At 36.4% G+C, this 276,191-nt stretch overlaps 2 protein-coding genes across 5 annotated transcripts; one reads left to right on the top strand and one right to left on the bottom strand.

Annotated features, from left to right (window-relative positions):
• Positions 1-42,053: 42,053 nt before the first annotated feature.
• Positions 42,054-200,578, bottom strand: PHF14 (PHD finger protein 14). 4 transcript variants are annotated; one of them, XM_038130150.1, is made up of 20 exons: positions 200,403-200,578; positions 199,793-199,903; positions 188,438-189,084; positions 184,066-184,210; positions 174,648-174,807; positions 169,048-169,159; positions 166,712-166,849; positions 164,720-164,866; positions 161,853-162,123; positions 161,172-161,278; positions 159,726-159,821; positions 158,079-158,182; positions 156,523-156,654; positions 148,108-148,276; positions 135,678-135,728; positions 135,399-135,520; positions 96,160-96,277; positions 75,285-75,398; positions 73,109-73,191; positions 42,054-42,235 (listed from the first exon to the last, which is right to left on the bottom strand). In XM_038130150.1, coding segments are annotated over exons 1-19 (2,817 nt in total). In that variant the 5' UTR covers positions 200,404-200,578; the 3' UTR covers positions 42,054-42,235; positions 73,109-73,119. The 4 variants fall into 4 exon arrangements, with proteins under 4 accessions (XP_037986078.1, XP_037986077.1, XP_037986079.1 ...); XM_038130149.1 differs by lacking the exon at positions 73,109-73,191; XM_038130151.1 differs by lacking the exons at positions 73,109-73,191; positions 75,285-75,398.
• A 20,418-nt stretch (positions 200,579-220,996) lies between these two features.
• On the top strand, positions 220,997-225,183 carry NDUFA4 (NDUFA4 mitochondrial complex associated). Its single transcript, XM_038129414.1, has 4 exons — positions 220,997-221,414; positions 222,035-222,123; positions 222,449-222,509; positions 224,964-225,183. The coding sequence occupies exons 1-4, from the start codon at positions 221,370-221,372 to the stop codon at positions 225,018-225,020; spliced, it is 252 nt and encodes an 83-aa protein (XP_037985342.1). The 5' UTR covers positions 220,997-221,369; the 3' UTR covers positions 225,021-225,183.
• The last annotated feature ends 51,008 nt before the right edge of the window (positions 225,184-276,191 follow it).

The following is a 276,191-nucleotide window of genomic DNA, read 5'->3' as shown; positions in this document are numbered from 1 at the left end:
AGAAATGACATAGAACTGCTCTTTTCTCATCCATTCCCTTCTCCCATTATTGTTATTCCACCGCAAAAAGATAATGAATGCAAACACACCCAGGCTGTTGGTACAACAGCAGTCCCTGAATGTCAGGGAAATGCCATCTCACTCCAAGCTGACAAAGTAGAAGGTGGCCACATGGAGCATAATAACTACTAAGAAATAATATATTAAAAATTATAAAATATGGGTCACCGTGAAGCTTCTAAAGACCATATTCATTTTTATGTAATATATATGAGGGATATATTTTTGTTTATGGATCCCATATATATCATGGAACACTTAAATCCATCTTTAGGCATATGTATCTGAAAATATTTTGAGGTGGTAAAACTCATTATTGTGTCAAGAGCATTGGACGACTAAGCATGAGTAGAAGAAATGGTTTTTTTCATCTTCAGTTCATGGAAAAAATGTTTTTTCCATTTTACTACGCTGGGAGTTTTACACTAGTAGCAGACAGAAGCAGGAGTATTTCTACAGGGTTTTATTCCTATAGAAGGAAGAATTTATAACCTCTTGGACATTGGAGTTTTTTTCCCCTGAAAATTCCAGAAAAAATTTCCATACTTTTATAGATGTCTTTTGCTGCATGCTTTCCACACTTCCTCTGCAAAAAAGAGGGACCAGAATTTTTCATGTTAAAGCAGAAATACTCGCAGTAGCATGGAGGAAGAAAATAAATATTTTGGAGGACAAGTCACTGTTTAGATTAAAAAACTTGATTAAAAGTCCTTATTTAAGGAGGAGATTGTGTGGGACACAGACACTTCAGCTGGTCCTATTAAAGGGGCCATGACCAGCAGTAGGCTAAAATTCTTTCTATTTATGATAAAGAAGCCAAAATATCTGACTGCTCCCATTAGCATCTCCTGCCAGTGAACTGTTCTGCTGAATGTGGTTTCTACCAGTATCATACCCTGTGAGAGGCAGGCTTCATTCAAGAGAGATTTAGAAAATGCCAGAAGGCCAAAGGGACAGAAGAAACACCAGGCACACACTTAAACTCAAGCAGTGCTTGGGGGAGAAGGATATTTGTATAATTTTGAAAATGATGTAGAAAACAGCTATCAGAGATGCCAATTAACATTAAATCAGATGCAAAACATCTACAGATATCACACAGGCTCTTCCTTCACTTCAGTGCGTTTGGAAATCACAGTATTTATCATTATTTGGGCAAGATGCTGGCTCTCCCCTCCCTCCTGGCCCTGTGTCTGGGGAGAAAAGCCTTCTGCTATATATGTCTTTCAGATTCTTCTTTGATATTAACTTACAGAATAATGAAAAGAACTACTAAGGGACAATCATGCAGGAAACAAAACAAGGATTTCTGATCTTTTTCTCCCCAAAAGCATCAAATAAATTGTGCTACAAGAGGTGGGTCATCAATAAAGAAGAAGCCATCTGGATGGCTCTAGCTGTTTGACTAGCTTTTTGTCTTTCTGAGGCTAAGTCTCAGAGCCTCAGAGACAGCCCCATCAAAGAAATTTCTGGCAAGATTGATACTTGAGCAGAAAGCCTGTCACATATAATCTTTCTAAAGAAACCAACCATGCAAACAACTGCAATTTGCATCTTCCAGCCTAAAGATCACATTTAACCGTGCCAGAGCAGCCTCATAAATGAACAAATAAATACTCTTAGGTATGATTTTGTTTTCTTGGTATATCCTAAAGATTTTGGACTTCAGACTTCAATAAATGCTCACTCTCCATCAGTACAAGTTCACTAATGTGACCCAGAGGACTCATCTCAGTCCTCAGCTCTGTGGGTGATTAGGCTCTGTCAGTCTACCAAAGATAAAGAGCAGGGAAAAAAAACAACTCAACTTTTACAAACAAGGCCTTTGGATACAACTCCATCAGAAACTGAGGGTTTTTTCCCCTTATAATTGTAGGTTATTTAAAACAACAATGACAGCAATGATTCATGCAATCTGTCTTCCTTTTCCTTGAATCAGTTCAAAAATGCAAAATTCAGTGTTCTTCACGTGCAAAACAATACAGTCCCAGAGATTTTTTTCCATTAATCTTTATAAATGTAGTTTTATTAATATCTGATAAAGAAGCACCATTTTTATTAGCATCATTTAGATGTCCCTTTGGGCTAGAATGGTTTACCTGCAAATGTAATCTACTGCTCTTAGAGATCTTGTGGTTGGTGATGGTCTCTGCTCCTCATAATCATTCTTTTTGCTGAGAAAAGCTCCATCCTAAATTCTAAGGAACTTTATATGAAGGGTTATAATGGTTTTTCAGCCATTAGTAGTTTATCTCACTATGCTGTTGTGTATAACAGACTGCAGGCATTTGCAAAAGATGTGAGTGCAAGAGAACTTTGTTATTTGGGAAATATATGAGTCTGGTAGGTTGAGATTCATTTCAGGACAATCTGTGAAGTAGACAGAATATTGTAGGACAGCACTGCGTGTCTGACACTTATGAAATTGCATTTTAGGTAATGATACACTTCCCACCAGCCTAATATCTATTTTCCAATCAATTCCAATCTGCTTCCCAGGACAGTAAAAAGGTTTGTTTCTTCCTAACATATACCTTTCTCTTACTCTTACCTTTCTTGCATATAATAGGCTGAAGAAACATTAGTAGCCATAATTCAACCATACTAGTGATCAAGTTTATTTTTTCTTTAAAAAAATTCTCCACTCACAGATTGGCAGCACACTGTATTAGTAAAAGAAAAAAAATTAGGGTATATAAAGAAAAAAATTTAAAAATTGACACCAAAGATAATTTTATTAATTGTCTTAAAGGGAAGCTTGTATGAGGACTGGCTGAGGTCATGATCTGTTTAGCCTGGAGAAGAGGAGACTGAAGGGAGACCTCATTGCAGTTACAGCTTCCTCTGAGAGGAAGAGGAGGGGCAGGCACTGATCTCTTCTCTGTGGTGACCAGTGGCAGGACCCATGGGAATGGCCTCAGGGGAAGTTTAGGTTGGAAATCAGGAGAAGGTTCTTCACCCAGAGGGGGGTCACTGGCAGAGGCTCCTCTGGGAGGTGATCACAGCACCAAGCCTGACAGAGTTCAAGAAGTGTTTGGACAACACCCTCAGGCACATGGTATCATTCCCAGGGCATCCTGTGCAGGGCCAGGGGATGGACTTTGATGTTTTTCTTCCCTCCCAACTCAGAATATTCTGAGATGATTCTATGATTCACCAATATAGAAAGTTTTATGACTGCATAATATATCGTTTCAACTTAGCATAGGATTCAAAACCTGGAAATATATAACACAAAAATACTCCATCCAACCTTTTTCAAGGGAGTCTCATCTGAGTAATTTATTCTTGTGACACTTTGGAAAGATAAGGACTTGAGGACACTAATTCTGCTCCTATATTTTACACATTTTGACCACTTTTTTCAGGGGAGATGTAAAAAATGTGCCACATTATATAAAATAGCATGGCACATTCCCAGGTTTGAACACAAATGACAAGGCCTATTTTACATATTGCTCATGCATAATTTATATTATTTTGAGAAACTTGGTTCTTTTCCATGATACAGCATGAACCATAAAAAGAAACGTCAGTTATCATTCAAATACACTTGATGTCCTGCTAGATGGGGACGTTATCTCTCTATCAGATATTTTGGCCTCTCAAGGTTAAGGTCCTGGGGATTCTGCCAGAAGGCAGGTGCTGGGCTGGCAGACGGTGTGGTGTGTCCTTTCAGTCGTAGGAGTGTTGTCCTTCACTTCTTCTGAAAGAAAAATCTTCTGAATAGCTGCACAACAAACTCTTTTACCTTGCCTTTTTTGACTGAACAAAGCAGTAATCCTGTAAGAGGCCAACAGTTCCTTTGGGATCCATTCCCATCCACCCTCCCCAAGGTGGTTCATGGTCTCATGACCATCATGACTTTAACTTTTGTTCTTTTTTATGAGGAATAGCAACAGAATTATGCTACCTTCTTACTTCATCCCTTTGAAAGAGCAAAGTATTCTCCCATTTGATCAAATACACTATAAATTTTTGTGTTTCCTTACCTCCCACGCCACATTCCTGATCCATGTATCTAACTACTAATCCTAGCCAACGGCAAACAATGGTAACTGTCAGAAACTGGATTAGCAGCAAAGCTCTGAGCTTGGTTTGTAAGGAGATGCTGCCTAAATGATCTGCAGTTTCCCTGCCCTATTTAGTTTTTCAGGTGTGGGACATGAGAACAAGAACAGATGTATAATCTGCACTGGAAGAATTGGAAGGGGTGACATCATACAAAACCCATGGTATTGTGAAAAAAGAACAATTATGTGAAGTGATGGAATATAAAATATTTTAAATTATTAGAGAATCTCTTTTTTCCTCTGCTGGTCAAAATTTTCTATCTTTTATTCAATCTTACATGTCTGTTAGGGGACAGGGACTGCAAGGCACCATGGGATTACTGCAAGACAGGAAAACAGCACTGCCTTTGAAGTTTAACTAGTTCATTTGTAAGGGACTTTCTTTACCATCATAGTGTTATTTTTGAGTGAAGGAAAGGAATTTCATGCCAAATTATTTATAGATGGAATTATTTCTACTTGCACAAATGTGCATTTTTAAAGTGGATCTCTCTGATTTTCCCATTACATCTGCCATTTCAGTACAACTCCTGTCCTCTGTAACTAGACCTCTTGTTAGTATGGCAAGTAGCCTGAGAGCAATTTCTGTCTTTTCCCCGCTATCTGCTCTCACCTCACTGATTTCTGCTTAAGGCAACAGAACTACCTCAGCTGTTAAAGACAGATGCTCAAATAATCAAATACCTAACCAGTTATACAAACTAATTTCATAAGCAATCATAATTTCCACCTCTTTTTCAGAAACAAGAGGAAAACCTTATTTTCGAAATAGAAATTAAATTGCCTGGCCATGTGCATTTTCACTTTTCCAAAGTAATTATTAAACTGCTTAACTCTGGCAATTTCAAACCTCCTGCTGTGAGAAGCAGGTATAGAAAAAGGAAGAAAAGTCTATTATGAGTTTCTAAAAGGACAGGCTTGCAGCAAGATTTGACTACACAAGCCTGCATTCCCAGCTGATTCTCAAGCCATGATGGCTGTGAGGCTGCACCTCCCTGATGCTGATCTGCCTACCACTGATACAGCATGTACATCCAGAAGTGCCAATGGTATATAAAAGAGTGATTTCTGCAATGTTGGAACAAAATAAGTCTGGATACCAGAACTTCCTTTTTTTTTTTTAATTTTCTTTTTAACAAGCACATTGTAAGAAAAATTCTCATAAATAAAACAAAACTTAGTAAACAGGCCAGTGGTGTCTCTTACATGGTATAATTATCATCTGTCAACAGCAAAATAGAACATTGTTCAATTACAACATGGTCTAAGAATTTGTAGGTGCTTATTTCTCAAGCCCCCAGCATATTATCTCTTCCGATGGGAAGAAGATTGGTGTAAGGAAGACTAAATGTCTTGCCTTTGGAGAGAGAAGATTGTTCATAAAGACTTAAAAAAGAGTCAATATTTCCTACTGGCTGAGATTTTTTTAAATAAAGCTGTTTTCCTCTCTTCATTTTGCATTCTTTTTTAGCAACTCTAATTATCATCCTTTGGCTAACATTATATTGAACCAAATTAAAATGAAATTAGATTGGACCTAAATATTTTTCTTACTTCTTTTTCAAAGCTAAAAATTAAATTAGGAAGATACAAGTACTGAAAATACAGGACAGAATGAGCATCCTGAATTTCTACCTCACAAGATAAAGAACATAAAATATTAAGGAAATGCTTAATTTTCTTTTACGATATATGTTTTGGTAAGTACATCTTGTCAGATTTACTTTCAAACAGGAAGTTCAACATATTTGTAATTTTCTCTACTGATTTACGCATGGCAGTGAAAACTACAGCCAAAGGACCTCTTTAAAGTCAGGATTTTGGCTCATACATAGACCAGTTTCTGTTCAAATGTTCTTTGTGAATAATAAATCATGTGAATAGTGTAATAAAAATGAGCCTTTCTCTGGAAGCACTTGCATACTATAATTTCTTTCAGAGAAAAATTAGTTTTCCCTTTGTGAATCTGGTAAAATAAAGAAAAATAGTTAATATTTCTCCCTATTCTGACATATTTTAAGGCTAATCATTTTAATTTTCATAATTGTTGACTGTAACTATTTAATGAAAAACAGCTTCTTATTTTACAAGAACCATTTGGAAGATAAGCAAATCAGAGCACTCTGCTGTAATCAGAATGGCAATGACTATACAGAACTGGCTCTGAAATTGTTTTTAAAATGGAAGTCAATGAATAGCAGTGATCTTCCAGATATTCTCTTGAGAAAACACCACTGTATATTGTCAACACTCTATAAATCTACCCAATATACATGGGGTAGCAGGAAGAAAGTAAAAAGTAATACCAATGTGACAAGCAAGGTTGGAAGCAGAAACTGAAATTACTAGAGATATGGAAAAGCTCACCAAAATGCAACTAAAAACCTTGATTGCTTGGAACAGAAAATCGAAAGAATGGGCACTATCACACTGGACATCAGGAACACCAAGGGCATTAGCTCCTTTTATGTTGCCATGGAAAAACTGTTTCTTACTAAAATTTCTATCTCTATTAATGAAGAGACATACCATTTCCATAGAAAGCTCTTAAAAAAACCCCCAAAAAGCAAAAAACAAAACCAAAAAAATCAGCTCTACAAAAAGAGTGAATGGCAAACTGTGGCAAAGCCAGTTAGCTGCCAGCACGACTGCTGCATGCCAGAGCTGGGAAGGCACCCATAAATACCCAGTGGGTCTGGCTGAGCCACCAAGCACATTCATTTCTTGGAAAGACTGTGAAGATGTGAAATGTAATTCAGCATTGCTACCTGTTTCTTGGGAGAAGAAAAAGAAATCCAGGCTGGTAGGAAGGAGGGAGAGTGGGCACAGGGACAAGCCCTGGAGACCTCCATGGGAAGTTAAACAACTGGACAGCTGGAATTGTGTTTTCTGTTTCCCTTTTCGTAACCTTCTCTTTCCTAACTTGTACTTTTCAAACTTAGACCTGAAAAAACTAATTTTTGATTTACAGTTAAGTCTGCCTGGTGTTGGAGGCAGTGGACATAAGTCTGAAACCTACAAACTTTCAGCGTTTCTTACAGATGAAGCCAGAAGGAAGCAATGTGCTCTCTGCAGCCTTTGCTTTCTAATTGCAGAGAAAGACTTCAGGGACCTGGCATGATGATTAGGAACGAGTGCACTCCAGCAAGCACAAACCAACCCCTCCCTCTGCCATGATCAGAGAGCTGAGACAAATCCCATCGCTCTCAGGAAATCCTGAGGCATCACAGCAGCAGAGGCAGGCAAGATGATAATGAGTGGTGTAGAGGAGAGAAGGTGGCAGTTCCTTGTTAACAGAAAAGGGGAGAGATGGTAAACAAAAGGAAAACATGGCAAAATTCAAATCTGAAAACGATTTTTGTTTCTTCATGCTGTGTTTTTAGGCAGACCTGTAGTTCAGGCAAACTTGAGTAATTGATTTTTGACATTAAAGGTGGAGAGATTTGAGGAAATATGTTAGATCATTTTGCAGCCACAACAAGAAGTTAATGATAGGAAAATAAAAATAGAAAAGTTATTTTATTAGGATTATGTATTTATGAATCCTTCTGTTATTGAATTGGTTTTTTTGGGGTTTTTTGGTGTTGAGCTACAAAGTTCAACATATATGAGCATGTAGTCACATGTAAAATTTTGCTGACTGTTATTAAAAAGGCTGCTTTTAGTCATCCATGTATAGTCAAACTACACAGTCTTACAAAGACAAATGCCTGAAAAATATGTTCTCTAGTTTGTCACTTATCAACAAAACTACTCTACTAAAAGACAAAAAAAGGGTAGACATTAACTTTTCAGCTATACTATCCACAAATAACAAACCTAGGAATAGAATCAGAAAATAATATAGATTAATATTCATAGCATTAAAAAATTCAATAAAACACTATTATGATTTTTCAATGGTAATAGCATAAAAAGATGAGAATTCTGATTTGGAAGATGAGTTTCTTAATAATGCAGTGTAGAAGTTAATACAAAGGCAAAACTGCCAGATTTCTGCATCAATATTTAAATTTCTCTTAAGAAGCATAACTGACTTTAGTAGTCAGTGATAGTAACATTTTAATAATTTGACCAAATTATCTTTGGTTATGTAAATAATCTCAGAATTTTATATTATTCCTATTTTTTTATGTAAATAGGTGAATTTAAATTAATCAACAGCTGTCATTACTCGAGTGTAAGAGGCTGAAAAGGGCTATAAAGGACTGTGCCTCACAATTTTCACCAATGTTCCCAACATGACTTGCATTTACAGGGAACAATGCTCTTGAAGAACAAGAGATTTGGCTTTACAAGCTGAAATTACCCGTAAGGCAATGTCTGACAACTTCTGAAGGACTCTTACAAACAACGCAATCACTTTTTAAAGGCAGAACTGTGGCTACTTTGTAAGGAAGATATTTAAGATATGGATAGGTTTCTCAATCATTGGACCAGTCCTCAGTCATTAGGAGATGAAAATAGGAATGGATGCTGCAAGCGTGTAATGAGCCCAGAGACCATTGCCACAAGTGGTTTGAAACATACATAGGAAAAGACCTTAAAAATAGCAATAAAACTGGGAAGCATATTTTGTTTACATTCATTTATGCTCCTAGGTTCTTGAAAACAGGTGGTGGGATAGACACCAAGTTGCATTTTATATGAAAGCTGACAAATTTTTTGGTCTTTACACCTGTTGTTCCAAAAGCAAAGAAATGAATTAAACACCATGTACGTGTAATAAGAACCTGCATTAATTATGGTATTTCATTTAACTCCTACTGATTAGTTGAACTAAGGAAACAGAATTCTGTAAAGAAGAAAGTATTAATTTAATTTGTGTGAAGATCTGCATTTGTGGTTCTTCAGAGGAAAAATACATATAAAGGATGAAAGCAGTGATTCTATGAAAATGCTAGGATACAGAAGGATTTGCTGAATAATGTTCCATTACCTAGGAAAGAAAAAGAATATTCCCTTCATAACACATACCCAGTGAATTAAATTACTTCCAGTAAAGGAGTCATACACAATGCACAGTCCTGGACAGTGCTGAACGCAAAATCTCATGGCATAAATCAAGAAAAGCTACTTGGTGGACAAGAGCATCCCAAAGACTAAAAGAAAGACAGAAAGACACCTCTAGACAGACACTTCTAAAGAAGTGCTAGGAAAGATGGTGAAAGTGTGGAATTCAAATAAAATTATATGAAAACTTGTTTCAAAGGGAGAAAAGGTTTTTTGCTTAGGAGTTAGCAGGGCTCACTGAAAGAGCTTTAAACTAGATTTGAAAGAACAAAGGGATAAAACAAGGCTCACCAGAGATAAGCCTGGGGGCTGCACATCGATATTTGAGGGACAATATGCTAGTGAGTTCTTTTCTCCTTGTTCTTAAAACAGGACCTCATTGTCCTGTGATATGTGCTGAAAAAAGGCTATTACTGGTTAAAAAGGATTCATTTTCCTATGAAGTAAAAACATACAGATAGGCTCAGCTGGGCCAAGTTTTTGGAAAAATTAGTACCCTCTTCATTACTTTTTGTGATGCTGCAAAACTTCAGCTGTCACATAAAAGTGTGAAAACTAAAATAAGTTTATTTACTGACACTAAGGATTTATATGTAAGGATAGGAGATTAAAATTGCAATTCCATCCCAAGCTTGTACATGAAATATCTTGTATTACTTTCCTTAAGTCAAAAGAGCCATTATTAGGAATGCAGCTCTTTGTGGGTAAGAGTGGCAGATGGTGCATAGGAGTAAGTGGTGAGCAATTTACAGTAAACAAATCCTTTATCTCTGACGGGTCATGGGGAGAACTAACATGGTCCCCAATTCAATCAGGGAATTGTCTGGAAAACAGTGGCATTCAAATGGACTAATCATTGAAAAGAAAAACAAAGCCAACACAAAAGCTTTAGATCACCAAACTGAATCTTATTTTTTCTACAGAAATTTGTCATTCTTCTGGGACTGACAGCATGATGCAATTTGTAAAGGTGCTCCAGTGTGCTCAGCATCTACTATTGAGAGCACTGTTACAGGCTTAGCATGGCTGAAACAGTCAAATTTAATCCAGGTGTTTACTGGCACACCTCAGCTATTGTTAGTAGCTTTATAGATGGGCTATTATGTGCAAATTAGAATTGATAACCGCTTTAAGCAGGAGTCTTGCAGGGTGGCACTCAGCACAGATCTGGGTTTTCCTTATCTTTTGAAGATGAGGAAACTCGTGTCAAAAAACAAATCCATCTCTTTGAGTAAAGCAACCCTAACTAAGGGTGTGCGAGTGAAGCACTTCTGGGGTTTTTCATTCACTGCTCAGGCACAATGTGTTCATGAGCCCATATTACCTGTGCCCATCTGCAGTGGAACTCTGAATGAATTGTGGCAGAACTATAGTCACCAAACTCGTCTTCCCTGTGTTTTAAATTTGGACTTAAACAGCAGTCTGTGCCTAGGTAACTAGTGCCACTAGCTGTGAGTGGAATATGTACGTGCTTTCTCAAGCAGATTATGGGCCTGCCAGGCTGCAAATGTTACAAAATGATGTCTGGCTCTTTAAAATAGAATTAGATAACTTTGCATGGAAAAAAAATCTATTTATTTTTAAAATTAGATATAATTATTCTGAAGATGTTTTTAGCTTGAAAGAGAAGTTGGTAATTCCATCAGTTATCTTCTCTGTAATTCCATTTATTTTTATAAAAGAACAATTCTAACGTCCATTGAATAGACACTAACAAACTAGAACACATTACTTCTCAGTTTATCTCATGCACTTTAAAAAGTCTCAACTCTTCCTGGTAATAAAACAACCATCAAAGCTTTTGCAGAATGTAGTTAGTCATTTCCCCAGAGAAATTACAGTGCCTATCACTGGCATCAAGACCAACAAAATCACTTCTCTTCCCTTCCCACCACCTTGAGCAATGATGGGTTTTAAGTAAATAAATATTCAATCCAGTACTTGAATTCCAAGCATCAAAAAAATTGTCATCATCACTGATTTTCTCCATGTACAATAGTAACAGAAAAGAAAACTCAGCAGCAGGGTTGAAGAAATATCTTGGGTTTTAATCCTTTGGGCTTTTTCAAATCATATGCAGTAAAAATCATCAATAAAATAACTCTCATTTATACTGGTCGATTTTGAATCTGAGCTTTCCTGTACTGTTTCAGCCTGAACTGCCATTTATCTGTGTTGTTTTGTTCTTTGACATTGAAAAATGTAGGTTTTTACATTTTTAACACTCCTTAACCACTTTGGATAATCCTACTTTAGGCATTTTTAGCAAATTAAATTTAACTTATCCATCTGCATCTGTGCTTAAAAGGAAGGCAGTCATCAGTGAGATTTCATGTTTTAGACTAGGCTGACATACAGAGCTAATGCTCTGGACTTCAATATCTCCAGTGGTTGTGGAATAATACAGTGAGAAGTACCACTGTGAAACAGAATCCAAAAGCTGTGACTGGTACTCATTTAACTCCGCAGATCTTGAGTGCTCTTTGTTCTTATATGTGGAGTGCAATGAAAATATTGTCTTCAGAGAGGTCTGGAAGTCCTATCCCCACAGAAGTTTCATGTTTGCTTTCCAATGTCTGAACAAAACAGCAATGCCTAAGAAAAAAATTGTGCAAGATTTATTTTCCTTTTAATTAATATCTTCTCAAGAGAGGTTTGGAATGTTTGAGACATTGCAAAATATCATCTTTGTTTTAAATTAACAGAAATAAATCCAGGGCATCAGGCAGAATTTAGACAAATTATTGCACTTTGGAATCACCTGCATATAACACAATTCTAAATGCCTTTTGGGAAGTTATTCAATAGTTCTTTATGAAAATTGACTTACACTGTTTCAAGTTTTCTTGGTCTTTTGTCAGGTACTGATTTGATATTTCCTGGTATTACAAATTACAAAATAAATTATGTAAAACACGAAGTGAAAAATAAAGCTAATTTTTACTGGAATAATAAATTAACTGCTAATTGGAAATAATTATCCAGTTGCATCCCATTCTTGGCTAGAAAGTACTAAATAACTTTGGGCAATTAACTAGAAAATATATGAAATCATTGTTTATTGAGGTCAAAGATAAGAAAAAACATAGGAAAAACCAGTGAAGGTTATTTAGATGAACAACCATTACTGATACATCAGATTCACTCACACAGCTATTGTTTAGAAAATTTTAGCAAAGAGATGAAATGTCTTCATATGACCTTTGCATCCCATAAAATAAAATAACATTTTTCTGACAGAACATTGCTCCTAACAATCTACACAGCAATATTTCTATATATTCCTATATATTTCCATAAGGAAATGCTTATGTATACACAGCTTCAAGAGGACATGTGGGCAAACATTTGATTATCAGTGGTTGTTTCACCACGATATACATCAACCCCTACTAGTGGTAGCACTGTTTGTGAAGAAAAAATTCCATTTATTCTACATAAATGTATTTATTCTGTGAGCTGAAATTATTGAACATTATTCCAAATGAAATTCCTGTGTGTTTTAAGTTCTGTAATTCCAAAAAAAAAAACTGAGTCACATTGCAAGAATGAAAGCAGGTTAGTTTACTTCAGATTATAGCTCTTTAATCCATAGATGTTTCATAGAGAAATATTATGTACAAGTTCTGTCATATCCATCTACAACTTCTCTTTATTCCTAACAAAAAACATGATACATTTTCAGGTTCAAGAACATGAATTTCAAGATTTCTTTGCCTAGATCCTTCTTCTTTTTTTTTTTTTTTTTCTTTTTTATTTCATTTTTGGGCACAGCAGCCAGGAATCTTTGACTGTCCCTTAATGAATGATCAAGGCTGTGTAAAATACTCCAGACTAGCTGCCATAGAAATGGAAGCATTCAAATTACTTCTTAAAACCCTTGATTATGACACACTTCCATTTTATACCCTAGTAGGTCAATTAAATTTTTCATGTGGGTTGTTTACTGAGCAACAAACAATTTTCATTAGGTTTAGGTTTTTGCTTTTGTTCTGTTTCGGAGAGCATGTTCATAACTCTGAGAGCATGTTCTAAGTAAATCTCTAAAAATGAATTCCTGTTGCTCTTTTTCCAGTTATATACTGTAGCTCAGTATGCAAAGCAGTTCTGCTTCTCTGTGTCTCTCTCACATGCATACTCACATGAATATTTCTGCCTCTTTCTCAACAGCCAGAGCCCTATGCTATAAAAAGAAAAGAGGGATTCTGAAATGGCTTGTTATCAGAAGCAATCAGATGAACTTATTAATATTATTTATAATTGCTGCATTGTTGCCTGAGGAGCTGGTTGCCAAGGGAATTATTAAACCCACTGATTTCCACTTTTGTAGAGGATTTGAGAAAATTGCTTTTAAAGGAAACATCTTTCATTTTATCCACAAAGTAGGAAAAAAGCTAAAGTAGGCAGAACAAATAGAACTTCTTTAAGATGTCTGATAGAAAATTCCCCTGAGTGGAAGCTTCAAATGGATACAATAAACCTTAATTTTTAGAGAGTTTTTTGGAATCCACATGCTTCAAGGGAAGAAGGATGAGGGGTTTGAGTCCCCATCTTGATAATATGTCTACAACAGAGTGCTAACAATAACCAGAAATATTGTAACCGGCTGTTCAGGAGGAATAACTAAAAAATATCAGTGTAAATGTGCTAATTCATTCCTGACATACAAATGGTTAGAGATATAAAAGATGAAGCACACCATACCACCCTCTTAATATCCTCATTAAACTCCTGCCTGTGCATCCTCCGCGCTGTCCTCTATAGACTCTGCGTGTGCTACACATTTAATTCCCTATTTTTCAGAAGCTGCTCCTAAGGCACACAAACTGGCCCACACCAAGATTAAATTTCTCTCAGTGTACCAAGAGTCAAGTTAGCAGAGAGCAGCTTCCAAAAGCACCCTTCAGCTAGAACAGCAGTCCCATCACACACTGCTTGAGTCACCATTTTGTCTTCATCCTCCTTTGTGCTAAACATTAAGGAGTCCTTTCCTCAAGTCTAATCTCAGTCCCACCACTGACCCTGAGAAGGAACTACTGAATTGGGATCAGGAACCAAACTCTCTGGAACTGAACAAATGCCAGTTCTATTAATTCAGTGAAGGCACTCAATTTTGAAATACTCCATTAGCCCTAGACCACACATCTTTACAAGAAGTAAACAAACAGTTTCAATGCAGTGCAACATTCATCCTTGTGTGCACCTAAATCCTGTCAGCTACTGACTCCAGAGGACCAGCTATTTTAGAAAGAGCAAATGATGAAGCAGAATATAAAAACACTGCAGACATGATCAGCAGCTTGAGCATTGCTGAGGAGGTTGAATCCAAGAATCAATGCATTCAATAACAGGAACAAGCACAGAAAGGTAATTTTTCCCCCCTTTATAGCCTTTCTTCTATTTTCAGCATTCTTGCTTATCTTTCCACACTCTTTTCCAGTCTGTGGTTGTCTTCCACTTCAGATCATCTTTTCTGCTTCAAAATTGGAGGTTCTAACATAAAGAGCTTTTGTTTGGTTTGGGAGGGGATTTGTTTATAAGCAGCTTCAAATTTTACTCCCATTTTAAAATTCTAACTCTTCAAATTCTGACCATGTTTTGACCAGCAGTTGCCCTTCCTGAGAAGATATTTCACCTTGCTCCACCCAGATTTCCACATTCTAAAATGTAAGCAAGCTCTGCATCTCTAGATTGAAACATTTGATTTTTGCCAAAAACTGATACCTTTTTCCTTTGTCTCATGGCTAGATATAATGACTTGAGGCATGATCCAACATCAGGTCTAGGGGTGAATCATTTCCATACAAGAAAGTGGTATAATTTCTGTCTGGAAACACCCAGTCTTAGCAGAAAACCAGCAAAATAAGCCAAAAGTAACTTTTCTTCAAATTGTGTACACTACTGAGTGATAACTATTATTAGCAACTGTATGGAATAATTTAAAAATATTAGAAGAGTGGATTTACCAATATGTAAATACATATTTTCATCACACCATAAAGCTGTCATCATATATTATCATTGAAACAGACAAAACCAGTTCAGGCATGTTTGAAAATGTAACTTCTCTTCATCTCGTTGTTAATTTTTAAAATGTAAAAAACTGAAATAGCAATAATTTCCTTTTGTTAAAACTGTTGCAATAAGCAGCAGGAGTATGTTAAAACATATCACTCAAGCCATTTTTGATGAATGCCATGTTAACCCACAAATATTTCATGTCTTATTCTATAATCGCAGAATGGTTTCAGGACAACAAGGATTAAAGTTTAGAAAATTACTGCAAAAGCATTTGAAATTATGGTAGATTATAAAATATTTTGAAATATGATAAAATAATGAATCTTTATCTAAAGAATTATTACAACACAGAATATGCAGTATCAACATAGGAGAAAACATGATGATAGTACGCTCAACAGAAAACTTTACATATTTTCACAAAGACTTGACAGTTTGTGAAACTCAGTGAAACAAACACTGAGATCCTTTGTCCTTTTGTAAATTAACATAGTATTAAAGCTGTATTTATTTGCCTTCCTAGCCTCTTCCTTATATCAGCATCACTGAAATGTAATGCAAAATCTTTGTTCCATATTATGAAGCATTAAGCAATAAAAGGATATAAAACTTTTCTGCTCTTCATTCCATAAATTACATTAATAAAGAACATTTGCACCAAAAGGAAGGTTTGTATTAGTCCTAAGATGTATCATAACAGAGGAACTGTGCTGAAGCATGCATAAAAAATGTCTACAAAGACCACAGGCAAAGTGTCAGTAGAAAATTATTTCTGAAACCTTGAAGTGTGTACAGACTTCCAGAGATCAATTTCGCTATGTCCTAGCTTGGATCTGCATGATGCAAAATCTTCATTATTGCTCTGAGATGGCCTCAACAGTTTACAACATTTAGAGGCTTTTTAGTTTTAGCTGTAAAAAGTTTCTTTTTGCTCATGGCTTAATGGCAAAATGGTCCTCGGTAGCTGAAGACTTCAAAGAATATCCTTCTATGTGTGTGCTGAACTTTCTTTCCTCTTATATATTTGAACTTTCTCTTTTTTTCAAATTTTTGAAGCTGAAACATCATTAAGAAAAGACAATTTAAGTACTTCAAAAAGACAAATGTTAAATAATTCTCACTGCTCTCAGAATCTTCTATTAACACAGTTATGATCTCTGATAGCTCAAAGCCAGATGTTTTCCAGTTGGATGAGGGTGAGCACAAAGCAGAATTTGATGTGACTAACTAATCTTCAGGAGAATATTTCTAAATGTTCCAAGATGCTGAGAGAACTATTTCAACAATTTAAATAATTTCAACAATTCAATCTATTAAACAGCTTCTCCTTTGCATCTGCTTCCCCTGTAAAATTTGACCTTTATTATAGAACTACTTCTCCACTTCCAGTAACGTCCCTCTAGAGGGCAAAACACATATCTCATCAGAGCAGCACATGAGTTATTTAAGTAGGATTTGTGCCGCCACACATTTAATTTTTTGCCCCTATGTTGTACTAGTGGTATTTTTTGGAGATAAACATAATTTTGTTGCAAGTTTTTGATTTGGAATTTCTTCATCTGATAGGAAATGGTCAAATAACCTAGACAAAAGTTTCAGTAGAAATATTCTGGTTTTGCCCAAGACTATGTAACAAATGCTCTCAAAGTAAGAAAAGATAGTAAGCAGGTCTGGGTTATTTAAAGATTTCTTTTTTTTTTTTTTCCCCACTGGATTATCAGAGAGTGGATGTAAATTTTTCACGATTCAGAGTTTTATTGAGGTTATTTAGATTATTCACTTTTGTCATTAATTGTCCTGGACAGTGAGTGACTTTTTTCTACCACCACCTGAAAGGACAAGCAAAGTTTCACATTACTGAGGGACAGAATCAAACAATGAAGCCCACAGCAGGAACCACTGAACTCCTGTTTTCTGGTTGTTCTAAGCAATATTTGCTAATACCAACTATTGGCAATTTCCTATTGGTAACTGGAGCATTGAGCTTAATGCTTGGGTTTTCTGTCCTTTTCTCCAGCAACATGGACCCCAACTTTGTCATATTTCTAGCAAACAGCCCAGTGACTCTCATTCTGACATATATTTTGTGCAGCTAAGGCAAGTTTTTGTTTCCTACTTCCATCTGTCAAGAAAGTTTCATGAAATATTCATGCAATAGGAATTTGTTTCAAAGGCAGGCTACGTGCTTTATTTCTGAGCCACTAATTTTAGCAGAAGCTGGAGTGCCATAAATGAAGCCCTTGTGTATAAAAGCTCTGCCTTAAGATTATGCTATTTAAGAGTGCCATCTTTGTTGCTACTGAAGGAAAAGCAGTGACACTCCTTCCAGTTATTTCTTACAAAATGAAATTTCCTTCATTGTGTCTAATATCCTTTTGTTCTTAGCCCACAAAGCAGAAAACCAGCATTATAGGTCATCTGAAACAGCTCTTTGTTAGGAAAATGCATAACCCTGAATAAACAAGAACACCCTCTCTCTTTTTTCTGTTGAGCCTTTCACTTTATGCCAGCATGAAACCCAGAGGACAAACGATGACTTCCCTGTACTTACTGTGTACACACACTTACAGAGTTTCCTCTGTTACAGACCTTTTATAAAAGTTTAATTCCACCAAATTTCCTATGTTTATTTCCCATAGAGTGTAATCCAGGTTTGGAAAGAGTACAGATGTTACCTCTTCTATCACTTAATCTCAGTGGGTAAAATGCCAAAGACCAAAAAAGAAAACAGATGGGCGGAAAGCCTTTCAAATCTCAGGCTGAACAGGCCTGTTTGTTGGAACCAGCTAAGAGAAAACTGTCTTGACCATTTTTAATTACATTTCAGATATTTTAGAGAATGAGCAAGGAGGAAATTAAAAGGCTGCTAAAATTTTTAAATTATTGATTTAGGAAAACTCAAGCAAATAATTACTGTAACTATAGTAAAGGCAATCTACAGGCACATATCTTCCAACATTTTGCAGGAATACACTATGTTTTTTATTCTGTCAACAATTACGGGATTTTTTCATATTCTGAAGAACAAGATTGATCCTGATAAGAAGCTAGAGAAACATCCATTCCACTAAGTGAACTTTTTAGAGCATCTTGTATGCGAGACCCCTTGACCGCAATTAAAACAAACATGAAAATACTTGTTTCATAAAATATTTAAAACAATCTGTCTCTTAAAATGCATTGCTTACTATTTTCATCAAAGTAGCCCTAGAACACGCTGTGAACGTAGAGGTTATAGCTCATTAGTTATGGCCACAAACACAGAAAAAATACTTTCAAAAAACCTCTGATGCTCTCTGATGGTACATGACACATTGCAGTATTTGATTTCAATAAAACACTGACCAAATTAAAAATATGTGTTCAGGCTCAGCAGTGTGTGTTTTGCACTGGCCATGTTGAAGAGGAGGAGATTTTAACAGACCAAGAAAATCCTGTGGAAGCAGCTCCATCTGAAATGTGTCTTACAGAGTGAGCTCACCAGGACACAGGCGGTGACCTTGTGTGCACATCTTGCCTTGCATAGCAGGCTCTGAAGCTGCTTAGACTCTTTTAATGCCTTCTGACAGCATGATGATCTCCCTGGCAAACACGTTCCTGTGATGCTTATCTTTCCAGCGAGGCTAAAGGGGAGAAAGGTTTTCTTTTTCTTCCACCAGCTCCTAGTTATTCTGCTGAAAAGTGAGGACTGCATCGGCTGACTGGTACAAACACGGCTCGGCAGCTGCAGGCTGTGGCACGGAGAGCTGCTGGCATGGCTGTGGCTGGTGGGATCACGTTTTGTGGGCTTGAAGGGAAGTCACTGGTGACTTGCTGAGTAGGAGGATGAGCCTATAAATCAGTAAAATCCTTTTAAAATCTCCTTAAAAACTGAAAAAGTTTAATTCTCTAACAGAAAAATTAGGGCCACAGATGTTAGAAGACTGCCTCTGGGGATAACAGGGTCTTTTTCTCCTGGGCGTCATGTAAACTTGCAACATCTCTTCAGCCTGGGCACTGCAGGTCTTTCTAATATGATTGCTCTTATCTCCCCCATGTATCAGCAGCAAGCTTTTTAAAATGTGTATACACAAAACCGATTTTCTACAGGGATTTCTTTGAAATCTGACACTTTTCCTGGAGGGTCATTGCACTGAAACAAATGACACATACAAAAATTCCTGTTGCTCCAGTTTGACAACTTTGTGCCCCTTCTGCAACTGCTAATTCTTTGTGATGTCTCCGAAACAGCACACATGGCATAGTTCATCAAACTATAGCAGGCACTATAAAAACAAACATGCAGGAAAATAAAACCCAGACCTACTCTAGAGCTCGATTATGCTGACCTAAAAAGCTTCCTACTATGTAGTTCTTGCATTAAGATGTAACTTTGCAAAAATCATTCCTGCTGGGTTATAATGTGCTTATTTTTATTATTATTTTTTTAAATCTCCCACTTGTCAGGGAAAAAGCCATGATGTGGATGTTGGAACATTATGAAAATGGATTCATAAGCCAAATCTGTCTGCCAGACTATTCTTGCTAAATTCTGCAATGAGTGAGAGACTCAGCATGTAGCCAACCAAAACTGCTTCAAAAAAGAAAATAAGAAAAAAAAAATCAAGAGAATAGGGGAGAGAAAACATTTTTGATATCTATTTAATAATCATGGGATTACATAAATGTAAAATCCCCAGGGCCAAGAAAAGGTCTTGATTCAAATGAATATCCAGTCTGGTCAAGTCAAGACAAAGGGATTAATATCAGTCTCATGGTCTCCCCACCACAAACACCAGATGAGAGCAGGCCTGTGAAGCATGAGCCCAGAAAGATGTTTCATCTTGTGTGCTCACTGCCAGCATCCATGACTGCTAGAGCCTGGGCAAAGGTAGGAAAGGTAAGATACAGCCGTAACTGTGATCACAGTGTCAGCAAGGATCCATGCGACCTTCAACTGACTATAAAACCAGGGGTAGAAAGCCTTCTCTCCTAAAATTCGCTGCACTCCTTTTATGTTTCATCCATAGCTTTTCCAGTGGGGTCAGTGAGCTTCAACTCTGAACGCTCCTCTCTTGCACAAGGTACCTGCTGCCTGGTGGCAGAGCAATCTGCAGCTCTCTGTCTCTCACTGCTGGTTTTGTACTTCTCTTGTATCACACTTTGGCAAACTATTCACTCTCCAAAACTGTGTATCAAAGCAATTGGTCCCTTCTTTTACCCTTTCTTACATCAAAGGCTTTGGCATTACTGCATTGTCTCATCTAAGGCAAAATCCTCGTCTTACAGTGACCACAAAGAGCTTTCCTAATTCTGAAAGTTGCTCTTGAAGTGTTACTAATTTGTCATCCAAGCAGCTAAATTTCTCTATCAAACACAACAGTACAAAGATAAGTAGACTTTTAGATCAATCTTAAACAGGGCAGAATAAATACAGGAGTAGAACTGAGAATAGATTAAAAAACACTCTGGAAATTGAAACTGGACCAATGAGTTGGCAAAAGATCAACAGAAATGCCCATTGGATCAATTTACAGGACACTGGCATGTGTACAGGAAGATTTATAATGCCTGCTGTGGCATAATTAATAAAGTATGCCTGGGGTAAAAAGCAAAATATAAGTAAAAAATAAAGAAGGGCCACTCCCTCCCAATTAGGTGGAAATAAGCTGTGTAATATGCTGGAAACTGCAGAGTACATCTCCAAGCACAAATATGACAAAGTGAGGAGAACCTCTGCACTGTATTTGATCTCTAAACCTCAGTGAAGTTCTTATTAGACAAACGCTGTTATAAATGCTTTCATTCTGTCTCTTATGTGCTGATTTGCATTTTAGCACGGCTTTTTGGGTTCTCTTTCTCCCCTGTTCATAACCCTCCTTCTTCCATAAAAAGGATACTGATTACTGATGATTTGCCAGCAATGTCACAGCAATGCCCATTAGCCATTTTCCTCAAAGGTAAAACACTTCCACAACCGTGGCAACGCTGTACCTTACTGAATGCCACCCAGGGGCCAGTCAGTCCTGTCACTAGCAATAGCCCCACTTCCATTTCCTGAAGACTCTTAAGAGCAGAAGCTGGGAGAGGAACACAACAGTGTCTCTAGCTGATTTCTTTTTTCCACCAAAGTAGGGAAGCTAAACACAGTTGCATGAGTGAGTGTGCCATTCCAAGAGTGTTCTAGATAAAGTAAGAAAACTGAGGTCACTACTCCTAGAGAGTAGTAGTGGTATCAGTGCTTTAAACCTACCACCAAGCTTTCCTTATGGCCAATAAGTTCTGTATTCCTTGTGTCCATTATCAGTGATTCATTCTTCTCCCTCAGCTTTGTTAACCTCCCTCTAGGTCTGAGATGACACCCAGACAACAGCACTACCTTTATCTTATCTCAAGGTCCCACTGTGGGGGTTTATCCTACAGTTCCAGGTATCCAGGGAGGCATATTCAAAGGGGGCTGTGGTGGTTTTTGGTGATGACTGATGACATCTGTCCCATAACTTGGGGTGATCTTTGTTGACTTATGATATGTGTGTGAGCAGTTACTTCTTTACACTGTTTGTCACTGTGGGAATTTTTGGGTGGATGCATGACCCAGGAGGTGCTAACCAGAATTCACCTTCACCGGGTCTGGAGTTAGTGCCATCCTGTGGCTCTATTCTATATTTATCTCATGGCAAAGTCCTCCTAGGACCTTAACAGTGTTTGAGACAGGTCACTGTGGTCTTTATGTCCTCACACTGTGTGCAAGCTGTAAGCACTACTGTCATCTGCCATCCATCAACTGTGGACAGACAGGAAGACTGGGCATCAAGTGGGAAAGATCTCTGCTACAGATCTTAGACACATCATGTTAAAAGACACTTAAATACAGACTTGCTTTATACTTCTTCCCATCATATTATTTTACCAGACTTCTCCACATCAGCCCTCCATGCAGACCTTCAGAATATGTGACACTGTACCTCCACAAAGTTTTAAAACTCCTTTGTTTGTGTATACTCTGATACAAAATGCTAAAATGTCTCATCAATGTGTCATTGAGCACTTGACCCACTCCTCTGCCAGCAATTTTCAGAGCAAGATACAGACTGATGATCTGCCTGAGAAGAGGCACGTTTGAGGAGCACCTACATCTCTTCATTGCCCAGGGTCAGACTCCTCTCCCAGGACCACCACCAAGAGGTGAGCAGTTACCCTAGTTTGTGCAATTCACAGTCACACTCCACCACAGCACTGTAATTATTCCTCACACTCATCAGTTCAGGGGCATGTCAGAGAGTATAAGCATCTCCATATTCCAAATAAGCACCACCAGCCTCTACCGCTTCTTTGTTATAACTCCACCAAAATTATCCAGGATCATGCCTGAACTGCTTGTCTTGTGTCTCATGAATTTAGTTCTGTGCAACTTGATAAATGCCCTAGAATTACCTCAAACCATATTAATTCTACATTAATAAAGTTAGTGGTCATCTAGGACTAAGTTTTCAGGATTCTTTTCATATTTGTCTCTTCAATATAATATTCATTTTATTGACATTTGAGAATTTTTGTCATAATAATCATAATGATTTTTTATATCAAATAATCACTTTCTAAGAAGTAAGTTGCCCTCTTTTAATTTTTTTAATGTCCACTGACATCAGCTTTTAGTATCTATTACTTATGATCAAGTCTTCAGAGTTCTTTCATGTAGTCTCAAGTTCAAAGCCCTGAGCAGAGCTACTTACTCAGAGCATTTTGCACTGAGGGCAGAGAAAAAGTTGTTCAAGTAGCATAAACTAATCCAGGAATTCAAAGTGAGATGAAAATGCTTGTGATGACCTTTCACTTTGTACAATAATTTATCTAAAACAAATGTTCCTTTAATTTGCATTATAATGGCAATCACAGGAAATGACTGGCCAGCTCTCAGAAGTTTATCTGTAATTAAACATTTTCTATCCCAGAATTTCTCATTTCATTGATGAAGCTAAAAGTGCAATTCACTTCATCTGGAAATGCACTTTCAGAAGGTCAAAAAAGAAACTTGTGCCATTTCCTTCACCTTCTATTAAAGATGTATCAAACTACCCATGAGCATTCATAGCGTATATCATTGAACATGAATGGGCTCAATGACCTGTGCAAAACAAGGGTATTGAGCAACCTATTAGACATGCTGACAAAACCACAATATTTGGGTCATATTATACAACATAAAAACAATTACTTCAAAGTTATGCTCAAAGATACAGCTTACTTAAAACTGCAGACAACTTTTGTTCTTCAGGAGTCATTTTTCTAATACAGAGGGATAAATGAATTTTCATTGGGTTACCATTACATTTAAATGTAGTCATGAAGTCTGCCTTACAGCATTGAATAGCCACAAGCTACAAGCTATATTTAGAATTTAGAAATAAACGTGCCCACAACAATTATTTTTGTGTCTTCTTTTTTTTTTCATTTTGCTTTTTTTTTTTTTTTTAACTCAAGAATATTCTGAGTATTTAAACCTTCCAATAAAGGTTTTTATTTTTTTCTGTATTCAATTTTCAGGTTAAGCAGCAATCTAATATTAGGAAAAAACCTAGTTTTCTCATAATTTATGACAGAAACTTCATCATAGAAAAAAAAATTTTAAAAAACCCCAAAGAAATGCTCTCCATTCTAATCAGGCTCAGATGAGGTTTGGGACATGAACAGACACCACTGTACAAGAATTCTGCATTTAAGAAACTCTTTCATGCCAAAATATATCAATTTTTACCAGTCTAACTGCTTAAGGACATATTTGAATGAATGAAAGAAAAAAAAATAAATCTCATTAAATGTTCCCAGCAGCTCCAAATCATTATGAACTTTCCTATACAGCATCCAATAATTATATTAGTTTTCCAATAATGTAGTCAAATGTCTCTCATTACAACTAATTGAGAAAGTACAACAGATTATCCAATGTTACTGTTCTATGAAAAGAAAATCTTGTTTGGTCACCTCTGCAAACTGTTGAATGTATTGACATACACAATATATAAACTTCCAAAATTTACCTACAAAAAGTTCACAAGGCTCTATATCCCAAATAATTATTTCATTACAATTACAAATATTTCTAGTCAGCAAGTCTAAATACATTGTTAATTTTCTGTAAGCAGCCAACTCAGAAACTTTACTGGTACTCTGAGACTTAAACTGTCTCTGACCCTCAGGGCCACAGTTCTCATGACAGCCCCATTAGCTGCATACAAACATCTCTCTGACAAAACCTGCACGCAACAGGATGAGGCACAATCAGAGCTGCACCGTCTTTGCCACTGGCATTGAGGAGCATGCTGGAGGAAATCCAGATGAAACTTGCAGGGTTGGCAGCCAGTCTGGTTTCTCCCCAACAGAACAATAAAATTCACATTACTATTGTTATCATTATTCCTGTGGTTATCCAGCTAAGTAGAGCTAGACACTCCAGTGCTGTGTGGAGCACTGGGGTGGTAGGACAGAGCTCACAGGACCTACTGTGCTGGTTGGGGCAAAGTTGCCCTTTCAGCCTGGGCATTGGGCATTTCTGCTCAGCAGAGTATCAGCATTGTGAAATCCCTTTAGAATTGTGAAGCCTATTTGGAGGCACAGACATTTAATTCTGAACTCCTGTGTAGTCCTCAGCAGTTTATTTTTACAAGATTGAAAAACAAATTGACACAGAGAAAGCTGAGACGATAAATGAACATGGGGGTTTAAAATGTCTATAATATGTCTTCCCCCAGAGGCTCCAAACTCATAATTGTTTAAAACCAGACACAGAGGGGAGTTGCAACCCCAGGTGGGATTCAATTATTCACAGTAGCATTTGGAGTCACAAGCATGACACCAAAGGCCTGCAACCACAGAGAGTGTACAATTACTGCTCCAGCTCTGTTTTGACACCATCTCCTGGACATTGCCCATGTGTTTCAGAGACTTCAGGCTGGAGGCCACGACGAGCATATGCTTCCTATTGCTTCACACACTTCTGCCTGTGAGCTAGAGAGCAGTGGGATCACTGTGCTAAGCTATTTGGTGCTGAAGTCCTACCCTTCATATGTAGGGCAGCAGGAACATCTCTGAGCAGCTAAGTCCAAATACATCTCACTATTTCAAATACCTGGCAAAAAAAGCTGTAGAAACTTTGCCGTTGCCTGTGAAACAAGCTCCCATCTAATAAGCACAAGGCTACAATAATAGGATGCCTGTAGTAATATCAATAACAATAATAATTATGTTGATAAAGGAGACAGTTCTGCAATAAATATTATGAAGATTAATTTTCCAGAACTTTCAAATGGCCATTTCAGACCACTGTCTTTATATATTATGGATGCTGCATATATGTTATCATTGATTTTTTTTTTTTAACTTTGGGCTTTTGAAATATTTATGGCTTAAATCAGCAACAGACAGAAAATATGCATGGAATAATATAGCACCAGGGACACTGGTGATCACTTGAGAAGGGCTTCATGGAAAGAGGTACAATTATTAGAAGAGTGGCAAGAGATGAAGACACCACAAACAATCACACTCTGTGAGGAAAAAAAATATTTTGCAAAAGATCCAAAAGAATTAATTCTAAATCTAAATTAAGCCTTCCTTTCTTCTACACATCATTCATTTCTGCCCTGATAGCAACTCTCCCACTCTCCTGATTAGTAAATAGGGTATGCAAAACAACAAACTTATTTAGAAAGATGGGCAATGGGGAAGGATAACAGCCCTGCAATGAAACAAAAAATTATAATTGTGCCATGTCTCCCTATTAAGGAACCACTGTTTGCCATCCTGGCTGCTTTCGTATATGCTTTACTTGTTTAAAATCAAGTGCAAATATATCACTCAGCAATAATCTATACCCTCAGAAACTTAAACCTGGCTTTTCACTGACAGGCTGGACAGATCACTCAAAGTTCTTCTTTTGTGTCTGCATCCAATGTAAAAGTTTTTCAAATTCTTGAGAGAAAATGGTAGTTATTTAAAGGTCAGGTAAGTAGAAAATTAATGAATACAGTTAAGAGACCTGAAAACCATCTAAACCAAACCTGAACAGAAAAGATGGCCTACTAGAGCCATAGTAAGAACACAGTTAAGCTCCACTGCTAAATATAAAAAAGTTACTAGGCCACTCCCTTCTACGTTTTAAATAATTCAAGCCATTTACAATGACCAAAACCAGCGTTCAAAATGATGGAGGGTGTGTCTGTGCGCATGCATGTTTGTGTTTCTGGGGGAGGAATAAATCTTGAAATTAAAAAAAAAAAAAATTACTTTGCTGTCTAATTTGGCATTTTCTCTAAGTGGTGCAGAGAGAGTCTCAGGAGTAGATCAGAACCTGAAACAAATAAAATTTCAACTAATACAAAAAGAAAATTTAAATTCTCCTTATCATGAAAACAAGTGATTTAAATGTTGGCAAATTGAATTATTTATCAACCGTTGCATGGCTTCACAGAATGAAACCTAATTCAATGCTATTCTCAAAGAAACCTTATCCCTTTCTTTAATGCAAAGATGGGAATGAAAATGAGTACTGTACTGACTGATAAAGGGGAGCTATTGCTTTCCAATAAGGTAAATGGCACAAGCCTGATCCCAGAGTAATTTGGCATAAAACTGGTTTTGCGGGTAACATGAAAAGGACATTGTGTAAGGAGTCTCTTCCCATTGATTCATTCCCCCTTTTCAGGCTCCGGTGCTGCAGAAACAGATTGTCTGCTCTAGCACAAGCCCAAGTGACATCTGATTCACACACTGGCAGCCATTCAAGCCTATCTGGTCGAGCAGGCTTCCGTGAACTGGGGACTTCAGGTTTTCTCCACAGTGTTTATCAGCAGTTTTCATGCTGTTGAAATGATCTTGGCAGTGCTGCTCACAGTAATCCCTCACCCCTTAGTGCCACCGCTCTTTGCAAATGCAGCTCTCCTATTTCTAGGTGTGTTATCTCAAAAGACTTTAGCCTAGGAAGGCTGGGCAAATGATCAGTTAAGTTGGGAGTCCTCAGACAATTTGGATGATGTGCAAAATCAATGCCGTGTAAAAACTAATATAATTTTTTAAAAAATGCAATTAAGTTAACTACCTGCCTATTTAACCCTAGCATTTAAATCCATCAAGGCTTTGGAGACTGAAAATGGTCAAGCACTTCAAGCATCACCTGAATATATTTCCTCTGGGTGTTAGCCATCTCCTAAGGTGCCAGGAGCCTCTTTTGAGGGTTCAGCTGTCAAAAAAACCCCAATATGTTCGATGCATGTAAGTAAGATGAGCCACATGCTTAAGCACCTGTTTGGGGTGACAGTCTGTAGAATAATGGAGCAATTTGTTGTATATATGAGGGGAGAGATATAATTTATTTGCACCTACAGTCGTGTCCAAAAGCTGAATAAAAAAAAGCGATGCAAGATGAAACAAATTGTGTTAACAGCATGCCTCAAAATATCAGTGGGTTAATGTCTTGCAACTTATTCCCTGAGGGAATAAAAGAAAAGAAGAAAAGGGAAGAAAAGAAACCAATCCACATCTATATATAACCATCAGCACTTGGTACAGTGTTTTGCATCATTAATTAGATGCTGTCCAATAAGATTCATAAGAATAAAGTAAATTAAGAGCAAAACCAGAAACTCTGGGGAGTCCTGGAAATAACTGAGGATGAAAGCATAGCCCATTCTAGGCATTTATTAAAGCATTTATCTGTTTGATACATAAGCATCAGTTCTACAAAGCCAGTCTGAATCACTCCTACAACCAAGATGTAAGCAACCTTAAACAGGACCAGACAAACCCATTCAAAATTACAAAGGCTGGATGAAAAAAAATCCCCATGGGTCAGTGCAATGTCAGAAGAAGAGGAAGGATTTGATATGACTGTGCTGAAAGATACCCACGCTCAACACACATCAAAGAACTTCACAATTCAGCATTTTGTATCAAAATGGCCAGAGCTCAAGAATGAAACCTGCTTGAAAAAAATTTCTACAACTGTTCCTTGAAATTGCACATTGACAATTTTATGATCTCTTTAATAGCAAAAGAGCTGAAAGAGGTAGAGTAACTCCAGCCTTCAAAGTAGATAATGCTTCCTTGTTAAACAAAAGATAGGCAGTACATACAAAAAGTCTCTTTGAAAATAACCCTTAAACTCATTAATATTGTGAGTGTCATTTAAAGATCAGTGCAACATGAAAAAGGTGATGGCAATGTTCTACCAATAAGAGGAATTAGGTAGTAAAATTCTATTTATTTTTTAATAAAGAATAATTTATTGCTAAGACTGAAAAATGAACAGAAAAAATATTTTTTTACTTACCAGTACAATTCTTATACTCTTTCAAACATGATATACTGTTATTTAATGTGGTGTTATTCCAGATATAAGGCTTGTCAGAGTTCTCCTATTGTCAGTAATTAAGTGCAGATCAATTGGTCTTTCCAACCTTTGAGAAAATACAGGAAAAAAACCCCAAATATTTATCTTTATGCATAAAATATTCATGATAATGTAGAGAACATTTTGGGAATGAGTTTGAGATCTTATTTAGTAACACTTTCTATTATCTAGTAAATGTAACAAAATCAGTCCCTCTGGGTTACATAAATAGCCAGTGTGACTGTGTGGTAAGGTGTCTTGCTATGCCAAGAGAACTCTTCAGCAGTTGCAACTACTTGGATTTAGCATTTCTGTATTGAAAAGAGAGTCTTCAGATGATGGAGAAATTATGAAAGCAAGTTCAATAAGGCCTTTCATTTCATCTATTGATTTACCAGACTTTTTGGCACAGAATCCAACATTTCTTTGCTGTAATCGAAACCTGCACCTCTTGTCTTTGTAAAAAATCTTTTAAAAAATCTTCTTAATCAAAGTCTTCTTTTAATTACTCTACTAGTCATTTAAATTCAGAATTAAACCAATCACATCTTGTATTATCTCCAGATATGCTGACTTAAAGACTGCCTCCCGTCTGAAACCAGGACACACTGCTAGCCTTCATTTGCATATACAATATTTTTTAACTTTTCTGGTTTCTTCTTGCCTCACACAATCTCCTGGTATATTTACCACAGGAAACAAAAAAAAAATCAACATTATGTGATTTTGATGCTATTCAGTATAAAAGGACTTGGGCTATAAGGCACAATCACAGTCTGAACATGATCTAATTTAATACATCGACTCCATTATGCAAATAATTTTTTATTTTGTACTAAATGCATGATCCTATGTAAAAACCCTCAGAAATTAATCATAAATCAATGCGGGAAAATTGCTGGGATTTTTTATGTTATTCATTTAAAAACATTGCCCTGGAATGGTTCCAAATACAAGCATACATTTTCACCATTTCATAATCAAAACCTGACTACAGACTTTTTATATGACTAATGTGGCTCTTCATTCTATGCTCCTAAACAAACACCCAAGTGGGAAGCCAGAAGGCACCACTGGACTGGCATTCCTATTGCAGTTCCAGGTGTAATTACATTCTGTGTACTTGTGTACATATTTACAGGATTACAGGCATTATGAGAATGTGGACTATCATTTACTAGTTTTTAATGAAAAATATCCTTTATTTGAGAGTTTGTTTCCAGACAAATTCTCTGTGAGAAACTTAGACCTCAGTGATGATAAGCTTCAGGGAAGTGGTACAGCAATTAGCAAGTACAAGAGCTAGTTCCATGGGGAATTCAGAAATAAGAGCTTTCCTGCTGGGATAAATAGAGGCAGTATTAAAATCAAAATGTTTTGTTATAATACTTGATGCTATTAAAATTAGTCTCTGCTGAATTCTCTCACATGGGAATGAAAATTCTTTTGTGTGTAGTGACTCAAAAAATTAAGAAGCATCTAATGTCAAAATAGAAGCCTGAAGTAATTTTATAGAATAAAACTTAAAAAAAGTCAGAATCACATCAAGACACAGAGATTGCAAATGTTTCACCAACATTGCAAGCAAGCAAAATTCTCACATCTTTGTGAAATATATGTGGAATGTAAATGGACATTTGCTATATGCCACAAAAACTTGATGTTCATTTCTCATTACAGCAGTCCTATTATTGTATAGAGTCCCTATGGACAGGCATAGTAAAAATATGTAAATTTACTACTTACATACCAAAGAGAGTATGTTCTGCCTTTAGCCATTATGTACCTCTTTGCTTACTGTGTTCAATTGGCATAAAAAATTGTTGTCAGGTTTATTTACTTGCTTTGCTATAAATATAAGTTGAATCAACAGGTTAAATTAGGTTTTAGACAAGAAAAGAAATGGAAGCAGCAGTTTTTGAATATAGAAGAATTATTCTGTAGCCATTGTATAGCTACTACTATGCAGCAATCTTGAAAAGGCTGATTCAGCAATACATATGTGCTTTGTATATCCTCTAAAGGACATACAAACAATTTCCTTCAATTAGCAAAGTTAAGTTGATAAACAGCAGGAATTTGTAGTGTCTTTTTAGGCCAAATGAAACTAATTTTAATCTGATTAGAGTTCTATCGTAGTACAAATTCATTTTATGACATAAATGTCTAAATTATTTTTAATGGGAATTTTAATAGGTTGGAGAGGTTGTCATGAAATATCTACTTTTTCTTACTATTAGAAGTCTACATTACCATCTCTGCAGGAGCAGAACCTTAAAACTTTTCCCAAGTTCTATGTCCCCAAAAAGACAATTGTATAAATAAACTAAGAACTTTCCTAGGTAAAGCCTATGAGAAGACATATGACCCACACCTTTCTACCATGGTGATGTACTTACAAAGACATAGGAAATCAGCTCTTTGCAAAGGGCATGGGAATAGAACAATTTAGAAAGACAAAATGGGACATCTGGTATAATAATTTGTCATATGAATGGCTTTGTTGCTTGCCATACCAATATAGGTTAACTCACTGGAGGTTTGGGTTTGTTCATTTCCCTCCTTTTTTTTATCACAGCACCTTTCTTGACATCAGCATGTCCCTTGTACTTTACTTCACCATAGATTCCTTTTCCCCAAATTCACTGCTTCTATTACCTGTGCCCACATAACTTACCTCACTCTGGCAGAAGGGAAAGAATATACAGCCTCTTCCTCATGAGGTAATCAATAGTACTTCAAAGATAAGCCAGCCAGCAAAGGCTTGTAAGTGCATGTCACTTCTGTCTTCAACAGCCCTCAGTATGTGACATTTGCAATGCTTTTAGTTTCAATTGACCTGGCCCAAGGGAAAGATGTCAAAAAGCTTCTGATGAATTGGAGCTCCTGGAGTTACTGCTTCACTGGAGGATTACCACACTTTCCTTGCATAAATACTACACCCTTAGTCTTTATTAACATGTTATATACATCTTGGATGAACTCTTAAATGACCTTCTAAAGGTGAAATATTATTTTTTTGCTATAAATGTACCTGGGTTTGTTTGTTTGTTTTATTTGGTATTAATCCGTTGTTTCATCTATGGTGAGAGATAAAATGAAGAGATGCAAAAATAATTACCTTGATGGAAGTAAAACAAGAAAAGAACAATAGAAGAAAAATAAACCTTTAAATAAGTTCTCTTGCAAACTAGTCATAAACTCAGAAATATTAAACCCTTCCAAGGTTTATCTTGGAGACTGCCATGTATGTGTATCATCTTGCAAGTTTAAGCTGGTATGGTTTGTGATAAAGTCCAGAGGTCAGTGACTTTTCAAAAATATAGAACTGGTGGTCAGTAGAGCAGGACTCAAGCACAAAAGCATTGGGAAAAGTTCTTGAAGTCCTTATCACTGCCAGAGCTTAGTGACATTTAACTGTGTCAGCTTGAGCTCCACAAGTTCCACCTAAGTCTGTGTATGTTTGAGTTGAAAATTTAGGGAGAGGGGAAAAAAGTTAAAAAACATCTGAATCTAAACCCTCAAATCTATCTCCATTGTCATGTATTTCTGAAGGCATAAAAATGAATCAATAAACTCAAATACTCAAATTACTGGCATACTCCAAAAGAAAGTAATAAAATCTGCTATTAATTTTTAGAAGCAGGAAAGTTGCACTCTAAGTCATACTTTAGAAGGCAGTATCTGTCTGAGCCCCAAGAGCTCACCTGGACACACAGAGCCCAGGGCAGTGCCTGGATTCTGCTCAAAGCTGGGCAGCTCAATGCACTGTTAAGCTCAGGGTCTTACACTGGAAAGTGACATCTTCTTTCACATTCCCAGAGGGAAAACAGATACACTTGGACTTTAAAATGGAAGTGTTTTATTACCTTCTCTATTTGCACATTCAAGCTGCTAAGTGTATAAACATGAAGTACTTATCACAGGATAATTCAGATGGGAAAGCAGCTCAGGAGCTCTCTAGTTGAGCCTCCTGCTCAAAGATGGGTCAGCTTGAGATCAGTCCAGTTTGTTCAGGGAATTTTCTACTAAGGATGGAGACTACACAAACTATACCACTGAAGGAAACAAATACAGATTTTTATATATGTGTATATATAAATGATACTATATTCAACTGATACTCAGAGTTAGAAAAGCAGCTGATCATTTTCAGAAAAGGCTTGAATATCAGGTGTTAGGGGATACAAATGCTAAACAGGTCTGTTATGCAAAATTAGAATTCACTGTAAAAGAGGCAAACAAAAGTGATGTTTGTCTCCTTGTGCTATAGATGAAACAGTGCTCCTAAAAACAAAGGAAAAACAGTTTCTAAGTGAAATATAATTCACAAATGTTATAATAACTTGACTTCTAATGGAACTTTGCTCCCACTAAAAAAATACCTTTATTTAAAAAATCAAGATCTTTAAAATGTAGCGGTACAAGTTCAAAGGCACTGATACCAAAACTCTTACTTAATTGCTGCAACTCTCTAGCTCTTCACTGACACCTTAGACAAACAGCAAATTGACTGTTCCATTTTTAGGGGCCATGATCATGAGGTGCAGTGGTATTTCTAATGGTATGTTTGAAGTTTGTTCCTTCTCATTTGCTCCTGTGAGATTTCAAAATAGCAAAGCTGCAGTTGCTTTCCTTGTTAAAAGGGTTATATCTTCAGCCTTCTCTCATGCCTGAAAGAAGGAGAGTTTTGCCCTACTGCAAAACTCTGCTAATCTCTGATAGCTAACAAGCACTGGACAGCAAGAAGGTAAGAAATTATTTCAGCCTCAGTGTCCTCTCAGAAAACACATGGAACTGTCATCTTTTGCAGTAAGGGAACCTAAATCAAGTGAGCCTGAATGACTTTAGCAATGGCAGGCTGCCCAGACGAGGAAATCTTTGCAAAAAGGACAGTCCCAGGCTACAGGGCAGAAGCAGTGTGGCTGTTCAAAAAACTGTATTTAAATTGATACCAGACACAAACAAGAATGAGAGCTTTGAGTGTTTTTCCTTCTTTAGTGAGATTCTACCTTCACTTGAGCTTCAACCAGTTTTGTGGCCTAATGTTACACAGAATTCTATCCCTGAAGAAAAGTGGAAAGATAACAGGTCTGATGTCCACATCAACAAAACATAACTTCCTAATCAGGTGTGGGCAGCAAAGCTTGACCAGATTGAGAATGGAATGATGAGATGACCAAATGTGGGTCTAAAGACAGAGTTGACAGTTATAAATGGAAAAACTGATAGTTCAGTTTAAAGGACTACTATTACTTCTGCCAAATCGCCTGCTGATAATGCCAGACTTTCACCATGAAATCAGTCCTGCCCTGGTATGGGTAATTCACAGTTAATGATGTCGCAACCACCGTTGGACTCTGGCTGAGGCACTGAGTTTCCATCCAGGTCAGCAGGCTGCCTTACAGCCCATACACTCCCTGGTTCAGGATAACAAAGCAGCAGTCACGACACGGCCACGACACAGCAGGCTGCTCCGGCTGATCCAAGAGGAGTTACTGCCCACAACCACCCAGGGAGATGCTCCTGGGGCTGCGAAGAGCAAAACTGCTGAAGACCAGCCTAGTCCAGTCCTCAGAAAACACCTGCAAGGCAGCAGTACCTGCATACAGGTGGTACAGAAGTTACTTAATAGATTTGGTCTGTCTCAAAGTTCATTCATTATGAATAACTGTATGAGGATGACCTAGGAAAAAACCCGAAAAAATTATTCTAAGGATCTTTCTTCACGGCTGCAATAAAAGTGAGTGTCAATTATGGTGTGTAGCAATAAGTAAAGCAGTGTTTGCAAGCTCCCTCCTGGGGAATGAGATGGCCAGAAGAAATTTTGTAACTGCTTGGACGGAAGGCCAGTATTGACTGAAAGGAGGTCTGTCGTTTGTGCTCCAGCGTGCCTGCAGCAGGTTGTCTCTGGCTGGATGCAGGCACCCACCAAAGCCTCTCTATGACTGCCCTCTCCACAGCTGGACAGGGGAGAGAAAATGTAACAGAGGGCTCATGAGCTGAGATAAGGACTGGGAGAGATCATTCACCAAATAGCATCATTGGTAAAACAGGCTAGAATTAGAGATAATCTATTACTAACAAAATCAGAACTGGATAATGAGAAGTAAAATAAAACATTATAAACAACTTTTCCCCACCCCTCCCTCCTTCCCAGCTCAACTTCCTACCCCAGTGGCACAAGGAGACAGGGAATGGGAGTTATGGTCAGTTCATCACCCGTGGCTTTGTCCTGATGCTCAGGGAGAGGAGTCATTCCCCTGCTCTACTGTGGGGTCCCTCCCATGGAAGACAGTTCTCCATTAACCTCTCCAACGTGAATTCATCTCGCAAGCAACAGCTCCCTGTGACCTGCTGTAGCATGGGCCACTCTTACATGGCATGCAGTCCTTCAAGGTCAGGCTCCTCCAGCATGGGCTCCTCTCTCCACAGGTCTCCCACAAAGTCACAGCCTCCTGTCAAGCATCCACCTGCTCTGGTAGGGGTCTCCTCCATGGGCTGTGGGTGGATCTCTGTGTCCCTGTGGACTTCCATGGGCTGCAGGGGCACAGCTGACTCATCATGGTCCATGGGCTGCAGAGAAATCCCAGCTCTGGTGCCTGGAGCATCTCCTGCTCCTCCTTCTCCACTGATCTTTATGACAGTATAGTTGTTCTTCTCACATATTCTCACCCTGATTTTCTCTGGTTGCAATTATAACTGTGCTATATTTTTCCCTCCTTCTTAAATCTCTTATTACAGAGGCTTTACCACCATTTCTAATTGGCCCAGCTTTGACCAGCAGCACTCCATCTTTGGAGTTGCCAAGGATTGGCTCTGTCTTACATGGAAGAAGCTTCTGGCAGTTTCTCACAGAAGCCACCCCTGTAGCCCCACCTCCACCAAAGCTTGGCCATACAAACCCAATACAGTGGCCTACTAAATAACTCAAGCATTCAGCAATGCAGTCCTGTACTCCTTTCTCTCTTAACAAAGGCCAAAAAATACAGTTGAAGATGTAGGGATGTGCTAAAAGAACACGATCCAAGCTATATCACTTCTTCAGCCTGGCTTTTCAGGCTGTTGTCTTCTGTAGTGAAAACAAAGCTTTGGGGAACAGGAGTCTTTTCTCTGTGCTGCTGTCCCATACTGCTGGCAGCTGCCTCACCCTGCTTCTCTCAAAGGTGACAATTCCCCTGGCTGGTCTAAAAAAGGTTTTATCTACAAGGAAGAAAAGGTACAAACAAACAGTTTTGTTTTGACTCCATATCCTAAAAGTGGGAATCAATGGTGTGATTTCACACAGATTTACATAGGCAAGCTACTTAGCAAATAAAGAGAATTCCATAACATGAGCAATGCACCTTAAAGGGTGGGTTCAGCAATGCCATGTTTATCTACACTATGCTTGGATTCAAAAAAGAGAGTACTTTTATGGAACTAAAGTGGGACAAAAAAGGCATTTTTCACCTAACCACTTGACATTAAGTTAGTAACTAGAAATGAATATTGTATTCCTTTTCAGGGACAAAACATTTCATAATACTGCAGTTGATTCAATATTTGAAAGAGTTTGATGTATGAAGATATAAAGACATTAAAAATTCAACCAATCCCTAAAATATTTAAGAAAAAAAGGTTATTTCATAATACATCTTTCACAGCAAGATGTTAAAACAGAAGTTTGGAGTTTGAGTCAAAAATATTCAGATATTGGTGACTGAAAGTTATCCTTAAAATAAATACAAAAAAATTGTATTTTAACAACTAAAATGAAAACATCCTGAAGTCTTTCTTCTGGGTAATATTATTGCTATACTCTATCTTTTATAAATCCCATCTCCTTAATTAGTGCTTCTAATTATTCCACAAGGGTTTTAAGCTCTTGCAGAATATTGTCTCATGTAGCCTTCCCAGCTTCTGATGATTCAAGTTGTCTTTGTATTTTACTCTTTCCAAGCCACTGTTTGGAATTGGCTGCCTTTAACTCAATGTCACAGCCCCAATCTGCAGACTCTCTCTTGCCAGAACTCCCGCAGGTATCCCTCCCATGCACAGAAATGAAAGCTCTGACACTGATCTGGGGAGAACTTTTCAGATCAAAGTAGTAAGTAATTTGCCACAAGTTATTAGACTTGCTACATTGGTGCTTCTCCAGACTCCTTTTCTCCATTATGAGAATAAAGATGTTTCTCCCAAACTCCTTCCAATTGTTCAGTCACAGGGCAGAACAAAAGATTCTTTCTCTTGGTATCTATCTCTGCAAATTTCATTTGATACAAATGGTATGATATTCACTGTAAAACCTGCATAACTGTACGCTGTAAAGAGATATACTATATTTTTCCAACAGAAACTCACAGAATATGTAGCAGAGCAGTGAAAACCCAATTTTTTTTCGACTGCATTTCCTTTTTTGTGTGACTTCCAACTGCTGGTGCCTTGCTAGAACATGACAGTCTACCCTGCTTTACCTGAAAGAATACAAGAAATGAGGTGCTATCAGCTTGTTCTGACACGCTTCTCTTCTACCATAAGATGGCAGACATAGTATATAAATTTTCAGTAATATACTGAAAATTACAATTATCAGGCCAATATGTATATGATGTTCCCTACTGTCCTTACTGGCATGAACCAGAAAAAAGTGGTCTCACTGTACCATTATCTGCTACTGCATTCATGGCATGCTATTAGTTCATCACTGCAGCACTTTCAAAACAACGTGACTTGGCAGAAAAATAAAAGAATAAAAATTTGATCAGGCATAAAATTACTGTATTTTTGGTTAAAGTGCATAACAGTAGCACAATATAGGTAAGATACAGCTTCTGCTTTTATTCAGCTGCTTTGCATGCTGTAGGTATAAATGAGACTTAAACCAAGCATCAAAACTGAACCTTTCAGACGTTAATGTGATGATAGCTGTGTTATTATGAGCCTAATGATATCTACTGCACACAAGAATACATAGGTGTCATGCTGGGAAACCAATGATCTAGCTCTCATTCTGACTGCAGGCAAAGAATATCTCATCAAAGCTATAAATTTCATGACTCTGTTCCCAAATTTAAAACCCTTAAGGAAATGGCTTTCATGGTTCAACAGTTTTAAAGGGTTGCTCTTACTTGGCTTTGTAACAAGGAAATTAATAGTTCTTCCAAACAAATCAGAATTATGCCATAGCTGCGTGCATTTTCATGCTGTTGCCTTCAGCATTTCACTTCCTTCCCCAGATAACATCACTGCAGAATCCACACTGAATTCACCATGGGGAAACATTTATTACCTGCTATGATTTCACTCTATAGCCTTAGATAGGTGATAGAAGTCGTTTGCTCATTGTAAAAATTGTTTTCATTAGGTCATGTGAAACAGAGTCAGTTTCTAATCAATCTTCACTTTTCAGAGTAAAACCAGGGTAAAACCTATCCAGCCTAATGTCAGGGAGAGTTAGTTTTTGTAGTGTGATGCAGAGCAACCAACCAAGAGGTAGCCTGCTTATAGGACTGCAATAAGAAGCACTGAAGTGAGATACTTCTTTGTCAGCATGGTTTTCTCCCTTCAGAAATTTCTACTGTGCAAATATTGAAGCTTCTGAGAGCTTCTGAGCTTCTATATGTTAAACAGTTTTCATAATTTACAGGTGTAGAAATGTTTTCTAATGAGCAGAAAATGAATGTTGTATTAGGGTTAGCCACTGTATGTGACACTTTGTGCACGTAAAGCACTACAATTTGTGCTGTCCAGGAGAAAGATCCTATTTGAGCACCAAATGTTCAGTGTAGCAATACATTTCAATGTATCATTAAGACAAAACCAAAATACTGTGGATTCTCATTAAGTCGTAAGAAATTACACATACACTGGGATTAAAATACCAAGACATATTTGCTATTGTCCAGAATCCTTATGACTGCACAACATTTTAGATCCAAGTATTTCAATGCCAGTGAAGCAACAAACAGGAAAGTAAAAGCATCTGCTTCAAAAGTAGCTTTGATTTTTTATCTCGTGCCAATCATTTGGAGCCCTATGTTTAATGCAGGAATACAGCATTCAGAGTAAGAATCCTTGCATGACAACAACAATTAGGTAAGGTACTAAAGAGATTCATTTAATAACAAACTATTGCACATATATCTACACTACAACATAAGCCACACTCTCATAGATCAGAAATATTACCCTAAGTGAAGAACTTCCACACCTCAAATTTTTGATTCTCCCATGAGAGAGTGGAAATGTTAGACATTATTTTTTAAGAACAAAAATTATAGTAATAGAGAATTTTGCTCTTCTTTGGGGATGAAGTGATTGTCTGTAATAGAAAACAGTGTTGGAGTCCAAAAGATTCTCCATAGCCCACTGTTCCGCAGGAGAGAAAAGAGCAAACATGGAGGACTGAACAAAAACCAACAGCAATCCATCATTAACTGAACAAAAGCAGTGAATTTTCTTTAATATGAGGAAAATGACAGTTTTTCCTCAAGCACAGAAAACATAATTATCCCCTAAGCCACCCTAAAATAGCTATCACTAATGCAATCCAGAAAACTGCAATTCCCAACTGGGGAGCATCATTACTGTCATGCATGAGAGGGATGCAGTGGGAAATAAGTAGTTCTCCATCTAGACTTTCAGAACAGCATGTAACTCTTAGTATTAAATAACAGAATAGAGGGAAAGAGAAATAAAAAGGACATTATAACTGACTGCTTGGGCACATGTACAGAGGGGTGTCTGTGTGTATTTGCATACAAAGAATACATTGCTCCACAAAAGTGACTGCAGTCAGCTGAATTAAAGCTGTTTCAAGTTTTTCTCTTCCCATCTCTAAGTTGAGAACTTTTTCATCTGAGCTTTTTCAGATAAGTTTTGAACTTCATTCTGCAGGAGCTAGGATGTTTTCAGTATCCAAGCTGGCTTCTGTTTGACTGCAGCACGGACACAGCTTTAATAAAAGTTACAATACTCTGCATCAGGTTCACACTTTAGTTCTGATGAAGAACAACACTCAGAAACATCATGTCAGAGCCATGTAGCAGTGCTGCAGCCATCTGCTTTACCCAGTTCATGGTATCAAAAAATCCTCTGGACACTGAGGAGAAAAAATATATAAGGAAAATGTAATTCATACTGGTAGTTTGAAAACTCAAGAATACATCAAAAACGTCAATTCAGCTGCAAATTTTAACTAGAACAGAATCAAAATAAACAAAGCTACCTATTTGATATAGCCTTTATCTGATCTATTTGATCTTTATCAGTTAAACACCTCTCCCCCTTTGTTAAATAAAAGTCTGCAAACAAGTTATTAAAATCAGCTTCCAACATTTTTCTGGCAGGGATGAAGGTAGGACTGCACTTCAATTCAGCCAATTTGTCTCAATTTCCACCTCAGCTTTTACTTATGGTAAAAGTACTGGTTATTATTTTTCAGTGAAAAAGTCTAAATTCCCATGTTTCCATTTTGAAGTAAATAACCAAGAGACAGAATATCAACACAGACTGTAGACTTCTGGTGATGTACTTTGGAGCTAGCTAAAAGTACGGCTTATGTAATTATACTTTCACAATAAATTTTTGAAGAACTTAGTAATATGGAAATAGTCCTCTAAAGCTCATCAGAGTTATGCATCAAATGGAAGCAAATGCTATCTTTCAATGTCTGAACTGTTTTTCTCACTCAGGTGTCTGAGAGCCAAGTAATGCATTTTCATGCAAAACCTGAACAGCAAATAACCACCCTTTGTCTTCTCCCACACCTGTACAGTCCTGGGCTGTCATACAGCTTAGACTCACAGCAAATGGACAAATGTGCTACCATGGACCGAAAGAAAATAAGAGTATATAAAGATTCAAGTATTCTGTGCAACTGAGGCCCTATCTGGTAATTTCAGGCAGGATAAACCCAAACATCAAGTGCAGGCTGAAAGGCCAAGGCATGTCCAGGCCAATTCATCTCAGTCAGTGACTCCCCCTGTCATTACCTTCCTTTGTTTAACCCCTATGTAAAACTTCATTCTCTTACCTTTTTCTGTAAGTTACTAGTTCTGTCCTTCAAAGTTCAGAGGCCTTTCAGCCTGTTCCACTGGACATCCTGCCTCTTCTGCAGATTCTGATGAGAACTATGGTTTTCTGGGTTAGCCTGAAGAAATGAGAAGCATTCCCTTTGTTTTCACCTACCCTGTGATCCTTCACGTTACTGTACAGAGAACAGTCCCCAAGGTCCTGCATGGTAAAACTCTGCTTCTGTCTTTCCTAAATCTGAAGGAACTGTCTCTTCCACTGCAATGAAGAGAAAATCATATGCCCCCCTCCACTCTGAGATGGCTACAGTGCTTGATCTGCACCAAACAGACCAATGCTGAATTTATTTCATATGTTTATTTACATGATAGCTGCATTCGTTAAAATGAGATCTAGTGTTATTAAACTCTTGTAGAGTAATTGTGATTGAAATCTGTCCATGAGCTATACACATTTGAACCTCATAAACCAGAACAGAATTCATAGAGGATACTGCTTAAGCACAGGCATGTTGTTTTTAAAATATCTGAAAATATAATTTACACAGAGAGGATAAAATTTGGGATGGATACTATTTACAATCTGATTTAACACTCAATGCAAAAAGTAAAAGTATAGCAGAGTGGGAAAAGAAATTAATTTTTTCATATGAAGATAATTTATTTCTCGAGAGTATGATAAACTTCACTGAAGGGACTTCAGTGAGTGCTGTTTTAAACACAAAAGGGATTTTTTTTCCATTGCAATCTGTGAAACTATCAGGCTAAAAATCTACCTCTGAGTTTCTTGTACTTTCCCATTTAGTGACCTGCACAGGCTAAAAAGCAAAGGTAAACTGGAAAACAAAATTAGGACTATAGGAAGAAAAGTTATTTTAGATGTTTATTACTCACTTGAAGGTCTAATGACACAGAAAAAAGTTATTTTATTTTGTTAGAATGAAAAGAATGGCATGAGGGAATTAGACCTGTGTAAGATGGCCTAATCAAGACAAAAGCTTGACATTCATTAAAAGACAATGATCACATGAAGACGGAAAAGGTTTACATAAGGAAAAGTATAATGCAACAAGAAACCGATTAAAAATCACAATACAAATGTAAAAGTAATTACTTCTGAAAATGTACCATACATATCAAAAAATTCTTGCCTCTACCTACTCCTCAGAAACATTTACTTTAATTACTGATCAGAAGAAAGTTCAGAACTCCTTTAGTAGAACATATTTATCTAACTTTTAAGAATCAAAGCTCTTGCTCAGAAATACCAAAATATGTCTGAGTTATAACTATCCTTTAAGGATAACACTGTTTTGCAGAGTAAAACATAAAATTGCCCTATTTGCTTAGTAAATGCTACATGTGATGAATAACCCATCAGCTTTCCATAACGTGTTCAAAAAGCTTTCAGAATTTTATTGGTAATGTACTCAGTTCTGATAATTCAGCTTTTAATGTAATCAAGAATATCACCAGGAGCTACTTAATTAATTCCCAGTGCACCATGAATTTAATTTTCAATGACTTTATTGAGAACTTTTTTTCTTAATTTTACAATGAGAAACTATAACCACTGTTACACAACTTGCAAATATTTCAAACAAGACAGCAATCTCCTATTTTTTTGATTTTTTCTGTTCCAAATTCAGCTCCTGAGATGGATTTTCTGCTTCAGCTTCATTTTCTTCTTCCTGTAAAAAAAAATGAAAACCTGAACATTAATCAATTTATTGAAAAAGTAAACTTTTTCTGCTTATGCAGATGTATGGAATTCGGTACAGTCTTTTGCAATCTTTTACCTGACTAATGAGCATAAAAATAAGCAAAAAGTCCTTTATTCAAGTGATTGATTTTGCTCAAGTGTTGAAATAAAAATGATACAAAATTTAAACAAATCCAATTGCCTACATCTATAGCAGAAGAAAAATTTAATGAGTAAATATTTTACTGACCATTTTACTGGATAGTTACATAAAGAAATTATTAAATCACACACAGATACCAATATATCCAAACGCCTACAGCAGAAAGTATTACACACCTTTCCTTTGTTCTTGATCAGAGGTTCCCACTAAATAAGTTTTGAATGTAAGAACTTTCATCATTGTACTAAAAATTACTTTTGAAAAGCACCTGCCATTGAAAAATGTTTCATTTTTTTGCGACCAGATATGTTTACTTCACCATTTGATAAAAGACAATAAATTTAACTTCAGAGACACTTTATGTGCTGCAGCATCGTATTTTTGTCCCATCTAGCATATTTTCTTGACAGGTCTGCCAATTTTCCAATTACTTGTACCACCATATGTTATCTGAAGATCAGTCAGGTCTAAAATAGGAAACATGAGCATGTCAGGCGGCAACAAGCTTACAATATTCTACAGCTTCAGCTCCAAGAGTAAGGCTCATAATTCACTATGAGTTCCTCTGGATCTCACTGAAAAAATGAAGTGACATCATAATGCTTGTTTCCATAGGAATGGATACTATTTTGTGTCCAGTACAAAACTGCAACCTCCAAAGTATAAATTATGGAAGAGTAAGAAAACCGTTTTATAAGGCAACTTGCAACTCATCACATCATGAACAGTACTTATCACAATTTCAGAGTATAACCAATTTTCTAGTCTGCATTATAATTCAATTTACAGAGAATCTTCCACATTCCAATAACACAAAAAAAAGAAATGAACAGACATTTTGGAATGAAGAAGCATCCTGGCTGCTGTAACAGTAGTCATCACAAGCCAACAGTTGAGAAAAAGGAAACACCAGGGACATTTAGGTGGGACCCAGTAACCCGAGGTGTATTTTCCTGATTTAAAAGAACATTTTCATTCTTGTAGGAAAATAACTTTATCCTCTTGCATCCTAACCCTTCTTTCACCATCAAAGCATGTTTTGTAATGATAACTGTAATATTTAGAGGTAGAAAATATATAGGAAGATTACATGGGAAGCACAAAATAGAATAGCAGTAGAAAATCTCATTTAAAAATGTGATCTCGTAATATGTTATGCCTAACTGTAATAAAATGGGAAAGCTAGTTTTTCTATAAATGTAGCAGATACTCCAAGCCATCACGCCTCTGAATCCTCCCCTTTCTGGGGACAGCCTAGGCACTGAGAAATATTTACATAACTGACCACTAAAAGCTTTTTTTCTTCTCTTTCTGGACTGTCATCTCTTCAGTTACCTTTGAAACAGGAAGTGCTCCCTGTGGCTCTTTTCATTTAGAGAAATGAGAAAACAAGCCTGTGCATGTGTGTGAAACCAAACACTGAAGGTCCACTGAAATTGGAAGTGTTGAATATATTAAAGAGAGAGTAATGTATAGTATACATACAGAGGTCAAACTTCAAATGAAAACACACAGGGCAGAATCATAAACAACAAAGGAGTGAGGTGTTACCAAGCTTACTGCTTACAGGTGTCGAAAGACTACTGTGGAATGAAAAAACACTCACAGAAACTTTTGCCCGCTATGGAAAACCAGCCAGGTTATTTAATGAAGAACATGTTACTGAAAGAACAGCAAATCTGCATGTTTCTGAAGGTCCCTACCTACAGCAGTTGTATCCCAGCTGACCTCAGTGCCAACTAATTCACCTTCCTAGCACTCAACTTGACATTATTTTGATGTTCTGACTTGTGCTCCCTCATACAGGAATATAAACCCTACACTATCATTCTTTCCCAGAACTCTCCACATATTGCTTAGGGCTTCTTCTCCCAATAGATGGAGCACACAGAAATTTCATAGACAACAGGGCCTTCACTGAGTACTACAAGAGGGTTAAGGCACATTAGGCTCAATACTGAATATTGGCTTCCTGACTTTTTTGATGGCAAAAAAGTTTTTATCCAATGAATGAGGTTTTTTTAGAGAATCTTCTAGCTTTGTGTGAATTTGAAATGTTTAATTCTTGCTCAAAAGGCCATGCTTGCACTCTGGCAGAATTCCCAGGTTACAGCAGCAGCTGCAGTGATCAGTGTATTCCGAGATGAAGAAATGATGGCTGTTGGTGATGGCAGCTCCAGGATTTGCTTGGGTTGAATATTCCAGATGGAAGCATCAGCTTTGGGATATTTTACTTCAACCAAGTAAAACATATTCAAATAGGTAAAATCTACCATCAGAACATAAATTTGACTTATGTGGGCACACTCCAATGCACAAGTTATCCAGATGACTGGCTGATTTTTTAAAATTTTATTAGATTTTTTTCATTTTTATGCCCAAAAACTGTCTGGCTAGCATTGCACTGAAACAGGCTCCACATAAAACATCATAATTTTGTACAAGGGTCTTCACTCCATCTTGTTTTCCAAGAACAGAAACACACCTCATTTGGAAACAGAATTCTGGTATCTCTGAACACAGGTGATTGCTGTGCAAAGCTCAGAGTAATGATATTTGATCTTTCTCACAGCACGAACTAGGGGAGAAAACTTTTTATTTGTTAGACATGCCCTGAGCCAGATCAGTTCCCAGGCTGTGCACTGCGACATGAACAACAGTGCCAGCACAAACAAGATGGAAGAAAGGATTTTTGGGGAACACTGGAAAGTATGAACCACCAGTTTTGGTATTCATGCAGCTTTCTGCCAGAAAAGAAGTGACAGCTGAGGCCTCAGAAAGGCAATGTCAGAATAATTTGGAACGTGAACCTCTACAAATTATAAGAAGTGTTCTATTACTACCAGTATGCTTGGGGAAGATCTGAACCGACAATTTAGAGCACACGTTAACCATACTACAAGATGTGAAAACTCACTATTATTTCAGTTTGCTGACAATGCAAGATTTCTATGAAATGCTTTATCTTTTTTTAGTAGCCCAAGAGGCAGCCCAATGAGTGCACACAGAATAATGAAATGGCTGGAGTTTCTAATGTCATTAATATTGCTTGAATTTTCATCTACATAGCCTATATAGCCTACTATCAAGAAATTATGCAAAGCAGACTGCAGATTAAATATATTTAATATATTTGTTTTAGTAATTACCACCTATCATTATCATTATAATGTTTTAAATTCTGATGAATAGCAAAGGAAAACCTTTTATTTCCATGTTATCTGTTAAAAACCAGTCCATGATGGCAGTGTGCAAGGTTTCTATTACCAGCAGCTACACAGCAGACAAAATACTGAATTCCCATTTCTGCCCACAGAAATTCAGTTCACATTATTTTTATTACTACCTCACATCTCTTTTTATATTATTATTTATTTTTCTTCCTATGACTCTATGGCTCTTCCTATGACACCTATGAGTCTAACATCTAGTGCTTTCTGCTCTAAAAATCCTAAAATCAAAATAGCTTTTCCTAGCAGATGTCCCAAGTCAAACTTTTGTAGTTCTTGCCATAAGATGCCAAAAATCAAACTAGTCTCAGTATCTTTTGTGACTACAGACAACCCTAGACTCAAATATCATAATAGTGAATGCACTCACCAAAAAGATGCCTCTGCACAGATCTGGTGACTTGGAATAGCCAAGGAATGTGAACCCCTCAAGACTGTACTACTACTCCTACTGAAAAAGTGCACTCAACAGCCCAAAGATTATTTTAATATTAAAATGAATGAAGGTTACCAATCTGGAATTGATGTTATTACAGACTTATAAAACCAAGAGGGATAAGGAAAAGTACAAAGAGCATTTCAAAGTGCTGCTAAACCAAAAACCAAACACTCTGAACTGAAATGCCAGCTCAGGAGCTCCTCAAGCCACTGGACACCTCATCTGCATCCTGATGACACTGATGGAGACATGGACCATCCACATTCGTTCTCTTACATCCTTTGCCCTGGCATCCCACCTTTTCTCTGATGAAAACCAGGTACTTGATTAAAGGGTCCTTTGGGTGCTCTACAGGTGTTTTCAAATGAACATCTCTTCTTTTTAGTCTATACTTAGTAGCTGAGCATTTAAGAGTCACAGCAACAGAATGGGGCCAGGAATTTAGAAAAGAGACCCTAAAATATGCCACATAATTAAATGTTTGATTTACTGAAGTATTAAGCACTCAATAGCTTTGGTGAAGTTAATGAGAATACTTCGATATGTAGATATCTTTAGGTGACAAAACCTAAAGGTAAGAGTCTGACTTTTAAATTCTATTTCAAAAGCTTTGAGCTGACAGTTGAAAAAGACTGTGATACAATTTCATCATCTCCTTTGAAAGCATGTTTAAGGTCAACCACATTATTCTCTGACCAAAGAATAATGGGTCTAACACAGAAAGTTAATTTTGTACTAATTATTCCAGAATATTCCCCTGTAGACAAATTCTGGAATGAAAAAACAAAGAAAAAAAAAAGCCTAGAAATAGGACTTTGAGTATCCCTTTTGCTTTTTACCCCCTCTAACCAATTTCCTTAAAAATATCTGAGAATTTATTTTTCCTCCATTAGTAAACAAAATGAAATCTGGAAAATGACAGTGAATTAGACAATTCTTAACTCTACAGGAAATCTGACACTCTTCTGCAAATAGAACAGATCACACATTAATTAACTGTGCTAGGACATGCATCAATTCCCAGTTCTGTTCATTGCACCACACCTGTAATATGTGGAGTTGCATTACAATGTTGACTATTTTGCCAACTATAATCAATATTCTAAACTTAATAAACAGCTATACATTACAGGATTATGTAAAGAATCATCGGAATAATAAAGTATGCAAAACACAAAAATGCCTTGCTATAAGGAGGAATGACTAAAGAGTTGTCTCTGCTAGTACATAATCTAGAAATATCATCTCAAAAGCACTCAGGATCAAATCCTGATACCAATACTTTCTAGAGTATCTTAACCCAAAAGACCTGTAATATGCCTAACAGACTAAATTATTAAGGATGCCCAGCTGGCATTTTATCTCTTGCCTCACAGAATCTTGCTAGGAAAACACCACTTGGAAGAAGGTAAAAATACTTTTAATACTCTTAAAAAATAGATCAGGAAAAAAAGAAAGTTACTAAATATTAGAGCTTTTGTTTGTGTATGTGAAAGTCTAGATTACAAAGTTACAGACCAAATTTGGAAGAAAATAAGTATTGGGGAAAAACTGGGAGCTAAGATAGTCTCTCTGTTAAATCGCCAAAAGGAAAGCATCCAGCAGTAAAATTCAAAAGTTATTCTAATTCCAAAGCCTCTGTAATCTTCTTCAACAGTATTACTGACAACCCTTATAATGAACAGTGGTGCAAAAATAGAGTACAAACGGAACAGTTCTTTACCAATGGATATTAGAAGCAAATACAAATTTCTTGTGATAGACGACAATTTTCTGTAACCACAGCTCTGAAGTGATAAGGCAGCTGTTTGCTTCCCAAGAAAAGTAGACCCTTGCTACATGGATCATTTTCATAGTGACAGCCTTGACAAGTTTGACATTTGCTTCATGAACAATTCTAAAGCAGCCATCAAGAAAATGCCCCCTTTGGGACCACTGGATATCTGACAGTTGTACCTTTTAATGTGCATTGCCATTAATTCTTACTGTCAAAGCCCACCAAAGTCCTACAGCACAATCTCTGCTGATCTGGTACACTATAAAATGAAGGCTATGAAGGGACTAGTCATTACAATGTAAGCAAACATGACATCAATTAACTGGAAGCAGCTCTCCACCCCACTTTGTTCAGTGAAAAGAGCAATGCTGCAGTTTCCTTACCAAGCAGTACCAACTGCTCAGCTCTAGGTGGCAATGCAAGACCAGCAGAACTACTTTTACACTAAAGCTCCTCTTTAAGAAGCTAAAAGCAGCTGCATGTTTATCACAAACTCTTTCCTTTAACTCACACTGCTACAAGAACTTTAAAGTCTTTTTGAAATGTTTGTCAGTATTCTGTATTTTCTACTTCCTTGTTGCTAATTCTGATTATACAGATAAATGTACCATTGCAAGAGCCCTTACAGTCAAATTTCATTTAACGCTTAGTACAGAAGTGGAATTTCATGCCAGATTTCAAATCTTCCATCTGTTCCTCTCCTTTTTAGGAGGCAACCATTCCACTGAGTGGTCCCTTTGGCTGATTGCCACTACAGTTGGGATCCTCTTCAGGGCAGGTGGTGCTTGAAACCCAACCATTGTTTTACAAGTTCAGCTGGTTCTCCTTGAAGAAAGTAGAGGAAAATGTTTCCTCTTTAAGAATTTGAGTCTCTGAAGGTTCAGGTTTATGAACATTCGACTGCACCTATAAATGCTTGGATATCACAAACCTGCAACATAACTAAGAAAGAGATGAAAAGCAGCTTTAACAGGACTGTACTGTGTCCATATGGGACAAGTCTTCTTAATTTCTACTCCAGAGTGAGAGGGCACTCTAGTTTTCAAATCTGACACCAACATGAATAAGATAATTTCTCAGGCAAATTTGTCCTTCAATTATAATAATGATATCTATGCATATAAATACATACATGGACACCAGAATAGCATGACTTTTGTAGCAACATAATAATTATTTTATGAAATGTAATTTTAAAAAAGAAAGTTCTACTTTATATATACTATATGTGTATATAGTAGTAGAATAATATATATATTATATATAATTTATATAGTGTATATATAACATATATACTACATATACTATATTCTGCAATACTACTAGAGAATAATATTTCATAGCCTAGAAATGCATATTATAATGAAGATAATTTTAAATATTTATAGTTATACTCTCACCATCTTTACACTACACATTTACTAAATTATAAGAAACAAACCTTATTCATGTTTGTATTCTTTATGCTAGGAAATAAAATGGCTTCTTCTTACAATAGTTACATGAGAACAAAAGGTGCTCGGGCCAACAGTAAGAAATTAATGGCTCTATTTCTTGATAGTATTTAATGGAAAACAAAGAAACAAACAAAAAAAAAAACAAACCTGAGAAACACAAATTTAATTTTAAGAGCTCAATTGTTATGCTATGCATGTATCTTGGTAGGTACTAAATGACAGCTGAAGATTTTTTCATGCTTTAACTGCTTTCTCAAATAAGTTTGTGAAACATAATCTGCATATAATCTATACATATATAACTATAGCCCTTTATCAAGAGGTCTGAACACTGCTTCAGAAATGATTAACAACATTAAATGGAAAAGTATTAACATACTTTAATATAAAACTGAGTTATACAAAATGCTTCTGGAAGCTACTGTCAAGACAGGCTGCCCAAAGTTGAAGGCAGCTGAAAGACATCACTGTACACATCACTGAAGGACAGTTTTATTACAGAAAAAGACAGCACTACCATATGAAAGAATAAATTTATCTCAATAACAGAGAAAATACAGACCCTAATGAAAATGTTTTTGGAAAAATGAATGCATTGCATGCTTCTGACCAAAATTAATTAGAGTTTTAATGTTTTACATTGCCACCATAATTCTTTAAATGGTGCATTTATTTCATAGTCATAAACATTCGGTTCATTAAGTAAAGTTCAAAATCTGTGTTACTCGCTACATTTAACAACCTTTGGCCCTCTTCTGCATTTCTTGATTCAGGTTTCCAAAGCATTGAATAAGCAATTGAGGAACACAATTAAATTTCATGACTCTGCATATTTAGGATTCTTATTTCATCGAAGACAAAGGGCAATTAATCTACCATTCTATACTGAATTTCAACTTTAGTGAGCCACGATAGATATTGAAATGAACTTACAGGAAATACTTAATTAAATTACTGTAAAAAGCATAACTAAATTTTTTTTCCTTCTATATGACAAAAGAAAACACACATTTAATTGGAAAAACCTACTGCAGTATTATAAATTTCATAACTTGGGAATTCATGAAAATATTGCTATAATGTGATAGATAAGAATTCAGAAAGCTTTTTCCTTCTTATTTCATCGGAACATTTCACCTGAGTACAGCCATGAAATTCTGTTCAGGTTCAAGGCATAAAAGATGGAACTTTCAATGGAGTTAATAGGATGACATTGCCTTCATTTTGTCATTTATTTTCCAAAATGTGATATAAGTAAATGTTGTAGAAATGACTTTGTATTTGCTGTAATACTGAACTCCTATATTTAGTCATAATTCATGACGTTGTCAACAAAACCGATAGAAATGAAGCTGTAGAAGTAGATGAAGGCTAGACTGTGAGAGCAAACAGAATCTGTGCTACTGCAGAAGCAATTAAAGACTAAAAAGACTTTTGCTTAAAAAAAAAACCCAAAAACCCTAAAAATTCCTTTCAGCAGGTCCCCCTAACACATACTAATATTTAAATTTGGAATCCAACAACTATAACTAAACAAATGTTTCAAGTATTTTAACAAATTCAATTAAATAAAATCCTCAAAAGAGCATTTTAGGACCAGATCTGTAGCATCGTATTAGCAGTCCCTTCCATCTCTCATGTAAGATCTACACTTTTCTTACTGTCCTCATTTAATCTGAATTAACACAAGCATTGCAGACCTACCCAGATGGCAAAATCATTGCTTTCCAAGATGTACAAACACACTTTTAATTTGACTATATAGAATCACAGACTGATTCCCTTCATCCATTTGGCTATGGACTTGACATCTAACAAGACAATAAATCTGTGGTTTTAAAGGTTGGACTTCAGCTGGTTTGATGACAAAGGAAGTGTTGTAGGTTTGTTTTTACATTTTGATTTTATTGCTCTATTTGAAGGATCGTGCTCAGAGCCTAAACTGTCCTGTTTCATACAATAGTTTAGATCAGTTGCCTTAGCAGCATCAAGGGTGTATTGGTAATAAACACATAGTCAATTTGGAAATAAGGTTGTATTTTTTTCATATACCAAGGTTTTCACAGTTTCAGACTGATCAGCTTCTAAATAATATTTAAAAAAAATAAAATAAAATGTATCAGATTTAACAGTAGAACTCCTCAAACTCCATTCCTCTTTGCATTTCCAAATGAGGATTGAAAGCCAAATGTTATTTAATTCAGTGGGTATACTGAGGAATGTTTTGGATATTTTTCATTATAGTGATGTTGCTTCACTGTAATTTTTTGAAGTCAGAATCAAATGAAATTCTTTCAACTACAAATAATGTGATGTCCAACCATTTAATGTTTCAAATATCATCAAAAGGAACTTTACAAGTAAAAGCAGCATTTGCCTTCAAACATACTCTGAAATCCTTCCAAAACCTTACCACATAAGGTTATAACTTAATATCTAGCAATATTTATACACTTCATGAAAAAAAAAAAATTAGTTGCCTTTCAGAAAATTAGAATCAAATTAATTGACAAACCTCATCGTGGTGCTGGTAGTCACTACAAACAGGGCTTCTTATATGTTCATTGTGCATTGCTTTCTGATAAATTTGTAAGTCACTGTTTCACTAAACCGCATCAAAGTCATCTTTTGGTTTGTCAACAGCTTGCTTCCCATCTCTGCCTACCCTCCAACAAATCACACATAACACTCTTAGAAGAGTGGGAGAAAAAATACTTTGATGTGATTCAATTACTGAAAAGCTATATTCCAAAAGATTCCCAAAGCTAGGGAAATTTGGCTATAACTAATTAGTGTTTTGCATATTTATGAGAGAAGAGCTCATTACAGAGCTTACATTATAAATTGTTGTTTATGTACTTTTTCCTTGACAGTCTGAAGTCACTTAATATCATTCATTGAAACTCCTTTTGAAGCTCACTAAACTCTATGCCTCAGAAGGCTTTTTGCGTCCCATTACATCACAGTGTTTCCAAGACATATTCTTCACCATATATTTTTTACCATTAAGGGGCACAACTTGCAATCATACATGCATTGTTACATTTAACCCATCTGATTACTGAGCTGAACACTACCACTGACTGAGGCTACGTATGAGCTACACTGTAGAATAATGCTTCTCTGGAGTGGATACCAAGTTTAAACAGCCCCTGGATTAAGCAGGGCATTTTAATTATGGCCATTTAAGAGGAAGTTTAGCTATTTTCAGATGTCTTATGTTTTCCTGAAATCCTAGTGCTGCCACTCAACTGTCTCTACAGAGTTTCTGTCTGTCAGCTAATGGAGGGTCAGCTACGGCCCCATGGTGATGTTTGGTACTTGCTGCTCTCTGCTTTTGCTCAACAGCTGCTCCTGTGCCTGTCAGTTACTTAACAACATCAAGCAAAATCTTCCACCTGCATTCATTTTACTTAGTTGCAATCTATGTGGTTTCCTTCAGTGGTTTTTCTCTTTCTGCATATACAGGAGCTTCAGGGAATTGGATATCATTATTCTAAGAATTAACAGCCAGTAGCTATTTCCTTATTTTCTGTTTACCGATGATCTGATCTAAGATAAACTTATAAACTCCCTGATGATTTAAGATGAACTTACCATGTCTCCTTTACTCACAAAACTGAACACATAGTGTATTATAAAAAGGTTATGTAGAAAAAACAGGCTCATGTTCTTTGGCAAATACCACTTAGTATTCAAGACATCCCATTTTGCTGCTTCCTCTCCTCCACATGTAACTTAGATGACCAACAAATCAAGAACCACAGAAATGTGTAGCACTGCCATTTAAATCAGCACTTAAATTTAGAAAAAAAAGATCACTTTACTACTTATTTTGCCAATGTGACTTTTAAATATGATTATTAACTATATATAAGACTGCGAAGAAAATACAGCAAATGGCCGACAACAAATCTATTTTGGCAGACAACAAATCAAGGATCTTATTTTTCTTACATTAACTGATGCTTCTCTTTGTCAGTACTCTCCATAAAGTCAGTGAAAGTTAGTAGCATTAATTACTTGTTACTTGAATTGGACTTAGGTATTTTCAATTAATTTGCACTCAAGGAAACCTTTCAGGACATAAGTTCTCAAAAGAGCAAATAATGAAAATTTTTGTTAGCTGCTGCTTCCCTTGTCCACTGAAAATTCCACCAAATGATGCTTTTTAAGACCTAAATATACAAACGTCTCTAGGTCTCCTTTGAAGATTTTGCTGTTCAAAATGATAAATGATAATACATAGATATAATATTTATTTAGACGTATTAAATTATTCAAATCTGGCAAAGTCATATCATACCACATGCTATATGAACACATCTGGGGAGTTTGACCATGTAGAGTCTAAAATCAGTTATGAAAACAAAACGAAAGAAGAACAAGAAGTAAAATATCAGGGAAGCTAAGTAGGTCAGGATAATGGCCATGTACATTACTCACATTTTGGTTCCAAGTATGGCTAATAAATGAAGAATGATTAAAAAGTGGCTAGCATCAAAATCTATATAAAACTATTTCAAATAGAAATATTCTATATTTTCTATAAAACAAATTGATTGCATAGGACAGACAAAAAAAAATCAAACAGTTATTGCAGATATTTTATCAAAACAATACTGAGGCTTAAGTCAGTCTGTAGAGGTGTCCTTCTGAGTTGAGGACATGGGAAAAACTTCTTGTGTAGGAAAAGCTGAGGAAACCCTTGGATTTCTGGAAAATGTCAGTGAAGAAGAAGAAGAAATGGAGAAGTGGTACTTAACAGGGTCACTAACAGAAACCAGCATAAAGCTAAAGCATGTGTCAATAGTAAAGCATGGTCTGAGACTCAGATGAGGAATTTCTCAGCTGAAATCTCCGACATTTGTACCCCTACTATAATACTTGCTTGGCCTGGAGGGTGTGGAAATTGAACTCACTACTAGAATGTTAAAGAACTTATCCGTAAAATGTGAATAATAATACTTTCAATGTCAGGATGGAGCTCTATGCATGAAAAGATTTTTCTAAGTGCTAAGTGCTGTCATTGTTATTACATTCAGTGAGTACAGCAGACTTTAAAAGCATTAACTTTTCTAGCACAGAACATCACCCATTCTTTCTGAAGCCAGAAAAGAAGACATAAAATGAGTGTAGTTATTGCAAGAAATTGTCTGGTTTTAAGTTCTGATGCTTATTTTTTGTGTCTAGAAAAAGTAAACAACCATCAACAGCAGAAATTTTATGATATATGCCATTTTATAATATGCAGCAACCTATAAAGTATACGAAAAACAGTTTTACTTTCATTGAAACTTGTTTTTTGTCAGGAAATTATTTAATTGGAAAGATGCTTTGAGAGCAAGCAAAAAGCAATCCATAAAAAAGGTGTCTGGTTTGGAACGATGAATGGAGTCAATTTTTAATACATAACGTAATAGAGAAGTAACTACCAAGTCTGTGGTAGTACATCAGCCAGTAGGATCAAATGAAATTGATGTGTCTCTTTGTCCTTCTCAGAAGGAGAACCACCTGCTCTGCAAGGAAGACCACATTCTAATGGAATTTCAGTGGTGGTCTGTCGTCTCTCTGTGAAAACTGGTCATCTGGAGTTAGGTGAGTTTTTTTACAGGAATGTACTTCCATTTTTAGGCCAGCTTGCATCATTTGAAGATAATTGTTAAGACTGTGATCAAGAATTACATCCTTGGGAGTAGAAGCTTTTGGATATGCATCTTCTGATTTTTGATTTTTAAAAAGTATCATTTATGTTCTGTCTTGCACCTAGAATTCAAACTTCACTCAGTGGACAGTGGAAGTTTCACACACAAGATTCCTTTCATCCAAGAACAGCTATCATTCATTTGACCTAACAACATCATGTTTTCAGACATCATGAGCATTGTCTCCATATATAACCCATTTTCTTCTCTTGAAAATCTTTATTTCATTGAGAAAAATAAAAGGCGGAATTTTCTTTCATATATTTAAAATTTAATTACAGAAGGATTGCTACTGATACTGCCCAACACATTAAAGCACCTTCTCTGAATAGAACTGTCACTACTACAGTATTTAAATTTACAAAGTGATTTCCACATGAATGGGATTGTTCCAGGCCGAAAACATTTTTAATACCATAAGCAAACAAGAGATGAATGCACAAAATGAACTGTTTAACAGAGGTTTATGTACCCCCTTGTGCATTGTATTTGGAAATGAAGTCCTTAAACTCAGAGGCAGAGGATTCTCTGTGGATTAGAAGAGAGACACGCAGTCCTTTCAGCAGCATCCTTTTATACAAAATTTGGCACTAACACCCTGTTTGCTTCAGCAAATGACTTCATGCTTTGTCCTTTTAATCCAATTTCCACCATAATATAGACTGAAGTGTTGTGAAAATACTAGAAGAGGATGCCTGGAAATTTATTGCATTAGAAACCTAATCCAGGTGGTAATCCAATCCCACACAGCACATTTCTCATTAACTGAGAGTTTGACCCACAGATGGCTTTATACAAACCAGCATTCTGCACTAGCTGTGACTGGAAATAATTCTCAGACATCAAGACATGACTCAACAAAGCAGGTAAGAGGCTAAGTCTGTCAAGAAAAGGAACAGTCACTCTTCTGAAAGCTACAGTAATTGATTGTAACACTCATCCCAAGTTGAATAGCTCAGATTTGCAGGTTATTACAGCATTAGGTACTCTGCTGGTGCAGCCCATGAGTGTACAAGCACCCCTATTCAGCAAGAGCTTTGTCATTAGGTACTGTCTCCTCTCAAGTGAAAGCACCATATGTACCTTAAATAGCCACCCCACAGCAGGCAGGAGACCATTCAGAAAAACCTTATTAATAGTTTCCCATCACAGGAAACAGTAATTTCCTAGGCAATGAACAATTGCTACTTTTGTCTTTTATTTATTGCACTGATTATTTCTTGAAAATGACAGATGCTTGCAGATGCCAGCAGCTTGCCATGTGTGTTTCCTGGCCAAAAAAACAGCATTACCATGTTCTTCTTGTAGAAAGCCTGGTCCATTCATGTCTCAAAGGCAGCACAAGGCTGCTGTTCATTGCTTGTGAATATGATGTCAGACTGTGATTAACCAGGGATTTAAATAAAAAAATAGAAAACCAACAGTCTTTAAGAAACCTGAACATGATGGAAGCATGCCACTAAGATATTCCCATCACAACAGTGCCACATACCTTTTTATCACAGCCAAACAAGTATCTATTCATAGAGGTGTTTGTCTTTAACATGTTGGACAGAGGAAGGAAAAAAGAAAATGGTGTATACCCATATTAAAAATTTCTATCATTTGTGAAGTGAACTTTTTTTTAATGTAGTTTCTTTCAAATTTGTCATTGTCACACTCTTCTTCACAGAAAGGTAAATTTGTTCCTTAATAATTTCTGTAATTTTTCACAAAGTATAAGGTTTTGTCTATAAAGAACATTTCAAAGTTAGGTTGACAGAAGGAAAAAAATGTGCAGGAAGGAGGAAGAATACCCCAAAAAACAAAAACAAAAAACATTCCCTGGCAATATTCTTTCCAACATGATTTGAACTGCATTTGTCCTGCACTGTGTCTTAGTAATAAGTCAGCCTTATTGCTTAGTGAAAAGGATTTGTATCCCTGGCCTATGTAAAAATACAGGCTGTATCTGTGATTCTCTTTTTCCTGTTGTTTCTCTGAGTAACTGAGGTGACAGCTAAGATTTTTATTTTGTCTGAATAGTTCATTAAATGCAACACAGCCCTTCCCTACTCCTTGGGTCGAGTCCCAGTGATTTTTTTTTTTTATTTTCAAGGTCTTATCCACTGATATAGAGAATAAAAGGGAATTTTCTCTATGCCCAATTGGTTGCTTTGAACAGATAACTAGACAAAAGCTGATGAAAACAACGTCTCAATGTTGCTCCACTTTCCGTCCACAAACTGCTTTCTTAATATGTGTAGAAATTCATACTTAGCTTACTTTCACCACCTTTCTACTGCCTTGAAAGAACATCTTCTCTGGGTACAAGAATAAGGTAGACATAACAGCTTTCCACTTATAGGTACGTTCAAGGTAGGGGACTGAGTAGATTTTACTAGAAAGCAAATTTCCGGCAAGCACTTTGCTTTTTTAAGATTCTGAGTCATAATTTTTCCTCTAATCTTACATTAAAGAGTATTAAAGTGAAAAAATTGAAACAGGTATCAGTCTCCCTCTCTCTCTCTAAAGAACTAAAATGTATTCTGGGACTATGTTCCAATCAGACAGCCACCACCCATGTGGACACAGTGACATATTTTTGTTACCACTTTCAGAAGCCAGATATTAAAATATTTTAGAACTTCCATCATATTAATGTTTCATGACTCAGAAAAATGTCTTAGATTCCATGGGAATGAGGCCTAAGCCATGGCACATGTCATGAGATATGTAGCAAAGGGATTTCCATGAGATGTGCCACACCCAGCCCCAGTGATTGCTGAGGACTAGCTGGAAAGCAAGACTGTTTATTTTCTGCCAAATTTCTATACTCTTAATGCAACAGATTCTAACAGTGATAACAGCAGCTTTTGTCTCAAGTGTTAGCGATTTTCTCAGGAGTGCAGCAGGTTGTGATCATATTTATATTAACTGAGATAATTTTTTCTAACTAACTTCTATACATAAAATCATCTTGCTTTCACCATGCCAGATGCATGCGCCCCACTAATCCAAAAAATATTAAATGCATAATTGAATTTCATTTCCTTAGGGCATATGATTTCATAACCCATGGCAGGAAAGGATGAGAAGAGTCAATTAACAACAAAATGCCTGTCCAAACAAATGAAAGGCCAGACCTCCTCAAAAGCTTGCCTTGTGCTTTCTACATTAATGTTTATGAACCAGTGATCTATCAAGCCCTTCAAAATCAAGCAGTAGATACTCTGCAGTTAACAATTTTTTTCGTACTCTCTGAGAGGCACTGTCAAGGACATGTTGCTTAAGAAATTTTCACTTCAGAAAGATGTAGGTGTATTTCTCCTCAAAGTGTCGCTAAAATACCATTTTCAAATGCAAGACTGGCTGACTCACTGAAATTTCTAAGCCACACACTTACAGCTAACTGGAATGCTGGCCACGAAAAGACCAATATGACCTCACTTCTGACACATGACAGCCTTCCTTAATGAAGTTAGTTGGTGCCAGAAGATGTGAAGTGAGCTCCTCTGAAAATATTCTGAAGATGCTGGAACACAGAAGCCACCACCAGTCAATCAAAGTTTAACAGATTTTATGATTCTGGAGTTTGCTTGCCTCAGAAGGATTGATGTATGTTTGAAAAGAGTGAGGCACCAGGAGTCAGCCTGCCTTCTCCATCTGCCATGAAGACATCACATTTGTTCTGCAAAGTAGACAGGATCCCATGGCTCTGGAAGGGATGAAGACAAGCAAGGACTTCCAGGACTTTCATTTCAAAGCACAAAAAGCTGAATAGTAATGAAATCAATTCATCTGATGTCTGAAGATACTGAGTTTACCACAATGAGAGAAGCCTCTGCTATATGCAACTATACATATCAGTAGCCTAATGCAGCTTTTTGTCTGATGAACTTTTCCTACACTGTCTAGAAGGCAGTATTTTGAAAGATGCACTGCTAATGCAAATTTGCCAGCATGGTTCTTCAGAGCCAAAAGCCAAATGGATGTGCTGGCCTAAATAAGTGCCTGATTTCCAAGGGTAGGATCCCACACTTCCATACAGCCACACCCTCATATTGCATCTCCTTTATTCTGAACCAGAAAGCAGTGGAACCTACCACTTAAAGCAGGTTCTTATCCTGTATGCAGGCACCTGTTTGGATTGAAGTATTGTGTTATTTTGAGCCCTCTGACATGGCTGACCAGAGTTCAGTGTACATAAACAGTATAATGTTAAAAAAGCTTCCTAAGACCTGAACAAAGCACAACCAAAGGTAATCAATTAATTTCAATGCAATTGGATATAGAACCACTGTTAATTTCAATGATTGTGACTCAAATTCTTCTTTGCTTTGAGCTCTCTGAAAATTTGGAAATTTGCTTTCACATGATGCATTTGATGGACAGTAGAAGGAATGCCTAGAACATAACTCATCATCCTTATGTTCCACATTGATTTTAGGATGCAACAATGCAAAAATTCCCTAATACGTATGCTACAAACATTCTGGCAAGAACAGTTGGCAAGCTGATCTACAGAGTACCCATCCAAGAGTAAATTGCACTCCGTCTGCAAATAATCACAAAAGGTAAAGATTCAGAGTCTGTAGGAACTGGAAATGTTTACAGAAAGAATTAAAATTGAAATTGCAAGTTACTTTCAAGCTACTGATCATGCAGTATTAAACAAGCTTTACTGCCTTATCATAGCAATTAATTTTTGTTTCACATTAATGACATTCTTATCATGCCTGAGATATTAATGCAATTTGACAACAGCAAATACCGTAAGATCACTCAGCTTATCCATGTGACTTGTGGGGAAAAATTCACAGCTTTACATTAATGACCTTCCAAACATACTAACTGCTTCTAAAATGGACTGCTTCTGTGATCTTGTCATAGAAAGATTCATTCTCACATTGTCTTTTAATATCTGATTTCTAAAGAAAACAATTATCACATTTCTAGGCAGCAGTTCTAAACCAAAAGACTGGGTATATCCCACAAAATTTTATTTTGATGTTTCTTATTAAATACATGACCTTACTTAATTTCCCAGCTTATTTCATCATCAATGTGATGTGATACTAATTAGTGATTAAATTTATTGCTGGAAGAAAACACCTGGAGTTCAAAATTTCTCACATACATCAGAAAAAATAAGACTTCATTTCAGCTTTCTGCTTCTTTGCAAAAAAAGCTGTGATGGATGCCTTGAGTCTTTTGTGATGGGACTGGCTCTAAAAAAAAGAAATGTCACTCCTGACAAGGTACCTTGGAGAGCGCCTCTCTCAGTAGACTGCAAAGCTGCAGCTGGAATTAGGGAGATAGTAGCCATAGATGTGGGAGCTGCTGCTGCAGGACTTGGGAAAAGACCATTCACAACAAAAGCACAAAACTTAACCACTCACCCTTCAACAGATTAGAGAAACATGGGATATGACATTTTAAAGCACTACAAATCAAATGGGTTTAAAACAATAACAAAGGGGCAGCTGCAAATTCCACAAAACATATGCAGGGTTTCATCACATACAACTTTTCTCTTCAGTTGTCCCTTCCTTACAAATAGTACCAATACTTCCCTGCATTTTCTTGCTAAAGAAGCTGGAAGCAGAGCTGAAAATGTGGAGAGATATGATAGTATTTATAAGAACTGTAGTATTTGTATATCAAATGCTTCATTACAAGTGTATTTTGGATTCTAATTATTATATTATATTCTTATTAACCCAATTACTTTGCTATGTATATATTTAAACATAATTATATATAGTGATACGTACTTCTCCACTACTACATTTACTGCTAAGGCTAATTACAACTAAATTAAGAGTTCATTCAAATACATTCAGTATACACATATTTAGTATTTTTTTCCCAGACTACATTAATATTGTACAAAACAGTTAAGTGCTGGAAATACCTTAAGTTTTCCATAAGAATAAAATAGGCACCTTTTAATTGACACTAAACGTGTCATAGTTTCCTAATGTCTAATAAACAAAGTATTTGCAGGATTAGTAGGAAGTTTACTGCAAGCTTGTTCTAACATTGACTTGACCTTAATTTTTTTTTTAAAAAAGCTTTTCATATTCATACATATATGCCCATTGAAGACAGGGTTAAACTTGTCTGAAGCATTTTAATAAAATACTGAAGACCTCCTTTAATTTATGGCATATATATTTTCAAGAAGGAAAATGCTGATATTATCTTGGTTATAAGCTTGCTGCTGAAATGATTTAGATATTCTTTTCCTTTCACACAGTATCAGTATAAAGCTTTTCTTTGCATGCAATGAATTATAGTTGACACTTCAAACCTATTCTATCAGTATCTTCTAGTTCAGAAAAATGAGAAAACATAAATATTTATTCTATGTATACAGAAAAGACACAAGACTCTGATAAAAATGATCCATTATGGAGTGATGAATAATTGTTACATGTGTCACACTTAGAACAGCAAAGGGCAAAAAAATTTGCCACTTTTTAATATGAGGATTTGAGGTTATTGTGCAAATAAAAATGCAGTCATTTCATCATAGTGAACTGATAAGTGTTTAGGCCCAGTGATTTTTGATGACATTCACTTCATGACTCTATGGATGATGAAGCTGCTTGACACAGATCCGTGGTCTGATTTGATAAAGCCTATTAATGACGTGCTTTAACAGTGGAAAAATATTTATACAAACAACCTTCCTTCTTCCTGGCTGATATGTGCAATACCTCTCTAGCTTAAGCTAAAGTTTACCAATTAATAAGACTAGGAATTAATTTGTTCCATTCTGTGATCACTGTCTTTAATCTTACTTCTATTACTAACTTAAGTTTCTACATTATGTAGAGAAGTAGAGGCTATTCTAACCCGCTCAATAATAATAAACACTGTAGGAAAAGAATCTGAAATTTCCAAATGTTTAAAAAATATATTATCAACCTAATGATCAGTCTTTCCTTTAAAAAAAAAATAGATTTCTCCTATTAAGTATAAACTCTAGCCAAAATGCAGTAAAAATAACTAAAACAACGTTATTTAGTTTTTTTTTTTTGATCCATAATGTCTGGTTTGATACTAGAAATGAAAGCTGCTTGAGGTAATTATTTTCTTTTTATTTTTCCTTTTTGATTCAGTGATTTTAACCATATAGCCCTGACTGGAACACTGAAATGCATTCATGATACAAATTATGGAGCTAAAAACAAATACCCAGAGTTACAAGTTATTGGGGTAAGATTGCCACAAGGAAAATATAATATTTAATTGCACAGAATTATTTGCTAATCTGTGTTATGGGAGCTTCACAGACCATAATGCTGAAACTCTGTGCTTATTAAATTCAATACATATTGATCTAAATGAAAATAAAGCAACATTAATTCAATAAATAAAAAAGAAGGAAGTTCTAAAGTTATAATACTCTGGAAAATTGGCTAAGACATTTTCTCTAAGTGCTATGTTTGTATTAAACAGTGACCTAGAAATCACAATTCATAGATGCTAACGTAGCTGAAAAAAAATCCAGCCTGGAATCAGCACAGCACATCTGCAATACTGCATCTCAAAAGTTTTAATTTTTGGCACTATTTCTTGGCTTCATCACTATACATGAGCATTGGCAGGTAAACTTGTGACATAAAGAAAAAATATTTCTCTAGTCCAGTTTCTTGCCACATACAATGGCCCCACAGAAGACTGCATGATGAAGGCATGAACAAGTCAAATTTACCCATATTTGTTTCCAAAATTAAATATTATTATATACAAGTACTTTAGAGAGAAAGAAATTCCACCTGAAACACTTGGTATCATATGAAGAATTCAGAAAACATAGGCTTTAGGCATAGTATTTTAAAGAACACACCAAGCTCTTCCACCTTTTGATTTTGGATTAAATAATTTAAATAAATGTTGATTTCAAATTTTCTCTGAGTTCTTAGTGATTTTGCATGAGATCTTGAGGCAGGGATGGGGGATCAAATGTATTTCACTCCATGGCATAAGAGAGATCTTGCAGTCATGCTTGTGGTTGAGAAAGAAGTTTCCTCTACTTTATCTTTCCTACAGTAACAGGGTAATTTGATTTATTTTTTGGTAAGGTTTTAATGTGCTTCCCCTTTTTGAATATCTTGTCTCTGCAGACACTAAAAGCTTTCTCAAGTAACACCATGACTTCAAAACTGGGTTATTTTTACTCTGCTGCTTATCAGGCTACAATATGAAAAATGGTGACTTTAGGATTATCTACACACTAAACAAAACTATCATCTTTGCCTCAATTCCCAATTTGAATATCACCCTTGAAACCACAAAGAGACTGTTAAAACAAGCAACATTTTGCAGAAAAAAACATCTAAAAGTTTACACAGCATGCACACATGCACATAAATTATATTCTGTGGGTGATTCTGTTTTTAAATGCTGACTTACTGAGAATTTTTTCCCCAGAGCTAAATATATGAATACTGTCAGAAAATGAGAATAAAATAAAATAAGCATCTAAAATGCCTTAAAATTCTCTTCTACTTCCCTTATGTTGTCTTTCTTCATGCACTTAGTATATTGTCTTCCATTTTGAGCATTGTATCTCCCAGATTCAGAGATACATTAGAAAAACTACACCTTTATTTTGAATGATTTTTTACACTTCTGTAATGAGTATTTTCTAAAGGCCTGTCTTTATGCTCCGAAACTCTGGACATTTATTTTTTTAATACCCATGTGACCCTATGTGACCACTACTGGATTAACAGAGTTTAGCTATAGCTAGTGCCTATAGGCAGAGGACAAAAATTCCACTAAAAATTTGGGGGAAACCATTGTCAAGTACAATCGAAAGACTGGAAAATACACAGGGAATGGTTCTATTGTCAGTTGTACAGATTTAAGGCAACTTTCTCCACTGGCAGCTCATTTTAGAATTTTGGTCATAAGTCTCCCAAAGATTTGAAGCTACTACTTGAATTTTTTTCTGCCTTCAGATAGAATTCTCAGGTTATAATTCTAGATTTGAACTCTTGAATAATGGAATTGTGGAATGATATAAGTGGAAAAAAAATCTCAAAGATCCCTAAGCCCAACCATTGCCCTGCCAAACCAAGTTCACCAGTAAACCATGTCCCTAAGTTCAAGAACTACAAATCTTTTAAATATCTCTAGGGATGGTGACTCAGTTATTTCCCTGAGGAACCTCTCTTTCAGGACATTTTTTCCTAACATTCTATCTAAACCTCCCCTGGCACAGCCTGAGGCCACTTCTGGTCAGGTCCCTTGTTACCTGGGAGAAGAGACCGACCCCCACCTCAGGGCAGCTCCTTTCAGGTGGTTGTAGAGAGTGTTAAGGTCCCCTCAAGCTTCCTTTTCTCAAGACTAAACACCCCCAACTCTTTTGCTGCTCCTCCCAAGACTTGGGCTCCAGACCCTTCCCAATTCTGCTGCCCTCTCTGGACACTCTCCAGCACCTCAGTGTCTTTCTTGCAGTGAAAGGCCCAAAACTGGACACAGGACTCGAGGTGTGGCCTCACCAGTGTCAAGTACATGGGAACAGTCACTCTCCTGGTTCTGTTGGCCACAGTAACCCTGTTAAAATCCAGGATGTCACTGGCCTTCTTGGCCACCTGGGCACTCTATTGGCTCATATTCAACTGCTGTCACCAGCACCCTGAGACTCGTTTTTGCTGGGCAGTTTTCCAGCCTCTCTGCACCCAGCCTGTACCATTGCATTGGGTTGTTGTGACCAAGAGCAGGACACACATGGTTCCCTGGACCTTGATGAATCCAAATCAACACTAGTAGTTTTCCAACAAGCAAAGTGTGGATATGCCTCTATCCACTAATAGTCTGAAAAGATTTCTCCTGATAACTATCCCAAAAAACCACAAGGATGCAAGCAGATGCACGACCACTCTGTGTGAATTCCAGTCCTTGTGGTTCTTGACACCAAAGAGGAGTCTAAATTTTGTGTAACTTTTACAAGCAAAAATTCATCCTAATTTGCAGAAACAATCAGGATTTTCATTAGTTACAACATTAGGTCTTTATTTTAGTCAATCTCCTGAACAACCGAAATATTACAAGCCTACTCTTGAGTGGTAAACTGGAATATGGCTGTCAAATGGGAAAAAAAGTGCTCCTTTTGAATGGATAAGTACAGAAGAACTGGCTAATAGAGTAAATCCAGAAACATTAGTGAGTATTTTAAAGACTATTTTAATTTATTTTTTCCAGAGCACCTAAATGACAATGCAGTCTCAGTGTCAGCCCTGGACCATTGAACTGCATATGCTGACACTGAAGAGGGAGCTCATGGTCCACAGCCATGCATGTCCTTCACCCCCATGGATATCACTCCATGGTCTGCCAGAGCAGCCCACTGACCCAGCTCACTCATCTGCTGGTCCAACAAGAGCAGCAGGCAGTCTGTGAACACAGACTGCCCTTTCAGCATCAGCGTGGGCTCAGTCTGGTGGCCACTGAATTGCAGAGCCCATCTCAGCCATCCCCCCAGGTTAAAGCCTCTTCCAGGTGCCCTGGGAAGTCGTCTGTGAGTATCTGCCTTGGTACTATGGAGTTTTAGGCAAATAGCTTTAGCCAGCTAAGTCATGCAGTAGGCATATCTCCATCTTTATTGTGCATATGCAGAACTACAGAATAATACAGAGCAGTCATTATGAGAGGACACAGAAGTATCTTAATTGACAGGAGGTGTGTGCTATTTTCCTGTGATGATTCCAATCACTTAAACAAGAATATTACCAGACTAAAACACCCTAGGACTGGCTAATGGGAAACCAGGTTTCCAAAGATACCACTCCTCATCACAGTCTAAGTCTCTCTGAATTCAACTATCTTTTCAGGAACACCTTCAGTTTCTGAGTAAAACAAAGACCATAAACACAGAATATAGAATATGTAGTTCTGGGTATTCCAGGCCATGTAGAGATTTTTGGGGACTATGATAGCTACATAGCCATATTTAAAAACGAAAAATTAATTATAGGAAAACTGTTCACTTAAAAAGGATTTAGTAGGTCAATGACAGCTATTAAAGATAATAGTGTGTGTTAACCTACTTTAGAAAATTTATGCTTGAAGTTAATGCAAATTTAGTTTTAAAATTAAAAACTGTAAATTCAGGTAGATTCAGGTATAAATGACTATCACAAAAACACACACTAATAGCAAGAAGATGTACTCTAACAAATAATGAATCAATGATCCTACTGTGCTGAAATATTTAGGCAATATGAACTCTTCAGTGTGTAAATTTAACAGTGAGAGAAATGTAAAGAAACAATAGTTTGGCAAAGCAGCATTGGGCTACTACTGGGATTGCACTGCAGTTTAGAGATAACCCCAAAGCAGCTGGGTAGGGAAAATCTATATAACCTACGTTATTAATGACTACTGACTGACCTCTGCTTATCTTCACTACCTTAAGGATGACATTGGAATCTTCGACTCTGTTCAAGTTTCATTATCTCAAATCTAGCCTGTAATAACTTAAAAGGCTTCTAATGATATTTTCAACCTATCGTATTAAAATAGAAATTTTCTGATATTATTTATCATCTACAAAAAGGATCACTGCTTTGTTCATGTAGTGCAATATGAGCCCCAATATTTACACTGCATGCAATGACCAAAGAATGTATTAGCCTAATTTTTCACTTAAATATTATAGGTAAGATAGAACACAATAAATCCCTCAGGAAAGAAACAAAAAATAGAACATTAAGAGTGTGCCCATAATATATTGAAGAGAGAAGCTACACTTACTTTCCTCCAGGAAAGAACTTCCATTGTGTATCACACGGGCCACACAGGAAATGACAACAGTGGCTTACGTGACATTGCACCATGCCACATCATGGATATCTCAAAACAACACAGTCAAAGCTGACCAAATAGTGCACACAGGTCCACTGAAGCTCACTGACATCAGTACAAACATCAAAATCCTCAGCAGGTGGGAAACAGCCCTAAAGTTGAACTTCTTCCTAGTGTCCCACCTAAAGCTCGCTAAATTCTGATTTTCCAATCAATTTTCCAGTCTCTTCCTCTATTAAAAAAATTATGATTTTAAAGCATGTCATTGAAGCTGAAAACAAAGCCGTTCTTTCCTCATAGAATAACAAGTTGTTTAAAACACCAATAACATTTTAAAGGGAGCAAATGTAACAACATGCTAATTTCAAATTGAATTTAAAAAAATTAAATATTTTGTAGAAGCTGTTGAAGAAAAACAATGTGTCTCATAAAATATACAGCAGCTATAATTTAATTGCTTCTTCCTATCCTATCAATTTTAAAAGTTGTTTCAGATTTTCTTTAATTAAAAAAGAATTAAGCATTATTTAAGGAAAGAATTTTTTTTATCTTTGTAGGAATGCAATTCAAACTTATCTGTCTTCAGAATATGAATACAAATTGGTACACAAGTGATTCTAAATGCCACTGCCTTCCTGCTCTCAATGCTGCTATTTTTCCAGAGAATATATCCACAGATCAATGACCCTTTCATGTGATCTGGAAATGCCAAAGAATAATACCTCGGGGAAAATACTGTTTTCACTTGAGTTAAAATATTAATTTTTACAACAGAAGGAAAGCAGAAATCCTAAAATCTTCAAGAATGCCATCCAGAAAATGTATAGACCTAGCAAATTAAAAAAAAAAAAAAAGAAGAAATAGAGAACTAGTAATTGTTCACCAAAAATAATTTCAAAATAAAGCCACTGTAATATTAATGAATCTCACAGATTAATAAACTGCTCATTTGGCAGCATTCACTGTAGCACATTTTTGCATGTTTGGCCATTTTTTCTTACTGTTTATTAATTGCATCTACTTGGAATTTATGATCTCCAGGGTACTTATCAGTGCTTATCAAGACTGACGAATGCATCCCAGATGTCGGAGTCATGTGGAGGGTCTAGCCGTGCACAGATCTGTGCTGAAACCCTGAATGCTTTCCTGCAGTGAACTTGCAGGCACTCCTGACAACAGAAATGCAGCTGACAAAGTAAATTCCAGGAGTGTCTGTCCTTTCCCCTCTCTCACTGCATGAGAAAGAGATTCTTATGCTGATGTGTGAGAAGGTACAAATGATGGGGTATTGCTTGCTGCCCCGAGGGGTTTTCAGTTCTTTTCTCTACCCCAAAGGAGACTTCAGTATCAGATTATAACACTTAATGAACTTCGATGGTGTGCTTTTCTCTGTAGTCCATGTGTAGACAGGATTTCTGAATTCAGTTTTCTGGGTATTGGGGAAAAACCTCAGTTTTTCCCCAATAACAACAGTTATTTTCTAAATTTTTAGCATGCTTTGAAAATCTCTTTTAAAAATATGGATAAATGTCAGGCAATAAAGGAGAAAACTGCACAGATTTTAATGGCATCTGCTTTGCTTATTACACAATAGATATTTTTGTCATCTATATATATATAAAGTATCTTTGTGAAACCCTTTAAAACATGATTTCAAACCAATGAATGCCATTTTCTATTTGCCTTTAATTTCCTCTCAATAGTAAGTTCATCAGAGTGTAACAATTAACTAACTTAATTAAGCTAACTTAATTATGTTCTTTCATAGGTCAATATGTAGAGCTACTCAGATTAATAGCAGAGCTTGTAAAGTTAATCTTCTTGTATAATGCAAATGATGCCCACTCATGTATTAAATACCTTCCTGAGTAACAGATGATATAGGACTGAATGTACTTTAAAGAAGGGCAGAGACTGTGAAAAGGTTAAATAAAAAAATGTCTTGGATTTGTGGAAATTCTGAACAGATCTAATTCATTTTTTAAATTAATAATGCTCTTCTAAGAAGAACCCTCATTTCATAAGGCCATTTACAGCTTAAATATACATAAATAAATTTTGACTTCAAGAGCAGAACTGCATGACAGCATTTTCCAGCCATCTTGCGACCTTTATATTTAGTTATTAAGAAGATTACATAAAACAGTCATGTGAAGAGATTAGCAGGAAAATATGAATTCCTAACTCCAGAGCATTTACCTGCTTGGCTGTATTTCCCAGTTTATCTTACGGAGGAAGCACTTCAGTAATCAAAGGTATTATGCTCCTTTTCTCAGTTCATTATTAATTCACTTTTAACACAGTTAGACTCTAAGGCTCTTTAGGCATGTGGCTTACCACTTTTGTTCTGAAATATTAATGGCAACTACAATAACAATAATAATTACTTGCAGTAGCATGAAAAGTAAAATCAAACAAATCTCTTGAGTGTCAAATGATCTGAAAGGTGACTCAACTCCCTTGTTTTGATAAATGAGTCTGATGAGTTGAAGACATACTATGACAAGACGAGTTGGTTTATGGGCCAAATCACCCATGAGTAATTCCACAAGGAACCAAATATCAGTCTTTTCTACAATGAATCTGACTTAGATCCAGAAAATATTCAAAATGCGTTTCAATCTGTAATCTGCTGCAACTCTTCTGCTGTTACTCAGAGAAAACAAAAGGAGGAGTGCAATAATAAACACCTTTGAGAATGTTTACTGTGAAGGAGCGAAAAGGAAGAGACCCCAGAAGTATGAAAACCACCACTGCTCAGAGGCTTTAAAACCAGAAAGAAGTACTAAGAAATGCACTGGAGGGATCCATCCTATGTCTACCAGGATATGGATGACATAAATATTCCAATATGTTTCCTTCTCTTTGTTAAAGTATGCCATGTTTTTTATTTTTTTTTCTTGTGGTGTTTTGTCTGTTTGCAGATCTCAGTACAGCAACAGGTTCAGAAACAAAAAAATCACATTCCAATATCACTACTGATATAAAGGTGAATTATTTACCTATGATACAAAATAACTAGTAAGTTATCACCTATGATTTTTCATCAGGAAACAGACTGTTAGGTCCATACAGCATGGACATTTACAATTATTTTTCTGAGTGGGGAAGTTCCTCAGAAGTTAAACAAAAAAATTTAGTGGTCAAGACTAAATATGAGTCCAACTCACCCTATGTCAGTCACTACATTTTTTTTTTTTTAATTAGCAATGGGTCAGAAAGAATGCATTTATAGCAACAACTGTCTTACACAAATTTTCTATTACATGCATTCAAGCCAGCAGCTACACAGAATAGAGGGAATATATGGTTAGGCCTATGAAATTTAGAAAAGAATGCACAGACTTTTCACTAGTGCAGGCATAAGAGCTGTGCATTTATACATACAGATAGGTATACAAATATATTTTATCTAATACATTCTTGTGTTCTTTAAGAGTGCACATCATCTCTCTACTTCTTGATGGTGCTTATTCTTCATGATGATTATTTTTTGAAATGAATTATGCCAGTGATGGAAATTCAGTTATTTAATAGTCTAATAATAGCAGATGGAAAAATTTATCATATGAGCATTATTACAAACTTTCTCATGGAATTACTTTCAATTCAATCATTTCAGAACATGTTAGATCATACTTTGTTTAAAAAGTAAAAATCTCAGTGTAATAAAATACTGTAAGGATGGACTGGACACACTGCTGACGAAATTTATAGGTATGGGTTAAAAAAAATAAATTCCTTTTGTACTAACTAGAGACGCCAAAGGGACTTGTTGGGAAAGGTTTTAGCCCAAGATCAAGGAAAGAGGATAAATCAAGAAACAAAAGACAGTATCAGCTGCCAATTGTATTAACAGAAATCATGCAACATTTCCTTCCCTTGTATAAGAAATAATGCAACTGCATTATACAATCTGAATAAACTGTATAAATACGATAATAAATATAAACTGAATTATACGATCCTTTCAGGATGCTTGTACCATACTTACAACTAATGGTAGATGACTTAAGTGTGTGACACATCTTTTTCTATCAAGCCAGTCACTATACCTTAGCTGTACATTACTTATGGAAAAATGTTTATGCTCTATCCAGATAAACTGGAAGCATGGCATGTCTAATAGTTCAGAAACAGGTTAGAGAGTACCTATCTTAATCCCTCTTTAGCTAAGAACCACAACAATTTGCACAGCTTTTATAGTTTGAATCCAGTACCTGAAAAGCACCACAGACACATAAGCTATTCAAGTTCATACGCTATGAACACATCATTTATATTTTACCCTAAAGTGCTCTATGCTTTATATGTGCTTTTTTTTCTTTTTTTTGGTAGGGGTTTGTTGGTTGTTGAATTCATTTTTCTATCCAAGAGAAATGATAGGACAGCTCTTCCTCTGTATCTGTACTGTTCTGGCAATGCAGACATTCAGAAAGATCAGCTGTTAGCCTCTAGGCTTACACTATTAAAACATGATTAATTAATTTGCCACAGGACTGGCAAAGGAAATTAATACACATAACTCATGTACTTCTATTTTACTTCTAATTAAACAAGAGAATATGCCTCTTATGAGACTCACATTTAAGGGAACTGTCAAAACTAGTATCTCCTTACTTAGATAACAAACCACTGACACCATCATTCCCCATTGATTAAAGGACTGCCTATGAGAAATGGTATCAAGAAAACAAAGCCCACCCATCTTGCTCTTTAGACACATGAAAAAGGCAAAGTAAAACTACTTCAGCAACAAATCTCCACTTTCTTCAGCATCTCTGTATGTCCATCAGAAACCAACATAAACATATGTACCAATGCAACTGCCAGATGCTAAGTGAAGCTGACCACAGAAAACAGAATAAGGGTCATGAAAGCTGATCCACAAGGCTTTCAACTTTATTGAACAATTGCAGTGTTATTCAAGCAAGTGTATTCGTGCATTTAAAACATTATAAAAGCTCTGCATCTTAAATAATCACAATGTCCAAAGAATTTCCTTTCATCCATTCACGGTAAAGAATGTGTAGTATCAGAGAAAAAAGGACATACTAATGTAAAAATGATGTAGCTCTGAATTTTGAAAGTCTTGTGGGAACAAAAATCCTATCTTAAGCTTTTTTATTGGAAGAAAACTGCTGAAACTATATAAATTGCTTGGAAGGTCTACCAAAATTACACTGAAATTAGGATGAGACACATCTATCTCCTTCCAAATGCACTGAATTCTTCTTTCAATGCCACTTTTCAAATCCAATTCTTAAAAACCCTCCCAAGAAATATATACAATATTAAGTTAGCAATTACATTCTTATTTCAGGATGGACACTAATTAAAATTATTCAAGCATTAAAATCTATACAACTTAAATTTTATAGAGGCTTGGACGGCTTTTGGAAAGAGACAATAAAGTATCTTTCTAACTTTAAAGTCAGTTCAGTTACTTTATAACTCAAAAGGTTTCTGCATGTGAGATACACTGATGAATACACGACACCAATGAAGTTCACAGAAAATTTCCAAGTGTCTAGATCCTGATCCAACATAGAATTAAATCTAACTTTAGAGCATCAAAAGTGGCTGGGAAGAAGGGCAGCAGTAAGAGGAGTGGATGCCATTCTGCCTTCCTTTTGAGGACAACTCAATATTTGACCATAATTTCTATTAGGAGGAATGACTGGACAACAAAACAAAACCTCATTTGAGTGATCAAATTACATCCCACAAATATCATCCTACTGATGACACAAGTAAATGAGTATTACATTCAGACTGTCCTATCTGAGAGGAAATCAAATTGTAAGCAGGAAAAAAAGGTGCTTTATTCAAATTAATGTGGCAGCTTGTGGGATTTTCCATACTTTCTCCTACTAAAAATTTTGTGTCCACACATTTGCAAGCTCAAGATTCTTTTTGAACACCACTTTCCACAACCTTCTCAAATTTTCTCCACCTTCCTCAAACCCTTTGCTATTAGCCACCTGCCTTCTTTACTCTTTTCTCATATTTCTCTATTCCACAGCTGCATTTGAGCTTTTCTTTAACTACTCTCACCACTGCTGATGGTTTGAATTCAGATGAGACATAAATTACACAAATAAGGCACCAGTCAGTAGTCAATTCCACATATTAACTCATTAAGCAGATATTGAAAAATGTACCAGAAGACTTCAAACAAAACTAAAAATAAAAAGGCATTAGTTTAATTCAAGCTCTGCAAACACTTTTTGGTCCTGTTTTTTAGGGTGTAATTCACAAATGTTTGTTTATCACGCTGACTTACCCATGAGTAACTTAGATGGTTTGTTTCATGGTGGGTTCTGAATTTGGAAATTCAGCATACTGGTGCTCCCCTCTCAAGGTTCCCTGCAAATCCAACCACAAAACTCTTTCTGACTCACCTGTCTCTCTTTTGTATGAACTGCAGTAAATATGATTGCAGAAAATCTCAATCCTTTATAAACCACCTGACCCCACATTCAGTAAAACAGCTTCCACATGAACTATTACTGAACCGTTTGTAAAATTTGAAAGGTGTATTTCCATCTTTTGATTCCCTGAAGCTTCCTCTCCCCCACAGCTGAGCTGCTTTTATTCCACAAAAGCAAAAACTGTATACCCATCTTCCTCTTAGTCACCTTTTACTAACTAACCATATTTCATTCCTCTTTCTGCAGGAGTTTTGCTCTCTTTTTATTTTTGAACATCATCTGTGCTCTCAATTTTAATTTCTCCAGTGGAGTGAGGTAAGTTGACAAAGCTGAGAATTAAAAGGCAGATCCCACGTCTCTCCACAAACTAGAGGTCCCTTTGCTACTCAGGAATACACAAAAAAGTATTACTAAAAGCTTGTACTACTGTATCCTCACGACTGCTTAGATGATATAACCTGACTTTCTTGGAATATGCAGTGATATCCCAAAATAACTGAATCTACTTGGTCTTATTCCAGGAGACACTCTTAAGAATTCTCCTGTTTTCACACTCTAGACCGTCCCTCTTCTTCAGACAAAGTGACAAGACTATCAGAGAAATGAAGATATTTATCTAAAGGCTGCACTAAACCAATAAATGGCACTGTATTTTCAATGACCAGCACTTCATACTCTCTTTTCCAGTGAAAATTACAGTCAAAAGACATCTCAGAAAAAACCAGCAGAGACTAGTCTTTATCTACCTGGTATTTGATGTATTTTGAATAGTAGTAATTCCAAGTAAACTGTTTGAATAAACCAAGATTAAGTATTAAGGCTACTACAAAGAAAGGACTTACATCTCACAGGAAAGATTAATTTAGGGATAATAATGGTTCTCTGGGAAGATGATTGCCACCATGAAATGAAGTTATGAGTCTGAATTCTACAGACAACCTCTCCTGCAGCTGTAGTGTACTGTGGCATTGCCAGGTACGCAGGACGTGGGAAGAGACGTGAAATCTTGACTCCATGTTTCAGAAGGCTGGTTTATTACACTATGATATATATTATATTAAAAATGCTAAACTAAAACTCTACTAAAAGAACAGAGAGAAAGGAATCATCAGAAGGCAAGACAGGAATAGAATGGAATGAATAACAAAGTCTTGTGACTCCCAGAGAGTCTGACCCAGCTGCATCCTAGATTGGTTATTAAGTAGAAACACTTAACATGGACCAATCAACAATGCACCCATTGCATTCCACAGCAGCAAATAATCATTGTTTACACTTATTCTTGAGGCCTCTCAGCTTCTCAGGAGAAGAAAATCCTGACAAAAGGATTTTCATAAAATATGTCTGTAACAGTGTACTATGATAGGGATGTACAGCAGGGACAGACAACACCCTGAGTCACTGGCTGCCCTATGGAACTACCTTACCTTTGCTTACAACAACAGGAAGCATGAACTTACGACCATACTACATCACTTTTTGAAACCAAGGGAACAAAGAAAGGCCTAATCTCAGAAAGAGTCTTTCCTTCACACAAGCCAGAATTTTTTTTTTTAGAAAAAAATAGCAAACTCAGAAAGAGTCTTTCCTTCACAACAAGCCAGAAGTAAGACATATTGAAATTTTGTGAAAGATGATAAAAGTTTGTATCTACCTACATACCTATGTACAGATTCTATTTCTGACTCTTCATTGTAATGAAGTTTATTTAGCCAGAATCTAACAGGGCTCCTGTTACTGTCATGGCATGACAGATAGGAACAATAATAAAAAAGTCCTAATTACTGACAGTAAGAAACAGTTTTTAAAAAGTAGCATATCTTATGGAATATACTTGTAGGTACCATTAATAATAGTCCTGAGTTTTACCTTGGTCTTGCATGCTGTTTATATGGGAGTATAAGACTGAGCTCTTATCTTTAAAAAGTCTCTGTTATTAGTAGCACAACAGTAGGCATGAAAAACAGAGGCAAATGTGTATTCCCCAACAGTTAATCTTGGAAAAAAAACAGACACAGAATGTCCTACCTCTTCTGGACGTTTCTGTGCCACCGATATCAGCTCTTCAGAGCTACTTCTTGAGGTAGAGGGTACCACGTTACCTGGGGCCTCTGAGACCACCTCATTTGACGGCTCGGAGTCCTGAGGGCAACAGACACAAACAGACCCCTCAGCAGCGTGTTGATGTGGCACGCCAAAAAAATGAGACTTTCCAGAGGAACTGTGCTTTAAGCACAGAGAGAGAAATAAAAAAAACTTGAGGTCTGAAACTCTACTCTTTTTATTCTGGGCAGCTTCTTTTCTCTGAGTCAAAAACATCTGTCATATATTTTCTCTTGAAATAATAATATTTTCTTCATTAGAGCAGTTTAAGACTTATTAAGTAGTTACAGCATTTCAGAATTGCAAAGTTCTGAATAAGCATGGTTTTTTACCCATACCTACCCCTGCTCCTGAACTGCAAGGAAGGGAATATTACATTTTGTTCACTTATGCCAGATGGATGCTTCTGCAAAACAGCAGGAGCCATGCTAGAAATATCCCAAACAAATGTATTTTACCAATCATTGCAAATCAACATAGCACACAATCTGGTAAAGTTAAAGTTAGTAGAGTTTGCTGTATTTTAGTAAATTTAATGTTACAGTAAAGTTAATAAAAATTCTTAAGTAATTTATATTCTATTTCCAAATTGCCTTGATTCTGCCACGCAACATGACTAAATCATTCAAAATAAAAACCACTCTAATACTTTCACTGCTTCACACAGAGGTTTTGATAACAGCATAGATTGAGACATTTTAATGCAGAGAAAAAATTCATTAGTCAGTACAATCTCTACTGTGCTTGTCGTAAGACTCATTTACAGAAGGTATTCTAGATGTCATCACTTAGCAAGCAGAGTATGTGCTTTTGATATATCACTTTCTTTCTACATTCACTAATTGCAAGGAAATCAAGATTATGCTTTTGGAAACTGCAAGCTGCAGAACTCATTATTAAGTTTTCAAACATAACAACCTGTAAGATGTAAATTAAAATTTCATAATGATAATATTCAGCAATTGCAGTTTAGCCCATTGCATGGAAAAGGAAAAAATGAGCACTGGTCCAACAACCATTACTGAATCACACAGAGAATCACATCTGGTGAGACCAGATACTGTAAAAGAATTAACACATGGAGGGAGTTCCCAAAGACTATAAGGTAGAAAAAATACTTCTGTGCTAAAATACTTCTAATAAAGATTTTTTACACCTTTCTCATTGCATCACCTCTCTGCGACTTTGAAAAAGGATGCTCTGGGCCATTTTGTGATGTGACACTTTAAAATTCAGGTTTGGTATGAGGAAGATATTTTAGGAAAATAACAGCTTTCGTTAAAAAACTGCTTTTAGTGAAGACTAAAGAATACCATCAATTAAAATGTTAACAGTAAAGTCCAACTGCCATTGCACTGAACTGTTTTATGGGCATAATGCTGGATCTGTGGAACAAGAGAAAAAATGAGATATCTTGGAAGAATATCAGCCTAACAGAGGGAGCTGCAAGAAGAAACATCTCTAGCATTCTGATAATAAAAGTCTAAGTTTCCCCATGCTATGTATGCCATCAAAAGGAAATTTACATCATATTCATCCTGACAACTCACTGGTTTCCCTGGACTTGTACAGGCAAACATCTTCTTTCTCAAAGGCCACCTCAGTTTGGTCCCAGTCAACTATGATGATAAGGATATTTTCTCTTGTTTACTCAATTAGCCATGAGCTCACTCTGAGTATAGAACAATACTGTTTTCTCCTTGAGAAAATTAAATCAATGCCATTTATCAGCTCAATATGTTTCCAGGAGCTCTTCTGCGCTTCTTACAAAAACAAAAGTAACAAACACATCTGCCGGAAGAAAATTATACACTTGTCTGAATCCGTTGGTTCAGTGATTTTTCTCCTTGAATTCTGCTTGTATTTTGTACCTGAACAAGGTTTTGTTATGCTGCTGTTGCCTGTGGCCAGATAATGGTGGCAACCATTTTCAGTTACTTGCTTTTTTAAAGTAATAGACAGCGTTTTTCAAAAATTATCTGAGCAACTGCAATTTGGTAAGCTTACATTCATTCCTTTGTCTCAACAGGTCCATGGATTCTTTTTTTATCAAATCTTGAGCATCTTCTTCTCCAGCAGCTTGGCCATCCTTCCCCTAAGAACCAGCTGGCTAATTTAATACTGTTATTTTTAGAAAGATGGATGGAAACCTAATTTACTTTATTATTCAGAAACGAATCCAAGCAAATATGCCTCCCTTCCCAATTGCTCTGGTTTTATTATCTCTTTTCACATTGTTAGTTGGTCAGAGCATGGTGCTAACAATGCCAGGGTCCTGCGTTTGATCCCAGTATGGGCCATTCACCTAAAGAGCTGAACTTGATAATCCTTGTGGGTCCCTTCCAATCCAGACTATTCTGCAATCTAAATATGCAACACAGGCAATCTCTGTTGTTCTGAACTAGTTTGACAACATATGAAATACAGCTTTCAGAAAGAGACATATTCAGTAAGGGGAATGAGATCCTTTCATGGATGGTTATCACAATAAAAATGCTGCAAGGTGCAAATGAGAACTTTCACAGAGCTGTTCCCAGGTGTGTTATGAATATGTGGCCAAGTGAGCAACAATTTTGGTTAGAAATCCTGGTACTTGTATTCTGGCAAGTAAAACAACCTGAAAGAGTATTAGCAGCATCTACACTTGGAAAGGCAAAAAACCACTACCATTGACCTGAATCAATATTTTTACCAAAGAAGTGTTACAAGGAAAAATATATGCCAAAAATAATTAAAATTTACTGTCCTAAAGTCACTTTATTATTTTTTCAAGGTCCTGCATGATGAAAACAATGACAATGGCCTTTTCAATGATCTGTCAGCCTCAGCTGTAGCAGTAATGGACGTGGTGGTTTATGGACATATAATTACAGTAACTATTTTGATACATGTCTTTTCTGGTGCTTAAGCCCTTCCCACTTCATTAAGTCATTATTGTATTTTCTAAACTACACAGGAAAAATCACAAATCTGCATTTTCAAGTCAGATGGATCAATACATAGCTTTATAATGGATCACACTATTTAGTTATATTAATTAATAAATTATGGGGGAAAGACACAAAATGGTACTTCCAGCTTCCTTAAAATGTAGAAATACCTTGTGAAAATATAAGTACATTATAAAAAAATAAATTCCAAATTCTCAGTAAAAAATGCAGATTTTGATCAAAGCTCCTCAGAACATGAACCTTCTTGAAGAGGAAATGAAATGAAATGTGCAGACATTTTGCTATGTTTATGCAAGAAAGATATCCCTGCTTTTAACTATGGCTTTTTTCCTGTGACCTAAATGTTCATGCAGTCTAAGATACCTCAACTGCATAGGCTTGATCAATCTCCTTTCTGAAAAAAATCATCCTTTAATTATATGTTTATACAAATACATAACAGTCAGATATTCTAGTCCTGGGATGGAATCTGCTTACTAGTTTTTGCAGTATTCAGTTCTCTTCTTCCCTTCACTCCAATCGGTGTACTTACTCTTTGCATCTATCATACAGGAGCACACACTGTGCCTTCAGTTTTGTGCTTTTCTGTGCAAAGGAACACTGACACAGTGTGCTGAAAAATCAATAATGCATACAGAACAGATGTGGATTTCATCTGCAAGCCACATGAAAGTGATAGATTTCAAAGGGAGATGTTTATGTTTTATGCTATGCTGATGTTATGACTTAATTTAAGAATTTCACTATTCTCACATTTTGCTTTTCAAAAACCAGACCTTTAATTCCAGATTGAGACACATATACAGGTATGCATAGTATATGTAAATAGGATACACATATGTATATACAGACATGTGTAGTCTGTATAAACTTATATAGGCAAAGCACACAGTGAACGCCATGGTAGCAAAATGCTGTATTTACCAATCCATGCTACTGTCAGCACAGATACTGACTTAACAAAATAGAAACCCAACATTGCTTCTTATTTTAAAGAAAAACCAATGTATATTTTTATATTTTTAAACTATGCATAAAATACTTTTCTAAAAAGCTCAAGAACTTCCATTTGAAACATGATGATGGAAAAATAGTGTCTTACAACAGTGTTCACACCAGCCTAACAGCCACTACCTTTTCTGCTATTGCTTCTTTAGAATAAAACTAGAATAGGGTTGAAACAAATCCTTTATAGATGTTTTCAAGCTGACAGGTTTGAATATATTATGTTAACTCTGCATCGTTTTTCATATATCATCCTTTACCTTGGTCCAGTTGAGAATTACACAAGTCATAAATTAGCTTTAAACAAGTTCTGAATCAGCCTGGAACTAGTTTTCAAATTAAAGAGCCGTCAGTATATTACATCGTACTGTCATTTTATTACCCCAATCAATTCTGTGTGGCCTGAGGTAGAAAGAAAATGGATGCTGTCTTCATTTGCAAAGGGTTTATCTCTTACACCAGGCTGTGAAAACATGACTGCAGTAATGAATTGGACGCCAAAGTTACTAACAAAGACTTCTAACAGTAACAAAGTAGAAATACTTGTCCCCTTTAGACTCACAGAAGTGAGGGGGAAAAAAAGGCCTTTCTGAAACATGAAGACAGCTTCTTACAGTTGAAGCACTATGGGATGAAATTAGCACATTTTTATTGAAGTGCTAAAGTGCTCACAGAGTGTCATTTCCAGCGCTGCACACAAAAAGCCTTCCTGGGTCAGACACACAGTGCCTCTCCAGCCCAGACCGCGGAACATCACTCAAGCAGCTGAGCAACCACTCCGATTCTTCGTATTCTTACACCCCAGGGGCATACTTTGAAAGTATTCTCAACATCTTAGCCAGAATTTCAGAAGATCTGCTACAGACAAGATTTCTGTAGCTCTCCACAGTTCACAGGTGGCCAAACCAAATCCCCAGGGAGAAACGCAGAGTTTATCTCAATCTACTCACATGCAAGATCAATCACTTTGCTGTTCCTCAGATTTTACTCTGTGTTAGTTAATGAAGCAAGAATATGGGCTTTAAACTTTTAAGTCATGCTCCACAGTTGTAAAATTTCCCTTTGTCTTTTATTATGCCTTTGTCATTCTCTTCATGGTGCTTTTATTCAACATCTGACAATATCCTCTCTTTTCTGCCCTCTCCAAAGATAGGAAATTACAAATGCAACCTCTAACATTCATGTGCTAACCTCCTGTGCTGCCAGTCACAGAGGCAACACTGCTGTTATGTCCTTGGCTATTTTCTCTCTCTGGAGAAGGGGATGATGACTTCTATGTTTATACACTGTTAATACAACAAGGTCTCTTTCTCAGCTCACTGTGAAACCACCTCAGTTCAAGCAATAAAACTTAAGCTGTCTCTAAAACCTCTGCCATCTTTAAGAAACAGAAACAAAACAAAAACCTTTTATAATTATCTGTTTTCTAAATATAGAAATTAAATTACATTCTTTAGCCTCACACTAATTTTGCTTTTTTTCTTCAAGGTCCTTTTGCAATATGACGGAATTAATAAGGGTAAAAGTTTCCAATAAATACCTACCTGCTCCAATTTATTATCCCTTTATCTTCCAATAAACTACACCACTGACAAAGTATACTTGCATATTTGAAATCTACCCAGCTTTCCAAGTGCAAAAGGTGAATACCCACCTTAACTTTTGTTTTAAAATAAACATGCTACTAGTGTTTTACTAGAAGTGTTAGTGTTTTACTAGAAGTGTTTGATTAAACTGTGAAAGGAAACAGGGTCATCTGTATTCTCTGGATGCCTTCTTCAAATAGAAAAAGAAAATTACATATATTTAAAGCTAGAAAGAGCATTTTCAAAATGTTATTCATATCTATTCTTCTAACTTTATCACATGCAAATAGAAACAGAAAACAGAAGAACATTTTACTGTTTGAAGGTATTATCATTCACTGACCTCTGGAACCTGAATTAGTTTCCCCTTTTTAGCTCACATATTTTCTACATTTCCATTACTCAGTGTACTAATCCTACCTCTTGTGGGACTGAATTCTCCACCTTCTCATTCAAAGTCTCCTGGATTATTGTATTTCCTTTTTACTTTCTCACCATTCACTATTTCCCAACATTCAAAAGTTATTCTTTTAGCTACACTTTCAATAGCTGCCTTCTCTGACCCCAGAAGTCTTTGAACTGTATTTAAAATTATCTTTTAAAATGCTGTAATTAATAAAACCACATTTGAATACAAAAAAGGGAATTAAACTTCTAATTATAGCCACTCAAAACACTAAACTCCTCCTGTGTGTATAAAATAAGAAATACAACTTCTCTGTTATTTCATGGATTATGAGTATTGACCACAGACATAGTACGGCTTAAACTATTGCCAAAAATTTCTATATGATCATGTAAATCATCACCAGGAATTTTTAGAATTTCTTCACTAAAGGGAAAAACCCAATATCTATCTTTTTGTGTGTGTGTGTGTGTGTTAAATGTCCTATGTCTTGTATAATTTGTAATTATCTGGTGCACCAGAGCAACAGATTTTATACGAATATCCTTTTGCAGGATATTAATATACTGGCAAGACTGCTGTACTATGCTATTATCAGTGCATGTAAGAGGAATTCAGTACTTTCTCCCTTTCTTTGTCCACACCTCTTCCTTCCTGTATTGTTCTGCTATATTTTTTGTATTGTGAATTAGGTTACAGACAGATACTATAGCCTAAAAGTTATTTTTGTCCTTATTTTATACTTGATGGAGTTTATAGGTGTTACTTTATTCAGTTCAAAAAGCTTTTTATCACTGTGCACACATAATTTATTACAGCTGGATCGGGATATTTCATTTTCCCTGTGCCTGTTTGGTACAGCTCTGATCTCTCCAATCTTTTTTTCCACCATCCAAAAAAAAAAGCTCGCAAACCCAAACCCCAGGAGTTGCAAAATAAATTCTCGAGCACAGCCCAAGCATCTAGAGCCACAGTAAACATGGACTCTGATTTTGCTGCTGTTGTCTCTCACACAGGTGATGTGCAGCTCACACACCATAGTTGTACGTAATATTAATCTGGTACAGGTTTACTGAGGTTTTACTCTGGGTACATACTTACTGTGTAGATGTATGTATGTTAGATAGTATTGCAATTACTGACTTTGGCATACTTACAAAATTACAAGGGCATTTTACACCCAACATTTAAAACAAGACTTTCTAAACAATAGATGTACAAGGTCACCTGATATCACTCCTGGAGAGCAGTGCTGCAGCTACAGTAACTCCACTAGTAAGGCCACATTTGGAGTTGCAGTTGTCTCCTTCCTTAAGCAAAGTTTTATTCCTTCAGAAATGATCAGGGGCAGATCATAGCATCCATTCATATAGCCTCTCTAGAAGAAAGTTTTACCCAGCTGTATTTCTTTTCAAGCCATGCTTAAAATGCTCCAAACTTTCTGTGCTTCTGGATTACTGAGGCAGTGACAACTTGGGAGTAAGGTACAGAAGAAAACTTACTTTCATCTCTTAGGGTCAAGCTGTGCATTTGCACTATTTATGGTCAGAATAGTTTGCTTCAGTCTACTTCAGCAGCTTGGAAGAAAGCATACACAAAATTTTCTCACAATATTTGGCTAATTCTTAACTTGAATGAGAAGATTGAACACTTGAGAAGATCTCTGCTCCAAAAAGCAGCTGCTTTATTCTAACAAAAATAGAATGTAGCTCAAAAAAGGCTTTCTTTCAAGCACACAATCTTCAGATATTATGCATCAGCATGCAGAGTATGTCTGTCAGATGTTGGAACAAAGCTTTAAATTGTACCATCTAACTTAATTCTCAAGACAGGGTCAGCACATTCATAGGGTTGTGGGGTTTTTTTTCATCTTTGAGAAGTCCTTTAAGTAATATTTATTTAGCTCCTTACATCTTCATCAGAACTGATTCTTGCTTTTCAACTCCTTGAAGTCCAGATTTTCCCAACATAATGCAAAACAGGGTTATATTAAAATGTGTGATCGCCAAAAGAATCATAAAATTGTCAAAGGCTACTTTTTAAATCAAGACTTGTTTTCATCTCTCCCCACTTCCAGAATTTTCTTCCAGTAGCAAGATGAAATAGAAAAATAAAGGGAACAGAATAAAAATAGATAGAAAATAAAGGGATTGCTCAGTACATCCTTTTTTGCAGTTTAAGTTTATTACATAAGTTTTATAGCTCCCTAAATTAACTTCACAGGGGACCCACCTGTTTTTTTCAGATGTTTTCTATAAGCACTCTACCCTTCTCCAGGGGAAAGCTCTCAGCTCCAAATCTTCCCTTCCACTTTCCTGCAATCCTATTTCTTAATTCACCCCATTCTCCCCTGTAAGGGTTTCTGTGTATTTTCCAAGTGATATTTTCTCATTCTTATGAATATGTGTTTGCTTACAGCTCTCCTTTTATGCCAAGGGTGCTTCTTGTAGCCCCATTGATTTTGCCATCATGCTTTTCTCACTCCTGTTCTTCCTATCCCTCTCTCTTCTTAAAAAATGCCATAATTTTTTTTCAATTGATAAACCAGAAAAGCAAAACATTAATTCAAAGCTATAAAAACATTTTTAAAAGAATTAACAGTAGCTTTCTATAAAAAGCTTTCTATAAAAATGTTTCCTACACACTCCGAGATCTTTCTAATATCTGAATGTGCCAAATAAAAAAAGGATCCTTTACATCCTTTGAGAAGCTTCAAACAAATGTCAGCAACATTATTTTGTGGGTGCCCTTGATTTATTCATTCATGCTAGTCACTAGAATAATGAAAGAAAATTTCCATTTAACTTTATACTAGTAAACAGAGATACATAGTCTTATTAATTAAAGTAGCCAGCTAAAACACTAGGATATTTTATGTGGCACACTGAGCTGCACTGACAATGGGATGTTTACTAAAAAAGGGAATGAACAGCCCAGTTGACACAGTTTAAGACATGACATTAATCAGCCATCTTTTGCTGAGCTCATAGGAATTGAAAGGTTACAACTATTGCTGCAGCTTTAAAGTACTCCCATAAAAGCCTGGAAATTCCTCATTCCTCCCTAATTAAGAACACTGTAAATGATACATGGAATGATGAGGCTAAATTCACACAAAATGTCAACTTTACTGCCTCATTCCTAGAAGCATATTTATATTTTCCCTGTGGTGTTTTTTTTTTTTTTTTTTTTTCTGGAGATTACTCCTACCAGACAAAATTCTTTTTTTTTTCTCCTCTGTACTAGAAAACATACAGCAAGTCCCTTACTCTTAAATATGGTTTCTTATCACTGTAGATCAGATGCTTTCAGTTAAAAGGATACAGTACTTATACAAATGGACAAATGTTGAAATTTGATACTCTAGCAATATAGATCTGTGTATTAATTTTTAGGCTTTTGATCTTGAGACTACTAATACCAGATTGCCACAAATTATCTTATCAAATCAGGAATAAAACAACTCTTTTAATAGATGAAACTGAAACACATTCCTTCAATACCAGGAAACTGTGGTATGACAGGAGCAGCTCTTTAGAGCAAAGCAGTTGGTGTTGAGGACCAGCCAGATGCAGAACACATATTTCAAAGACACAGCTAGTTTGGTCATGAAGACAGCATGCCCATTAGCAGAAGGATTTTGCTTCCTTATCCAGAATACATACCAGGATTTAGTGCCCCTTGACTGATACTCACGTGGCACACTCCTGAAACCACTCCACAATATGAAAGAAAGCAGAGCCACTAGTGGCAACTGGGTGATTCTTTTCACAAATGCATTTCTGACCTTAACCAAAATAAATCCATCAGAATCAGCATATGAGAATGTAGGACCATTTAAGCCAGTAACAGAATTTTCCAAAACAACTGGGTATTTTAAATACCAGCTTTATTCAGAGTTCAGCAGCATTACCCTGGATCATCAACAGCCCCCATTCCTCCTCCTGAGATTCACTGGAAGCTCTCTGGGATTTAAGAACTGTCCCCACTTTTTTCCATTTTAATTTTTCCCAAATTAAAAGAGAAAACATAAGAGAGACAGACATATTTTATGCCTTATTTTCAGACAATGGTTTGACTGCTGCCCTGAATTAACTGGTGAACACATTCCATATCATAGGGAATATCTCAGCTCACTCTCCTCCTCCTCCTCCTAAGAGGGTTCAAAATAATATTCCCAAGGGAATGCCCAAACCATTTTACTGTTCTTTAGCTGAAGCAGCTTGTTTTGCATGGAGGGATGAGTCAGTGGGTAAAATTAATCACTGTCTATTAGCCAGCAGATCTATTGTCTTCTGACTATTTTACTATTTTTATTTAAAGGAGTTTTTCAGTCTCTGTTTATGCTACACCCAGAAAGCACATAAACAACAACAGGCCAGCAGCTCATTCAGTGAGAGAATTATTAACAGATTAATAGACCACAGCTCCCAAATCTCAATCTTTTTGTATTTTCTCATAATTACCTTTAAATGTTAATATTCTTACATGAGAACAAACATTTTAAAGACCTTCAAGAAGTTTCTTACCACCAGCAAGTTACAAAACAAAGTATTTAGAACATCACTTTGTTCTGCAATTCCTCTGTCTTGTGCAATGCATTTAACTAAACAAGCAGTGGAAATATGCAGTAGGAGAATGTGGTAGGGCAAATGCATATTCATGTGATACAAAATATGCTTGTAAATATTAGTACCTCATATGTATCCTTATTTATTGCATTGTACTGGTTACAGATTTAATATTCAGTATGTCAATGACTGTATCACTCTGCTGACACTCTTCTATTTCCAAAAATAAGTATGTGATGTGATTAACTCACTCGAAGTACACTTGTGGGTACCTTCCATAAATACGGAGTTATCTTGCTATTTTATCTTCTTTTTGACACTTATCTTTGGCTATTTATATCACATCTGAAAGGATACCATCTGCCCTTTCATCTTCATGAGAGTAGTAGCTAGAAAAAAATTTTATATCTATAGATTCCAAGGTTTTCCACATATAAGTTTTGGTAATGTTTGTCACAGCTGAAATATGCTTAAGACTTTTCAAACATGCACAAAGATGTTTCAAACCACTGAACCAGATAATAATTTTCAACAGTTACCAAAGCCACATTTACTAAAAAATCTAAGATAAACTTAATTGCTACTGGAATTTAACAATGCACTATACATTTTAAAGGTTTTGTGAAAATCTTTTCAAAAACCATCTTAAAATTCCATGTAATAGCCGTGCATTTTCTTGGTAGAACTGATTGTAATGCTCTTGCAGCTATATTCCCACACAAGCTATCTGCTGAGCCAATTTTAAGAGGATGGAACTTTTCTGCTACAGAATGCTAAAACCCAAGTGATGAGACACTCCTTTGCAGAGAAAGTGGCTGACACAGCACGAATTGGCAATATCCAGCTGTCTTCTGGGAAATGTGATTAAATGTGGCTACCACTAAGAGAATTTCTGTTTGAGAATGGCAACTGAATCTCACTTCCACTATCTAACACGATGACGAAAAGCAAATCTTGTCTGTACTAAAATTCATTACTTGCCTAGCAGTTCATAAAATGGCACTTTTTTGGTTTTTCTCCCCCACTTTTCTCTCCCCTCGTTCAATATGATTTGATTTTGCCCAGGCAGCATTAGCAATTTATACTGATGAGTGACACATTACTTAAAGTGACATATATGGCTACATTTCTTTGAAAGACTTGAAAATAAAATCAACCTTGAGAGTAAACATGAGCACTTAATTGGGTAACTATGATAATGTGTTCAAATCTTATACAGAGACTAACAATTAAAGATCTAATTCTTCTTCTGTCATATGATTACAGGTGATGTACTAAAATAATTTGCAGGGCAATATAGCTGGACTGATGAGGAATTAAAATATATAATTCTTCTTTAATTACATACCTTCTATTTCTATGTAAAACATAAGACAAGAAATATATTCCTAAGTTAAGAAATTTATCTCAGAAATCTGGAAGAAACAGAACAGCACTTTGCAACATTAGGGTGCAACAGGATGCCACCAGCCTCCAGACATACCTTTGCACATCAGGAGTCCCTGTTTATGTCATTGTTAAAGCACACACCTTGCAAGCTCCTGTTGACTACTTAATTCTTGATGAATATTCAAATGAAACAAGATTATACACAATGGAAATGTGGGGGTTTTTTTTAATACTGTTCTCCTGGAAGCCTATCTCATCTAACCCAAGAATTTAATCAAGACCCAAAAGGTTTAAAAATTCAGGTCAGTTACAAGCTTTTTATTTATACTTTTTTTTTTCCCCAGACATTACCAAATTCAACACATTCTACTAAGTATAGCAATCTAAATTTCCAAATTGATTATTAACTGAAAGTAGTGATGATCAATGACAATTTATTCCTAAATTTGTTTATGGCTCCACTATGAGCATGAAGTCCCTAATTATCAATACCCAAAGAGCTCCTTATTTTAGGAACTCTAGAAATAGGAAGAAAACTGGATTAACAAAGTAAATCTGAATGTACATCAGTGCTGTAAGCTATGATTCTTTGAAAGCTACCATGAAGCAACTGTGACACATACGTATGTTCCTTTTGTGACTTCACTTGAAAAGGAATGTAAGATGAAGCAAATTTACATTAAAAACAGTATTTTCTGTCTTTTATATTTCAATATAGCATCTTCAATATGCAAACTTCATTGTCACAATGCTTCTCAATATTGTATATATCTAGAAATCAGATTTCAAAAGCAAGAAAAAGCCTACAGTTCTGTACGGTGCAAGAAACCTTGTTTCTTTTGTCCTTCCTATACACTACTCCTCTTTCAACCTTCTCACATTCTTTGAGAATAAGCATAGGTACACACCAAAGAGGATGTATAAAATCTTCCTGTTGTGGTGTGCTGCTCAGAGCTCAAAAACTGCTTTTGTTTTTTTATTCTCTCATACTGCGTTAGCATAAAACCATATTTGGTGGCTTTATTTCAATCAAGACACTAGGTGATTTCTGGATTTTTCCCAACTGCAGTTAGCTCCCAGCAGACATTTCTTGCCACTCAGTACTACAGCAACAGGCCACGTAGGCTGTAATTTCATTTTGTCATGGCTTAGGAAGCATAAGTCACGATTCAGCAGCAGAGCTATTACCCAGATAAACCATAACTGTAAGCAGATTTTGTTAGAAGCATAACCTAAAGAAGGTACAGAGTAGCAGCAGCATTTCATGAAGAGAAAAAGCTGCCCATGAAGAGATTTTGCTTCCTTATCCACTACCTTAGAGTAAGTAATATTCGTTATACATAAACTAGAGCTTTAGTCATTTAAATATTAGATTGTGTATGTTTAGATTACATGCATTAAACATGTACAACCTCTATGCTGTTTATGATTTATTTCCAGTATTATATTAATCAGGTACCTCTTAAATGTTCCACTGGCAATTGGACTTGGTTGGGTGCGTATTTTAACCAAAGCAATAGTTTATTAACAAGTTTGTTTCTAATTTCAGTCATCCAGCTTTTTACTTCAGTAATGTATTTTTCATCACAACAAAGTAAAATGATCAAGACAACTTTTGAAAAGTAGGACTACCTCAGTAATAATTTGATTTGTGTGATACAAAGCCTCATAAAAATAAATTTGCTACATTTTTGTATTGTGTTTATGTGGCAAAGTTTTGGTAGCAGGGCGGGAAGCTGCAGGAGTGGCTTCTGTGAGAAGCTGCCAGAGGCTTCTCCTCCATCTGATGGAGCCAACGCCACCCAGCTTCAAGAGGGACCCACTGCTGGTCAAGACTGGGCCCACAAGCAACATGGACAGTGTACTCAAGGATAATGTACTTAAGAAGCAGGAAAAACCTGCACAACAGCACCTGGAGAAAGGAGTGAGTAAAACAGCTCTGCAGACACCAAAGTTAGTGCAGAACGAGGGGCAGGAGGTGCTCCAGGTGCCAGAGCTGGGTTCCCCTGCAGCCCATGCACAGCCCATGGCGAGGCAGCTGTGCCCCTGCAGCCCATGGAGCATCACAGGGATGCAGAGATCCACCTGCAGCCCACGGAGGAGCCCCACATCAGAGCAGGTGGACGCCCAAAGAAAGATGTGATCCTGTGGGAAGCCTGTGCTGGATCAGGCTCCTGGCAGCAGCTGTGTCCCCATGGAGAGAGGAACTCACTCTGGAGCAGATGTGCCGGCAGGACCTATGAACCCACTTGAGCAGTCTGATCCTGAACCACCCTGTGAAGAACTACTGCTCTCACACTAAGACAAAAAACATTGTGCAACGTTTCAGTTTTGGAAAAAACTGTATATGGCTGGGTCTTTTATGAAAAAGAGCAAATGAAGGTAAGCAGCAAGGGATTTCTTCCTTCTTCTGCGTAACAAAAAATAGGAGGAAGAAAATGAACTTGTAAACCAAAAAAATTTTGGACCAAGTTCCATTAAAATGGTTCTTTTCTTTTTCTTTTTTGTTTTTTTTTTTTGCAAAAAAGTATAATTTAAAACTGCAGTGCAAATTTAAATTTCAATTTTCTAAGAACATGCCACAGGGAAAAGAGACTCTTAGCAGGTTTATTTTAACGCTGGTTTTTTTGTCGAAGTTTAATGCAAAAAAAAAAAAATTCACTTTGCATTCCTAATTGGCAATTTATTTTTACATTACTTTTTTGATCTATCCCAGTGTTATCTTTCAGAATCAAAAATTTGGTTTTTCATTTGAAACAACAATAATACATTTTAAAAAATAGCCCTATATTCCAATTTCTTTATTCTTTAAACATCTGGCTGGTATAGTTGCACTATCATCTTTCAAAGAGAGACTTTTTCAGACAATGTTTTTTCATGCGAAAGACAATGCTATATTGTATTATTCACTTTCTGGTCCTTTTTTTTTTTTTAATACAGTTAAGCTGCACCCAAACAGTACAAGTACTAGAAGCCCATGATGAGGATCTGGCATCAGCACCAGGAAATATTTGAACTGGTAAAATTGATTTTGATGCAGAGAAGAATCAAAATACTAAAAGTAAGCATCTGCTCTACAAATACTTTCCAGTGCTTAACTTTTTTTTTTTTTTTTTTTTTTTTTTTTTTTTTTTTTTATTTATTTTTATTAAAACCTAAGCTTCCCACCTAGACTATGGGAATCCTTTGCCAACTAAGTGCATCTGAGTTTTTGGATTAATCTGGGGATTTACTACCAACTAACTTATTCACTATTCATAAATCAAGTCCCAACTTAAGTTAATTTCAAGGCTGATTATTTTTGGAACATTTTATGGTATAAATTATTCATTACATAGATGTATTATACCTGTTTGCCAGAAAATAACAGAGGTTGTGCCAACTCATGTTCTTCAAATATGATACCTGGGAAGCAAATATTAAAACACAATTGGCAACACTTCAGCCAGGTGAATACACTGCAATACAGTAAAATTTCACCCTTTTTTTTACCATCTTGGTACTGAAACCCTTTTCTGTGCTAAGTTCTTCAAACAGGGCATAAGTGGTGTAAGGACTAGTTAAATTTTCATATGGCCTTACAGATTTGGCTTATTTTCTCTTGCTCAATTTTAAGGAAATCACTCCAATGACAATGTTTTACTGCTCCTCACAAACCCAAGAAGACAACAATGACTTCAAAATAACCAAATATTATCCAGTTGCTATATTAAAAAAAATCTTTCTTTCTACGCCACACAAGAAACCAAAGTGCTAGTTAAACTCTCCTCAAGAAACTTTAAAATATACAAATAAACACAAAAATGTCTAACTCTATCATTCTTTATGACCATATCATAACATAGATCATAATATTCACACCTGTAGAAGACAAATACAGTTAGTGAATTCCACTATGTAATTTTTCTGTAAACTACCTTAAAATATTCCTAAGTTCTGGCTGAAAAATGTTGCATAGAAACTGAACGTTTTGTCCCATTATAATATGTTCTGCTTGAAGCAGCAAGCAGATTTATTAGGAGTATTCTTTTTATCATTTTTCAGCTGCAATGCTGGGTTCCATGATGGCAGTACATTTGCTTCCAAGTTTTGTCCTCAAAAGAAGGTGCAAAAATCTCTGTGATTTAAGGTGACGAAATGAGGGCCATCCTTTGTCAGAATATGTAACTGAAGCAAGTCTGAATTAATTTAAAAGACGTGTATGGATTTTATTTCGTAATTTTAAAAATGTATTTTAGATATAACAATGTAAAATTGTATTGCATTGAATGATAAAATAAGCACATATAAAACATATTTAGGGCAAGATTAAGTACTATATTACTATGGCATGCCAACCTCATCTGTTACATTCAAATAGGGTTTTCTTGTGTGTACATATACACTATCTCCCACTTCAGCTCAGAGAATTCAGCATTTTTACAGGAAGAGCCAAGGGATCCAAGTTGGGCAAGAGTAAACAAGGAGAAAAAATTACCAAACATTTCAAAATGTTAATTTTGTGTGGCATTCACAGCAGCTCTGAGGAGAGACAAAGACAAAATTCAATTTGTTGGCAACAACTCAACTACTTCAAACATAAGGTCAAACTTCTTTTCCCCAGTTCTGAAATCACTGCTTCAGTTCTCATGCCTTGCAAACCTTAAAGACAGACTTTCTCCTCAACCCAAATTAATCCCTTTTAGTGACCTCCAACAGCTAAATCAGAAAAGGCAGGGGTCTTAGGTAAGAAAATTAAATAATCATAGCATGAAGTAATTAAAGGCTGCAAAGTCACACATAGCCAAAAAAGCACTTAAAGCACTGCATGCCACCTCAGCTTCAGTATTTCCTAAATTTTTGGAGGTTAACATTAGGTCTTTGGGTTCATTGTTTTATTTTCAACACACTTGTGTGAGGAAATACTTCCCATGTTTGGAGAAAAGTCATAGTGAAAAAGATAAAATTCCATAAACCATAACGAGTTAGTCACCTGCACAATGCATGAGTAGAGCAGACACTTCTGCACTCCTCAGAACAGACTCCACAGACTTTCTTAATCACCAACTTTGTTTTTGATTAGAAAAAAATTCCATGGACTACAGGAATTGAATTGTGCACTTTTTCTTTTCATCTGATCAAATTTAAAGGTTTGAAATGCATTTCACATATTAAAAATTCTTTTAAATATAAAATATCATTTCAAACATTTAAAAATGTAATATTACAGTGTCCAAATACATTTGCATATTCACTGTGTGAAAGCCAAAGAAAAAATGCTTCCACCTGGCTAATAAGCAAAATCATCCAATATTTCTTTAGAACACAAAATGTGTACAAAAATATATTACTTGCCAGGGTTGGTGTGTTGCGTATTTGCAGTTCTAGAAAATATTTCCTGAGGGGTTTGGATGAGAATCCTGTGCTGACATGTATACTGACAATTTATTTCCACTGAAAAAATGCAATACAGTAAAGAAATGAAATAAAAGGAAACTAAACAGAAGTCTAGAGACGAGGCAGCTGATCCTGCAGCACTCAAATAATGACCTGACACATACACTCTGCAGTGTTATGCAAAATAGACTACATGCAAAGATGAGCAAACAGAAACTTAACTAGCATGGTCAGTGCAACCACCATGATAATATGTTTAAACTCCTTACTGCCTTGGTCCTTGCTAAAGTTTAAAATTGAAGGAGATACTTCAAACAGTATTTTTTCACTGGAAGGCAAGAGAAAGAAGCCCATATCTAATAATAGAAACCTCATAGTAAGACCTTATTGTACATAATTGAAAAAATGGTCAGGCCACATTTATTCCTACTAAATATTACTATGTCATTATATTGAATTATTTGGTTTACATTCTAATTATCTTTATTAAATTCAACTAAAACAAGTTGAAACAAGTATCTATATTAAGCCTGAATACCACTAACAAAAACTACCAGGAAAATCATGACTTATAGTGCTGTTTGGCAGTCCTGAAAGTGCACTGTAATCCCTTCGCAGGGTGAATGGACAGTGTTACAGAAATGGAAACCTTATAAGTTTATTTCAGCTTTCGTGTGATGTAACAAAATCTACAATGTTTTTGAGATGAGAGAGCTTGTCAGACCTTAGTAGTGAGCATCACCCATTCCAAAGAAGTGACAGCAAGTATTACCAGCAGAGAAGCTGTTGCCCTCATGCCCTACAGCAAAGTCACTGTCTGTCTATTATTTGACAGGCAGGGTAATATGGGAATATGCTACGCTGGTGGAAAAACTGACACAATTGCTGGAGAGTCCTGCAACTAGGATGAGCAAAATGGAAGTAGCATGTCCAATGTCTGTGCTAGATAACAATTTAAATCACATGCTTATTACTGCTAAATTACATGCCTTGTACTGCTGACATCTGCAAGTGCTTGGCAAAATCTGAAAATAAAATAGCGTTATTTGCTGTCAGCAGAAAGCAACTTTTCCTGAACATCTAAAATTGAATTTCATAATTAGAAGTAAAAACTACCAGCCATTATAAGCTCAGCACTATGACCTCTCTTGTCATTGAAACATTGTCATTTACCTATCAATTATTTTCAAGGCACTGTAGTGCTAATGAAGATATATTGTTGGGGAATTTTAAAACATGTATTGTAAGTGATTTAAACTGGACCAAAACAGATGAACAAATCAAAAGAATGAGAACTAAACAATAGTCTCCTTGGCCAAAGCAGAAAATTCAATCCCATTTTGCTGCTATACTAGTAACTTCCCTGTGACACATCAAAAATTGGATGTAGTGAGTGACTGAGAGACTGAAATCATCAGTAGCTCAGGCTTGCAATTCATCCACAGGTCAGAGAGAGCGCAGCAAATGACACAACTTTCTCTACACTTGTTCACTTCTGAGCTCCAAGCACACATTTGAGAGACCACCCTCTCTGAGGAGGGGTAGAAAAAGCCTTATTATATCAGCTCCTCCTGGCTGTGAATAATCACAGATTCACAATCCTAAAATTCACAATCCTAAAGCCATGTAGAACAAAGAATTTGAAAATTATGAAGTACAAGACAAAGTCCTAATCCTTTAAAAAACAGGTTCATATTATGGCTGAAAGGAGTTTAACTTAATACCATATTTTTTGAATTTATTACACTGCATAGTATAAAACAGAAAAAAGCTACCAAAAAGGGCTTTGGGGAACATATGGGGCAATACAGCTTTATCAGAGTAATTTCCCTGCGTAGCTTTCTAGAAAAGCTACATGAAAGTGACTAAACAAAACCACAAGGAGTCCCCATAAGACAATTTTTTTCAGTATCTTTCATATTCATTACATATTCACTCAAATGCAATTCCAATTGCCTGTACTTGAAAGTGCAAGAGACTTTATTTAGACTTACTCATTAAAAATCTTTATGAATGAAAATCAAATACAAGAACATTTTTAAAATTCGTAATAATCACTGATTAACACAAAATGTGTAATCATTCTACTGAAAAATTTTGTTTACTCTTTAAAACATTCCATTTTTCAACACATCTTAAAATTAACACACACCCTGCAAGAATTGAAGTCCATCATAATTAATTTACTCATAAAGTAGCTAAAACAATTGTACCTGATACACGGTGTACTAATATCCAGAAAAACACAACTAGAAATTACAAACCCTTGGATTTTTCTGTTTACTTGCGAGTGAAGAATACAAGAGACACAAGATTTTAATTCATGTTATCAGGACCCTGTTTTAGTTAAAGCAGGTGACAGAAATTCAATAACAGTTTTAATTCACTCTTGGAATGTCTCTTGCATGTAAGTGGTATTCAAGAAAGATTGCTTGATGTCCAAACTGTAGTGGACAGCTAATTTCCTGTGTCTGTCTCCCTATCTCCTTACAAAAGAACAATTTGATTAATCCCCTAGGGGGAGACTGAATAACATATTTTCGCAATTGGAAAGAGACACTAGCAAGCCAAAAATGATACTACTCCCTAAACGTTCTGTATGTGCCAATCTTAAAAGTGAATGCATGACAGAGTTTAAGTATCCAAGTGTGCTGACAAGTAACATATGAGAACGTCTCATCACAGCTGTGTCCCTGTGTATCCAAATACTGAGGCACTTACTAGGTAAAAGATTCTGTGAAATACAAAGAAAGTGGCAGTAACATAAAAAATCTTGAAGACTTTTAGAATACTCTTGTTTTCACACTGAGGCATCAGATGCATTTGTATGCTTATGAGATGTATAAATACGGTTATAAAATAAATGGGAAAGTGTCTCTTCAGAGATTATGGTGATGACAGAAAAGAATGCCAGTGCTAAAGGAGCTTCTGTGCAGACAAACAAAGAATCAAAACCTTTATTTTTTGAAAAGTCAATACTATAAAAGAATACTATTACTTTTACTATTATTAAATAGCTAATCCATGTCAAAAATCTAGTTTTACAATGTTATATTTGAACAAGGCATGCCAATCAATATAAGGTATTGATAACCCTCATATGAATTTTCAGTGAAAGAAAAAGGTTTATGAATTCAAATCACCTTCCTTTGTTTAGAGAACACATGCATTTTCTCTGTCCTTAGAGGTTTGTATTCTGTAGTACTCCTGAAATACTTTTTCTTGTCAATATTACCAATGCTGATACAGTATCTGTACTCACACCTTTCTCACAGAGAGCACATCAAAACCAGCATTTAATTAGCACAGTAAAATTTTCTTTACTGATTAAGAAGATTTCCATTCTGCATATACTGTGGGTTTTTTAATACTTACTTTGAAGAGAATCAGAAATCTTTATTTGATGACCTTCTACCAGAACAAACCTATGCACAGCATTTCATAAATAACTTCAGACACTAAGTAAAACTCTGAAAACCAGAATACTTCAACTATTTTTAGGGTGCATTAACTTACTTTGGAGGATGTAGAGTCACATTCCTGACAAATCCAACCATAGCCAGTCTGTTTAGGAGACTTTTTCAAGGGAGGATCTAGACAGCCAAAATGGTAGCAAAGCCTGCATTCATCACACCTGCAAGAGAAAAACAAAATACGTATTTATATTAAATGGTACTTCTGTACTATTTTAGATTGAGCTTCCCTGCAATTCTCAGCAGAAGATTTCCTGATCCATTATCATAATAAAGAAAATCTATTTTCTATCAGGGGTAATTTTAAACAGCCACTTCAAGTAGGTTCTGCTTAATCTGGAATATCCTGATGCAGACACTCATGTATCACCTTTGTCATCATCTTATATAAATGACAACATTTCAAAGACTTGCAAACTAATTTTAAAAATTGCTTATATTTTTAGATAATTCAGTGTCATTCACTGCCCTTTTTTTCACAGAAACCTTAACTTTTTTAGACAGTGACAATATTTGTTTTTCATAGTTTTATGACACTGTTTTGCACATATAGTTTTTCAAGAAAAGATTTGTGAAAAATTTACCCACATAGTAAATAACTCAAGTATAATTTACAGCTATGAATTACATTTTTTACACCAAGACTATGTGGTTGATAAACAAATGTACAAAATATTTTCTCATTCACACTGAATTTTCTGGAAATGGCATTAATTTAAAAGCATTTCACTGTGATCTTTCACTTACAAAAGTGCTTTGTGTACACACAACAAATCTGTGTTCCTCTTTAATAAACCTTTCATTAGTGTTTTGCACTATGCATAGTCCACACAAAAAGCTCAAAACATATAGCATAGCTATTGTTAACCTACTTTTAATACCACAAATAGAAAAAAAGCCACAGTAGAACAGGTGTTTCAGGAAGGGACTTTTAAATCAGAATAACAAAAGGCTCAAAATGAGAAGAGAGTTTTTCAAAGTAAATTATAGAGGTTTTTATATACCCTACTGAATTTCTCTTTATTTGCTTATCCCCCTGTATTCTTCTGTATGAAAAGGAAAGCTTTTTTCAAATTTACTTTGCAGCAGCCTCTTCCTAAAAAAAAAGTCTTAAACTCTGAATTAAAGCCAACATAAATGATTGAAAAATAGGAAAGAGTAATGTTTAAAAATCAAAATTTTGAAAGAACCCCCCCCCCCCCACACTCTATTTCTCTGCTTTCCTGGTCACTCACTTTTTCCTCTATGGTATGTGCAAACACAAAAATGTCCAAAAATTGCAGTAATAGCATGGCAGAGGCATCATCAGATCAAAGACAGAGGGACATTGTGTTTATCAACAGAGCAGACAGTGCGTCGCAGGGAGAGGATTCAACTAACTGCACATACTGCTGCATTAATAGAACAAAATGTTCATGTGACTGCTCCAAGGATTAGTCTGCCAATAAAAACAAGTAACTGTTTTCAATTATGATTGTTTAACTTCAGTGAATACTTCTGTCACTGCTGCCAAGGCTGGGCTTGCTAGGAGTCACAGGTAACACATGAGCACTGGTAAAGGTATGGCATGTACTGTTTCCTGCTAAATAGAAATTGAAAACAATACTCTGACTATCCACAGGATTCAATACTGGACTGACATGGTTTTGATACTTTTTTGAAAATGAGATATACCATATTCCAATGTATATATCCTTAGGATTGCTTAGCAGTGATTCAATCTAACTCCAGGACAAAGCAAACACTTAAAACAGAAAACCACCCTCAGTTTTTAAAGACAGAGGAGTTTTAATGTTGAAATATATTACTTAAAATCAGGAATACATGTAGTTTTACTTCCTGTGAAAGGCATATTAAAATAATAAAAAGGTTGAGAATGGGAGATGGGATAGGTCAGACTCCTAAATCCCAACAGTGTATGTGACCTTCAGCAAAGATTAAGCCTTCCCTGAGCCTCAATGTTCTCATCTGTAAAGGAGTATATTTTTACTAACCTATTTCTATATCTGGAATCTTATGCATGTAAGGGCTTGCACTTGAGCAGTGCTCATCAGAACTCCCTTCATGTAAACTTAAGAATCCTCTTAAGTAACTGAAAATAAAAAAATATACTATTCTGACTGACTTAGAGTATTTTCAGAGTTTAATCCTAAAATCTACATATGATTTAAAGTGTCAATTTAGATTTTTCTTTTTTTTTTATTTTTATGAAGTAATTGCCTTATATGTTTCTACATTCAAAAGAAAACATTTCCTCTTTAAAATTACTCTTTGGCATCTCTTAATTTTTACATTTTTTACCTAGAATGTGGTACTTCCTGACTGCACTTTCAGCCATGTTTCCTCTGAATACGCTGAGGGAGTTCGCAAAGCGGGGTTGAAATAACCACGACATTGTGAAATTAAATACGAATCTCGAGGCACCATTCTAGCACAATGTTTTTAATATTTATTGTCATCAATTTTTGTCACTTCAGAGTGTTTATTTTGGTAGACGAAAACTTGCATTTTCTTCGAATGAGTTAAAACTATCCATATGAAATTTTTCAGATGCTAATAACTTCTATCCTCATCTGCACAGCTGAGGAAATGCAAATGATTATTTTCAGATATCAAAACATAAAAAGCTGCATGGTGACAAAAGAGTAAGTATACCAAAGATTTTTAAATACTTGCTTCCTACTGCTTTTTACTGGAATATGAATTCTGTACTGGAAAACAGAAGTTCATCGATTCTGAACTTCGCAGAGCATGATGCTGGGAAAATGGATGAATACCATTGTACCTTGGTTAAAGATGATGCTCTAGCTGTCTGGCAATCATCTGCTGAGACTGACTGGAGACAAAATGTGAAGCTTACACACACCACAGAGAAAAAAATTGGCATTCTTAATTCTCAATTCCAAAAGCAAACATTGCACCTAAGTTAAAATGGCACTAATAAAACAAGATTAATCCCTCGAGTGTATACTATTAGATGTGTTCTTTTGTCTAGCAACATAAAAGTGACAGAAATCCCACTGTCACATTCAAAAAATGAGAAGCGACACAAAATACAGTGTATTTTTGACTTAGCTATAGAGAATGAAATTGTTGGGTCACAAAAGAAGTCATGTTGCCAGTCTCACAGCCTGTCAGTAAATGCATTCACAGACCCATCACATTCCGGGCACTTACAGAGCAAAGGAGTCACGTGGCACCATCGCTTACAAGTATCATCCTCCCATCCTGAACTCAGCTTAACAGGACAAACAAAACTCTTGGGATGGACAGGAGGGAAAGGGAAAGAAGCTGCTTCCTCCATATTAAAGGTTGTTGAAATTTTTACCCTTGTGCATTCAAGGTCACATGCTCAAACTTAAACTAGCAAATATTTTATCTTGCTGCTATTTGTGGATAACTATTTTTGTGGTGAAGCACATGATTTACAAAAGCCATTAAGTGGTGGGCCATCTTCAGTGGCCTGGTTAGCTGCTGTACTGAAAACTTTGTGGAAATAAAAAGAGCTCCACACAAAGACAAGCTAACTTAACCTCCTAAATTACCTCTAGCTGACAGGTAATTGCTTACTATCACTGTTATAACAAGCCTGAAATTACTTTATACATCAAAATTAAAAATCACTGTGTTCCTCATTCCAGCAATTAATGAGGATAGATACATGCCCACTAAATACGGAGAAAATGGAGTGTGAAGCAGAAAGGTGAATTCTGAAGTAGTTATGATAAAAAAAAAGTTAAAAAAAACCCCAAACAAACATTTTTTACTTATAGAAGTATAAAATGGTCAGCCGTATCTTCATGGCAAGAAAGCTTGATTAGGCATTTCCATACCTGAAATATTTTTGCTTTGTTCTTTAATAGAGTGATCTCCATCTGCTCTTGCCCTTGGATTGTTTTTATTCGTTTTTTTAGCAGTACAGCTGGCTGTGCTCAAGCCCTATCGTGTTCATAATTAACTAATTATGCTCTAATCAATAGTGCAGATACTGATTTTACAATGTAAATGAGATAAATGAGATAATGGCTGGGGTCAATCTCATTTTATTTACAAAGCTCAGCACACACATCCAATTTCATTACATTGCATCTACCTGCACAGGAGGGAGTCTTATCAGTTGGCCAGCAGAAGTCTTCCTGCAAGCACCGGGGAAAAAGACCTGTGCTTTTACAGAGGAGTAGTGAATGCAAAACCCACCCGTCACTGGCACATTTGTAAGTCACTGGTTAATACCATCGAAAACCACAAAGAGCTGATTCAGCCAGAGCGGAGAAACCTATTTTGCATTCACGAGACAGCATCACCCATCTATAGCTGTAAAAGTAATTACCAACATGTCCCTGAAACACAACATTAATAAGCTAATCTTTAAATACAACTTTCCAAATATGCTTCAGAGACTACAGAAAAATCTCACTTATGTACGCATCATTGCACACCGCCTGCAGTGTCGTGCCAAAAGGTACCACGGTGAACAAAATACAAAATTGCAAGATATATATACTGCTCCTGATTTGTCACAACAGCTTGGAAAGATTTACTTTAATGGAAAAAAAAAGATATAAAACATTGATACATATCTCACCATTAAAAGTAGAGAATTTGTCATATAAGCCTTACTCTGACAAACAGAGTCAGTCAGAAAAAAATTATAAAGAAGCTAATCCAGAATTTTAAACTCAAAGGGAACTGCAGTGGGATGTGTGTGTGTACAGCAACCCACTTGCTGAAGGCATATCACATAATGGCTACTCCAGCACCTGCGTAGATTTAACTACTGATAAGCACCATCCTTTGCTGGTTTGTTTTGTTCCCCATTTCTGACTAAAGGCTCTCAGCACCTTAGGAAGAGACATCTGAGGAACAGAGGTTTCTTCTCAGACACTGATCTCTCTCCCCTTTAATCCCTCAGTGTCCAAGTGCTGAGTCACTCCAGAACTGCAAACAGACATAGACATGATTTGGGGTTCATTTTAAATTGCAGCACACTCTCGATGTCAGATGAGCAACTTAAAACCAGCCATGATCGTGTAAGTCACTGTCAACACTTGGTTTCTTATTAGCAGCTGTACAATATACAATAGAAAGGAGCGCATAAGCATTCCCAAAAACCCAGAGTAAATCAATGTAGCTCAAATGAATTCAAACTCTAGAAACAAAATGAATTACTTCAGCCTGGAGCAGCTGAGGAGTGCTCCTGTGACACCTTACTGCAACCAGACCACAGGAGTGATAAATTCTGGATGACAGGAATGAACACTGTGGGGTGGGTTGCAGCAGCAACTCTTACATGTCACATCAACGAAGTCACCTTCCTGTGCCCTTATTTAAACAGTAAAATTCAAGATCTAATAGTGAAATAAATGTATAGTCCTCTATTTAGTGCACTGTTATTAATGCTGTCCAAAAAGTACATTTATTCTAGTTACTGAGGGAGGAGCACAAAACTGTAGCATGTTTTCATTATAGAATATAAGGATAAAACTCATCTTTTGCTTCTGACACTTCTTGAAACAAAGTGAAAATAAGCAAAGGTATGACTTTGTATCTTACCATTCTACATCAAAACTCTTCAATTCTGCCCAATCAATTCCAAAACAAATTACTTTCATTTTGCCGTGATACGTTACATTCAGACACAAACCAGAAGTGATACAGTACTATATTTAGACTCTGAAATATAAGACCTAGATTCTTACCTACTCCTTTTAGACAAAAAATTGACAAAATAGTAATACTCTATTAGGTATAAAACAGAAAAAGTTGGTTCTACTATTCCAACAAGTGATTGCTACACTTTTTCACTTGCCTATAAATGGCCTAACAACTAAAAATCAGGGGTCATCTTGCAGTTTCTGTTCTACAGAACAGTTTTAAGACGTTTTTTCACATAGGCCAGTCAAGCTTTAGGTGACTTTACCACCAGGAGTGTGACACATTTCTGCACTAAAGTTCTTACGTGACTGTATATGCATAAATGGTTGATTAGAAGACCAGGATCTAGCCCAAGTATATAACTTCATACAGGTACACAGATACTTGTTATCCTGAAAGGCTCTCTATCTTCACAGATGCTAAAAGTTCACCTACATTAAACTGTAAGGAGCTTCACCCAATTTCAAAGTTAGATCTAACTTTGCAGTCAGGCATGCACTGAGTGGGTGGCTGCAACACATGTCCTTCAGAGACTTCAGCAACCTACATCTTTCTGGATTCTAATATTTTCACAATTTTCATAATTTTGATTTAGGTAAATGAAATACTCTTTTGTGGGAAGGATAATGCTATGGTGTTACACTAAGTAATAAAGTCACTTTCTAATTTTTTATTATGCCAGGTACAATGCAAGTACACGAAAGGAGATCTCTTATTTACATATTTTATAATGGGAGATGACAGAGTAGACTATCACTCTTCTGTTATGCCTGGAAGAGAGAGGCCATGGCTATTGCTGAAAGGTGAGAGATGACAGCAGATGAGGGATGATTACTGCATCTTGTTTTTTATATCTACCTACTGCTGATGAAGACCATGTATGGCAAGATGGACACACAGCCGGACAGAGCATGATGAGCTTACGGATCTTCAGCTAGGAGTAGTTTCATGATAAGGTATCTAAGTGCTTTTGGATATGGGAAATCGTCTGCTCTCCTGTTTACTTAAATTTATGTCCAATCTCAAGGGCATTAATAAAAAAAAAAAAAAAAAGCATCTATCAGTTATACCACAAAACAGCAAAAGAAAGCAAACATTGATTTGAGCAGATATCTGTGTAGCTAAATTTATTATGCTAAACCCAAAATTGCCACCTAACTGATGTAACTGATTAAAAATATTATTTTAATACTAAATCAAACTTCCCCTTATATCCAAAAACCTAAGACTGATTATTCATGAGTAAGGAAGAATCTGAAAGGGCTGTCATTGTATTGATGAATGTAATGCAATGTAATGTAATGATGAATGTAATACATTCTTATGTAACCAAGATTTTTTCTCAATGGTCTACAAATAATTTGGTATATGAAACGAAAGTTTCCATGTACAAAATGAATTCTAAGAATGCTGAAAATAAACTTTATTTACTATATCTGTATGTGAACAGCTTTCTTTCAGCAAGAAATTAACTTTTCTCTCTCTCAGTACTGCAAAACCACACAACACATAGCTCTGTGAAATTAGTTTGCAAAATTCATTAATGGCCCACATATACAGTGGAATAGAATGTTATGAACGCTCCTTCAGATGTGTTTGCTTTTGTTAATATACAGCTACTTTATGGAACTTCTATTTACAGCATTTTAATGTTTAAACTGAGAATTTCTGTGAAGACAATGACTCAAAAACAATAAACAGACAATGCATTAAAGTAATGCTACACCAAACAGACACTGAAAAAGTCCTTTGACAAACTGAAAAATGTAAAATTTAAGAAGCTATTACTAAATGCTGCATTAGTTATATACTAGTAATACATGATTGCATCTATACTGCCACTCTCAGGTGTTCAGACTACAAACTCTACTGTTTATGAACTACTAGAAAAGTCCATTATAGTTTTGAATATTGCCATCAAACATCTTTCAAAAGATGAAACATCAAGTGTTAGCATCTGGATTTCAAGTTGATGATATGGAGGAAAGAGAGAGAGAGACAGACAGACAGACAGACAGAACAAAATTCTACAAGGAAGCTGTACTGGGGAAAAATACAGCAGGAATACAACTTAGGTTCAAGCATGCCCAGGAAAATAACAATACTTGAAGCAGTATTTAACACGCATTAGTCTGTCCTTAAAATCCTCCAATAGCAGAGATTACAGAAGTTCCCTAACAGCATCTCTAGTACAAGTGTTCTTGTTATTAGAAAAAACCTTTCTATTTGGCTAAATCATCTTGATACAATGTAGCTTATTTTTGGTCTGATAAACTTTGAAGAACATTTTTTTCCTTCTTCGTAGCAACTTCCTTCTTTATAGTTTTTATATTAAGTTAGGCTTTTTTAACAGATTTCTCACCTTCACTAAATTAAAGAACTATTACTATTTTAAGCTATCTTTATTCATGTCTCCTGTGTTCTTCTTACTTCTACTTACTTCTCTATTTACCAAAGTGGATAGGATATGCTAGCTGAGATTCTTCAAAGGGTGAGATACTGGTCTTCTGAATATTCAGGAGTACCTCAATATGTTAAATGCAACACCCCTCTTTGTCTGTATCAGGTTTGATCAGTTCGATCAATGTTCTGTGATCTGTGATCCAGAATCCCCCATGATTTTTTTTCCTGAAGTAACTCCTGATATCATAATCACCCAATGAACAGTGATCTGCCTTTTCCTTTCTGCACGCTTTACTGAATACTTTCTTAAAATTTTCTTTTAAATTCTAACACTGTACTTCCTCACATCTTACTGTCATCACCTGCAAATGTAACCAAACACTTTCTTTCATACCTAATACGCTAAAGCAAAAATTAACAAAAATATTGTAATACGAATCCAGGAGAGCTTGACTGGAACCCAGTCAAATGATACTCAGTGAGCTGAGTATCATTTGACAGTGAGTCCATAGAAGTTTGTTTACACTCCTAATCAGCTACGTATTTTATCGGAGCTTAAATAACAGAATCTTTAACTTATTTAAAGGACTGTCACACACAGAATTATTTTGAAAGTCCTACTAAAGCCAAGATAAGCCACACTTATCATTCTCTCCTATCCACAATACCTAGACTGTTTTTGTTTAATAAATGATCATAAATCACAGTAAACATTACTTTTTCTTTTTTTTTTTCATAAACTCAGCCTGATGTACGGGCAAACATTTTTTTCCCCTCTTGCTTACACAGCATGTGGACACAACCTCTTACTTTCAGAATATTGCACAAGTGGTCAATAAATTTGGGTCTTTTCTTCCTAGAAAGGATTCACAGATCTTTAAAGATCAAATTCCTGCATTAGCGTCTACTTGCTAGTGCAAATCTCTTTATTTTTAAGGTGTCTTTGTATGTATTTGCCAAAACAGAATGATAAGCATTTCTGATAGCTCCAACAAAAATCTTAACTCTGAGATTCTCCCACCCCCTTTTTAAAATGAAACGACGGGTTAGACATCAGGGTACTTTTATTTAATATAATATTCAAACATGAAATGCCCTGGTAAGATATGACTCGTAGATAAGTACACATAAATTTGGATATTCTCCTATTACTTATTACAGCATTTAATTTCTTTTTTAAGTTTAAAAAATACTTTCAAATGGAAACGTGCCTCGATAGATGACAAAACCCACCATATCTCAAGAAATTCAAAGATTATAGGTCATAAAGTTACAAGTGTGATTGCATTTGAGCAGAATTTTTCCGAGCAAGTTCAAGATGAAAACGATGAAGATGTCAACACTCTGATACTGTAGATTTAAGAACTGGATCTGTACCATTTGAAGATCAAAATACTATGTGTGCATCTACCAGGATATATACGGACGGAGACGAAGATCTCAGCTGTCACGCTGTGTGATCAATTCTTCATTCCTTCCCCAACTTACAAAACAATTTCATGTTTGTATTGGGAGGAGATAAGCTTGTCCTGAACACTGCCAGAGAAGTAAGGCAAATGAAACAAATGCCTGCACATACTCAATTTTTTTCTTATTTAAAAAAAAAATTCCAGAAAGAAGTATAGGTATAGTTCTGTTCACTCAAGTGTCTGGAGTCAGAAACAATTAGTTCATACTAATAAGCATAAAATCAATTTTTCCATGGCAAATCTATTCTTTCAGAATAGTACGTCTCAAGTGTTTTACAGGTCTCATTATCACTGAACATTTATTTTTTTTTTTTAGGAAACAATCCTTTTTACAGTAAGGTCTATGTACAACACAGTGTTCTTTATAGAAATGTTCTTATTAAACTGTAAATAAGTAGAGTGGCAGGCAGATGGCAAACCGTTGCTTATTTCTTTCAGTATCACCATAGAGGAACACACAATATTTAAGTCCCACAGGCTTCTGTCACTCTTCAATGAATCCAAGCATTGTATAACATCATTTGCCAACGAAGCACAGGGGAAAGAGACATTACTTAATAGGACAATCCTGACAAGACATTTATCCGGGATTTTTCAACGATGCACATACAAAATGTTCCTGAATAGTGCAAAAAAATGCAGGCAAATTAACTACCTTGTCAGTCCAAATAACAAACCAATCAATTACATTCTATCCAAGCCTGACAAGCAAACTCAATGTTTTGTCATAATAAGCTTATAGTTGAGACAAGGTAGCTGTTCTCCTTTACTTTAGGTATTCTATTGAGAGCTTTATCCACATTTAAAAATCCTATTATAAAAGGTTTCCACGATTGCCTCCGAGGATGAGTTGTGGCAGAGTTGTGTCTCATGAAGGGTATCTACACAGTAAAGTGATAAGAAAAAAATATTAACATTGAAAGATCACAGCAGCTCTCCTCTGTCTTATGAAACATTTTAACATCACACTAAATTTAAGCAATGTGTATGCTCAGATCCAAATACTTAGACACCCACACCAAATTTTCAAGAGTCTCTAAGTGTCAAAACATTAAACTGAGTTTAGTATAGCATCCTTATAACTCTTATAACTTTTTAAAAATACAGCTCAAAGAACAAAGGCAGTCCAGCACAAGACAGAAAAGATAATTTTCTTTTTTTTTTTTTTTAATAATTAAAGCAACAATTTAATTTTACTCAGATTTGCAACCCACAGAAATCCAGCTATGAGACCGACTACAAGCACAAACCTGGGTACTATTGTACAATCTTAAAAAATGCTTGTTTTATAGAATAGCATTAGAAAGAAAACAAATCTTAGGATTTAAGAAGGACTAAGTAAGGGAGGGTTTCCTTCAAAATGCATTGTAATAATTCAGTACATAAAAGGCTTTAGTCAATTCTGAAAAAATGTCTTTGAGCCAATAATTCCAAAGCCTTCCGAACTTTTTCTTCTACTCGTACTTCCTGTCATTTGACACTCATGACATACATACTTGTCAAGATCACTTTTTAAAAAATCAATACAATTTTGAAGTGCTGATTCTTTTAAATTTAAACTCGTTAAAGTACTTGACATATAGCAAATCAATGTATCTTAGAGCACTGTGAGATTTTAATTAGGAAAATATCTATGTTGTCTTTAAGCTGAGCAGATACATTTTGAACGAAAGACCAGCAAAAACTCTCCATCACTACATTTGGTGTTTTTTTTGTTTTTTGTTTGGTTTTTTTTAAATTTGAAATGTATTTAAGTAGAATTGTAAATAAAAAAAAAACTTCTGTCATACTTTGATAAAATGCAACAGTCTGACGAACAGGAGCCATCTTGTTGCCACATGTTCAAACAAAAATTCTCTGCAACCAAATTTTAGTTTTGAGTATAAGGATTTTGAGTCTAAGAATTAGAGGGACAGCAAGAAGTACCATATGAAAATCCACTCCCAATTCTCACTTCATCTCTTACTTGAGACATGACTGAAATTTTAAATTGCGTGTCTTGAACTGCAATCTACAGTGCAATTCTGAACTTTTTAAGAAAACTGAAGAAAAGCTTAGTTGCAAGATAGAAATACTCTTCACAGTCATCTCATCACAATCTCCTTCCCTTATTGAGTGCAACTAGTTTTGTTCTGACAGCCTCATTGGGTGAGGCTGACACGGTGCACACTGAAATGCAGAAACTTAAAGGGTAGCATCAGAAAAAATCAAGATAAACTGAAGGTCTCTCTGCTACCTCTACCCTCTCACAGCAATGTCAGTAGTTGCAACTGCACCATTTCAGTCAGGTCATCAGAATGTGACAGGCTGTGCCATCTGGGCTAGTAAGGCTTGGGCAGGAATACAGCAATCCGTACTTTAAATGCAAGGGGTTTTATTTTGGTTTCTCAAAATGAGTAAATGAGTACGAAAATATGTGCATACACACACATTTACATGTATGTATGTCTACATATAACTGTACTTACATATAAATTTCTATTTAGAAATTATTTTTATATAAAAATTTTATCCATGTAAACATGTTTTTATATATAAAACCAGCTTCACAGCTGAACCAATAAAATAATCAGTTAAATTTTAATAAGTTCACAAATAAAAGTAATTAAGTACAAACAAGGATCTCAGAGGAAACCTGTAACTACTGAGAAAAGATCCTAATATTTTGTAGCACTTCAGGTAAGGCTGTGAGAACACAGACATCAAGTAAGAAGGGTAAGTAACCTGCACTAGTTATTCTTGTAATATTTCTTTGTATTACATTTTATTGGTAACAACATATCAAGAAATTTAAAAGGATATTAGAGGGAAATTATTTTTTAAATAGTTGAACAATTTTTCCATTTCTACTCTATTAAAAATTCAACTTGACATCATTTATTGTACACATTCTAGGGTTATCTCCACCCCTCTCATGTTTGAAGTATTATTAATTAAGGAATCACTACTAGCTTTGTTTAAACTAAGAATTTTTTTTGTTCTAGCAAGTGAAATATTGGTAAAAGACAAAGGAATATGAATTTATAAATGACTACTGCCCTGAGAACACCCACACTGATGACATTTCTCCTGCTCTAGTCTCTCCTTCTTCTCCTTCTTCTGTCCCTACATACCACCTGCCAGCCCTTCCTCAACCACAGAACTGTTCCCATTCCTGTATATCCATTCAAATTTCTACTGACTGAAGTACTCAGAGTTGTCTGCAATAGCAGAACTTGTATTTACAGCCTCGCTTAGGAAAAGGATTTAGCAAGCACAAAAATCTGAAATAAGGATGGCGAGCAAAACTGAATAACTTTCCTCTCTTACCAGTAGATGCAACAAATATTAAGAAAGAAAAAAGCATCAGAGATAATGCCATAATAGATGCTTTGAACAGAAGGGTTCTCAATTGCATATTTGGTCCTTTAGAAGACTTGTTCTCTCCTAGCTCCTTCAGTCCAGGACAAAAAGTTATTATAAAAGCACTTTCCTTCAAATTTTGGTACAAAGAGGAAGAAACACACCAACATCTCTCCTCCCTAACCACACACGGTTGTCATCTGTTTCCTCACTTAAGTAAATATTACGTAAAGGGGAGGTGTCTAAGATTTCCTTTTCAAAAGACTATAGGACAAGAAGTCCCACAAGTTATTTCAAGACTTTTTACTCTTCATTTATGTAACAGACACAGAAAATTGCAAATCGCAGACAAACATAATGCTTATGTCAGCAATTTTGATCCTGGTTCTCTTTCAGCCATTTTAATACTTGCCTTTATGAGGTTAAATGGCTATTGTAAGGGCAATGTTTCTGGCTGCTAAGTGGGCACAATGTTAATACATTTTCAACTACAATGTAAAATCAGATTATGTTTAAGGGTCCGAAGGCAAGAAGCTGCTTCAGTGTACCTTAGCAACTCTGAAAAATTAGTACTCTTTCCACCATGTTAAGTCTGCTAAGACTAAGGAGGAATTTGGGGTATTTGTGAATAACTTTCATGAGGTAAAGATGATAAGTAATATGCAATTTTAAAATTCAGGCTATCTCATCTCAGAAATTAATCTGTACCCAGTAACTCTATTAAGCAGATGACTGAGCTCTTTAGAGGGGAAAAAAAAACCCAAATCAGACCCCAAAAACAATGATGAGCAATGATTCTAGACATTGCTAATTACTTCAATTTTCTCAGTATTGATCAAGTTATAAATATTAATAAATGCTTCCTGAACAGTTACAGATTTATATCTGCTAATACACACATTGATTAGCCTGTAAAAAAGTTATCTGCAGGACAAAAGATCACAGCATCTGAGGTACCAATGGAACAGAAGAGCCCTGCTTTGTCTAAGTAACTTAGTATTTATGGTAACATAAATAACAACATTTAGTGCTGGTCACTGCATAAACATGTTGACTGTCTTGATTTACAGAATTCTGTTCTCCAAGTACTTCTATGCCCACTTCAAAACAAGAACACATTTTCAAACTACTTCAGAGGAAAACTGAAACCATTTCACACACATGATACCAATATTTTATTTCATCTTTTGTACAGGATATGTCATTTTCCTTCATTCTGTACTGTCTTGGTGAATACAAGCTTCTGAGAACCCATGAAAAATACATAGTCAATACGCTCAATACCCTACATGAAACCCAGCTTTCTCTTTTAAATGACTGCATTTACAGACCTTGTCACAACAAGGTCCCTGATGTTATCGAAGCAATTTCAAGATACTTTAATCATTGGCAAAACTCAGTGACTTGACAAGAGAAATTTGGGCCAGAAGACTTCAATGGCTTGAAAGGAAGGTTATTGAGTGATGTAATTTCGTTTGGATGGGACTGATTCCAATTGATCTGTTTTTGCAATGCATATCTTGCCTCTGCAGCTGTCTCTATCTGATTCAGTGCTTAAAGTGCAAGGAGTGACTATCCCTTTCCATTTAAAGCGAAACTCTTCCTTCCTCCTGCTATTATTCTGAATGAGCATGAGGAGCCCATTTTCGAGTTTAATCTCTGTACTCACTGCAAAAAAAAAAAAAAAATACATTCAACTGAATGCCAACCCATGAATTCAACTGTCTTGTGACTGCCAGCATATGTATTATGTAAGTAAAAAAACAGATCATAGAGCATTATGTTTATCATCATTATTATTATTATGAACTGAAAATATTGAGTTAGGGTTTGTATGACACAAGGGCATATGGCAGTACAAAATAATTCTCAGTCCCAACTGCACAATATCATGTAATCTACACTGCATTAGACTGTACTTATTTTCAGTGGAGTAGTTACATTCAAAAGAAAAAAAAACTGCTTGGTATGCAATAAGCATAATAATTAATAAATGGTTATGTTATATATGAAATCAAGTATGATTTTACACAGTTTTAACATTAGGAACCTCACAATTTAAGTTAATTTTAAACTGCATAAAACCTAGGGGGGGAAAAAGCCATATATAGGGAGTTCAAAGCTTTGAGAGGAGTATTGATAAATAATGTAATCATCATTAAATGGTAATGAAACTGAGTCAGGATGTGGCACTAGATGTTGCCAGCAATATGTAGCTGACAGGTCAGCTAAGTTGCCCTCTATTCACTCACCTTTATTCTTATGCTGTCTGGGCACACAAAACATGCTTGACTAACAAAACATGTGACTTGCTGGATTAGACATAAATGTGAGCTTTCCTCTGATAATTTAATGAGCAACGAAAATGGAGTTAAAGATCAGCTGCCAATGCTTCACTGCCTTCCCAACTTCTTGTATCACAGGAGATGACAGTTCTGCTCAGTTTCACTTTTTGTGTCTGATCTGCATAATTCCAGAGTTTAAGAGCTTTCAGGTCTCTACAGCACCAGCAACATTCAGGCCACACTGAATGCACACCAGACCTGCCTGTAGAAACACTTCAGAGAAAACATGACTGACCCTCAGCACCAGTCCCTTTGCTTGCCTGATCCCAGGGCTTCAGTTCTGTTGACAGTAATTGATACAGTAAAATTACGTCTTCCAAAAAGGGTAAGTAATTATGACTTCATCTATCAGTAAACTCAAAAGCATAAACTCAATAAAAATATGTACATGTTATATATTACACAGCTTTGCATTATGAGTACTGTTACTCATAACTGTTTCTTGTTAATGTGAGAACCATGTACCTCTTCTTAAGTACTGCATAAATATACTAGCACACCATTAATCTTACAGATCAAATATTTTATTGAAAATAAAAATCTAAAACTTCCTTCAAATGCAGAACTTGCTTATTATTTATAGACCATACCTTGAGAAACATTTTAACTAGCAGAGCCCTATAAATAAATTAGATTATAATACATATTTGAAATAAAAACCTGAATAGAGACTTTTAAAATAAAAGAAATGGTGTGAAGGATATCTTTCCCCATTTCAGTATATAAATTAAAGTCTTAAGTTGTTATTATTATATAATACTGTTATAATTGTTTTATTTATTTTTACAGAAAAGTAGATTATGTAATTTATTGGGCTGCCTCTTTATCAGTGGGTATGGATGAATTCTGTCAGAAAAATCTAAATTTCACTTCACTGTTTCAGTTTCAACACAGGACAGTCAAGACCAAAGTCACTGGACTGCAGAGTGTTCATACTGTTTTCAGTAAAAATACAGGGCCTTTAAGTTAGCCATCAGTTATCAATAGTTTATTGATATCTGTGAAGCATTTAGAACCTTCTGTGTAACTTCAATATGTTAAAATCTAAGCATGACTATCACAAATGCTACAAAACAAGCCAACGTAGGAACTGTGGTTTCTTGCTCTGCTGCTCTACCAAGTACAAATCTAACACACAGATTCAGAGCTAGGAGATGGGCATTTTTTTCCTTCTTTCAAAGTAAATTATTCTTCAAGATATTTATAAGGGTTTTTTCCTCTCAAAACTCCCACTTCCAGAAACCTTAAAACTGTAACAGTTCCACTGTGAGACATTCAAAAGTCTCTACAGTATCACAGGGAACCTCTTCATCAAGCTGCTGTACATCACAGTCTAGGTCAAAACCTGTGATGCACTTGCTCCTATGCTTAAGAAATCAATTACGATCCAGTTTTATTTACAAATTATATTGAAAATATTAATGGCACTAGTGATACTTTATGGCTTATCGGAACATTTGAGTCTAGAAAACAAAGTGAGGTGTTAGTACAATCTCTTACCACTGCTATGGATTAAAATTACAGAAGAATTTACCACTTCTCCATAAGGAAGACCACAAAAAGCTGTATCATGATTTTGGAAAAGGAAGTGTTGGCTTGTCAAAAGCACTGCTAGGCTGAATCTTGCAGGAAGTTGTCATGAAAGGGAAGGCTGCCAAGTGAAAGGGGTATGATTTTTAAAAGAAAATTTACTCAGAGCTTAGAGAAATAAAGCAGAAGGGGCTATCTATGTGATGTCTTTGAGCTCAATGCATCAGCAAGCATGGTGAAAACTTGGCCTCAGATCTCCAAGCCTACCAGTGTGACATGAGATAGAGAAGGACAGCTAACAGTAGGAAAGCAGCAAGTAAGGGTTTAGTCCATTTGGACGTATTCCAGTCCACAGGAATTATTCAGTGTTTCTGAAATGGATGTTTGTTATCTCTGTCAGACTCCTGTGTAAGATCTAAGAAACACCATTACAGCCAAGGCAGGACTCTGAAAACTGAAAAATGCTAAAATGAGCCCATCTTAAAGAGGTGAGACATGTGCAATAAAAAACGATAGTAAGCACTACCTAGGAAATCATGGGTTGGTCAGCCTTGTCCCTGTACTGGGAAAGATCAAGGGATCCATTGTCACATACATGAAAGTAACTGAGAGCACTCAGCAAAGATTTAATAAGGGGAGAGGGGTTTCTCATATTTGAAATGATGAACGACATGCTCTGTGAAAGAGGGAAGAGCAATGGTTGCAACACACCAAAAGGTGTCCAGTATAAGGGTTTTCTATCAGTCTGGTACAGCATTTTCCTCTACCAGAAAACAAGGCAGGCTGAATAGGTTGAAAGTCAGCTGGAGTCAAATGACAGAAGGCAATAGCTTGAGCACTAGATGCTGTCCAGCACAAAGTACCCCAGGGAGCCAGGCGGGAGAGAACTGGTGCATCAGGCACAGCATTGCCAGCCAAGCCAGGGAGGGAATTGTCCCACTCTGCTCTACACTCACCTTGAGTGCTGGGGGCAGTTTTGGGTGCCACAATTTGTAAGAAAGACATTAAGCTATTAGAGTGTCCAAAGGAAGTAAATGAAGATGGTGAAGGGCCTTGAGGGGAAGCTGTATGAGGAGGGGCTGAGGTCACCTGGTCTGCTCAGCCTGGAGAAGAGGAGACTGAGGGGAGACCTCACTGCAGTTACAACTTCCTCATGAGGGGAAGACAAGAGGCAGGCACTGATCTCCTCCCTGGTGACCAGTGATAGAACCCAAGGAAATGGCCTGGAGTTCAGTCAGGGGAGGTTTAAGTTACATATTATAAAAACATTCTTCACCCAAAGGGTGGCTGGGCACTGGAACAGGCTCCCCAAGGAAGTGGTCACAGCACCCAACCTGGCAGAGTTCAACAAGTGTGGACAATATTCTCAGGCCCCTGGTGTGATTCTTGGGGATGGTCATGTGCAGGGCTGGGACTGGACTTGATGATCCTTAAGAGTCCCTTCCAACTCAGCATATGCTGTGATTCTTTGATTTTGTGGCTCACAGTGCTACCAAACTCTCCTTAGTTGAGAGAGGGAGGGCTCTCACCACAAGGGCTCACAGCCACAACCTGCAGCTTGGGAAGTTTAGAGGGGACATCAGCAGATGCCTTTGCAGTACAAGGAATTGTGCAGTGAGCTCAGGGGTACCTAAGTTCACTGCTTCAGCTCTGTGGGAACAAACAAATAAGAAGCTATGATAGCTTCTTCTTGATACTCTAAAAGCTTTCATTTCTAGTACTAGAAAGCATTGCACAAGTTCCTGTGGTCACAGGATGGGAAGCCACGATGCTGAATAAAATCCTGTGATGCCTGACGCCAGTGCGTGGGTAAGTAGTGGATTTCTGTCAGTTATAAGGGATAAGAAATTTCCTTCCCAGCCCTCTAACAGACAGCATCTGACTGTATGTAAGACAACAGTGTACTATAAGAGGTGTCTGAAACTGATTTATAATCAGTCTTGGGCACAAATTGTAAAATATTGTGTCCTTGATGCCACCTTAAAATTCAATGGTATTAGTCATATTAAAGGCCCTCTTCTTAGAACTGACAGGTGATTTCATATTCTACTGAAACTCAGACACTATAAACGTTTCACCAAATAAAAGCCAGAAGAGGTTATACACCTAAGTTTTTTAAGTGGAAGCCTACCTAAAGCATTTTGATAGTCATCCAAAAAAAACCCAAACAAACAACCAAAACAAAAACAAAGCAAAAAAACCAACCAAACAAAAAGCCAAAAACCCCACAGAAAACTAGTATTATTCATTTATATTTACGACTCCACAATAAAAGCATTACACATAAAGTGGCCTAAGGAGAAATTTCACAGATGTGTTTGCACACAAAGTAAAGAGTAAGAAAACAAAAGCAGGGAAAATTTAGTGCATTCACTTGAAAAGATCATACAAATACCTGTATTTCAAAAAAAGCACCTTAACATTGGACTTTGTTTTAATGGCCATAAAATTTCTCAAGTTGATTGACAGATATAGAAAAACTTAACTTACAAAGCAAACATTTCATATATTCCATTATAATTTCATAGTTAATTTTTAGTCTTCAGTATTAAAACTTTCTATAAAGGTAACAGGTCTCTAAGTGGAAATGAACTATTTCTGAAATGCACAAAAAATGAATTATGATTTTTTTTCAAACTAGTCCTTAAGCATGCAAAATTTAGTAATAGGATTTTTTTTCAAAAAGAAGCCAGAAGTTAACAAATAGGTATAAACAATGGATACATTTGTATTATAACATAATCAAGCTATATACTAAAAGCACTATACAGTACTCCTGAAAAGGACTATTTCAACAATATACTTTAAAGAACATTTGTTATAACACAGTTTGTCTATAAAGTGGCTGAATGCATGCAAATAAAATTCAGATGTAATACATACATATTAAAAGCAATGACAAAGATAAATTGTACTATATATAAAAATCTATTAATTAATAGCATTTAACACCATGCCAGAAGTTTGGGAACAGTGTACCAGTAAGATGTTCTGTTTGTGAAACTCAGCGCTAAGTATTAAATAAACCACTTTCAAAAGAACTAAAAAAGTTCAGTGAAAACAAATACCATGATGTCCCTTGTATCATGCTTACTTAGAATTTTTCTCAAATAATACACAAAAGGACGCTTAAGAAAATTATTTCATCACGACAAAAAAAATGAAAGTCAAGTAAAAGATTATGTAGATTTTTTGCAATGTCATTACCACATACACAACTGTATTCTTGAATATTACTTTCAGCTGTTCCACCAATAACCTAGTCTAGATAAAGCATGAAGTTTGTTTCAACTGAATCAAGAGATAAAACTATCTTTGTAGATAGGAAAATAATAATTTCTCTGGACATACATATTCTTATTATATTATGGCTTGGCAGTAAAAGCTATATGAAACAAACCTAAACCAAATGAAACCAGTAGGAAGAAGGAATGTCTCACCCTGTACCATGCTGGGTGTAAAGTGAATCAAATTATTCCATTTGACATTTAACTTTACCATTTTCCTAAACTTTTGTTACTGATGTTGTTGGGCAGTTTCAGTCAGATCAGTAATCAGTAACAGTGGTTCCCTCTAAAAAATGTCAGATCTTTAGTCCAGGCAGAAATTAAACAACTTTTAAAAGCAATTAAAAGGCAGCTTAAATGCATTACAAACAATGCATCTGTATCAATTTCTATCTTTAAAACTTGAATTTGGGAGAAAAATACGAAATAAAAGAATATTATTTATCATCCTGCATGACTTTGGAACTACAGAGTAGATTTAGCCTTTTGTCTTAGTAGTGGTCATAGTCATTCTGAAATGCCTTGTTCCCCCATATTCCTTTTCACTATTTTTTTCCTCTCTAGAAGAAAGTAACACAGAATGTGACTCTATCAACCATTTGAATGACAGGCAGACAAAAGGTAAAAATGATGGAAACAAAGAAGCTGAAGAACTTGATTTCAGAATACTACAAAGTGCTTGAATCTGTGACTATAATTTACTAATTTCTGAAATCTTTCCTTTCCTACTCATTTTTGGAGAATAGAGGAAAACAGAAAAAATGAAAATATTCCAAACTACTCATCTACTTTATTTTTTAATTAATAGGTCAAGATAGATGAACAACAGCATGTAACATCAAGGAAAATATCTAGCAAAACATGGAACTTCAGAAAAAAAAAACAACCCTTTTTAATGAAGGGTTGTGGATTAATTGATTAAATAATTAAGTCATATACCAACATTCTTCTGCATTTAAAATAAGGAGTTTTAAAGTATACAAAATAAATACCATTGGAACATTAACTATATAAGTAATGCTAATTATGCTTTAGGATTGTTTTTTTCATTAATGCTTGCTATTCATACTCTTTTATTTTTTAATAAATACTTCTTTGCTACTTTTGTAAATGTTTTGGTTATAATTTTGCAGTCATAATAAACATCTTCTGCTACCTATAACAATGAAGTAGTGAAAATTTACTAAGATGTCATTTTCCAGTCACCAATTCCCCATTTCAGTGTCACTGATTTGTCTTGACCATAGCAAACTCCTCATTTTCACACAGGATTCCTATACACAACTGCCCCTCCCTGGTTCTTTAAACATTTCAGTATCCTCCCTCCTCTGACTATTATCCTTGTGGTTTTCTTGTTTCAGTGTCTTTCTCTAATCAGTCCAACTTTGCTCAAGTCCTGAAGCTTGGAAAGTCTGGATTTTGCTGCCTCTGCACGCTATTTAAATTCTTTTTTTTTTTTTTTTCACATTTACCATCCATGTTCAGGTCCCTCTCTAGTCCTAGTCCCACCATGATCTCCACGCTGGGCTGTACCAGACAACCACAGCTCTAAGGTTGGTCTGTCTGTAACCCAAGGCCCTGTTTCATACAGCACATCTGCAAGATTTTGGCTTACCTTTACTGAAAAAACAAGTGTATAGTGCAAATGCTAAACTCCGGTAGATGAGTAAAAAATTTCATCGTGTCTGTTGATATGAAATGGTACAGAGTAGTGACTCAAGAAAAACAAAACAAAACAAAAAACCCCATGAACATTAAACCCTCTGAGAATACAGTGGAGAATCTGAGGATGGCAATTCAGCTAGATAAGGATCAGCCTGGTCCAAGGAGCAGCAGAGGCTGAAAAATCTTTACCTTACCAAAGACTGCCTGATCCACAGAGATACATCACACATCAGCACTGGGTGAGATATTCATACTGAAGCTTAGCCTAGCAAAATGCTACTCCTCACCACAAGTGACAGCTGTGGATTCTTGAGCTCTGCACATCCTGCTCACATCTCTCTATCAATGACAAAAGATGACCCAAAAGAAAGGGAGTCATACACCTCTCCACACTCACTGCCCCATTTTACTCTTCTCATCTAGTGCAGCATTACCAGTCATTGATACTGTCCTTAACATCTTTCTTCTCAATCCCTTTCTGTTCCCTGCAAGTCTTGCAGCAACTCCAACTGTAGGGATAAGTACACTCAAATAGCCCAGAGCACACTCCAAGCACAATGACAAATGATCTAAAACCTGCCCTACCATGACTCTGATAGTTATGAGGAAACTACTTCTCTCACAACATGCTTCAAAGCTTCCTTCTTCTCAGATGTCACCAAACTGACATGAATAAATTTCTCCTCTGTCCTTAGGAAAGAAAGAAAGGTCTTTGCCAAAATTCAATTTACTGATCAAAGACTTCAATTCACTTTTCTTCTTAAAGGTATGGGGTGAGAGACACCTGGGCAGACAGGACATTTACTCAAATCTCACCTTAAACATTTTGCCTGAAAACATCCAGCTTAAAAGACATACAGGAGACACGAAGAATTCTGAGTCCAAGTGATTGAAGTTTTACAAGTTTTTCCAAGTTTTAAAATAAGAAACCGAAAATGGGGTCTGGTACCACAATTATTACCACTGCCCAGTGTAGCTAACTTTCATCTGTATCAACGCTACTTAAAAAATTCAGAGAGTGGAACTTTGCTAAGTTCCAGTCACAGACATTTTCCTTGATCATTTCCCAATTTCTCCTTTTGCTGTCTGTATATCATCACATAGTCATTGTATAGAATACTGTATAGGATACACATAATCCATCATTCTTGATGGTTAGATCTCCCTAATTCAGAAACAGAAATCATAGTATGAATTTGAAATAAATGAATTGAAGCTAACATTCTAAAAGAACCAAGCTTTCAGAAAAAAGTGCTCCTGAAAAAAAGCAACACTTTTTAGCTCATTCACCAATGACTTCTCTAACTAATTCCAGATGTTTTTCCCTTGTTGACAAAGACACAGAAAGTCTCAAATACAAGGACTAACAGAAACTGAAGCACTGCTTTTCCCAAAGGTCTGGCGGCCAAGACAGAAGGAATTCTTTTGCCTGTTTTGCCATTTGTATAAACAATGACAGTGGTGCATATGTCTCACAAAACAGCAAAATTAAAAAATAACACATAAGACTCTAATAACATTCACAATTCTGAGGCTGGTAGAAAACATAAATACACTCAAGCTACTGAAAAAGACAACTGCAGCAATATTAAATATTTTTTCTTTTCTTCAACTTACTCACTAAATGTATGTAGTAAGCTCACTGTCAACTCATACATTTTCTTTATGGTGACTAAAATTATGTTTCGAACCTTATCATTTTTAACTTATAAAACCCACCAGCTTCACATGAACTTTTCTACATGCAACGGTCAGAGGAAACCTACTTCAAAAATTTGTAATATGAATTAATCTATAGTGAAAATACTGTGCTGCTTAATTTCAGAATTTTATCAATCTTCATAATGAAAAATTATTTATCCACCCATAGATATGGTTTATACAAGATTAAACACAAAAATTAAGGAATCCTGGCAATTTTTTTAAGGCATCAAAACATTCAAAACAGGGAAACCAGTTCTGAATGAAATATTAAGGTATTTTTATAATGGGAATGAGACAATAAGAACTTAATAGTTCTTATTCAACTTAAATAGAATAAAGTACATATAATACTATATGAAGTTTCAAAATAAAAGTATTTTAAAGTTTTCAATATAAAAATATTTTAAGCTAAAATCTTCTGAGTTTTCTATAGTAAGTAGACCACAGCTTAACTAATAATTATTATATACTGCACAAAAAAAGCCTATACAGAGATATAAGCTTCTACCTACAGTGTGAAAAAGAGGCCACAATGGTTTTGGTGTAGTCTAGGAATCAATGGCACAAAGTGTTCAGATCAGGTCTCCAAATAACTAGGAGAAGAAAAAACCTTGCTGTTAGCACTCTTCCACAGAGTTCCACAGAGCTGTTAGTACATCATTCCACAGAAAGCCAGCTTCTGTATTCCCAGTTTTGCTTGGAATTAAGAGAGTGGAAAGCTTAAGTCTTAGCATGTGTAAAAACTGCACCCACTATCCTACTTTGTGGGGTACTCCAAAACCCATAAGAGATGCAAAGGATAACTTAAAGGCTGACAATCTCCTGCCCTCATGTCCTCCATGCCCCTTGAGGGACCTTATCCTTCTAGTGCATCACCGCCAGATTTTCCCTCCTCACGCTTCTAACTCCTTTTTAGCTAAGTGAGGAGTTTTACCTGTGACATTATTTATGATTTTCTGAGGTTGGCAGAATTGGCAAAGAGCCCGTTGAGTTTTGTTAGTTTTTAGGTGTCTCAGTCTGCTGCCAGATTAGGTGATACAGCTCTTTTAACGCAATTTGACAGGTGACTCCTGAAAGCTATTGGTAGGGTGATATTCTAATGTAGTGAGTTTAGAAGTGTATTTAAAAAATGGACTTTTCAAAGAGAGCAGAGGAAGGGAGTGGAACTGTGGATGTCTTATCTGAACCTACATAGTAGAACTTCCCACTAAGTGGAACTTCCAGTGGAAAACTGTAAGCATTAGCATTGATAATTCTCCAGAATATTGCTCAATGAATTCAGTTTTTAAACTACAACTACAACCTACAGCTATGACAGGATTTTCCCAAGACATGAATTTAATAAGCAAAATTACTTTCTCGTTCTTCAGTCGTATTCTGAATGTTTGCTATATTGACTACAGGAAGATGTTTCTTTTATAACAATCTAAATTTTACCTGTTATATACAAAATAATTTTTCTTAATGGTTTACTTTTAAGAACAATAAATATACTTTTTCTTTTGACTCAGCACTGGTAGAATCAGACCAAGAACACTGCATCCAATACTGGGGTCCCCAGTACAAAAAATGTAATGGAGTTACTGGAATAAGTCCAACAAAGGCACTATGAAGACGACTGGCTGGAGTCACTGTCATACAGGAATAGGCTAAGGCTGGAAATTATTTAGTCTGATGAAGAGAAGGCTCAGCAAGAATCTTCTCAGTGTGTAAATACCTGTAAGGGGAAGGAAAGACAGCCACACTTCTTAGTGGTGCCCAGTGAAAGGCCAAGAAGCAACAGGCAAAAAACTGAAATAAAGGAGAAGGTTAAATATAAGAATATTTTTTTTTTCACTTTGAGGAGGAACAAGCAACAGAACAAGTTGTCCAGAGAGGTTGCAGAGACTCCATCCTTGGAAATGTTCAAAACCCAACCAAACACTGCCCTGAGTAACCTGCTATCTGACTTGTTTTGATTTAGGGCGCTCAGACTAGACGAGCAAGAGGTCTTTTGCAATCTCAAGCATTCTGTGATTCCATTTTTAACAAAAGCAGAAATTATTTAGAAAACCTTTCAAATTTAAAGAAAATTGAAGTCCTGCAGTTTACTTATTGTTCTTTAATGTGAAAAACTAAGATTACCACTAGAGTTTTAAAAGCCCACTGGTTTTCTTATCTCTTTCTCACAGCAAGTGTTATTAAAAGAACTGTCAGTAGATACTAGCAGACAGGCTGGTTTTATGTATATTTCAACAATTTTTACTATGACAAAGTAGCACTTTTATTTTTCCTCTTTTCATCTGCTCTGCATTTTCAGACATTAAACTGCTGCTTTTGCAGTTTTTACATACTTGTAGTTGCACAGTCTCTCCGAAATGTAGAGAAACTTCAAATAAATATTACTGTTCTCATCACTCAATAAAACTACTAAAGCTAGCACTACTGATTTTACTTAAGCAACCCCAATTTCTTAACAGATATTACATTTTCTTTCAAAAGAGGACATTTTAAGTACTTTTTCCTCAAGTGATTTTTTAAACATCCCTCCACAAACTAACTTACACTGTGGCAGTTACAAGCTTCATCAAGAGAAAAAAAATCTGAAACTTCCTTTCTTGTCCTGTCATTTATTAAGAAATGGTCTTCAATCCTGAAGTAAACAGCTCAACAAATAAGGATATCCTTCTCACTATTTCTTATGCTGTTACTGAATCCTGTTTGTTATTCTTTTTGAACATGCACAAAAACCAACTGCTTTTTTTCAAGGCTTATCTTTTTTGTCCCATTTTATACCATTCTCAAGTAACTTAATTTTTCCTTTTCTCAATACCTGCATCATGAAAAGTTAACACTGAATATGCACTGCCAGGAAGCTGTCCCCAGCAGGGTCTAGACTGGATCTCTTCAGCTTCTCTTCATGTGAAATTTCAGATCTTTGTTCAGGACTTCAACGTTTACAGAATTTGAAAACTCGTTTCTTCTCTATTCATTACTCATTTGCTCTCTGCCTACTTAGCCTTTCTTTTGTCTCATTTCCTTTTCTCAGTTTCCCAGAAGCTCTGTCTTGGGCAGCATTTCTATACTTTCCTCTTTTTCTCAAAATACTTTAAGAAATACAAATCATTTAAATAGAAATACAATTTAAATATCCTAAATGTCTCAAAACCAGTTGAGGTTCTCAAGTAAAAATTTCCATGGACTTGCAGATTCCTGCCAATTAAACTAGCAGATGGAATACTCTATTCCATCTACTTAGTGTCAAGTTCAATAAGCACTTATAAAGCACGTTTCACTTCCAGAAAATTCTTCCACAAATCTTCCTCATGTAGCCAGAGTTTCGATACAAGTTAAAGGACAGACAATTCAGAAATGCATATAGATTCTGCTCCCTTAGAAATAGCCCTACAAAGGAAATGAGAATCAAATTCACAATTACAATGGACCTTGCAATTTCATAAAGACAGAGTAGAGAGATGAAATTTTTGGTTTCTTTAATTTGCCTTTCTCCAGGCATAAACCACAAGTCTGAATCAAGTTTGAGATAAGTCTCACACTTGGTTGTGCTAATGAGCATGCTTTCAGTTAGATGCAAAAATGCAGGCATGAGTCCCACCCATCAGCTGTTCTGTTTTATTCACGTGGAACATTGAACAAAGGTGGGAATACCTAACTAAGAAGTCCACATCACAAGGTCCAGAGAGACTTCCATTTTGTGTCCTGGGAAGGCTTAATACAGGCATACTTATAGAATAAAAGATTCAACTCCTCTCCTCTATTTCCCTAGGCAGCAACATCAGCACAAGGCATAATTTGTCTCTGACTTTTACTAACAAGAACACTTTAAAAAGCTATTCAAATTTATGAGATTTTTAAACCCAAGGATAAACTCTGGCCACAGTTTACACTGAAGTGAGCACTTTAATCCACACAATATTTTCTTACCAAATTATAATCAAGTTTCTGCTATGCAATTTTGGTGCTGCTATTGCTGGCTTTTATTGCTGTATTAAATTGTTAGCAAACAGCTAGAGGCTGCCAGAACAATTTCATAACATCTATTTCATTTTTAATAGTCCTTCGCACGAAACAGCTCTGAAATTATTGTTCACATATTATGGTCAAATAAACGCCAACAAATTCTATTGTTTAGCTTACTGCCATTAGGATTTTTGCAATTATTTTAGTCTTAATTACAACAATATTTTTTAGAATTTAATAATTTAACTATCAGTCCACTGCTATCACTGAATTATATTTGTTTTTACTTCTCACGCTAAAACTGAGTGATTCTTCAACTTTTAAGTATTGGTACCATTTTCACCTTTGGCTATCATTACCATTTCAGCTTCCTCTCAAAAACAAAAACAAACTCCTCAAAATTGGTTTAGTATATGTAGGCTGCTGAAGCTTTTATAAAATCCTGAAGTGCTACCAGATGCCACACAGTTTTTCTGAGACACACCCTACTTTAAAAATCCAAACGTACACATTAGTTTTCAGGAAAAGGAGAGAGCTAGTTGCTAGTGTTTCACTTTTAGTTACAAATATTTAAATTACAATAAACTGACGTTCTCTTCCCAGAAGTTAAGATTATTTTGAATTTGTCAAAGCCAGCATGCCTTTTTGGTCAACAATTAAATAATGTGACAGGAAATATATTCCAACATATACATTTTCTTTCAAGTAAGTTACTGCACATACAAAATTCTATGTTTATTTTCAGAGACTACAAAGTCACTGAAAATAAACACAGATGCCCCCTCATGGAAACAGAATAACTTTCAATGACAAGAACCATCACGCAACACATTGAAATTGGATGGGAGAAGGATAAAATAAATGAGGTGCCAAGAAGACTTCACACATCCTTAAGAAAACAAAAGCAAAAGCTGTGTTTTTCAAAGATAAAATTGTATACTGTGCTAGAAACAAGCAAGGCTTTTCATCAGCTCTGAAACATGAAGTAGAAAGCTGCCAAGGGATGCATGAACCACACTTTAGACAAGTAATTCTTCTGTCCAAGTATTCTTACATGTATTACTTTAGATGTAGACAAGCTTCTGTACAGCATGAATGGAGAGCAGCTTTGTTTCCTCACTCAATAAAATTTTATCCTTTTCCAAGTGACAAGTGTTGACCCTTCATTGTATCATGTCTGCTCATGGTTTGCTCCCTTCTACAATCACTTCTAGCAATATACATCAAAAATGACAAGCAGAAATAAGTGTACTGCATGTGCTGTGTTATATAGCTGATGTGTAAGATTTCTGTGACTGTTAATTAAAAAGGATACTTTACTGAATTAGCATAGTTGGTATGTAATTACTGCAAAGCAGCAACATAAATTAACCTTACAGATCAAGGCATTCAATATTGATGCAGGAGATAAGTGTATTTCTTTTCCTCCAAAATCTGCACAACTGAATATCAGAAACAATGTATATTTAGAGGGCTTTTGGTTTTGACTTTAAAGCAGAGATTTCTGTATTAGAATTCAAATGCTTGTCCACCCTCCCACTACTTTCCTAACCTAACTTTTGTTTCTTTTTAATAAGAAAGGAAAAAGTCAGCAAAACAAAATGTCAACATTAAATCATTTCACAGCATTTTGTGTCAGAAATGTAATGGAAAATGTGCACATCATGGGAAAGGTTACTGTTCTTCCAGAACATCTTTTCACTTGGTTCAGGGCTCATCCTTCTACATAACTGTGCAGGCACTACCAATGGTTATTCTCCCTGGGCTTAATTTGGCAGTTGAAGGATTGTGGCATTTTCAGGAAACCACAGTGCAGTGATTTTAGTGGTTATCCATCTGAAAGTGACGCTATGATTTAGAATAATTACTCTGTTTATGTGCAATGGTAAAAGTCAGTTACTACACCATATTCCAATGTCAGCTTACACTTTACTATTTCCCTAATACAACATCACATCAGATGTCCAAGGGATCTGTCAGAATTAGAGGGATTTAGTGTTCCTGTTCCTCAGCAGTAAGTGCACGTGCAGTACAATAACACTGATGTACTTTAACTGACAATTGCGTAAGGAAAGAAGCAGGAGGGAATGGGATGAACTCAGCTAGTTAATCAAAGCACTGCACATTAATTTACGCTTGACCTTTGCATTGTTACAACCAGCGATATGAAAAAGAGAAACATATTAGTCTTTGCTAAGCACTTTTTCATATTCTTGAAGAAAACATAAGCTTTACTTTTTTTTTTCTTGCATATCCTTTCCACATCCTTTCTTCTCAGAACTAAGTGAATTTTAGGCCTTTTTCAAGATGAAATCTGTGATAGGTTTAAATATTTATCTGTAACTTTATAACTGTAGTTAAGACAGCATGGCAAAATTCTTAAACTGCTTGTTTCTCATTTCCACAAGACAATATTCAAAAGCCATTTATTCCAATGATGAGAATTAAAAAAAATCTATTCAAGGGTAAATGTTTAGGAAAAAAAATCTCAAGAAGAATGAGATTGTTACAAGATAATGAAGTACTACCTGAAATATTCAGTGATTCTGAATTCCTGTCTTAATACATAACCTGGTTTTGGCATTTTGAATGGCTTGAAGCAAATCAGATGCAAAAATTTAATTTCATTGAGATGAGAATGTTAAGGAATGACACAAAGTATAGTAATAGTAATAGTCTCAGCTGTTGTAAAGGACATTCAGTTTTATAATTGAAAGCAAAGCAAAATCAGAATTTAACCTTGTATATGGCACAGATGAAAGAAATGAAAATTAATTTTAAAAAAACCCACCAAAAATTAAAATTTAAGCAAAAGAAAGGAACAAAACTAATAACATGGCAGAAAAAGAAATTAAATATATATAACTCTATTTTACCAAATCCTAAATTTTGCATACAGAAAAGATATTACTTTAGTAATAGATGTTAGTCTAGATTATTCTGTCTGTAATTTCAATGACCACACTAGCAGGGAACTATGGTAAGACAAGAAGACTAAATCTAGTGGACATCAAAATCATGCTAAAGTACAGGAAATAAACCCTACAATTTTATTCCTTTCCCCAAAAAAACAGACATTTTACAAGAAGATTGTTATTAGTGTCACATTTCTCAAATTACCTATTTAGATGCTATTACATGAAAATTATTTCAGCTATTTCAAAATAAAATTCAGTATTAAAACCAGATTTCTCTTGTTATTTACACTGCCAAAAAAACAATGTTTACCAAATATATTCTAACACTGAAGAACCTTCATGACTAAATGGGTTTTTTTATTGTTCTTTTTAGTTTTTTTAACAGTTTAAATGTATGTTCTCCAGTAAGAAGCTTCGCAATACCTCAGCCTATAGCACAATTAAGCTAAAAACAACAATAATATCGCAAATACATGTACATTATCTACAGCCTCTCAGGGAATACTACCATATGTAAAATTCTTGATTTACACCCAAATTAGTAAAACATTTTATGCAACTGTGTTGCATTGATTTATTAATGAAATTATTGCCATTAATGCAATTAATACCACATAATGGTATTATATGCTATATTAATAATGTGAAGAATAGCTCTTGTGTATGCTGACAAAAGTGACTCAATACACTTAAGCTCACTTTACCTCCAGCTGCTTTTCACATAAGGGCTTCTTTGGTAGAGCAAAAAACCCCAAAACACACAAACCCCCTACTCTCACACTGTTCCAAGATGAAATTAATTTTGAATAGTGTAGATGAAGTTTTGCCCCAAACTGCAGGTCACTTACTATCAAAACCCCGCACAGATTAACTATCTACAGATCAAAGACTTGTAGAAGTATTGGGCAGCAGTAACAAAAATGGTAAAAAAATGCATGTGGAACAGTAAATATTCTCTTTTGTATATTAAGATTTCCTTCTCCAATAGCCCACAATTTACACTAAAATTCTGTGAAGAGATATTTAATTCAGAAAACTGACTGCACAGATGCTCACTTGATACTACCTGTGACAAGTCAAAACTGATGCTGAAACACAGCATATTAATGGTTATTGTCTACTGCCATGGTCTTCTACCACATCACTTTATTACCTGGACATGAAAATTCTCATGTCATAAATTTCCTAACTATAAATTTCAGTCTTGTGGCTTCTGTAGCAATGGCTCAGTTTAACAACGCAAAACAACTGAATTGGTAATGAATTTGACATTTGCTTCCTGAGTATGCTGTACTATGAAATATTCTGATGTGATAAGCTTGCTGCACTGAAAGTAACTGAAGCAAGTTGGCCAGAATGAAAGAGTAAGCGACACATTCAAATGCCAACTGAAATTAATTGTTTGATGCAATTTGATGCAATGATGTAATCATAAGAATGCCCACAAAAATAAGAAGCTGCTGACCTGATCCAGGTAGATATTTTTGCATTCATAACCTATTATTGGTAACCAGACTGGGAAATCATTTGATACATCATGAGTCTCCCCTCTTCCATCACAAACTGCAATTTCAAAATCTGCATCTTGTTTAATAAAATAATTTTAATCTTCTGAAAAAACACCTCATTCAGTGACTGCTTCATCTAAAGAGGTCACTCATTACTTATAGCCAAGAACCTCTATATTGTATTTTTTAATTTTATAAATTATTATAAATCCTAGAATCCTATAGAATACAAAAAAAAAAGGAGTAAAGGTCTCTGATACATATATTTCCTAGGGCAAGCAGAAAAATAATAAATTTAATCTTGAGATATATGGGTGTCTGGGGAACAGATTACAACTGCGAAATATAGTTTCAAGCTGTAATTTATAAACCCATGATTGCAGTAAAGACTTGATCAAGCAGCGGTAACTGAAGGGGAAAAAAAGGATAACCATATATTAAAAGTTCAATAACGAAAAAAATTGTAAAATACTCTTTGTTAGTGGAAAACAAAGTAAACCAGTAGAAAGAGTCTCTTATTTACACGTGGTTATCTTTTTGCATATTTCTGAAGCTCATGACACTGGTAAAGAAGCTTTCTGGATCAACATACTTCCAATATCAATACTAAGAACTTTGGACAATTACACTTCTACCTGAAGAATATAAATTTCTATTGTTCACTAAGTTTCTACAGACTAAAGCCCAGTTATGAACTGCAAGAAGGCCTGACTGACAGATCAGTAAACAGCCCAGAAAAAAATGGGAAGAAAAACCACTGGGGAATGCTCGCACTGCTCTCTCCTATTCACTTCTAAAAGGAACACCAACAAACCTCATCAAATATCATATTAATGCTCCAACAGGGTTTTAGAACTTTCCTAACACTGAAGAGAGACAAATGTCCATTTTTCCTCTATTCTTCCCAGTGTATTATGTCATTAAATAGCCCCCCAAAAAATAAAAAAAACCCTTTTGTGGAGTGTGCAGGGGGAATCACTTTCTGATTTTCCAGCAGCCTTTGCTGTACCTGCATTTGATCAGAAAGGATAGCACGCCAGATAACTTCTCACACAGTTTTGCTGTCTTTTGCAAAATGAAGGCTCAGTGCTAAACTTTACAGAAAAATTACATGGGATGGTTCTGTGCATATTTCCCACCCCGAATTTCTTAATTCTGATAAGAGAACTGAATGGTAACAGGTCTTTTACACATGGCAATACCTCCAACATTTCAGTTTTGCACTGCTCCTACAAAGACTACCTATAAGATTGCTCCTTCAAGACTACACAGCATCAAGAAACAAACCAGAGATGGAAGACAAAATCAATAACCAAAGATGTGATCTTCTATTCTTTAGATGGTTTAAATTTCCCTAGGAGTTAAGCAGCAAAACAATCAAGGGAAAATAGTAACCTGGGCTTGAATTCAGATTTTGCTGTCTCATTTCAGGAAAATAACAGACAAGCATACTAAAGAAATCCAGCAGGTACCAAGTAAATGGACTGATGCCTGATCAACAGAAAACCCAAGGGTCTGCCACGCACTTTTTGCAAGTGTTCCAGGCATGAGGAGCTTCAGGCAGCTGGACAGCCCAAATCCAAATGCACCCAGCAGTCTGCTTCTAGAGAAGCCCTGAATGACAGCAGTACAAGTTTTATTACCAGACCTATGCCTGACTTGTATGCACTTGGCAAGAGAGCTTCACAATGCCTACAGGTTTTTTTTAATGTCTGCCCTAGTATATGAATTTATGGAAAGTACAATGCAATTCAAATTCAGTTTGAACAAAGTCCTCTGTGAAGCAAATGCACTTTTGTCATTGTATGTACCATCCTGCCATCTAGATTAAAAAAGAAACACTTTTCAGAAGGCAATACAATGACAAATTACGCAAAAAAAGATCTAACGGGTAACTCAAGCGATTAGAAAAGTTAACTCACAGAATTAATCCCAGTAAATTATATAGCAGAAATAAACTATACAACTGAATGCTGTTGTTGCAGCATTTTCTTTCATTCCTTTAGTTCATTCCAATAAGATAATGCATTTGCAATCCTCTGTAACACATAAGATTGCTGCAAATTGTGGCTTAACTAACCTTTTCCTTGTGATTAGTCCCTACATTAGTGGTCTTGAAGTTCTACTGTAAATAATAGGCTTTCAATCACTATGATGGACTGTGAATTTTGTTACAGCGCATTTAAAGTAATGAATAATTAATGTACTTGTTCTGGAATAAACTTTGGCTCATGAAGAGATTCAAAACTAACAGCTGAACAAATAAGGAAGAAATTCGTAACTTGAAGTTTGGCAAGCCCCTTTACATGGAAATGTAAGAAATAAAAATGTGAAGATAAACCTATACAAGACAAATACAATTAAGGAAATCTGGTGAGAGACATTTTTGGACAGAAGATCTCCAGAGGATTCAAAACAGTCTGTCTAGAACACACTTTCTGTCGAAAGCAGACTTAAAGCTGACCACTGTGTGCACCTAAGCATGCAATCCTTTATACAGTATAAATTATCATCCTCAACTTGATTCATACATTTGTAGAACCAGAATTACAGATGTCACACACCTTCAAAAGATTTTTCAGTTACAGTATGATTGGATAACTCATACTGTAGTCAACCTTATAGTTAATTTTCCTCCATAGTTTATTTAGTAAATATGACACTGCATACATTTTCTTTTTCTTCCTTTCCTTCTCCCACCTTCCCTGTCTGCCTTGATACAGTGACTGTATGTGCAACACATTAGACTGCTTGAAAAGTGAGAGCATACTGGAAAAAATAAGTACTTTTACATTTAGCTTATTTCCTAGTAAATATATGCATTAAAAATAAATACTACATACATTTTTTGATAATTTGCTTTGCAGATTTATGTTTTTTGAATACTTTATAACCAGCATTCAAATCTATGTTTTCAACAAATTCTATTTTCTATTCTTTCAAATACATGACCTTCATCTTTTATACACTCTCTGTAATGCTAAAGTAATAATTTTGCCTCAGTTACTGCAAATCAAATGAAATAGAAAATTCTAACTTAACTGACAATACAGCAGAAAAACTCAATACACAAAACCACAAAAGAATGAACTACAATATGCTTGCTCTAAATTGTTGGAAGAAGAAATCAAATGTTTTTCAGAGATTTCTTTAACCTGATTTTGGCCCATACAAGAACGACACTCTTAATTCTATTCTACTTTTCTCAAATCTACTATTGAGATGTCAATTTTATCTAATGCACTACATTCCAAAATATCACTCAAGCATACCTTAAAGCAAACAACAGACACTGTATTTAATTTCTTTTTCAATAGGAGAAGTTGAAAACTGGATTATTTTTTGAGAAGAGGCCACTTCTTTAGAAGTGAAGTCACTTAGAAGTCCTCACTTGAAAATTTTTAAACTAGATTAGCTTGTGGATTCTTCTTTAAAAAACTGTTCTGCACATTAAAATTACTGAAGTTTATCTTAATTCTTCACTTTACCAAAGTAGATTATACAGTAATACTGTGCTAGAAGCACAGCTCATTTGTCTGTACAATGCTACAATATGGAGGGCAGGTTTTCCCTATCACATACTGAGCCACCTGAAAGACACTTCTTTTTCCATGTTTCTACTAAATATGGTGACATTCTAAAGAAAACTATTGAGGAGCTATTTTTAAAGATTTGCATCAGTGAATTACAGCCTCATTTGAAAAAAACCCACAAAAACAAAAAAACCAAAACAGGAGGTACTCACAAATAAAGCAATTCCTCTGCAAGATCTATCATTCTAAGCAATTCATGCAAGACTATAATTAAGCACTCAGGAAACCTTTTAAACGTCTAAACTACATATGACTTCAAAAGAGTCGCAAAATGAAAATAGAGGCAACATATCTAAATGCTTTCTGAAACAAACAGCAGAGGTCAGCTCTCAAAACAAACAGAACCTTTAAAATTACTTTCTGAGTTTCTCAGAAAATTTACCTCTTCACTCTTTTTAAAAAGTGCTGTCTTCATGCCGGCCCCATATCAAACCTATCTGTGTCAAATAGAAAGTATCTTAAAACCTCCATCTTTACTATTCTTTCTCTCAAAACTCAATGACAAGTCATTTGAGTAAAAAGATACTGAAAATCCACGCTTTCCTCTAATTACAGCTATAGCTTTCTCACCTATTTATAATGACTGTTACAAATTCAACTTTGCCTCATTTGAGTATGTGGTTTCAATTAACTTTTCACTGTTAGATCTGTAAATCTTGACTGCACCACTAATTATTCTTGCAAAAGATAAAAACAGCAGGTTTACTTAGTTCAACAGAATTTACACAGACATGTATAGAATCATTTATAAAATAAATTCATTGTAATTTCTTAAAAAAAAAAAAAAGCCATCATATAAGGATCACAAAACTGATCCTTTCTAGAGGACAAAACCACAAAATCTAAACTTTCAGTTCTAATGCATGCTACTATACTGAAAGAGCCTATCTGCATTATCTGACATCCCTGATTAAATAAGCACTATCTTGACATGTCTGTAATACATATATATGCTAAACTATTAGCATAAATAAAAGCAACATGTCAATAAGTTTTAGACAAAAGCTTATAATTAAAGATACCCTAATTTTTATCACTATACTCAAAGGCATAATTCAGTCAGTAAGTGAAGCATTATGATTCATCAGAATGAAATGCACTTTTTAAGGATAAATCCTTCCATAGTTATTCATTGGTTTTAAACCATATGAACAACAGGTTAAGTAAAGCCACTGAACATATGGCAAATAATCCCTTAACCCCCCAATGCTACCCAGAAGCACCTGAAATTGCGACTAAAAAAAAAAATTTCAACAGTCATACAGTAAGAACTAGTTAAGATTATATTTTTGCCCCAGATTCATTGCTAAATAAATTATTATTATAAATTATAAATTTCTGCTGCATTATTTTAAATATGAAAAAAATCCCTTATCTTCCTCTAATCCTTACTCAGATAGCAACTCTGGAGTGAGGGCCAAATAAACTTTAGAAGAACCTACAATTTTTTAAAGCAGATTGTCCAACTCTCAAGTAACCAGCTCTGTTTGTGGTAACAGACAGCAGAAAAAGACAGAAGGCTCTTCAAGACTATTCCCTAAATCTGCAGTTTTACCAGTTGTATACTTCTGCTTAACTTAGTGATGAACTTTTATATTCAAAAAAATCTCTTGTATAACATAGTCACACCCCCCCCCTTTTCTTAGTTACAGATGGGGTAGAAAGAGGGAAAATTAAATCCAGTAATTTTAGGGAAGATCAAAGACAATAATAAAGATTTGAGAAATTTTGGGCTTTACTAACAGATAGTGTCAAACACACAGATATTGAAAAAATACTTTGTTTTCCCTCCTTAACATTTCTTACTTGCAAGGAGTCCTATAACCTTGCATTTAAAACACTATTTCTACCACCACAAAGGAGTCCTGCATGATGGTACAGGGAAAAAAAAGCACCAGGGCAGGCACAGTGTCACTTGTATCACTTTGTGACAATGCATTAGAAAAGAAGCTCCTGAAAACTTTCTTTGACATAGCAACTCTCTGTGGATCACTCCCCTACATACTTAGACTGCAGAGTTAACATATTTTAGAAATTATCAAAAATAAACCTCCGCAGCTCTCTAGAAGCAGTGGGAGACTAAACTGGATAAAGTTGAAGCTATTTATTGGAATTATCTGAAGAAAAGCAAGTTTTAAATTTAAGTATTTTTTAAAAATTAATATAGAAAATAGGAAGATTTAAGCAAATGCTTTTAGAGAATTATGAACAAAGGATTAGAATGTAACAAATTCCTTCTCCTAAGCAGGAGTACTGGTCAGTACTCAGTAATTAGGCCATTTCTTGGCCTAATTATGAGGGTGATTTTTAAAAGAACCTGTTGGATTTTGGTATGTAATGTTTGTTTCTGGCCCATCTAAATTACTCCTAAAATCTTTTCCTAAAGTAAAGAAGACATAACAGTAATTTTCTACCATTATTTTTTAATCACAACTTAAATATATAGCTCCTCATGGCATTTTCTCATCTTATCCTTTATGTCCTCCAATGTGGTATTTGTAACATTTCCAAAAAATAGCCTTAATAAAAAAAACAATTCACTTCCTTTTTCACAGTAAAACACAGTATGTGTTTTACCAAGATTCCTTCCCACAAAAAAAAAATTATCTTCCTGTATCTTTTATTTCTTGTAAACTATAGGGCTTAAGAAAGCCCTTTATCTTGTCCTGGGCAGATAAAAACCTGCTGCCACCAGTCCTCATCAGTGTAACTGCATGAGCAATCCCTGCAACACCTCCCTCTGTTTCACAGTCTGGTTCTGAGCAGGATCTAAGACAACCCAGCAGTAGTGGCTTGTCTATATATGAGAGGCACAGTTACTGATGAGCTCGTACACAGGCACTCTGCCTCCAATTTGGAAATACAAATACACTCTGGCACACAACCTTGGAATTTTATCAACTTCTGGGGTAAATCATATGCTGTGGTTGATACTAAAACCAGCTATTCTGAGTATGTACAAGGCATCTGTACCTGTGACACATCCTGATTACACAGTTATGTGTTGCTTGCCTATGTCATCAGTGACTCTGACCTTTCTCATAACTCTGACTCCCAGAAATAAACTAAAATACTTATTTTAGAGCACTCCTTCCAGTTAAAAGCAACAGTTATATCTGACCTAAAGAGAAGAACTTGTCTAGATAAATCTCATTGAAGCATACAGTACCTAAGTACAACTTTTTAAAATCTGAACTTATAAGATCATCTTAATGAAATCTCTGTAGATGCATTTAAAACCCACTTTCTGATTGATAAGGTCTATGATTCTTCCTTCAAGAATTGTGAACAGTTTTCACAGCTTTGCAAAGATACTACAATGCAAGCTATAAAAAATCTGCAGAAGTTGTGGTCAATGGTAGCTATTTAATAGCAGCTATTCTATATTTTAATTAGATTTCTGCACCTACTAAAACATCATTCAATGGTCTTTTTTTCATTTCTGTTTCAGATAAGAAACATGATTATCAAACACTTTCATGATCTGCACTAATGGAGGTAGCATTAATACCTTTTTAAAAATATAAATTCTTCACAATCCACATTTCAGCTCATAAAATTGTTGATTATTTTAATTTAATTACTTTTAGGATGCTCATGTAGCTTTAATATCATTAAAATGTTGGTTTATCTTTCTGACCTGCTCTAAAACATTGACTGACCTTGATGAGAGCAAATTAATTCTCCTGTGTTAGAAAACCAGATTACCTTAGTTATTTAAAATATAAATGTTTTTGGCAGATCAATAAGTGAATCAAGTCAGTATTTCTGATGTAATGTTACTCCTAAATAAGGGGAGGAAATTTATTGTGTTTTCAAAAAGTACATTTTCTTCATTTTAATCATGACAAAGTGATAAAGATGGGACTTTAACTCCTCATAAGGTCAGAGTATCAAACCTACCTGACTAGATTTTCATTGTCTCCAGTGCCTTTGCAGGTAGCACACTCAGTCCTTAAATCCTCTGACTTGGGCTTCTTTTGCAGCACAGACTGCCGTTGCCTTCTTTCTCTGGGAATACGCTCCTGTCACAGCAGAAGGCAAAAAGAAAGGAATGGGGGGGAAAGGAGGGAAGGAAAGCAAATATTTTCAATTATGGCATGGAAAGTAACACTTCAGGCCAAAGTTTAATTTTTTGTGAAACTGTTAAAAAAACAAACAAACAAAGCACTATATTCCAACCTCAGGTTTTTCTTCTTCAGGCACAAAGCTTCGTTTTCGTCCTCTAGTTCTCTAGAAGAGAATATATTTAAAATTCAATGTTAGCTAACAGAATGCTTTTTGCCATTTATCTTTTAATCCTATCAACAAAAACATACCACAGGAAATAATTTAAAGCATTACCTACAGAACCACTGCCAGACAACTACACTGATCAGTTTTAGGACAATAGCTTCACATTTTGAATATAAATCTATAGATCTAGCCAAAAAGTAAATATAAACACTTGAGTATGTTAAGTCTTATTTTTAAGAAGACTGCCACTAGAATTACAAATCTCTTACAGACTTTGCACAAACTTCCCAAAACTAGCAATTTGAAAATTGATATGAAGAGTGTATTAAAATCACTCACTGAGCACTAAAATGTGCTCTATTTATAAGCCAAATGATAAGATTAAAAAAAATAAAGAATTTTACCAAAACAGGAATGCAAAATAACTTACAGATTTTGAGGAGTAACAAGAATTAAAACTTTCAAACTGAAGCTTGGTATAATGGTATATGGCAAAAGCTCATAAAGCTGTAGCATATACCAATATATGACTGATACACAACAGATGTTTCTGATGATTCTACACAAGAACTAGAAATTTTTTCAGTATTGCAGTTGGCCAAAAAAGTATAAATACCAACAGTGTGGAGGACAAGGGGTATCCATGGACTGTACCAGCGAGCACCAAAGGTTTACAAGCACCTTTTAAGTTATTACATACAACTTGCATGAGTCCAGGTTCAGTCACTACATTTTTTCTTTGAAACAACAGCATGATTAACCTGCCCCTGTTACATAACTGCCACAAGCTGACAATATAGCTCTTCCCTTCTTGTATAAAAAGGAAAGTATATTAGAAGAGATGTGGAAGGAAATAAGAAACATCAGAGACTATTCCAGTAACCCAAAATGTCTGACACATGGACAGAAATAACATAAATACATAAAAAAATCCATGAAAATACTTGTTTTTATGGGAAAAAATCACCACATTAGGAAGTAATTTATCATATGATAAAGAAAAGCACTGCCTAATTTATGGTTTCTTAAAACTTTTTCTGAAGCAGCTGGGGTTCACTTCAGAAAAAGTAAGAAACAGCTCATCGAAAAAATCTTAGACCAGTTTAGAAACACAAGCAATCATAAATTCAATTCCAAAGAAGCTAACAGTATAATGCTTCTCCTGTTTGGGTCCTCTTTGAAGGTGATTTATACTAGCTTCAAATTAAAGACAGTTCTCTATTTCAAACTGTTTTACAGATTTAAATACTGCTACACTGCAAATAAACCTGCCACTTCAACACATCTATACCTTTATACTTCTGCAGACTTTGATCTGTGTATGTTAATAACATCCTATTTGGGAAAATTTTTAGACAAGATTTAACACTGTAGTAGCAATGAATGTAGTGGAATGGAAAATGCTAGCCTATTTCATGGCTCTTCAGAATACTTTAAGTGCCATTAGGATTCTCTTTCATATTTCCCTAAGGGTGATCTATAAAAAATGTAAAACCTTATCTATTTAATACGTAACAATATTTACCATATATTTAGTTATTGAGGTGTTCTACATTCCACAAGCCACACAGCAGTGCCAAAATTTGGAAAAAATTATTTACTACAGATAACTGAATTTATCAGTGTAATATTAGAGGCATTAATGTAACATGGGCTACGTGTCAGCTACATGTTACCCGATTCAAGGTCACTGCAAGTTAAAACTAGATAAAAAAGGAGTTTGATCAGACACCAGCACACTAACTGCCAATTTTACTACTTTCAGCCTCTGGAATTAGTCCTAAGAACATTTACAAACTTGGACAATTTTAAGCTATGAAGGCCCTCCTGAATGCAGCTGTGTAAAGATAATAAAGAAGTGGGTATAATGGTGCATGCCAATGAAGGCATTATTAGGGTCCTCACTGTTCATGTTTAATCAGAACGAGACAGAGTGCATGCCTTGCACCATCAGAGTAATGCTATCTTGAAAACTTATATGTAATCTGGAAATCTAGGTAATAATCACACTATTTCTGACTCTAAATAGAAAGTATTACAAGTTAATAACTCAATTTTAAGGAATAATGAAATGTAGTTAAACTTCAGTAAAATGGAGACATAAGGTTTATAATTAATTTAGTCACTTTTGCCAAGAAAACGTTGGTTTTCACCTGTCTGCTATAAAATGCATGATGCATATGACAAGGAACATCACACTAAATTATACTATTATAATGCTTTCATTAGCTTTCTAAACCTTCAAACATACTTGAGTTTCTTCAATAATCACTAGGAAACAAACAGTACCACAGTACCAAACATTTCTGTTCCTCCCCGTCTCTAGTGACAACTTCTTCTCTAGTGCATCCAAACCGTACCTCTCAATGTATCCCAAAGCTCTCCACGTGTTCCCAGCTAAAGTGAGAACCTTTTCCATACTCAGACCTCATCCTTCCCATTCAGCTGCTCTAAAAGACACTCCAACACTTAATTACCTTAGGCACACATAATTCTCGATCAAATATTGCAATAATGGGTGTACCAATTGCTAAAGGCAATGCTTACTATAGTAGTAGGCAAGTAACTTATTTTCATTAGGAAATCAAGTTAAAACCTGTAATTATTTGAAATAAACAGATTTAGCTGCTGCATCACAAAGAACATACCTAACAGTGAACTGAAAAATAGAACCTTATTTCATTAGCAATACAACCCAAAGTAATCTGAGCAGACCAAGAAAGGTCAAGGAATTAAAACTAAGATGTCAGCATAAAGCAGAATTATTTTAAAACAAGAACAAAAGAAAGACTTTGATAAAAAAGTTAAAAATTGCGAAAGATAAAATAGATTAAATTCTTCTTATTAGTCTTTTTTAGCATAACATTTTGAGGGGAAAGTCACACCTGATCAAATAAACTGCTAATTGAACTCTTTAAAATCCTGTAAGATTATTTTCCTTGGGTAAAGAAACTGAGCTGTTTGATTCAATGAAATCATCAAGATGAAAGCAAGCCATGTTTTCCAAGATTATCTTAAAGGTTTGCCCTTCATAGCAATTTTAATGCTCCTCTTAAAAGAGCAATGCTCTGAATAAATGAAACCTAAAGATTGGCAATGTCCTTTTTTTGTCTTTTACTTCAAGGCTTACTATCTGTGGAGGTTAGAGAACAATCCCACAGTATTAAGGCATACCCCATTTCACTTATTTCAGTTGTTTCATTAACTTCTGATTTTTCATTTAATAGTTGGAAAAGATAAAATCCTACCTGTCTTGCTTATTGCTTTAAAAATTCACACAAAACATTACAAGAGTCCCTAGAGAGAAGCAGTGGTGGGCATCACATGCAAACAGCTATCAAATCTGGAAAGAAAGAGCAGTAGGAAAACACCCAACATTGGATCATTCTGTCTAATCTAATTTGCAATGATCTAAGTTGACAGTTTCTACGATTCCCCATAAAATACGTGTCATTTTATAATATAGAATGCAATAAATAAAACACAATTAAGAAAGAAGGTTAGAGAAAGCCTTGGAAATAAAAAAGAAAAAACAGGAGGACTAGAGCTTACACTTCCATAGACAAGGGAAAGCTAAATAAAAAACTGATTTACTACACCCATCGTGTTTAGTGTCACAAAAGTATCCATATATGCTGTGCAGCATTCTGCTGTTACAGAGCAGAAACTTGCATGTTGGCATAGAGAATTAAAAGAATCATGACTTAAATGGCTAAAAAGCAGAATACCAACACAATAAATTAATAATGAATGATGAAGTCATAAATGATACAATGTGACATAGATCAAATGAATGATGGATACAGGGTAATGCATGAGAGGAAATGGTGAACTCAAGACACTTTAAAAAAAGCAGCACTAAAGAACACTATCCAAAATGGAATGAAAATATGCTGAAGGAAAATGTGATCAACAATGGGTTCAAACCTAAAAGTAGGAGAAGAAGAAAGACTGTAGTGGCAGTCTCCATTTTGAACTTGGAAAAGCTGGAAGTGAATGCTTACATTTTGTATTTTTGTTAAGAAGCAACTGGACAACAATATGAAACACATAAAATGAAGAAGATTAGATAATGCACTGACTAAAAGATTTTGAATATTCTCAGAAAAATAAATTCTATAGATGAGACAAATGAAAAACATCTGTTTAAGAACAAATAAAGCCTAGGATGAACTCTATAGTCTTTGAAAGGAAACAGAATGTTTGCAAAAGGAAACAAAGCAGCAAAGCAAAGCTGCAAAGGAAACAGTCTGTTTGGCATCACTAACAGATGCCACAAGCTGACAGGTTAGCTTCCAGGTGGGAAAGCACAATGGTGAACAGGACAGAACAGGTGCCCACATGACCCAAAACCACTACGGCTGTCACTAAACCTCATAGTTAAGTTTCACTGTTTATGCTTGAAACCAGTTAATCCAAAGACAGCAATAGAAGGCAGTGTTCCCTTGGAGCACTTTTGCTTTGCCAGCTGGAAGAAAAAGCCCAAGATGATTGATCCAGAACTTGTAAACCAACCAAACAGGAGAAGTGATTCCCAAAAGTCAGAAGAATATGCTCCTCATGAGGTTTTTTCTGAAGTGATCCTATAGGATAAAAGTGCATACTGTAACCTATTTAATTTCTTCTTTTTCACAAGAAGAAATAGAGGAGTTAACAATACATGGAAAAGAATATGAAATACTGAAAGCAACTGTGGTCAGTGGCAAGGGTTCAAATCCACTCCACATAAATTGAACTAGCATGGTTCTGGATTTGATCTCCTGTGTCACAGTTTTTCAGAAGATCAGTGGTGATTTCTGAGTTTTTTCAAAACATTCCTTGAGAAAGAAAATATAAATGTAGCAGGCATTGGACTACAATGATATTTAAGATACATCTGACTTTCAAAACTATTGGTACTACAGTAATTTCTTTCACCTGCAGAAAGTCTGCAGCAGTTGTTTTGTGTGTGTTATAATTTTAAGAGGGCAAAATGTGAAGAGCTTTAGGTGCTTTGATTTTTGCAGCTCTATAAACTTCATATTTCTTGTCAGAAACAACACCACATATTGACTTATATTTCCCTGCCAGACCTGTGGCTACAGTGACTACTGGAAAAAGACACACAGCTGTCTTTTACACATGCTGACATGCACAGCAAAGAGGATCAGTACACCCATGGTTTAATTCTGGATCCTATCTAAATTCTTCAGACATTTTTATTTCTTATATTTCTTTATTTCTTATGTCGAGTTGTAGCTGACACACTAACATTAATGATATACTTCCACAGGTATTTTTTTTACCTTTTATCAAACATAGATAGATAACACACATATCAAAAACCTCCAAACCTCAACTATCTCACTTATGCAGCCTTTATCATATACTGATAAGGATAATCCAAAGACAAAAAAAAAAATCAGTAAACATTAAAATGCTATATAATCATTCCAAACAAAGAGGTCAATGCAGGGGAATTACATTACTACAGAACAGAGGATAACTCTGATATGAAACACCAGCAAAACAGAACACTCTCAGGAAACAGAAGTGGGGAAACTTTCACTATACCAAAAAAGTGACTTAATAAAATCAGGGCACTAACTATCAATAGCATGCATAAAACAAACCACAAAGGCCTGTGAAAAAAGCCACACAGGTAGAAACTACACAGACAAGATGTTCTCTATCCTTTTACACATCAACCACGATCATTTTGCCAAGATAGCAATTTTTAATTCATGACGTCACCCATTCCTTATGAAAAATTAGAAATTACAAACTTCCTTTGCCAATAAAAAGGTTATGATGAATCCAGTTGCAGAAAAAATTATTTTTGACTCTCTTTGCAGAAGAAATGTTCAATTGATGGTGCCCCATAGACATAAAATACTTTCAAATAAAGGTAAGAACTGCTGTGTAGACACCAGATGGCACACTTGTTCAGTACAGATCAAAGTGACTATCTTAGATAGTATATATCGCTACTATTCAAAAAATATCTCTGAAATAATTATTAAATTTTCCAGGAAAATGACAGTAATAAAAAGGGAACTGTCAGACAAAAAGAAACAGCAGTTAATCAAAATATGATTATAAAAAGAAACAAGTCAACCATGAAGCTTAATTACATAGAATTACAATTTTTCTCAATTTTTTTTAATTTCCATCGTCTTGAGACCTTTTTTCCTGGAAAAATCAAAAATTTTGCAACATTCTTGCTGTCAAGCAAAACTATCACTGAGTCTATCAATTAATTTGTAACAACTGTTTCTCAGGCTTCAACAACTGACCGAATTTGAGAAAGATCCTTTTTAACACTAATTTTCTCCAAAGCACATGTTTAGAGAACTGAAACAGAAGCAGAAAGACAAGGAGGCTGTAAGGCTCAGTTTTCAGGTGTTGCTAAAACAAGTGATTCTTTCCTGGACTCAACTTACAAGTACTTATTTGCAGAAGTGACAGATACACTGGTTACCTTCACTTACAGAGATACCAGTATCGACACCATTGGAATACCATTTGGAATATGTTCATTTCTCCATGCCTTTGCTGCATGAAAAACAAGTGATCTTTCACCTGCAGGTCTTTTTTTTTTTCCTTGCTTTCTTAAAAATCAAACCAACCAACTAAAACAATCCCCAAACTCCAAACAAAACAAAACAAAGAAGGGAGAAAATGTAAAACTGATACACTTCATTTGCTTCAAGCGCTGTGGAAGAGCTAGATCTTACTTCACTCTGTTCTGAATTTGACCTGAAGCTGAAAGAGAGTCCTATATTATCATGTATCCATGTATTTGGTAAGCTGAAATAATTAGCTTATACATTTGTGACATTTGTGACATTATGGTGTCATAGACATATGGATTATATACAATGGATTATATACAATGAAACTACAGGAAAACGATTTTCAGTTTTCAAATAGCAAAAATAAGTTTGGTATCAGAGCACCAGAATACTTCATTTACGGGCTTCAACAATTAAGTTCCCAAAATTCTTTTATTTCACTTTTATAACACTGGGTAGATACCTGCTTCTCAATAAAAAGGAATAAAAAATGGAATTTCCACAAAAACAAGTCACACAAAAAATCCCCTCTAATATGCTCATTAAGAGTACCAGGATCTGACAGCATTTATTGGAAGACAGAATATTCAACAACACAAACACTACTTAACTTCAAAAGATACACCAAGCATCCCTTCCACTCTTAGAGCACACAGCTAGCCCCAGCAGCACAAGATTGCTTTAGAAGATGTTGTATGTATGTGAAATACAGGAACTGCATCATCCTTCCAGACAACAGCATACATTGTAGGGAAAGCACAGGTTATGAGACCTTTAAAAATATAACCAAGTCCATTTTTTCAAAAGGACAGAGGGAAAAACCTTATTTTGCAAAAGTAAGACACCAGACTAACAAAACTATTTTAGCAATGACATGTTTGATAAAAAAATAATCTGTGTTTTCTTTTTTATTCTAGGATAGCAAATGAAGTTGAGAGATTTTTAAAAGCTGTGTTTTCATAATATGGATCACCTCAAATAGACTCTGAAAATCTGTACATATAGAGCTGAGTAGAGTAAAACCATTAATCTCTCAATTTACTCCTGAGAAATGCTATTTGCATCTCTTTAAAGTATTTCCCAAAGTAACAATCTATTCTATAATCTTTATGGGGAAAAAAGTGAAAGAAATCATACAGCTTAGAAAAGCAAATGTTAAAAAATATATTCAGATTTATAAGAAATATAAGGAAGGTGTTAACAGATATCTCATTTATGCAATTAGCTATTGATTTCTATTAGCTATTTGCTAATCATTAGCTATTCATTTCTGTGAAATTATTTAGCAGCAGAAATAATGATTTGTGATGCTTATAAAAGTGTGAAATTGGAATTATAAAGATAAAATTATAAAGATTTTAAATAAACCTAGTTTAAAAAGCTATGCACTGAAATGCAAAAAAATCTTTAAAAGGTCTCTACATATGGCTTGAAATGTATAAAGCATAAACAATTCATTAAATTCTGCCTGCAAATGCACCCGTTATACAAAAGAATTAAGTGTAAAGCCTAATGTCTTGTTTATTTACATTCATTTGTCATTTGTACAGAGTAAAAGTATGGTATGTTTAAACTTACCCTTGTATATTCACTTACACAGTCTAGGGAAGTTCAAAATCAGAAAGGTCTTGTAAACTTAAGTTACATTTTAATGCACAATATGATAGCTGCTGTCTCCAAAACAATGGAGTGCAAATGGCTGGGCTTTCTCTCTGTCTTCCCACAAACAGAAACACAGACAAGGCAGAGATGTTTAATGCTTTCTTTGCCTCTGTCTTCAACAGCAACAACAGGCTAAGGGGGTCCCAGCACCCTCAGCTGAAGACCATGGTTGTGAGAATGCTAAATTCCTAGTCAATCCAGAATTTGTGTGGGATTCACTGCTCCAGCTGGATCTCTGTAAGTCTATGGGGCTTGATGGGGCCTTATTAGAGAATACTTAACTGTCTGATGTCATTACAAAACTTCTTTTGATGATTTTTGAGTGGTCCTGGGAATCCAAGGGGTCCCAGTTGACTGGAAGCTGGCATATATCCCAGTCTTCAAGGGCAAGGAGGACCCTGGAAACTATAGGCCTGTCAGTCTCACTTCAATGACTGCTAAAACTATGGAGAAGATTCTTCTGGGAGATACTGAAAAACTCTCAAAGGACAACAAAGTCATCAGTCAGAACCATCAAAGCTTCATGAGGGGAAAGTTCATCTTGTCAAACCTGATTTCCTTAGGTTATAGTGAATGGAGTGACATCAGACTAGTGACCTGTCACTAGTGAGATTCTGTAGCCCACTCCATGTTAGGCCCAATTCTTCTCTGCATCTTCATAAACCACTTGGACACAGGACTTGAAGATATACTAAGTACGCTTGCCAATTATACTAAATTGGGAGGAGCTGCTGATTCCCTGAAAAGCAGAGACCCTGCAGAAGGTCCTAAATGACAGATCTGGGCAATTGCCAACTGTATCGAGCTTAACAAGGGCAAGGGCCAGAATCTGCACCTGGGACAAGGCAACCCTCAATGTACAGACAGACTGGGGAATGACAGGCTGGAGAGCAGTGCCACAGAAAAGGACCTGGGGGTCCTGATCAATGGCAAGTTGAACATGATTCAGCAGTGTCCTGGCAGCAAGGAGGGCCAAGTGTGTCCTGGGGGCATCAGACACAGCATGGACAGCTGGGCAAGGGAGGGACTGTCCTGCTCTGCTCTGCGCTGGGGCAGCCCACACCTCAAGTGCTGTGTCAGTTTCGGGCACTGTAATATAAAGAAAATAAAGCCATTACAGCTATCAGAAAAAGTTCAAAGGAGGACTAAAAGATGGCAAAATGCCTAGAGGGGAAGGCATGCAAGGAGTGGCACATTCAGCCTGGAGAAGAGGAGACTGAGGGGAGACCTCATTGAAGTCTCCAGCTTCCTCACATGGGGAAGAGAAGCAGGCAGTGATCTCTTCTCTCTGGTGACCATTGACAAGATCCATGGGAATGGCCTAAAACTGGGTCAGGGGAAGTTTAGGTTGGATATTAGGAAAAGCTTTTTCACCCAGAGGGTGGTTGGGCTCTAGGGCTCCCCAGGGAAGTGGTCACAGCAGCAAGCCTGACAGAGGTCAGGAAGTGTTTGGACAACGCTCTCAGGCACATGATATGGTTCTTGGATCTAACCAATGCAGGGCCAGGAGCTGGACTTCAGTGATCCTCATGAGCTCCTTCCAACTCAGAACATTCTGTGAATCTCTGATTCTGTATAAATATACTGTGAAATATTTGAAAGGTAAGAGATAAAAATACTATTGAGCACTCACAGGGTTCTTTAAAAAGCTTATATAGCATTAGGATACAAAATACTCTCATGGCACACAATGTAGAGAAGTGTACAAGGGAGAAGCACTGTCCTGACTCTGAATAACCTGCTTCAGTCTTAGTCCTCTCACACTTCCAAATTACAGAAGGAAACTGAGTCTTCAATGTCATGAAGAAGCTGCGAACACTAGTGTGTGCTCCAATTGTCACAGGTCTCTGGCCAGATGGTCTGGTTTTGGCTGGGATAGAGTCAGTTTTCTTATTAGTAGCTGGTATAGTGCTCTGGGGTTTGGATTTAGCATGAGAATCCCAGAATTCCCATGTAGCATGAGAATTCCCCAGAAAGGATCCATAAGGATCATCAAAGTCCAGCTGTTAAGTGAATGGCCCATACAGGGATTAAACCCACAACCTTGGCATTATTAGCAGCATGTTCTGACCAGCTGAGCTAACCTGGTCTCAGCAATGCTGACAGAATAATGCTGACAACCCATGGATGTTCTGGCTGCTACTAAGTTATGTGTACCTCAAATGTATACCTCAAGGACTTTTCAGTGTCTCATGCTCTGCCAGGGAGGAGCTGCACAAAAAGCTGGAAGGGAACACAGCCATGACAGCCTGACTGAACTGACCAAAAGGATATTCTACACCATAGAACATCATGCTCAGTATATAAACTGGGGGAGTTACCCAGAAGGGGGCCAATCAGTGGTCAGTGCTTCGCTTTTACAGAGAAGCCCTGCTCACAGGGCAGCAAAGATGCTATCTTGCCAATCTGTGTGTTGAAGAAAAGCAGAGAACTGGAGAGAACTGAAACAAAGACAGAAAATTCAAGCAGAGGAACAAAATCTTTCTTAGACTGATAGCAGTATTTTTCCACAGTGCAACACTATACAGCGACAACACAGTATGCCACTGAAAGTCAATTAATGTCTTTATTACATACTATAATGTGTGTAGATACATTATGTAACACAGGAAGCACCAAATCACCACAGCATGAGGGGAACACTTCAGAGCAATCAGACTTGTTTCCATTTTGCACAGAAGAACTTTGGTAGTTATTACATGGGCTTTAGAACAAATCAATCTTGTATTCCTATGGATTTCTGAACAATGCATTATATTGCTCCTTTTTTTATTACAACTATGAATGTCTTTCTTGCAATAATTTTTATTCTCTTTAGTCCCAGAATCATGATTCTCCACACCCTAAGAACACTACTAGGTATAAAAGAGAGAAGAGAAAGGAAGAAGAAAAATGGGACATGAGATACAAAGGGTTCAGTAAGCAGAACACCAGGCAAGTCTTCTTTCTGTGTGAACACAAGCATAACAACCGTAAGTTCAACCTACCCAGGCAGCTGTAAGATTCTATGAGCTCTTATGCATGAGGAGGAAGGGTTCTTTCCCTCAATGAGGAAAACAAAGAAGAAGTTTCACAAAATTTAATTTTGGATTACTCACACTACTAATAGTTTGAGCTAAATTAATCAGTTTGGCTTGAGTCATTCTTAATGTTCTGAGTCACAGACCAGGAAAGGGAAGTCATTGGGTAAATCAAAGCTGTGGCCCAAAATTGAAACAAACATTTAGATTGGGTCAGGAAAATACCTGCTTAATCCTATCAGTGTGCATTAAGTATGGTATCTGCTACTATATTCATAAAATGTCTAGAAAGCTTTATGAACAGAATAAAGTTGTGCTGCATGAGAGATAAAGTTTATTTAACTCTATATGAGAGGTTGTAATATTTTCTGATATTAAGAAATATACTGGAAGATGAACCACTTATGTCTGAAGGGATATGGGAACACTGCTCATCCCATAACCTGCACCTAAATGCCCTTTGATATTTTTAAGTTCTTTTTATAGGTGGTATGACACATCACACATGAAAAGCCTTGTTTTCTGAACAAGTAGAAGAGCAAAACTTAAGGAAAAGTGCACAGTGATTAATAATAAAGTACTGCTTTCAAACGAAGGAAAGATGCTAAATATTTCATCAGTACAGGAAGCAAGAGGTTTTGCTTGTCTTCTGAAAATTCTATCCACCATGAAAGTTTAAGACATTATACATTGACTAGTAAGACTAGAAAGCCAAACAAACTGAAATAACAGGGTCTTGCGACAGTCATAAAATGTGCTGTCAGTCAGCAGGCTGTCTGTAGATAAGGAAATTACCAATCATTTTACAGCTACAATTCAATATATTTAAATCTACCCTAACAAGTGTCCTTATTACTACAGCGAAGAACAGCTATTAAGGCTAAGTTTAAGTGCAAACTGAATGTTTTCTTAAGCTTTTACAGCTCTTCACTTTAGTACCATGTTTCCTGGCTTTCTACTTTAGCAAAACAGTATTTACCACAACTAAAAAAGCACTAAAATGAGAAAATGAGATATATAACAAAAACTGAACATCAATCTAATTGAAATCCCTTAATTCAAAATGTCTACAATGTAGGTCATCTGAAATAATATTATTATGAATATGAGACTCAACACATCAACTCCACCATCATTTACCGTGTTTCTGATTGGAATTTTCTTCGGTTCTGTTGGCACATCCTGAGGAACAAATTTCACCGGTTCCTTAATTTGCCGCCTTGATCTTTTGGTCCCATCTGGTAAGGTTTCCATGGCAATATCAGCCTCCATATCGCTGCTACCTGCCTGGTCACACTCTGAGCACTGCCTGCAAAGCAGAAGATTTTTTAAGACTGCAGTCACAAGAGCAGAAAAAGAAACATATTGAAGTGTTTGTGTTTAAGATAAATTCAAAAGTCAAAAGTCAAGAAATCAAATGGACATCTAAAATGCACATTTTAAACAACCAAGCAAAACACAAGTAAGATGTTCTTATTTTCCTGACAGTACTTAACTTTGAAAACCAAGATTCTAAAAGTAGGAATTAATCTTCAAGAAAAATGCCCCCTGTTTCATTATTTTCATTCTACCACATCTTAATTTTTAAAGCTGCCCACTGATCCCTAATCTATTAATTACTGTAGCTGCTGCTGCAGTTTAATTATAGAATTATACAGTGGTTTGGATTGGAAGAGATCTTAAAGATCATCTAGTTCCCACCCCCCTGCCATGGGCAGGGGCAGCCTCCACTAGACCAAATTGTTAATCTTAATAATGACATGCTGCTGAATTCATTCCAATAAGAGCATGCTTTAGTGGCAGGGATTCGGAGGACATGTTTGTTATGAAAATAAATTTTAATATGTACTTCCTAAGGGAGTGGGTTTTAAATCTGAAAAAATAGTTAGGAGAAAATTACAAATACAGAAGCTAGAGACATATTAACAAACGTGGAACCCTAAACTGAAAAAAATGCCAACTGAGTTAATGAAAAAAATACAAAATCACCATCAGAACTTCAAAAATTAAGAGATGCTAAAGTAATGCTATTAACAAGATAGAAATTCACCAGGATTTGGTTTTATTTGAAAAAAATCATCTCATGCATGTCATAAATGTGAATGTTCAGTAAAAGTATGGTAATGAAAACATAAACATTATACTCACTGGAAGAGCCAGTTTTAATTACTTCTCACACTACACTTCAAATTCAAAAAACTACAAGTCCATTCAAATAAAGTCCAATTTAGCACTGTTCTCCTATTAAACATTTTTTTAATAATACCAACAAAAAAAAATCAACATAATGCTGTGCTATTAATTGGCATTAACAGGGATTAGCACATTCAAGTTATCTAAATAATAAAACAAATTTGTTTTGGAAGGAGACAAAACAAAAACCCCATGTAAATATGAATACACATTTGCAACAAGAAGGCACATCCATCCTATATAAACAAAAACACAAAGTCAGATACACATGCTGCGTTTGAGCCTATGTGTTGCAATTTACACATTCAACAGGAATAGTTCTCCTGTGAACTTCAGTGAGGGCTAACACCGTATCACATCCATCAACTTTCCATGTTTTCTAATTCTTTCAAAGTAATCCAAGCAGTAATCCAATCCAGTCTCAGATCTCTCCTAGCTATATCAAAAGACACCAGGAGTCATCATGGTTTGCTAGACAGACCAGAGGCTACCAAGTCAGAATAGAGGGAATCTAGTCATGGACTGGGTAACAGATCAGTGCAACCCTGACTAGCTTAAGAACTTTCTCCTTTAACTTTTCTATATGCAAATTTTAGATAATTGTGGCTACATTGTAGTATAAAAAACATTCATCACCTCTTAACTCAAAAGAACTTGAGACAGGGTGAATGAGACACATGAAAGTACTTGGAATATTTGCTGGTCCAGAAAAGCAGAACAGGGTAGATTGCAGGAGAGACAATAGTTTCTCCCCTTTCTCATATAAGTATGGAGACTTCATGAAAAGCCAAAGGACAAGGAAGCCAGTTTATATACTTTTCAAACAGTTTTGGGCCAGCATATGAGAATATAGTCCTGTATTCTTCCTCCTTGCCCTCATTACAGAGAAAAGGGGGATGGAGGTTTAGTACTGTTTAATTTCATACCACGCACATCATCACTGGGGGCGTGGGTTCAGCAGGAAGAGCCAAGCACCAAAACCTGAAAATTTGCCATCTTGCTTGGATCTCTCCAGATAGAAGGTGCCAGGATGAGCTGGCCCCAGCCCCCTCTCCACCACTGCTGGTCCCCTTTTGCATTCCAAACCCCCACCTGAGCGGGTGCTGCAGAAGCAGCCGGACGGAGCTGGAGGTGCAGTGCCAGTGCCAGGCACGCGGGACCGAGTCAAGCTGGGCAAACGCAGCTGAACACAGCCAAGCGCAGTCTGGGAAAACCAGCAGGAAGCACAATGCCAGTGATCTGGCTTGAGTTTCAGCCTAGCTCTTTGCTGCTTTCTGCACACTGGGGCAGGGGAAGGCTAAGCTGCAAGGGCTCTCCTCAGCTTAAAGCCTTCATCCAACAGCTCTATTTTTGGGAAACATTATTTTTGCTCCCAGAGGTGAACACCCTTTTGAGTGAAAAACACTCTCTCTCTCATATACCTTTTGCATTTAATACTGCTGTGGTTATTGTGATTTTAGTATATCTCTCCCGATTGCTCCTCCATTATCAGAAGGAGTGGGGGAAACGGGAGTAGTTTACTCGGAGTTTTGTTCTCTGTGCTTGATAAAGTGAGCACACTCCTCTTTATAAGCCTCAGTTTGCTACACATACAGTACTTGTTAATACCTCTAGGCCTTAACACTAGAATATAACAAAATATAAGGTACAATAGCTTTCACAATGCTACTTTTTACAGTTATATGTTTACATAAATTTGTGAGAATATACACACACAAATATGTATCCACATGCATTAAAGTAAATAAGGGCACATAGACCAAACTCCTATTATTTTAAGACATTATAGAGAAAGGTACTCCAACAATGAAGGAGAGAGAAGCTTTAAGTAACAATATTCTCTCCAAATCTTTCATGTCTGCTTAGCTATAAGTTACTTTGAGTTTCTTTATTTTCATAAGATGCATTGCTCTTAAAGCTGTCTAACCCACAGCTTAAAGGTGAATTTCTATTTAGTAAGCATAAGAGAGCACGGCCCTCCATAATACTGCAGCATCAGTCACGTCATTAATTTATGTACTGGAAAGCACAATTGAAAGTAATTACTATGATCTATTTATGCAGATGTAAGCAATATCTAAGAAAATGTTCAAACATTCTATGAGCAGTTCTTAAAAAGCATTTATTTTCCCCATTATTATGGTAAAAAATATGTGCCATGCATAAATTACAGAAAAGGCCTCCATAACTTAAGAGCTGCACTAAAAATGACACTGTTATAAGAGAAACAAATATCCATAGCGTTTTATAACAATATCTGGAGTGGGGAATCCAGTTTCTTGGATCTACCACCCTGCATGTATGATTTAAATAATTCCTGTTCTTTATCTCTCTGTTATTACAAGAGAAAGACACCATTTTTCTGCTACCTAGGTTCAGACAGCTCTACAGAAAATACCCACGCAGATTAGTAAAGTCCCGAGGTTTCACTAGTATCCTATTTAAATATGTATGTGAAGTACTGTAACTTTTATGTTACTGAGGAAGACATGAAACATCTCAACCAAAATATGAGGTACTGCACTACTTAAGTTCTGTTTTTATGAACAAGGTTGCTCTGAAACAGGTTGTGCAAGTAAGAAAGCAGTCAAAAATGAAAAGCAATCAAAATTACAAAAAACCTAGATCCAGAAAAGTGAAGCAAAATCATACTATGGTGGGGGTGAGAGTGTTGTGTGAATCACACAGAAAATTTCACAAATATATCAAAGGTAAAGTGGGAAAGGAGTTATAAACATGAACTTACAAGCAACCTCTTGATTTACTGTAATAGGCTCTACTGTTACAGTCAACCATGTCTCATCATCCCTATCACAAAACAGACAAGCTTCAACTACAAAGCAGTTGGTCTGTTAGCTCCATAGAGCCACAGAAAAGCTATTACAGATACACACTCTGACTTGGAAACAATCTCTTTTCAGCTCTTCTTATAGTTTATTTCAACACGGTTCTTGAATTTAAAGTACTCTTCCCATTCTGCTGTTTAATCCCAACATAGTCATAGAAAACAGCCACATGACTTCTTTTTGGCTGTGCCACAGTCATGCTCACTTAATTTCAGCTCTTCAAGGAGAAGCAGTGAACAGAGAACCTGTCACAGCAGGTCACCTTTAGAACTACTGCAACAATCTTTGACTACCTCCAAATTAGCAAGCATCGCCGTGCAGCATAAACAAAACAGCAGGAGAAATGGTGCCAAAGATTCAACTTTCAGTACACAGGTTTTGTTTTGCTTTTAGTCTAGACTTGCCTAATCTAGAGCCACAGGGAAAATCAGTAGCAGGCAATAATATGCCTACTTCTAAAATGTGCCCACTGCTAAAATTACTGGAAGTTTCTGTTCCATCAAGAACTCTCAGTATTGATTTGAAATCTCATAATCATACAGAAAGTCTTTGATTAAGCACTAACAACCTACAGAAGAAAAAAGAAATTGTGTGATTTTGTTGTGTTTTCATCTAACTTGGTACAAGAATCAGAGATAACTTCCCACCTCACAAACATCTTGTTAACTCAGCAGCAGTGAGTTGGGAAAGAGTGTATTCAAATTGCTTAGCAAATACCACTACAGTGCTTCCAGAAAACAGCTCTGTCCTTGGTGTTTATAAAGGAAAACAAGTGGGGCTTGTTTTCAAAAGGAAGACACAGGTCTCACAGACATGCTCTCTGACAAATCACCTCACAGTGTTTACAAAGAATTAAGTCACTTTGAACTTGAGAAACATGGACCACAGCTTCAAGATGACACCTAGGCTCTATAAAATACACATGTAAATGACACAGTGGAGGTGGAAAAAAAGGGGACTGCTTTTATTCTGGAGATAAAAGACAGTATATATGAACCTAATACAGTTGTTAAAAAGCTTCAAAGAGCACCTTACAGAGTGTAAAGCTAAAGAGTTTGAAAAAAAAGAAAATTTGCCATTTTCAACAACCCAGATGTTCCTTGTCCTTCAATCAGGACGAGTGACAATACACAAGTGACAATACACAAAAAATGTATATTATATTAAATGTATTAAAAATATTATATTCCACTCATGTTTATACAAGTTAATAATTTTATATTATTATCCAATGACTCAGGATAAAGAGGTGCTGGATCAGCACTGAATGAATGAGGTCAGGAATATGAATGAATGTCCAGATACTGCATGAGTGTTCATGGAACTACTGGTCCGGAACTCTACAGCTCATTCTGTCCTGTGGCCAGTATTTCCCACAGCAGTCACCACTAAAATAATTTGGCCTTCTAGAGGAAAAATAAAACCAACCAACCCTAATACAACCATTAGTCCTTGTTTTGTCCATCTCAGTCCCCATATTTCATATACTACCAGAAGTTATCACTGTTTTTCAGCAATCTCATTACAATAGAAGAAGCTAATCCTTGTTGGTAGCTGCCAAGTATTTTCTTAATGAAAATGTCAATATTTTACAATTAGATTTTGATTCATTATATTGCCTGCCAACACTTGTGCATTGCTTTAGTACCAGTTAAGATCATTCTCTACCAGGACAATACATCCAGAATGGCCAGGAGTATAAAACCACACAAGTTGTCAGCAAGAATGATAAGACTTAGCATTATGATAACATGCTAATCAAAAAAAAAATTCAATTGTTTAAGGAATAGAATTTCTAAGAAACTGAAAATCACAAATTTTTAAATGAAAATAAACCACAGCATTTCATTGTATGGTTAAAACTTCTGATCTAGGAGTTGGACTCGATCCTTCCAATTCAGGATATTTTATGATACTACTTTGAAAGCACAGCATCAAAACAGGCATAAATTAATACTTTATTGTACTATTATATAAAATAGTTTCTATGCTCTTCATCTTAAATCCACCTGAAATAAGGACAGGCTTTGAACTTATTATGGTACAAACTATGTGCAAGGTGTTATAACTGTTACCTTGAAGAAAACTGGCAGGCCTCTGAACATGGAAAATTCTTAGTGTTAATTGGTTTAAACCAGTTAAATTAGTAAGCCATGAAACACCGGCTACTCACCAGGTCTAAATTTTCACTATGATTTCACTAAGACTAAACCTGTTAACTCATTTTAAATTTTACAAACACAGAGATAACAAAATATAATTTGTGCTTTCTTCAACAATTTAGCTTTTAAATACATAATATACTTTTTTTTTTCTTTTACTATTAACATTTAATACTAGATTTAATTTAACAATTTCAAAACCCTTTTTGGTAAAGTGTAATTTAAACTATTAAACGCTGAGCATGAAATGGATAAAAAGTATAACTATAAATTAGTCTATGTAACATCACACACATAACCTGTATTACCTGACATCCTCAAACATAATAAAAAAGATGAAGCTTATGGAATAAACTCATATTGAAGTACTCATTGTTTAAATAAACATAAATTTACAGGTACATGACTGTAATCATAAAAACTTTTGCAAGGGCTCAAGTTAACTATTCTGAGTAAATTATTAGCAATGATAATGGAACAGAAAGAAAAAAACAAAGAAACAATTATTTTTAATTGTTTATTGATTATTATTTTAAAAAGAATTATATGTTTTTAACCACTTTTAAATAACGTTTTCAACCTGCCTAGAGTTTCACAGAATTTCCCATTATTCCTATTTTATTTTTCTGCTATGTTCCTATTACATCCTATACAAATATCTGAAAAGTCCCTGGTCCCCATCTAAAAAAAAATATACTTTTCTTCATATCTTAATCAAAAGATAAAAATTGTATTCAAAACAGCAGGGGAGGAAAAACCTGCTGAACTCATACTTAGATTAAGGGTCTGTTCTATATGCTCTCTACTGATCCTGAAAAGAATGCATAAAGGAATGTTCAATGATGAAAAGAATGCAATCAATGCAGCTCAATTTGTCTGCTATCATCTCACACTCCAGAATATGCCTGAGCTAATTAGAAGTAAAAGCTAAGTTTGTGATCTGAGATATAACTGAAGCATGAAATTTACAACAAAGCTAAGTTATAGCTTTGAAATGAAAGAGCTTTACTACCTAACCTGACCTATCCTTCCTTTAACACCTACTGAGAATTAGTCTTACATCTTTTGGACTGATAGCTTTTAGTGAGCTTTTTCAACTTTGTTAAAAAGCAGAATAAAAATCAAATCTCCAGTGTAAATGAAGAAGCTATATAAAAATTAAAAAAAAAAGCTTCCCCATAAAATAACTACTTGGCAAATTTGACTAAAGAGATCAAAAGTATAACAACACACTATATTTAATAATTAAAAGAAAATTAGGTTCAGGAAAGTATTAGTGACTGTGAAAACCTTTTTGACATTTTCATCTTTTAAATGAAATCTTTAATAATTTGCTAAGCAAATATGCTGAGGTAAATCCAGGTTTTGTAACAATAAGATATAAAAAAGAGAGGCCTCCCATTTCATTTACTGGCCATCTTGTTCTGCACACAATCTTCAAAACTAGCCAAAAAGATGGCTGAAGTAAATATTTTATGCAAATACTTTAATAAAAAATTTAGAGATACATGAAGAAAAACAGAAACTAATATTTTTCTTTTAAAATAGTTTTACTATTTTAGAAGAAATTCTTACATATTCTTACATATTTGTACCTTAACATTCAGACAAGGTGGTGAATGACTCCTTGAGATGCTGCACTCTAACTTCTTGCCAGCGACAAACTGTTTCTGAGTTTGTTATAACACATTTCAGAGCAGTTTAAACATGCAGACTGCTAACACTACAGAGCAGAGCAAGCTAATTTTATGACAGTTTGGAAATCAGAATCTTTGCCACCTTATAATTTCTCCACTGCACAACTTAGCTTTTGTTCTGCTCCGCAAGCATGAAAGAACTTTAATTTGTGGAACTGTAACTGCAGTAAGTACAGTTATGAACATCTGTCATTGTACATTTGAGTCCTAAGACAGCAGTAAACCCAATACTTCCCATATTGCAATAAACAGAGCTACTTACAAGTTTATTTAAAAACATTACAAGTATTTGCCTGAAGATCCGAACAGAGTTGCTTATCTGAGTCCTACCATAAACAGAAAAACAAGTCTTACATTTCCCAAAAGTATTAGCCTATAATTTCCTACTGCTATTATACTGCAGTAATAACAATCACAGATGAATTCAAAACCCAAGAAAATTACAGCCATAATCTATTTTTACACAGTGGCTAATAATGAGAAAATCTTTATAACTTCTTTTTTTTAACCTTGAAACACCACTGCTAATAACCTGAAAATAAAAAAAAAAATGCTCAAACTGCATTAAAGCAACATCTAATCCACTCAGAATTTTCAAGTGTGTTCACATTTACATCCTACTTTAAGTACAGAGACAGCACATTAATGTTTTCTTACCAGTAACTGTTCTTGGTCTTCCTTGGCATCCTTGTAAGAGGTGGATCCAGGCAACCAAGATGATAATGAAGTTTGCAAGTGTCACACAGTAGCAGTAGGTGTTGATCATGGTTCTTCTTGCAAATTCCACAACTTTTCATGCATGCAGCAGAAAAACATTATAATTACATACTTACAAAAACAAACTATACACCCCAGCACATTCCCCATTTTCAATACAAACATGTGTCAACTTCAATTTGAATGTATCATTTGAGTGCATAATTACTTTTTGGACAAATTTTGGAGGAGTTTTTTTTTAAGGAGCTTCTACCCATGTACAGTAAAAGCATAAAAGGCTACTAGTCAGAGTCAGCAAAAATGGCTTTCAATTAAATTTCTGAGGACTTCTAATAAGTTAGTAATCACTCAATACTTCAGCAAAATATACCAGTGGCAAGCAAAAAAAATTCAACAAATGCTTAAACAGAATATTATGCTGCAAGTACCAATCTTGATAATCAATCACACACTTATGCAGGTAACCACCTTGAAACAGGTCTATGCTGCTGCTAGGCTGGGCAATGCTATTATTAGAAATTACACTTCCTTTTTATAATTATTTTACTGTAATTGAAATTTTAGTTATTTTGAAAAGATAGGTGTTCACTGATTGCTCTACAACATGGGAGGAACTGAGTGCATTTGAATGCAACAGAATTGGTGAAGCTTGTCTCCAATTTTTTGTGTACATCAAAATTGCCAAATCCTCAGCCCACTTCCACGTTTTCAAGATTTCTACCTCTTGCAGCACTAAAATTAACTTCTGCTTGTGTAAAAATCATCCTCTTCCCTTAGCCTTCTAGCTGGGCAAGACACTATTGCTGCAGCTGGATGTCTGGCTGCTGCTCTCTACATAAGCAATAGACCATGCCACTCCTCAGCTGTGATGAGAAAAGACGATCCTAGATGACATGTGAGTATTTTGCACAGTCACAGTCTGGGATCCTAGTTTGCATCCCACTATTACATTTAATAAAAACTCAGTCAGTAGCTTCACAGCTTATGGAAGAGGAGAAAAGCTATGACAGAGTAAGTGAATACATCTCATAACCTTGGGAATTAATAAAAAAATAGAAGTAGGAAAATTTAGCACGAGCAAAAAGTGAGAATTCTTATACGACAAGTGTTTTGTGCATCCAGGAATCGTGTCTGAACAGCATCATCACTGTTCTCAAAATCATCCACTCAGATGACTGCATTCAAAGAACAAAGTGAAGGTAGTTTTCACGTCAAAAAAACAAAGGACTCTTCTACTTCAGATGCAAGGAGACAGACAGTTTTTTTCCTTAAAGCACTGCTGTCAAATTAGCAAAACCACCCAAACTTTACTCATGTGTGGTAGGGGGAAGAATTGACCACTATTCAATTTAGCCTTCAAAAATAAGTAAAAACGTATAGACAACTTTAAAGCATTTTTAAATTAAAAACTGAAGTAAACAATTTCCTCTGAACACTTTTCTGAAACTATAAATTACTAGATACTGTGTCTATGCTGTCAATATTTAATTACTTGCCTATAAAGTACTGCTGGAAGTGTAGATGCCTTTTGTGTTCCTCCTTCCTTTTTACTTGGTTTCCTTTCCTTAGGAGCCCGTAAAATTGCTGGTATGTTCAATTTCTATTGGATTTGAAGAAATGCAGTACACATGAGTCTTGACACTTTTAAAGAATATTCCTCTAATCTCAATGCATGAAGAACAAGACACATAACAAGTGGGAACAAGTGGGAGATTGCTTAGCTAACTATTTTACAGACTACATATTTATCCCAGTATGATTCTGTAATATAAATTAGTCTTACAGTCAGTTTTTCAAGTCAGGAAGAAACACACAGAAAGACTAGCTTTTAGAATTTTTCTTCAAGCTTACAATATAGGGATGGACAAGAATGCATTTCTCTAGGAAGCTGAAACAAGCAATGGCAGATTCACTAAAGTGGCAGAATACTGAGGCAGTTTATTTTCCCCAGCATCGCAGCTACACTGGTGCTCGACAGGTTAATTAGAAAAATTATCTTATTGGACCAAGCCCTTCACAAAGCAGACGAGACTCTCGTTGGGTTTCTACTATCTGCAGTGTGCTGGCTTCTCAGACAGCAACCATCTATCAAAGTCATTTCTCAGCAACCCCATGGGTCTGCATCTGTTCAACCAACTGGAAAAAAATGTCATGCAAGCTGTGTAAATGAATTCTGCTCAGCTTTTCTTTCCTTTTTTTTTTTCAAATTGAGTAACATTTGCATCAGGAAATATATTTGCGAATACTTACTCAAAGGAAGGAAAAATAATCTTGTTTAAAAGATATGTTATGCAAGAATTCTTCTTTGCAAGTAGGAGAGGTAGGCAGACAAATGGAACTAGTAAAAGGTTGCATATCTTAGGAACTATTACTGCATAAAGAAAGTGTAAGGTTCATTTTTGGAACAGCAGCACAAACTCAACAGCAACAAAGAGCATACCAGAATTGTGAATAATTGTATGTCTGCATTTCCACAGTGAACAGTTTCTTCAATCTTAAATCATAACTGGAAATTATTGCAATCTCCCTCTCACATCCAAATTGTCCATTGACATTTAATATCTCTGACATAAACTTATATGAAAACACTGCAAAAATCTTCACTTCTCTTTTTTGCAATATCAGTGGGAACAAAGATAGTTGCTGGCAACAGGAAGTAACCCAAATCTTCTGTTGTCCTAGATATTTATATTAATTTGATCAAAATATTCTCCTCTGCCTAGTTACACACCATTACATACATATGCACTTAAAAGGATTTTTATCTCATAAAAGCCATAGAGTTAACTTATCATTTGAAGCCTACTGTAACTAAAGACAACTGGAGACAAAAACAGTAGGATTAACTCATGCTCCATGCTAAGGTTCATCACAAATGACAGGTCAATCACTTATATCAAATGAAAGAATTTTGCAAACAAGCACACTACTGCAACAGCAAAATTAAGCTACACGTTCCTAGTAGGTGGTTTGCAGAAGTCTAGGTACTTCAATCAGGAAGCATTATTCCCTGAGTAAAGCCTGGGTCTGATCAAATCAAATCAATTTATTTGGCCATAGAAGTGGCAGAAACTAAAAGACCTATTCTTGAAAAACCTGTTCTGCTGTTTTTTTCTGTAAAGGGGGGCAAAGAACCAACCAACCTGTCCAATGATTCTACCCAGGAGAGCCCAAATTCCTTGCCCTTCATTTCGCAGTTTTCCATTCAAATTTTGTAGCTCTTCCAAGGACTCACACAGCTGAAAAATTAAAGGAAAAAGATAGGCAACAGGAATGAAAATCCATCAAGAGTTATTAAATAAAATTTACTTAGCCTCTTACTTACAAAGGCTGCATTAATTTACTGTGGGATTAAAAAAACAATGAAACTCATATCAATATAGCTGAGATCAGTAGAATCATTCATTATTTTAACAGAAGTAAAACAAGAATACAGAGCAATCACTTGTTTTGTAAAGACCTGAAGTATTTCAGCATGAAAATAAGGTTTCATAAAGTCAAATGGAAAGCAAAACTAAAATACAGGAACATCTTATATGTGATGTCAACACTACTTAAGACAGCAAGATTGTAACAAGCAAACATATAAAAGAATAAAAACTCTCTTTTGCCACACTCACGCTCACAGAAAGAGAAAATTCAAATGTAAAGGCAGTAAGCAAAAAACAAAAGGGTTCTTCTGGAAGTAACTGTCAGGTTGTGTATTTTGGGAGGTAACTGTTCATTTGGTTAAAAGCCCCAGGCACAACTTCCTTTCCCTTTATCATCTCTGGGCAGTTCACAAGGATCTGCTGCTACATTTTCCATATGTTCTCACTTAAAACACACACCAAACAGTTTAACAATTAATAGTAACACCATAGTAACATCATTAACTACCACTTAATAGGCCGTTGAATTCAGCAAGAACTGCAGCATGTCATCTGTCACAAAAGGTACAGTATATCTATGTCTCAAAATAAATTAAAATAAATATTTATTTGGTAAAAATGCAAAAAGTTCTTTTTTAATTAATAATGATGAATAAATAAAAAATTACATTAGCAACATTATGGGGGAGCAAAGTCATAATTTATGGGCATCAAATTTGTTATACCCAAAAAAGCATGCAGAGCACACTGTGGAGGTGTGAATACTGATTATTTCTGTCAGAAAAATTAGTCAAGTCATTAAACCTAAGCCCAACTGGAGTTGTAGTTGACATAAATAAACAAACAAATAAATAAATAAATAATACTCTTGAGTATCACATACTGCCAGTTACCAAGTGGGGCTACAAGCAGAGAATTATGCAGGTTCAAACACATCCATGTGCAATTTGTTACTGGAGCTCTCAGTAGGGTCAGTTAAAGAACTTGTGTCCAACCAACATATCACATTTTAGAAATTAATTATTATTTATATGGAAGAAGACAGACTACTGAATATTTTTAAAAGAAAAAATAAGTTTTTAAATATTACTTTTAAAATATCAATAGTTTGCATCTTACATTTTTCTCCGAATTTTTTCCATGGAAAGAAAAATTCTATCAAAGTTAATAGCAGCAATACTAAAATGGTTCAAGGGTTTATCACCTCTTTTGCTTTACCTTATTATACTCCACATGAAGTTTTTCTTGCTCATTTTCTAACTTATCCTTGATGTTCTTCTGTTCAGCCATATTCTCCTGGATTTGAATCATGCGCATATTTCTCTCTATTTAAAAGAAAACGACGTTATTTCCTATTCTTGAATATTTTCAAGTTTTATGGACTAAAAAAAAGTGATGCAATCTAAAGTAAAAAACTGTAACAATACTAAGACACAAAGCTATGGCCTAGAGGTTTAATACAAACACTGAGTAGAACGAATAGTCATAACATTTGTATTTTGCTGCATAAATATTATAGCTGTTTAAATGATGAACTTTGATCAGTATCTACCAAACAGTCAAAAAAGTCATGCTATTCCACATAGAAATGGAGGAGAATTTAAGGAAAAAAATATTATACCAAAGTTACCAACTCCCTACTTAAAGACAGTTTAGTCTCCTTTTTATATTTGAAAGATTTTATTCTTTTCTGAAGTGTCTTTAAAAAAAAAAAAAGCTTTCTGTGTAAACAGAGACTCCAAGCAATAATATACCTGACCTAAAATGAAGTCATAATCCACATTTATCTGCTATAAACAATTAAATACAACGAAAATAAAAAAGCCAATGAAACAGCATAGAAAAATGCAGCAAAATGGTACCTCTTCACTGAGAAAAAGAAGCTATTTTCACCCTTACCAAGGTAATAATTCACAAAGTCAGCAGTGAGAGCTGGCTGTTTATGTTTTCTTCTTCCATCAACACTGGAACTTGTATCTGAAGTATCCACTGGAAAAATGTCTGTGCTAATTCCCATCAGCTCGGCTTTGCGCATGAGCTTCCGTATGGCCGAAGCGCTGCTCGTCAGTGGCCGCGGCAGCTTCTCCCTGGGAACCCAGGCCTGGGGCCTGGTGGTGCGCGCCAGCTCCGCCTTGGCACGATACTGCTGGAGCCTGGCATTGATTCGAGCCTGCAGTGAAGAATTCCACAAATTAAAAATATCATGGAACGATTCAAAATCGGTTTTGAGTTATAATTTGGAAGATATCCGCATTTTACTTTATTTTTAAAAGCTGCACAATCTAATCAATGCCATTTTCACTCCAGAGCTCTACAACTCAAGAAACAGACATTGATACAGACATTCCATTTTACTTCAAAGTGCACAAACAAACAACACTATCCTTTCACCATGTTTTGAAGCTATGTACACATTTCTTGATGAGATTTCCCCACTGATGAAAGGAACAGATGACTGCTGGCTTTGAGACAACCCCTTCTAATAATGATAATTTGATGGGACTGTGGAAATTCACAACTGGTAGAAGCTTTAGTTGACCTATCTCATATGCATTTAGATACACATTAAATTGATATTTATGTGAGCAGCAAAAGTTGATGAAGAGCATTTGTACCATATTTGACATACTTTTGCAGGAACTCCTTTCTCAATGCCATTTCTCTTTATAAATGTTAAACGGGCTGATTATAATTTGTCAAGAACACAACCCAAACAGAAGTGAAGCAGACAAGAGAAGCTCACAATATATATTGTTGATGACATCTGTATATTTGTGACCATCTGGGACATCTACCCCAGAAGATCAAGCTGTTACTGACAGTTGGAAAATGCTGTCTTGAGGGAACTCTGTGAAGTGGCAATTCTGGCAGAAACTGACATCAACATACAAACCTTCAGAGGCAAAACTCCAGCTGACTATCCGTTAGAAGCTGTTTACTTGCCTGCACAAAGAAGAAACTAAACTAATGTGACTGCCCCACCATATGGTGTAAGATACTCCTGAGACAAAAGCAAAAGGTGTGCATATAACATACACACTATGGTTAAGAAACATCTCTGATTTCAAACAGAATCACTGAAGGTAATGTGTTAAACTGCAGAGAGTTTAACACATTACCTTACTAGGTCTTGAACATTAATGGCCATGAAACAAAGCAAATATAGCTTACAGGCCAGCTCTGACCTCAGTGGCTTTTTTCTTGGACCCAAAGCAGCAGGCAACAAGTCCACCTACAGCCACTGCTGTACGATACCAAAGCCACCAAGAGTAAAAACATGTGGTTGTACAAAACGTATGCAAGTTGTCATACCTGTATCAAGGTGCCTATGACACCACATCAAGTAACTGCACCTGCAGTTTTCAGCAGTCATTTTTCAATTTCAAAAAATTTAACTAAATAATTTAGATTTAAAAATTGCAGGGTCTTGGTTTGGGATCAAGGAGAGAGAAAAGGAAATGCTGGGAACTTATCAGCACTGCTTAATATATGCCTGAAAACAGAGCTAATATGCCCTGCTGGATCCAAACTGATATTGCACAACCAGCACTTACCATTATATTGGGCAGTATTCATATTATTGTAATGTCTCCACTACACGGGTGCATTTCACATAACTGAGAGCCGAGTATATTCAGCAAGCATTATGAAACCAGCTTTAAATCAAGCTACATGAAGTTCAATACACCAAAAATATTTTATTCACAATTCTTCTACACTACAAATTTGCTCATGCTCATTGTCAACAGCATAGGTAATTTTAAATTAATATTCTTCTATTCAAAAATCTCTGAAGAACTGGAAAGGCAAGATTTTTTAAAATAAAAAGTTTGATAATATGAAATATTTTCTAATAATTACACTATAATTCTCACTTCAGAAAAAAGAAGCAGATAGTCCTATCCCATAAATTATTTCCATTATTTACAGCATCTGCTACTTTCTACAAATAAATCACGCAGGTTTTGTTTAGGTAACAAGCTGCTTTTCTGCACAGGTGTGATTTTTCCATGGAACGCAGTTCAGTCTAAGCAGTGAAGCAAACTGTGCTAGAAAATCCTCAGAATCAGAAAAAATCAATAAAAGACACACATTGAAACATGAAAGTATGCAGATTCCCTGAGAGGAATTGAAACCTTTGTATCAACAGAACTTTTATCAGTTGAGCTTCTGCAGTAACTAAACAGTTTAAAATGGATCTGTCACTAGACAGGGATATAGACTTGCCTAAGGCTTTCAGACAACTCCCCCGCAGTAGCACAGACTCACTTCTTTGCATACATTATTTCTTTTCCTAGGAAGTCTTTACTATGAAAACACCTGGCATTCAGAATTCCACTTAGACCTACAAAATTGGAAATTTAGATAGAAATAGAAATAGAAATGCCTAATTTTTTTCTGGCCTTTTTTCTTCAGAATCTTCAAGAAAATACTAAACAGAATCTATGAATTATAATGAAAAAGTAATCACCAACTTTTTACCACAAAAGCAAAGTAATATTTTTCAATTCAGACAAACACAGATATTTGATATTTATTGAAATAGATATATAATACATATGAGATATAATTATAACATATATAGAAATAATTGTTCTTAGAGACCAAACCCTACAAACAGTTCAGTGTGCTGTTAAATGACCATGCACTATCAATATATTCCACATTTAATTTTCTACTATAATAACACTTTTACCTTCTCTTAATTTCTGTCTTGTTTAACATGGATTATTTATACAGAGGCATTTGTGTCACGAATACAATACCTGAGCTTCTGGTGAAAGCTGCTTTTCTCTTTCCTGCAAGGACATTTTACAGTAAGATTGTAAAGCCAAGTAGTTCTTCCGCTTCCATTTTCTGTCTAACCTGTCCGCATGCTGTTTACAATAAGCAAAAAAAGGGTCAGCTATATCCTGTTTCAGAAAAAACAAAGGGGAAGGAACAAAAATAGAGTGAGACAAAGTAAGTCCAAAGCACAAACATTCTGGCAATCAGTTCACATGTTGAAATGGGCATGTTTTTAAAAACAACTGAAAAGTATGTTTCTAAATCAATTTTGTCATGTTGATGTAATTTACAATATAAGGTGTTTTTCCACTGTTTTCATTGCATGATCCTAAACGTTTCTAAATGCATTAACGATTTAACTCCCTCCTAGTCAATCTCTGTACTATATTTGCATTCCCAGCAAAAAAAAACCCAGCAAAATAAATTCCTAAATACAAATCCTTTTAACATATAACATACGTTGATTCACTGTGCTTTTTCAATGAAATCCTACAAGTGCTTAATAATTCTGAATACTATCAAAGGCAATATATTTGGATTCTCTAATGTTTTTCCAACCATTTTGGTGGTTATACCCTCACATGATTTATCATCTCTCAAATGATTTTTTTCCCATTTTTCATTCCATCATATCAGCACACTATCATGGCTAGGTTTATAGCAACTTCCAGTATCTGCAAACCCTGCAAGCAGACTATAAATATCTGAACCATGAAAAGACATGGTTTGAGAAACACATTTAATTGCCTTTGTACTTTCAAAAGTGTACAAACAACATCATAAATCTACAGACTAAGAAAAACTTAATGCAGTCTTCCTTCATAAAATAATACAAATATTAATAAATTACCTGCCCATCAAATTTTCCTTTATTCCACTTATAAAATTTACTCTGACTTTCCTTACAAGTACATTTTATTTTAATTAAGATTTTCACAGTATGAGACAGCTTACTTCAAAAATTAGCTGTGCCCTAAAATGAGATTGTGTGAGACCTTGATTAAAAATTTGACTGCAGACAACATGTAACAAAAATTGAAGGTGGAAAGGCAAGCAGATACATATATCCAGAGGGAATTCACATAGGGCATTTAAAGACTCAACCTTACACATAATCTATTAAGCAACAACAATGAGGCAATGTGCTATCTTCCTATTTATCGGTCCAACAGAGTAAAGTACTTTGTGATTCCTTCATGAATCCCTTAGTGGTCCACTGTTTTCAGAAACAAAAGTGTCAATATCAACAGTGAAAGTAATGCTTGTTTTTGTGTTACTTGTGCCACTTCCTAAGGCAAAAAACTAAATTGTGAAGCTATGAACATGACTTAGGCTTAATCCAAATGATACATATCAGGATGAAACTGGACAACCTAAAAGTACTTATACCATAAAAATGAATCAGGAAGTAGGAATTTCAAATCTGAATTGCTTTAGATCATATTACAGGGAAAAAACTGTTAAGGAAAGATACTAAGAAGTTATCAGGAGTTATAAATACTTGCTTTTTATTCTGATTCCAAAGATTAATGTTATGACAAGAAAAGTCATACCTATGTACTACAATTTGAAGTAAATACTGGACATGCATGAAAAAGTGGCATCAGAAATGTTTTTAATTTCTCAAGTTTCCTATTTGGTATGCAACAGAGATTACTGCACTACACAAACAGCTAGGTAAGTATGTGACCCTATGTGAAGTTCAGGAAACAGAATGCCTGTCTGTATTGACTGACAGTCTACTAAGCCAACTTCTGCATTAACTTTCACTATCCTTTTTTCCAGTGAGTTTCAAAAGATGCTCAGAATTGGACAATTTGGTGAAGGGCTCTCCCTGTACAGTTCCCTTACTCTCTTACTTGTTACCTACTTAAAAACTTTGTTCAGGACTTGTGAACAAAAAAGCTACCATTTCAGGTCATCTCCATAAGCTTTCAATAGATCTTTTATTCTATCCTTTCCACACTTACCTCTTCCGCTGCTGCTTCTGAAAGGAGGCCTTCCTTCTGAGCACAGGTCACATGGAAATAAGCTCTGCACATCCCAGCATCACAACTAATGCATACACCAGTTCTGGCAAAACGAGCATCTTCACAAAAGCTGCACTCCTTCATAAAGAAGAATGGAAAAGGCCACAGTAAATATTTCAGGTGTACTTTGCCTAATATTTGATAATTTATGTCCTATATATAAAAACCAAACTGGTAGGTGACTCCTGCATGGTAGAGAAACCAAATATGCTCCCAATCACTGACACTACTTAAAGCTTCCTGCTTTCTCAACTCCCACTATTAATTTTATTTTCAACAACAGCAATAATCTAAACAACATGTTGGTTTAATTTTTATATGAACCTCCATGTATTGCATTCCCCTTCAACAAAACAACTAAGTACCATCAAAGCAATTCAAGCACAATTAGTTGTGTAAGCATGGTATAAAAAAAAAATCCACCACTCCTCAGCAAAGGTTCAACGAGTTCAGAGGACAAACAACAATAAAAGAGCAGTGCTCTGAATGACGGGAAACTAGAGATAATTATGTACATGTCCTTTGATAAGCAATGACTGAGGAGTAAACATGTGACAGTGCAGAAACAAATACTCAAAAATCACAAATATCAGTAAGGAAGGTTGTGATTCACTTAATTAAGTAACTGTGGCTTCAGATATGTGCATTCTAGGCACAGTCACTTGAAAAACAACCAATTGACATCCCCAAACACAACCTGAAAAAAACAACTAACTTATTTTTCAGTCTGATCAATTCCTCAGTCTCTTTCTCCACAATTTCAGACCAAATCCCTGTGCCAGCAATCTAGAGAAATGAGCAGATAAACAGGAAATGGGAACACACCCTGCTTGAACACTACTGCTATCCAGTGCACAAAGATGATCTAAAATTATACAGGCATGCATTTCCTAGACTTCTACTTGCTGAATAGAGAGCAAAGCTGTCTATCACCTAGAGCAACAATCTCCGTGTAGAAAGTTAAACAACAGAACAGAATGGTAAGGAAAACTCAGTGACTGAAGAATCTCAAAACATCACATATTCTACAACAGAAAGGCACCCTTTAGCTGTGTAGCTGCAACACCTAACAGATAAGAAATTAAATGAAAAAACCTATTATATTATGCTGGTTTTGAAGGGGGAATGTAGTAAAATAAGCTGTAACTTCCACACTTAATAAAGCAAACAACATTTATAGCTGTCCAACAGTAATGAGTCTTCTTCACCTGTACAGGTCACTTTCATCTTACTTACAGCAAGAAAAGATGCCCAAATTCTTTTGCCTGATCCTATACATCACTCATCAAAAAAAGAGTATGATTCATTTCAACCACAATCTGCAGAGTCTGGCATGCTCGCCCCAACCTTTTACAAACATTTCTAAACAAGGCTAAATGTCTCAGCAGGCCCAGGCTCCTGATACAGGTGTGTTGCACATGGGCAATCCAAAGTGTTTTAATCTGTTTTGTATATTGTACGCATTTTTAAAACTGCACTACACATTTTCATTTAATATTCTATTTAACAAATAGAAAAAAATCAAGAAAACAAAAATGACTTGGCAGAAATGAAGCTTTAGAGCTGCAGACTTAGAACCAATCACATTTCCTCACACTGGCCTGATAGACATGGCTTCGCCACTCTATCTCCACACTATTAGCCAAACAGTATTTAGCAAACTAGTAAGTGCTGTCCTTTGCCCACTACAATGATTTTCTGTATGGTTTGTTCATGATTACTTTTGATCTGGACTGAAAATATTTACATGTAAATCAATTTTAACTTCAGAACCATGTATCAGTTCAAGCTGAGAGTCCTATGTTGCTGTGGATTTTGGTAAATACTGCTTTGGAACAGCCTGTTGTATGCATACTAGCTTACATATAAACTCTAAAGTCATTCTAACTGAATGTACATCTGCCCTTTCTTAATCAACTTAACCTCCCATTCCTCATCTTATGAATCCTCCTCGCTTTCCATTCACATTTTGTCAATCTGCCACTGACTTCAAAAGAAATTAGCACCTCTGTAAAAAACCAGGGAAACTGGGCAAAAACAGTGACAGAAATTATGGAGAACGGTGCTGAGGGAACATATAGAAAGATGGAGGGAAGAGCAGGTAGGTTGTAGATATAAAAACCATTAATAAACTTTATCTCATTTTTAGTCCTTAACCTCACTACAAAATTACTATAAAAAAAGAAAAATAAAGTTGGGAAGATGCATTTTATTCTATTACATGTAAAAACATAAAATACAGCTACTTGTTGCCACCACATCTCTTCTAAACTTACCTTTGCACCATATTTGGAATAATTCATTTCTGTTAGTGTTACTGGCCGCAGCTTGTCAATATCTCCAAATGCCACTCCTGGAACATAGAGGGCACAAACAATGTGGACCCACCTAAAACAGTGGACAAAATTAGGTTACTGTTACCAGCATTTTGGTCCTATATTGTACTCACCATTTTCAGATTTCAAAGTGCCTTGTAAATGTTGCACATGCTAGCTGAAACACTTGAAGGAAAGTACATTAAAAGCAGGGATGGAGTGCCTATTTGGAATTCAGGAGCTCAGACACTGAACCACAGAGTAAGGCCTTTCAAAGGCACTGGGACTGCTCTGCCTGTCTGCATCAAGGGCTGGTCTAGCACCACCTTTACTTTCAGATCGTTCTCCCAAGGGCTCCACACACTTTTCAAGGAACATGAAAGGTTTTGATATTACTTATAAAGCTAAGACAGACAGATATCTTCATAATGTGGCAGGGGGTAGGAAGGGAACAAACAAAATTATACAGGTAGTTCCAGCAACACTGAGCTCTGAGCACATAGCTATGAAGCACTTACAACACAGCATCAGTCAGACTTTCCACTGTTAGTTGCAGCTGTTAGTATCACCAAAACTATTTAGTTTTAAACAACATCGAGAGGATTTGCATTCAGGAATAAACATGTCTGAGTAGTATAACAAAAAGGCCTATGTGAAACTCAAATAAACAGACGTAGTTGTTCCCTTCTTCATTGGCCATAAAAAAAAACTAGAGGGTAGGAGGTCTAGATCTTCAGCCCTGAGGAGCAGAAAATTAATCTAGACCTCAGAGTACAGTAATCAAATGCCACACAATGGTAAAACTTCAACCTCAAGACTGCTCTTGACAGGCATCTTAACCTCCTGAAGCTCTCAGCTACCCAAAAATAGCCTTCAAGCAGAAGACAAATTTTCCTCTTAGTCTTCTTCTTCCATTGTTCTCATAATGAACACTACATAAAATATCCAGCTCCCACTGTCACAAACCATCAGTTAGCAACAGACTCAAAATCTGTTCTGCACAGCATGCATGACTCAAATTAACTGAGACAAACTACTGCAAATAATCTTATTGTTTTTATCAAAAAATCAGGAAGTATTTGCTACTCTGCATCAGATGGGAAAAAACTGTGATAGACAGAGGGTCAAGATTGCTATTTTTTTTTGTTATTTGAAGATATTCAAGAAAATGGTCTTTCAATTGCCGAGATTGTAGCTAACACTCTGAACCTATAAAGTCCCACATGATATATAATACAACTAGAGACTTTAGACATAACTGAGCTGAAATAGCCTGTTTGAGCCTCAGCAAGTGTGTTAATTCAGCACTTTACAATCTTCGCAGTCATTATTGTTTAACAGTAAATGTAACACTAGTGAAGACTAAAACTCTCTTCTGTTCTAATCAAATAATAGAATCTACTCCCTGTATTCAAGAAGATTCATGATGATGTGAAAAACACTTCTTCCCTTGTCTCTCTTACAAGGAATCAGTACAGACCTGTTACCACCTGCTAAAATCTGCACCCATGCTGCTGTGCTCTTTTTCCCAATCTTCTACCACTGTTTAGCCTATCTCTTCTCCCTCCTCTTTCCTTTGTATGTCAATTTAAAAAAATTCAGTTATTCCAGAGCAATAACATCCTGGGTTCAAGTGCACTTAAAACAGCTACTGTTATTAACTAGCTGCTCACAGATAGAAATACTGAAGGATAGGAATACTGAGAAATACTGAAGGATAGGAATACTGAATTTCTCTCTTACAGAGAGAAATACTGAAGTTTATGGTTATGCTATTCAGGAGCTCCATGTAGCCCTGGTTTCCCAAAGCAGCACACTTCTCATCAATTGTCCTTAGACCTACAATGCTGGAATTTATCACACTCAGATTTACTAAGTTTCATGTTATTTACGAATCATATATCCCAACAGAAATTCCAAAAAAAAGCAAAATATGAGAAAGGTTCCACTAGCAACCTCAAAAATACATCTATATTTCAGTCTTTACAAAGGAAAACAATGATATTTCAATGCACAAAACTGGTGAACAGATTATTTACTTACCATTTTCCCCCAAAACAGTCCAAGATATTAACCAGATAACAGAAAAATCCCAGTAACAGTAAGAAACTACTTAAAAGCCATTAAATTGCTTCACTCTGTAAGAAATTTCCCAGTAAATCTAACAAGCCACAACATTGACTGATCCATTGTGTCATATCTGACAAGATTCTTTTCACTCATGTATTTAAAAACGAGTATTTATCCTATGGTCAAATCACTCAGATTTGGGATGCTAAGTAGTAAATTCCCTTGAAAACATATTAACTTAAAACAATTAGAATTATGTATATCCCAAATACATATTTATATGCAAGAACTGCATTGTTTTGCCTCCACAAATTTTACTAGTGTTCTTCACATCCACAAAATGGATGTCACATTATTTGGTCACAGCACTGTTACTATAGGAAGAAGCAAAGAAAATTTACAGATGAGTTACAACCTTGTCTTTAAACAATGTAGTACAAATATGGCAGCCTGCTAGCTGCCAGAGAACAAGCTGAGACACTCAAGCATTCTGCCAGACTTCTTGCTGCTCAGAAAGGGAGGAAACCTCATCAGTGGTTTTATTACAGCAGAAACACTCCAGCATGCCACCGCAAATCTCTAACTTAATATGATGTTATGTAAAAAAATCAGATTCTTCTAATTAGTATATGAAAAGCACATCTTCTGTCTGACTCCCCAGAAAACCAGTGGAGGCACAATCTATTCCTGCAGGGGAGCAGTGGAGCACCAGGTACCACCTCTGCCCTTCCATGCTGTATCCAGGAGTGGCAATAGCTTGGCCTAAATCATTACCATACTTTTATGAAATGTTCCTCTAATCAAAACAGCATATACACATGCTTAAATGCATATTTTGGTAAACATTATCATTTACTAAATGATAAATACTACATACCAAATAAATACCTCATTGACATGAGACATTGACATATCGTGCTTGTTTTTAAAAGAAAATAAAAAGAAAGAAAGCAAAATACGACACACAGAATGAGACCTGTAACCTTGAGATAAACAGACTTCTTGTTTGTAGACAAAAACATCTGAATTCTGTATGGCTTCTTTTTTATATTATTCCTTTAAATTAAGGTGTGTAATACAGACTAAATCTATATAAACAGAAGTTACATATCTCCACAATTATTATGCTTAACAAAAATCCAAGGTTCTGGTTGGAGATTTTTGATAGTAAGTTTTAATACAGCCTACTAAACATACTCTCCAAAGTTCAATATAAAGATACACATCTACAAGCAGCTGCTTTCTCAATTTAATTTGCACAGTTTTTTCATGCTCCACTGGTGTATTTAATGCTGCTGCACTCTGTAGGAGTTTATCTATGATAAACCCAACAGCTGGCTGCTTGCTTCATACTGACCTTCTCAAAATGTTTTAGTACATGTCACCCAAGTATTGCAGTACTACAGATTTAAACTGCCATTTCTGGGTGATTGGCACACAAGTGCCTCATTTCTTTAACCACCTATATGTGAACTCAGACCTGAATCTTTATTAAAAAGCATACACAAGTCAGTCAAGTTCACAGCTGAAGCAGCTTCAGCTGCTTTTAATACCAGTTCTAAATATTTTCCTGCTCATTTATTTAGCTGCACATGTTTTAGAAGCTTGTAATTAAGACAAATTGGGTAATCAAAGAAGAATAATCTTCCTTGTTACTTTACCATCCATTTAGCTTGGAGCAATGATGACAGATGTTGATTAGGAAGGAAGAAAAACTCCATACTGAAACAAGGACAGAATTTATATTTTTGGATAATAGCATTTTGAGAAGTAAAATTTCATAAATTCACATTTATACTTGCGAAACTGAGAGATTAATGTGAAAAAGCTTCTGCTGAGAAATTAAGCACCTCATTATTCTAATGATTCACCTTTCAAAAAAAGAGAAAAATTTATCCAATTCGATTATGAAGAGAAACTGACCAGGTTTGGTTTGCGTAACTTTGAGCACTGATGCATATGGAGAATTTATTTTTAAAAGGTGGTAAGGGGATGAAGAGCAATGGTGAGGCAAAGGAATCTGTTACTCAGTGGTCCCTTCCTGCTATTACATCAAGAAAAGCACAGAATTGGATTACAGTTAACTGAGTACAAGGATACATAAAGGACACTGCCCCAAGACCCCACTCCTAGTCTATAGTGCCCCATTACTCTTGAGAATTCTAATTTATGAATAAATAATAAAAAGAGAGCAAAGGAATTTTCACATATTAATAATGTCAACTAGTAAATAGCAATTGGTATTTGTTTTTTTCTAGTATATAACCTCTTCATCTGAGAGAACAAACTTATCCAGGACAGCAATATTGTATTATCCAGCAAATAAAGACACAATAACAAAACATTGTGATAACGCCCGCTGTCACCAAGGCAGCCATGTGCTTTTGCACAGACAGCCAATGTAACAAAGAAAATACTTCCAGGTTAACTAAAAGCATACCACCCTTTCACAATAAAAAAAATTAAGCAAGTATTAAAATGCTGAGTTATAATTTCTACTAGGATAGCATGGAAAGTTATAGGGCTTAAATTGTTTGCAGAACACAGTAATAAAAAGGCTGAAATAAAATTTGCCAGGTTATATCAAGTCTCACATTTCCTGTTACACAATTGACGTATAGTCTTTAAGAGTAATTTTCTTGCCTACAGAAGCATTATTATCAAAACAGAACACAACTGGAAAAGCACAATTAGCTTAGTTGTGTAAAGACTTTATATGGAAGATGCACATACAGTCACAAACATACTACAGACCAGAAACAAGGATCTGAACCCCTAAAGTATTAAAAAAGCACTTATACCTCCAAGGTTCAAAATTATTCAACTACAAACCTTGACCCATTTGTGTAACTTTTTTTTTTAAGCTTATGAAAAGCCAAGCACTGAAAATTTTGCTTTTTACCACACATACGCAATTTATACAACCATAAAGTGTATGGAAAAAACCTTTATTTTCATGGTCTATTAAAAAAGAAACAAACAAACAAACAAAACCATGAAACCATGCAGGAAAATCTGGTAATACTAAGCATAAATCAGACATCACTGATAAAAAAGCTTTTGCCTTTAGTAGAGATAATTAGTTATCATTTATATCTTAATTTATTTTCAAATGTGACAGGAATTGAGGACATAATGAGAATTAATCTGCTTATTCTCAAATTAGACATGAATTCAATCCTAAAAAGAAGTAAAGAATATTTTCAACAATCAAAAATATAATCCTCATAATTCTAAATAATCATAATATACAAGGTCCATCTGAATACCTTTAGCACATCCTGAATATAATTTTGTTATGCTACTTTTTCCCATTGCCTGGCATTTCTGACCCAGTCCTTTGCTCTACTAAAATAAAAACATGCAGTTTTCCTCCCACTTACATCCTACTTGAAAGTCAATACACTTGAGCAGAGCCTCTACAAGGAAAAACCCCAATCTTTTAAAGGCAAGATGACACCAAATTCAAAACATCACTTACTCAGCCTTACCTGCCTGCATCAGTCTCCTTGAAGATCCCATCCTGGTTGGGACACAATTCACAACTAGGTGTGACACCACATTTGCATGCATCACAAAACCAAGGCTCTGTGGAATTTTCTGAAGCTGAACTCATGATAGAGTCACTCTCTCCATCAACACCATAGCAACCTACACACAGGACAAATGGAAGATCAATACAAGAAGAGACAATTGTAGAAGTAGCCACTTGCCAGTTATGACTTCAGAAGGAAACATATACATACCCAGATTCGGGGGAACAATTCAAGAGAAATACTGAGATACTCAAGGAAGTTTACAATTACTTTTGAAATTATTACGGTTCGTGCAAAATGTACATTTTAAAGTGAGTCTAATTCTAAAAAGGCACACATTTTATGTGATTGTATTACATTACAACTAAAAAACAAGAAGAAAAAAGACTGTTTCACTTTATTCTTCTAGCTACACTTGGTGTTCTTACAGACTATCCATTAGGAAGAGTACTAAGAAAACAAGACTTGAAACAACCAAAGATTAAAAAAACTCAGTGCATTTTTTTGAATAAAGAAATATATTTCAAGATAAAAGCAACAAACTCTTCTCCCTGAAAATGAACATTTTTAGAGGGAAGGAGAGAGTGTTTGGATTTTCTTCTAGAGGTTCATTATGTCAGTAGAATCCAGTCAACAATTATGCACTCCACTTTTCCACTTCACATTCAGCACGCATATCAACTACAAAAGAATATGCACATGAAATAAAAAAGACTATTTACCTACTTTATGAGTTGTAGAACTGATCTTAAGAACCCTTGTGCAACTTCAAAACCAAAATACAGTTTGTGGAGAACAAACTGACAATTCTGAGACACCACACTGGTGATTGATGATTTTTTTTTTTTTTTTAAGGACTCTCATTTGTACCTGGTTTTAAATTATAGCTAGGCTCAAACATTCAGTTTCTCCATTCTTCAGTACAACTAGGGCATTCTTTATGATTGCTAAGGCGCCTATACATGCTTAATTGCCACAAATTTAGGGAAACAGTGTCTTTAAAGTGATTTGTTATTTAAATTTTGCACAAGAGCAAGAGTTGTATTAGTACTACTACAAATCACAAAAAGAAAAATACTAAAGCTAATCACCATGAAACTGATTTTTTCATATCCCACATTTTGAACACTTAGCTGCTATTCAATAAGAGAAAAAACATCTAATTGTCAACACTTAAAACACAGTGAAGATTTCACTAAAAAAATTAAATTCAGCTATTTATCAAATGCAGCAATCAAATCAAAATTTGCGCTTTCAAAGCAGTAAAATTACTCAATTCTGCAATTAAATAGCAACATGATTTTTTACTTTGTTTCATTACCCGCTGGCTGTAATAAAATAGCAACAGTGTTCCAACTCCCCTTGCGACAGAAGCAGAGGTCTGCATAACATACTGCAACTACACTCAGGAAATAAGCGACACTGCAGGAACCGCTTAAGAAATGTAGTCTTCCATTACGGGATGAGCCCCATCAATAAGAATTAAAATAATATGACAGAATGTTTTTTTCATAATAAAAAGTGTCCTAGAATGAAAGGACAAGTAATGTGCAGAAGTGCATTCACAGACAGATGTCATTAGGGATATACAAGATCATATAGCTCATGCATAGAGTCACTCCATCTTCTTTATAATGTGGTATCAGCTTAAAGCAATATTCCACAAAGTAATTTTTTTTTTAATTCTAATAACAAAATTGTGAATAGATGCCAGCAAATCTCCTTTTCAGCAGTAACACTAATGTACAAACACATGGCCCATTGATATCATAGAGCTGATGAACCTTTTAGTAATTCCTTTAGACTTCAAAACATATTAATATTTTCTTAAAAGTACTTACTAAAAATTTCTTAACATTACAGATGCAGTAATGCTGTCCTCAATTCACACAGCAAAATAAAACCAGTTTCTTTCAAATACTGATGTTTTTTCACAAATTGAAAGTAATTAGATTTGCTTTTCTAGCACAAGTGCCATCAGTCTACTAAAAATAGAATTATGACCTCCCCAAACTGTCTTACCTTTATTCTGAAATAGCTGCTTTATATATTCTTATCAGTCATTTATACCTGATCATTTTTCATCCTTCCTCCTAGAAAATTACACAAATGTGCTGCACTTATTTAGATCCTTATCCCATGTGTTGGCATTAAATATTATTTCTATAACAACACAAATATATGTCCTTTTCCAAAGTGGGGGAGAAAAAAAAAGTCCATCTTTTTAACCCAATTTTTTTGCCCCAATTTGTATATAAATCTCAGCGACAGCTTTAAAGAGTTTAAGATCTCCAACAGATAAGGAGACATTTACTCTTTTACCTGACTGGAATTTAGTAAAAGCTAAACACCACACTGTTACAACTAAAAGGGGTGGTCTTTAGCTGGAGAAAACGGACTAGATTACCATTAATCATTGCTGATAAAAACATCAAAACAATTCTGTCCACCACAAAGCTGAAGGAAAGGAAATCTAGCCGGTAAGACTGTTGCTGACCTGGTGTATGCTGCCAAATAAAGCTGGTGAACCAAAGCTGCAATACAAAACCTTGTGGGCTCTGAAGCTAGGTTTCACAGAAGATACTTTGTAATTGTTCTTGAGTGACTTCTGGCAAGAGCCAATTTCAGCATACTCCAAAGTTTAAATAAATCATGAATATAAATATAAATTAGATATATCATTTTAGAACCCTTAAAAACACTGAGTACAACAAAGGTTCAACTTACTACTACCTGCCTTACTTCGCTATGCTCAAAAAATTATTTTTTCCAATTAACAAAAATTTTAAAAAGTATTATTTTAATTTCTTCAAAATGCATAGGTATGCAAATACAAAGCTGCTACTTGGTAAATCATTCCATCCTATACTGAAGATAAATTTAATGTTGCGCAATGCAATCACACTGAATGAATTATTGGGAATTGCTGGTGTTGGAACAGAAAGCAACCTAAGGGCTCGCTTAGTAAAAGCATCAGGAGGTAATCTTTAGGTTCCCTCTGAAAGCACCCCAATTGTACAGAGCGTGTGACTACTACAGGCCTCAAAGGAGAACAGGGGGAAGGATACAGAACCTGTAAAGGACATGTTTCGTTCCAAGTATTATCACTGCACCTCTGACCTATTTGGCATTAAGTCAACCAGCTGCCCCTTTGACTGGAAAATATGTTGAAGAAAATCAAGTAATTTTTAAATGCTTTGCTTAAAATGCATGCTGCCTTTCCTTAACATTCACAAAAATTCTGAAGTCTGGGTCTTCAGAAAACCCTAAGAGCTCCTTTTGAACTTAAGATCATTAAATCCTCATGTTTGTATTAACACTAAACAATAAAACCAGTTTAGTGTAATACTAACCTATGAATTTAAACACATGAAATTCAAGAAGGTAAAATTTTCACACCACTTACTGTTCCATTAATGCCATCTATATATTACAATTACAGCCAAGTTGTCTGTTGAATGTATGCCATTAGATACAGAACACAGACTTTTTTATTCCCTGATTTTGATGTCATTTTACTCTGCCAATAGCTTATATTTTCATGTGATTGTCAATAAAAAGAAATTGCACACACTTTTAAATAATACCATTAAAACAATTGTTCTGAAATTTATACCACTGAGAGAAACAGAAATAGAGACCTAATTCTTTTCGTGGCTGCAGCTGATCCTCTGTTTCTCTGGGAAGATAATTTTTCGCCAAAGAGGATATCTGCATGCACCAGCTACATCCAGATATACTCTGAAACACAAACTTAATGGTAAACTCTATGTTTGCAAAATTAAATGTTGTGAGATCATAGTATTCAAAATATATTTCATTCCATTTTTAATTGGACCAACAGTATAAAATAAATATATTAATAATTTCATGCATCATAAATTCTGAACAATATTTTTATTTAGTAAATGGAGAGTATTAAAGTACATGGTTTTGAAAAATGGATTTTTATAACAGACAACAGCAGACCACAGTAAGGGGCAAAATTAAAATGCAAAAATGTTTTACTACACTGCAGAGCATACGGCAACTACACTACCACTTTTAGCAAGACAATTTTTACTCTCTGACATACACATCAAAGTACAGTAAGAAATAAAGATAGCAGACGGAAAAGAAACTGCTCAAAAACTGTACAACTTTTCTCATGCTGTGAGAACTTTTCTCACAGCAACTAACCAAAGGACAACAACTGGCAAGCATGCTACCTACACTTGTGGCACATGCTACGATGTGTGCCAGACATCTTCAGACACACTGCAATCAAGATGTCAAAAAAACTGACAACACAGTTGGAGGTGTCCTGTTATTACAAGATCTTAGCACAAATGCGTTTATCCAAAATGACAGACTGGTGTCTAAAGAAGACTTTTATACAAAGAAATGACAATTATCTTCATACAGAAGTAAAAATTCTGAAAAGCAACTGTACAAATTCAGTAAGAAAGATTTTTTTTCTCTTTTTTGTGGAGAGGGAGAGGGAGGATGTGACAGGGATAGGCTGATATGTGGAATGAGAACACATTTTTAATTGATGGACTTATTAATAAATTACAGGCTTTTCAAACTAAAAGACGAATGCATTGTGTAAGAGTGTATATGAAATTAGCATTACACATATGCTACTTCTGCAGTTTTAAAGGCAGTTACAATTCATACCAGTTATTTACTCCACTAACCACAGATTTTTGGACACATGTCTGGAGTGCAAAGACAGCTTTTGGACAAGTGATGGAGGCCATGCAAGTGATATGAAGCTCACATGGTAAAACAATTGTATTACAAAGTAAACTGAATTTCTCACAATCTCAGAACTCATCAGCAAGTCAAGTAAAGGTATTTAGTAAAGGTTCATGACTTTAGGTCTGAATGAAAACTCCCCTCTAACTCTTGGCCATGTTGCTTCTTCCACGTGAGCTCTGACACAGTTGCTCCCAGATGAGTTATCATCCCTCTTTTTCCTTGGAAGACCTTATGTAACAGCTCATTAATGCAAGCAAGCAATCCAACAGCAATGCAAGTCACAACTGAACAGGCAGCTGCTGCACCAGGTCCTCAAAAGGAAAAGGTGATAGCATCAAACACCCAGGAGGGAGCCCTGGAGTCCAGAAGAAGTAGGTTTGACTCAGAGGAGTATTTTCTCAGCTAATTAATAACTTCCCATTAAAACTGCGGTGGCTGTCACAGAAAAACCTCTTTCAGTCACCAGAAAAGTTCTGTGGACAGAAAATCCCACTTGAACAGAGCACCAAGGCATTAAGTCAAGGGTGTAGGACCCCCTCCTAGTGAAGAAAACAGTAGTCAACAAGGAGAAGGAAAAAATAAGGTCTTTAGGGGAAGAACAATCAAATTGTCATTATGTGGGACTCTGGGTGGGGCACCAGTAGGGTGTGAAAGGAGTGCACTCCTTCCACATAATTATTTAGCATGCTATAGAGAGGAAGAGAAAACAGGCTCATTCATAATACCACTTGAAATTGCACATAAAAACTATGAAGAAAACCACCAGCTTGGTGGTTTCCACCAGCTTGCTCTGGGCATTTCGGAATAAATCAGATTGCAGGAAATGGGCATATTTCTCTTCCTAACTGCAGGTAAACATCACTGCATTGATTTCTATCCAACTCATAAATAGGAGACTCTTCCTTCAATACTGTGCTCTGGAAAACTCAAAAGCTCAAATATTATAACAAATTTCTAGACACAGCATGATACCTGCAGCCATAGCAATATATGTACTGACGGAAACCTGAAAAAAAAAAACCAAATTCTTGGATTTCAATGTGTTTACAAAACACACTTGCTCATTACTGGAACTTCTTTTTCACACTACCATGCAGCTGCATATGAGAATTCAAAGGACTATAAATACAGTCTAGGTCTGTGATCTGGGTATACATTTCCAAAGTACAGATCAAAGCCAATGGTATTAAGAATAAACCTTGCTTCTATTAACATTAAAAAAAAATTCTCAAAGTTGCAAGCCATGTTGATATGATTAGACAGTAATTACCTTTCAACTACTTTTCAATTTATTTTGGAAATGAGACGAATTGAATGATTAGGCAAACAGGACCAAAAAGTAACTGTTTCATTGCATTTTGGTTCTGACTGCAACATCTTAATGATAGGCTGTCTTCACGTATTACTTGTGCATTCAGAAGTAAATAAGTCAGTCAGTGACCACTGGGCAGGAGTGCAGAAACCTCCAAGTCATGTGTATATACAAGATGACTGGATCAAACTAAAGCTTCAAAGGTTCCTTTTTTTTATAACTATTCTGCTTTTGGCTGGGGTGGAATTAATTTTTTTCACAGCAGCAAACATGTGGCTATGTTTTGGATTTGTGCTGAACACAGTGATGATAATGCAGAGATGTTTTTGTTATTGCTGAGCAGGATGTGCACAGAGCCAAAGCCTCTTCTATTTCCCCTACTGCCACACCAGCAAAGAAGCTGGGGGTGCATGGCAGGTTGGGAGGAAACACAGCCAAGAAAGACAGGTGACCCCAATTGACCACAGTGATATTCCAGACCACATGACATCATGCTCAGTATACAAAGTGAGGGGAAAAAGGAGGAAATTGGGGATGTTCAGGGTGATGGGAGCTTGTCTTCAAAAGTAATCATTACATGTGATGGAGCCCCCGCTCTCCTGGACATGGCTGAACACCTGCTTGCCCATGGGACGCAGTGGATTAATTCCTTGTTTTGCTTGGCTTGTGCGCATGGTTTTTGCTTTCTCTATTAAATTGTCTTAAACTCAACTCACAAATTTTCCAGCTTTTACCCTTCAGATTCTCTTCTGATCCTGCTAGTGGGAAAGCGAGCGAGCGGCTGTGTGGGCTTGGCAGTAGACAGGGGTTTAAACACAACAGTAATATTTTTATTTGCTGCAAGCAATTATTTTTAAAAACTACTGAAAAAAGCTCAGATTTAAAATAGCACTTGCCCTTACATATTATTATAAAATATTTAACTACAGAAAACCACAGCAAAATAACTGTCCATTTCTATTGAAACTATATTCAGACATATTTAGCAATGAAACACACACATAAAGTGTCAAGTAAAACTCCAAATTGTTCAGCTTCAAATTGCTGCTGTGGAAATTTACATTTATATCACAGTCATCAACTACTTTCACATACACAGCTTGCTTATTTTTCTCTAAGACTTCACCTATTCAAACAGAACTTCACAACTGCTTCACATACACTTTCAAGTATTTATTATTAAAATGAATGGCAAAGAGCTAACTAAACACTCGATCACAAATGTGAAAAATTAACCAACATGTATAGTCAATTACATGGTACACACTGTAGAACTTATCAGAACAAACTAAAATTAAATATTTTTAATTAATCTATTTTACTTCATTGCAATGACAACAAAACAAACACACACATTGCAGTCTTTGTACCAGTGGGACTACAGGGAATCTTTGCCTGGAACATTGTAAAAAGAATAACAGCAATTACTTTCAAACAGATTTTGAACTACTAAAATTCTAGCGACTTTTGAACTATGGAACTACTTTCCTCTAGAGGAAAGCCAGCTATAATCTTACTTTTGTAGGGACAGAAGTTTAGTAAAGTAAGTAAAATGAGGAGGTGATCTTTTGGAGATTTTTAAAGTACTCCCCTTGAATGAAAAAAAAAATTTTGCCATGATTTCATTCTGAAGTAACAGAGGATCATTTTTCTATAACAAGCATTCTTTACTTTAGTAATCATTACAATCATTAAATAAATCTTATGGAAAAACTTTCAGGGAGCTCCACAGCTTTAGAGTTTGGATGTACTGACTGGATGTAATGTTTGGGGAATTCTCAAGCATGCATTTATAACTATCATCAAAAGACAATTTTTTTGTTCCTTGTGAGTTAACATTAGACTGTGCTAGGGGAAAAATAAGATCTATCAAGATTCTATAAAACTAACTTCTAGATAGGTACTGTAGCTCAAATCAAATATATTCTATACATTACTTTCCAAAAAACTTCATGGATGCAGAAGAAGGAATTCTGCAAGACACATAAATTTAGGAGCCTAACACTTCTAGAAGGCAGTAAGACCTGACTAATGCCCTTAAAGGCACTTGGAGCGTGATCCAACTCATCATAAATTAGGTCAACTGCTCTCCAAGTAACATTGACAATGCAGATTAGCTCTTCAAAAGACCACAACAGGTTCAAGAGTTAGAAGCAGACACGGACACACAATGTAGGGCACGTGAATGACAGAACAGAAATTCAATCCTCAGTTTCCTAAGTGATGTCAAGCAAAGAACTGAACTACATCCCAATGCATAAAAACTAGTGTTCTGAAACAGTTTTCTATCTTGTATGAGAAAACTGAAATGTGAGTATGGGATTTATAAAACCACTTCCTACCTAAAAAGACATTCTAAACAGGCCAAAAAAAAAATTAAATTGAGTCACATTAAATAAATGCCTCGTACGCTTCTGAAAAATAGAAGCCTATTTTCTTTTTATTTCAAGAACTGAAGTAGTTCAATCTCATTTTCCTGAGAAAACTTAAAAAAAGGGGTGAAGGCCCAAAATAGTACAGATATGAGGATTAATGGAGAAAAAAAGGTTTTGTTTTTTAACAAAAGAGGGGTGCCTCCCTGTGTTAGTATCTCCCCTACCTTCCAACCTCAAGAGAAAGATCAACAACACACAATACAGTCTGATCTTCCACGTAAAGCTGTTAAAATTCAATACATTTACCTAAATTATTATTCCAGAGTATTTCTGTAAAACCAGATCACCTACATTTATTACACACACGTAGTCCAGATTTTGAAGGAATTAGTGAAACAACAACTTGAGTACGTTCTAAATTCAAAATTCTCCTGTTTTAAAATGTCAGTGAAAATTATGAGGAAGTTCAAGACTAGCTGTTTTCACTCATAAATAAATGCCATGGAGAATACCTTTCTTCTTCACCTTTTCTCTGCCATTTTGGTACAGCAAAAATACAGATGAAATAACCTTTCTTTTCAGAAGGCCTCCTATTCTCATTACCTCATATCCCAATTATGCAATCAAATTCATACACTGAAATAGGTAAGACAAAACACATTAACAGAATATCCTAAAGTGAAAATACAGTGTATAGCTCCAATATTTGTCCACTGTCATTCATTGTGTCAGTATCTGTAGACTATGTCCCATCCCACAGGTTCTTATATTTGCATTGCCAAGTAGGAGATGGGCGTTACACCACTAAAAAAATCAATGCAGTATTTAAAAAAAAAATACCCCCCAGCATTGAAAGGCGTTGTTTGAAGAAAGTAAGTCAAAATTTTATTAAAAGCAAAGCATATGCTTTCCCTTCTGCAACAAGAATGAAGGGTTGTATTACCTTCATGCACTGTTATTCCACAGTTGTCACACTGGATTATTTCATCAGCATCTTCACTGTTATCTCCAAGACAAACGCAACAAATCAAAATATGGTCCATTTTCTGGGAGCTCCAATTTTGAGACTTCTCAAGGATCAATGAGTCCTGATATTGAAAAATGGAGACACATGGGTTATGCCAGGAACTTCAATTTCATTTAAAGCAAGCAGATCTGTTATTTGCTCAAATTTTGAACAACAATCAAAAAAAACATGGAACATTATTTTCAAAAGGCTAGAAGCTTCCTTGTTGTCAAAATGCTCAAACACTGCCTCCATGAATACAACAGCTGGGATGCATGGATGTCAATGCAACCTACAGACCTGTTAAAGTCCAGAGGTCAGAGGAGAGTCAAGACAGAAACCTTAATACAAAATCCTCAAGACAGAAACGTATGTCTTTTAACCATTTATAGTCTACAAAATGGAATATCTAAGAAGCCATTTAAAATCAAAATTAAAAAAAAAAAGGCCAAAGGTGATTTCAAATGTTCCAACATTCAGAAAAGTTTCTTCTTCTTCTTCTTAAAATTTAAAAAATTACATGGCTCTGAAAAATCCAAGAATACAGAGCTTATATAAGCCTTCCAAGTTTTCACTTACTTAAAATCAACAAATTATCAACTCTGTATGGTTTTGTTCTAATGCAAATTTATGTGTATCTGTGCAAAACCATACGATTTATTAAAACTATATGTTCTTCTGATTATATACAGGAGTAAGGATTTGCCCTGTTCTGACAACTTACAATACGAACCACAGCTTTTAAATAGATTGTGGGGTTTCTCTGTGTTTTTCTAAGAAAACACAGAGAAGTGCTTCATAAACCAAAGTTATATGTAAATTTAGTTTTCTTAATAAATACTGTCTTCTTACCATTAACATTGTGAGACAGGGCCGCTGTCTCCTCTGCAGCTTCATGGCCTCCATACATATCCATTTATTTTTATACTTGAGCTTGAACTACCTTTACTGGTAATATGAAGGCATATAAGGAAGTATGAAAATAAGCACAATAGTGAAAAATAACCACTGCGGTACAAAGAAACAGCAATAGTTTCAAAGCAGAGGCTGAGAGTTTAATGGTAACATTCAAAATGTGTGAAAATATTCCAAAACTGTTGTGGTATCAAAAAAAAAAAAAACAAAAAACAGGGTGAAAGATGCCCTCTCAAACATTTTTTTCCATTTCCAACTCACCATTTATAAAATACAGCACCAATACTAAGCCTAAGGGAGCAGGAGCTCATGTATAAGTAGAAAAGAACATTCACAGAGTCACATTGCTTACAGGAAGGCAATTAATTGTGAAAAACAGGAAGATTCTCTGATACGGAGCTCAGACTTACGGAGCATCTCTTCCAACACCCTCCTTTTAGGACACAGCATTTTGAGGAAAGAAATAAACCTGAACATTACTGCAGCCCATCATTACTCAAAATACCCATGCTTAGCTTACCATTCACATTACAGATGGGAAAAAGGCAGTGAATGCTCCCTAACTTTGGCAGATTAACTGTGCTATGGCACAGATTTCTCTGATGCATGTCACAACTCAGATCAGCTTTTTCTGACAGTACATTTGATTTAAACTCTTACTTGGCTTCACTGAGAGAAATTTAAAATACACTGGTAATCTCTACTGTTACAGAAGCCCAAGGTCTGTTAATTAAAAAAAAAAAAAAAAGAAAGTCAAAAAAATCAAAGTATTACTTTAAATTAAGAAACAGTAATGCATTGTAAAAACACTGAAATAACACTAGCAGTATAGGTAGTGAGAACATGGGTCAAAAAACATGGACCAAAAAACCCAAACAAACAATGATGAAAGAGCATAAAATTTTTGTTCTAATGTTAGGATCCCGAACCATTAAGGTTCACTTCATGTGAAGACAGCTACCAGATCAAACAAAGCAGCTGAGCAACTTATTTTTTATGCAGGCACGGAGAGGGAGTAATCTGGTAAGTGTACTGCCCTCCTCTGCTTTTAGTCTATGTAAGCACCTGAGAGACTCATCCAAAACATGGAAGCTTTTACATAGAACAGTAACTGCTGCAACGTGTGAACAAGTCCTGTTCCCTACTAAAGTGGGAGAAATTATTTCAGCTGGATCATTATGTAACTCCCATTTCTGTAGTGTCAATGAAGAAAGTGAGCATTTCAAGTTATATGGCCACAGACTTTTAACTTTAAAGGGAAAAAAATTAAAAATACAACCACCACCTCACTGAAAATAGAAGAGTTCTATGAAGTGGTAATAACTATAAAAACAGAAAAGCACCATTTACCTACTGATGCTTGACCTCAGGAAATAAAGCTAAGTTAGTATTCTGTGCCTAAATCAATAGAAAAGTATGTAGTATTTAATTACAGCACATGTTAAAATAATGTATATGCAGACCTCAAAATACTTTTGTAAAATGTAAACAAATAAAAACCTCAGGAAAACAAGAACTTAAGAACCCCTCCCCAACACCCTGCCCAGTTTCCATCCTCCAAAAATAAGCGAAGGAAAGAAAGGAAGAATGCATATAAAGGACACTAAAATATGTTCAGAACTAATTACCTGGACATTCTTTCCTAAATTTATTATGGATTTGAACATCTAAGAACTCGGTTTTCTAAGAACTCAGTTTCTGCAGTGTGATGAGATTTTGATAGATGCATCTGCTAGACAAGATTTTTTTTACTCTTTTTAGGTTTAAAATATTGTAGCAGTGGAGAGTATACTGTTACAATGCAGTATACTGAATATCAGAAATCTGAAATTTACAGTCTATAATTCAGCCTACAGATACTTCTGCAAAACTTCTTGACAAAGACCTAGTCATACACAGTACAGCACTTTACATGCAAAAAAGATAAATTATAGGATTACAAAATTATAATCTGAACTTCAAATTTTCAATTTTGATTTTATGTTCTGATCACTGCTCTAAATCTAAAGCATGAACAGAATATGATCTCCATGCATACTAAGAAGCTTCAAAGAAGATACATCAGAGACAGCTCTGGGTTTCTGAAACAGGTCTGTTTTTCCCAGCCAATGGAAATTAAACTGAAGAATACATCACTAAGAACGCAGCTGCACAGCTCCATTTTGATATGGGAAGCAACTCTGAAAGAAAACTGCCTCTCTCTGTTACAAGTTCTGATCATTAGTATTGGTAGAGTACTTTCAGCTCCTGAGCCAAGAAAATGCTAGGTTATAATACTAGAATCACAGAGCCTGATAAGGAAAGAAGATGCCTATACAAAAAGTTTAAAAAAAAAAAAAAACCAAACAATTCATGCTTTTTTTTCAATCACAATTACTACTAGTAGTTAAAACAGCACAGCTCACTTTCAATAATATATAAATATAAATATATAACATCTATCAAATTATCGAAAATGGACCAAATCCAAATACTGATTAGTTCCCTGTCATTTTACACATTAAAACAAAGTTTAAAGGGAACAGCAGAACTTTTAATAATGTCGTATCACTACCATTTCTCAAAAGTTATGTTGACATTATGATTATATCCTGAAAACTGAATATAGATTTTATAGCAATTCTTCTTTTTTCAGAATTTTGCTATTGCAGAACATGAAGTCAGCCACAGTAACAATCTGGTATCTTAATTTTTTCCACAGGCACAATCTTCAAGGCAACTGTAATTGTGCATAGGGAAAAAAAGGTTACTTTATTAAACACTTATATATATAATATTCATATTCTGCAATCAGAAGATATTTAATATAATAATCCTAGTATCCAAATGCTTTTAGTATGGTAAGAAATCAGTTCATTTGTGACTATTATAAGCAAATCCAACATAAATTATCATAATTATTCTATCTGATTTTAAACCTAGTATGCTTTTTTCTTTTTTTACTTAAAATTCTTCCATAAGTGAACTTTGTTCAGACTTTGATGTTTGTAGCAAAGAATAATGGCTCATTCATCTATTTTATGATTATGTCACAGATGCTTTTAACTTTCATATACGACATTTGCACTAAAACAGAACTAGAATTCTTCCTAACATTATGTTGGTTTGCATACTGAACCTCCTATTTGTTTTAGTACTAATCCAATCTCTGTAAAGCCAAGAGAACTCCCACTACTGCCTTTAGTGGCACTAGATTGGTCAAAAGGGTCCAAGCAAGGTTATTTAATATGTAGTGCCTATTTAGCATAATTTTTCCTGCTTCACTTATTATTCACTTATTATTGTGTGAAGACAAGTCCAGCCAATCAGTTTAACTCTTAATATTAATAGAATAGCTACTGGGGAGTAGTTTCCATTTGTCAACAGATATATTATAGAAAGTTGGTTGCACTACCTCATTACTCTTGCTTTGTGAAAGAGCCAGGCTATCATTTGTCAATTCCTCATCATCTGCATTATTCCTGTTAAGAACTTTACTCTTCTTCTTCTTGCATCCTCCATCGCTAGCCGTACTGCTATTATCTTCCTCATTAGCTTCCTCATCATTGTCATCCTCATCACTTCCACTCCCGTCATCTTCATCATCTTCGTTATCTCCATCACTTCCCTCTTTTTTCAGCGCGTTCTTTCCTTTTCTTTTCTCAGCAGTAGGCCGCCAGTCATTGTCATCTTCGCTGTCGTAGTCATCCATATCATTCAGCTCTTCCATCGATACAAAATCCAGCAAGGGTCGGTTCCTGCGCAAATTCCATTTTTTTGGTTCATTTGTTTGCTCATCAGCCACAGCATCAGGTTCAGCTGCTTTCTCCTTCTCTTTCTTCTTTTTTGGCTTTTCTTCTTCATCTTCTTGCTCTTTCTTTTCAGTTTTAATTACCTCTTTGTCTGTTGTTGGCACTTCTTCAGTGGAGGCTTTCGGCTGCTGCTCTTCTACTTTCTCTTCTGCTGGTTCCTCCTCCAAGATATTTTCTTCTGATTCAGTACAGGAACCTTCACCACTGTCCTTAGATGCATCTTCACTCCCATGACCACTTCCTTCAGAATCTGTTGAGCATATGAAAATTTAAAAAAAGTTCCGACACAAATGTACCCCCAAAAATAAAATCTCTTGAAGCAAGTTGTTAAACAAAAGAATGATGCATGTTCCTCCCTCATAAGGTATTCCACCTATTTTTTCAGCTGGTGTCCAAATATTGCTATTTCGAGTGCTATGTTGAGAATCTGTTAAACATGAGTGCATTTTAAGATGCCAAAAAAAAAAAAGATGGTAGAACTTATTAAATGAGCATTGTACGTTCCTTTGAACTGTAGCTCATATTAACAAAAAGCAGTAGCTCAGTAATTTCCATGTGAAGTCACATCTTAAAGAAAGAGCATTCCAGTTTTTAATTTCTGGAGGTTTTTTCTACATCTTCAAAATAAAATAGCTATTCAATAGAAGAGGTTTGAAATTACAAAATAAAGAGTTTACATAGCTAGTTCTAATAATAATATGGATAATCCCACACCTTCATTTTTAATGCATCTTTGTTTTTCTGGGTTTGAGGGCTCTTTTAATTTTCAAGGTTAGTTCACTAATTAATCCCACATAAACTATGCCTCACTCACCATTGCAGCTGCACTACAATGCGTTAACCTTATGCTACTCATACGGTACTATTCTGCATGTATTCACTATTTCATTAATTAACACATGCCAACATGAGCAACAGAAAAGAACAGAGAAAAATTTTTATATAAAAAAGAGACATTTTTACTATAAACCGTATATAAAAAATATTGAAGAATTACATGTGAACTTGTTAAACTTTATAAACAGCATCCACCTTGCTATCTCTCATCTTATATGAATCTACTGCTTTTCATTCATAGTATTGTTTTAATGAAGGAAAACTCAGAAAATATTTTTGTTTAAATTTTAAAAAGAAAACATAGTTTCTTGATCCAATGCCGAGATCAATTAGGCAGTGGCTACAGTTTTCAGTTTGCTCAAAGCCAGCACCAAGTTCTTGATCCACTGTCATACAGACGCAAAGATGGAACACGTCGATGCTTACAAATTAAAAAAAAAATAAATAAATCTTAATTTCTTTCATTGCATCCTAAAAATCTCCACCACTCAGTATCACCTTACATCGAGAATTTCTCTGTACGCTCAGCTCTGTATGAATCCAAATAAACACACACTGAGGTAGGTGTGCACAGCGTCATTTCATACGGCATTTTTTTCCACCCCAAAGAACATTGCCAATGATTAGCAAATTGTTACTTCAATATAATGGTCAGTTTAGCCTTCTTCTGCATATACCTGCATGTAGAAGCGTTCAGTGAGGAGATTATATAACTACTGACACAAAAAAGCCCTAAGTGTAGGACACCAAAACTATCCATTCCCTTACAAGCTAATAAAAAACTAGAAGTTACCAACATATGTTCTAACATTTAGAGATCCAAAAAAACCACAAGTTTTTTTTACAGTCTTTGAGAAAAACATAATTCAGTCATTTCTCCACACTTATTAGCCTTAATTGTAGTAATCAAAGTACAAGATAATTAACTGAAGTTTTGAAAGAACAGAACATGAATCAGACATACACAAGAAATAATACCAGTATTAATTAATAGGCAATCCAAAATAATTGTGTTCAAGTTACAATAAGTTGTTTGGCTACAAAATCAGAGGATGAGTAAGGCTGGAAAGGACCACAGTGGGTTATCCCAGAGCACACTGCCCAGGATTGCATCCAGACAGTTCTTGAGCAACTCCAGTGAGGAAGACTGCACGCCTCTGGACAATCTGCCCAGTGCTCAGTCACCTGCACACTAATGAAATTTTTCCATAGATAGAAGTGGAACATCCTGTGGATCAGTTTCTGCCCGTTGCCTCTTGTCCTATTGCTCAGCACTGAAAAAAGCCTGGTCCATCCTCAACATCCTCCTTTCAGACACTGATAGACAAGGATGAGGTCCCCTCTCACTCGTCTCTTCTTAAGGATGAACAGGCCAAGTTCTCTCAGCTTTTCCTCATTAAAAGCAAGTACCTCCACAGAAAGAACACAAAAATGGTGAGAAGGCTACCACACTCCAAGATGACAGGCTCAAAGAGTTGAGGTGGTTCAGCTTGGAGAAGGCTCCAGGGAGAACAGAGCTTATTAGAGAGATTTTTACTAAGGCCTGTGGTGACAGAAAAAGGGGAACCAGTTTTAAACTGAAAGAGGGTAGGGTTTAGATTGGACACGAGAAACTTCTCGATGAGCATGGTGAGACACTGGAACAGGTTGTCCAGGGAAGTTGTAGGTGTCTCATCATTGAAAATATTCAAGGCCAGGTGGGATGGGGCTTTAAACAATCTGAGCTAGTGAAATAAGTTTCTGACCAAGGCAGAGGGTTGACTCAGACCATCTTTAAATGTTTTTTGATCATGGGTTAGTTTATAGGATACCAGGTCTGCTGGCAACAGACAGGACACACCAGACACAAAGAGGGGGAAAAGGACTTTTGCATAGGAGTTAGCAGGGCTCACTGAAAAACTAAATTAGATTTGACTACTGCCATAAAAGATAATAAATACATGATCAATAAAATGAAGGCTAAAGACAATCTCCACCCTTTACTGAATGAGGAAGGAAACAGTGCCAAAGGATGAGGAAAAGGCTGAAGTACTTAATGCCTTCTTTGCCTCAGTCTTTAACAGCAAGACCCATTGTTCTCTGCATTTCCATCCCCCTACACTAGAAGACAGACACAAGGAGCCCAATGAAGCACATAATCCAAGGGGAAATGGTGGGTGATCTGCTACACCTCTCAGACGCACACACATCTGTGGGCCCAAATGAGCAACATTCATTTACCAGCAATCCTGGCTAACCAGATAGGTTCCACATGATTAGAAGTTAAAAAAAAATGTGATACCCATCTGCAAGAAAGGTCAGAAGGAGTATCCAGGGAACTCCAGTCAGTTCTGCCAGCCTGAAGGTCATGGAGCAGATCATCTTGAATGCCTTCAAGATGATAGAGCACAAGAGACTGGGGCAGAGCAGCTGGAAAGCTGCTCAGTGGAAAAGCGTGGGGAGTGCTGGTTGACATTTGGCTGAACAAGACCCAGCACATGCCCAAGTGGCCAAGAAGGCCAGTGGCATCCTAGTCTGTACCAGCAATAGTGAAGCCATTTGGACCAGGGCAGCTGCTGTCCCCCTGTACTCAGACTGCGGAGGCCACACCTCAAATCCTGTGTCCAGTTCTGAGCTCCTCACTTCAAGAAAGACACTGACATGCTGGACTGTGTCCAGAGAAGGACAGTGGAGCTGGTGAAAGGTCTGGAGCAGAAGTCTGGAGAAAAGGAGGCTCAAGAAAGACCTTATCACTCTCTACAACAGTCTGAAAGGAGGGCATAGAAGGGGTGGGTCAGTCTCTCCTCTCATGTAACAAGTGATGGAACACGATGAAACAGCTTCAAGTTGCAAAATGGATGGATTAGGTTGGGTATTAGGAAAAACCTTTTCACAGAAAAGGTTGCTCCTCAGGGAAGTAGCTGAGTCACCACCCTGGAGATATTTAAAAGATGTGTAGAAGTGGCACTTAGGGACATGATTTAGTTGTGGGCTTGGAAGTGCTAGGATAACAGCTGGACTCTACCTTAAAAGGTCTTTTCCAGAGTACACAATTCTAAAATTCTATGATACTTGCCAGTTCCCATAAACATTTTACAAGTAACTCCTAAAGCTATACTCTCATACTAGACATATCACAGATTACGTGCCATATGTATGCTCAAAGCAAAATGTATTTTGTATCTCATTTCACAGGTGCCAAGTGCCTGTGTACACTATTTGTCTTACTGTAAACAAGGTAATACAAGATTTTGTCATGTTAAAATTAACTGAAATTTTTAACTGAGCTTTCATTATTTCCCCACCGTAAATCTATGACACATATTTATTTTGATGCTTTAACTGTGCTGACGCATTTCTAAATAATCTTAGTCTTCTTGCCAATTTAAGCTTTTATTTTGTTTTGGAGGGAATCTTAATCTTGGTATAGTTTGACCTCTAACAGCACTCTAATTTACTAACATTGATTCTTGTACATCAATAACACACAATGCAATAATTTAAAGCAGAGAGCAAATAAACAGTATTTTCACTCACTTCTCTCCTTCAATTTGTCTTGCCTTCTGCCTGCATATTTTGCTTTCTACTCTCCTTCACACATTCATATACACACCAGAGATATCTATAGTAAGAGATATCTCTCCTTGATCTGAATGCATCCACTGTGATCGGTGCTTTTCTAGAAAGAGCTATTCTGTGATAACAGCAATTTTTGCAGGTCTTCTTCTGTCAGCTGCACTTTTACTGAGGAAGAGGCTGCAGTATACAATTTTCTCCTTGAAAGAAATGCTTAAAGAATGGCTCTTTCAAATTGGCAACCATATCATGTCATTCCCTATAGGAGAGAAGTAAAGCTACTCTAAGTGAAAGATGGGGCTAGATACACCATCAAATAGTGAAGAATACAGAGTTCCACTAAGGACAAATAGGAGAGATAACAGTTGAGAGAAAGACATCATTTATTCCTCTATACCTTGTATCTTTAGCTCTACTAAGCACAACAGCAGGTGGCACTCAAATCTAAAAAGGACAATTCTGAAAAGAACAGAACATAATGCTACAGAATTAACATACAAAAAAGTGTAATAAAGAAACACTCCACTCAGCTGTGGAGTCTTGTATAACATGTATGAGGCACAAGACTTCAGGGTAAACCTCCTGAAATCATTACATGAGTCAACAAAAAAAATCCTCCCAGGGTTTTTTGCAGGACTATTTTACAAACAATTTTAAATATGACACCCCACAATTCCTAGGGTTTTTTTCAACATTCTAAGAAAATTCATGTATACCAAGAGCAAGTGCTGCACTCCAAAAGTACCTGGCCAACCACTCACAAGAGACAGCCTGGTTCTTCAATGCAGTATTTAGCTTAATAAGCAGCTCTTTGAAAAACCGCTTTATTGATTGTATTAAGTGAACTCTAATGGATATAAGCTGGTTAAAGGCAATCATGGACTCAATTTTAGACTTGCCTCTTCCACTAACAAAGCTTAACAAATTCCAAATAGTAGACAAGAAGCATTTGGAATCATTTTAGAAAATTCTTTTATTTGCACCAAATCCTATCTGGTTGAGTCTTTCCCAAGTGCTCAAAGCTACCTACAATGAATACAATCAAGGATCCTGAAACAGTGAAAAACTGAGCATGCAACACAGAAAGCAACTACCAAGTTATCACTGCTAAATTATATTATTCAATAATAATCTAGCCATCATGTGACAAATAGTCTACAGTGGCCTTATACCATCTTTTTGAGAGCAGCAACAAAAACCAGGATGCTGGTGAGGTTAATGTCACTCAACCACCACCATCTTAACTATTGGTCCTTTTTCCCTCCACCACAAGGAAAACAACTAGCCTTTGACAAGATTATGTGAAATTACCTAGTGATCTCTGCTAAAACACCATGTTAAGCATTATGTACAATCCCTCACCCAGGCTGCCTGCATCCTGATGGATGGGAAATGTGGAAAGCACTACTGGAAGTGTTTGTCAACAGCCTCTGGCCTTAAATTTCCTTACAAAAGAACAGCTCCAGTACCACAAAAAATCCTTGGTACAGGTGCCATACCAAAAGCAAAAGCAGCTGTACTTCCCACACATCTGATCTAGATACCACAAATAAAGACTCTATAATACCTTAAGGAAATGCTTAAACTAACTAGAAAGCTACAGTATTAATAACTGCATGTAAAAAAAGGAGGCAGGAGAACCTAGGTCATGTTTTGGAAAATAAGAATTTTTAAATTACCAAAGGCAAAGTTGTGTAACTGGTAAAATTTGACTATTAGACACAGAGGTCCATTATGCTACAATCAATAAAACTATAAGCAAGAACTAAAGAATTAATACTTCACTTGCAACATAATTCCAAGAAAGAGAATCTAACACACCAGTTAGATATATACCCCTGGCTTTCTATGCTATTTTGCTGCATATGATGATTTAACACTGGTGGACTACCAGCAATTCAACATCAGCAGTGCGGGCAGTTAAAAATATTGAACTGTCCAGAATAACATGATTAAAAACACACTAAACAAACCAATATAGATTAAGATGCTACAGCTCTACAGAGAGAAACTTTCTTCTCAAATAATGTTTTGAAAAGATGTAATATGTATTTACTGCAGATGGAGACTGGGTAGAGCAGGAGACAAAACTGACCACTGATCCACAATTGCACATCTCAGAAAACAAGTACTTAATAGAAAAAATTATAGAAAGGGAACAAAGGAAATTCATTTAGTAAGCAGCTTCCTCACTTTTACAGTAGCAATAATTATGTCATATGACATTTCAGTAGATCTATTCAAGTTGCAAAACCAATCAAAACTAAAGATTGCCATTTTTGACTTAAGTCATTAGAAAGTGCCTCATTTACAAGGTTAGAACACTGATGAAATTCGGTGCCCTACAATTGCTTGTCAGCAAGCACCTGGAATAACAGAAATCCCAGTGTTCACAATGAAAATGGAAGCTGAAAATCTTGTCAGTGACTCCAAAGTTTTACTTAGAGTGGCAGACATCAGTACAGACAAAAGTTTTACCTGGGATGAAGATACTCCAAAACAACATACTGCTGGTATTTTCCTTTTTCTCAATTAGAAAAAACTCTTGTGAATTCCAGTCTCAGGAACTACACATTAATATGGAAATACATCATCAATTACTAATGATTAACTAGCCAATATTTTCTTTTACCTTCATTGTCTACTGAAACACCTTACAACTTTACTCCTGCCTAACATTTAAGTTTAGTCTAAAAAACCAAATATATTTGTTTCTTCATCAAGATTTCAGTACTGTTAAACACTACAGTATTTTGATCCTTCACAAACATTTCTTTATATTACAATATTCTGTATAGGAAAGCAAAAGTGTGATCTCCATCGTGCTAAGAGGAAACAAGCTACACAATGATATTTGCAACTTTTTATTTCTAGATCAAGACACAGTTTTTTTTTAATAGATAATATATGCAATTATGTAGATCATTTCTTGTTTTAAAAACAGATCTTCTACTGACTTCAACTGCAAGAAAAGTACATAATATATACGCATGCCAAGCTTCACACTCAAAACCAAGAAAAAAAAGGAAAAAAGAAACTATGTAAAAATTTGAGTCAACAAGGCTAGTAGCAGAAGTAGTGACAGGATTGAGTTCCTCAAAGCCAGCATTCAGTTATTTTCTTCTCAGCTACACTGTAATACGAACCAGTCCTTAAATTCACACGATTCTTGCTCAGGGACCACTACATTCCTCTGTATAACTGCAATTTCAGTACATGGCTGACTAAACTGACTGAATTTACCACTGAGAGAGAAGAAAAGTGGCAAGTTCTTGCCTAGGAGTCCTGCTGGGAATTACTCTAAACCTATACTCTGATTTCTGACATCAGTGTATCTCTACCTGCTCCCATTGCAGAAAAAAAATATGAAAAAAGGACTCCCCAAAGCATACTTTAGTTAACTTATAAGAAAAACTTCAGATAACTGATGTGTATTGTAAAAGATACTATTAAGTTAAAAGTCTTAAGTTGAGTATATTTCAGCACCATCATTTCAAGTCACATGTTTGTACACTCTGACTCCAAAGGGACAGTTCTTTTGATTGATCCCACATTAAGATTACATCTGACAGTTTCTCATGAAACAATTTTTTCAATATGTTTACAGAAACCAGAAGAATACAGTACTTTAGAAAATGGCATCACTAACAGAAACAGAGAAGCCATTAAAAATTACTTTGTTCAGTATAAACATAATGAAAATCCCAGATGCTTGAAAAATATTTACATTAATTACATTTACAAGAATGTAACAGTTCTAAAATCAATTTCTCTAAAGAGATGTCAGAATGCTGCGATCTTTTAAGCAGAAAAGGCCAACTGATTGCTGGTATGACCTAAATCCAAAAGAAAATAAATTAATTACACTGATAGTAAAAGTCCATGTTGCCTGTGGATTTTTCAGTGAAAATACAGGTTAGGTGATTTGAAATATTTTTTATAATGAAAAAATGCACCAAGGTGCCAGGATTCTGAAAACAAAAATTCAGAAATGCCAGCTGTTTCCAAAAAGCACTTAATAGCAACATCTCAAATCCTTATTGCATTGCATATTCCCAAAAATCTGGCAGAACAATGAAGCTGTGTAAAAGTTTAGATGCTCTGGGTTCAGTCTCCATATATTTGCATAGTACCATCTACTAGTACATATCACAGGAGATCCTAAAGCTCACACACATGGACACAACACAGTCGTCAGAGATAAAACAACTTCAGAATTCTTTTAACTCCATATTTAAATAATGCTTCAACCTAACTTTCAAAATTTTTTTGTCATTTTAAACACCTATATGTGCATTTGTGAATGAAAGACACACAAACATACGTCATGGACCTGTGGAATAACCATAGTCTAATTTATGCTCATACTCCATGCAGACTGGTACTTACTTCTGACACACTTCCTTTTGCAAGCAAACTACACAATGTAATTTTGAATTCAAGCAAATAGTAAATACTGACTTGCAACAGACTGGTCATGGAGAGTCCTACATATGTGTGTGTATATATATATATATATATATGTGTGTGTGTGTGTGTGTGTCGTGTGTGTGTGTGTAAGAAAATCCCTTTATTTAATCACTTCCTCCAGCCAATATGAAATGGACTAAGTGCAATCAAATTTAAAAGTATGTTATACCAGCTTCATTTTAAACCAGGACAGATGTTCTGATTCAGATTTCCTGCAACTATTCATTTAAACTTGTATTACACATAAGAAACTCTTATTTGTAGTAACTTTCTATTCCCCAACTTCTCCAAACCCTCAGAGATTTCTTTTTCCATACTGCTAATCCTCATATAAAGTATAAGATGTCAAATTCTCTTGATGTTTCAAAGTGTTATTAAACAGAACATTAATTTCTCCTACAAATTATAGATATAAGTTTGGAAATGCTAAAACAACACTTCATGAGATATAGCAACACAAAATAGCAATTAGAAAAAAACTTTTTTAGTAGAACTTGATTTTTTCCTCATATGCTTGCTTCAATTTGGTGTTGCATATTTAAAGGAAAATCCATTCAACTTCCTCAAAATGAATTTGATTTTGAAATACACTCAAGGCTAGATACTGACCAGCCCCCTCTGGTATATATAAAATGTCCTAAAAGTCAAAAAGTATAGCAATTACAAATGAATCTTCTGCACTCACAAAATGTTGAGTCAGAAAGCTGTATTCATAACTTTTAATAAATTACTGTCTTTTGACCAACTAATATACTGCTCTGAATCATATGTTCATCACCCATACTCCCTTTCCAATCCTAATCTTCCCTGAAATCCTACCTACATTTTTGTTCCAAAACATGGAGATTTTCTTTAGTAATTAAAAATCATTTCCTTTTATGGCAAATTATATCCTTATTCAAAAGAAAGGACCAAAAAGCCTCAGAACACAATTAAAAGAGTAGATTAAACAAGCCCCCAAAAGTCTTAAAATGAAATTGGTAAGATGACATCAGTTTTACTCTCTTCAGCCACTGCAGCCTGCTCTACCAGAACAACCAAGGGAAATAAGTCTAAGTCTAGGGGAAGAGGTGCTGAGAAGAACAAAACCAACCACCCAAACCAAAACAAACAAGGAGCACTAGGGCATATTTTAAGCCGAACATTGGGTGAATTATTAAGCATTTTTAAGTTCCTCAATGCAGAGAAATTTGCCAAATATTAAAGAATAAGCCTTTAAATGGGAATATTTTTACACTACACATTCACACAAAACATTCACCAGCATCCCCAGTGCAGAAATAACCAAGTCAAGTAATTTGATAAGCTGTCATAATGCTTCCCTCACATCTTAGACATCCTGCATCTTCTTGTTTATTTCCCTCAGCATACACCACAGAACACCTAATGTGCACTTTATTGACCAACATGGTCCTATCCCTTCTTCCCCTCTCCTTCATATACTTGAGTTTACTAATTTTACTTTGGCCATCTTGTCTATTTTCAGTTTCTGTGAATGTTCACTGTAGATAGAGGAATCTGCACATATAGAAAAGACTGCAAAGCAATAACTCTCTGTGGTAAGAACTTCCTTCTAGTATGAAATATGTACACTTTTCTGCATATTTCTATCTGAATGGACACCTTAAGTTTGTCTATTACAAAAACAACAGAAACCAAAACAGATTATCTTTTTACTTTAGGTTCTTACTCACCGACTAGAATTAACCTTGAGAAAAAGTCAAGTTCGTAAGTCAACTTGCTCAAAACAAAATGGCTTTAGGTTCTTATTTCAATACTAAATACAGTGACTATTCCAAAAATTATTTCTACACTGAAGAACTCAAAAGCAACAAATACAGTTAAGGCAGTCTGCACAAAAGCTACTCAAATATTTCTACCAAAACTTGCTTCACAATCATGAGGTTTCTGTTGTAAAAAAATAATCACAACTGAAGTATTGATTCCCAGTTATCCAATCAAGTCACTCCATTCAAGGGGCTCAAAGTCCCAGCAGACTCACTACAAGCATTCTGCCTCCTATATGATATTAAATGAGCAACCATAAACCAAAAATGAGATAATTCTGAAGAGAGGAGATGAGAAAGCATATTTACCTGAAGCATCTCCAACTTTAAAATCACTGTCATCAGAGCTATCATAATCTAAAGCTTCCAGCAGCGAAGCTGCCAAAGGCTTCACCTGTCTCCTCTTCGAACTGCGGTCCACTGCATGGAAAAAAAAAACAGTGTTGTTACTGGCTGGCATAAAGAGCACTCAGCATCGCTAAGGGCATTTAAATTACAAGGCAGCACGGGCGTGACAGGCAGGGGCATTCCCGAGAGCAGCCGGCAGATGCAGCCGCGCCGGGGTCCCGGGGACACCCGCTCCCACAGGTGAGGCAGGGCAGGGTCCGCCCTGCCGGCGGAGCGCGGCTGCTCCCTGCAGGCGCCGGGCACCGCACGGCACCGCGCACGGCGGGCTGCCCGCAGCCCCGGCAGGGCTGCGCGGGCGCTGGGGCCGCCAGACGCCCCCGAAGCAGCCAGCATCCCCGAGGACGCGCCTCGGCGCGATCCGCCGGGCACCAGACGCGGGGGGACGCGCGGCCGGGACCGCGGAACGCCCAAGGGACGGCGATGCGCCCGCTCCCCCGGGGGCGGGGGCGCTCCGCGGGCACAGCGGCACCCCCGCGGGGCACGGCCGGCAGAACCGCTGCGGATCACTTACTAAAGCCTGCGCGGGTGGGCGGCGGGCGGGCAGGGGCCCTCGGGTGCAGCGCCGCCGAGCCCCGGGCCCCTTCCCCAGACAATGGGCACGGCGGCGACCCGGATGCAGACCCGCGCCCGCCCCGCCGCCCGCTCCGCCGCGCAGGCGCCGCCCGGGCGCGTGCGCACGGCGAGGGGAAGCCGGGGAGCGGCGCTGCCCGCGGCCCTGCGCGGCCTGGCGGGGAGGCTGCGGCGGGGCCGCCGTGACCCGCGCTGGTCGCACACGCTCAGCGCAGAACCGCTCATTCTCAGGATACTGCCTGTAAAGAACAGCTCAAAAACCGCTCCGGCATTTTTCCATTTCCCCGTGTGGAAACGAGAAAGCGTTACAAAGCTGTGCTCATTTAACCCCTGCTCGAAGAGCTGAGTTTCTCGTGGGCTCTGTTACATTGTCAGGCTCATTCTTGAACTTTTGAAGAACAGCAATCCAGTGCATTGGGAATTAAAAAAAAATAAAAAAAAATTGGGAAGAGATGTTCAAGGCCAGGTTGGATGGGGCACTGAGCAACCTGGTCTTTTTGAAGGTGTCTCAGCCCGCGGTTGGGACTAGGTGACCTTCAGTGTGCCTTCAACCCCAAACCATTCTGTGATTTTATGACAATACAAATCCCAGGGATTATTGTTTGACCACATCACATGAGTCTGGGAGCTCAAAAGCACAAGACGGTGAGAGACGGACAGCAAAGACAGCAATGCTGGGTCGTTGCCTTTGCAATAGTCCCAGCTTTGCCTCGGTTGCCAGGGCTGTCCCTGGCCTCTGCGTGCACGATTTCCAGAGTTCCCTTCGCCTCTCCCCCCCACACCACCAAAATGAGCCACCTGCACAAAAGTTTTAAAGGAACTGATGCTCTGGCTCACAGGTACTTTAAGAGCTTGAGGATTGAGAATAGTACGAAACACGAAAGCTTCCAGCAGGATTGTAAGGGCTTTAAAATTGGAAAATGTGTGTCTGTGAGAAACAACTGCTCACTTTTTAAAATTTTAAATGTTTAGTAAACCTTAACAAAAAAAAATACAACAAAAAGACTAAATAAGGAAAAATTACTACACCAGGAGCCCCTATGACTCTCAGCCACGTGCTTCAAAATGATGTTCTGCCTTTTATACCTCTAGCCCCTCCTAAAGTCTTGTCACTCATCTCCTTCCTTGCTGTCTAGTGGTGGAGATCACTTTCTTACATCTTGATTGGAGGTCATTTATTACTATAGTAACAAGCCAACCCTCCCCAAATGCCTACTACCAAAGCCATGCCGTGATAACAATGCAAGGGGGAAAGATATATTACATTAACAACTACACATCTACAAAACTTCTTTTAATATACCTATAATGTTCACCCCTTTACTGTGAGAGCCATCTATCTCATTACTCATCTATAACATGTTTAATGATAGATAAATGTAGGGCCAAACTCATTCTGTGGTTGTACAGAAAATCACGCTGGGAAAAGCCAGTGTCCATAAAGGAGACACAGGAGTCCTGCAACTTTATTCAAATAGTGGGAAAGAGTCCGCTGGGGCACACAAGCCTGCAAGATTTTCTCTCTCGGGGTTTCAGAGGGCACAGCCTCCTTTTATCCTAAACTCCCAGCTGCGTGTTGCCCTGTTCCTTTCCCCATTGGCTGGGGTGCTAGGGAGGTACAGCCTTCCCAAAATGCCTACCACATATTCCCCCCTTGAACCTGTCATTTTACTCCAAAGTTCAAAAGTTCAGGTTTGTGCAGACCCACTTCTCTGTTTCAGGAGTCAAACTGGGTTCTGTAACAAACCTGCTGCCCAAAGTTCAGAAACTCCCACTTGTCTGTTCCAGGAGCCAAGCTGGTTGGGCTCTGTAACAAACCTGTGCTTGAAGTTAGTAGAGACATTAAGACCCATTTCAAAGATGTTAACACCCATACCTTCATCCATGGAATTGTTTGTAAAGACATTAGCACACACCTTCCCTATCATGGTGAAGAGCAGAGGGCACATAAAGTTTGGCAAGTATATGTTCTGTGGCCAGAGCCTGGGCTACATTTAGCATAGTGCTGCATGTAGCAAAGCCAAAACTCCTCCTGGCATTGCAGAGATAGGTAGCTTGTTGGTGGTGCATAAGTTTTTAAATATAGCACAGAGATGGCTGGTTAGTATATAATATAATTATGCAGCTGAAATACTTTCAACAATAATTTTCTGTGTTTCTGATTTTAGGTATTTTGGAAGGACAGAAAATTCCAAAGGTGAGTGTGAATTCTGTTTCAATTTTGTGCTTGAATTTCCTGGGGGTTTTGTAGCGTATTACCACATCCATAGCTGATGTGTTCACACTGCTCCTGTTTCCTCCGTCAATTCTTTGGCTACATAGGAGGTGTGGCTGCAAAGTGAATTCTTTTCCTGGACCTGCTTTTGCCAGCCCTACCCAAATATGCTATTGGACCATGAACTCTAGTGTTTTCTTCCAAACTCTGATCAGCTTCCCTGTTCAATGAGGAGTTGGGTATGTCAGCTTTTCACGCCCTGGGTGTTTTTTTTTCCCCTTTTGACTGGCAATCCCTATCCTACTATTTCCCTTCACACACTATTTCAGTCTTAAAAGACAAGTAGGCAGGGCTCAGATCATTTCTTTGAGACTCTTCAGATCCATGATAACATGTGCAGCAGTACATTCTGCTGAACCTCCTCCCTGCTAATGGACAAGCCTCTGCTTTTGTCCATTACTTAGCGATTGGCAGGACAGCCCAAATCACATATAACAGGAAGGAACATTAGAAAGAACTGCCTCCAAATTTGGCCCAGAGAGGAGCTCAGGCTGAGCAGTGCAGACAGCTTCGACAAATGAGAGCTTTCAGCAGAGACAGTGGGAGAGGAGCACCCTGTAGTACAATGGAGGAATTTATGAATACTTTAAAGAATGTCAAAGCAGATGTATGGACTGTCTGACTTTCAGTTCAGCCCTCTGGGACAGGCTGCAATGCTAGGATTATTCCATTCTCTACGGATATAGTTCTGGCAGGAATAGGTGATCAAACGGAAGTTAATTAATGGCTGCCTGCCCCTGCTCCTCATTAGCACCTCACATTCCTCAACTGCTCCTTCCTCCTTTTCTCTTTTGTACTCTGTCCCATGACTCAAGCCCTCTTAGCCCTTCTGTCTTTTTCTTCTTTCCAAATATTTTTTCCCTCTCCTTTTTTCCCTCTCCAAAGGCATATTCACACTTTCATTTCTGAAAATAACATTCATGCACTCTTTGTTATCTTCTGTAGTCAGCTTGCCTACTTGATTCTTGCCCTCATTCCTCAACAGGAAAAAACCCCACATCAATAACATGAAAAGAACTGTGAAGTGCCTAAAACTAATTCACTGTTTCTCTAACCTGGGCACTGCAAAGATAGGGCTTACCAACAAATCATCTGAATGTAGTAATTAGAAGTAAATAAAACATACAGCACAGAAATTAAGTAGAACTACCAGTTTATATTTTGTTCATCATTCTTTGGAAGCTTCTCACTATTAAAACAATTATTAAAAGGTAATTCTCCCTTTGTAGATGTTAGTAGAGTCAGATTATTTCAAGTAAGGGAAAAAGAAGGGAGAATTCATGCTCCGAATGAAAGAAACATTCAGAATGTCTGATCTTCTAATTTCTGCAAGGCCTTTGCCAGTCTCACCAGAAAACCATGGATGTTGAAATGTTCAGTTGCCTTTTTGTAGAAGAAATGTGGTATTACTGGCACACTGCTGGGAGCTGGGCACTGTATTGACATTGCTATATCCATTAAACACATTTTAAGTGTTGTCAGTTTTGCACCTTCAAGTACTACCCTCATGCACATACAAAAATTCATCTCAAAAGGTAATTTTTAGTGGAAAATTGTAAAGAGCTGAAATAGTATATCTAGTATGAAAATGTCATGGGAGGTCCATCACTAACATAATACTTTAAAAATGCCCAGGAATATTTCAGTATTTCAGGTCATGTCAAACATATCAGGTCTTTGAATTATCTCAGCATTCCAGTGGTTGTCTTCATGCTGAGCCTTCATGCTGAGCCTTCAGTGTGCAGCCTTTTGCAAGGGTAGGTGTCTGAATCTCCATTTCAGTGCTGCTGTTCAACTGCTGGAGAAGGAGAGAAAACAATATCTTCTGCATGTACTTTTGCCTTAAGAAAAAAGGAATCTTTGTTGTGACTCGATAAAGACCATTTTAGAAGGACTTACACAATAGTAAGTCAGCAGAAAATACAGTCACACTCAAATAAATTATTCTTAGTTTAATGAAATTGGTGAGTTTTCAAAGGAAAAAGTGCAGTATTTCCTCAAGCAGGGGATAAACTCAAGAGTAAGTCTGTTTTTAACTTATCTACCAACTGTAAATGGAAAATAATAGTATGAAATCTTGTATATATTTTTTTCTTTCAATGAGCAGACAGTTAAAGCAATGGCCAATCCAAATGGCAAACTTTTTTTGTCTATCCAAACATCACCATGCTTAATATGGAGACTGACCTCTTCAGATATCTTTCCAAAGAGAAATCTTACAGCTTTTACACTTTAACTGTGCCATTACAGCAAACTCTTTTCAGTGATCTCTTTTGTCTAGTATTATATGGTGAAATATAAAAAGACTGAATCAGATGTTCTTGCTTTTTAAATTACAAAGGGGAGAAAATTCTGTATGAACAGTCTCTGAACAATAAGACTTTGAAATAAAGTGCAGACTGCTACAAGGTCTACTTCAGTCAAACACTACCAGGAAAAGTTCCCACCAGACACTGAGAGATTTCTTGCATTCCTAAGAAATGTTCAGCCTCAGTCAATTAATTTTGGGGTTTTTGATTACATGATACACATGTTGTAAAAGAGTCCAGAAAAAGTGGAAAAAAACAGTAAAAGCCAACAGTATGTATCTTCAGTAGAAGAGCTTTCTGAACTATATAGATATATTTGCATACATATTCCGACCATTACCCTGGCTGTATATGCCTACCTACTTAGCCACTTTGAGACCATCCCCTGTCACTCGTACCCATACAGAGGACATCATCCTCAACTCAAACCTCACTGCAGATTCTGCCATTGAAGTCATGCCTGAAACATTCAATGTAAAACATACCTCACATGCAGCTTTCCTATCTGCCCATTCAGCTAAAATTCATCTGTAGGCTCATCTCCCTTCTCGTTTCCAACAATCTTCTCTTTCTCTGGTTTTCAAAAATGCAGCTCTGATGTTGTCATATCTATTGTGATGATTCTCCTCAGCTTCTACCATGTTCCTTTTCCATTTTTATATTTCTGGTGAATTTGCCTCTGCTACATTAGTCATAAACTTCTTGAGTTTGATTTCAGTACATTTCACAGATTCTTCTTTCATCTGCCATTTCTTTACAGCCGATGAAATTTGCCATACAAATTTGTTTAACACAATATATTGGCCTCTAGTTTGCTGTTGAAATTTGTGGGCTTTTTTCTAGTCATTCTTCGTACTTAAAATGCATTCAATGTGTAAATACCTGCAAATTGGCTTCACTTTTCCTCACAAATACCCTTCTACCACCATGCTCCCCAACTATTTTGTACAACCAAATGAATATTGTGTCTCATGTCATCCCACAGTTCATTTGTACAGCTGTTATACAAGTGTAGTAGTATAGCAAGTATATGCTGCTATAGCTGTCTTAGTTTCTGATTCTTGTTCTATGTGTGTATTACCAAACCATTTGGGGCAGACTTATTATTTAAATTATTGTATAGTTTTTCTGTCTATGATTTATGTCAGATGTAACAGAATTTTGAGTCATGATTAAAGTTTCCAGACATAAAAGCTACAAGAGGAATATTAATTTTATCATATGACTTTCAGACAATGAGCTCATCCAGTAAGCCATGTTCTTCTTGTTTTAAAAATACATATAACTTGGGACACTGTATAAAGAAACTAGAATACTAAATAACAACAACAACAACAGCGAAGTCTTATGAAAATTTTAAATTATACAAGTGTTTTTCTAGTTCAGATTAATGTATATCTATCCTAAGTGGACAGCCAGAGGGAAGTAGGAACAGAACAAGTATATATGATATTATATAGTCATTTCTGAACTTCAAGTTATTTTCTATGTTGTGAGTGTCTTGATTCTTTTGTAGTTTGTCCATTTAGTGGCCTGTAATGGGTCTTTCCTCTAAGAACTTGTCCATTCTCCCTTGTAACCCATGTAGAGTTCTTTAATACCTCAATATTATTACACAGAATCTACTACTTTCTGTATTAACACATTGTTTTGTTTGCTTTGAACCTGGCTCATGTTCTACTATACCTCTCAAGTCTATATACCTCAAGTATATATACCTCTCATGTTCTACTATACCTCTTTCCCAAGCTAAAGAATCCCAGCCAACACAGTCAATTCTATCTCTGAGATAGACTTCAGTTCCTCCAATACCTCTTGTTTTCCTTCAATGAACTTTTCCCATCTATATAAATAGCCTTCTGGTAGTGAGAGGAGAGCACTGGAGTGCAGGCAAATAGTGCATTTAATCAGTTTAATAATAATGTTTTCTCTTCTCTGTTTTTTGTTCTCTATTTCTTCCATGTGATTTTTAAGATTCTTTTTTCTTGGGGCATGAAGGAAACATTGACTGCATGGAAATGACACTTCCATAAAACTATCATGATCTCAAGGTCTTGTTCCTAAGTCAAAGCAGTCAATTCAGAGTTCATCATTTTATGTGCAAAGCTAGGATTTCTTGTCTTCAGAAGCATAGGTTTCTTTACATTTTCTATACTGCATTTTATTTCCTTTGCCTGTCTCTCTACTGAATTTTATCTGCTATTTTCTTTACTGGCAAGTAAGAATTTAGACCATTAGTTGTTGAACCACTTTATACCTGAACTTTTTTAGAGTTTTTTTGATAGTGATGGTTTCTGTGTATTTTATCAGACCATTTTTTAATATTTTATCTGTAGCTGCTTCCGCAATAACTTCAAATTCAGATAGATTGTCCACTGAGCCCTCTCCACCCAGAGGACTGCACTTAAGCATGGGAACATCTTCATTTATTTTCCATAAAAAATACTGATGGAGAAAATTAATCTCTCTGAGTACATTTCCTAGAATCTGCTGGGGCAATGAATGCTGGCTTTTTGTTTTTCTGTTTCAAATATATCTTATTACTAATTTTCATGCTTTTATCTTGTTGATTCTCAAACTCTTTTTCCATTCTGACAAGTTAATCATATTTTGACATTTAATAAATTAAAGCTTATGATTATTTTAATTTTCTCATTTTAAATACAATTTGAAAGATTCCTTTGTGTTCACAGTAGTCTCCCTAACTTTGCTGAAAAGTGATTTCAGCTTCCTTTTATATTTCCTCTTTCATTTCCATAGGTGGTAAACACTAATACTGTGATTCCAGTATAGTGTCATCCAGTAGCTTACATGCCCATCAGAATTTTATTCCTTGGACTGTCCTTGGAAAGGGGAATTGGAGGCACAAGAAGTAGAGATCATGGGTTGAGATAAGAAAAATTTACTGGAAACAACAATGAAACAAGAAAATTAACAGTACACAGCCCACCCTCCCCCCCCACTCCCGCCCCTCCAGCCCTCCCCACCCCCCCCAAGAGAGCCCCCGCTGCGGCGCCCCCTCTCAATCACCTGTACCAAACCCGTCTCACCCATCGGAGCCCAAGCAAACCACTCCACAACAACCCCACCCTGGAGCCCACGCAAACCACACCCTACACCCCCCAACCTGGAACTGAGACCCTTCCCCAGTCACCAGAAAATGATGTGAGGTGTAATAGAATAACCTTCAGGTGCTAGCCATACCTCCTCCTGGCTACTTCAAAAACTAACCCTGGCCTGGCCAAAATGCTGTCATAAAAACCCGAGTCTATGGCTTCCTTGTTTGCTTAAATGTTCTTCCCTTTTATCAGTAGTACTGGTACACCACAGCCAGTTACACCTTCCCAGCAGGTCTCAGGAGCCTTTGCAGACTCCCCAAGGGTGTTTGCCAGCTGGCAGTCACTGTGCAAACCTGAAAGTCTCATGGGATCCCAAGCCTGGCTATCTATAAGTGCCATGACAGATTCTTCTGCCAGTACAACCTTTATCTTCCTCACTGTTGGAGAAAGAACTTATGTGCAATACAAGTAAAGAATGTAATTCCATTATTTTTTTAATAATCAAGACTTTCTCTTAATAAGATATGAAAAATGTGAACATAAGCCAGTGATTCCCACTGATTTCAGTGGGCTCTGGCTCAGGCTTTTAATGACGCTGACGGATACACTTTTTCCAGATGTAGTCTTTCATCCATCAAACCATTCTGTTGTTCTGAGGAAATCTGGGATGTAAAGAACATCTGCCACAATGAACATAAAAAGCACAGACCTGCTGTTACTAATGGGAAGTATTCTAAGGGCTTGGATTAAAAAAAAAAAGTTAATTAATTTTACAAGAATAATTACTTTGAATGTGAGTGCCAATGGCCCTTCTCACATAAAGCTTTTCCAATGCAATCTTGTTTTGGTCTTGCTGAGGACAAAAAAATAGTTCATTTGTTCTGACAAAAATCTTTGTGAATAGCTGTAAAATAAATTGCTTCCTTTTAAATTATATTTACTTATTATCTGTAAACAAAGAAGCTGATTGGCTTGGATTTGTATGATAAATTATAATGAAATAACAAAACCTCTAAGCAATCAAGAAAGGAAATAACTGCTTTTACTGTCCTCTGTTAAAATGTAATTGTGACATTTAGGAATCAATTTGTTGCTTTTTCTAATATTCATTATATCACTCATTAGCACAATGTTTAGAAAATCCAGAAGATGTTTTTTGCTATAACATTTTATAGCATCTATTCTCTTTTTAATCTGTTTTTTCCAAATTGTGTAGGTTTTTTTCTTGAAAATTTGTATTTGAAGAGTTTGAGCTGATTTAAGATCCAATTTATTGCAGAAGAAAAGACAATCAGTTATGCTAGAGCTCCCCTTCATCTAGACATATATACAGTTTCATTTGTCTTTTAAAAAGGAAAAGCAATCGCCAAGACATGTCTTTGTTAAGGTTCCCTGCTGGCAGCATATGGCAAAGTTACTGGCACCTTGCCTGGAAAACGCAGCAAGAACTGATGGATCTGATCTCATTCTGGGGCTGGGGAGAAAACAGATTACCGTGAAGGCCACTCTTACGGCCTGCGACCATCAGTTGCTTGGCAAGAAGCACAAGTTCCTGAAAACAGATCTGGGAAGGTGAAAGAAAGAAATTTTACTCTCCTAAGTGATGGCAAAGCCCCCAGAACAGTCCATGCTAGAGCAGGAGCTTCAGAGGTCTCAAGGTAATTCTGGTTTATGTGCTACTGATAAATAAAATTCTCAAGATGTAAATGTTTAAGAAATAGTAGCATATAAATGTGTACAAATCTTTAAGAAATAACACTCTAATAATAATAATTGCAACAATTCTATTATAAATAACATTATAATAATATTTTTACAGGTTGGTCTTAAGTTTTTATTGAGAACTGTGATGAAATCCTGCAGCTGCAGAACTTCTGAAAAGAATTCTTTATTTTCTTCCATACTGTCATATTGCTTAAACCAGACATTAAGGGTGATGATCCATTTGATGAAAAATAGACTTATTTTTTCTTACTTGAAATTAGCTTGGCAGTATGCAGTTTTGAGGAGTTTAGTGGTATTGAATGGATAGGGAATCTGCTGTAATTGTGATGGTTTATTAAGCAGAAATCCTGAAGAGACTTGAATATCTTCAGTCCCAAACTTGGACAAGACTTCAAGCAATAAGAATCTACTCCATTCTTCCATGAAGATACTTTCATGCTAAATATCATCCTATAGCAAAGATAATTTTTATGCTTATACAGATTTAGTAACTGTGACAATTATAGGGAATGGAATTGATTTCCAGATTGCGTTAATTATTTCTCAGACTTGAGAAATGCTGTAAAAATTAAAATAGAAAGGTTCTTTTCAATTACACTGGCATGATTAATACTTTTTTTTTTTCTTAAGGGAATGTCCAGGCACAAAGATGTCTTCTTAGTCCCATGATGGCAGGATGCAGTTTCATATGAAGTCTGCCATTCTCACAACACTACCCCATGGCCCCCTCCCATTCACTTATACCAAATTTTGCAATTATCAAACCATATACTGATTCAGTTTCATATCTGACCCTACCAAGGAGCCCTGTGGTTCTAAGACCAAGTGATCCAGTGCAAGCCAGGGGCAGGGACACAGGGTCAGAAACATAAGGGAGAGAGGGAAGCAGCTATGAGTGCCCAGCTCGAGAGCAGCCCATGTCAGATCAGGTGACACAGCTGCTGGCAGCTCCATGGACAGACCAGTCGGGCCTGCAGTGAGACAACACAACCCCATCACCCCCTCTCATTCACTTCTCCTGCCTGTTTCCTGCAATTACATCCTTTACGCTTGCAATTAGCACTGACCTGGAACTGGTCCAGATAAAACCTTTTTGTTCATCTCTTTTGCACAGCCTTATGTGAACTGGTTCTGAAACATGAGTACCCAAGGTCAAAGGATAGATAAAACTATCTCCAAGTAGCACTTTCAGCTTACTGTGAATTAGAACAACTGTGTTACTTTGGCCTGAGCGATTCATTACATCCTTTACTATTGCATTTAATAAAAGCATACCTGTCTGTGTTCTCATTATTATTTATTTGTATTCTGTGACTCAAGGTGGCTCAAAAGAAAAATGATTTGTGGAATGCATAATGCAGAGTCTTTTCTGCTGCTCCTCAAATGACCCTTCTTTCTTTTCCAGATTCTGCAGTCATGAAACTGTATACCAGCAAACCAATCTAAAAGAATACAACCTTGAAAATCATTCTACCTCCCCTTCCAAATCAAATAGGAGAGCAGAGAGGTAGAGACATGGAACAAAAATTCCTACCACACTGATTTGTTTCTTTAAAAATGCAATGTGGATTACTTCTTTTAAGACTCATTGCACTGGAATGTCCTGATTTTAAAATCACAAGTTATTTCAGTTTGGCCAACTTTTAGTGAAAGCTAGTTTTGCACAACAAACAAATATACTGAATTCAAGTTTGTTTAGACAGATTGCCCTTGTAGGAACTTCTTTATTTTAGTTTAAAAAAATAGTTCATCTCCAGACTGGCCTCTGGCAGGAATTTTTTTTTTTAATTAGTTAATGATTCTGCTGTGAAGAGGTTGTGTAAATATATCCCTGTATTTTTGATGAGGTTATTACTTTTTAGAGCTCAAACATTTTAAATTATGCTTGCAGAAGATATCAGTTTTAAAATTTATTCATTTCATCTGCATCTATTCTGAATTCCACAGAAAAAAGACAAGAGTATTGGGTGCTTGAATACTTCAGGAGTACTACATGTGTTTGTTAAGACAGCTCTTTCATGTGAGTGCTGCTGTTCTGCTTATGTCTCCTTAAATAGGATGGCAGCCTGAAAGAGGTGTTTCTTCAGGGCAAGTCCCAAAGTGGAAAAACAGATGGGCAAAGACAGCATCAATGGAGTAACATCTCAAAGTATACAAGCTTGTAAGTTTGTCAGGTTACAAATAAATAGGTTAGCGAAAGACAGGAATCACCTGTTTTGGACCACATATGTTCTGAAACCAGCAAGTAAACAAACAAAATATTGTTGTCTTTAATCTGATTTCTTGTGTAATGTGAGGAGAAAACAGCCTTTTACAGAAAAAAAGAAAGCATTCTATGAAACTCCTTTTTAGTTAAATATGCTAACTCTTATGTTCTGCCAGTTCCCAAAGAAAAATGTTGATGTCTTAGTACATATAAGAAGAAATACCAAGACATGCTGTAGTTTTCCCCTTCACATAATTTTCATTTCAGTCAGAAGTCTGCTGTTCAAATAAAATAAATTCCTGCTCAGAAGTCTGATTACAGTTATATATTTCATGCAATCACACAATGTGAATCTTACAGATATGCTGTATACATTATTCAAAGGAGAAGGATGAGCTCAGTCCCACATCAAAGCACGTTATTATCCTTTTCCCATAAATATAATAACACAATTTCCTACATTGAAATGAAGCTGTATTTAAAGAAAGGATAGCATGGGAATACTACTTCTCGATAAGTGGTACATCACACAATTTTTAACCAAGTAGGAGTTTCAAAAAGAAGTAAGTAAAACTCAAGAATAACCAGAACAATTACTTTCATGCAATTTTTGATACAGCTTTTGTGATTTATTAAGGAGCGATATTGGGATACTTTGTATTCTTAAGATCAGAACATTGAGTTTTATACTAACCTAGACAAAAGCATAGACAAAAAATGTCATTCTTCAAAATGTGTGGATGCAGCACTTTAATTTGCATCCAGGCTGAAACATGGTCTATCTCCCTTCTCCCAAATAGAGAGACTACAGCATATTTATTTATTATTTACCCAGAAAGGAGACAAGCTGGATTTCATTTTCCACTATGCTAGAAATTATATGCATAAAGTACTAATCATTCAAACAAATATGATAATTTGAGATATTGAAAAAGGACAATGGCTTAGAGTTTCTTCACAAGAACTTGTCACTGCCCGCCCATGCCAATTTTGTTTATGTCCGAATTATACTTCATCTGGCAAAGCCACAGAAATGTTTAAACCATTGCTAACATTGCTAACCAATTGCTTATTTCCAGTTATATGCCATGTCTGTAAAATCAGGCCACTCACTAAACTCATCAGCTGTTTCAGTGTCTGATGTCATAGCCCTCAAAGGAGGAACCCCAAAAGGAATGTTTTTGCACAGCATGAACCATGTGGAAATAGCAAGAAACAGATACTATTAGATGTTCTGCACAAGCACTCCAAGTCTCCCCAGGTTCATATCACGATACTGCAGATATCTTTGGGTTTGCTCTGATGACTAATGTAAGCATGAGATTTACCTAGAAACATCTTCTCAAATGCAACTGAAGTCTACCCCTGTGCATCAGCTTTTATCTCCAGTGATTTTGGCAAAGGCCAAACATGACTTCCTGAAAGAGTGATTTATCCTAGTTCTACCTTAAAATGCCTCTGAGAACCATCCATTTCTTTCTATTGATTTCAGAAGCAAGACTTGCTTAAACTAAACTCCTAACTTTTGCATTTCTAATGGAATGTATTACCCCCAGTGCATTGTCATTCACTGAAACACATGCAAAACACACTCCACACCCATCCTTTTCAGATAGCTCTGTGCTACCCAACAGTGCCAGGATCTGCAACATGATCCAAAGACTCCTAAAGTAATCAATAATAATTCTGTCATCTGGTATTAGCAGCTGGAATTATGTATCTCTTTTTGCTGCAATGTATAAAACATACTGGATTTCTCAGCTACCTGAAAAACATTCTTTTGCAATTTCTATTCAGTAATCCTTTCTAGTTTGCAAATACTAACCTTCTTCTAAAAACAACAGCAGAAAAGAGTGGCAAATAATGTACACGAGTAACATCCTTACTTCCAAAACAGCAGTATCTGTTCTGTTCCTAAATTGCTAGAATCCCTTGTTACCCTGTCCATAAAGAAAATAAAAGCATACAGCTCTTGTTAGTGGAAGACAGATGAGATTTTTCTCCAGCCTAGGTTTGTGGAAAATAGCTTGATCAGAATTATGTCTCATCCTGTCCTCTAAAGGCTCTATCACTGTCGTAAATGAGAACAAGTTCTGGCTTATTGGAACTGTTAGATTTGGGAGCCTTATTCTTTCTACAAATTGTGGTTCTATTAAAATACTGGCTTTCTCCATGGTATTAGGAAATACAGAAAAAATAAATTAGAATACAAAATCTGTTAATTTTTTTCTAACTGTATAATCCTTTGTTGGCACAGCTTTTGCAGATAGTCCCACAGCAATAAGACTATCCTTTATAAACATGAACAGTTTTCGTGTTTGTTATTACTATATTGTTCTCTTTAATATTTGGAATGTATAGTGAATGTGCGACCTCACGTATCATTCCTGTTGCACGGTCAATTATACTTTGTGTATGTGTATGTGTGTGTGTGTGTATTTCTACATTTCAGAAGCTGCCTGGAAGCAGTTTGCACTGTTCCCAGATTGTCTGCCTGAGTCATTCCTGTGGCAGCTGGAGTAGTTTTTCCTAAGCAGCAATACGTCCTGAAAAGGGCTGTCAAGACCAAACTATTATTTTTTGGCAAAGGAGAACAGCTTTAATCAAGAGCAAACCCTGATCAAAAATTTTTATAAATTATTAGCCAATAGCTGATGAAATATGATAGTTTTTATTAGTGTCAGTCTAACTGTCACACCAGACCTGGAATTCCATGACTTGTCTCAGTTGGTACAGATTCCCAGCATTTAACAAAACAAAACAAAAAAACACCAAAAAAAACACCAAAAACCAAAAACACACCAAAAAAAACCCAAAAAAAACAACAAACCACCAGCTGAGATGTGAGTACATTTTGCTAAAACTATGTGCAAACAAAAGATTAACCAAAGGCTAGCTTAAGTTTTGAACATCAGAGTAGAGGACTCATAAGAACTATCTATTTCTTCTCCAGCACATGTAAAAGAAATTACACAGAATGCTCCTGAACTATTATTCAAACATGTTTCTCCTTACTCCATAGCAGAAACTAAAAAGCATACTTAAACCTCCTGTATTAAGATGAAAGATCAAAGCCTTGAGACTATTACAAGAATTAGAAATAGACGCACCTTTAAATTATCTCCAGTAAGTTGTTGCTGAATAGTTGAAGCAGCATCTAGTTAAAAACAGTTTCAGGTACCAGTCTTGATTTCAGTTTTAGTGAAGATTTTGAATTTCTATTGATACATTAAACCCATATTTTATTTATGGAGTCCAGATAGTTTTTTAAATCAAACACAAGAGCAGCTTACAGGGAAATACCATTTATGAATGCAATTCCATTTTATATTATCTCTAAAAGGGCACTGGATCAGCCTAGTTTTTAGGGGGACCATTCCAGTAATTTCTTGCAGTCTTCTGGTCACATTCAAGCCATCTAGTTGGGTGAAATTTGTGTGAGGCCTGTATTTCTGCATCCTATGTTTTGGCAGATTATATAACATAAAACAAACTATATTTTAAATTTAAACACCAGATGTTTTCATTTGCTATTTTGAACCTAGAAAGTAAGCAGGAACAGGGATCACAAATAATTTCATTTTATGTATTTGATTCTAGGCTATTATGTTTTTGCCCTGTCCTTTATTATGTACTTTTAATGGATATGTGGAGACAGGGACCTTTATCAACACATATTTTTGACAGACATAAAGAATATTTCCATAACATATGTCTCAGTACCATTAATTTTAAATTTCTTCCTTGTTATAGCCCTTGCGCTGTTAGTTTTCAAATTTCCAGTAGCTTACTTCCTTTCACCATAGTTTCTTAAATGCTAGACATATTTTTTGTTGCAGTTAAAAAAATCTTGTTTCTAATCTTAATTTTTTCTTTCTACTTTTTTTTTTTCTCTTTAAGCATAGCATTTCACTTAACTAGCATTATGAAATTCTTAAGGCTTTTTTTTTTTTTTTTTTTTGCAGAACAAGAACAATTGCAATGTTTAAACTTAATGGAAGATTTTATCACAAGCTGATATATTGAAATGTTAGTGCCCTTATCCATCCACCTCATGTTCCCCATGTCTCCTTATGGTCACTAGACCAGGTGTGCAAGAAGAATATGCAGCCACTCCACAGAGTTAGAACCAAATATGAGTCAGATGTTAAGGAAGATGTAACCCCAATGGGCTTGGCAGAGGTCTGCACACATATATCCTGTTCTGCTGTTGCCCCCTGCTAAGTGCAGAGAAAGGAATACAAGGACGTACAACAGAGGGAACAGACAGTAAAAATAAAATAGAAACAGTAAAATAAAAAAAAACAAAAACAAAACCACAAAAATCCCTGTGTATTTGTTGCAGGTAAGCTACGCTTTACGTTTTTACATATTTTTTGAGGTTTTTTAATATATTTTGTTCTCCTATAATTCCTTTTCTCTGCTAAGAAGGTTAAAAGTCCTTGCCTTTTTACAAAATCTGGTGAGACCCATAGAAATCCTTAGTTTATACATTGTTCAGATTAACAGAGAAATGTCCTGATGCTATAGGACATTTCACAATGAATTTAGTTTTTTGATCAGTAACCACTTGGAACATACCCAAATCTACTAATCTTTCCCTTCTATTTTCCTCCAAGTAAAATATGTAACTTCAAATTGACTATAATTTTGTCATATTTTTTTAATGAACTGACTTTGTCAAACCTTAAGAGTGCAATTCTTCAAATAACCAGATTTCATTATGACTTCTGATTCTTGTTCTTCAGGAGATCAGACCTGATTATATTTGTGGCTAAAATCAGTTGCTTTAAATTTAAAAAAATGAGACATACCATACTTGTTTTTGAACAGATGAGAAATCTGCAGATTTCTATGAATCAATTCATATTGGCAGGTAAGGTTTGAGGAATTAAGAGTTTAGAAACAGGAAGGCCACCAAAAACTAGAACAAAGCATCTGGAATAGAAGAAAAGTTTCTGAAATCAAAAGCTCAAATGACCCTAAGGACAGGAAAAAGGTACAGTAACAATCAAGGAGGGACAGTGGGAGACAGAAGCCATGGTGTGAGGCTGTACAGGAGAACAAAAGACAAGAGGGGAAAAAAAATGACAAAGCATCAAAATAACCAGAGGACTTGATTTTTCAGCAGTGCTGAGCACTACTGCAAGTCTAGCCCCTAGTTCCTAATGGACTGGCTCATCACAAAATCTTGCCAAAATACCTGAAGAATTTATGCATCCACTTATTTAAAGCAGAAACCTACACAAAAATAACTTTACTTTGATTAAAGGAAGCAACATATCTAACTAAAGGATAATAAATTTAATTGTCAGGTGTGAACATAAAGGTAAAAAAACCTTAAGAGGGAATAAATGTGTTGATTTTCAGCTTGAGTAGCTAAGTGACAGATAAGACAGTGGCAAAATTATCTACCTTTATCCAGTGTTCACTGTCTTTCTGGGAATGGGTTGATAAGTTACAGAAAATTGCTAGTCTTCAAGTATGGCTAATCTATTGACAGCATTACTATAAATTAACCCATACAATTTATATAAATATAGCATAGTACAAGCACTCCAGCTTGGCAGCTGAGTAGGCATTTCTCAGAACCATGGATCCATCATCAAGATGCCATGAGGTACTTTGAGTTTATACTCTGTATTTTGCCAAGTGATGCAAGTGAGGGGTTGCATTTTTAGCAATGCTGCATTGTGTAAAATTTAAAAATATTAACTTGCAATTTTCAAAATTAGAATGAAAATATCTGATTTCTGATTGTTTTCAAATTTTAATTTTTTATGTCTGCATAATTCATTCCCGTACACAAAATTCTAGGTGTTATAAATAAAAAGGTATGTATATGAACAACAAAACAGCTGAGCCATACAGGTCTAGGTAATAAAAGCTGATGTACAAAATGACAAAAATTTGTGAAAGCCCATGGAATGCATGACAAATTTTGCAAATTGATCCGGTACTACGCCTCTTTAAATTCATAAAAGCGTAAGACAGCAAAAACTGTAAATTACTGTGAAAAAAAATTATACTGAAAAGCATATAAAAATCATTATGTCTTTCCTAAAAATATGTGCCCAAGACATAGCCTAGTGGAAATAATGTACCTCTGATGCTCTTCACTTAGTAGTGTAGAAACAGTATAGTTGTGGTCTCCAGATTTTCTCACTTAGCCATATGTTGGCTGTGCATAAGGAAGCAGACTCTTTCAGTCTGAGCAGTTTTGCTGAGCAGCTCCACATGGTTTCTGGCTTTCCATCTACCCTTTGGTTGTTCCCTGGTTTTCCTGCAGCAACTGGCATCTCCTGCAATCCAGGTATATGGTGAAAAGTTCAACTACAGTGCTAGAAGGTGAGCACTGTTACTCTTAGATGTTTCATGTATTTTCTTTTATAGAAGAATAGCAGCAATAGTATTATTTTCATAGTTTTAACATAGGCAAATTGTTCTTTCCATTAAAAAAAATGGAAAAGTACTGCCTTCATAACATAATGAATGTTGAAACAGTTAACAGACTCCTGGAGCACACTAACTATGTATTTTTTCTGTTTATCAACTTTGAAACAAATGAAGGAGACAAGCAAAAGCATTGCATTGCTCCAAAGATAACACTGTTACAACTATTTTTTTTCTTGTGCCACCCAATGACTTGTCAAATCCATCTGTACAAGTTCCTGAACTTAGCCATTACCCAGGTTAAACTGGCTCTGAAACTGGCAATCTGAAAAAAAAAAAAAAAAAAGGATTTTTGAATGATATGCAAGGAATACAGTTTGTTTTGTTTTGGTTTTGTTTTTTTTTAGAATTTATCATAACAGAGACAATTTGAGACAATGGTTAAAAATAAGCAGAAGCCAGTCTGTGGAACTAGGGAGTGAACAGAAGACATGAATTTGCTTCAATACATTTATTTTCTGCCACTTTGTTATCTTTTACTTCAGAATTTTACTTTGTTATACAGCCACATTAACTAAGAGCATTCATGCAAAGTTCTTTTGCTTCTAACCTACAAAAAGGACTATTTCTGTCTTAGGTTAGCAGCATGATGATATTCCCTTTACCTAATAATGACTTCTTTAATGCCTGGGCACAAATTTACCTTTTGGGCTAGATTTGTGAAAGAAATCACATCTCAGAGTGGCTGGTGATACTGTCCAAAGATAGGCATTAGGTTCCCAGTTCTGTATAAGATCCATAGTAATGGAGAAAAAAATAGGACAGCACTTGGATACAGTACCATACAATAAATAGCTATGTTGCTCATTTAAAATTATACAAGAAAAAATAATTACATTCAAGCCATATTTAAATAATTAAAGCAACCTTAGCCAAAATATAATGGAATCATAGAATGGATCAGGTTGGAAGGGACCTCAAGGGCCAAGCCCCTGCCATGGGCAAGGGTACCTTCCACTAGACCATGCTGCTCAAAGCCCCATCCAACCTGGCCTTGAACACTTGCAGGGATGGGGCATCTACAACTTCTCTGGACAACCTGTTCCAGTGCCTCACTACTCTCTCAGTAAAGAATTTCTTCCTACCCTGTGTAAGTTTAGAGCCATTTCCCCAGGTCCTATCCATACATGTCCTTGTAAAAAGTCCCTCTCCCACTTTCTTGGAGGTTCCCTTCATGTACTGGAAGGCTGAAAATGGGTCACCCCATAACTCTTCTCTTTTCCAGGCTGAACAACCCCAACTCTCAGCCTTTCCTCCATCCCTCTGATCACCTTTGTGGCCTCTTCTGGGCTTGCTCCAGCAGGTCTGTGTCTGTCCTGTAATGGAGTACTCCAGGTGGAGCAGACCGGGAGAATGACTTGCATGTAATACATCATTATAAACTGCTTTTGAAAATGAAAGGGGTGTCTCAATGCCCTGTACATACCCACCTTTTGCTAACCTGCCTGTAGCAAATTGATTAAGTTGGCAGTTCTATGATGAATTTCATTCCCTGTATCCTTTTCTGGACAATGAAACTCTAACTCTTTTGCCTCACCTTTAAACCATCCCTTCGAGTTTTAACCCAGGTTGGTGAGTGCTCAGGCCTGCCCTGTGAAGGGATCCCAGCTAAGAGGCACACACAGGTGTGAAGGTACCCGTGCTGCCAAACACCTTCCTAGCACTCCCAATGCCACAGGGAACAGGCAGGAACCCCACAAGGCTGTGGCAGGCTCTGCCCCGTGTCTCTGAGGCAGCAGCTCTTGGCGATGTGAGGGCAGTGCTAAGAAAGTCCTGGTGGACAAGGAGCTGTCCATGAGGCAGCAGCGTGCCCGTGCAGCCAGGGAGACCAGTGGTATCCTGGGGTGCATTAGGAGGAGCATTGCCAGCAGGCTGAGGAAGATGATCCTGCTCCTCTATTCAGCCCTGGTGAGGGCTGCACCTGGAATGTTGTGTCCCGTTCTGGGCTCCTCAGTAGTATACAGGCCACTCCTGGAACAGGTCCTGTGGAGGGTTAATGAGGACAATTAGGGGAGCATCTCTCTTAAGAGGAAAGGCTGGGCCTGTTCAGCCTTGAAATGGAATGAGTGAAAGGAAACTTAATTGATATCTATAAGGGATATCAAGAGGATAGAGCCAGGCTCTCCCAGGTAGTGCCAAACAATGGGATGTAAAGCAACGGGAAGAAACTGATGCACAGGAAGTTCCACGTGAATACGAGGAAAAACTTCTTTACTGTGCAGTTGACCACACACTGGAACAGACTGTCCAGAGCGGTTGTGGGGTCTCTTTCACGAGACATATTCCAGAACCGTCGAGATGCAATCTTGTGCCATGTGCTCTAAGATAACCCTGCCCGAGCAGGGAGGACCAGATGACCCACTGAGGTCCCTTCCAACCTGGCCCGTTCTGTAAGAGGGGCGGCAGGCGGGCGACCCTCCGTGCCGAGCGGCCGCGGCTCCCGGGCCCTGCCCGCCGCGGGCAGCCCGGGCGCAGGCGCTGCCCGGGCGCAGGCGCTGCCCGTGCGGCAGGGGCCGGCGTGGGGCGGCGCTGCCCCGTTGCCCAGGGGTGCCCGGGCCGGTGCCTGCTGCCGCCCGCGGTGCCCGCGCTGCCGGCGAGACGGGGTCCCGCTGACGCGGGGGTCGCGCAGGCCGGGGAGCGGGCCGGGGCCGGCGCGGGGCGGCGCTGCGGGCGGCGGCCGGCGCGAGTCGGCGGAGGGCGAGCAGGCGAACGCCAGAGCTGCTACATCCGGGCTGCGGCGGCGGCACCTGCCGCGGCGGGGGCCTCGGTGACATTGGGGCTCGGCGGCCGAAGGGGGAGGCAGAGCTGCGGAGCCCGCAGAGAGCGAGATCTTCGCCCGCACCCGCCGCCACCAAATCACCACCACCCCGGCACCGCCGCCATGGTGCTACGCACCGTCGTCACCCACGCGAAGAAGCACCCGGCCGTGAGTACCTGAGCCCGGGTACCCGGTCCCGCGCCCGCCCTTCTCTGCCGTCGCTCGGTGTCCCCTGCCGCGCCGGTCGCCTCCTGCTCTCCCATCCGTCCCCTGGCATTCTTGTGCATGCCGAACCCCTGGACCGCCCGGAGCTGGTCGAGCAGACACGGGCAGGTCCCTTTTTTTCCTCCGGTTTCTGCGGCCTTGCTTGTGCTGCAAGGCGCGAGGTGGCCCTTCCGTTCTTCTTGCCCACCAGTTTGCCCCTACTCTAGCCCTCTCATGTGTCTGGTTTTGTTATCCGAGTACAGACGGTAGGCGCCGTTATGGCGGTGGAGGGACTGCTGTCTGTCGCAAAACGCGATATAACAGAATTTTTGGTTTGGTTTTGGTCCTTCTGGATGTAGGACTATTTTTTTCATACCCGCTTTTTCATAACTGCTAGTTCTTCAATGATCGCAGGGATATCCTGCAAACAGGAAACTTATGCCAGGGGTTTAGAGAGCCACGTGTTTGTAAAGTCTCTAAGATTGTTCTTTGGCCTTCCATAGCTGATGTCAGGAGTGCTATGTATCAATACTATTTTCCTATATTGCAGGATGATACTTAATTTTTTTGTGTTGTTATTCCAGTTGATCCCTCTCTTTGTGATCATTGGAGCTGGAGGTGTTGGTGCAAGCCTGTATCTCCTGCGTTTGGCAATGTTCAACCCTGATGTTAGGTATGTATTCAGTAATCCCCAGTGCCAGTCCTCTTGCTGCATATGTTAACACTCCACTGCCTTGGTTTTTATATTTCTGGATGCCTTAAGTCTTGGTCCAGTATCACCTGACATTAGGTGTGTGGAGCTTTCCTTGATTTGGAGATCTCTTTGTTTACTGTGATATTTAGAGATTGCTGACAAAGGACAGTGCCTTTTTCTGTAGAAACTTGCTTGGATGGGTGACTTGATGACCTAATAACTACAGTACATATTTCTTTTTTTTTTTTTTTCAATTTTGAAGATAGTGTTAATATTCTTTCACATCTTGCATTTCTCTCAATAGCTGGGACAAGAAAAATAACCCAGAACCTTGGAACAAAATGGCTCCCAATGACCAGTACAAGGTAAAATGAGAACTATTTTTGAGATTTTCAGGAAGCATCATATTAGAGGTGTAGCCTACTGCTATAGGATGTTTGATTATATAGGAAAATGGTTGGATGAGTGATATATTCCTTTTATGCAGCATTTGTTTGTCTCTAGAACTCAGAGCAGAGATAGCTGAGTTTGAGGTTTAAGACTCGCCTAATGGTGGTTGATAGTGGTGTGAAAGAAGTCTGTATGAAAGCAGTCATATTTATTGCACTGTAAAGAAAAGAGCAACTATAAGTAAGAGGAAGAATTTACTGGCTCATAATACTCAGAAGTAAACTACAGGGAAAAGGACAAAACCCCAGAAGATCTGAACTAGAGTTTTCTAAGCTCTGAGCTGTTGGCCTTTACTTATGAGGAGCACTGCAGGAAAATGTCAGTGTTTAACATAACCATGAGTTCAGGTCTGCAGGTCTTGATTTTTTGAAGATAAATCAATATTAACAAAATTAATATGCAGTGGGTAACTGGATGCAATATAAATATTCTTTAGCTGATATTCAACTAATTTCATTGAGCTAATGAGGAAGTGTGGAAAGATGCCTGAAACATTTGGTAGTTTACAGGCATCCTAAAATCATAGACTGATTTATGTTGGAAAAGACCTCCAAGATTATTGAGTTCAACCTTTGACTGAACTCCATGTTGTCAACTAGACCATAGCACTAAGTGCCATGTCCAGTCATTTTTTCCACACTTCCAGAGATGGTGACTCCACCCCCACCCAGGGCAATCTGTTTCAATGTATGACAGTCCTTCCAGTGAAGAAATTATTCCTGAGGTCCAACGTGCACCTCCCCTGATACAGCTTGAGGTGGTGTCCTCTTGTCCTGTTGCTGGTTGCCTGGGAGAAGAGGCCACCTCCTATCTGGCTACATCCTCTTTTCAGGGAGTTGTAGGGAGTGACTGCCTCCCCTGAGCTTCCTGTTCTCCAGGCTGAACAGCAACAGCTCTCTCAGATACTCCTCGTGTGACTTACTCTCTATACCCTTCACAGCTTCATTGTTCTTCCCTGAACATGAATCATGCTTTACAGGAGTGCTATGTTAGTACACTGTAAGAATATTTTTAAATTATTTTCAAGCTTCAAAAAAAGCAAACCTAATGTGTTTTCAAAGCTAGTGTCTTGTTTGGTACCATATACTACTATTCCAATCATTGAAATAAGTAGAAAAATCCCAAATAAAACAAAATAAAACAGGTTGCTGTTCCCTTAAAGGTCCAAGAAGAAAATTTCATTCTTTGTTTTTATTGCCAGTTTTGGAATGTTGCTGGTTTGTAAATATCTAAACTCAACAAATCCTGCATAGTGCACAGCACAAATTCTTTAAGAGTGCATGACTTGTGTAGCATTCCCCTTCTGCCTTAACATGCAAACACAGCCTCAGGGTTTGCCATATTTGGGTGTGAGAATCGTTTGGGACATTTTTTCCAAATCTGCCTTGTGGGAAATGAGAAGGACATATATTCTAATTTGAGGATGACTCTTTGGTAAAAAGTTCTTGTTCTACAACTCTTTGCTTTTGATGGGATTTTTTTTTCCATTGTAAACTTCTCTTTATATACTTCTCATATAAACTTCTTCAGTCTTTTTCCAAAGAAGAGTTGATGACCTGAGCATTACTATAGGAGTTGCAGAGAAAACTGTAATTTGAATGCACTGTAGGCTGTTTTGTTTTCTTTTAAAAATTTTTTAAAAAATTAAAAAAATAGGTGTAACTAAAAATAGTCAAACTGATAGTTATGTGCTTTTCATCTTTTTGTTTTTTTAAGAAAAACTGTACTGTCACATGCTTGCTGTCAAGTCAGGCTGGAATGCCAAAATATGCAGTTAGTCTGTAAACTCACTGTCCTTCATCACTTTTTGGGTTGTTCTGGATTGCTTGTGACAGGATCCAATTATAATAGTATAAACTGAGCATGTGAGAGGATCTGTTCTGACTTTAATTCCTCCTTGTTATCCTTTGCAGTTCTAGATGCAGCTACCTAAACCAAACTTGGCTTTTGTAGCACTGCTCTAAATGTTCCTTTGTGCCACTGTCTGTTCACAGACACTGTGATTTGTGCGAGCCATAGATTTTGAGCAAAATGGATAAATTCATCAGTACTGTAAAAAGTTACTCTGAATGGACTTCTAATTCTGGGGGTTAAGAAGAGACCAACAAAACCAACAGTGGTTGGTTTTCTCTAGTGGAAGACGTGAGCACTCATTTTAAATGCAGAACTTCTAATACTGGATATAGAATTAATATTAAAAATTTACTGTTTATCAAACGTTTTTATTTATTTATTAGTGCCTAGTTCACAGACTCAAAATGTGATTTCAGTTTCCTGGCGTAAATTCAGTGATGCATACTTTTAGTAAATACCAGGGAAAATGTGTAGTCAAGCTTCTTAATTATTATTCTTTCCCTTCTCTTTCCTAGTTGTTCTCGGTTAATATGGACTACAGTAGACTGAAAAAGGACCGTCCTGACTTCTAAAAACACAATAATGTCCATAAGCTGCACAGAAAGGTCTTCCGGAAGCTGTTCGCACAAGTGTCATGCCTAATCATCCAGGAAATAATTAAATTTGCCTCACACAGCACCAGGTCATGTGTTTGAAACTGTTTTGACGAGGCTTAATAAATGTTCAAAACTTGAAGTGTCTGCTTTTTCATTTTGCAAAATGACAATATCCTCCTATTAACAGTTTCTGCTGTATGGTTTGTCAATAAGCAAAAGCCAGTTCATGTTTCCTTGACAAGAAAGCAAAGTTGTTGTGATGGGCCTTATGCTCAGTGTGTTGATCTCAGAAAAATAACTGCATGCTCATGCAGTTATACCAAACTTCAAGAACTTGAAAGCATGTATATGTATGCATATATATTTTTAAATATAGCTGAATTTATCTACTTGCCACTTTAAGAAGTTTGATTGCAGGAAAGGCAATGCCAACAAGTCATTATCCATCAGGGAGGGAGCAGATGTTGCCATATGTTGCTGGAGGGAAGGAAAAAAACAGACTGAGCTCTCCAAATTGTTTTGTTTCTTTTCTTTCTTTTTTCTCTTCAAGTTTTTTTAATAAACAGACAGCTTTCAATGTTTAAAAAATAAAATTCTGCAAACATTGTCAAGATTTCCTGGGAATCACAGATTTAAAGAAGGGAAGCACATATAGCTATTTATGTAAGAACAAAAATACCTTTTAGAAAGGGCAAAATCTCACACTTCAGTACTTGGCCACATCTTGCTATGGGAAGACAAAAAGAAAATATCTTTGCAAGTCTGGAACTTACGGTATGTTCTTTGTGCTTTACTGTGAACATCTGGCACTTCCTTGGATGAGGGGTATTAATTCTGGACTATCTGACAAAGTACAGCTGTTCTTATCTTGATACTCTCTGCTTAAAGTTGACTCCAAGAATGTAGATAACTAAGTAATAAAGTCAAATCAAGCAGCAAGAACCTGGAGAAGAAAGACTATTCTGTGGTAATTGCAAAATAACAGATATTTGCAAAGACTTCATATTTTATATGGAACAACCTTATATTTAAAATGCTATAGTTTATTTAGTAGCAATTCAGATTGTCCTTTTATTATGTACTAATCCAGTAGATTCACTCACAGTTTTCATTTGCTTGAAAGGCTCTCATGAAGTCTGAATGAGAAAATGTGTGTTAGGACATGAGGCATGATTACAGTGGTGGGTAAAGCCTGTGGGTGTCTTTGTGGAATGGTTCCTCTCTGAATCCAAATAGAACTGTTGCAACACTTTGGTTCAATTTTTAAAGTATGTTGTGTAAAACACAGGGAGTGTTTTTTATAACTGGCAGTTCATTTGAATTTTATCTCTTCAAATAACAGATTCTCTGGACATTAAAGACCAATATCTAGGAAGTAAACCTGATTCTTAGATGAGACAGGTTTTTTCCTTTTCTGCACAGCTGATGAAAGCATAGGCTCATGTCTTTCTTAATAAAGGCACTTCAATGCATATTTCAAATATATTTAACAAGTGCTTAAGCTATTTAAATCTTTAAATACAGATAGGCTAGCAAATAAAAGGCAGTTAATTCAATGTTGCTTGTCTTTGCCCATTACAGCATACTTGCTCCTAAAAATACACAAAACAAAGTCTTCCAAGTTTAATTATTCTAGAAGTTATTATCCTGAGGGGACACGTCCTCCTTTTTTTTAGGGATATACTTCTGTCCTATGTTAAATGTAGTGGACAATAGTCACCATTGTTTGCCAAACCTGAAAGTAATAAATATCATAAGAACCTTCCTTTCCTTCCTTTCCTTCCTTATCTCCCTCCCTGTAGTGTACTGTTGAAAGAGAGCCAGCTTGGCAATATTTAATCTGTATTAAAATATTCAAGGATCTTTAGACCTTGCTTCTTTAAAACCATCACCTACCTCTTCTTCATGAAGCCAAAGATGGAATTCCCTGAAGACAGCATGAGGAAGTGACTGCCATTTGGATTCTTAGGATTACATCTTATTTTTACCTTTGGCTATTAACTTTTATGAAACAATGAAATCCCATCATTAGTAGGAAAAGTGAAATCCTACATTAATGCCATGCTTGTAATTTTGTTTGAGCAGATGTTGTGTTATCTGAAAGAGGCTGATATTATGCTGTCTTAGATTTCAACTGAGATGGATACAGCCACTTGATTTCATTTGTGGCACATTTTTTTTGGAATGGTGAGTGTAGACCTGGTCTTCATGTCCTTTTCATGAGCCACATGCAGAAGAGTAATCTCTTATTTTTGCATTAAACCATTGTACATGCTGCAGCATTGCGCTTGTATCAGATTTCTGTTAACAGTTATTCTGTGCCTCCTTATCAGTGATCCTGATTATGCAGCAAGGTGATTAAATCTGAAATTAATTCTGCCCATCTAGGATAGAAAGATTTACAGGTTTGTGTAGTTCTGGCACATGAACACATATTCTATACAGCATGGTAAATTTTTTTTTATTTGCCTGCAGTAAGGAAAGCTCCTTGTGGGTATAAAATCTCTAGCTGCCTCTAAGAAATTAGAAGGGTGTGCCTGATATTAAAAGAATAATTTAATTTTTTGTGGGATTTATAGGCAAATGTCATCTGAGAAACACATTTCTGATCTGTTTTCAACCTCTGCTTTACCTTCAAAGTTAGTTTGGTGCATGACTACTGAATGACCTTTAAAATAAAGAAATATATGTTAAATGCTGATTTGCTGGTAATACTTGGTCAGGAAGAAAGATTGAGAATTCATTTACAAGAATTTTAGAAATGTATTTTGAATGGGCTAATTGAAAAAAATTAGAGATGAGCAAGTGCAAAGTTACTGTTTCTACTGACTGGCCAGCTTACATGAATGCAACTGCATGAGCTGTGGAACCATTTCTTCAGTAGAAAGTGAAGCCAAACAGATCTGTGACAACTACAGAAAACAGATGTTCATTAGCATCGTTGCCACTGTAGGGTTTTTTAAATATCACTTAATAGAAAACTTACTCTTTAGTCCTCTCTTTTGAAATCCAGATGCTCTTGTGATCTATTCACTTTTCTTTAGAAGTGGTCTTGACATCAGTATTCAGCCATGAGAAGTTTTTGTGAAGCTCAAGTAATTTCATATCCTCCTCTGATCCTTACACTTCTTAAGACTGTCTCTGGACACTGCTATGATGGCATATTTCTCAAATGTGCGCTGATCTGGTGCTGTGCAGTTTGGAAGAAATTTGTTTGGTTTGGGGGCTTTTTTCCAATAATTTCAAAGTGCTACTATCTGTGGTTGGTAAGGCTTAACACATTCTATCTAAGGATGGCATGAGCCAGTACAGTGCAAGAAGATACAAACCTCTTCCATTCTTGGGAAGCAAATCCATTTTTAGCATCCAGACTAATGTTTATCTGGACCAGAAAAATAATTTGCATTTTTTTTTTGTGTTTCTCCTTTTTGAAAGTTTCATTTAAATGAAAATATAAAGTAATGTTTAGACTTTCTAAGCTAACTTAATTCTCACAGTTGCAAGGTAAAGAAGTTAGGAGATCATAATTCAATTGTCTTTTCTATTTTCAGTCAGAATCAGTGATGCTTTCGGTAATGTCAAATGTGAACATAAATATGCAAGTACAGGCAAGAAAAATGTATTCAAACTTTTGATAGTTTACTATCAGCATTTACCTGACATTCATTTGCTACTAGAATTGACACAAGACTGGCAAGTGGAACTCCTGCAAGAGACAGCGAGTTCTGAAGATGATCAGAAAATAGTTTATTAACATGTGGCAATGCATACATTACAAAGAAGAAAAGAAATTCTGCTGGTAATATTCATGGGTATTGTCAATGCTTTATAACAGTCACCTAAAATAATATTTCTAGGGTCATTAATTTGAATTACTTTGGACAAAATAATGCACTACACCATTTACAGTTCATCACTATAATGTAAAGACAACTTTACAAGAGAACTGCACAAGCCATAATCCAATAGACAAATTTATAGACTTGTTTTTTTTCACATTGGAAGCAAACTAACTATGAACATGAAATGTTTTCTAATTTTAGTTTCTCTACTGCAGGCAAATGAAACAAACTGCTGAGAAGGTAATGAAAACAGATTACTTAATGGTGAAAAATTTGAGTGCCATTCTTTTTCTACCAGTGGTGCCACTGCTGGAATTTAATGGAGTGGCACCAGTGTGTCTGAATGAAGATGTTGATCCCAGCTGTTTAAAAATAGGGTTGAATCTAATAAGATTTCCTCAGTACTGATAGCTTTTTTTTTTTTTTTCCCTACACTGAGAGCAGGAAGATAGAACTCGTTATCAAGACGAAGAAAGTGGAATTTCATCCCGGTTTCAAACTTCCTGCTCTAGTTCCATGATGATTTGTTTCAGATATTCTTCATGTTAGGTCAAAGAAATTTAACTTCCCAGCTTTTTTGGAAGATTAAGGGAGAAAATTTCAGCCCAGCAATAAAGATAATGCGCTTAAAATGACCATTTAAGGATCATTGAAGCTTTTTTTTTTTTTTTAATTTTCATGTGAAAGTCATCTCTCTCCTACCCCTTTATAAAAGCCCAGGTAGGTTCAGGAAGTATTCCAGGAGGGAAAAAAAAGAGCAATAGACATGTGATGGAATAGACATATGGAGCTGCATCAGGTTTTACATCAATTACAGTAAGTTCTTGGATTTAGTGCAGGAGCTTTCTTAGTTTATGTCCTTCAATTTCTGCATACATTTGGCAATGCAGAAGTTGTTTATTACACCAGCCGTGACTGCTCGGCCTATTAGGATGCAGTGAGAATTAGGCTGAGAGTAAAGACAAAGATATGATATTCCAATGGGTTTAAATTACTGGGCAAAATAATAAAGCAGTAGCAGAATAACTGCAGAAGAAGGTCTGGTGCACTGTCTTCTGAATTTAGATTACTAATGACAAGTTTGTATTAGTGCCATAGTATGAAATAAAAATAAAAAAAAAAATTATGGGTCATTTTGAAAATAGCATTCTTTCTTTCTGCATTGCCTCATAGAAGCACAGTTTCTAAAATGTTCCAACAATGTAAAATAAACATGTGAACTGTGTCTGAACTGTATGTATTTTAGTTTATGCTTTTCATAATGACTTAATTCACAGTAACCATAGATATTAGTTCAAGCTCATATTATTTTATGGCTCAACCTGTGTTATTGTTTCTGAACAAAATTTGTCTTATGCTTTCAAATGGAAAAGGGTTTCTGAAGATCTTTCATCTTAAATCTAATTTTATTTTTATGTATAAAAATTAAAACCTGCATCACCAGAAAGAGTTTTTCAGCAGATTGTTACTCAAAGCATTGGAGCAGGTACCCTCTCATATTTTCTGTAATGCAGTTGGGTATGACTCTCCCCAAAATAAGGAGATAAAATTTCCAGGCGCTGTTTTATGCTGGTGGTGCAACACCTAAATATGAAAGTACTCTTTTTCACAGATGGATAGATGGATTCTGAAGAACGACTACCTGACCTCCTTTTTATCCAGGTCCCTGGCAATTGTTTGCTTTTGTCAATCCCTGGCAGAGGGGAATAAGGTCAGGAGTTGACTAATGGCCCAGACTACAACAGCTGAGTACTTAAAAGTGATCTAGACTGACAAGCAGTGTTTACACAGTGAGGATAAAAAAGGTGACTCAAACCTTTCCTGTTTCCCACATCAAGGCAAGTCTTTCACAGCTGGCCTGGTAGCTGGAGAAAGAGTTGAGTTTTTACAAATTCTACAATTTATTAACCTGCATTGGGCTGATAATGCATAGAGAACCATGGGCAAAGTTAAAATGGATCCTCAAATTTAGAGCATTTTGCCAAATAACTATTTTGACCACAGATCACAGTATGCAGTGGTCAGGCAGTAGACATGTAGACATGATTTATATTGTACCTAGCAGTAGACCTCCTAATCCTGAAATGTAGGTGCTTGTCCCAGCAGTCTAATGAGTCACGTAGCTGCATTTACTGCCTCATGGAGCTTCAACAGACTGCTTCAGGAACAGTGGAGCTCTTCTGAATGAAGCTTAATATTCCATTATCTACCCGTGTGCACATCAAATGCAAAATAAACAGTCCAGTAGTGTATCTGAAATTCTATTTGGATGTGTTTTACTGTTTCTCAGTCATTACAGAGAGCTTTTATGTGAAAGAAGAATGAGCTTTTGGAGACCCTAGAAAGAGAGATTTGTTACATCTAAAGCAAGGAGAATGGAGAGACAGAGACATGCAGCCTACTCACTCAGGCATAGGAAAGCAGAGCATGTAAAATGTGCAATGGAAGCATAATGAATTTCTCCATTACAAATTATTGTCACAGGGAAATGTTTTTGTACATTAATTCTGACATAGAAAATTGGATGGATTTTTTTGTTTGTATGTTGCATTTATTGAAAATGAGAAAAGCTCAGTGACAGCAGTATATGAATGTGTATAGGTATATTGCTTAAGGTCTCAATTTTTCTTGTCTTTAGTCTTTATTCTCTCATCTTCTCCCCAGCTAGATAGCCAGGGATTCTGCTTACTACCCTGAGAAATCCACTTCACTCATATATCTTCCTCTTGTCAGGAGCTTTCCTTCTGTGAGGCTATGCTATTTCCTGACATGCTGGAATCACTGGCTACTTTTGTGGTAAAAAGAAATAGCACCTTTCCCCATCAACATCTCATTACAGATGTGTCATGAATTTCTGAGTAAGCAGAAAAGTTAAGTGATCCAAGTAAAACTTTTTAGAATTTGCAATGGAAACCTCACCAAAATATTTACCAATGAATGGATGATCTGATGGAAGCCTGATCTCTGAAAAAGAAGAGTTTTCATATCCTGGGCAGAACAGTATCACTGTACTAAAACAGCTTGCTATTACTAATGCAAATCCAAGGGGCAAAAAGGTGTTACGTGCATTGCCACAGGATCCTGAGCCCACCCTAACACAGCCAGTGGATGCTTGTAATCGCCTGAGTACACCTGAGCATGCAGCTGCAATGCAAGCAGAGGTGCTAGCGAGTGCCATCACAACAGCTCAGGAAAACACCCTAAAGCAGCAGGAAAAGGCTGTAGAAATGCAACACATCCCAAAAGATATTTGGTTTCTTTGTTCTGTCCTTTTCTACTAAATAGCCCAGGCGGGACCTTTTAACTTATGGCTAATTAGCTGTCCCCAAACTTGAGGTGAAGTCCCCAAGGTCCTATCAGTGACTTTTCTACCTGATCCCTGGGAGAAGGTACTGGCTCTTTCCTTTTTGGGGGACAGAGGAAGGTTCTGTCACTCTGTCCATAGAGGACACATTCCTACACTGTACATAAAACAGATAAAACATTGTCACCTCTTTCAAGATTGTACAAATATGCTATTTGGTAGCATAAAACCAAATGCCATATTCAGAAAGAATATAGTAAATATTCTAATTAAAAATGCAATGGTAGAGGACACAAAGGTATCTGTATTCTGTATTGTTTTGTTTTCTACAAACAATAATACTGGTTATAATTGGTTAATACCAAGTATTACTATCTTTACCAAGTATAACTATCTTTGTAGGTCCAGAAGGGACACATATGGTGTTACTTGTCTCAAACCAAATTTTGTATTATTGTATCAGGTCCTTGTTGAAATTAAAAGAGAGTTCCCCATCAGCTACAGCAGGCTTTATATTAAGAGCCTGTTGACTATTTTAGGTTCCAGGAGGAAGGAAGGAATGTCCATGATGACATTTTCATATGTCACTGTAGTCAAATAAAATTTTTTGATTGTTTACAATGAGATCAGCATTTCTCTTTAGGATTGTGTTTTCAGTAGGGTTTGGTGGTGATACAGTTTATTTTTTTCAAAGTAGCTAGTATGAAGCTGTGTGTTGGATCTCTGCTGGAAACAATGTTGATAAAAGGGATGTTTTAGCTGTGGCTGAGCAGGGCTTGCTCAGTCAAGGGCTTTCCTGCTTCTCATCCCACCAGCAAGCCAGGGGTGCACAAGGAACTTGGAGGGGACAGAGCTGGGACAGCTGATCTGAACTGACCAAAGGGGGATTCGACACCGTATGGCATCATACCCAGCATGTAAAGCTTGGGAAGAAGCAGAAAGAGTGGGATGTTTGGAATGATAGTGTTTATCTTCCCAAGTAATGGTTAGGTGTGCTGGAGGCCTGCTCTTGTGCCATGGTTGAATACCTACCTGCCTAAGGAGGCAGTGAATGAAATCCTTCTTTGTGACTTCTGTTCTACCTATTAAGCTGTCTGTATCTCAACTCATGAGGTTTTTGGGGTTTTTTTTGGTTTTACTCTTCTGATTCTCTCTCCCATCCCACCAAGGGAAAATGAGAGAGATGTGTGGGACTTGGTTGCTGGTGGGGGTTAAGCCCATGAACGGTAGAGATTGTTCATAAAAGCTGCTTTACAAATCCAAGGTGTCAGAGAGGACTCTTAGAGCTACTTGATATATTTACTATTTTGTACATGCACACAAATACATTTAACATTAGCAAGTTCAGTTGTCACACAATTTTTTGATTCAGTGATTTTAATTCTGTAGAATGCATACTATTTTGCATTTTATCTCTGTTTCCTAAGCCAAATAAACCTTGCATTTTTAAAGCGATCTTGAGTATATTAATTTTCTTAGGACTAATTAATGCATGCAACTTCCAACAGAGAAGAAAAATTAACTTGGGATTTCTAGTGAGAGGTGTACTTGGATGTTCTGGCTAATGCTGTCAATTAAAGGACCGCACAGCTTGCTTTCAAGTACACCCTAAGCCTTAAGGAAACTTGTTCAGCGAAGTCCTGTGCCCCACAGCAGTGTGACTTTGGGCAAACAAGCCTGTTTTTCACACTAGTAGCAGTCCAGCCATGACCACAGCACACGGCATCTGTTCAAGCCAGCAGAGGTACCTCACACTGCCGTAAGGCCACGGCTGCTGGTGTCCAGGCTTTCTGAGAGCCATCTCAATTACTACAGTGCAGCACTGCCCTCTGTCTTGTGAATTTATGTGGTCTGGAATATACTTTATGACTTCAAAGGGCAAGACTGAGGGATTTAGACCATTTCATGAAAAAAGAACTGTGGGGTTTCACCCCCGGATTGGGATGACCCCGAAAGATGGAAAAGTCCCTCCTCCAACCCGTGCCTTCGAAGAAAGACTCAGTAGTCTTCTGTTGTCTGTTCTCAAGGTTGTTTATTGTTGGTTATCTACAAGATTCTTCTCCCTGAACTGCTGTGGCCCGTTCAGCAGCTCAGACAAAGGCACTCTCTGCCCTCCCAGGGGCTGGTGCTATCTTTTATATCATATATTACGTACTACATGTTTATGCTTTTTCCCCAATGCCTACTATCTATATTGAATGGTGACTTTCTACTCTAAACCAATCTGTGAGTGCCAACATCACCAAAGACATGGAGGCTAGGAAGGAGAAAGAAAGAGGACAGGGCACACCCAAGTCCCTCCATCTTAGAACTCCTGACCCCCATGTACAAAACCTGGACCCCTGCGTACAAGGCTTAAAACCCCCCTGTACAGCACTCAGAAATTCTACCCTTTACTTCGTGACTACTTCTACTATGCTATCAAAACTTTTGTGTGTGTGGCTTGTAATTCTTCATACAGAGTTAGTAACTTGCTCCACGGGCTAAGATCAAAACCCCCACGTGTGTCTTTGGCTGCATGCCAGGGTCTCAGAGCCCCCTGGCAGCGGCTCTGGCCATCCAGGACACCCAGAGGAGAATCCTGGGTTCCGACATCTCCCCCTTCTCTTTGCACCAAAAGCACATTTTTGACAGCCTTATTCATGGCCTGCCACATGCACTGAAGAATGCATGGCTGAATGAGCAGAAGAATTACAAGCCTTATCAAAATGTAAAAACTGTCATCTAACAAATTTTCTACAATATCACTGATTCCCACACCCATGCAGAAACCTAAAGTCTGCAATCTTCTGTGGACTGGTGAAGCACAATGGTTGGAATCTCTGTGCAGTCCACATCCGTGTGTCTTCTTCTTCGCTTGTGGAGTGCTCAGCATTTTTTTTTTTTTTTGCACTCGATACAGTTTCACATTCTTCACTGAAATCCACCTGTACTTTGTACCTGTTAAAACACAAACAAATCCACGTCCCCGCAGGGACTGGAGGATCCTCTCAAAATCCCAAAAATGAAGAATAGGTCTTGATGTGAAAATGAAACCTTGATCTGTTCTGTTTTGCAAAATTGCATAGAGAAATGCAATACAACAGTAATTAGAAATCAATCAAATAACACAGACTATCAATAACACGTGTGAAATCACACAATTATCAAGTACCACAACATTAGACTGTCATCCCAGAGTCTGCAACAGCTGATGAACCTTAAAACAACAGAAGATTGAAGAAATCATGTCCGGATTCATGTTTCTCCAAGCTTCCTTTCAAAACCAGCTCAGCTGTCATATATGGTCAAATTGACAAGTCAAAAGGACTTGAATACTTTTTGATGCAGAAAACTTCTGGGTTGATTGTCAATCACTCCACCAAGTAGAGCTAAAGCTTGGCCACAGCTCGAACTCTAATTGGTGAGTATAACTTAACACATTCTAAAACAAGACTCTTAAAAACAACAGTTATGAATAAGAAACCTTAGGATTAGAAATCTTTCACACCATGAGATAACATGATAGGGATTCTTCAAATACAACAAACCTCTTCTTCAGAGATATGAACTTCATCACAGTCAGGATTGTGAACCTGGATCTGGACACTGAGAGTGAAAGAAGTGCAGCTGCATGAAAGACTCATTACCTAATACAATATTGAAACTCAAAAACCTAAGAACTTAATGTTACAACTGATTTCTCTGCTGAAGTACCTCTGTAATAATGACTGAAAAAAAAACCATGAGACTGGCAATCTGGATAGAAAAACCCAAAAAACATGTGAGTAGTTAAGAAATCAAAAGACAGGATCCTGAAAAGACATGTGTCTTGCAGATGATCACAAAAGAGATAAAAGATTATCACACAAAGACATGAAAGCCGGCTGTAAATATAATACCTTAACAATACCTTAACAATACAACAATACCTTAACAATAATTCTTATCACAAGACAATCTTTTTAAAGCATTCATATAACATCAACAACCATCATTATTTATCATTATTACTTATAAAAATTAGAAATAACAAAGGTTACAAACTCAATACCAACAATTCCTAGAACTCTGAACCATTGGGAAATCAGCTGATGGCCCCACAGACTCTTTACATGATGTTTTGTTTCCCTAGGAAGCATTTTTCACAGTAGAAAAACAATAAAATCCCAAGAAATGACTGATATAAAAATACCTATTTAGAAATTCAACCCTCAAAAAACTTTGTTTGACTGCAACATAGAGCTCTGCACTTATGGCATTGTCCATGTCTTCTGCATCTGAATCATGGTCCTCTGGCAAATGCTGTTGCCATCACTTCTGTGGAACCTGCCTGTGGAAGAACTAAACCAATTGCCCCACATAACATCTGCTGCATTTTTTCTGGAGTTGATCCTGTTGAAAAACTGGATAAAGCACTGTGAAAATTCTCAGAAGCTTCTCATCCTGCCCTTGGAAAAGTTTCCAGACCTGTTTTTCCCCAAAAACCTGCCTGGAATTCTGGCTACTGTGGTTGCCTAGCAACTCTGACAGAGCGGTGCCTTGAAGGACATCTCCGCCCTGACCTTGTCCCGTCTCTGCCTGTGCCCTGCTCTGCTGTCCACCGGGATCCGCCTCCCCTGGCTCCGTGCCAACGTCCACAACCGAGCGCGCGATTCTTGTCCCGTCTGTGCCCGTTTCGCGTCTACAACATGCGAGCTGCCCCTCCCCGACCAGGTAGGGTTTCGCTCCACCGACACGCGCGCGCGCACTGGCGCTGCCGCTCCGAGACGAGCATCTCCGCGGATCTCTGCTCAGTCTCAGTGAGCTCAGTCCTGCCAGCGGCGCTGCTGCAATGTGCGGGAGCGGCCCCCCCGCCTGTCGGGCGGCCGTGTCCACGGCCGCGCGGGCTCTCAGCATGGAGCGCGTCACGGCACCCTGGGAACGCGCAATCGCCGCGTCCGTGCTTCCCGCCGCCGCTGCCTCTCCTGCCGCCGGCACTGCGCATGCGCGCGCCGCCGCCGCCGCCGCGGCTGCAGCTGCCGCCGCCGCCGCGCCCCCGCTGCCGCTGTGGCCCCCCCGCCAGCCTCCGCAACCCCCGCGGCCGCCTGTGCGGGTCCCCCGGGCTGCCGGCTGACCGGTGCCACCTCGGCATGGGTTCTGTGCCAGCCGCCGAAAAGCAGCTCCTTCTCCCGTCCTGCAATCTCTCTGCCCCCCATCCTGCCGTCGCCTCTGTGACGGGCTGCAGTTCTGGGGAACAAGCCACAAAGAAGGCAAAATCCCAGTCCTTCAAGCCGCGCTTTCCCGCAACTGGAAGAGGTGCGCCTGGGCACCCTGTAAGTCCTGAAGGTGATAACGATCCCCCCCCCACCTTTTGGTGAGAGTCAGTTCTGTTCCTCCTAATTTCATAACAGTAAACCCCGTCTGCGGATGGCTAGACAATTCCCTCTCTTGCGGATGGCAAGGAGGCATCCCCCCCCCGACTGGGAGTCATTTCTACTGCCTGCTGATAAAAGGTACCCCCGCGGCACTCCACGAAATTTCCTCCCGCATTACTCTCTCTGGAACCAAAAGTTTCAAGGCCTTGTTTTCTTTCCCTGTTGCTAAATGATAAAGATGTCCATTAATCTCCCTGAGTTGTTCCTGGGAATATGCTTTCCCCATGTTCTTAGTTTTGACTGTTCTCACCAAAAGCTGAATCAACGCAAGGTCGGTCCTGAGATGGTCCTGCTCCCTGTCCAGCAGTTTTCCAGGCGAGGAATTCCAGACGTGCATTTCTGGTTTTCTTCCTCTCTGGGCTGCTCTCGAGGCGATGTTGTCTTGGTGATATTTTTGTTCCGGGCTCTCTGCTCTCTCTCTCTGGAACTTCGGAGTGTGCCTTCTTTCCAGATTGGGTTTGGAGGTCGTCTGATGGTTTTATCTCTTAGCTTCAGTCGTGCCGACCCAGGGACGCCAGATGTGGGGTTTCACCCCCGGATTGGGATGACCCCGAAAGATGGAAAAGTCCCTCCTCCAACCCGTGCCTTCGAAGAAAGACTCAGTAGTCTTCTGTTGTCTGTTCTCAAGGTTGTTTATTGTTGGTTATCTACAAGATTCTTCTCCCTGAACTGCTGTGGCCCGTTCAGCAGCTCAGACAAAGGCACTCTCTGCCCTCCCAGGGGCTGGTGCTATCTTTTATATCATATATTACGTACTACATGTTTATGCTTTTTCCCCAATGCCTACTATCTATATTGAATGGTGACTTTCTACTCTAAACCAATCTGTGAGTGCCAACATCACCAAAGACATGGAGGCTAGGAAGGAGAAAGAAAGAGGACAGGGCACACCCAAGTCCCTCCATCTTAGAACTCCTGACCCCCATGTACAAAACCTGGACCCCTGCGTACAAGGCTTAAAACCCCCCTGTACAGCACTCAGAAATTCTACCCTTTACTTCGTGACTACTTCTACTATGCTATCAAAACTTTTGTGTGTGTGGCTTGTAATTCTTCATACAGAGTTAGTAACTTGCTCCACGGGCTAAGATCAAAACCCCCACGTGTGTCTTTGGCTGCATGCCAGGGTCTCAGAGCCCCCTGGCAGCGGCTCTGGCCATCCAGGACACCCAGAGGAGAATCCTGGGTTCCGACAAAGAACCACGGGAATTCTGTGTTTTTATGCTTGCAAACTACAAAATGCAAACAGGACAACATTCATAGCAAGTGATTTTTTTGTACAGCTGTGAGTATAAATACTTTCTACCAAAGTGTGCACATATATGCACACAATGCATGTTTTATATATAGATATAGTACACACACATGAAATATTTTTTAATATTTGCCCTTCAGGTGATATGTTCAACATTAATTAATATGGTGACATTCACGCAGCCTCTACAGAGCTTACATACCCTGTGATAATTAAATGACATATGGTCTTCTCTACTTCATGAGCATGGTGTGTCCTTTTGCAGCTGAATCTCTACAGGGTCATCAGTCCTTAAAGGAGAGTCCCTCGTGTTGAGGAAGCAGAAGGCAGGGTTTCTCAGCTGAGCTCTGTGTTGCTGGGGCTGGAAGTGGTCCACCGAGCACTGCGCTGCGCCAGCCCTTCAAGCCCTTCCAGCTGCACCTACATCTGTGCATCATTACAGCAGCAGAGGCTACTGCACTCACCCAGTGGCTGTTTGTGAGCAGCTCTCTTGCCATTTTATTGCCTGGAAAGGAAAATTTCTCTTTATCTCCTCTCCACTGAGCTCCCAGTTGTGTGAGGTGTGTGAGGTGCAATGACAGTTTTTATGCTCATAATGCATTACAGGCTATAGGCCTATTTCTTAGCGTGTTTTAATATTCCATGTTGTTATTCAGCATACTTGAAAAGCAAATATTGATGGTGTTTATTAATCTTTCTCCATTCTTGCATGAAGTTTATGATTTTCTAAGTAAAGGAGGACTCTTTATCAACATTCTTTTAGACACAATTTTGCTGTTCTGTGGGAATGTTTTTCATCTTGCTATAAAAGGTGCTTACTTGAGAGCTGATCTATTTCACACAAAATTTTAGGGTGTGGTGATGTTATGTTATAAATGGCAAAGCTTTATTGTGACACCTTAGTTTCTTGAAGTGAATATTTTCTATGAAGAGTCAATGCAGGTGTAAGCATGGATTAATCTATAAAAAATTTTAAGGAGATTTTACTTAATAGTAAAAAGCCATACATCTAGGTATTGGAGTTTAACAGTTGTAGCAAAAATAGTTATCAGCATATTCAGTGCACTAGGATGACATAAATTTGAGAGGGTTTGTGTTGTGACTAAAGCATAGAGGTAAAATTTACTGTTGCTTTAAATGGGGCCAAGATTTCTTTCTGAGTTATTTAAAAATCATTATTGGAAGCTTTTGCAAACTGAACTATTGTTTGCTTAATCATTGAGTTTTCAGTGGAGAAACATTTATGAAACATGCATGAGATGTCTGATTCTTGGCAGGAAGAGTCCTGGCTGCTTTTTTTTCTGCAAAGCATCTCAGCCTTGGCAAAACAGGAGTAACAAGCTTTAAACAGATTAATAGTTTATCTGATTTAGTGATCATCTTGCTTTAGGGTAGAGTTAAAACCATCAGAATCCTTTCTTGATCTTACTCAGAAAGCAACACTGAGAAGGGAGAAAGCTGCTTTTAGTGCAGATGTGCTATCACTGAAATTAATGCTGTTGGGTGTTAATGTTGTTTAGCTTACTTACTAGTTGCTCTAGGATAGCCCTATTTTTGCAAATAGGTATCTGTATGGTGTATATACATGTATGTGTGATGTTTTATCTTGCAATAGCTTTTGAATATAATAAATATTACAAAGGAGAACTTTGAAATCATACTTTGTTGTCATTATTTTTTGTGGTTGTTGCCTGGTGGGTGGGGGTTTTGTTTGTTTTTACATTCACAAATAAGTCCCATTTAAGAAAAAATAACACATGCAGTCTAGAGGGAAATGTCCAGTTCTGATAATCTCAATCTCAATTTTTGTATGATTTTTTTAGTGGTTAATTGTTCTTTGACTACACTTGTGGTCCTTGAGATCAAAGAGTTAGAGGGCATGCATTTTTTTGTCAGCTGCTAAATTCTCCTTAATTTCCCTCCTTTTTATATAGTGCACTATGCAGTTTTAGAAATTCCACACTCCACCAGCAGCTATAAATCTTTATCCCTGTGTTTATTCAGTCTATTATTCAAAAACTCAATGTTAAACATTTGCACTATGGCAGCTCCAGGATCCAATGCATAGTCCTAATACTAGACTGACCGTTCCAAAAGAGTATACAGTCTGAATAAATAAGATAGAAAGGAGCTGAAGAAGGAGTGCACGTTAATCTACAAATACAAAAATAAGGGTGTCAATTTTGTACAACAGCACACAACCATTCTTTTATTGAATTGATTGCTTCACTTTCATTTGCTTTCATTTATTGGGCCTGCCATATGGCCACACTTTTTCTTCACAGCCAGTGATATTATCTGCTTTTCTGTGCCAGTGCCCTAGCCCTTGAGGTTGTTTATCCCTGAAAAAAGAGAAGATCAAACTTGTAATCCACTGCAGCAATAGTCTTCCAGACTCAATCAGATTTCTTCTTAATCTCCTTGACAAGCATGAGTGTAGCTTCCTCTGCCTGAAGAAAAGCTTAGAGTTCACCAAATCTCTGGTTCCCAGCATGGATGGTTATAATTCTCACTATTGAACTCTGACAGCTGAAAACACCAAGTTGGTCCAATTCATTTTAACATCGGAACTGATAAACATTGTAGAACTACCTCGACCCTAAACTCAACATTGTGGACATACTGTGAATAAAAAGACTAGGAAAAGCAAATTAAATAGATTATATACAGGGGCAAGTGTAGTGAGGGGAAGGGGGGGGGAGGTTAGAAGAAATGAGTATTTTATTATTTTGTACTTGATTTTAAGCAATTTCTTAATTACCAGACAGCAAAAATCCAGCTGATAGCACAGATGTTGAAAAGAGTTTCTAGACCTGCAGAGGAATAAAAAGAGGTTCTATTTAAGAAACTGGGACTGTGAAGAGCCCTTTTGCGTGAAGGTTATATCCAGCACCACCCCTACACAGTGTTAAGTCCTGTACAAAGCTCATATAGATTTCCTTTTCTAGTGCTGCATTATTTCTTATCTCAAGCAACTCATTCTGTGAGGAAAAACTAAAGTATTAAATCTATTTGAGTACAAAACATTCAGTCAATTACCAGAACTGCATTGTTATGTTACAGAGAAACCCAGTTACTATTACAGAAACAGAAAAAACTCCCAGACCTTGAATATGAAGTTGTAAAAAAGTCTGCTGGCTAAGAAAATGTTCAAAGCATTTCTTCTAGTGTCTGCAACATTGACAAAGTATGAACTGGAGTAGCTAATAAATTGTGGGTAAAGCTGAGAATTATTTGTCAAGGGTCCAACAGACATAGGAAGTTGACTATTTTTCCACTAGCCTTATGCACCTTAAACAAGGTACATAACACCAAAGTCACTGTAAGACATCCCAAAAATTGTAATTGCATGCAGATAGTCTTTGCCCTTATCCACTGTTGGAAGGGGGAGCTGAGGAGAAAACTGCATGATAAGCAGAGCTGTTGGATACCTGGCCAGGCTCAAGGGCTTGCTTTCCATTTCCAGGGGCTGTCAAGGTGGGGAAAAGTGCGATAAATTTCTGTTCAATGACTCTTTCTCTTTGTGAGAGAAATGGAAAATCTGAAAGCTGCAACGTGAGTTTTTACTCCTTTAAGTGAAATCCCAAGGAATAATATATTGAATTCTAATTAAGCAGTGATTTTAGGCATACTTCTTCCCGATAAAATTATGGCAATATAGAATTTCTGATAATTTATTGCAGTATTTTAAAGCACTCCACTTTATCCTATGCATAAGGCAAAACAGGAAATAGGGTAATATTAGTACACAAACTTACAAAATTGTAAGAAATGTGTTGTTTTAGCTGAAATTCAAACCAAAATACTTAGATACTAAAAATAACTGTGCTCTTTTTAACAGTGGTTGCACTAAAATGTAACCAATTAATGGAAGTCAATTTATTAAGGAACTCAATAATTTTGGGTTTTTTTTTGTTTCCAGAACTTATTGATATTTGTTACTTGTCTATCTGAGTATCCAGTGAACCATATCTGTCTGGGTCAGTTTTTGTGTGTATGCCTTAGCACCACTGAGTTCACTATATGTTTACACAGTTTAGTGTGGCTCAATAAAACATTACACTGCTTAAAATTTTGGAACTAGTGGATCTACTAAATACCTACAAGGTCAGTCCTTGTAGTGAGAGGAATTCACTTTATTAATGTCACGTCTGATATTAGGAATTGCATTTGTGAACATGGCGAATAAATTCTGTTAAATTTCTCTTTAGAATGCTATGTAAAAATATATGCACATGTATTGCCATCAATGAATACACTGTGTATACAGCATTTGGGGCTCCGGGTATGTGCAGTCAGCTGAGGTGAGCCTTGCTTCTAGAAATAGATAGAGCAAGTAGAATTTTGTCTGAAAGAACAGCTTGACATTAAATAAAACAAGTTGCTAACTCCTTAATAAGAAATATCTTTTTTTTTTTTTTTTTCTTTTTTATCTTTCATGCTTGGGATAACACAACTTTCCATTCTTGGTTTTGTCTCAGTGCAATTTCCTTTCTCTGCCAACCATACCAAATGCCCACACTGCCCAGATACACTCAGACCTTTCTTTTGATAAGCCTAATACAGATCTAGAGGAATACGAGCGCTTTGAAGGGTCAGCATTAAAGGTTTGGAGGTACTTTAAAGCCTCAAATGGCTTCTGTCTTGTAGTTTAAAGCCAAATAGGAGCAGGCATCCTTCTGACCTGAAGTAGACTGAGAATGAGTAGCCTAAAATGGGGTGATGAGCCCAATGATCTCCAGCATCTTAGATGTACTTACACTGTCAAAATAAATTTAATAATGATACATTCTAAAAGGATTTGCTTAACTCGAGTTAGCTGGCTTGCACTGAAACATTGGGAATTTTACTTAGCAGCTTGTATTAAAATCAACAGTGAAGTTACAGTTTTCACTTAGTTTTCTGACCAAGTTAAAACATAGTTGCTTTTTTTCCAGTGCAATTTCACCAGTTTGACTTGTTCTGAGAATGTTTTGAATAACCACGTAATTAGGCCAAGATGGACAACTTTTAACTTAAAAGCCTAAATTATTTAAAATGAAACATTTGTCTTGCTGTGAGATAAATGCTAAAAAATTACTTTACAAACTGACTATGGTGGACTAGAAATAGAGCAAATTTATCTGCCTAGCAAGAATGAAAAAAGAAAGAAACACTTCACAGTTTTTGAATCCACTTTAACATAGAAAATTACATGTTTTCAGGTTGTCACATTCTGAGGCATGTATTTCTGGGGTAACACATTTTACTGCATTTAGTATGTAAATTGAGCCAAACCAGTTTTGTAGTGCTTAACTATAAGGAATGATGAGGAAAAAATAAGGTGATTTGGGAAATAGTTTAGTCAGTGAGAAGCAAAATGAGTACAAATGGAAGTAAATGTCAGAATGAAACTAACTCAGGAGGAAACACTACAGTTTATAGACAAACTCCTTTGTTTAGTGACGGCTGTGGAGATAAACTGATGGTTTTGTGGCTATCCGTCTGCACCAATTAGATCATCTTTTTACCAAAGCTTTTACTAAACTACATAGGCCCCCTTGTTAGAAGATGAAAAATTGCAGAAAACTGAAGTCCAGAAGCAATGCTTTCTGTTTGTTAGTTTGTTTACTTATTTAAATGACAAATACAGAAGTGGGAAAGGGAAGCCAGCTACTTGAAATTTAGCTGAGGTATAGAAATATATGTGGAGAACTTTATTTTGTAAAGTGGCTTTTTCTTTGGTTTGTATAACCAGTAACACTGTTCAAGAATATTAAGTATATTGCATGCGGAGAGAAATAACTGAGACATGAGATCCAAGTTAATATATGCAAAACAACATGCACAGCTTTGCTTATGTGACTAGCCCCTCTGTAACCAAAACATGCACCCTTAAATCAATAGGCAAGTTTTTTGCCTGGGTATGTTTCCACAGCATCAAACCCTTGAAGTGTAGCTACTGTGCAGCTAGTTGCAACTACAAATTTCATGTAACTGTTTGACAAAGAATGTCTTTTGCCATGAAGTACAATGTAGTCTCTGAACCTCATCATTCAGTGCATAAATCCCAGAAGCAAATCAGCAATGCCCCAAGTATTTGTAGAGGTTTGTGGTGAATTACAGGTTAGGGAACAGGATTATTGAGTATGGAAACATTGAAATGGTTGAAACTCTTTTGTGCTGTTCATCCAAAACTGTCTTCTCTAACTGCCTATCATTGCACTCTCCACAAGAGACTTTTAACACTTTGTCACACGTTACAGCAATTTTAACGACTGGTGTTAATAAGATGTCTTCCTAGGAAAACTCTGAAAACAAAAGATAAAGGATATATTTGGGTAATAATGTAATGTTCAGGGTTTTTTCTGCTTCCACATGTCTGAGCAGTCAACCAAGAAAATTCAGCTTGACTGCAATCTCTTCCAACTATTTTACATGTGAAATTTGCAGTGCAGTCATTTAGTGGCACAGGAAACTCTGCTGGCTTGAATTGCTTTGTTATCCCAGAGAAGTCAGTCCTCTTCTGTGCAAGTTGTTGTAGGAGCATTGGAGCTCATGATGTTTTCATCAGAGAGCAGAGCAACCGAGCAAACAGCATAGCAGTCATGGTCTTCTGTATTTGCATTTTCCTCAGTGCCATATATACCCCTCTTCCACGGAGGAATCACAACAGGTTTCCTGTTCTCTACTTCTGAAGGCTTCCAGCTGATAGCTACAGATTTCTCAGGAAGTATCCACAGATGGGCTATTAGAGAGAGGTGTTAGGGACAAGAGCAGGCAGAGATGAGCAGAACAGAAGATGGACACTTAGGCTGTTTTTATGCTTCCCTGGCTAGCTCTGTGCTGGGATCAACATTACTTCGCTCCATGTTGCAATCAGATGTGTGCATCTCGCTGCAGAATTCCCATTGCCCTGCATACAAAATCTCTGATTCCAGACTTCCTGGTGGCCATGGTTCTGTCTCCTCTCAGGTATCATAATAAAGGCTGACATTTATTTTTCAAGATTCGTACACTGTGGCTCTTCACCCCAATTTTTTATTTCTATCATTATTTTCTTTTATCAAAAAAATTAGTACTCTTTCCCCACCATTTTTCCCAATCCCATCCTTATAATCCATTGTAACATTACGACAAATATTCTTAGAACTAATTAACCAATTTTAATTTTTTTCTTCATTATTTTTCTATTTCCTCAAAGTTCAATACATATGTATGTGTGTATATATATATATATATATATATATATATATGGTATATATATATGTATATATATTTATGTGCATATATATTTTAGAACTGACCACTAACACTTAAGCAATAGCTTATAAGAGCTCTAAAATACTTGCAATTCTCTATAAACAACATGAAACAAAATAACACTTACCCATTTCTACAGCACCAATGGAGTAAACAGTACTACAGTGGGAAATATTTGCCAATTTGCCATGGCTGACAGGTGACAACAAAAAAGAATATTTGAAGGAAAGACAAAGTAAAATTCCTCAAGGAATTATTCTTTATTTTTTAAAAAAAACTGCCATAGAATTCTGGTGACACACTATGGTAATATTATTTCAATTGTTTTAATTTATTTGAGTCTAACCATTGCAGTCATTAATGTCATTAATTAAATTTTCAAAGCTTTGCGTGCACTAGTCTCAGTAATCTTGTTAAAAGCAATGAGAACAGTGTTTCTAAATCCCAAGCAACTCCTTGGAAGTTCAGTAATTATGTCAGATAGCCTCATCATGAGGATGATCATACTGAAACACATTAGGGAGACAGTGGCAGGTTCATCATAAATCTCAGCATTTTGGAAAGAAGAAAGGAAATAAATCAGAGCTGCAGCATATAGATTAATTTCCTAGTCCTATATGAGTAGATAGATGTTCCATATATAGTGATATTAAAGCCTTTCTTATATTACACATAAAAAATGGTGTAATGATGTGAAAAAAATTCCTGTTTAATAGGGCTTTCTTCCCAGAAATTGCTTTACTATCTATTTAGTTCTTAGAAAACATGAAGCAGCTATAAGAATTGTAATAGTAGTAGTAATAATATTAGTAATAGTCAAGCAAACTTGCCACTCAAAAGTTTTCTCCTTTTTTCCTTTAATTCAGTATTTATCTTAAAAGATTTTCATGTCAAACAAAAGGATCAGCCTGACTGTTAAGATTGCTGAAATGAACTAGGGAGAAGGAGGTGTGGGAAAGGTTACAGTCAGAAGCTCTGCAGTGAGGAAAGGAGATGGAGAATTCTTCTTTGGGAAAATAACATCTTTTCTCTAATACAATCCTCTACTTACTGTTAGAAATTACTTTTTCTGTGAATCTGAAAGCATCCCATTGAAATCCACTTATTCCAGGAAAATTTTATTTGTTTGCTATACACTTGTAACAAATATTCACATTTAAATAAAAATCTCCCTGACATTTTCGAACTTTCAAGTGCATGAATAAAGACTATACAAGCAAGTTATTTTGTGGGTCCCCTAACTCTTCCAAGAAAAGTGAGGCTAAGTTTTCCATCATCTCATGACATGCACCAGGAGCACGTGCTGTGGCTAGCCAGGATCCTAGATGTGTGCTTGTGCAGCCATCTGGCACATTCCAGCCACTGTCAATAACTGTCTCCTTCTGCCTGAATTCCTGTCTCCCTTACTGTCAGAGGTGTTGGTTGGGTCTCCTCCTTCCAGCAGACAGGTTTCATGGAGTTTGTAGTAATCTAATCATTGTAGAAACTTAAACCAGTCTTCAGTCTTGTAAAAGTGGATTGACAGATCTACATGTTAGTAGAGAAGAAGAGATGGGAAGATATAGAAACAAAGTCTTAATTTGCTTTGTATGAGAAACCTTAATTTTATTTCATGAGTTGATTAGGGAAAAAAAAAAAAAGCTTAATTGATTACCAGACAGATTTTATTTATTTAGGCACAGTTTAGGTTGAATCAAGAAGGATAGTACTTCTTAAGCACTGGAAGAATAACATGCTTCTCAGCAGTGGGGAGAGTCTAATAGATTTGGATTTTAAAGTAGGAATAGTAATAAGAACATCTTGCTGTGTGTGAAATTTGCTGTACTGGAGGATAGCTTGATATTTCACAGAGTTTTTGTCCCAATGGACCTTTACCTGGAGCTTTCAGGAACTGGTGCAGCATTATACAGCTCATAATCTATTAGCTGTTGTCCTGAAGACCCCTGATTCTAATTGAATCATGATGCTATCTCTGAGGCATCACACCAATATATTTTGAAGTGTTTTGTCAGAGAAAAAATGTTCCTACATCAGCAAAATGTTCTTTATTGCATTCTGATGGATCATTGCTACCGTGTTCTATTTCTTGTCAAAATAGTACTGAATTAATTGTCTTTTTTGATTAATTGATCATTATTTTGATTCCTTTACCAAAATATCAATATTTAGTCTGTGCCCAAACTACAAATAGACATTTTTTTTATTGTCATTGCTCAGAGAATTTACTGATTAATTTTTTGTACAAAGGTCTCCTCTCTTAAGTACAACATAAAACATAACAACTGTGGCATCTTTCAGGATGAAGGACTCCAGAATGTCATTCTCAAAGCAGCTCAGAGCTTTTGATCCTTATAAACTCCTTCTTCTTTACAGAAATAATGAAAAGCATCAGGGAGAAGTTCAGTTTAGATCTGGAATTAGACAGCCACCTTGCTGCAACCTCCTTTCGAGTAGTCAGTGAGAGGACTTAGCAAACGTGTGGTAAAACCACAATCAGGTGGTTTTTAACTCCCTAAGCTCACTCATAAACTTAGTAAGTGCAATTGGGTGAAATTCAACACTGGATTGTATTTCAAATGGATTTGAAACAAAATCATTGTACTCCTTCATGCTTTTCATCAAGTATAGAGGTTGTAGAGATTGTGCAATATAAATTTGAAGTCTACTTAACCAAAAAATAAATAATATAGAAATTATTCTTTGTATTGAAGCTTCTATGAAAAGAAATATATATTAATAGTCTATAATAAGTCGGAAAGAAACAGGTATTTTCAAGGAAGTGCAGAGCTCAATAGCAGTTAAATATGCCGAAATCTCTCGAGGCTGTCATCATTCCCTGCACAATTTTTAGCTCAGATTCTGGCATCCTACACTCTGTGTGCATGTCCAGTCTGACATACACACCGTAACAAAACCATCAGCTCTCAAGTTATACTCAAAAAATGTGATGTGCAGACCACATCCACAGCACCATTATCACCATTATCCTTGCCCTACATTTATCTAAATACGCAGCTACAACTCTTCACTCTTTTTCAGACAGAGGAAGGGTTCATGCCCAGAAGATTTATAATCTACATGAAATACATGTGAGGGATAAAAAATTACATTTAACAAGGACAGTAATTTATCCTACTGCTCACATTATTATTGACATTTAATATGAATGTTGTTATTGTTTTTTGATACTTAAATGATAAGTAGGCTGGTGGTTTTTGGTCTTCTAGAAGAAATAATTCTACATATACAGGCAAGGAGGGTATTTCACAGACTTAGAGAAACATAGGGCAGCTCTGAGACAAACTAACTCAGCAAGCCTATAAGCATTAAAAGCAGGAAAACTTAATAGAAAAAGAAAAATAAAGATGAAAGTAAGAATGAAGAGTTTTACTCAAAGGCTCTCACGAATCTTCTAAGTGTTAATTAGTGTGAATAGATGTGTGAGTAGTTGCCCTTATTTTCAGTTCTTGTCCGTATGGTATTACATATTTGAGCTTTAACAGAAAATTGTGTTTGAAATCACAGTCATCAAAAATATATCTGGCAAGAGCAAACCTTGGGATTGCATCCAGTGTGTGTTTTGAGTGTCAAAAGAACAAACAAGTTAATTCATTTTTGTGGCCCATTCTCCAAACATTCATATCCAATCACTAGCCTGTGGCTTAATGAGGTATAAACTCCTTTCTTTGTCTGAGTGCATTGTGTGATTTTTCCCCTTTGCCAAGGTTATTATAGTAGGACAAATACTGTAAAGCCATAAGGATATACAAGGTAAGTCGTAAGTCACATGGGCCAACAAAGCCAAGACTTGGCCTTGCCTTTGTCAGAGGCTGTAAATTTGACAACATTGACCTACACAAATGGGCACAGCTATTATTTAACTAAAGTACATCTCCTGAATGCTCTGCAGGGGACCACTGGCTAAAGCTGTTCTTTTCTGGAAAGTTTTTGAAGCAAGGCAGCATTGCTATTTTTGTTTTAATGGTAGAGTAAGGTGCAGCCAGACTGAAATTCACACTGAAGCTCACAGTTGTGCAGACACAAACCCAGAGGAATTTCAATAATTTTAACATTATGATCGTGTTTATTCTGCACCAGTGAATACTATTACTCAAGTATGCTCCCAAAATCCTGTTTATAGGCAAAACCATGGGGTGTTTTTTGCTGAAAATCTCTAATGGAGGAAAAAGAACTTCAGCAGTCAAATAATGAAAAACCCAAGTAGATATCTTGTTTATTCTTGGTATAATTGGTCCCCTGTAGTGTTGCTAATAAAAAAATGACAGCCAGAAAGCAAGGGAAAAAACAGAACATCCACCCTTTTCTTTGCAGCAGCTTTCAGGAGGCCCTAGGCTTAGATGATGAATGGTTGCTAAGCGAGAAAAGAGATTTTCTTTAAAAGACCAAGACTTCCTTTAAGCTTTTATCTGATATTCAGGCGGAAACACTATGTGCATGTTATAAACAAAAAAAATTATGTCATGCACTAATATATTTATAGAAGAGAGGAAAAAATTTGGTTAAATATGTAAATACCCTGCCACTAATTAAAATGAAGAATTTACTTTCCTGTTGTGTTTCATGGCTGCTACTATGTGACAAGACTTATTAATTAATACAATGCATCAAACAGTGGGGATACCAGTAGAATTTCATCCTACTTGAGAAATGCAACATGTAATTTTGTCAAGACTTCTTATATATATATTTACATAAAGCTATTGAATAAAGGAATTACTAGAAATAAAACTGAACAAGGGCAAAGTTTTCATGTTATAATTCTGGAAGCAACATAAGAATGCTTAAGAGTCTTCAATTGCTTCTGATGGCTTAGAAACCTGGTGGTTGCCTCATTATTCTCTGAAGAAAAAGTTACTGAAATAAGGCTTCACGCAAAGAAGGGTGTTTCTTAGAAAACTTGTTATAAGCTTAAAGCATTGTTTAGCAAAATGAAAAATGAGTTGCTTAGACCATATATCCAGCAGACATTGACAAGTCTAATCTTTCTTATTATCTCTTCAATAAATCTTAATTTTAGAAGAAAACTGCCATTTAAAAGTATTTTTTTCAGCTAGCAGAACAATAAAGAGGATGATGGAATTCCTATTCCATAAATCATATTGCAGAATATATATCCAGCTCAAAAAGTATGTCTTCAGCAATATTTTTCTGATCCTGTTTCAGATGGATGAATCCTTTAAAGACTTTCTTATATCTTGTAATAATCTAATGATTTGCCTGTGTGTTCAATAATTCCTATCAATACTCATACCTCTCAGACCAGATCTTTTTTGCCTGAACATTTATGATATTTTGTTTTTATGAAAACATCCAGGGCATGACTTAACTGTCTGCTACATACCATAAGTCATGCCAGAAAACCTGTAGATGAGACTATAGCTGCATCTTAAATGCCTTTATTACTGTTTTCTTGACATTTTCAGCCTAAGATGAAGTCCAGTGCAACCACACTGTTGGAGATATCACTCTTATTTACCTCATTTTGAGGGCAGTTGCAGACATTATTTCTTCAGCCTCACACATACCACAGTAAAGAAACAGCCTCTTATTTTCTTTCTGCATTAAAAACCACCAAGAGCAAACAAACAAATCATGCAAAATTCATGAAGTAGTTTGCACAAAAATAAAATCCCTGCAGTACCAGGATTTTTTCAGTATGAATGAGTTCTTGTTGTTTACCTAGTCTGAGTCCTTATCTTACTTGCATCATGTATTTGAGCACTTGTAGGTAAAAATTTAAGATTTGAATATCTTTGAAGTAGCTGTATCCTGTGACCATTTAGTAAATAAAAAATCACCCAAAAGAATCAAGGTATCTTCACAGCACTCAAAGTGACACCATGATCAGATCTGGTTACCAAAATGTCAGCCAATGTACTTAAATAGTTCATTTTCCTTCTTTTATTCATTGAAAATATTTTTACGCTAATATTCTGCTATACATTAGACTAGATTTCTGATAAATGTTGCCTGGATATCAAGATTGCTTGTATACCCTCTTTGTTTACTTATTATCTAATGGACATCAACCTTACATGGAATTTAATGAATGCTCTGGGGGAACTGATCTTTTGGAGCAGGACTGATGATGCAAAAAGTATGGTTGTAGCTTAACTGGACTTTTGGATTACTCCTATATGTGTCTGAAACTGCTTTGTATGAGCTATTTAATTGTAAGATTTAAGACTAAAAAATAAAATTCCTTAGTCATTAGTAGAAATATGGAAATCACCTTTGGCTTGCATCCAAGTTGATAGGTTAATAAATATAACAGCTAAAGAAAAAAAATAAGAATCCTGATTTAATAAATTCCAAATGGCATGGCATCTTTACACCCGGGTTTTGTCATGTGCCTTGAAAAATATTAATATGACATATTATGTGGGGTTATTTTGTACTGTCAACTTTTAAAATATACTGGTTTGTTACATATTATGTTCATGGAAAAGTATGATAGATATGAATCAGAGGATTACTTAAGAATATAGTTTGATTCTGATGGTACACCTAGCTTCAATGTTATTATTTCGGATGTAAAATTATTTTATAAAAATTACTTTTTAAAAGGTACAATTTTGGAACAAACATATGCATTTTGTAACAAATAAATGCAAGAATCCTTTCTATTTAGGCTTAACTCTAAACTGAAGGGTCATAGCCAATATTTTTTTAGAAGTAATAGCATGGTGCATTCATCCTAACAGCTGATGCACAACCTAAGAAACCCTTAATAATGGAAATAAATAAATATCAGCTTGCATAATTAGGACAGGAGATTGGTAAATCTCAGTGCAAAAGCATTCAACCTGGTACTGTACCAGAGAGACTATACCTTTGAGAAGGTATCTTCAACATTGTAGTGTTGGTGTTGCTGCTCTTCAAGAGTGCAAATTGTAAGGGAATTTTAAGTGTTCTGACAGTTTGAAAGTTCTTCTTCAATCTCCTTTAAATGAGCTTATCTGCATTTTCACATTCTGTTTCCTGAATATTATTCTTCTGTAATATCTGTTTATATGCTGTTTGCTTAACCTTTTTATTTGCTTTATAAACACAAAAAAAAAAAAAACCAAAAAACCACACTTTTCATTTCCTCTTTTTGTCTTCTGTAATACTCTCTCTCTATTTCTCACCTGTATGGTACCTATGCATACAATTTGCAACTGGCTTTTTTCTATAGAAACAACTCATGATTAATATAAATGAGCTCAGATTGATTCAGATACAGTAGGGGCTGGAGAGTGATGGCTGATGCAAACAGGAAAGGGGATTAGCATTGTTCTTGCTGCATGATGAATTGCACTACATCATGCATTAAAACAATGAATTGTCCTTCAGGATATCAGAGACACTAGCAAACAACATGATGGCAAATATGCAGTTTTTTATCTGATGGAGACAGTATTCCTCACAGAAGATGCTGAGGCTGGAGGAGCATCAGCAGGATTTTTGGAAACTGGCTGCACGGCGGCAGAGCAGCTGCTTGGTCTATGAAACATACCGCCTGAAGTAAACCTTTCACAGTGAGTTCTCTTGCTGCCTCTTTTTGAACAGTTGTGTTTTAATCATCATCATCATCATCATCATCATCATCACTATCTTCCTCAGACGAGTAAAGGTCCAATCAAGTCAGTCAAGGATGGAGATTGGAAAAAAAAGCAGTAATGTGCCAGTTTCACAGATGAAGCCCCTTGAACCTCACTGGCAATGTCACAGCACCAGCATGTGCTAGTCCATAAGCACCAGGCCTTGGGTTTGTAGACAAAATTTTCTACTGCTATGTCAGTTGTCTTGTCTTAAATATTAATTTCTTCATATGCAAGACAGTATTTAGAAAAATGGGCTATGCTGCTACAGCAGCTTGCCTTTAAAGTATTTTTTCTTGGAGTTATTTTATTAAATTTCCTTTTTTATGAATATATCACACTGCATGAATGTTGCAAATTACATTTGTATTGATGAATAGCTGATGAACAAATTTAATTGGCAAAATGCACCTCCAGCACAAATGCAAGAATAGAATAAAGCAAACAAAGTCTTTCACCTTTAACTACTGTTTCCAGTGATCTGGTGGCCTGTTTACAGGAAAAATACTTGTGTTAGTACCTCACAGTCAATCAGACTCCTCCTGGGGCATTACACAGCAGCTCTAATTGCATCTCTCTAACCATTATGGAGAGTTCAAGCACCTTCATTTTTATTTATAGAAGCTATGATGAACCTGTTCATCAGTAGGTGTTCAGAACTTTGTCAGAAATTTAAGTTCACGTGCAAATGTAAGGAATCAAGATTTCACACAATGAGAAATGCAAAACAGGGTTGTAGCGCACAGTTTTCACTTTACGTAAGAATAGTACTCAACATTTTACAAAAAATTTAAACCTGCTTCCTTTATTCCTTCTGAACAGATAATTAACTTTGGTGTTAGGCAATTTTTTGCCCAATCAAAAATAATCATCCCAATCAACTCTAATGACATTATGTTTGAAATAGGAGTATTTTGCTTGATCAGCTACAGGGTATTAAAAATTATATTTCCTTCTAGGATAGACTGCATTAATTCTTTTTGACTTGCTTAATTTCAAGGGAAACTCTAAGGAAACAGGCACTAATTTTTCATTTAATTGTAATGCCAATATTTACAACTCTGTACTCTTTAAACATTTCAAATTTCAGCTGTAATTTTCAAATTTTCATAATGACTTATGTTTTTTAAGACAGATATTGAATATTTTTTCATATTGTTCTGTCTCTGTTTAACAGAGAGGTTTTTTAGGTGAAAAACATTCAGAAATGTTTGAAATGTTTGAAACATTTGTTGTGATTGAATGATACTTTAAAATACTTCAAAGTTCTCTCTAAAAAATCTGATTTGTCATATGTGTACCAAACCCACAAAGAATGACAAAAATTACCATATTGAATCCCTGTAATGCATAATCTACTCCAATACTTGTCCTGCAGCTCCAGATGTGGAGTGGTTTTAAAATCCTATGTTTAATACTCAAACCTGCTTCTCCATTGTGGATATCTCTTTGGATTGAGGAATCCAGGGTTGGTCCTGACTTTCCTCCTCTGCTTTGAAGTCATTTACTTTTATCTGTCTTGCCTGAGACAGCTGTTCCATTTCACTGATAGATGTTATGTCACCTTACAGCTATCTTGGGCTTCTTTCACTTTATGAAGGCAGTTTTCATCTACGCATTTTCATTTCAACTCTTGTCTTCTTATATAAATGATGAGCTCTTTAAAAACATACTACTGTAATCTGTTGGCACAGATCAAGAAGTGTCTGCAATCCACAAATGAAACTGGTGTGTGGGTTGTGGTTATCTCAACTCTATTCTATTCTAGACATCAGAATCATAAACTTTGACATTTCACAGAGGAAATGAAATGGTCTTGTATTTTATCTGGCATAACTATACCCTCATTTGTTTCAATTGCCTCAAATTACACTGGCAATATATACTGTTTGTAGCAAGGCCAGTTATATCAAAGATAATAATAAAAATATGTTTGCTTCAGACTGAACTGCATTTTCAATTTAGTTGCTTTCTGAAATAGAGCAGCAGTAGATGTAGTATATTAATCTGCACAATTTAAGCTTTAATGGGCTAGGAAACATGCTTTTACATTAATATGATTTAAACCCAAAGTACAGCAGTTCTATTAAAAATAAATCAACTTCTGCATGGATGTCTGAATAATCAAACTTTTTTTACAACCAGCATTGTGTTTTCTTTGCTCTGAAAGGCAGAGACAATCCAGAAGTGTCTGACACAGGAATTTCAAGCTGCAGTGAATAATGAAAACCATATATAACAGATGAAGCATTAAGCAAGTGCTCTAAGTTTCCTTAACATTTTTTCTATTCTCAAAAAATATAAAGCAAACAGCATGAATTAGAGGGATTTTCCTTTGTAACACCATGGTGTTAGTGCTCATGTAGATGCCCAGCTCGGTGTAGGGTCAGCCCACAGCTGCCATACTCAGTGTACATGCACATCTGCTTTGAATCTGTGCAAGAGCCTTCCTCCATGGCCTTTCATTTTCTCTGTTTTCCTCTCTCCTTGCCCAAGATCCAGTTTGAACCTGCTGGTTTTCTTGGTCTGCTGTAGATACAGGTCTTTTCCTTTCTGCAGGGGCATGGAAGATTTTCTGAGGGCCGTGGCAGAAACCTGAAGAGGGGTGATCCCATTCACCAGGTTGCCAAAGTCATGGGTGACGGAGAAGAGTGCAAGCAAGAACAACAGGAGGGAGGACAGCAAATATGAATTGGGCACTGGAGTTTCATTTTGGAAACGTCATAAATTTTCATGACTTTTTTTTTTTGATATGGCTTTTGTGAAGGTACAAATAACAGAATTGCTGCTGTGGTGAATAGTGTGAAACAGTGAAAGATAACAGTGAGACTTGGTTTCCAGCAGTCAGTAGAAAAAAACAGGCTGGAAGCTTATCTTAATTTGACGCTGATTGTTAACTTCATGCATCAGAGAATCTAAAGAAATATTGAACTTTATTTTATGAACACAAATCTATTCTTTATTAACATCACTGCATGGGGAAGTAGAACAGTGAAATGCTGATGTCAATGTAGTAGTATATTTTTGGTGTCTTATTGGAGGGTTATTTTTCTACTTCAGTAATAAATGAATTTATTATCCAGTTTATTTTTTTTTTAAATTAAGTTCATAGGAACCGGTACATATTTTATGAGAGCAGCTTTTACTAATATATAAATTATATTGAATTTTTTTCCTTTCACATGGGCTTCTTAAAAGTGGCAGTTTTATAATGCTTTGCCTTTACTGAACCTTAAGTACTTGTCTTCCACTTCTAGAGTGTGATGAATATAGCTGTGGCCTGAAGTATACCTAAGTATGCTCTAAGTGGATATGACAAGCTCTAAATATTCAGTAAAAATCTTCATTATAAAACTCTACAAAAAAGAAAAAGAAGATTTTAAGACAACAATGTTGAGATTATAAAGCCAAGTGTTTGCAAGTAAAGACACTCCAGTGTGCAGTGGGATTTATCCCCCTTTTAGCTGTTAGTCACTTATTAAGCAATTGAGCAGTCATCTTTTCTAACAGTCATTAGTGATGTTATGATATATGGCTTTAGCAGTCTCTGGAAATTAAAATAATTAATAATAAATGGAACACAGTTCAGTCATGTACACTGCTAATATTAATTCTAGAAATTTAGTCAATTGTTCAACTAAAGTGATAGTGGTTTTGCACCTGAATTAGGTACCATTTTAACCACAAGAAAGAAAATAGATTCAATTAAGGAGTATTCAGTAATCAGGAGACTATCCTGGTTCATGGATGACATCTGAATGTGGATTTGAGGCTTTGTACCAAGAGCAAGCACACACACCAGGAAAAAGGAACTGTTCACAAAGTGTTCACTTCTAGCAACTAATGAAAGATCAATGTTATATTCAGGACATTGAGAGTGTTCAAAAATTCTTATAAGTATGGCTTTTTAATATTTAGTCTCTAATTTTAACCATTGGATAACCTTTTTATCTTCAGAAGCATTAAATCATTAGGAGCTGCCTTGCCAGTACCTGGTACTAAAATTCTTCAGAAACAGTTAGTGTGGCAATAATTGTCACTGTAAGTTCATGAATAAAAGACTGTAAGTCCATGAGAAAATAGGATTTTCAAGTTATCTTCTGGCTACTCAGATACTGTGAGCACCTTGAAGAGATGTAAAACCAGTCATTTGATCTCCAGCCCAGGCAGGCTGAGCACTGGGAGAGGAGTCTACATGGGATTAGATTGTTAAACCTACATTTGTGATTAGGTTGTTAAACAAGAAATGCTAGATGTGGTCTGTAGTTGTATTTATTCTTTAAATCCTGTTCCTTCACTCCTTGCATTGGTTAGAACTTGGCAATAATGGAAGAGTTGAGACTTCTCCTTTCTGCTCCTTTCTGCTAATACGTTTATCATGTTTTTGTTTAGTTATATGACTGCTATACCTACTCTGGAAATTCTTTACTACAAGACAAAGAAGATATGGAGAAGTAATCCATTTCTTCTCAATGACCCTCTGTGGTAAATGGCAGCTATTTTAAGTGTTTCATGTAAATAAATGTGCAGAAATAAGTGGGAAGCTTAGGATTTTCATAGGTAAAAATATGAAAAGGACTTAGTCTGAAAACCAAAGAAACAGGGTTTATTTTATAATAAATGTGATAAAAGAAATTATTTACACTGAGACAGGGTGTTTTCTAATGAAGCCTCATTAGTGGTGTATTATATAGCCACATTGAGATTGAGGATCCAGTCCAATGAGTGACTGAGCAGTGATAATTAATCTGCATTTTCTCTGGCTCAGACCAATTGTTTTCTTAGGCAGTAATTAATGAAAGATCTATTTAGGACTCATGAGCTTTTAATATAACAATGAGTAGATATTCCACCTTAGGGTGTAGCACGGATGACTAAAATTAATTTGCTTTAACAGACGGCACCTAGTCTCAATAAAAACATTTCAAATGGAATTACATTTTAGCCCATGCATTTAAAGAGCTCCTTACACTTTCACAGGATGCCAGATAACTACCATGTTTCCAGTGACATCAATCATCTTTGGATTAGGACTATTGGATCAGCAGTTATTCTCTTTATCTGTGTTTGGGGCATAAAATGAAGGTTGAACATAGCACAACATTTTAATTGCTTAAAAGCTCAATGCATGCTTAACATTAGTCACACAATTTACATGGGAAAATTTTTTGTTTGCTTGTGGCAGGATAATTTCCTGCAGCATAGTTTTCTTTGTCTCTTGGAATATACTAATGCTATCCAGTTAATTTTTGTCATTAAACCCTGAGGCTTTTACTGAAAGGAAAAAATTATAATTCTATCCTTTACACAGAATTGAAAATTTGCAAACCTAAGATTAGGTAGAACACATTAGCATGTGCACAAGTACTTAATTACATTAGTGATGCAAATGTTTTGCAATATTGTGGTTTTGTAAACAAAATAATCTTGTCATTATGGAGAATTTGCAATGTGAAGGAGGCTCAGAAGCTATGAGAACTGAAACATACTACCATGTTTAGTGTCTGAAACAAAGGTTTCTTAAAAATCCATTGAATTCCAAAACCAGTATTTTTTAAAAATCACTGTTTATTTTTGCACAGTAAATTTTGTAAAAAATCTGTTTAATTTGATTCTTGTTTTGTATGGATTACTTCAACAGTGAAATATTCAACTGTAGCAATTTTTTTCCTGCTAAGCTTCAGGATATTCTAAATCCCCAACAATCAAAGCCACGTGCAAATACAGGAATAATTTCACATCTTCAACACTACAACTAAGGATATGTATTCATACATTTACTTTGCAAAATAGTAGAAAATATATAATGTGACATGAAGTATGTTGCAATGAATAGCTATAATTTTTAGGAAATAGGGGATCATTTCACATTTGCACCTGGTGGATCATAGTCTGCATCTTGAAAATTGATGCATACCTGTCTAAAATATTGACATTATTTTCTATTGGCCTGAAGATATTTATTAAGTTTCTTATCTTACCATTAAAGCGTTGATTATAATTTGTTATTAATAACAATTTTTTTCCTTTCCTTTCTTTGGCCATATTTCCTGAAAGTTTCCATATTTTTCATTGAGTTCCATGGGAATCTGAGTTGAACAAAGGTAACAGATTTAACGGAAAAAATCCTTTCAATACTCAAATATGAGTAATTTGACTTGATTATCAAAAGAGAGAATCTGAATGTAATTCCTCTTTGGTGACCTTTAAAGCTCAGCATGGTTTTTTGCCGCAGGCATCCATCCCAGTTTCACAGCTATCAATACCCTTTTGCCAGGGCACAGCGAGGGCCGGCTGCTCCCTGAGGTACAGGGAGCCAGCAGCAAGCCGTGATGTGAGAGCATTTATGCTGTGGAACATGTAAGACTATGGGGAAAATTATTTAAAATTACTTAGGTTGCAAAACCACATTCATGGAAATTGGGATGCACTAAGATACTTTAGCTGCTTCTGTTAGCCTCATTCCTCTTGCCTGTGTGAACAAGTTGGGCATGAAAGGAAGACAAAGTGTTATGTAAAAATAATGTAAAATTGATTAAGCTATCATTAGATTTTTACATAAGGAAGCAGAAAATGCACATTCAGCACTTTTAAAACATGAAACAGTGATTTTGAAAACTAATCCTCCATTGTTTACTGCAGAACTTGAAGCATTATTTTTATATTTTCTTTGAAAAGAAAGACTTCAAACCACTTCACAATTCTATTTTTCATCATTTGGCTGTAGGCTTGAAAGCTGTGACCCATTTGGGCTGGGTTTCAGCATTTCAACCATGTGCCAAGGGAAAGCTAGTATTTCATTGTATTTTTCCAAGAAATATGTTAGGATGCCCAGAACCTTAATTGGCACCTTTTGTCACTTTAAGTCTAAAAAAAGTGATTTTTTTTCTGAAGAGATAACAAGCCTGGGTTTGTGTCCAGGAACACTGTAGAACTTCCAGCAGTTCATGGCATCTCTGGTAGAGCATATTATAAGGGGACCAGTTCTGGAACATTTGTTGGGAAGATAGTCTAAAGTTTTATGAGGAATCCAGCCATTGCAAGACAAACCCTGATTTTAATCATGTTCAATAAATAAAGAAATAAATCCAGCTAAGATTGCTATTTCAAAGCAATCTCCCTTTTTTCTTTTTCCCCAAAATTTTTCTCTTTGCTTTCTTGGTATTTTCATGTTGCATCAAAGGAGGTGGAAGATATAAAAAGGACATGGAATATTTCATAATGGGAAAAAGACAATCAAAGGTGCTCTTGCTCCAAGTTTCCTTATATGTTTCCATACATGTAGCTGTAGATGCACCTATATCATCTATATCTATATTTAGACATACATATATGCACACATACAGTGCCAGATCCTTGGCAGATGCAAACAACAGTCACACCAACCTGAGTTGTGACAGGATGAGTATGTGCCTGGTAAGGACACACACAGGGTCATGAGTATACATAATAAAATTTAAACAATACTCCTCTATTTCAGTATTAAAATGTAAATATAAATGTGCATCTGTATAGACATGCAGACATATATAAATATGTATACATACAAATATTCAAGAGACTGCTTTGCAGCTATCTGTCCATTTATCTATGTAATTTCAAGCAATCCTGTAATACCATGATGCTTTACTACCGTGAAACTCATTTCATATTCCATCAGTCCCTCTGAAAATGATGAAGTGAGATCATTTACCCCATTCTTGTTAATGGGCTGGGCTTTTTACTCTTGCTACAACAAAATGAGAGAATAGCTTGGCAAACTCATATTCATTACAACAACAGATGTACTGCAGTGATATTAGTCAGATCATGTTTAATATTTGTGCTAATAAAGAAAAATATTCTGTCATTTGACAAAGTCTGAAATGAGAAAAGTTGGTGTATTTTCTTTCTGTTCTGCAAAGGCTCAGGTTCTGACTGAAAGTAAGCCTGACCTCCAAATTTGATTTTTTTTTTTTTGAATACTGCAAAGTTCAAGAATGCTTAGGCACATATGGCCTTACCTGGGACTTGTATAAGTCTGAAGATACTTGCCTATAGCATGAGGTTGTAATTAATGGCACTTTGCAGGCATCCAAATACCTCAAAGTCCTCTGCAAAATTTAATTAATACAACAACCTGGAGAAGTAGTCATGGGAGATAAAAGGATTTTTTCACATGAATTGAAATGCAGCTGTCCTTGGACTGGCATGTAGCAGCTGTTTAACAGGAGGTGGAAGCACGGATTAAGGCTGAAGATGAGCTAAAATCAAGAGGAAATTTCTGTAATAAAAGTATAGAATTGAAGGTTAGTTGAAGGTGGACATTAGGTCGAATCCTCTGTTGACTGTGTTATGATTTCATATGTGTGGCTTATGACAGCTGTACTTTTTTGTAGATTCATTAGAAAAACAGACAACTAATAGATACCTTCTATCTACTTAGATGGACATTAATTAAACTAATCAGATGCAAATGAAATTTTATTTTTATAAAAATTGTGCATTTAACAGGTACTTCTGATTTCCCTAATGTGCAAAAAGAATCACAAATCAGAATAAATCTATTCCACTAGTTTTGCAAAAGTCTCTTAAGGATGTGTGGAGGAGCAGAATCAATATGTATTTAAAATAAAGCTTTCATCTTAGTGATCAAATAATAAGACGTCAATAAAGAAGATAAGGTAATTTCTTATCATAAGATCCCTATTGATAGAGGTATCTTAAACATTTTGGAGGTCTTGTTTGCAGCAGTGACTGGAGGTCTTTGGGCAGGTAAATGTGTTCACAGAACAATTCTCCATAGTATGCAATTTGAAATGATGAGCATGTGTGTAGGAGTTACCAGAATAATTTCTCTGTATAGAATAGTCCCTTTCCAGAGCTTCTGGCAGTGACAGATGGCTTGTCATTATGAAAAGACTGTGAAGAACCACAGTATTCCCAGTGTTAGAGACCCTCCTCCCATAGCACTGGGGAACATTTGGAGGTTTACAAGAGATCCAGGCCCATAGCCTGCACTTTTCTTTGGATGACTCTGCCTAGAAGCTGGCTTTATTAAAGCATCCACTGTAATTCACTTTCATTAGTGCCAAATTAAAGACTTTGAAGCTAAAACAAACTCCATAACTCTCCATTTTCTGCTGTTGCAATTCATACAATATTAATATATTAAATATAATTTCTTCAAATGACTTGTGATAAAGGCAGTCAGTGATACTCCCTCCTCTGGGTTGTTTTCTTCGTTTAAAGAGACATGCTGCTGCAGAGCCTAAGTGGCAATAGTATTTTGACAAACTGCTATAAAACAAGAAAAAGTCCTGCTTTCCAGTAATAATCCATCAGGAATCTGTTAGGGATTCATCTTGTCTGAAATATTCATAGGCAGCAAAATGTCCTGAATGCCCTACAGAATTTGTGCAGAGTCAGGCAGGTGATTGATAGTGAGGTTCTGTTCCAAGTCACTCACAGTATGTAACTCTATTTGTCTTGCCAAACACTAAAGAGCAACCAGCTCATAAAATGTAAAGGTAACGGGGCTCATCTTTTCCCTCATTTAAGAAAGAGCCTGGTGTCTCCACTTCCCTGTACGTCACTGAAACTAATTTCCATTAAATCAAAGGGGAAAGGCACAGTGCTCCTAGCAGAGAACATAGAAGATGAATTAGGCAGGTGTCATTTACTGTGTTGTATATATTTGTGTATATGATTGTTAGAAAAATCCTCCACAATTTTGTATTGTTAGCAGCCGAATTATAGCTGAATTGTTGAACTTTTGCTCCATTTCACCAAATTGAGAAATTAATTAAATACCAGTGAAAGTTCTCACAGGCTTCCAGAGGAATTCACAGCTTTCCTCAAGAAAGTGGACCAGGTAACACAGTGCTTTCCCTAGTATTTTAACAAGGTACCCAGCGACCCAGTGGTTTGTGCTGGATATTACTGGGTATGTCCACAGTAAAATGTGGCAAAAAAATGTTTTCTCATTCTGGTTATTAGTCTGCATGTCACAGATGAAATTTGGGAGATCCAGAGCTCAAACCTATTGAAATTGATCACCTTTTTAGTAGGAAAATGCATTTCTCTGTGACAAATGTGTCCCACATTTTCTAAACACGGGTGCTGTATGTTGTGGGGAGGGAAATATGCATGCTCAGGACCTTGTTTTCATACCAGCTGAGTAAATTCAGCTATTTCACCTCTTCTGAGGGCAACAGATCCTGTGAAAGACTGCAGGATTGCCTGTCTTTCTCTTAGGACTTGTCATCTTCAGTTTCCTGCTTCACACTATAACCAGGTAGTGCAAACGCAGCCTCATTTGTTCAAGAGTGAAAATGCCACTATACAGATACAAAGTAGGCATTAAAAAAGGCCCTATCCATAAACCAAGTATTTTTTACTCAGCAGCATCTTTCTGTTGCTCTACAATACTTGTGCTTACATAATGTTCATCTGTTAACTTATTTGTTGAATGATAATCTGTCTTTAAAAAAAAAAAAATTAGCTTGGCTTTTTTTCTCCATTTGCTTACTTTTGCCTGTTAAATGAGTAGAGTGTGAGGCTTTCTAACTTTGTAAAGAACAATTCTATCTGATGGTAAAATAATGCACAAAATGGCTCACAGAATTATCCCAAATTACAGACCAATTCACCTTCCCAAATGTAGTTGAGATGAGACAACAAATATACTATAAATTCAGAAGCATGTCTACATGTGAGCCTGTTTTGTTGCATCCTTATTCCTTTAAGCCTTATTGAAATCAGTAAAGCAAACATCCTCTTCCAATCAGCAGCAAAGACAATTGAAAAAATTACAAAAACAATAAACTATAAAAGAAGGTTTAATGCCTTCTGGCAAGATATTAATGGCACTGATTACACTCATGTCTCAATAAAGAATCAAAGGCCAGATTCTCAGCTGACATAAGTGATATCAGCAGAACTTAATATCCCATGTGAAGATCATACTCTCTTTAGGGAAAGCCACATTGCATCCTTAGTTCCAGAATCTATTTAGGTAGAAATGTGGGGGAAGAATAGAAAAGCATGTTACTTAATAGGTCTATGCCTGAGCAGGTGAAGGGTTTGTCTGCTCTAAACTGCACTGTAGTTAAACAGAAAGATCCTGTGGAAGGTACAGTTGGCCAAAAATTACTCAACTGCTTCTCTGCTTAAAATTTGAAAATAGAAAGAGGGATATAACTCGCACTAAGCATTGCTTGGATTCTGGGTGCCTCATGAAGCCCATGTAACCTTTGCTCTGTGATCAGGCTGATGAATGAAATTCTGTTTTATTCCAGTGTGACTAGTACCACGTTGTGAGAAGATTAGCAGAGAGATCCAGGCTGTGATTTCTGTGCTCTGGGCAAGTGTAAAAGGAAGCAGAGTAAATGCTTTCTGAAGCTGCTTTTGTGGGCAAAACTGGGTGGCGAAAAGGTTAATTATGTACACAGTCTGCCAGCGGTGTAAGAACAGCATGTGTTCAGGACAGGAGTCAGACTCCTGCTGAGGAATATGATCAAGATAAAACAAATGCCAGGAGACTGATAGAACAATGCAAACGACAACGCTTGCCTAGCTCAGTAAAGCAGGTGAAGCAGAAACCCCAATAAGGTAAGGTCATTCTACAAGGAAGTTGTTGAATGGAGGCAAGACTATCTAAAATAAAAAAGCTTGATAAAGGCCAAAAAATAATTATCACATGAATAGAATACACGTTTACAAAATGCTGTAATAGATAGGTGGTGTGGCATTTTGACAAGTGCTGTAATGAAGAGCTCAGTAAGGGTGAACAACCATTTGGTGAGCTCTGTGTTGAGGAACCAAATTTCGACAAATTCCAAGAGGCATCAGGGATGTTCAAACAAAAAAGCTTCTGGTATCAATCCACTGAATTCCACTAAAGTATTAAACACACAAAGGGAGAATTCAAACAAACTCTCTACACATTGATTTTATGCCTTTTGGAGGTTTGAAAATAAACATGAGTACCCTTCAAAAAGAAGTGGCTATATACTCTAGTTTTGAAAAAGGGAAGATAAAAGGGAAGAAGTGGGAAGGTATTCCATTCCTGTTTATGCTCAATAACAGCCATTCTCTGAGGTCCTTTTACAATGAGTGGTTCATCCTAGAAAGCCAATATGTCATATCACTGTAAAATTAATCTGAATTCCAGCAGAAGGTGTTCAAATTCAGTAGCTACTTGAGAACAGTAAGTATAATCAGAATATGCACATATTGTTACATAATATTCAGAAACAAGTAGTAAGGTTCCTTGTAGTAACTTATGACATACAAAAAAAATTAGAAGCACATAATGAAGTGATTAAATTTCCAAGGTTGTGGTTCTTTGGCTGAAAAAAAGGCTGCAAAAGCAAAAAAAAACAAAAACATTTATCTTTTGTTTGATGGCTGGTTGTCAGATTATGGACAAGCCTAAATATGAGATCATACTCCTCATTTCCAATACTGTGATAGTTTGCTATCAATTACTATTATTTACTTATAAAAATTGGTGAGGAAGGAAGTTTAAGCATGGATAAAGACATAGAATTCTTCTCATTCTCTGCCAGTGGAGAATTATAGCTCTATTTAAATACTAAAAAAGGCACTATTTCAATTATTCTGGGCCAGATATTTCATATGAACAGGACTTAGTCATTTTACTTAGGTAAAGAAATACAGGCACGTACATGAAAATAAAAGGGACTTGATTTTTTTGTCTGCTTAGTCCATATGGGAAGACACAGTTCTTATAAGAAATGATAGAAAATCTGTATGAGTCCACATATAGCCGAAAAACCAGAACTCAGCTTAGCTGGAATATTGAAGAGAGTTTAGGTATGTGCCGTTAGATAGGATTTTCTGATGGTCATTGAACTGATTGTTCAATGAGAGCAGGATGGAGAACAGGACAATATCTAAAAGCAATGAAGTGAATAACTAACAATAAGAAAGATCAGGCTGATGAGGGAGAGGGCAGCAGAAAATGCTCAGATTCATACGGGGAGTCTTCTCTAGTAAGGGACCTTCCTTGAGACTGGAAATGAACATGAGTGTAGCAGCCAAACAGTGCCTTAATTATTGCTGACTGGTAAGAAAAATATCCATGATGTTTTATCCTCAGATGTAATTTCTAAGTATTTTTGGTGCTGTCTAATCAACTGACACTAATGTGTATATCCGTGAGCAGTATTCTGCCTTTGTTCTATCACCATAGCCATCGTCATCCGTATATCCCTGCCTCTGTTACAATACCTTTCTCACTGCAGATGTACATATCACACATACACCTTTGTAGACCTTATTGTCCCTTATATTTAAAAGGAAAATGTAACCTCTCATTTCTCTTTTTGAACACCTTCTTCTCTATTCTGGCAATGGCTGATACAGAACAAAGATTCTCTTCTCACAGAGATTTTTTTTTGCTTACCACGTTATCCACAGATTCCCTGTTTTTCACCTTTGGTATTTTAAAAGGCAGAAACTGAACTGGATTTGACACATTTCACTTCATCTGAGGAAAAAAAAAGAAATAGAAGGTTGAAAGCTTAAAGATGGACAAAGGGTTATGGGAATCTGTGTCTTCTCTTGCAGCTTTGTCTTTTGTGAGGTTTTCCTCAAGAATTAAGAGCTGTTCATTCAGTATAGCAGAAAAAATATTGGAAAGTCTCTTGTTACATTTAAGAAACACTATACAATGTGCTATCATTTTAAAGACCTATGTGGAGGACTATTTTGACTACTTTGATATATACAATTTGACAAATTGATGTGTTTATGACACTGTGTATTCAAATGGGTTACTGAGTATAATGTAAAAAAGAAATACACTCACTTACCAGATACAGGGTTTTCTTCTCCCATTTAAAAGTTGCTGCTTTTCTTGACCCTGTGGAGCTATTTGCTTTGAAATTGTAACAAATAGAAATAAAACTTTTTCTTATCCTGATACCTTGAATTTTGTGTTTGGTATCTGTCAAGTCCCTTTCCAACAGTTTTTCTTGATGTTATTCTGCCTTCAAATACAGAGAATGTTACAATTTGGGTCTGACTTACAAGAGTTTAGGAATGTGTTTTCCCTTCCTTCCCAGGGGGCATTGTTAATGTTTAGCAACTCTGTTGTCTGGTGCAGCAGAAGGAAGCTTACCACTTTGATGTGGATTCCTATTAAAGCAGTGCAGAGTATTAAACTAGTGATCCAGAGCTGCAGAGATTTGAAAACAAACAGTGCTTTTTCAGAGAGCATTCATGAACTCAACTTCAGGAAAAAAATACCCAAAAAACCAGCCTATGGCTGAAGCATAGAATAGCAGTATCAAATTTTATGTTTTGATGGGTAACTTAAAAATTAGTGGTATGTATGGTAGCATTACTGAGTACATAGTATCCTTATGGTTCTACTCTGATTCACCTGGTGAAAAAAATCTTATTTTCTTAAATTTCACCTAAATTATCTACTTCAGTTTAAATTTGAAAGAGAAAGATAAGTTCATCGGAGCTACAATAATGCTTTGGTTGAGACTTAATTAGTAGGAGCCATCAGAAATTTCATTTTGCATATAATTTATATTTTTCTACTGAAATTGTTTTAGCAAATCACATTTCACAATTTTCCAGTTGTGTTTGGCAGCTGAATCCAAATTCTCTGGGATGAAACTGTTTGCTCTAGTTTACTCTCATGTAAGGATGGAAAGTTACATCACACCTACTTTGGCAGAATTGTGTATAAAGAAAAAAACAATTAGAATAACTACAAACTAGGAATAAAATGAATTATTTCTATAAAAGATACATCTTGGCACAATCATGCATTGTTTGGACTCAGTAGTAAGGCTTAAATTCTGAATATGCATATACTGCAGCCAGAAAAACCAACTATACAAATTTCTATGTGGAGTGTAGGACCCTGCTTCTAAAATCCTTCGCTGGAAACATGCAGATGTTAGATATGAAACCTGGCTGAATGAGGTCAGGCCCAGGGAGGCCAGGCACTAGTGGAGTACCACAGGGTTGGTACTGGTACCAGTGATGCATGACATCTTCATCAGTGATGTGGAGGATGGGACAGCATGAACCCTCAGCAAGTTAATAGATAAGACTAATCTGGGATGAGTGGATGATACAGCAGAGAGTTGTGCTATCATCTGGAGGAACCTCAGCAGGCTGGAGAACGGGGCTGACAGGAACCTTTTGAAGTTCAACAGAGAAAACTGCAAACTTCTGCATCTGTGGAAGAATGTGTGCCATTGTGTGCTGGGGCCACCAGCTTGAGAGCAGCCCTGCAGAGAAGGAATTTGGGATCATGGTGGATGACAAGTTGTCTGTGAGCCAGCACTGCCTAGTCATGGCAAAGAAAACCAACAGCATCCTGGGCTGCATCAGTACGAGTGTTGTCAGCTGGTCAATGGAGGTTATCCTTCCCTTCTACTCAGTGCTGGTGAGGAAACATGCCAAGCTCTGGTTCCTGTTCTGGTCTCCTTGGTACAAGAAAGACATGGATATACTGGAGAGAATCCAGCGAAGTGCCACAGAGATGATGAAAGGACTGGAGCATCTCTACTGTGAGGAAAAGCTGAGGAAGCTGGAACTGTTTAGCCTAGAGAAGGGAAGGCTCAAGGATATTTTCAATGTGCAAAATAACTGATATAAGACAATGTAGAAGAGAAAGCCAGACTCTTCTCAGTAACAGGACAAGTAGCAATGGATAAAATTAAGAAACATAAAATTCCATCTGAACACATGAAATGAGTGAGTCAGGTCAAACACTGGAGCAGTTTGCCTGGACACGATGTGGAGACAGTCAGAAGCTGTCTGGATATGGTTCTGGCCTACCTTCTTTAATTTGCTTAAGCAGGGGGGTTAAACTAAATGATCTCCAGAGGTCCATCCAATCCTAACAGGCTCTCTGTGATTCCTTGTGATTTGATGGCATATTAAGGATGGATTTTGCATCACACCATTCATTCAGAGCTTTGGATCAATAACAATATTTGCTTCAAAATTCAATTTCATGTTAATATTTCTGGATACATTTCTTTACATTCTTGGCTGATGTACTATAGGTTTTACCAGACAATTCAATGGAACCCATTGATAGAGACTCAAAGACAAAGCCAACACCAGATCTCTGAAACCATGTCTCATGCCAGGGACAACAGACACTAGTTTTCTGAATGAATATACCTCAGAGCTGAGCTAGTGCTGGTTTATGCCCTTAGCCATAGGCATAAACCCTGTGAACAAGCTGCAGATATGATATTCCTGGCTGGGAAAGCAGCAATTGAAATGAACATTAGAGATCATGCCCCATCTTTTGGCTGCTTAAGCTCATACACATCTGTCAGTATGGCAGTATGCCTGTTAGCAGTGCTGTATGCCAATTCTTTGGGTCTTGGGATAAACTGGAGATACATTTAGGTGGGCAGCTTGAGAATGACACTAAAATACAGTCTCTTCTTCACAGGTCATTGCTTGGGTGGTGTCATGAAGATGTCAATGCCTGCCTCTCGGGGTTTTTACGTACTGACATAAATGCTGAAGATGTTATAGATAAGTAGTAAAAACTAAAAAAGATTTTAGGAGCAGTAGGAAGGACAGTTTGTATTTTGTGGACAGTGTGAACCATTTTACAAGAAATGCAAAACACAAGCTTTGGGGTCCAGGAATATTCATAGTATTTTCTTCAGAAGCTAAATGCATAGGCTGTACTTTTATGAAATGAATTCAATACATGATTTCAGCTGCACGTATTCCACACCATCTCCCAATGCTATTTTGTGCAGCTGAGAATTTGGCTGCAGTGCATTGAGTCATATCAAGCTGAGATTGTTAAAAAAATATTTTGCTGGTTAACTTTTTTTTTTATCTCTTTATACAGATACATTTCAATCTGCTCATAAACTGCTTGCTATCAATAATATTCCTCTAGTGTGGAGTGTCCTTTAAAAGAGGGAGTTTTGCTTTTGCTTCTTGGTATCAGCTCTGCTACAGGAAGGAAATTATGTTCCTAAGATGTTTTACTAGAGATGAATTTGAAGTTTGGCATGAGTTTAAGTGTTTTGTTGAACCGAACACTGTGAGTATAATCTTCATAAATTGCTTGCATTAATCAAAAAGTGCTAATTAGTAGCTAAGCTTCATTTTTGGAAAAGACTACATTTAATTATTAAGTTAAATAAAAAAACCTCTTCCCTCTGAGTGGCCCATGTGAAGAGGGTTGCAGATCACAGCCCAAATATTGAGGGGAGCTAAAAGCTTCTTGATAGCAGTTTCCAACAAGTAGATCTCACTAGGAGGAGATGGAGCTGCCTAATGCTCCATTATGTGTTGAGTGTTGGATATCTGTGGAGAAGCAGGACAAAACAGCTTTTGAACCAGCAGCATAAATGTTGAACTTAATGGAGCACTGTTTCTTTTTTTTTATTTTCTTTTTCAAACTGTGGGGCTGTGTGAAACACTATGAGCTGAGTGTCCCAGTCCTTGTGCATCATGATTAAATGGATCAGAGCATTTGAGCTGATGGTCAAGACCTGTCATCTGGGACTACTGGAAAGAGCAGACTTTATTTTGCTTGGGTCTGCAGGCATGCAAGCTCCATGGAAGCAGCTATCAGCATGTTCTGCAAGGCTGAGACTCTGATATGCATGCTCCTCCATGCATAAAACAGCCCTGCATACTGCTGGAGCTGTAACTGGAGGAACAATAAGAAAGCACTAAAGGTGCTTCCAGTGTTTGAATGGATTTGCATCAAATGATTAAATGTAGGTGACTGACAGTGAACTGTAACCATGGTGATGCCTACCAGTCTTTAAATTTAAAACAAAAAGAAAAAAAAGTATTTCTCTTTTAGGAAAATTGCTGTACTGTCTGTCTATTGGAACTAATCCATCTTCCTTTCCTGTGCATGTGTGCATTCATGTATTCTCCATATGTGGTGCAAGAGCAGCTTGCATATACAGTCTCTGACCCCTTGCTTAGTTGAGCCCTTGTCAGTGTGGCTGACTTCCACAGTGATCACTGAAGAACAGGAGCACAGATAGTTCCATATGTGAATGGTGACATGATATAGCTGTGCCAGCAGCGTGGGATTTCAGCTGAGGAGTGGCTCTAGTCCTACTTCTTCAGTAATCCCTGACTCCTCATCTCCTGTTTACATAGATCCAAGTAGTTGCAGCCGCACTCTGATGAGTTTTGTCAGGGGATATCTGGGAATCGGAGAGAGGCTGCAATACTGTAATAAGAATTCAGGTATTGTCATGAGAGGCACCTTCAGGCCACCCCAGGAAAACTGTGTCTGAAGAAGAATGAAAGAAGAATTAAATGAAATTTAATTTTCATTGCAAGAGGAGGTGCCTGTCTGCTTGTCCATCTACCTGCAAGTTGCTCTTCCACTGTCCTGGTGAACAGTGAGACAAATTCTTTTTATATCCAATACTTGAATTCTCGCATCCACCCTCTTTACTCTCCAGAGCAAAAATACTCCTATTCCCCTTTTATAGATATGAAAGATGCCCTTCACACTGGAAAGCAAAATTTGCAACAAGGATTTTATTTTTGCAAAATTTAATCTCTACAGGGAGTCCAGCATTTATGATCTAAGCTGAACAGTCTACTCAGATAAGTACTGATCTCCTAGAAATATTTGTAATGAAATGAGCAGAGAGAGAACTAGAATTTCTGTCTGCATTGTTCATGACATTGCCACTCAAACAATTATTGACCTGTTCAGCTTGAGACATACCAACAGATTTAACAGCAAAAAATCTCCCCAAAATTTTATGAGATCTTTATTCTTCCTGCCAGAATGTGAATACTGAGTACATAAAAGTAATCTTCTGCCTGTAGTTTTAGATAACTTTAAGTTTTATTTTTTTGTCTTTTATAACTCTTTGAGATGCAAATTTACTTCCTATGATCAAACTTCTACTGTCTTTGATAGTAGTTTTCCCAAAATAAAACTATATTTCCCCACTGACCTTGACCAACACAAATTTTCATTAGAAACTGTTGAGGATGTTCTTTTAATATAAAAAATTTAAGAAGGACAGTGTTTGATCATGTGACATCTGAAACAGTTTTATGAATAGCAAACAGAATCATTTGAAAAGAAAAAAATATTTCAAAATCAATGATGATGATAAAGGAGATAAAATTTTAATCACGAGGTTAAAAGTTATTTGTTTTATTTATGCTCTTTTAAGATCATACAGTTCAGTTAAAACATTCTAAACAGTGACATAGAAATAATTTAACAATGCAAATATGTTGGGGTTTTTTGTTTATGATTTTATAATAAAGACTGACTTTTTACATCAGTGACTGATCACTTCCTGGTTTATTTGGTGCAGTTTTCTGCTTAGTGTCTTTAGAGGATGGGTTTTAAAATACTGTAAAATTTAAGTGAGACTAGGTGAGCCTTCAGCTGTAGTATACGTCAGTGGCACAAATAGAACAAAAATTAAAAAATCAAACCACATTTCCAAAGGAATGCTGGAGAGCTTTCTGTGGCAGTTGGCAGATACATAAAGGCATTATTCTGCAGATATTATTGTTGATAGGTTTGATATACAGCATGGTTTGTCTGAGCCAATGGGATATTGTCCTCTTAACAAATCTCATCATGCCAGCAGTGTTGCTTCTATAGGGTGGCTTATCAGCTCCAACCAGAGTCTGCTACACTTGCACTTGCCTTCATAGCCTGAGAGGAAAATAAATTGTTCCCAAGCAGTTAATAAGAAAGAATTATTGTGAGTGAGATGCATGACATTATGAGAAAGCATGGTGTTTTACTGACTAAATGTTTCTTTGCAACCATCCCCATCTTCCCTCACTTGGCAACACTCCCTCCTCTCTCCCCCTCCCTCCTAACAAAACAAAACCAAAAAACCACCTCAGGTTTAGTGTAAATGAAATGAACGTTTCATTTTTGGAATAGAGGCTCTTTAAACATTGTTACTGATGTGCCATTCTATTTCAAGAAGTGTATTTATGACATTTCTCCTCTGCATTTTAATATAGACATTGGAGTGAGCTGGAGAAATATTCCAATATTGCCACTGTTATGGCAACATGCATCTTCATTTTTGCTATCTATGCAGCTAAAAATGAACATACGCAAATATATTACATAGTATGCAAATATTAGATCTGAATACAACTCTCTTTTTTCTGTGTGCTAGTACAGCCACTCCTGGAAAATTAAAGATTTATAGTACTGAATGTAAGCAGTTTATGGGCCAAATGCTTCTTACCTTACATATGTAAGTGCATCCATTTAAATTAATGGAGCCACACAGGTAATAACAATGAGTGACATTTGCTCTTTTAGTGAATTCCTCACAAGCATTGTCTGGGAATCAAAAACAAGAGGTCTTTGGTAAACTGTAAGTTTATATGGAGGCTGGTAAATACAAAGGGAAATGTAGGCATGTTGTTGTACAGCTTTATTGTCTTTTATTGTGCTATATACCTAATGTTTTGCTTAGTCAAGCAATTAAGCAGCTCTTTAGGTTTATACCCCTGGTCAAATCCCATTCTGGGTAAAGAGAAATGCAAGCTCTTTTCTTAACTGTGACTTTATACACAGCACATATGGAAATCAGTTGCCATATTTTTAATTTCGTTTATACAATTCTGATTGTTCACAATTCAGCCATCTGCCATTTGTTATCCCAGTGCTGGCTGGCATGTTGGTGCAGGGTGTCTCAGAAAGAACTGAGAATTCTAATGCAGAAACCTCCCTCTGAGGGAATTGTTCAATATTTTTTTTCTTTGAAATGGAAAGTGACTATGAGGATCAAAGGACAAGAGAAAAACACTGATAAGTACAACACTATTACAACTCCTAAATGTTGTGGACTTCCTTAGTACCTGTAATCTTAGAGCTCAGAACAGTTTCAGATATTATTTAAACCTTTTGACATGTTTGTAGACAGAGTTATTTAGGTTTATATGTAGATAAAATTAGAGGCAAAATTGATCACCTAGTCAGTCATAGGCACCAAATGACACAATTGCCTGTGGTAACAGGGGACTGACTGACAAAGTACCATATAGTTATGCATATTTTTGAGACCACACAGTTAGTTTTTAAGATAACTGGAAATTGAACTTGTACCTTTCATTTATCCTGACTTTTGTTGTGTTCAGATTTAGAGCCTGTCAAACTCATGAAGGAAATAGCAAAGATCATTCATTTAAACTGATTTAATTGTTTTAATGCAATTCTGCATAGACTTTCTCGGGTTTTTTTAATCAAAATTGAGTTTGTTAAGCCAATATGAAAATTTCAATCTTAGGATACATATAATTTCACTACAATATTTTGATAACCTATAGGCAAGTTTTGGAACTTCTTTCAGATTCAGCCCAACAAAAGCTTTCTCTGACATCAATTTAATAGTAGAAGATGATTCAGACCCCTTCTCCAGTGAAGCATCTCACATATGTATAGAATGTCTATGTATAATATTGAAGCATTGCACCAAGCGTGCTCAAGTTCACATACTTTTCTTAGGACTCTAGTTGAGTCTTATCTCTTCTCACTATATATAAGGAAAGAAATGATTAGGTGTCTGAGATTTGCAGAAACAGTAATCACACAATGCATCAAATCTGCATGTGTTGGCGAAAATAGTCACAACAAAATGTATTATGCAGAACAACCGGTCGATTTGATTAATTCCTATTCAAAATAGAAAAAGAGTAGGAAGATTTATTTCTTTTTATTATTCTGCGCTACTGAAGCAAGTAGGAAGAGAAGGGGATAAAGGATAAATTGAATTCAAATTGAGATTGAGACAAGCAACATTCAGAAATTCATATCCATGCTGTTCATCCAGAGTTTCACAACTAATTGCTTTGAAGTTTTTCTCTTGTTCTTATCTAGGCCATCCTCCATATGGCTCCATATGCCTGGGTTTTTTCACCTTGAATTAATTCTTTGTGTTTTCTCCCCTCCTAACCATAGCCTTTCTTAAAACTCATGTCTGAGAACCTTAGACTTATCTTCCTTTTGCTAATAAAGCACAGTTCCTTCTGTTAATAAAGAAAATATTAAAAAAAAGGTCTTTAAAACACCTTCTCAGTAAATTTTTGGCTAAAATGTCTGCTCAGTTCTAATGTAGCAATTTGCAGTCCTAGTCAGTATATATCTGCATATCTCTAATGAATTCAGCTCCATGCTGATTCTTCAGTATTGTCATGTCCAGTTCAGAAGTTTGAAACAAAATGCACAGAGTAATTAGGAAATCAATGTCTTTCTGAGACTATTTTCATGCAGAGAAACATCTGGGCCCCTAAAAGAGAGTCACAGGGTTAAAACCAGGTGGGAAACAATATCCACTTTTTTTACCATGTTGGAGCAGAGGAACATCCCATAGGAAGTTTTTGAAAAAGGAAATAAAATTAATTTCCTAAAATGGCTTATAAGCAATCAACTTCAAATAGATAAACAGATAGATAAACTTGTGAGAAAGAAGGAAGATGAGAGGACAGAGGGTGCTGCAAGAGGGCTTCAGCCCCA

This window comes from Motacilla alba, chromosome 2, assembly GCF_015832195.1.
Source record: "Motacilla alba alba isolate MOTALB_02 chromosome 2, Motacilla_alba_V1.0_pri, whole genome shotgun sequence".
NCBI lineage: Eukaryota > Metazoa > Chordata > Aves > Passeriformes > Motacillidae > Motacilla > Motacilla alba.
The sequence above is the reverse complement of the archived record's forward strand: the minus strand, read 5'-3'. Positions and strand labels throughout refer to the sequence as shown.

What these genes read in the sequence shown, in the direction of transcription:
- PHF14 (XM_038130149.1), bottom strand. An exon ending in CTTTGTGAATTATTACCTTG is followed by an intron (nt 161,279 to 161,852) that starts GTAAGGGTGAAA and finishes TCTTTTAAATAG; the next exon opens with AGAGAAATATGCGCATGATT. An exon ending in TTCATGTGGAGTATAATAAG is followed by an intron (nt 159,822 to 161,171) that starts GTAAAGCAAAAG and finishes TTAATTTTTCAG; the next exon opens with CTGTGTGAGTCCTTGGAAGA.
- NDUFA4 (XM_038129414.1), top strand. Translation starts at nt 221,370, where the DNA reads ATGGTGCTACGCACCGTCGTCACCCACGCGAAGAAGCACCCGGCC. An exon ending in ATGTTCAACCCTGATGTTAG is followed by an intron (nt 222,124 to 222,448) that starts GTATGTATTCAG and finishes TTCTCTCAATAG; the next exon opens with CTGGGACAAGAAAAATAACC. An exon ending in CTCCCAATGACCAGTACAAG is followed by an intron (nt 222,510 to 224,963) that starts GTAAAATGAGAA and finishes TCTCTTTCCTAG; the next exon opens with TTGTTCTCGGTTAATATGGA.